The sequence below is a fragment of the Vipera berus genome (assembly GCF_964194415.1).
Source record: "Vipera berus genome assembly, chromosome: 3".
Taxonomy (NCBI): Eukaryota; Metazoa; Chordata; class Lepidosauria; order Squamata; family Viperidae; genus Vipera; species Vipera berus.
This window is the reverse complement of record NC_138204.1, coordinates 110,017,834-110,286,126: the sequence shown is the minus strand read 5'-3', so window position 1 is coordinate 110,286,126 and position 268,293 is coordinate 110,017,834. Positions and strand designations below refer to the sequence as shown.

Here is a 268,293-nt window from a genome sequence, read left to right as displayed (position 1 = left end):
CCATGTCTGAATTCCAATGTACATTGAGTGGAGTCATCCAAATGTGTGTCTGTGTCTGTGTCTGTGTATAGTAACTTATCTGCAAATTTAGAGGAACAGCCAAGGTACAAATTGGGCATACTATTAAAAAATAGGCCCAAATCCTGTTTTTCTGGGATGATCAGAAATTAGGGTCTATAGTCTTTCCATTCCGGTTGCAAGGGTATGATTTTCTAAAGAATAAGATAAAGCTTGTTGTCTCTACCATCCCCCTCTAAAATCCCAGAACCACTGCTCCCATTTCTCTTGTCCTTTTATCCTTGTTCCTAATCATTAAAGAAAATGGTTGTTTTCCAAAGCTGAAACTTGGGCCATCTGCTCCCTTGGTACTAGCTAAATCCTCCTGTAACCAATTCATTGGGATTACATTGACCTCTACTAATCCCAGCCCTTCCCCTGCTGTAGAGGATTTAAAAGGATTACAGACTGCTGATAATAAACTTTATTAAGGAGGCAGTAGTGGGTGTCAATCCGATTTGATGCCTTTTTCCTCCTTACATCTTCACTTTACTGAGAATTGAGGATGAGAGAACAAAATATAACAGCGCAACAGTGGAATTCTATATGCACTATTTGGAGAGCTCTGGGTTTTTGCATTTCAGCCAAAAATTGCTCCAAGAAGGATAAAAAGAGTTTAGAGTTAAGAGAACTTTGGAAGTTCCAAAGAGTTGTTCATACTCACTGTCTTAAACCACAACCAAACTGAAGCCAATTGTGAGATTAGCTATATTCAGACCAATAAATATTTTTCATTAGGACATGTTGCCTAACTGCAACAATGGAATTAATTATTTTCCTGCATTCCCTACTCTCTCTTACCCCAAGCAACTCTCTTGATGCTTGTCCTTCTGTATATCAAGTATTCTAACATCATTGCAGCAAGGTAAACACTTGTGTCTCTGGTGTTTCTGGCAACATTACAGAAGTGCTTTGTCATGCTTTCAGGATTTTCTCCCCCCCCCAACTTCCTAGTCTAATCAACAGCTCTGAAAGTTTTAGCTAATCCCCAATCCAACTTTAACCACCCAATGCGTAGCTTCTCAAATTAGCCAAGATGGGGTACTTCATTGTAAAGTAGGACCACTGGAAGAACTTCTGTCTGTTTTAATAAAAATCCATATTCCATAAAATGGCATTTATAGATGCAGTCTATGAAAAATACAATTTCTAATTCCCTGGTCTCATTAGATAGTACATATATTCTGTCTGTCTGTCTGTCTCTCTATATCTATTTCTATATCATTTCTATTATACGGGCTAATGAAATTAGAGGTTGAGAGATAATATAGGGTATAGGGTAAGAAGAAAGTTTTAATTTTGGGAGGAATTATGATTTTTCCTTTTTAAAGTCCATGTAAGTTTCCCTCTTCCTTAGATTCTATCTCTGGTCTAATGTGTTTAACTACAAACCTAATCAACCTTAAAGCTATTGCCCCATGCTGGTTGATGTTAATGGATAAAGGTAAAGGTAAAGGTAAAGGTTCCCCCGCACATGCGTGCTAGTCGTTTCCGACTCTAGGGGCCGGTGCTCATCTCCGTTTCAAAGCCGAAGAGCCAGCGTTTGTCCGAGGACGTCTCCGTGGTCATGTGGCCGGCATGACTAGACGCCAAAGGCGCACGGAACGCTGTTACCTTCCCACCGTAGTGGTCCCTATTTTTCTACTTGCATTTTTACGTGCTTTCGAACTGCTAGGTGGGCAGAAGCTGGGACGAGTAACAGGCGCTCACTCTGTTACGTGGCACTCGGGATTCGACCCGCCAAACTGCCGACCTTCTGATCGACAAGCTCAGCGTCCTAACCCACTGAGCACTCCAAAACTTCTGGTAGGGACCAAAATGTTTTGCTCCCATTAGAAGGGCAACAGTCTGTTATGGCTAGACAGGCAACTCTTTAACTGGCTTTTTTATCTGTGCCAGGCAGGGTGAATAAAATTGTGGTGGAAACCAACAGCTGAGGTTCTACACTAGCAGAAAGAAGCTGAGACACACCTTTTCTTTGCCTAGAATAGGCCCAAGCATTTTGATAAGTTGTTGATATTCACAATGCCACTTTTGTATGATACTTTCAATTATTTTTGTTTGTTCTTTTGTTGTTATAAAATAAGACATAATGTACTGTCAACTTACTTTAAGCCACATCTGGTATTTAATTGCATAAGAACTCTTGCAGTAATTTATGAACACAGTGTTGGGAGTCTTATGGCCTTTTCCAGCTTGGACCCTATCCAAGCACAAACATGATTGACAACATTGGGGTTTTGTTCCCCCTTCTGATGCCCCAGTGATATTGTTTTACTCTCATCCCCAGCCTAGCCTGTGAATGAGACAATCTTATATCAACCTTACTCAACCAGAGTTGAAGTAGCATTCTCACACTCTCACACACCATTTAAAATCTGTCAGGCTTTGCCTCCAATTAGCTTGGAAGCTGGATGAAAGTCAAATGTCTGACATTAGCCTGAAAGAGAAGCAATAGAGATAGGACAGGGATCGGTAATGGAAGTAGCAAATTTCATGTTGGAATATTTTTCAGAGTGGAGAGTATTTCCTTGCAAGCATTTCTCTCCCTTTTATTTACATACACACATACCCTTAACTTTCCTTGCTAGTTTCTCTTTTGCAGTAGCCTGATTCACAGAGGTTTAGCAGAGGTTTTTCTTACTGCTTTGAAGGTTACAGAAAATCTCACTTGCTTAATATCTCAAGGCACATATAAACCTCATTGTGCACAGCGGATCCAGTTAGCTTTATTTTAATTAGAATTTTGGTGAGATTCTGATCCACATCCAGATCCTCTTCTACACTTGGGGAACAGTTCATGTCTGTCTCTTCTCCCCCTGCTTTGATTAAGCATCTTTTTCCATGAGTTAAAGAGAAAATAGGAGAGGATTGGGAGGCTAGGATTCTAAGAGCTCCTTCTCATGTCAGTGAAAATGGAGAGGGGTCAGCAGCACTTTTGATGTAATTTTCTATGTTTCTATCGGGGAGAAATCCTCACTTAGTTAAAAACGAAGGCTAGAACTCTGGGAGCACCCTGGTGGGATTTGTGGGTGCATCAAAAACTGGTCCTCACAGACATTTAAACAAAACCATCTGAGGTTACGCAATGCAAGAGCTTACAAGGTTGGTGCCCACAGCTTTGAATCAATTCCTGCTGTCTGGTGGGCTGTCTCATGGGCACTGGCCTGGACTGCCGCCTCCTCAGCGCTTAGATTGATAAATAGGGTGCAAGTTGATGTCTCCTTAGCATTAGCAGAGCTGCCTTTCACCCTGATTTCCCCTGGGCACATGTCAGCAATAGCAGTAATAAGCCAAAGGTTTTTACATGCCCACCCACCTGTCTCCATTTCAACATGCGGATTTCCTTCTCCCCCTTCAGCCATTTCTTTAAAAAAAACGGGGAAGTTTTATAATATTAAAAATAAAACCACATAACCATGGGTCTTTAATATACTAGTTCTCTAGCTCTCTCTTACACACACAGACACACAGAGAGAGACAGAGACAGAGAGAGATAAATAGATGACATTCTCTAGGGTTTCAACCCCAAGAATAAAGAAACAATGTCCTTTCCTTTTAGAAAAAATGCTTAGCTGTTCTGTCGTAATAGCTGTGTGTTGTTATGTTCTGTGCAAAATGCATGAGGAAAAAGGGAGTCCTCTCCCACACCTCCCTAACCAGGACATTTGCCACATCTTGTGCAGGGGACAAGAAAATGCACCGCCCCCCCCCCCTCCAGCCAGCCCCTTGCTTTGTTCACCCTAACATTCAGCTCCTTCTCAAAACCTGACCACCTGCCGGCCAGTCAGTGGGTCAATGCCACAATGCAGCACATCCTCCAGAGTTTCCTTTTTTCTCCCCCCAGCTGTCCTCCAGTTTAACCCCAATCAATCTCTGTCCAGCCCCATTGCTTCCTCACCCAGCCCTGCTGCTGTCCTTTGGAATTCCCAGAGTTGCTCATCCTGGCCTGCTGCGTATTTACAACCTGCCCTGCCCTGCCCTGCCCTAGACCCATTCAAAATTATCTCCACTTATAGAAATCCTGACCAACAACTGTGGTGGATGTGATCAGTATCAGATTCAAGGACAGGACAGGACAGGACAGCAAATAATTGTCCTTTCTACAGTAGAGGGCACGGGTGGAAGAGAAAAGACTTCTACAGCCAGGCAGAGGTGAGATTTTGGCAGCTGCAATGTGTCTTATAGCTTGGATAAAAGCTTTACCTGTTGAACTTCTGTCTTTAAGGAAAGCGTATTCAGGAATCCTGTGTTAGGAAAGCAATTTTTGGTTTTCTTGGTATGGAGTTTGTTTATTTATTTTAGAAAATAGTTATGGCCACCCATCTGACACAAAAACCCTGGGTGATTACCAACAATCAACAAAGGCAATATAATAAAACCTCGATAAATCAGAATTAAGATCACCATAATACAATAACCAAGATGCAGTATAGTACAGGTAGTCCTCAACTTACGACTACCATTGAGCCCAAAATTTCTGTTGTTTAGTGTTAAGTGAGTTTTTGCCCCATTTTACGACTTTTCTTGCCACAGTTGTTAAGTGAATCACTGCAGGTGTTAAGTTAGTAACACCGTTGTTAAGTGAATCTGGCTTCCCCATTAACTTTGGTTGTCAGAAGGTTACAAAAGGTGACACATAAACCTGGGACACTGCAACCTCCATCAATATGAGTCACTTGCCAAGCATCTGAATTTTGAAGTCCAACAGGTAAAGCTTTTATTATGTAACCATGGGAATGGTGAAATGGTCGTGTGAAAATGGTCATGTTACTTTTTCAGTGCCACTGTAACTTCGAACGGTCACTAAATGAACTGTTGTAAGTCAAGGACTACCTGTAAACTCCACCACACAAAGCACACACACATCTCTACTACTATACTGGGCTCATCAAACTTCCTGGCCCAGCGTCTGAGGAATTTGGGTCTTTAAAACTTTCAGAAGACCAAGAGTATGTCAAAGCAAAATAATCATCATCATCATCATCATCATCATCATCATCATCATCATCATCTCTTCCAGGGCATGGAAGAGAAGTAGCAACACTTTTCTTTTACCATGATAAGCTATTGACAGGCAAACATTTAGGATGGAGAGCACATCATGTTGTAGATCTGTGTCTTTCAAGCATGTGTGGACTTCACCTCCCTGAATCCCCATCCAGCATGCTGGGATTTGAAGTCCACACATCTTAAGATTGGTGAGTTTAAAAAAATTGTCCAAGAATGGAGGTCATGGCAGAAGGTTATGCCCTCATAAGACTGGGGATTGAAATTATTGCGTCACTGGCTACACCTCTGCAGTTCTTTTTAATGAAATGCAGCCCCCAGCTTCAAAAAAATTCCCCTCTCCTTTGTTAGAGCTTGACATTTTGCTAGGATATTCGTGCAGGGGAGTGCTGAAACATTGTGATATAAATTTTTCTTCCCAATTAAAATATTTAGAGAATCTAAAATAATGAAAAATGGCTAGAGGTGAAAAGCCGCAAAAGTGATAGAGTTTCAGGGTTCTGTCAGTTTTTAACTGAAATGCCTATTTTAGGGCTGGCTCTGTGGTTTTCTATATGCTTCTCAGTTAAAACTGGCAGGGAAGTGTATCACAGTTGTCAGAATCACATTCGCCCTTCTTTTTAGCTTCTGCTTCTTTTAAATTGACTCTTTAACTTTCTGTCTGTGCAGTTTGAGTTTTATTTGAATTGCATGGTTGTTTTATGTACCTTCAGAACAATTCTTATAAGAGCAACACAAATTGAATAACTAAATAAGATTAGGATGTGAATAAGATTAGGAAACTGGTTAGGAACCAAAAGATTTTTTTCCCCTTCTCTCAGAGCAGACTTTCAAATGACAGCCTCTATTCCATAATAACCTGGCTTGGAGTTCAGCCAGGCAATTTAAAAGCTCCAAGTTTTCCTCATTCCACAAAGCTGCTTTTTACCTCATCTTTCTCTAACCCATACCGACTAAAAAAGTAGCTTCACACATCACAATGGCTATGCAAAACCATAAGCATATTGCACAGTAAGGAAATAAAATTATATACACTTTTAAGTGGCATCCGAACACTTAATCCAGAATTCCAAGTTAGGTGTGCATAGTACCTTAAAAGGCATAGGCTTACTATAGTTTATGGCTTTCTCAGAGTAATTATTACATACCTTGAATATACAGGCTTAGAGGAGTGGACAGCAGTTACGAAAAAGAGAACAAAAAAGCAGGCAGCAACAGCAGAGGAAACAGGCTACCTTTCATCAGGTATTCTGGCCCCAAAGACTGTGAAATACTGAGATTTAACCAAGTAGGAAAGATGAAATTGGAAAGAAAAGTAGTCTAATCAGTGGAATTTCCATCATCCTGTTTCATACATCTCTAGTCCTCTGGAATGCTAGGTCTGTGTGGTCAGGAATGAACGTGCCAAGAGTCCCTTTTGATGTAATCACATTTAAGACATCTCTCCCCTGGCAGTACCCTACAGTAATGGTAACAGGGAGCCTCTACCAGTTTTAGCAAATGCCAGAAGCTTATTACATAATTAAAAGCGGACCGGGACATCCCCGCCCCCTCATTTTCATGTTTATTGATTGTCACTTACAGAATCTTTGGGACATTGGAAGGTTCCTGGTTCAACCTCCTGCCTGGGGCAGGAATCCTCAGAGCATTCCAGACAAATGGCTGTCCAAACTTTTGTGAGGAAATTGCTCCTTGTTTCGAGTTTCGATCTCTCTGTGTAAAGCTGCCACCATTGGTTCTTGTTCTGCTCCTGGAGATTACAGAGAATAAATCAATGCCCATATCCCTATGGCATTTCTTTAAACATTGGAGGACTGCTACCATGTCTCTCCTTGGCCTTGTAATCTTTAGACTGACCATACCCACTACCCAGTTCTTACAGTTCTTTCATGGGATTTATCCAGTGCTTTTTTTGTAAAAGAAAAAGGTGCCGGAACTCACACATGTCATACAACCCGCCTTGCCTACTCTACAAGGTTCCATCCAAAAAAGGTGCCGGAACTCCGTTCTGAGCGTTCTATGAGAAAAAAAAAGCCCTGGATTTATCATAGAAGTCCCTAACTTCTTTCTTAATTGCTTTTGCACTCTTTCCAGCTCTTCATCATCCTTTTTCTATTTTGGAGAACAAAACTGGAACTGGCTGGGAAATTCTGGGAGCTGAAGTCCACCTGTCTTCAAGCTGCCAAGGTTGAGTCCACCCCTCTTCAAGCTGCCAAGGCTGACATGCATTTCTTTCCTGCCACACATTGAGCAAGTTCTTAGAGGACCTTTTTTAACTTTTGCAAAAAGACAGATTCAAAACAGGAATTAAGCACTTCAACCTTCTTACTTTCTCTCTCACCATCTTGGCAAATTCTCCAACCAGCAAATCAATATCTCAAACATGTAATTAACTAATATTTCATTATCATTCGCCTGGCCTTTAAAATATATCAACAGAGCCATTATCACTTCTTTTACCCTTGATATTCACCCAGAAATCTTTGGCATGGTTTTTTATTTGATGTAATGAATGTCCATCAAAGTATACATTATTTATATATTATGTGTCCTCCCCCCCACTTCTTCCACTTCTGTTTCTGTGAAACAAACTACTTCCTTCTAATGCTGTATTTCAATCATGAGTTCCTTCCGCTAGGTTTCAGGAATACTAATACTAATAATGTCAACTTTGTCTGCTCCTCCCCCCACTTTTGGTCCTCATACTCTGCATGTTGGTGTACAGGGAACTGCCTTCATAGATTTGGCTGCTGTACTTCTTGGTGTATTCCTGAGCATCCCTTCCTTCTGATCACTTCCTTCCCTGTTATAAGGTTTACTGCCTTGGAGTTTATTCTTTGAGAGTGGTTCTATGTGTTCATGATTCCCGCCCCCTACCAGACGATATGAGGAATATAATCTTCCAAGCAGATTCTTCACAGACTTTATGAGGGACTTTCTACCTCTCAATAGAATGGCTGACTGTCCAGGAATCTGGTATTTTCTTAATAATATTATCTCTTGATCCAGTGTTTCACCTCCAGAATCTTCTGTTCTTTCCTGGGCCAGGAACTCCATTCAAAATTGTAGACAAAAACACTCTTTGGTCTCCTGTCTACTTCTTTGGATTCCCTTGATATTCTTTCCAGTTTATTTCTGGGAGTGTCATTTATTCCAAGATGAAATTTAAAAAAGGGACAGTGGTCAGTATGTCTGTTTAGTCAGGTCAGCTTCTCCATTATATCCAATGTGGTCTGCAGACTCTGCTCATCTCAGCATCACATCACCCATCACCACCACATGCATTTTTCTCTTTGGGCCTGCAAGTCGTTCTCCGAGGGGAAGACCTAGAACTGACTACACAGTTTCACTCACCGAGAGTGTCTCTTGGTTCTCTTCGTCTTCTGAATTATGTGCTGCCAGGCTTTTTCCTCTAGGATTTCTGTTTTCTTTACCTTGTCAAGGAAGTCTTCATCTTCCCCAGTTAGGCTGAGTATGGCCAGATATTCTTCCAGGCCCTCTATTCTCTTCTCTAGTAATGTGATAAGCTTGAATTTGGTTCAGGCATTGTTGGGCTCATGTGGTCTAGTGGCAAATGACTTGGGCCAAATCAAATGGTTCCAGAGGCATTCCTTTCAGTTATTAAGGATTCAAATTGAATCAAATCTTTTGATTCAGACGTTCTATCAAACTGCCTTTGAATTAATTCTGCAAATCAACCCAGAGAAGTTGTGAAGATTAAAACCATTATGGTGAAACCAACAATGTGGGCCCCGGCATTTCCCCCAAAAACATCAATAAAGCTGACCAAAACCTGTACTCCAAAGTTTTTGGCATCTGATGGGATGACTTATTTTCTCTGTGCAACCACTGAATTGAATTGGGTTGCTGCATTCTAAAAGAATACAAAATTAATTTTTAAAATCTTGTAATTTATATCTTACCAATCAATCATGTATTGAAGGTCTAATTATAGTTACTGGCAAGCTAAATGATAACACAGTTGAAAATATTTAATTTCCCTGCCCTACCCCGTAGAGTCTTCAGAAAGATCCAAATGCTGGGTTCTCGAAGAGTAGGAAAGATCTAGTTATATCTTACTATAGCAGAAAAGATCAATGCCAAGTTAAAGTGAAGCAGGATGGACTTTAAAGAAATAATCATATGTCCTTTACACACACTCATACCGGCTCTCATTGCTAACACGCATTTTAATAACTCAATAAAGCTTGCATTAAAAAGAACCTCCCAAGCTTTCAGATTGAGATGCTGCAGTGGCTATTTGGCATCTCCAGGTCAATGTGTCTTTCAATTATCTCTTCTCCCCCACTCTTATGGACATAGAAAAAATGCCGACAGCTTAATCTCTTTATTTGAAAGGGTTTTCTATGGTAGGAAACCAGTTATTCTGTGTAGGGCCACTGAAAGATGGGTCAATAGGCTTTCTCCTTCTTTCTAGTGAACCGACCTTGCTTGCTTACTGCCATTAGCAAAAGGAAGCAAGAGATCTGGAACTTGGTCAGCTATCTGGTTGGGGAAAATGGGTAGGACTGTCCCCGGCTGCACTGTCCACAGGTAAAAGGTAAACGTTTTTACCAGGTGGTTACTGATTAATCTGCCTAGACATGCAGCAGGACCAGTTCACACCATACGCAGAAAACTCTAGTAAATTGAACTTTGCCAATCAAGAAGGAACCTAGCAACATGAGAAACTGATCACCAATTACAGGAAGCATTTAGCTGCAGTTAAAAGTGGGACAACTAGTTACTAAATCTGAAAGGGTGGTTACTTTTTTTAAAATGCTGGCACATATTGCATGTTGGAAGATTTTGTGAAATAAATCAAGCAAGCACCAAACTTTGAGTTAATTCTTTCAGCCAGATTCCCTTTCTATATCAATAAGAGAAATGTGGAACTATGATAGTGTTCAGGAGTAAAGATATATGCAGAAAGAGGCAAGCGTCTTTCTATAGAAATGTATAAAGAAAGGGACGTTGAATTCTGTGAACCACCACCACCACCCACCCTCACAAGGCACTGCCCAGTGGCATATGTTTAACTTATCAGTGTGCTCACAGAGACAAAAAGATTTGTCACCAGAAAATAAGGGAAGCAGGAATTCTGGATAGCAAAATATAGAGGACGGGAGCCAAGGGAATTAAAGGAGGCTGCAGTTTAAGTTTAGGAGTAGGGTTAGTAAAAGAAGGGCTAGAAAATCACTTTTTACAGGATCAAAGATTGGGTGATATAACACACTGAGCAAGAACCTGAGATTAAAAGCAGTGCCATTTTAAACTCCCGCCCTACATGTGGGTGTATTTGCACAACACACTGAATCAGGCCAATTAGCAATCAGGCAACTACATTTCAACTTATGAAACTTGTTTTAATTGTGGCACATGTTTTAATGTGTTGTGTGATTCCATTCTTCTTGCTCGGTTCAAAGAATTGTATAATCCTTCTAAAAATGAGTTAATTCAATAACCGAGCTATGCATGTTGTATGAATATAGTGTAACTAGAACTCTAAATGAGTGCCATTCGTGATCTCTTTTACCTTGATTAGGGTAACCTTCAACCAACCACGTGGAGCAGAACCTAAAGATCACTAGAACAAACCTTACCAAGACATTTCCAGGCAATTCTAGCAGGAGCCTTTGGACATAAATTAGTTTACAGACTAAGAGGCCTGGGCTATTTGCATCATAGTTAAGCATTTTGCAGGGATAGTTTCAACAACTGGCCAGTCCCTGTAGCAAAATCTGAAAGACATAAAAATCCCACTAATGTTTAATTTATGCAGATGTTTAATTGAAACTTAAGTATGGAACGCTGGCAACTGGGTCTGTAACCATATGAGACAAATTTAGACTTCAGGCTCTATAATTTACAGTAGGGCGCATTTGATTTCCTAAACCAAACATAACTCCTTGGTAGCAACTAGGGGGCTGGGGGTGGAAAGCCTCCCTGAAGCCAGGACAAAGCTAGGCCTGTGATCAGTCAAACCAGGCCTGCACGACCAACTCCTGGATGGCTATTCCTGTCCTGCAACTAATTACCTAAATGGATGCAGGCTGTTGAGAGACAGTCACTATTCCCTAATAGAATTTGCCCTCAAGTGCAATTTAATTTTCTCAGAGGTTGTTTTCCACCCCCTCCTTCTTTCTCTTCTACTGACCCACACAGAGAATCACTTTCTCCACTCTACACAGTGGAGATCACAGCACCTTTTCAGCAGGGAGACTTGACGCCTTTTGCCTCTTCCTCTTTCACACTTTTTGGCTTCTCTTCCCCTTTCAAGTCAGAGTTTCCCCCATAATATCAATCTGTGCCTTCATAATTTCTGTCCAAGAAAACAAGCCCGTCCGGTGGGGAAGGGGAATTAAATGCCAGGCAATAGGTCTGGCATGCTACAAACAAGTTTCACTTCTCAAGGTTAGATTATCATCCTCTACATATCTTGAAACAAAAGACCTGCCTTCCTTTTATCACTGGTAAGTACAGCCATTCTTATTTACGTATAGCTAATTTTGGACACCTGAAAGTTTTCTGGAATGAAACCATTTAAACTGAGGGGCATCAAGTTTAGAAAGAAATACAGGCATGTTCTTGTACCAAAACTAGGCTCTGGATGGAGCCAGTGTAGAAGAATTTCCTGATGGTTTGAGCTCCATATTTCTATCAGCAAGTAATTGCACTTTTCTTACAAAGAAAAGATGGAGGCTGTATTTCAAAAAGGCTTACAGAAATGCCTGTATCAGTGTGCTTCTGAGTGCGTGCGTGCTGGGTTTGCTTCTGAATGTGTTTCTGTGACATTTTTCCTCCTGTATGAAGACCAAGGGGAACAGCCTCAGATCTGGGGATCTTTTCTGTGGTGTTTGGGACTGGACATGGTTATATGATGCTTACTGAGATGTAATTATTTTTTCATAATAGGTAGTATTTAGCATTTTCTGTACCTCTGCATTGCTATTGCTTAATTTGCACGTGTTCCTTGTTAGGAGGTTTTCCAGTGGGATGATGGTGCTTGGTTTATATTTATATTTGTATTTTATATCACGTCCATTTGATAAAGTCACCAAGGCAGTACTCCACAAACTGAAAATAGAATAAAAGCACTTTGTTATGAAACAATATAATGCAATCAATCATTTTACCAAAAACCTTCAAGAAATAGGTCCCTGGTTTCTGTTAAAGCAAAAGAAGCATTTTTAAACAACTAGAACATCCCATCAGCTGCCAAATCTTCATACCAATTTCTCTGAAATTATTTCTCAGTGCTGACATGAGGTGTGCTGCAGCCTTTTTAGATGAGAGAGAATTAATGGCTGCTGGCCAGGGAGGAAAAGAAATCTATGAGCAATACTAATAATCAAGTACACTAATGAATTTTAGACTAATTATGCTAAGTAATCCCATGCTCACAGGCCTGCCATGTGAAGAAGCGAAGCCTGAGAGATGATGACACCCAGGGAATTTCCTGGCTTAACAGGAATTTAGACCAGGGATTTGTTCTTCTGTATCCAATGTTCTTCCTGCTGCCCCAAGTCAGTCTCACATCTAAGTGGCTCCAGTCTTTTTCCTCAAATTATAATCTCAGGAGGCTTTAATTAATAAAAGGATAAAGATGAGCATGAATGGTTCAAGGCCCTGAATATATTTATGCCAGGGTTGCTGGTTTAAAGTCTTGTAGCATATTTGGTCCAGATGTGCTTCTTCTCTTAAGGGATGGATATCCTCCTCTATCGAATGTCTATGAAATATCTATGAAAGCCATTTTGGTCTAGTGCTTTCTATCTTGCTACAAAGCAGGAAACCGTAAGTTCAAATCTAGCCTTAGTCACAAATCCAGCTGGGTAACCTTGGGCCAGTCACTCTCCCTAAACCCAACCCACCTCACTGAGTTATTGTTCTGGGGAAACTAGGAAGAGGAAGATATGTTGGAATATGTTTGCTGCCTTCAGTTATTTGTAAAAATAATGAAGGTGGGGATACAAATTAAATAAACAGAATGGAGACTAACCTTAGCAAATTTCTCAGTAACACGTAGAGTGATGTGCTCTAACCAAGGTGGTAGATCTTTACTACCTTGAGTACGAACACTATGACAACTTCACATTTTGATGTCTTTAAAAGAAAATGAGTTTATTTTCTATGTTGCAGATCTTAAATTAAGGTTTTTCATAGGTAGGTAGATTAATTACAGTATGAGAAGGAGGAATTGCAGAAGAGGCATATAGAATCCAAAATCTTAAATTTTGAAAACACTTTTACAGTATGTGGTTTCCCAGTTATCTAGCTTTACTTTTTTAACATGGTTATATATGGTTTATACTGTACTCAGTTTCTGAGAGTTTGTAATGGAAAGGAAAAATAGCTTTTTCAAATAATGAACTAATGTACAAATGAGGAAATGTTGTCTCTTGGAAAAAATAGCCAATGTGCACCAAGTAAAACATTCAGAGAGAAACCTAAAGTAATGATGTTGGTGTACTTAAATTCATAAAATATTTTCTCAATATTTTACTGTATTTGCTTTCAAAGAAAAGAAAATGATTTTGATATCTTTAATTTATAAAATAAACTGGTTTTAACCATACAAGAATTCATAGTTTATGTGAAGGTTAATTCTTTTCTTACATGCATATCATGATAATACATTTTTGAATGGAGCATAAGGGACACAAAATGATGTGGTTCATGCATAAGTCTTTAAAATATTTTTTCTTGATCAGGAGTTTTATAAAAAAAATGGCTTTATATTTTGCCTTTGGGGTTGTGTAGACACCAACCTTGCTTGCAAATTGTGCTGGCCAGGATTAGGATACAAACTAGAAGTAAAGTGACTTTGAAGTAGAAAGTGCAGGATAAATAACAGAAAACAATTATCCCAACCAGGGTAGGCACCTTCCATGAAATTGCTTTTTCCTCTGTGGTTCAGTTGTGCACTGTCCTATATATAGTACTCCCGCAGAAGGATTCTACTTCTGTTTTGCCTTCTCTTTGCTGAGCAGTTTTCCTTTGATAAGAAAACAAGCAAACAGAAAAATCAGGAAATCTCAGCTTACAGTGTCATCCGGTCCTTCCCGAAAACTGCCTTGGGAGGCATGGGTTTAATGTAATTCTTAATGTAAGAATTGTGTTGCTCAAATTGATCAAGGTTTGTTCTACTTCAGAATGCAGATAACATCAAAATTAGCAGTTCTTGTGGACACCGTTCACTTTTCAAAGTACTTAGGATCCAGAAGGGCATTGTTTCTGAACATGGGGGGTCAGTGTTTACCTAATATTCATTGATAGATTTATCCCCTGGAAACTCATTTAATCTAGTGACTTGTTAAACCTGAGGTCTGCCTGGGAAGAAGAAAAGGTGAAAAGGTTAGGATCTGTTCTGATTCTGAAAAGCAATATTGAAAGACAGATGAATTAGCAGCTGTGGAGAACAATTCTTCCCCCAGTATAGTTAAAATATTCCCAGCTCTCCAGCAAATTAAATTCTAGAACAGGTATGCAGCCTCAAGGGAGAATCTTAGGAATGACTATAAAAGTGTATCTTTTGTATTTGTACCTACACACACACACACATACACACATCCTATTTCTCTGGCACCAGCACAGGCAAAATAATCAATCTGGAGGGAGAGTGTTCTACTTTCAGATACTTCTCTGGCGGCTAGGTACAGAGAACAGTATAGATACCATGCTGTACCTTCTCTGTTAGTTCAGAGATGATCTTTCTGTGGTCTTAATATAGTCCAAATCAAAACTGAAAGGATCTTCTGGGCAAAGGTGTCCCTCTCCTGTGACAATGGGCAATCACTGCCTTTCCCATCTCTCCCTCCTCTTTGCCTTTCCAACCAGTTTCCCCTAATTATTCCATTCTGCCTAGGAGCTGGTTCATCATTCTTCTCCTCCCAGCATCCTTTGATTTATCTTTCTGTCTGAAGCACAGCTCTCTCCTCCTCCTCCTCTTTCTCCCAGGGGAATTCAATTTTCATTCATTTTTCTGCTTTGCTAGATTGATATAGACCCTCTGCCCTGGTCCATATTACTCACCGCAACCAGGAGTGCAATACTGCAGAGGAGCTAGCTTTGAAGGGAGATATTTTTTTCCCCCATACGCAAGAAAAGGGCAAGAACCTTCACTGCAGAGGAATGAGGTATGGTTTTTACTCTTCTGATTTTTCTTCCACCTTCTCTAAATGTAACCCTTCATAATATTTCTTGGATCTGATTTATGGCTATTTTAAATATATGTCTCTGTGTGTGTTTTCTGATCACACTCACACAAACACACACACACACATTAGATATTGGTTGGAAGTAAAAATAAAAACCATGAGTTTCATAAAGTTTTCTGTAGTGGTCATCACTACGGATTTTTAAATCTGGGCGGACAAAACCAAAAACCTGACCCTAGCAACAGTGAATATTTGAAAATGAGCATACTGGAGAAAAAATGGCAGTATAGCCACTCAGCCTGGTTTGCTGACTTTTTTTTAACTCCATTTCATTGCAGAAATGTCTTCTCTTAGAAAATGAATCTCTTCTTGTAAATTGCAATATTGATATCATCATTTAAATATGTTCATTTGAATTGCTGTATGTGTGCTGCAAAATCAGGATGTACTCTAGAAGGCAGCAGGGAGTTCAAATGGCCTATTTCTCTTTGCTGCCATCTAGTGGTTGCATGATTTTTTTTCAGCCAAGTTATGGTAGTCCTGGTTGTGCATGACTAAAAGAAAAAGACGGTTGATCACTCTGGCCTTCTTTTTTCCCCCTCTCATTAGAGCACCATAGTTGCATATATTAGAAAGGCCATTGCACAACTCCATCTGGTGTGCCCATTTCCTAGATTTGGGGGGCTTTAGATAGTAATGCCCTAATTACCTCATGGCTGGACTACTGCAACATGCTCTATATGCGGTTGTCCCTGAAAGCCTCCCAGAAGCTTTAGTTAATTCAGAAGGTGGCAGCACAAGCAGTGATGGACATGCCTTGATATGCCCATGAAACATATCAGCTTTTCAGGCTGCACTGATTTCCAGTTTGCTTCTGGATGTGATTCAAGGTGCTGGTTGTTATCTATAAAGCCCTACATGGCTTAGTTGAGGGACTGCTTGCCCCGTTAGCATCTGCCCACCAATTCAGTTCTGCAGATTCTGGTTTTCTTTCATTAAATAATGTCATTTATCGTAATCCTGGAAGTACACTTTCTGGAATGAGGTTTTCCCCAAGAAAAGGATGATCCCCATTCTATATTTCTTAGAAAAGTCATGAAGACCTGGCTGTTCACCCAGCCCTTTGGCAAGGGTGAATGAAACCCCTTGCTTCATTCCATCTGGTCGGTCACGCTTGCCAACTTTTACTTTGCTTTCTTTGATTGTTGTTAGCCACCCAGAGTCATTGAGAGTTGGGTGTCATCACAAATTGAATAAATTAATTATTATTATTCCTCTTACCTCAGAACTTCAATAGGGAACATAGACAGCCACTTTTCATAGCCTTCACAGATCTTATGAAGGCTTTTGACTTGGTTAGTAGGGACGGCCTTTATAAAATTCTCCCCAAGATTGGATGTCCACCTCAGCTCCTCAATATCATCAGGTCCTTTCATGAGGAAATGAAGGGCACTGTAGTTTTTGATGGCTTAACATCAGATTCCTTTGACATTCGAAGTGGGGTGAAGCATGGCTGCATCCTCGCACCAACTTTATTCCGGATCTTTTTTGCTGTCATGCTGAAACAGACTTTTGGAACTGCAACAGAGGGTATTTATCTCCGGACCAGATCAGATGGAAAACTCTTTAATCTCTCTAGATTGAGAGCAAAATCTAAAGTCCAGCTAAAATGCCTACGAGATTTCCTCTTCGCTGAGGATGCTGCCGTTACTGCTCACTCTTCCGAAGACCTTCAACAACTTATGGACTGTTTTTAGCAAGGCCTGCCAAGACTTTGGACTAACAATCAGCCTGAAAAAGACACAAGTCATGGGTCAGGATGTGGATTCACTTCCCTGTATTACAATCTCTGCACAAGAACTGGAGGTCATTCATGACTTTGTGTACCTCGGCTCAACCATCTCTGACACTCTCTCTTTAGATACTGAGCTGAATAAATGTATTGGTAAAGTGGCCACCACATTTTCCAGACTTATAAAGAGAGTATGGCTTAATAAGAAGCTGACAGAACATACAAAGATCCAGGTCTATAGAGCCTGCATCCTGAGCACACTCTTGTACTGCAGTGAGTCTTGGACCTTTTACGCACAGCAGGAGAGAAAGTTACACACCTTTCATATGCGCTTTAATCTTGGCATCACCTGGCATGGCAAAGTTCCAAATAGTGCAGTCCTGGAATGTGCTGGAATTTCTAGCATGTATATACTACTGAAACAGTGACGTCTACGCTGGCTTGGGCATGTCGTGAGAATGGCTCATGGTCAGATTCCGAAAGATCTTCCAAAAGAACTAGTGCAGGGAAAGTGTCCCAGAGGGAGAGCAGACTTGCGATATAAGGATATCTGCAAGAGGGATCTAAAGGCCTTGGGAATGGACATTAACAGCTGGGAAACCTCGACCTCTGATCGCTCAGCTTGGAGGCTAAAGACGCAGCATGGCCTTCTCCAATTCGAAGAGACACTTGTGCGGCAGGCTGAGGCAAAGAGGCAGTCCCGGAACCAGCAAAATCTGGGGGCTGGACAGGGGACAGATTGTACCTGCCCTCACTGTGGAAGGGACTGCCACTCTCGAATTGGCCTTTTTAGTCACACCAGATGCTGCTTTAGGACCTCTTTCCAGAGCACGATACCATAGTCTCTCGAGACTGAAGGATGCCAATGATGATTATGCCTCTTACCTCAGAACTTCAATTTTGTAGATTTCTAAATAAATTTGTCAGTCAGTGAATGCAGAATCTTATCAGAGGTCAGCCAATCCCTCCATGAATTAAATTTTGTCTTATGTGTCTGACACGCACATTCCAACTGCAATTCCTTCCTTACTGATTCAAGGAAGAGAACGGGTGTGGAGGTTCTCCTCTATGCCCCTGCTCCTTATGGACAAAAGATGCTTGAATGGGCCCCAAAATGCAGGAACAACTGGGTAAGAGCAGAACTATATAAATATTTCAGATATTCTGTGAAAAGTCACTGACCTGTATGTTTTTAGCATCATGAATTGTATCAGCCTGATTTGTCTATTTGATTCTAATTAATTCTGATGTCTAAAAAAATCAGACTAATTTTTCACAGCAACCATTTGAATCAGTCCAGGCTTGATTGCCACAGGCCTGCTAAAACCACACTCTATAGAGAAAGGCCAGCACTGTTCACCACACAGGCACACGCACACATAGTATCAGGTGACTGTAAGCTTGTAAGGTCTGTTGGGACCATAACTTTCAGAATTTATATGCTCAGTGGGAAATTCTGGGATTAGTAGTCCTAAAATGTTGAAAGGGCTAGAGAAAACTCTTTGGAGACTGAAGAGCACCTACTTATTCTTTAACTGGTCTATTGGATGATTTTGAGAAGCAATATTTTGAGAAGACAATATTTCCAATGTCCCATGAAGTCATCTCTTCTTGTTCCTGCTTTCCCAGAATATGTACGTGATCCGTCAGGTTGTACCTCCTGCCTCTGTTGGATGCAAATATTGAGTATCTCACATTAAATGAAATAACTCTCAATAATGCATTCTCAGGGGGAAAAAATGGGTCTGAGTTCATCTTGATGGTGCCTTTATGAGATTCTGTGATCTGATCAATACCTTCTAAAAATTCCAAAGTCATGAATAAGAAAGGATTAATAATCTTCATATGGAACAAATACAAACATGCAGTTTTTAAAAATTCTTTTTGCTCAGGGCCAAAAACAAAGGCTAATTGGATCAAACACAGTTGCTATTCCTCTACTCACTGTGAGTGAGCTGATGGCAATTGGTAGCCTCCAAGCTGCCATTGCACCCTCCTTGCTAATGTGTCCAGGCAACTGATATTACAAACTTTTTATCATTCATACTGGAGGTAACATACAGTCATTGTGATTAATAGCCTGTTCTTTCAATCCTGTACTTCAGCAGGGGGTGCAGAACTTGGGTTCTACTTGCCATAGCATTATTTCTTAGACAACTGTGTTTTAGTGATTTGGCTTGTGCATCAGCTCCAGTATGGCTATCTAATTCTCATAGCTGTTGCTAGGATTGCTTTTATGAAATTGACTATAGTTCTCCTGCCAAGATGTAACTGCATTAGAAGGAGTGCTGATCCTTATTGCAGAGTGGTGTGTGTGCGTGTAAGTAATAGATACATAAATTAAATTTATATGTCAATACACTTAGGAGGCTGTTGTATGGGAAGGGCCTCCCCTGGATAGCTGACTCCTAGAGCTCATCATGCTTGGAAAGTCTGCAGCTCAATTCCCAGTAGATTCATATTTTGGGCCCTCTGGGCCTCCACTGGCATGCCTTGACTCTGAGGCGGACTTGGGCTAAGAGTCATTAGCTTTGATGCTCTCATGCTGGCTGGATGATGATCCTATACATCAGTGGGGAATGCTCTAGTCAGTGAGTCCTTTCTTTTTCATTAGGCAGCAATTGAATGCAGGGTTTTAAAGATGTAATTTTCAAGAGTTTGGCAGCTGTTTTCAGCCTGAATTCCAGATGCTCTTTTGCAAAATAAGCCAAGTGGCCATTTAGAGAGGGGGGGAAGAGGGAGGCGTATGTATAAAAATAGGGTTGTTAGATCTGGGCTGCAAGAATCCAGAAGATCAGACCATGGCAACAGTGAGTACAGAGACCCTTGATAGCCCTGTGTTTGGTTGTTGTTGTTTTTAAATAGAATGAGCTTAAAATACATTCCTATGGCACAAAACTAGAAATCGATCTAGGGTTATAAAGACATCAGAGCAACCCACGTTGATACCAGTAATATTTTACATAGAATATGGTACCTACCCTGGAAGATAAATTCTTGCAAAACCCAGCTACAAAAGAAAAGGTCAGAGACTTTACATTCTATAGTGAGATATATAAGTGGATGTGGGAGGGAGGGAGAAAGGGAGATGTACGGCCATCCATCCAAAATTTCTTTAATCCTTTACTTTCCATTTCATAAACTATAAAAACTGATTGTTTACACCTGGAGGGTCAAAAACACATTTATACCCACAAGGGTTGTAATCATGACAGCAGCTAGTAGGTATAAATGTTCTTCCATAACAGTAGACCCATTAACCTTGGTAGCTCTGAGCAGAAAAGATAATGAAATGCTCAAGGGCACTTCTCTCACTTAGGTCTTACCAGGATATTGGCCTTGAAATCCCACAATCTCTAGGCAGCTTAGTCTGAGCATTGTAGATCTGTGGATCTGCAACAGGAGGGACCACAGGTTGGGGGACCCTGGTCAGAATACATTATAAGCGGAGGGGATGCTACTGTCAAGAAAGTATTGGAATGTTGCCCCATGAGAAAAATTATTTCATTATATATTTGCTCCAAAAGCTATAGGGTGTGACTCTCACATGACGACATCACTAAAAATGGAATGAGATTTTTGGCTTTTGTGAGGTTGAAATGCCTTTTTTTTAAAAAAAAATTGAAACAGATATATTAAGCCTAGTGAAAGCATATCATATTTATTTTGCTAATGACTATGTTGTTTAATCTCAGTGAAAAATCTTAGGACTGAGAATAATACTTTACTATGGAAATACACTCTTTTTTTTAAAAAATGTCTCATAATGCAAGATTGGCTGTAGTTACTCATCAGCCAGGGCCACTCAATATTATCAGATTCTCTGCTCTATATTGTTTCTCTATGGGTGAGCAATATACTTAACTCAGTTACTGAATCAATCCATTAATTCAATTTCTGAACTAACCTATTTTTAATTTGTTGAATATTTAACTAACTGAAAGGTCTGTGTTTTCACAACACTATCTCTCCCCCCCCCATTAACCAATGTTAAAATTAACCAAAATCACCATGCTGAGTGAAGGCAACTTGGTTAGGCAAGTTGTAAATGTAAATGTAAATCCAGCCATGGTATGTAAGAAAAACTGTAAGAAGTACAGTTTAAATACAGTGTCACATAGTATGTACGTAGTATTTGTTGAAAAAGAAACTCTTCAATACTACGAACAGGACGATAGATTTTAGTATCAAGATCTGATATGTAAGACTTCCAAAACATGATTACCCTGGACCAATAAGAAATGCCCCTTCAACCAAAGCACAACAGATCCTAATAGTATAAGAAGATGTTAGTTGCTGTTTGTAGCTAGATCACCTAATGAGGGCACTGGCAAAAAAAACCTATGAGAAGATTCAGAACTTCAATCTCTTAATATTTCAGCTTCTTGCAGCCTGTCTCCCATATTTATCCATTGTGCCTGTAAATTTACCTTTTTCCAGGGTAGGAATTCTTTTTTTTAACCAGCTGCACTGGAAATCTGCAAATATGTAGCTGTTCTACATTTTCTTGGCATCAATCTAACATCAAATAATTATTTTCTTCTGGAAAGGGCTGCAGATCCAAGTTTACAATGCCAGGATGCTCTATATCAGCATTTCTCAGCCTCAGCAACTTTCAGATGTGTGGTCTTCAACTCCCAGAATTCCCCGGCCATTAAGTTAAGTTGCTTTACATTAAGAACCAGGAGCCTGTTCTTAGCCTCTTTTTTGTGACCCTTCCTACCACTTCCTCCCCAGTCTACTCTAATGAATTGAACTGTTCCCTGGGTTGCCTAGGCCAGAGAAAAATATGCTGTGCTATTCTCCAAATACAGTTGTTATCTTAGACTTCCAGATTATTATCTTGCTTCATTCTGTAGGACAATCTACTTGCACTTTAAACTCAGATCTTCTCCCTGAAAGTCCCTTGGAATCACTATTTTTGCCTTTGTTTTGGAGCCTTGGGAACCTGGTGTATTGTGTGTAAACCGTTATAATACAGCATATAATTCTGTCTATCCATCCTCTATCTATCTATCTATCTATCTATCTATCTATCTATCTATCTATCTATCTATCTATCTATCTATCTATCTATCTCTATCGTCACATTTAGTGATTAAATGGAAGTTTCCATAGCAATGGGAATCAGTGGGGCTGAGTTTTTCAGTTAATACTCTACACTATTAGGGAGCTTCCCTTTCTTGCTTTTTTTTCTCCACAGATCACCCCTCTCTCTCTCTCTCCCAGTTTGGTATTTCCCCCAAATTATTCTGGCTCCAAAAGAAATGTCATTTTTGGACTCCTTATTTTCAACGCTCCCCTCTGGAGAGGTGATAGCTGTGATAATTCCCTGGGCCACAGTGAACAACTTGTATAGCATTTTGTCAACAAAGTCAATCACTTGTGGTGCCTGGGATGTTAGCTCATCCTGTTGTCTGGGGTTTCTTTTAGTCTGTGACCTCTAAGGAAATAGATAGGGTGCTGTCTTGCATGCCCTTTGGCAGATGCCGTTTGGACTCCTGCCTTTCCTGGTTTGGGTATGGAAAACTATCAGTTCCTTATTTTTGGGGGGGAGTTCCAGAACTTTGAAAGAGACTGTGGTCTGCCCCCCCACTCCTGAAAGAGCCATCCCTTGATCCAAGTGAGATGAAGATTATGTTAGAGTATAGATATTAGGAAGCAAGCTCACTTAGAGGATCTTTTTGGATCCATGACTCCTACTGAAACAGCAAATAGAAGGTGTGCCAGAGGGGCCTATGCCTAGTTCCAGCTGGTGTGTCAATTACAACCTTCCCTGAAGCAAGTGGATCCAGATACAATAATACAGCCTCTTTCAAGGTTTTGGAACTCCACCCCAGCAATGAGGAACTGACAGTTTCCCCGATCCAAGTGGTCACCAGTTGGACTATGTAATGCATTCTACCTGAGCCTTCCCTCAAAAACCACTCAGAAATTAGAGTTGGATCAAAATGCAGCAGCCTACCAGCTCTCTGGCACTGGCACATAATGCTAGTTTTGTGAATCCTGTATAGCTTTTTGCTTGGTGTTAGGCTACCATTTAAGATGCTGTTTTTCAAAACATCTAAAGCCCTCTATGGCTTGAAGCCCCAATATCTGCAGAACGGTTTATTGCAAACAGTTCTGGGCTAACTTATTAGATCAATCAGGGAGAAATTGTTATTGATCCTGCATTTTTTGGAGAGGACCCATAGGTTGAGATGAGAAGGCACTACTATTCTATGGCAATGCCAATATTATGCAGTGACCAGGCTGGCCCCCTGTTTGATAATGTTTTCAAAGCTACTAAAGACCGTTGTTTCAAAGGGTTCTTTCCTGATTTTATCATGCTATTTCCAACTATTTTTTTCTTGTTTTCATTCTTATGTTTGGTTGGTGCTTTTTTAAAGCAAAGTTTGTACTCAATAAACCATTGGCTATTTCTATAGTTTTGTCAACAGTTTATTGTGGATACTTTAACTGTTTTTTATATTCTATATAATTTGCTTTTTTATTTATTGCGGCAGGATAAGACATCTGTAAAATAAATAGATACATAAATTTCACTATCAAATTGTAGGAGTCTCTCGTAGCAATTCACTGTCCATTACAGCTTGAGCTTGAACCGCTTTGAGTAACATCAGTCTGGGATTATTGCCTTTGATTGTTAACCAAAATGAATGGATAAGAGATTAACCAGAGCATACCATGAGTACCTGCAACCAGCTATGAAATGAAGTTGCCTCTTCTCCTAACTCTGACAGGTGTACTAACTACAGCATAATCCCATGTTCCCGCATTTCTGAGTTTAGTGTAATCTTCAATGATACAGATGAAACAATTGCTTATGCTGATAATACAAAAACAAAATAGACTGAATTATTCAGAGGACAACAGGACAAACAGCTTCTGTTAAAAGGAAGACAGTCAACCATAAAGTCATATGGGGAGATCTGTACATTTAAACAATTAAGGTTTTTCAAATAACTAGATCGTGGGGAATGCATGTCTTAGATGCACAGCCCAATATCGATCCATTAATTGCTACCAAGACCTTAGTTGACAGATGTTTCAATTAACTATACTGAACCTACAATAGCAGCTTTGCCAAGTGGTTTTCCAGGGTCAGAAATATGAGCTTCTGTATGTCACAACTTCTGCTTGCTCATTGACTGCATTCCCATGATCTATCATCAGTTACAGTATCAAGAAAACAAATATAAATCCGTATTTGCTTGGGAAAATATCTTCTGGGAAATAATAACCTCTGCTTCCCCATCTTAATACCCCAATATTACTAATAAATTGTTGATGATGGTCATGATAATAGATGTGCTGCAGTATTCCGTAAATAAGAATCAAACCATAGGTTATAAGCTATAGTTGGTATAACAAGCAATAGGATAATTAAAAGGCTCTGGGGTATTTAGATAAGACCTGCTTTCTGTGTTTTAGAGCCATACTGGGTGTGGAATGGTACATTCAAAAACCAAGACTTTCTCCAAATGCCTAGGACAAAAGAACATCATATGCTCACAAATACTGTGTATAAATGCAGATCTTACTTTTCCTCATGGTGTGCACAAGTTAAGCTCTTCCACGGCTAGCTTGAATGAAGTCTTGATCATTTTACATAGCAATACACACTCTGTCAACTTGATCTCAGATGCAGTGGGGTTGCAACTAATTCCAAACTGGGGAAAAAATGTGATGTCTACTTCCAATTTGTGTGGAAAGCATCAATTTAGAAAATTAAGATAAAGAGTTAATTTGTTTCTAACCAAAATTATACAGTACATTAGCTATAGCAGTTCCATTTTTTTGCACGTTCCTGATTCATTTCAAGCCTTCTAGCCTAGTAACTATTTCATTTCTCTTTATTGTTAATACGAGCCATCTTCAACTGGTCCCTTCTAGAGTGTGGGACTATGTCTCCTATTATCCTAAAATTGAATTAGCATGGTGTAATGACTTGAACCTCTGACTAGGGGGTAGAGAAAACCAGGTTTAAATTCTGATTCATTTACTTTTGAAGTTCACTTGAGGATTCAAGTGGGACAATCATAATCTTTCAGTTAATGCACCTCATAAGTGTGTGAGAACAAATTGGAGGAAGAAAAGAACTACATACTAGGCTTTCATTATCTTGGAGGAAATATGAGTTTCATCTATAACTAATTTCTCTATTTCTCCAAGAATAGTGATCTAAGGAGCACTATTTTTAAAAGCCCTCCCTATTCCCTTATCTCCCCACATCTTTTTTTAAATAAAGAGAAGTTTTATTTTTATATAGTTTTAAGGGGAGGTGAGATGAAGAAATCCATAACGAACGCGACCATGTGTTGACTTACATTCCAGGAAGGTGAAGAATAAGTATTTTGCCTGATGCTGTTGCTGGATTTGATGGTGCTGACAACCTGTGATACAGGATGGTTACAAAGTTTTTATCTGCACGTTAATATATTGGTCTATCAGTGAAATCTGTCTTTGTGGTCTTGACAGCTACATGCCTCTTCACTTGGAATTATGTGGAAATTATTTACTAAAGATCTAAAATCCCTGGGCACAGTCCAACCAAAAATTAGTGTTTTAAAACTTAATTTTAAATTGTTGGTCAATCCCATTCCTCTGTTTCTGCATGAGTCGTGATGTGTCTCAAAGTAAAGGAACCTAGGGCACAGGCTTTTAGGTCTTGTCCTCTGAGGAAAGATAAATCCTGCTGAAGAATGGAATTGTCTTCAACTTCATTTTACCTTGTGCTAGCTATTTTATCCTTGCCTGATTATCATGTAGTGTATCTGTAATATGTGTAATAGATAACGTGTCTACTCATTATGGGTGCTAATTGAAAGGAGACAAGGCCAGAGTAATTAATCATGCCGAAGTGTGATGAACAGCCTCTTCTGAGATTGCATATTTTGGGTTCATGAGTGGTCAATAATTAAATTTATTTATTGTGATGCAAGCATTTGCACACAATTTACAAATTACTCTTGTAGCTGCCCTGGTTAAATCAGGAGAATTGGAAGCACATCCCCCCCCCCATGGATCTCACTTGATGCCCAGACAGTGTCCTTGACTCTGCTGGACTTCCCCAACCCCATCCCCAGGGATATCTGAACTGTGTCTCTGCTGGTTGCCCACTCATCACTTTCTAGTATGTTTCTGTTGTGGCAATAACTTTGTTTGGGGTGCTTTCAGGTCTTATGCAGAGAGGAACAAGCTTAAATATCAAAATCTGTTTCATCTGCACTGTCAAATTTACCGATGTCAGCACAGAATTTCAAGTATCTGTTTTCAATACAAATTCAGAAAGAGATTAGAAAATTCTTCTCAGTGCAAGATTTTGTCTCCATCTATACTTTAGTGGGCACTCTGATAGAGATAGGAAAAAGGAATGAAATGTTACATTTTTATTTATTTATTTATTTATTTATTTATTTATTTATTTATTTATTTATTAAAAAAACAGATGTAGAAATAAACAGCAGTCACTCTTTTTTTAAACCAAATGTGTTGACACTTTATTTGGCAAATTTATTTCACATAGGTTCCTCTCCCTGCTGTCTCCTTATGGTACTCAAATATTCTGAGAATTTAATTCTTAATTATTCTGGGAGATCCTACTTCTGCCTCCCCTGGTTCACTTATCTAATGCCTGAGAAGAATCGAGCAATTTATAACCATTGACCTTAACATTTTAACACCACGGAAGTAAATGACCAGCGACCGATGTCCCTTTCCTTTGATTGAAAAGGGAAGGTTTTACTCCCTTGTCAATTTTCCTAAACCCATCAGCTCAGTTCCAGCCAAACAAAACAGAAGCGGAGGCTCAGCATTGTTAAAAGGAGCCAGAATGTTGCCCAGAGAAAAATTTCATTTTCCAATCCTCCATCTGAGTTCTGATTTTCGATTGCGAAAAAGAAAAGCTGTGTTTCACGAGCTTCTGTTGTCTTTTCTTGGTTCTTGCTGTTCTTTCCAGCCTCGTTCACTCATCACCGGTGGAGAGTTTCTGCAGATTTAATTGCAGCGTTATTTGTGGTTGATCATATCCAGCCATCCTACCTGGTACTTGCCTCCGTTTCCCTGCTGAGTAAAGCCAGACAGGAGGAGAGCAGTTACACACGAAGAACTGGGTTACAAATAAAGGCAACGGCAAAGAAAGGCTGTGTTAGAACCCTTGAAACGACAGGCGATCCCACATGGTGAAAAGAAGCGCGTAAGCCAAACTTACTCCCCTTCGGAAAGGCGCATTTACCGCGCAATCCCAGGAACCCTAAAAAAAGGAAGCCCGGCCAGCAAAAGAGCCTGGGGATCCGAACGAAAGGCGGCGGTCCCTGCAGTTGAACTAAGAATGAAAAAGATGGGAAGTGGCTGCTTCTTTAAAATCTCTCTTCTCTCAGGGATGCCCGAGATAGTGAATTGCAAGCAGAAATGAATTTCTCCTTCCGTGTCTGATCCGCGCAAACACCCAAGCGTGAACGCCGTCACCTGATACAGTAGCTTTGGGTGCCTGTTCAATTCGTTTGCCAGAGAGAGAGAGAGAGAGAGAGAGAGAGAATGAGGATGAGGATGAACGAATTTTGCAGCGCGTTTGCTTTCAGCTTTCAACGAAGAAGGGAATGTTCTCCACTTCTCGCCTCAACTTTTCCTTTCCTCAGGAACCAGAGGCAAGGGCTTTCTTTCTGTTTGTTTGTTTGTTTTACCACGAGTTGCTTCTCCGCGCTCAGGGCCTAGGAGAGGCCGAAACGCTCAGACTTCGTGCTCGCCGAGAGGGAAGGAAAAACGCCCTTCGCGGAGCCTGGCAGAGACCGGCTGCGCTAAGCGCTTCTCGCCGGCGGTCCTCCTTGCGGGGTGGGCAAGGAAGGCGAGTTTAGTCTCGTTGCATTTCAACCAAGCGTCAAAGTGCGGCGTTTACACTGATGTCCTGGGCTACGATGAGCGTTTAGATTTCTTCATCTTTGAAGAAATCCTTAAAAAAAACACTACGGATGCGGGGTCTGGAAGAGCTGGGCTCGTGAAGAAAGGGGTGCTTAAGAGGCCTCCTTCTGCGTGGAGCGGAAAGGGCTTGGGTTTCTCTGGCTGGGCAGCTCGGGAAGAGAGGAAATCGAGGGAAAAGATTTGGGATCGAAAGGCGACGGTGCAACACCCCCCTTCCCCCCGGAAAGGGTTCCAGAGTCTCTCCGGACGCCTCGCTTGTGATGCGAAAGACGAAAAGAAGAGGGATCCGACGGGGCGGGACGGGACGCTCTTGCTGGCAGTCCAAAGGCCAAAAAAAAAAAAAAGACGCGGCTTGCGGGGATCTTCTCGGCTCAGCGGCATCCAAGGGACTCTCGAAGATCCTTTGGGCTCCATTTTCCCCGCCCAGAATTTTTTGAAAGGAGGCGCACCGGGATTGGCTGTGGGGGCGGGGCTTCCCTGCGGAAAGTGACGTCACGCCCTCTCCCTGCAGTGTGAATGAATCAAAGCTGCGTTCTCTGGACCAGCACTCGGCTAAGCAGGCGACTGCTGCAGCATCACTTTCCAACCAGGATACGGCCAAGCTGGAATAGCAGGAGACTCCAAGGGGATTTGAAACCAACTGGGGCCAATCTTCTGCAAATCGAGAAGGATCGGTCCCGAATAGACTTCGTTTTTTTTATTCTGAGTTTTTTTTAATTTATTTTAGTAACAATCCCCTTGGGTGTTTTTCCCCCCTTCACCCAGCGTTTTCGCCTTTTCTGTCCATTGAATTAACATGATGCAAAGCTCAGCACTCGCCACGGAAGGCTCTGTCAAGGCGCTTCCAGAAATTCTTGGTGTGCCAATGCAACGTAAGAAATCTTTTTTCTCCCTACTCCCTCGTTCTCTCGTCCACGTTAATTTAATAATAAAGAAATGTGCAATTTGGGGAGCTTGAGTGGTGCAGGGAGGAGAGCTATTAAAAGAGCTGCGTTGTCCACGTTAGGAACGAGGGTAGAAGATTCTGCCTGGCGATATTGTGTACATTAGCGTGTCTCTCTTCTTGGGGGGGGGGGTGTTGTTTTGTGCAAGCGATCATCCAAGGTTGTGACCAGGAGGAGGACAGGTTGTTTTGCAGGGTTGTCTTTTTGCCTTATGGATCAATAAATCCCAGCGCTGGAAACACCAACATGCCAGATGGCCAGTGACAGCAGCTCCCCGCTTACTATACTCACCCAGGAGTGAGTCCCGCCGAGTTTCATGGGTCTCTCTCTCTCCCAGATAAGCGGGTGGGGTGGGCAGGAGGTTAATGATCAGGATGTTGGGCAGACACGAGAATGGCCTTGTCGTGGAGTAGGGCGGGTTGAGCAGCGGCTGGCCAGAACTTTGCCTCTGTCCTCTGGCTTGTGAGAAGCAGGCGGGCCGACCCTTTTCCATTGCCCTTCAGGTCAATTGCAGTCTTCTTTTGAGTCCCTTTACTGGGCCGGATGTTGCTTGCGTTTGGGGCACCTCCGGCTTGGGCTGGTGGGGAGGGGGGAAAGCTTCCTTTCAGCGGAGGGGAGAATGAGAAGCAGCCGGGCCTGCATTTGCTGCAGCCTGGAGAAAATGAGGAGCATCTATGCTGCGTCGTGAGAAGGCGTCTCTTTCACCCTGCAAAGAGGGGAAGAGTTAATTGCTGAAATCTCCCCTTGGAGGTTCCGCGGATCCCACGAGGTGCGTCAAGGAAGCGGGAAGTGGATTGAAAACCGGTGGCCTTCAAGGCACACGCATGCAACGAATAAGGGGAAAGGGTAGGGGGTCTCTAGAGAATATCTCCTGTGCCCACCTCTCTCCTCCGACGGGTGTACTTTTGCAACCTGAGCTCTGCTATGAATTGGGCCTTGGTGAGCAACAAGTTTCGGTTGGCCTCGGTTCCCTTTCCTTGTGTCCCGGCGGATCTGCTCATCGATTCTCAAGTCTTTTCTGATTTAAACGGGGGCGGACCTTTAGAAAGAGCCCTCCCAGGCACTGCTCGCCTTCCCGGAGGCGCCTTCCTAGAAGTGCCTTCCTAGAGGTGCGTCAACCTTGCTTCCAAGAGGTTGCTTCGGGGGCGGGGGGGGGGGAGGAAAGGGAATTCGGGAAACTTCTTCCTGGAGAAAGAGCCAGGGTTTGGCCTCTGTAAAAATTAGTTGCTTTGCGAGGACCGATTAAGCAAGCCAGGAATACATACCGGTACACGGTGCGGATGGGACCTTTCCGTTTTCTAGGCAGAAGGAGCCGCTTGAGACCCGAAGGACTTGGTCCCAGATTGGAAGAGGGTGCGGCGCTTCTTACAGACTGTCGCCCTGGAGAGGGGAGGACTTCCACCGCGGGCTGCCAGCCTCGCTAGTTTGTCTCAACGCCGTGGCCTACGGAGGGCCTCGCGGATGCGCTTTGGCCGGAAGGAGGGAGCGCCTTAGGGAACCTTGAGTCTTCCCAGACAGGCCCCGAGGGAGCCAAAGCGGAGGGCCTTTAGGTTCACTTCAGGTCAAGGGAAGGCTAGGCGGGGAAGGTTAGGCGGAGCATAGGTAAAATTACCCTCGACAGGTACCTTAGCGTCGCACCCCCTCCCCCCTTCTTTTCTGAAGGGCTTCGAGGGAGCCAGCCCTGCCCTCAACTGAAGGTCAAAAGGGCCGAGGGTCTCCTGGGTAACCACAGTGGCTCTGGGGCTTGGCCAGGATAGGTCAACTCCCCTCCTCCCCCCGCCTTGTGCTGCTTGGGTCTCTGAGCGCTCAGGATGGACTCACGAAGTTGGCCAGATCCTGCCCAGCAAGTGGTGCGAACACTTCCAGGCCGGCTCCCATTGCCTGTCTAGCTGGCCTGCCGCAGAGTCAGTCCCTTTGTCCGAATCTCCATCCTCGGCTGGCTTCCCTGGCTTTTCGGGTCCTTCTCTCGTCCCCCCCCCCCGATTCGGACGGCCTTCGCTGCACTGGATCGGGCGCTTTCACCGGGCGGTGCAGGCTCCTTGGCCGGGGAAAGCCGGGTGCTTCCCGTAGGCGTCCTTCTTCCAGAGGAGAGCACCCCGCAAGAGCTGGCTCCCTTTCGCTCCCAGTCCTTAGGAGTCGAGGGTCGCCTCCGTCGCACCGAGCGCCAGAGGTGATATGAGGAGCTACCACGAGAAGGAGGCAGGTTCTCTGGCCCCAGGAAGAGGGAGGCTGATTTTGGGTGGGGATCCCAGGCCCTCCCATCGTAAGCAAGGCAACCCCGTCCACCCTGCCCCCCCAGCGCCTTTTTTTCCCACCACCCCCTCCATTTCCTCCCAGGCAGGCTTGACTAGTCTTAGGGCACTTGCTGCTGATTTCAGAAGTTCCGTTGTGGAAACGGCAGGAAGGGCGACTTTCTAGCGGACCAGGCTGCCCGGGAAGGAACCTGGCCGGGTTCTCAGTCAGCCCAGTCACCGGCCTCAGCCCCAACCATTGCCCGAAAAGGGCCTGGCGGGCAGGTGAGGTTTTTTTTATTTTTTATTTTAATTCCATTTATATCCCGCCCTTCTCCGAAGACTCAGGGCGGCTTACAAGCTTAGCAGTAGCCTTCATTCTATGTATATGCCTGCTTATTAGGGCTTTCACACACACCCCAAGCGGCATTATTACAAAGTCAGCTTATTGCCCCCAACAATCTGGGTCCTCAGAGTTGGCCTGGGAACAGCCTTTCATTGGGCATCAACACCTTTGCGCCTCACCTAAGCTAGAACCTGACTTGTGTTGCGTTGGTTTCACACCTTGAGTGAAGTCAGCCATTTTGAACGAAGGCGTTGCGCCTTGTTAATGGCTGGTTAAGCAACCAGACTTGAAATACCTTGAGTTTTAGGACGATTTATGCCCTGACTTTTGCCTCCAAAATGCAAGGGTCTTATCCTAACCCCCACAAGTCTAGATTTTACTGGAAAGAGACTTCCGAGGGTTGGTGTCACCGCACTGTCTTGATGCGGCCAACCTCTTAGATAAACGGGAAGTTGTGAAACGCGTGAATTGGGAAACCCCGGTCTGGCATGATTTGGCGTGTAGACCAGAGATTGGCAGGAAGACTCTGTTTGTTGTTAACACCGAACCAGCTTTGTTTCTTCATATCTTTACCTCCTCCTGCTTTAATTTCTTTCTCCACACCCGGCATTTATTCCAATAAAGAATCCTTTCTTGATTTGCCTCTTGGTGGAAACCCGTCCTTACCTTCTTCTTAAAAATGCCACTCCAGGACAAATCCTTTTATTTTCTTGGAAACCAGTTTCCATTAAATTAGGTAGGAGGAACCGATTGAGGGCAGAAAGGCAACTCGGGGAACTCTCTGCAAACTATGTGCCCCAAATTTATAGCCTGGGTCACTGCTCGAGTTTGTCTAATGGAGAGTCAATTGGTTCCATTCAATTAGGCCTAGAATATATATAACTCAGAAAGTCCGTTAAATTCCAATTATCTAATCGCTGAAGCGTCTGCATTCTCACTTTTTCACCTGGCTCGCTTTCCACACCAGGAGCCATTTACTTTTTCTCTCCTCAGTTAACACTGGGATTCACATCTCTCTCTCTCTCTCTCTCTCTCTCTCTCTCTCTCCTCATATACATGCACACTTTTTGTACTTTTGCACACACAACCCAGTGTCAAGTTCAATGTGCCTAAGCATACTGATATCAGCACAAGAGCTGTTGGTAACTGGTATACTTTGCATACCTTTCACACCTTCGCAGCTTCTCCTTTTCTTTTTGACTATAAATGTGCAGACTGACAGCAGGAGTCCTGGAAAGACCGACGTTTTGCCTCTGTTTTGTTGGTTTGATGTGATATTTTAGTAGCAGTTTTTCTGCCTTTCTCTGCACCTTCATACCTTTTCACATACTATTTCTCTCCTTTAGCTTTCAAAGCTGCCCTGCCCGGTATAGCCATCTTGGTTCCCATCGGTTCTGGCCTTTCCCAATCCTTTCCCATGCAGGAGATGTGGGGCCCTCTGACGGGGCCCTTTCGTTGGTGGCTCCTCACTTGGAGGCACAGTCAGATATTTTCCTAATTATCTCTTCCTCTCTCCGTGGAAAAGGTAGAGAGAAAAGCCCAGCTTGGGTGTGCCAGGCCGTCATTTCCCAAATGGTGCTCCCAGTTTAGGAAAGGTTGGGTTGGCCGTCTAAAACATTTGGGGAACACATGGGAGAGGCGGGGCTTGGTGTGGGATGTCCATGGAGCTGTTTTAAGCTGCCAAGTGTCGCTGGAATAAGATCCCCAAAGCATCTCCTTACTTCGCAGAGAGGGAGTTGAGCATTGGAGTCAGTTTCCTTTCACCTTTTCTAATTACAGGAAGTAATCCTGGTTCAGAGCCCAGGATTGGTGGCCCCAAATCGAGCCTCTCTCTTCCTGATTTTCTTCGTCATTTATCTCTTTCTTTCCTTTTCCCTACGACGTATCTCCAAGGTAAACAGGCTGATTTGAACTAGAGGAACGAAAAGGCCTTCATGCGGAAGTCCAGCCTTTTTCCCCAGTTCGGAGCCCCCCCGGGGGGGGGGCAAAAGGCGCCACAATGGAGAGGTTCCCTTCCGAGGCAATTCTTCCCTTGGCACAACTGACCTCTGCTCTAATCCGCAGTAATTGCTGGAAGCCTAACTGAGACCCGGAAAATTTGTGGGAAATCAGCGAATGTTGCTTAAATGTGTGTGAGGCAATAAGGTATCCCTCTCCCCGAGGTGGGGTATAAAATCGATTGTCCTGCTTTCCCTCCCCCGCTGCTTCCCCGGGGTTTTCTCTCCAGAAAACCGAACTTGCACATGGTTTAGAAACGGAGCAAAGACAAGAGGGCTCCGTTTGCCATCCTCCAACTAAGCGAAACAATCGGCTGCGCTCCGTTTATTTTCTATTAGCGAAAACGAGGAGGGGGCTAAGAGCTGGAAGAAGCCGTGCTTAATAAGAAGCTGGCGATGCGTAATTTGCTTGATTTTTCCAGTCACATTTTTCTCCAACCGATTTGATGCAAATGTGCCTTAATTCGAGCAAAATGCCAAGTTTGCCCTCTGTGGAAAAACAGGGCAAGCAGGTGGGATGACTCCCTTGGTGATCCCCTGTTTTGCTGTAGATAAATTGCTTGGGGGAGGGGAGGGAGGGAGGAAGGTCTGAGAAAAGCCACCTTTTGCGGTCGTGGGATCGAATAGATTCATTCACCTAAGGCGCTAAACTACGATGTCATTTGCTTGCTGTAGGCTCAGATATGAAAATCCGAACATCATGATCTATCCCAAAAACTCAGTTTGAGTGAAGTCTGATTGGGCGAGATATGTAAATGTGTCCACAGGCTTCAATTCTAATTACACACTTTCCGGGAAGGACACATGTACATAGTTCAATTGTTCTCTCCGATGAAAAGCTCATTTCTTCTCCACCTTGGTGGGTAGAGGCATAAGTGGACTAACAGTTTTACAATTTCAGATAGATTCAGTCTCTTCTTCAACCCTTCTATTCCTCCAAATAGACTTCGGTGTGGAACCCGGATTTCAGCTTAAATATCTCCTCCTTCTCTTTCTTCCAATTTGATAGGAAGGCGAATTTCAACAGATTAGATTCGAAACAAAGGCTGCTCCCGGGTTCACCACAGCTGGGATCTGCCTCTGTCTTTTAGGAATAGCTTTCCGAGTTTCAAAAGGATTCGGATTAACCGAAATAGCTGCCGTGCTCTTCTCTGCTTCCCTGACCAAGTCTTGAATCGGTTTTATCTCGTTTCGGTTGTACTAGTTTCCGCAATTTATTTAACCTACAGTTCCCTAACATCTGCTGGTTAGGGCAGTGAATAGTTACAACTCAGGTAAAGCAGCTTAGAGTTACAAAAACCAAACATCAGAAGCAAAAGATTAAACAAAGAGTGAAGGACGTAATCATGGAAAGAAAGGCAGGTAGAAGGAAAGCACTCAGCACATACCTATTTAGGCACATACTTTTTTTTAAAAAAATGGTATGAAACGACAGAATACATACGGTCTTACATGCGCTTTTTGCAAGTTTTTATTGCGCCGTCATGCAAGCGGATCGGGCCAGTTATGTAGATGGGGTGTGCCTGTAAGTGCAGGTCCCGTGTTAAACGCGGGAAAGATCACGGTCGCGGGGGGGGGGGGCTGCGGCCCGTCACATCCCGGAGGCTTTGCGTGCTTAGCTGCGTGGTGTTTTTTAGGAAAAATCGGGGGCTTCTTTGGGGTTGCTTGCAATCGTTTTCTCCTTCTTGTAGAGTTCACAATGCTTTGTCTAAAATCGCAACTCCAATTAGAGTCTGGGGGAACAGCATGAAATTGCATTTCTAACCTTAAGCAAAATACTGATCTGGCATGTCCGCCGAAATGTGCTTTTCCTCCCTTAGATTAGACATTAGTGTATTTTAATTTCATTTGGGACCTTTACCGACACAGTAAGAGTAGCGGAAGGAGGGGGAAGTTATCTTCAAAATAAAGAAACGTGGAAATAAATTGCTGGCATATTTTTAAAGATATGCTAATCTTCATCTTTCTCACCTTTTGTTTGGGAAAAGCTACAGAAAAAGATAATCGCTCGAATTTAATTATCGAGACCAAAACAAATAAAAAAACCCCTTGTATTTTCAAAGCTATAGTTCGGAAGCATAAACATTACAATTAAAACACATTCTTTTTGAAAGTCATATTTGCGGGGTGGTGGTGGAATATACACTGTATTCAATTATTGCTCGGTGTGTCAAAGAGATTGTGAGTCTCTCCCAAAAACAACGAAACAGCCCTTCATCTCTCCCTCATCCCCAGGCGAGGCGAAAGAATCCCAGCCACGTTGCATCTTTGCTTGCGCCCTGTCCTTTGCAGGTGATGCTGGCGGGCGGATTTGGGAAGGGAAGGGAAGGGTCTCGGAGGCCCGACCCGTATCCAGGGATCGGCCCTTCTTCGAGGCCCTTTAATTCCGCTGAACTTAATTCTCTCTTGCAGACGAAGGGCTCCCGCCAATTCATTCTCTTGGAGAGGAGGAGTGCCTTTCCGTTCTGGTTTCGGTAGAAAGAGCCCGAGTGCCTGGCTCCCTCCTTCCCAGCTTAGCCCTCGCTGAGATGGGCGGAACAGCGGGGCGGGCGAGCTCCAGGAGGCGAGTACGCCGATCCACTTCGAGGGGGTCAGGACGGCGGGTCGAGCGGCGCCTCTCGAACCGCCCGTTGCTTCTGGGGGATGCTCGAGGGAGCCCTAGAAGGGGCAGTTCCCGCCACGCCGGGGAAGGAGAGCAACTTGGATTAGATCTCCCAGGAGTGGAGCGCAACCGAGACGCCGTCCTGCTCCTTCGGCGGTAGCCCGGAGGGGACGGCAACCCTGCACGCTTCGCACGCTCGGAAGCGGGTCAGGAGCCGCCGAAACCTCCCCGCTGCTTTTCTGCCCCGCCGCTCCTCTGGAGGCTCGGCCAGGCAGGCCCGTTTTTCCAACCCTCGTGGGAAGCCGGGTTCGCCTTCTTAAGGAAAGGCCGGAGGGGAAAGGAGCCGCCGGAGGTTGTGGGGGAAAAAACAACAACATCAACAAAACCCTGCCCGCCTTCACTTCTGACAGGCGGGCAGATCTCGCGGGGTGGAAGTCCGTTCGTAAAACGCCAGGGAATTCGAATAGATTTGTGCTTCGGGGCCGAGAGACTGAACGCCGTGGAAAGGGAAGAGGCGGCTTGCCGAACCCCCCCCCCCGACCCCCTCCGGCTCCGGGGAAACTATTCCGCGAGGCTCGGACGAGAGGCCGGCCTTCCCTTCTAGCCAGTCCCGCGAGGCTGAAGCAAGGCGGCGTTCAGCTCCGGTAGGTGGCCATTTGGAGGAGCGCCAGGGCGCGCGGCAGGCGGTGCGCGGGGGCGGGCGACGGGGGGGGGGCGTCCCTTCAGGGCGAAACGAGGTGATGCTGCCCCCGTTCGGAAGCGCCCCAGAAATTCGAAGCGAAGAGAGACGAGGCCTTTGGGTGCTTTTTCCCCCTTTGGTCTCCTGCGAGGTGTTTTGGGCCCAGTGAGGCCTAAGAGGACCGAGATCCTCCGCTTTGCTAGAGAGAGCAGCACTTGCTTCTCTCCTCTAAGGTTTAGTGCAGGGGTCTTCAAACTTGGCCCTTTTATGACTTGTGGACTTCAACTGCCAGAATTCCTCAGCCAGCTTTGCTGGCTGAGGAATTCTGGGAGTTGAAGTCCACAAGTCATAAAAGGGCCAAGTTTGAAGACCCCTGGTTTAGTGGGTTTAATGCTCGGCTCCTCCAACGTGCCTCCGTCACTTGACCTGAATTCAGCCATCTTCACCTTTTGATGTGTGTGTGCGCGTGTTTCCAAAAAACAAACAAACTTGTTTTTTGTTCTAAAGTTTTAGTCTCTTATTGAAGAAGAGAACCAGCCAAAACAGACCATGAAGCAGATGAGATGAGGAAACAATAATTATAACAATTACCGCCTCCCAATTCCCTCTTCTTTTATTGCAACAAGGTCTATCCCAAATTCAACAAATAATCTACAGCAGAGCCTAACAGTAGCCAACGAATCAAAAAGAGATTACTCAAGAGTTGGTCTGTAGAGTTGGTTTTTTGTTCTCAGAACAAGGAGAAGAAAGACAAATCAAGATCAATTTCAATAAATCTTGCCCTCTGGTGAGAGTAGAGGTATCACACCCGAAGTGGTTTGAAAAGCATGCAGGCTTGTTTCCTAGAGAAGTCATGCTCAGCCTAATGAAAGAGATCACTCACTGATTGTCAAAAATTTGTCATAAGTAGTTTTGAGTTGATCTATGCTATCAGAATCTTAACAAAGAACACATACCTTATATACGTTTCTATAAGTTTCTGAATATTGAATGATGAATTTGCTTCATTTCCATTTTCTATATCTTTAAGAATAACTATTGTAATTTGGGTGTATGGAGGATCAAACAATACATTTAGGCATTTTTTTTCATGACTTTGTGGCGGCTTTCTAATTGCTGTTGCAATTGTATGAACAGGTCCTTAAGCTCAGTTTAGTGGTTTTTGGATCAGAGGCATGATTCAGTGGTGCAGATTATAGATCAATTTTAGATTAGCTTTCTTGCATTTATTCTCTTTGTCCAGCAAAAATAAACTATCTTGGGGAAAAACTGTATTGTATTGGAACAAATATGATTTTATTGTAGGAAAAAAACTTTTAAAAACAAAATGAGCACATAAAACCATTTATATCTCAGTTACCTAATTTAAGGCAATAATATAAAATCAGAAGAAAGAAAGAATGCTGAAAAGACCAGCACTAACACCCTTGTAACTAGGTATTTTTGATAAAGTCAGTATAAATTTACACCATATCAAATGAATCCTGTGGTCTTTCCTGTAGTACTTTAGTCCTTTAAGTGAATTAACATTTGCTTGAGTTTCAGGGCCTGTGTGGAAATTTCTCACAGACTTTTCCCTCCAATCCCCTCTAATTAACCTGAGGTTCAGTCTGTTCAGAGATTTCCGAGGTGGATCATATTTGAAGCCCAAAGAAGCTGATCCATCATGCTGTGATGGTTTATTTGGACCTATCCTTGAAATCAAATGATGGAGACTGACATAAATGTTTTCCTGAGCTTGTTTATAAGTCTAGTGAATGGTGTCTGGTAGATCACTTCTGCTTTTCTCCACAATTGTGGCTACAATTTTTTTATTTTTTTAAAAGGAGAACAAGGAACAAATTTCAATTTATGTATTCACTGTGGGTTGATACACCTGAGAAAAAAATTGCAGTTAAGAAAACCACTCTTGGACTCAAAAAGAGTCCTCCTAAAATAGTATAGAAATTATTATTGCCTTTGCTGTTGTTAATATAATGAATACACAAATCCATTTCTTTAGTCCATGCTTAAAAATGGTGACTAGTTTTGTATCTCATAATATTTAACACAAGACATATTCCTGATGAATAATCTTACAAATGACTTGATATACTATTACTGGTCCCTTTAACTACTACACATCACTGAATCTCATTAGCATTGATAGAAAAGCAAACATTAATTACCTAGGGTTGTTATTATTAACTATTGTATTTTATTTACATTTAAATTAAAATGAGGTTTGACTGAGATTTAGCTGGTTTTTTTGTGCTGTCCCAGCCACTTCTTGACTAATAAATAAAATAAAAAATAATATCTCTTGTCTTGAAGTCAATGGCCAGGTGCAGAACTAAGTCTGAAGAAAGATTAAGTTCCCTATTTTTTTCTTTCAAAGCACAAATACATGCAAAATGAGACAGGTGACTATCCACAATGAAAACACTCATCTCTTCTTTGTTAGTGATACGGTGCAATTAATTTTGAAACAACCTGGTGACAAACTTTCTGTGTTTATCTTTAAGTAACCATCTATAGGATTGTATTGTATATACATTGATTGGGTACAATAATCATGCAGTTTTTAAAAAAAATCTTTTGAATACATTATATTTTTATGTTTTTTAATGTATCTACATAGGTATGTGAATCTGCAATTAGTTTGGAAGGACATCCATCTTCTTGCAAAACTATGGGATTGTAAAATAATTCTTTCAACTGAGGGATTGGATGAGGTGTGGGGGATATTTAATTATTTATATATATTTATATATCAAATGTGTAATGGTGTTGCTTGTTGTTACACTAAAGCATATTGTAATGTATATCATTTCACAGACTTTTCCTCAGAGTTTATTAAACTTTTACTCTTTTGTATGTATCCCTGACTAATCTAATTATTTGAAATGTTACTTTTATTATCTCTACCACGGTTCCCTGAAATCTCATTATTTATATGTCTTTACTTTATAGGGAGTTAACTGAACAGTTTGCCTTATTTATGTTTAAAAAGGCATTTGAAGAACTCTTTCACAGGGAGAGGGGAAGGAAAATTTTAAATTGGCAAAACATGCATATATATTACACATCAGCCAAATGGTCAGTTTTGTCCATTTTTTTTATTCATGTTCACTCATGAAATTTCCTTGATTATTGACTATTATGTGATCTCTCATTAACCTGTATTTTTTAAAAAAGTAAGTATTTTACTAATTGGGGGATTATCATTAATAGCAATAGCAATAGCACTTAGACTTATATATCACCCCAAGGTGCTTTACAGCCCTCTTTGTGCAGTTTACAGTGTCAGCAATTGCCCCCAACAATCTGGGTCTTCATTTTACTCAACTCAGAAGGATGGAAGGCTGAGTCAATCTTGAGCCCAGTCACGACCCGGCTGTGGGCAGAGTTTGCCTACAATACTGCATTCTAACCACTGTGCCACCAAGGCATTTTAATAGTGAATTTATTTACATATCAATTTACTCCCAAATAGAATTTTATACTTGCATATTTCCTTACCAATAGTGTTTCATCTTTCTTAATTCTCCATAGCCTGTTTTGGTTCAGTTTCTCTAGAACTCACCTCTTCTGTTTAAAGTCAGAGGGAGTGATGAAGGGTAGGAAGGGATGTTTGCCAAGCATGGCATTGAACCTCCAATTCTGAAAGTTGGAACCTTTTTTCAGGGACTCTTTCCATTTGTTGAAGCAGAATTTGTGCCCCATTGTTAACTGATCTGTAACAGAGCCAAAAGCCATGTCACTGCTTTTCTCCTAGATATCTGTCTCATTTCATTGTCTCCTAATTCCCACCTCATCACGTTTTCACATCCCAAATGTAAGAACTTTGTCATCTTGATTCTGCTTTCCTAAAGCATAATAAACTTCAACACATGCCATGGGTTTCTAGAAAAAAAAGGTGTGGTCCATGTATTGGTACACAGTGCCCAAATTATACAGTAACCAGATTTTTGAAACTGCATGAAATCTCAAGATAGATAAATAAGCAGTCTGATACTTTGCACACTCCCCCAAATCCTATTGATTATGCATGCTCGACCCCTTAGGAGGGGGGATTAAAGTACCTGTGTAAGGAGAGGGGGGGAAAGCAAACAACAACAAACCCAACCCCAAGCAGATGACTGCTTTGTACTGTGTTTAGTCTCTTACTGAAACAAAAAGCAAAGAGAGACTTCTCTCTGGTCTGTTTGGGGAACGACAGAGAAATCCAATGTTTCTGTTGCTAATAAACTTTGGTCAGCTTTCCCCCTGTTCTCTTTGCCTAAGCTATTGCACATTCAGAAGTCTCTCACTAAGAAAGGAAGGCAGAGAACAGATCCACAAACTCATACAAATTAATTGGGCTGCATTTTATACCAGAGTTAGAAGAGTTCTGAAGCAGAAAGATGTCTGTCTGGAAGAACTCCACGACTATATAAAATCAGGAATGTAAAAGAAGAAAGTGCCATCATGTGACAAAGTCTGTAAACTAATAAAAGATGGCTGATCCTGGATTCTGCCCTAGATATACGAGAATATTCAAGATGGACAGTGTTTAATATTCATATCTTATGTATACGTAGGGGTGTAGGTCTATACATAGGTTGTATATAGTATGTATATGTTGTATATAGTATGTTTAAGTGTGTGTCATGTATGTGTTCTCTTTGAGAGCGGGCAACTAAATTTCATTTTTGATATGTGCCGTTGAGCCAAATGTTTATAATTCAAAAACAGCTGTTTTCTTGGGGTCCAAACTGCACCTCTACCCACCCTACCAAAGGACACTTAGCTGGCATTGGGGTCCGCATCAATGGCATTTGGTGCTCGTGGTTGAATTGTTTCTTTTCAATAGACAAACTCTGAATGTAATGCTGGAAGGGCTTTGGGGAAACTCCCATGGCTTTGAGAATGAGTTGCACCTCATTCTTTTCATATGAGGCAAGATGAGCAATTAATCCTTCGTTGCTTCAGAGGCAGGTGCAAAGCCACAAGTTAGCAGGAGGAAGGCTGCCTGTTTATTATGGCATTAGTATTATGCAAATGAACAAGCCCGTCTTTGGAATCAGTATGAAGTTGCTCATGATCGCTATTAAAGGAAGGTGACTGTGTGGGGACTGTGGCATGATACATTGTCTTGGTTTTAGGAAAAGTTCACTTGTTAGTATGTTTTCAAGTGATAGTAATGAAACAGCAAGAAATATCTTAGCTTGACCTTCTAGAACCTTTCTGAAATTTCAGGTTAGGGTCTCTGACTCTTTTTTTTTCTTACAGAAACAGGAATATATGGAGATTGCATTGTGGATGGCAGCCAACTATTCCAAGGTTCTAACTGAAAGTATTGGGATGACTGACAGATAACCAGGGGAGAGGAAAGGCCCCTTAAAATAATCTGAATCTTAATTTTGGTAGAGGCAGTGCTTAATCATTTCAATATATTCCAACATTTCAACTTAAGGTTTTCTTGTTGTGTGTTTATTATATAAGATCCTCAAGCCCTCTTGAGCCTCTCCTGGACAATCTGCTCCAGATTTTGCCCTGTGTAGTGCATCTAGAATTTACTGGTTGTACTTTTTAATCCTGTTACATTATTGATCAGAATCATGGTATCAGTCACCATCAACATTAAGCTTATGGCATGGTTGGCAGAGGGAAGAATCAGTATTCCCATTGTGAATCCACCCCAGAGTAAAAAAGAGTGTGCTGTATTGTTGAAAGGAAAGATTTTCTAGATGAAGATTTGGCTGAGTTGTGGATTAGAGGTCTTTAGGTGCCCATATTTTAAGATGGAGATTGCTTTGGCTTGTTGCTTGTTCTTGAATTTAGCAATTAATCATAGCAATTCTGTCTCTCATTGTTAATAAGTGTTCATTTAGCTAACCTCCTCTTCTAGGGCACAGAGGGAATCCCCACCCCACCTAATATCTTTGCAATGCCAGCTATTACTTTTACCAAGTGTAATAGTGTAATAATCCAAATCATAAAGAATCTATATTGGCATCAGGTAGCAAATATGAGAGTAGGCCAAAAATACTCAGCTGATGCAGAAATACGAAGAGGGGTCAGACAGGGATGTATTCTGTCTCCATTGTTGTTCAATATCTACTCTGAGTCAATCTTCAACGAGGCACTGGAGAACATTGATGCTGGCATCAAAGTAAATGGTGTTTGGATCATCATCAAACATTTAAGATATGCTGACAACACAGTTCTGCTTGCCAGTAAGCATGAAGACCTTCAGCTCCTCATCAACAGAGGCACAGAAATATCTGAAAAATATGGCTTGAAGCTTAACACCTCGAAAACCAAGATCATGGTTGTCAGTAAACAACCCGTTAATTTAGCACCAATAAATTTGGAAGGAATACCATTAGAAAAAGTTGAAAGGATCACGCACCTCGGTTCTAATTTACATGAAAGCTGGGACATGACCATTGAAGTAAAGACAAGAATAGAGAAAGCTCAAACAGCATTCTTCAAAATGAAAAAGGTCCTCTGCAGTCACGAAAATCAGGCTTGTCAGATGTTATATTTTTTCTATCCTGCTCTATGGAGTAGAGAATTGGTCTCTGACAGAAGGCTACCTGAAGAGACTAGAAGCATTTGAAATGTGGATTTACAGGCGGCTGTAACATATAAGCTGGGTTGACAAGATCAGAAATGAGGAGGTGATAAGCCGCCTGGGAAAGCCAAGGGAAATCATCAAAACAATTAAAAAATGAAAGTTAGAATATTTCAGATATGTGATGCGACACCCAGAAAAATACGGCATACTCCATTTAATCCTCCAGGGAAAGATTGAAGGCAAACGAGGTCCAGGCAGAAGAAGAACATCATGGCTTCAAAATCTAAGGGACTGCTTTGGACAAAACTCAGCAGCACTTTTTCATGCAGCTGCTGATAAAAATAGGATCGCCAACATGATCGCCAATGTCCGATAATGGATATGGAAGAAGAAGAAGAAGAAGAAGAAGAAGAAGAAGAAGAAGAAGAAGAAGAAGAAGAAGAAGAAGAAGAAGAAGAAGAGTAATAGCGCTGCTATTTAAACCCTCTGCTTCATGCATTCAAAACTTAAAAGTATGTTAAAAGTACCACATTTAAATAAGGAAAGCAATTCTCAGGAAATATTTGATATTTTTAGGAGAGAGTTTCACAATCTATCTGCTTTAACCCAACAGTCCTTTAATTGCTTCTATACTTTGATCTTCCAGTCAGAGGTGACATATTTTTCTTTGAATTATGGACATCTGCCTAATGGAAAAATTACAGAAGCATATCTGCACTGACTTGGATGAAACTAGGATAATAAATTAAGAGTATCATTGCCCTATAACCTATCTTTGTTTCATGTATGAATCCTAAAACTGAATTTAGCTAGGGCATTCTATCAGTGACATTATGAATTGTGTTGCTATTGTTATTAGTGTGCTTTTGCAGGATGCTAAGCCTTTATACAAGTCAGGGATTATGATTACAGCCAGATAAAATCTGGAAAGTTATTTTTGTCACCTATAGTGGAAATGGGCAGAAATGGAAGCACAGCATGCCCAGGCAACATTGCTTTTCTGTTACAATACTCCAGCTTTAAGGGTTGCTAATGACTTTTAAAATGTGGCATTTTATTTTCATTTGCTCATATATATATATACACGCATATACGCATACACAAACACACACACACACACACACACACACACAGATGGTTTTTATTTTATTGTTGCAATTTTTATTGGCGCTCTATAAATCCTACCATGAGGCATCATTTCAGGTAGCAAAAGCTTAGCATTATGCAGCACTCACAGGTTCCTGACAAGTTCCTCTGTTGGAATCCAAAAACTTCAGCCTCCATTGCATTCTGTACTGTAAACAAATTTGCTTTCAGATATGACTAGGGATATTTGACCTTGCTTTTACTCATGACATGCTTATCAGAATTGAGACACCCTACTCCATCAAGGGCACTTTGCTGGGAAAATTGGCATCCAAAATATGTTAGTTTCCTCCTTTAAATTTCTGGGAGTCTACCTCTGTGAAGATCTGACCTGGAAAGTTAATACAACCCAGGTGGCCAGAAAAGCCCAACAGAGGCTTCACTTTCTCAGGGTCTTGCAGAAGAACAGGGTAGAACAACGGCTAATGACCCTTTTTTACCGGTCTACTATAGAGAGCGTCCTCTCGTATGGTATTGTGGTTTGGTATGCTGGTCTGACAGCCGCGGATAGGAAAGCATTACAGAGGGTGGTGAGCACAGCACAAGACATTGTGGGCTGTTCCCTGACACCCCTGGATGACATCGCCAGGGCTCGCTGCCTTGGAAGAGTGAGGAAAATTCTCAGGGATGACTCATACCCTGGACGGTATCTCTTTACTCTCCTACCATCGGGTAGGAGATATAGGAGTATAGCCAGCCGTACGAACAGGCTGAAAAACAGCTTTTATCCATGGGCTGTCAGGCTTTTGAACGGGAAATAATTTTTATAAATTTTATGCGAGGCCGGTGTGTTGTGCAATTAGTTCAAGATGGAGGGTTTGTTGTCACTGTGAGTTGGGGGGTGGGGACACGAAGGGAGGCTCAGCCAATCTCAATGTATACATGGTTGTACTTTGACAATAAAGGTTCATTCACTCATTCACTCATTCATTCATTCATTCATTCATTCATTCATTAATGTGACTTGAAACTTACATCTTAAAATAAGGGATAATCTGAGCAGTTGGAGTGAGACAAGATGTTCTTCTGATGAAAGAGCAAGGAAAAGTAAGCTAAAAACTAGGGAAAGCATATTTGAAGTGAAGAACCAATGGGATAAAATAAATGCTTTTTTTCAAGGAATATTTCCTTTGATTTTTTTTCTGTCATTAAATATTCTGTAATTTAACACTTCATATAATTTTATTTTAAATTATAAAAAAGGTAAAATAAAAGAATATATTTGGACAAATTAAGAACATAAAAACAAAATAATATCCATATTATTAAACAATACTAATGATAAAAATAATAAAATATAATAAAAACTAATAAAAATACCATAAAAACAAACTAATATTAATATCCTTCTATAATTCATTCATAAGCTAGATGAAACTTTTTAGTCCCGTATTTGTTCTGAATATAATCTATCCATCTTCTCCAGACCGAAATGTATCTTTCTTGTGAATGATCCTTCAAATAAGCAGAAATCTTAGCCATTTCTGCCAAATTTGACACCTTAAGTGACCAATCTTCTATAGTAGGCAAACTATCTTTCTTCCAATATTGACCTACCAAGAGCCTTGCTGCTGTTATCAAATTCAACATCAAATTTGTTTCTTTAGTATCACAATCTATAACAATACCCAATAAAAACAATTGTGGAGAAAATTTTATCTTTCTCTTAAAAATCTTTTGAATATTCCACCAAATTTTAATCCAAAAAGCTTTAACATTTCTACAAGTCCACCATATATGATAATAGGTAGCATCCAAACTACCACATCTCCAACATTTGGGCTGTAAGTTAGGATACATACAAGACAACTTTTTAGGATCCAAATGCCATCTATAAAACATTTTATAAAAGTTTTCTCTTAAATTTTGAGCCTGAGTAAATTTCACATTTCTAACCCAAATTACCTCCCATGTATCCAATGAAATTGGTTCTTGAATATTTTGAGCCCATTTTATCATACAATCTTTAACTAATTCTGTTTCAGAATCCAATTCTATTAAAGTATTATATATTCTCTTTATATGCGCTCGGTTTTGATCTTTAATTTGTTTTACCAAATTTTCATGGAACATAGTTGACTTAGAGATGTAGACACTATGTTGCACCTTGCTTTATGTGTCCAAATTGTTTCAGGCATATTGTTTTAATTACTGTGTTTCAATACATGATTGATTTTATTGTTTAATTTATTACTATTATTTATTGTTTGGTCATATTTCAAGTAACATGATGATAGAGATTACAGCATGACCATTCTATTCCCTACCTCCATAATGATAAGGACCCTGTAGAAATGTGAGAGTCACGTTATAATGTCTATGAAAGTTTTAACATTCTAAGTATTATATGAATGCTAAATTGCTATAAATAAATAAATTTAAATCTTAGGGTAAATAAATTAATCTACGGTTCCATACTGCTCTAATTTCTAACTTGCAATACTTTAATGATGTCATTAAAATACTCTACTTCCCGTTGTGTACGCAACAACTTCCTGTCACTGACTGGGACAAGTCATTCCCAACTTTGGCTCCAGCTCAAGGAGCACCGTCACTTCCTTTAAGCCGTACTTTTGGATGATGTTCAAGTTCTGCCCATTTGAGTGACATTGCTGTTTCTATGGTAACTAATGCACTTCACGAAGAAACCATTATTGGATTTTCTTTTCTTTTAAAAAGAGGAACTAAAATTGGTGGCATAAACAAAATGTGCAATGTCAGTGATGCTATAAGGTTTTCATTGCCACTTATGGGGAAGAGCTGTATAACTCACTGACATTTTGGGAAGCCCTTGCAGTCTTAATGAAGGGAAATAAAACATTGATAGAGCGGAATTCTGCATTAATTATGATAGTCACCATATTCCTCATCGAAATACATGAGGGGGCCCCCAAAATTAGGAAGTGTGCATAACTTGCAATCTCCTTTCTCCAGGGTCTGCAGAACAGTAAGAGAAAATTGCACCATCTAATGAGTGAGTTCATGTCTATTTTCCAGGGGTGGTGGGTTTTTTTTTATTTCCCAGCAATTTGACTGACTATATCTTCTTTCCAAATTTAACCATACTTTTAGTTATGGCCTTTTTACAATATTTCTATCTATCTCTCAGTCCCCAGAATGGCAACTGGCATTCTTTCCTGAGATTTTTGAACCCCTTCCTAAATTGATGAGTGAGCCATTGGTGACTTCACCAATCACTAGAAGTCTTTTTCGTTATATGGACAGGTTAAATAAAAAGACCATAAAGAAGGTGGACGGAAGAAAGTGCAAATCACAAACAAATTAAAGGAAAACCCCCAACTTTCATCTAGAAAGCATGTCTTCAAATTATAACTTATGTATATTTTGATTTCTGTTCTTTTCCTGTCTACTTGGGCTCTTATATTTCCTTCCCTTCCTCCTCTTTTTTTCATTGTGTATTTATTTATTTATATGACCCTGTTACCACATTGTTACCAAGATATGCTTATATTTCTTTTTAAAGCCATTTGCTAATTGAGAAGCCGCTAACCACCAGTTGGTCAAAAGTCTTGACAATCATGAATATTGTGTGCCTGGAACCCAAAAATAGTCAAAGCAGAGCTTTGGTTGGACATAGAACAGACACCCTGAGTTGAGGAAACCAGAAAGGAAAGAATAAATACTTCCAAAATTTCAAAGTTTCTGTGTCACTTTCAAGAGCTTAATTAATATCTCCTGGATAAAATGCTTAAGACTCTAAAAGCAAAGTAGAGGTGAGAGGGGTCAAGAGTCACAATTCACAGGTAGAATTACAAAGGCAGGTATGTGCAAAATTGAAACAGTGTTGAAGTGCGTATAGCAACCCTATCTTTTCTTGTTACAATATTCTGTATATTTTCCAGCCTAGAAGGAAAAGTTGACGGCACCAGGGGGGAGATGTAAAGGAGAACAGAGAACAGAGATAGCCTTGAAGAAAGAATTCAACAGGCATTAGTTAAATACTAACTTAGTACTGGGGGGAGGAGTGAGTGAGAAAGAAACTCAAGATTTCTCCACCTTGATTTTCTTTGATGTAAGAAGGGGGGGGGGGGAAGAATACAGATCAGACTTTCAAGATTCTGTTATTACATGTGGCAGCAATAAAGTGCTAAAATAGTGTTCGAGGAATTTATTTCTTGACCTGGCCTAACTCTCATTGCTGATAGAAGAAAAAGTGAGTTGTTGGTAACTCCCTCCAGTTTGGCACTTAGCTACTAGAGACACAACAGATATTACAGAACCCAGCTGCAGGCAACAACCTGGATGAATGTATAGCAGCAGAGCCTTTTGCCAACCCAAGGAAGGATGACCAGGAGTCTAAACTATTAGGAAAATGGCCTTAGTGTGTTTCAGTACTTAGGTCCATCATATGGTCCATCAGTGCAATAAATATAGGCATGCAAAGTACACATGAATGTGGATAGTAAAGGATGGAAAACAGGAAAAATCCCTGTGAAACATTTTTAGTATGCAAAAGACCCCTGTATCTCAGAAGAGTGGTTGACACAATCAAGGAGAAGGATAGAAGCAATGATTAACAGTTTAAAATAGAGGCCAGCATATGGCACTGTAATTTATTTCATTTCTACAAGATTAAAGCACATTTTAAAATATTTAATGAGACTTTTTTATTTCTTTAATGCTGAAAGTTAAATTAGGTGAGTAACATGAAACCAATATTCAGTAATATATTAAATATTTTGATGCTATCAAAATAACTATTAATGCAGCACAAGCTAAAATTCCTGTGCTCCAAGCTTTTGAATATAGAAGTTATATCACTACACTTGGAAGGAAGAATAACAGTGAATTTATAAGATATTTTTGCACTAAAGACAATTTGGCATGGTCTCGTCTCAAAATCTTGCCCCATTTCCTTCCAAAACAATAGGTAGACAGATACATTGGGGACTGAATGGAACTCAAAGCTTAATTTGGACAGCTTTCCGCACTTCTCTTTCTGATTTTGTTCCCACACAAATTCCATGCAGCCCAGTAAGAATATTGTTTGAGTAGAAAGAAGTGGAAAGAGAGCTAACATAATCTGTTGTCTCTTGGGGAGTGGGGGAGGGAGTGTGTGTGGAGTGGGAGGCTCTGCCCACAAAGTCATCTTCTTGGATGTTTCAACTGTGTTTGACTTAGGGTTAAAAGAGTAGGTCCATTAGCTGGTAACCTAATCAAATCTGTGGCCACTGAAAGCAAGTTCAGTACACATAACTCTCCATGTATATTGGAAAGAAAAAGACTAACAGATTTCTTGAAAATAAGAGGCAGCTCTGTGGTTTGTGTTTGTTAAACAGATGTGTTCATTTGTGGAAAAAATGGTAGAAGAATGAACACAGAAACATGTCTATATTTTACACTGTAAAAAGACAGTTACTTTCTCTGCAATTTGTTTAGCTTCTTTTTTCTTAAAGAAAGATAACAATTGTTTTCTTATCTAAGTCCACAGTTCCGTAATTAGTACCCTGCTTCTGATATATTTAAGCAATAGCTTTTTTTCACACAATTCATTACCCATGCTGACAGCTTTTTGAATTTGGAGGTGCTTTTCCTAAATTATAATGTAATATTGTTTTGGTTTCGAGTGATCTCGAGATATGATATTTCAGTTTCCTCTCTAATTCTCTTCCCATTTTTGAGACGTTTCCTCATATAAAGCTTATTGTGGTTTATGTTGGACTTCACATGTTACCGTACAACTTATTTAATTATTTAACTTGCTCATAAATTAGAATAGGATTTGGGGAAAGGCTACTTGTACCACTTGTCTCAAATGATGTCATTGAGCAGCTTTCAATTATACTATAGTCCCTAGCTGTGCAAGACTACATTTTCCACCATTCCTAACTATCTCATCAAAGGACATGACACGTACTAATTTGAAGAAGATACTTGGAAGGCATTATCTAATAAATTGTTGTGATCTGAAATCATATTTCATATAGTGTTCACTACTGATACATATGCCACTGCTGAGACTGTTGGTCAGAAGGAATCCATTTCACAGTGGCAGATTATCACAGTCTTGTTGCTGGAACAATGCAGTGTGATTTTAAAGGTCTTCTGTGGAATGGAGTTGATGTTTTCTCCAACAATGGAATAACAATTGCATATTTCATGCCCTAAACATCCACGAAAGAGTCCCTACCAACTTATAGTTCCATTCTGGAACCTTAGTTCTACTACCATTTGACATTCTGAAGGACAGCAAGGCATTTTGAAATTTCAGGAAGCAAGGTATAAAGCATGTTCTGATATTAATGATGTATAAAGTACCTGATTAAGACTCTTTTGAAATCTCTAATCATTTCTAAGAATGTTGGCCAATTTATGGCCAATCTATGGTATATTTAGCATTCTAATGTTTCATATTTATTTTTCAGTCCAATACTGAACAAAAGATAATTTTAAAAGAACCAGACATAGGAATTGCAAAAAGAATTGTCACAAATATCCTAAGTTTTAAGCAAACTCTCCTGTTAAAAATGTAAGACTTGCAACTCCCTGATCAGGGAGTTTCCACTTCACTTGTACTGAAAACTCTGGAAAGAAACTGCTTTCAAGTGATTCTGCAATGGTTCATTACAATTTCAGGGCCAGGAACTGAAGAGGTAATTTGGCTTTGAAAAACAGGATTGATAACATGACTCAGGATTCAAGAACTTAGCTCTATTACCCAGTAGCACTAATTTGTGACTGGTCAATTAAACAGCAATAGAAATCTAATTCCACTGGGCTAGATAACTGTCTATTCTTAACAGAGAAAAACAAAAGAAGCTTCTTTATTCTAATAAAGTACTGTATTGTAAAGAGAGTAAACACTTCATATTATAAACATTAAGTGGAAATATTTGTTGCATTAAAGCATTAGATTTTAATCTGATCACAGTGAATAATTCCACAGTGTATAATTCCACTAACTGTACTGTATTCCTATTATATTATAGTTAAAATAAATTACAAAATTGCTAGATGGAAAGATAGAATAATCAGCAAGATTTTTCATGACAGATAATTGTACTTACAAAGACAAAGCAGGCATATAGATTCTTTTTTTTTTTACTGAAGCCTTGTTTTATTTTCATGTTTTGCTAGTTGTTGGCGAGGGGAATGGATTCTGTATAGTTTGGTTGATTTTTTTCCTGCCATAGGGAACAACCAAGTTTTAAAGAAAGGAAAAATCAAGAAGTCTGAATAGTTTTACATGCTGTTATCTCTTTACTGATAGAAATGGTATTGGAGATAAGGATACCTCCATAGGAGGAGTCTATACCAGTTTGAAAGCAGTTCCTGATCTGTTCATACTCACAATGTAGACAATATTAGTAAATGAGACAATTTATTTCCAACTCGGCTGATCTAAAACTCAACCCTAACAGTTCTAATTTTATTCTTGCTGAGCATTAACAGAATAGCTTGCTTCACGACACCTCCTAGCTCATGAATTTAGCTTCTCTGCTTATTCTTTTTTCTCTTTTACCTGCTTCCTCCAGCTTTAGCATAAAAGGCAAGTACAACAGTACATCCCTAAGCAGTAGCCTGGACTGGTCTTCTGGTGAAGCAAAAGCAGAAGGAATTCCAATTCACCTTTGCCTTCTTTCTTTGGGCTAATAAGCACCTAGAAATGGTTGCAGGGATCTGCAATTAGTTAAACAGCCTAGATCAATCTTGGCTATGATCTCTGGCTGCAAAAATGCTGATGTGCTATTCTTCATAGTTCACAGTAGTTTTTAAACAGAAAGAATGGCTCTTTGTAGCCAGGGAAGTTCTCCATGTAGCAATGGCTCAGACTTAGGTGGGTGGATGGGTGACATTAACCAGAAAAACACATAGCTTGGATTGAAAATGAGGAGGCATGACACACTAGCTACCTATTTCCTTTACGTTTTGGGTGGAATGGTGGAAGGAAGTTTTGATTAGTTCAGGAACTGTTATTGTTAACCCTAACCCTAACACATGCCCAGACAATTATTATATTTCTTCATTAATAGATATCCCAAACAGCAATCCAGGAATTATATGGATAGTGAATGAATAGGGAATCTATTAATGAATTAGAATTTTGAATGCCACTTTGCAAGCTCTCTAAATCTTACAGAGAGATCTCTGTAAAATCTTTTCATTTTTGGAAAAAAATGGAAAAAGCATTCAACCAGGGTGAACAATATGTGTTCAATGTTTAATGTTGATTCTGTACATATTGTGCACTCTTCTTTTTTCTTCTGTAATTGTCTGTTTCAACTGTCTGTAATTTTGTTTTTGTCATTTTTGTAGTTATTTTAAATGTAATATCTTATTTTTGAAATAAAGAAATGTTTCATGGGAAAAGTGAAATGACATCTTTAAAAACAAAATAAATGGTTTATTTATTTATAAAGAAATGGCAAAAAGTCAGGCTTTTACTTTGCCATACAATATATATTAACTTTCATTGCCACCTGCCTCTGTTTAGAGGCTTTTTCGAATTCCTGATCTCTTTTAGTTAATTCACCAGGCATTCTCCTTTAAAATAACCACACTTCTATATTCTTGGGGATTTGTTTAGCACTTACTATATTATCATCGGAAAGCTGAAGTTTATGTTGTTCCATTGTCAAACTGTGGCTGGCCTTACATAATGCTTCACTGCTAATCAGGATTCTAAAAAATTGAAATTACCAAAAAGAGCTCTATAAAATCATAAACACCTGATATTCTCTAATGAGCATTTGAAATAACAGTAATAATAAACGGTGCTGAGACAAAACACATGCATAATAATAATAATAATAATAATAATAATAATAATAATAATAATAATAATTAATAATAATAATAATAATAATAATAATAATAATAATAATAATAATAATAATAATAATAATAATAATAATAATAATAATAATAATAATTTAATTTCTATACCGCCCTTCTCCCGAAGGACTCAGGGCGGTGTACAGGGCAAATACAGTAAAAATACAACATACAAAAGTTAAAAAAAGAATTAAATAATACAGCCCAATTCCAATAAAATTAATACAGTTAATATTAAAAAAACAACCCCAAACCCATCAGACCAGGCCGGCTTGTTCAAATAAGTATGTTTTTAGGTCACGTCGGAAGGAGCAAAGGTCGGGAGCCGTCTGGAGCTCCACCGGTAAACGGTTCCAAAGGTCTGGCGCGCCCACAGAGATCGCCCTCCCCCTGGGGGCCGCCAGTCGACACTCTTTGACCGATGGCACCCTAAGGAGGCCCTCTCTGTGGGAGCACACTGGACGAAGGGAAGTCGATGCTGGCAGCAGGTGCTCCCGTAGGTAATCCGGTCATTACCAGCACCTTGAATCTTACCCGGAGGGCAACCGGAAGCCAATGCAGCTCGCGGAGTAGAGGTGTTACATGGGAGTATCGGGAAACCCCCACCACCACTCGCGCGGCTGCATTCTGCACCAGCTGAAGCCTCCGAGTAGTCCTCAAGGGCAGCCCCATGTAGAGAGCATTGCAGTAGTCCAAACAGGAGGTCATGAGCGCATGAGTGACTGTGCGCAAGGCATCCCGGTCCAGATAGGGCCGCAACTGGCGCACCAGGCGAACCTGGGCGAAGGCCCCCCCTAGTCACAGCTCCTATATGATCTTCCAAAGAGAGCTATGAGTCTAGGAGGACACCCAAGTTGCGAGCCCTATCTACGGGGGGTAATATCTCACCCCCCATGGTTAGAGATGGAATAATCTGAATTTCCCGAGATGCCGGCACCCACAGCCACTCAGTCTTGTCAGGGTTGAGCCGAAGCCTGTTCCTCCCCATCCAGACCCGAACTGCCTCCAGGCAACGGGACATCACATCGAGGGCATCACTGGGGTGGTTTGGGGTAGAGATGAAAAGCTGGGTATCATCAGGATATTGATGATACCCAACCCCAAAACCACGAATGATCTCACCCAGCGGCTTCATATAGATGTTGAACAAGAGAGGCGAGAGGACCGACCCCTGAGGAACTCCACAAATGAGAGGCCTCGAGGTCGACCTCTGCCCCCCTGCCAACACCGACTGCGAACGTCCCAGAAGGTAGGAGGAGAACCACTGAAGAACAGTGCCTCCCACTCCCAACCCCCTGAGACGCCGCAGCAAGATACCATGGTCGATGGTATCAAAAGCCGCTGAGAGGTCTAATAGGACTAGGACAGAGGAGCAGCCCCTGTCCCGAGCCTGCCAGAGATCATTCACCAGAGCGACCAATGCCATCTCCGTGCTGTGCCCGGGCCTGAAACCCGATTGGTATGGGTCCAGATAATCAGCTTCCTCCAGGAACAACGGGAGCTGATGCGCCACCACGCTCTCAACAACCTTCGCAAGAAAGCGAAGGTTGGAGACCGGACGAAAGTTGTTTAATACAGCTGGATCCAAGGCAGGCTTCTTGAGGAGAATTCTCACCACCGCCTCCTTCAAGGCGGCAGGAAAACTACCCTCACTCAAGGAAGCAGTTATCACTGCCTGGATCCAGCCTTGTGTCCCATCCCGAGCCGCATAAACCAGCCAGGAGGGGCACGGGTCCAATAAACACGTGGTGAAGCTCAGCTTCCCCATGATCCTGTCCACATTGTCGAGGGTCACAGGATCGAACTCCTCCCAGATAATATCAACAAGACTGCCCATGTCCTCATCGTCAGACTCTGCCCAGTCGGAGTCCAAACCGGACCGGATCCGAGCGATTTTGTCCGACAGATGTTGGCTAAACTCCTCGGCACGGCCCTGCAAGGGCTCCTCCCTCACCTCCTGATTAAGGAGGGAGCGGGTAACCCTAAACAGAGCGGCCGGGCGGTTATCTGCAGACGCGATGAGGGTAGCAAAGTATTTAGACCTTGCCATCCTCATCACTGTGAGATAAGACCTTGTAAAGGACCTTAGTCGCGATCGGTCGGATTCAGACCGGCTGGATCTCCAACAGCTCTCTAGGCCCCGTCTCCGACGCTTCATTTCCTGGAGCTCAGCGGAAAACCATGGAGCCCATGGTTTATACAATGATGCTATCATGGAAGTTCTTCTTTACATACTTACATCCTGATGCAAGGTTATAAGTCATGACATTTATATTTGAGATCATTGCAAATGGGTTAAACTAGGTAACAACCATTGTGTAGATACCTATGAATTGTAGTGAATCTGCAGCATGAAATGATTAGTTTCAAAATTGATGTTGAAACCATTAAGAGGCTTGGTTTTGGCACAACCTGGTGAGTGAATCCATCCATGATGGCCCAGCAATATAAGCAAATCAGGATACTACAGTTTGTCCTAAAACCACAATTTAACCGAAGAACCTTGATCTAAGGTTATGGGGAAGGCAGTTATTCTCAGACTAGCTCATTTTTTAAATTGTAGTGAAAATAAAATGGGATGATTCCTTACAGGAAAAGTTGAGATAAAAGCTTAATTAATACAGAAATTCAGGAGGAGAAGAGCTCAGTTTACTTCATAATGTGAATTGGAATCTCATTTGGAGGGTTGCAATGACCAAAGTTTCTGCCTTGCCCCTTCTTTATTATTTGGCTTTTTCTTTTGTTCTTCATGACTTAAATTGCTTGGCAATTGGACAGCTTTAAAAATTGAATTACAGTAATAAGATAGAGAATTCATTTATATAAATGCCTTTCTCTCACTTTTTTTTCTTGTCAGACTGGTTAGAGAGGAGTCTCAGATATAAAATGGCTGGAAAATCCACTGAAAAGAAAGGCAAGAGGTTCAGGGATTATCATGAAACCAAGAAAAAAAGGCTAATATGAGGAAGAATAATGCAAATGTGTTTATTTAAAAAGTTTATTTAAACATGTATGCGTTATAACCTGCATAGAACACTTCAGAGGCAACCTTTATGGCCTCTGTAATAATATATAATAATAGGCCAATTTCATTTGGAATAAGCTGTATATCCTCACTTTAAAAAAATCTATATTCATATCCAGGAATTTCCTGTTCTTTCTGAATTTTTACTTTGCACTTTTTAATGGTATATAATATTTTATTGCAAGTTTTGTGGATTAGATCAATGAATTAAACTGAATTGAAATATTTGAGTTATCTGCAGATATTAAACTTTGCATAGGTTTTCTAGCAAGTAGCCCATGCAGGTTTCCAAATTGGAACATCAGATGGAGCAGAAAACAGTTCTTTTAGTTGATATGTGTGTCAGAGCACACAAGGAGGGAGAGAGGGAGAGAGGTGTGCTAGAAAGGGTGAAAAGAAGAGAATTAAATGTTTGACTGTGAGAAAATGTTCTCTTTTCCAATCAGATTTAACATTCCTTTCATAAGAGCATTTAAATTTTGGTGGGGGAAAAGGCAGGCAGTTGGCATTAACAGACATTCTTTTTCTTCAAAGCTTAAATGCCAACATTGTGGAAGGGGATTAGAAGCACTTTTTAAAAATTTCAGCATGTATATGTGTAGCAGTTATCTTTTGTCTTCAGAGCTGCAATCCCTCAATCCTCCTTATTGCCAAGGCAAAAAAATCCCAAACTCTTCCAGTAATGTGGATGGACAATTGAGGTCCAGAGACCTTGGTGTGGGGTTGACTCCCATGCTTCCTCCCTGTCTTTTTTTATCACTGAAAATAAACTAGTGTTGAGAAAATTATATGTGGGGTAGAAAGCATTACCTGGCAGTGAATTGTATTTAGTATGAAAACCATGGAATAAGAGTCTCTATAACATGTTTGCATGTTTTTGAAAAAAGGCCACTTTCTAATAGCTGAGGCCTATGTTTGCAGCTGGAGACAACTGTTTTAGGAATGAAGATTATATCATATTGGCATAATTTCCCATTGTATATACAATTCTTTTCTTAGTCAAACTCTCCATGTCTCTTGCAGCTTTTCATGCAGTGCAAAACCCTGCATAGTCTACAACCAGGCCTGTATAATAGATGTTGAAAATGCATAAAAGGCCTGGCTTTTATTAGGCAGCCATCTTAGGAGAAGAAATTAATGGCAGGAGTTGGAAGACAAAGCAGAGCTGAGAAAGAACACAGCCAGTGGTGGGATTCAGCCAGTTCGCACCAGTTCGGCAGAATTGGTAACTAATTTTTTGTGGCCCAGGCCCAGAATGGACTTCTGGAAGTGGCATCCACACAGAGAACCGGTTGTTCACATATTTGAATCCCACCACTGAAAACAGCCTCTTTAAGATAGCTTGCTAACCTCAGGAGAATGCTGTCCTACTATCATTGCTGAAACCTGATTTCAAATCTTGGTCTGGTCAGTTCTTCCCTGGGACCCTGCTTTTTATCTCAGGCAGCCAAAGGAAGGTGGGGGTAACAATGGGTTCATGATTCAGTCCTCTTGAGAATTAGAATCTTTTTCCAGCAATAGAGTACTCCTCAGTAAATAAGCCAATCAATGGTTCTGTTTCATTGGGATTTGAATACAAAAGCCTCTGAGATTCCTTTTTGGCCATCCAGAGGTTTTGTAGGGGCATAAAAAGGCAACAAATTCTTGATATTTATTGTGAATCAGTCTCCTGCCATTCCAAAACTGCCTCCTTTCCCGGAAAAAGGAGGCAAAAGAGGGGGAAGGAATAGAAATAAGCCTCTGATGCATAAATATCTCTTGAAATATCACACCGTATCTGCTCTGTGGTTTGCTTCTTCAGAAATCAATCTTTTTTCAGACATATATATATTGGAATTTATGTGCATTGCTTTTACTAGGAAATCTCCCCTAGCAGACTTTACAACATCTTTCATTATTTGGAACTATAGGAAGATAGAAAGAGAGATGAACTCCCAGGTCTTTGCGCTTATTTCTCTTGCAGACGGACAACACATGTAGAGACAGAGTGCACCACCAGACTGTATTTTACAGGTCTGACAATAAACCCGAACTTGGTCATGCAAGCAGGATAGTTGTCAAAATTCAGCAAAATGGCATCTTCTGCCAGGCTTTACCCACATAGCAGCCTTTTGACCCCAGCTGCATCTCATCCAGCACTTTGCATCCTTGTGTCCGGTATATGTAGGACAATCCTTTATTTGAAGAGCTGTTGAGTACAAGTCTGTTTTGTTGTTGTTAGCTGCGAAGTTGTGTCCGACCCATCGCGACCCTATGGACAACATTCCTCCAGGCCTTCCTGTCCTCTACCATCTTCTGGAGTCCATTTAAGCTCGCGCCTACTGCTTCAGTGACTCCATCCAGCCACCTCATTCTCTGTCGTCCCCTTCTTCTATTGCCCTCGATCTTTCCCAGCATTAGGCTCTTCTCCAGTGAGTTCTTCCTTCTCATTAGGTGGCCAAAGTACTTGAGTTTTAGCTTCAGAATCTGGCCTTCTAAAGAGCAGTCAGGATTGATCTCCTCTAGGACTGAGCGGTTTGATCACCTTGCAGTCCAAGGGACTCGCAGGAGTCTTCTCCAGCACCACAGTTCAAAGGCCTCAATTCTTTGGCGCTCAGCCTTTCTTATGGTCCAACTTTCACTGCCATACATTGCAACTGGGAAGACCATAACCTTGACTATACGCACTTTTGTTGACAGGGTGATGTCTCTGCTTTTTAGTGTGCTGTCTAGATTTGCCATGGCTTTCCTCCCCAGGAGCAAGCGTCTTTTAATTTCTTGGCTACAGTCCCCGTCTGCAGTGATCTTGGAGCCCAGGAAAATAAAATCTGTCACTACCTCCATTTCTTCCCCATCTATTTGCCAGGAATTGAGAGGGCCAGATGCCATGATCTTGGTTTTCTTAATGTTAAGTTTCAACCCAAGTTTTGCACTCTCCTTCTTCACCTGCAACAAGAGGCTCTTTAGTTCTTCTTCACTTTCTGCCATTAGAGTGGTATCATCTGCGTATCTTAGGTTGTTGATATTTCTTCCGGCAATCTTAATTCCAACTTTTGATTCATCTAGCCCTGCCTTTCTCATGATGTGCTCTGCATATAAGTTAAATAGGCAGGGCGACAGTATACAGCCTTGCCGGACTCCTTTCCCAATTTTGAACCAATCAGTGGTTCCGTGTCCAGTTCTCACTGTTGCTTCTTGACCCGCATATAGGTTTCTCAAGAGACAAATAAGATGGTCTGGTACTCCCATCTCTTTAAGAACTTGCCACAGTTTGTTGTGATCCACACAATCAAAGGCTTTAGCATAGTCAATGAAGCAGAAGTAGATGTTTTTCTGGAACTCCCTAGCTTTCTCCATGATCCAGCGTATATTGGCAATTTGATCTCTAGTTCCTCTGCCTCTTCGAAATCCTGCCTGTACTTCTGGTAGTTCTCGATCCACATACTGCTGAAGTCTAGCTTGTAGGATTTTAAGCATGACTTTACTAGCATGAGAAATGAGTGCAATGGTGCGATAGTTTGAACATTCTTTGGCACTGCCTTTCTTTGGAATTGGAATGTAAACTGATCTTTTCCAATCCTGTGGCCACTGTTGAGTTTTCCAAATTTGCTGGCAAATTGAGTGTAGCACTTTTACTGCATTGTCTTTTAAGATTTTGAATAGCTCAGCTGGAATACTGTCACTTCCACTAGCTTTGTTGTTGCTCAGTTTTTCTAAGGCCCACTTCACTTCACATTCTAGGATGTCTGGCTCGAGGTCAGTGACCACCTCATTGTGATTATCAGGGACGTTAAGCTCATTCTTGTATAGTTCTTCTGTGTAATTTTGCCACCTCTTCTTAATCTCTTCTGCCTCTGTTAGGTCCCTGCCATTTTGGTCCTTTATCATGCCCATTTTTGCATTAAACGTGCCCTTCATTTCTCCAATTTTCTTGAAAAGATCTCTGGTCCTCCCTATTCTATTGTTTTCTTCTATTTCTTTGCACTGTTCATTTAAGAAGGCATTCTTAACTCTTCTAGCTATTCTCTGGAATTCTGCATTCAATTGGGCGTATCTTTCTTTTTCTCCCTTGCCTTTCACTTCCCTCCTTTCCTCAGCTATTTGCAAAGCTTCCTCAGACAGCCATTTTGCTTTCTTGCATTTCTTTTTCTTTGGGACGGTTTTGGTTGCTACCTCTTGTACAATGTCGTGAACCTCTGTCCATAGTTCTTCAGGCACTCTGTCTATCAGATCTAATTCCTTAAATCTATTTGTCACCTCTACTGTATATTGAGCAGGGATATGATTTAATTCATACCTGAGTGGCCTAGTGCTTTTCCCTACTTTCTTCAGTTTAAGCCTAAACTTTGCAAGGAGAAGCTCATGGTCTGAGCCACAGTCAGCTCCTGGTCTTGTTTTTACTGACTGTATAGAGCTTCTCCATCTTTGGCTGCAGAGCATATAGTCAATCTGATTTCTGTGTTGACCATCTGGTGATGTCCATGTGTAGAGCCGTCTCTTGGGTTGTTGGAAAAGAGTGTTTGCTATGACCATCACATTCTCTTGACAGAATTCTATCAGCCTGTGCCCTGCTTCATTTTGCACTCCAAGGCCAAATTTGCCTGTTATTCCAGTTATCTTTTGGCTTCCTACTTTAGCATTCCAATCCCCCATGATGATAAGAACATCATTTTTTGGTGTTAGTTCTATAAGGTGCTGTAGTGCTTCATAGAATTGGTCAATTTCATCCTCTTCAGCACTGGTGGTTGGGGCATAGACTTGGACTACTGTGATATTGAATGGTTTGCCTTGGATTCGAACTGAGATCATTCTGTCATTTTGAGGATTGTATCCCAGTATTGCTTTTCCTACTCTTTTATTGACTATGAAGGCTACTCCATTTCTTCTGAAGGATTCTTGCCCACAGTAGTATACCTGATGGTCATCTGAATTAAATTCACCCATTCCTGTCCATTTTAGTTCGCTGATACCTAAGATGTCAATGTTCAGTCTTGTCATCTCTTGTTTGACCACGTCCAGCTTTCCTTGATTCATGGATCTTACATTCCAGGTTCCTATGGAGAAAAAATCTTTACAGCATTGGACTTTCCTTTCACCACCAGACACATCCACAGCTGAGCGTCCTTTCGGCTTTGGCCCAGTCGCTTCATTCTTTCTGGCGCTACTAGTACTAGCCCTCTGCTCTTCCCCAGTAGCATATTGGATGCCTTCCGACCTGAGGGGCTCATCTTCCAGCGTCATATCGTTTTGCCTTTTGGTACTGTCCATAGGGTTTTCATGGCAAAGATACTGGAGTGGGTTGCCATTTCCTTCTCCAGTGGATCACGTTTTGTCAGAACTCTCTGCTATGACCTGTCCGTCTTGGGTGGCCCTGCACGGCATAGCTCATAGCTTCATTGAATTACGCAAGCCCCTTCGCCATGACAAGGCAGTAATCCATGAAGGGGACAAGTCTGTTTTAAACAGCATAATAAAGCATAATAAAACTGGATAGATGAAGCCATGAAAGTCAATATCCTGGATTGAACAGGCACACAAGTCACAGCCTCTCCCACTATGGTGAAATGTACTGTACTTCTATAGTAATATTATTTTCATTTTTACTTTTTTCTTTTTACAGGATTTCTCAGGATGGAATCCAAACTTAGTGTACTATACTTTCCAAACCATTTCTTGCTAGCTTTTAGTGACAGAAATCAGTCAGACAGAAATTAGTAGGTGAAGTTTCCTGGGTTATGAAAATAATTGCAGTAGAACTGTCACTTATTAAATGTCTGGATTCCATAGTTTGACTCAAGGAATTGTGCCAAAAGGGAGGGAGGGAGGAAGAGTGGGTTGAGTTTGGAAAGGATTTTAGAAGGTGGATAGTTAGTATAGTCACTACAACTAATTCTTCAGAGCAGAATGATCAATATGATAGAAGGAAGGAACAAAAAAAAACCTTTAGTAATATGAGGGTTTTTTTTTTAGTAAAAAATAGAAAACCTCTGAAAAGAAAGTTGTCATGATAATATTAAAAAATCGTAAAGCCTTTAAAAGCAATATTTTTGTTTTTACTAAATCATTGAATCAACATGTTTTTTTTCTAGTTTCTTTTAAGCATTTTCTAGTTTGGAAAACTAAGAATCTGCATACTTTTACAATGCTGCATAGCCTTAATGGCTAGCTGATAGACTATGAAGCTGAGTGTTATGCTGTGAATCATTTTGTCTGGCTACTGTTTTAATCAAAATTTGATAAAATGTTTGTCCACAGTTCCATATGATAAGAAAAACAGAAATGAATTTAGATGGCAAGAAATTGAAACAGTCCAAACTGTAATGTTACTTTTCTTTTGAATTTTGGTCACGATCCAAAGTGATAAGAATTTATTATGGAAGTTTCTGAATATCCTTAATAAACGTGGCTTGCCTTGGCAGAAATCTGAACATCCCAGCTTTAATTTTAGAAAAGAAATCACAAACTAAAATTGGGGAAAAGGAACATAGCTCCTACATAAGTTTCTTGTTCCTAGTTTTTATCGGTATGTGTTGTTTTCTTGTTTTACTCTGGCCTTGATGTCTTGCTCTTTAATTTTTGTGATCTGCATCAATACATTTTACATCCTCCCAAATTTGACAGTTTGACTACAAATTTGGGCTTTTCTAGCTGCAGAGCCTAAAATGTTTAAAAATTACCAATGGTTTATGGATGAATAGATTATGGAATTTGCATTAGGTCTTACATTGGGTAAGGCTAAATAAATGAATCTCAGGCTGAACCTGGATTATAAACATTTTAGTTATGAAGCAAGGAAGCTGGTCATTTGGCTCCAAGCTTTTTAAATGATACAAAATAAGCAAGATGTTGACTTTAAACAGGCTAGTTTCGTTTGTAAGAATATAGAAGCCTTTGAATCTTCCCCAGACATAATATTATACTAGAATCTACATGGAAATGATGGTGGTGGAGGTGATGGCATGGAATTGTTGCTGCTTAGAATTTAATACCAGTGAGTGGGGATGATAAAAACTGGAGGAAACCAACTCCTTGCACATTTTCCTCTGTTAAAAAATGGACACCCCAGGTAATCTTCATGTTCAGGTTCTTGCATGTTCCCACTGGGGGAAAAATGTGGGAAAGAGAATCTTAAGTTGGAAATAACAAAAGAAGATTAAACTTACAACCTCATTCTTACCTGCTTCAAGTACCTCCTTCCTATTTAGTTATGCACAATTAACACCCCCCAGCCCCCTCCACCAATCAGATATGCCTGCTTGCTGCAGTCTTTTCATGCTTTGCAGAAATTTTTGTTGTTTGTTGCTGATATTGTTCTTGTTCTTCCTTTGCCAGAAATCCCCCAGTGTGCTGGCTGCAACCAACACATCTTGGATAAGTTCATCCTGAAAGTCCTTGATCGACACTGGCACGGCTCTTGCCTCAAGTGTGCAGATTGCCAGATGCAGCTGGCAGAACGTTGCTTTTCCAGATCAGGAAGTGTCTATTGCAAGGAAGACTTCTTCAAGTAGGTACAGAAAAGCTATCCAAGATGACTTGGAAGGCTTGCAGGACTTACTCTCTGGCCACGGGCAATGGCCTGAAATGTCCTTGTTTTGGGGAGGTGGCAAGGGGGTAATTGAGGGATGGTATAGTGGGGTTGTTAAAAGGGTGACTAAGAATATGTTAGTTTAAATGTCAGTGCAGTCCTAAAATGGTATCACCTCTGGCAAATTATGCTGATGACTGAGATCAGATTTACAAGAACTTTTGAAAATACTATTGCAATGAAATGTTTTTTAAAAAATTATTCATAACCTCTTATCTGTTGCTATGATGACTTCTATATGTAAAGTTACTTTTGAAGGGTACTCTTAATACAAGATAATGTCATGGTTCTGACAAAGGAAACTCTTCAAAAAACTTCAGGGCATTGTTTACCTTAAAGAATCTTTATTCAAGTAGCATACTGTAGCTTTGGCACATACAGTACATGGTCCAAGCCAAAATCTGAATTCTCCTCCCCTGAGCACATAGTATCAAACACAATTCCCTCCTCTAATTAGCAGTCATAAATCACATTCTCCAATTAGTTTAAATTGCAGATTTTCCCTCCTGATCTCTAGCCCACCATCTCTTATCATCTCTTATTTCAAAAGCCCACGAGTTCATACACTTTTACAATATTGTTATGTCTAACAAACTCCCATCACATTCCTCCTCCTCCCCCAAAATCATCTAATTCTAAGAGTAAAGCATAGGAAAGAAAAAGGCTGCATCTCCATATGTTGTCAAAGCAAGAATATCCGATGTTAGCAGCGTTGACATCTAACCTATGACTTCAGCCCAGAATGCCTATTTCTGTCTTATAGTCAAATTGGGAAGGTGGGGGATTTGGATTCTCTAGTCTACATTTTCTTTGTGTTGGTTATTCAGGCTGCAATTACATGTGCCTTTCAATTTCGTTTCTTTTTTTTTGTACTGACCCATATAGGATTGCCTTATCAAGATCCTGCAAACTTTTTTCTTTAAGACAGAGTCCCTTAGGATGCTTGGACCATCTGCTTGGTCTTCTGGTGCTAATTCCTAACAAAGCCTAGAGGTGGGGAGGAGAGGAGAGGATGCAGGCAGGGGAGAGGCCAGGAATCATATTTGTTCATAACTCACAAATCCTGCAGTGGAAGAGGAACTTACAAACAGTAACTCTAAGAGAGAGTAAAAAGGTTAGACCAAACATCCCTCCTGAAGACAGCTTAACCCAAGACATCCTCCATCATTTACCAACCCCTTTTGCATTAGAAATGAATTATTTTGCATTTAATAATTTGTTAATCAAACCCCGATCTACTTTGTGCCGCTGCTTTGCCCCCAGGGGGAAATCTAGGCATGAGATGAGTTGGCTGGAAGGAGGGCATGGCCTCTCAGATCAGTGCCAAGGAACTCAGTGGCCTTGATAGTTTGGCAGGCAACTGATGCCAGGTCAGGTCTAGGACTGGCAGAAAAGAAATAGTAGGTAATGTATGTCCACTCTGGAATCAGTGGGGGAAAGGCCACCTAATCCACTTAATTATTTTGATGGGCAATCCCAATTATTAACATTTTGGGCCTCAGAAATTAATATTTATTTGAATGTAAATTAACAGAAAATACTAGGTCACTAATTATTCCATCTGTAAAGTAAACAAACATTTCTAGCCTGCCGCTAGTAAATATTAATTTCTTCAAAAACTGTTTACAAAGGTAGCCTAAAAATATTTCATTATTTTACAGAACTGCAGAAAAAATAATGTGTGCTTAGGTTTTGTTTTGTGTTAGTGGCGCATTGCTATCAATCTGTCATAATCCAGTTTATTTATTTGCATAATTTATATCCTGCCCAATTCTACAAATCTTGAGCAGCTCATATAAAAACATCATAAATATCATAAAACAATCAATTTAAAACAACAGGGATCATTAAAGTAGCACAGCACACCTAATAAAATAGCCTTCCTGAATTCTAAAAGCGCCAGCATCATATATAAGGTTTTGTAGCACAAAACCAACATTTAGATATGGAAGCATCCTGGAAAAGCTGTTGATCATTTATCCCTCAGTTGGAGAGCCATGCCTTAGAAAGATCCAGAGCTGCTTACTTATGTGAACATAAATCTTGTAAAAGTTATGTATATATTTGCATTTAACAGATATTCTTGCATCTGCTAGTCTTGGGGAGGTCCAATGGCTATAGAGAAATCTCATTGTTTGGCATCAAAATGCACCTGTGGCCAGAGTTTTCTTAAAACCTTTTCCTCTCTATGGTCACTCCCAGTCACTAAAGAGAAAGACTTGCTTTTAAAAAACTGACTGTGAAAATGTTGAGAAAACTACCCTTGCAATGCACCAAAGCAAAGCCTAGAGGATTTTGCTGCATATGGGTGACAATTCACAGTATCCTTCCCTCTGGAAGTTCCCACTTGCTCAATTTGCTCCAGATATGAATATAGAAAGACAAAAGCTCTTGTAAAGTGGATTCCCAAGTACATGAAACATACCTATTGCTGGCCAAATTATTTGTACCTGTCAGGTAGAGCCAGCCCAGCTCCGTATACAGGTGAAAGGAAAGTGTAACTCAGGAAATTGTGCCTTCTCCTCTCTTCTCCATTATTTGGCTGTATTGCTTGGTATCAAAAGCATCTGCCTGCCAACCCTCCCTCCCTCCTTTGCTATTAGCAAGGGAAGAACATGTGACTGAGCAGATGCTGAATGCAGAGATCCTTTGAAGCCATCATGTAGAATTGGTGGTGCCTTGTATGCAGGGGATTAGAGAAATTAGAAAATGTGTGTGTGTGTGTTTGTGTGTGTGTGTGTGGGACTAATAGTTCTCTGCAGATCTGTAGAGTGTCACGATGGTGATGATGCTTTCAAGATGCAGCTTTTAGGGATGTTGAAGGGATAGTTGCAATAAAAAAGAAGGTATTTCTAATTAGATTGATTAGCTTGATCTATATGAGGTGGCAGCATCCTGAAAAGGGAGACTAAGCATACCAGGTAGGCTAGCATCATTTTGGAATTCTCTCTTACAACATTTTTTACTACATGTGTATCTGCTTTTAACTGCAGGGGATCTTGTTAACTGCAGAGGGTCTTGCAACTAGCAGCATAAAGGCATGCCATCACCCCACCATTTCATTCTGCTGGCACTCTGTAGACCAGGTCTGACCATTGGGCAAGGGATGGGAAGAAGACTGTACATGCAAAATGTCTTGAAGGAAGGGCCTGTTGCGGTAATGGGCATTCAGAGAGCCTGTTGGACACACTGCAAGCAAGAGGTAGATTGCCTCATTAGAGAAGAGGAGGAACATGTGAGTATGGGGAGGCAAGTGAGGGATCTCCGGAAAGAAGATCTCTAAACATAAGTGAAAAAAGGGAATGGGACGCATGTGCACTTCCCCTTGCATTTAGGGACCCTGGTGGTAAAACAGGCTGAGCAATTTATGCACTGGCTTTGTGAGCTGAATACCCCAGAGATTTTCCAAGCAGAAATTCTTGTAGCTCTTGGATTATTTACTCATCAAACTTGCTGCCAATCCAAAGGGGGAGTTCTAACAGTTGACTCCTCCCCCCATCCCTTTAGGCCATCTGATAAGTAAAAGAACATCCCACCATTAATTGTGAACTTTTTACAGTTTTTATTTACATCTAGTATTTTTTTCTGATGAACAGTCCAATAAGCAAGCAACTCTCACCCCTGCTCCCCCATTCCATAATGTGTGCTCGTTCTGTCCATCTCTGCAAAGCTATAGTGCTTGTTGCAAAGCTTCAGGCCATTTCTTCTCTTCCTGGGTCAAATTTCTAAACTGCTCTCAGCTCCTGACATATAAACTCGCTGAGTTTTGCACCAAATGGAGACAGCTGCCAATTTTTGATCTGGCATTTCTTGCGCAAAACTTAATGTCTTCCTTCTTCATCTCTGGTGACTTTTGCCATGAATAATCTTCTGCCATGAGGAAGGGGACCTGGAGTCTCTGCTACTTCCAAATATGATTTATTTCTTCCTTCGCATTCCTCCTTGTCTCTCCTTCCTTCCAGCCATACCCAAAGTTGAGGTCTTACATTATATGGTTTCTGCCTCTTGCCCTAATAGTATTCTTTTTATTTCTCCTAGCTATTTCATCAATGCTTGGTTTCACTCTGGGTCAAACCCTTGCTTGTATCAATCAGTGTCTCTAGGTTTGGCTGGATCCACAACTCCACATCTTTTTATTTCTTTTTCATTTCATTTTCAGCTCCTTATCAGTTCTATGGATCACCTCCCCTCTTGAATGTAAGTCTCCAGTTCAGGTATTCGTGTAGGATTTTCAATGGTCTAGTGAAAAGTTACCTTATTTTCACTTGTAATTTCTATATTTCTTTCTCCTTGTTTATCTATGCATCGTTTTCCTCTGACCTGCCTCTCTGGGCACCCACATTCTTAACATCCAAATTATTTCCTTGCTTTTCATAGAAAACCAATGCCTCAGTTTCACTCATTTTTCCCAATTTTACTTCAACTCCCTAGTTAGAATTCACTGTTAATACATACATATTTATTTATTGACTTTCCTAATGACAAAACACTACCTGCCTTGAGTTCAAAGAAATAATACATGTGAATAAAAGAGGGAGACATGGAAGCCAGACTGCTCTGCAAATTTACCCCCCTTCCTTAAAGGAATCTCACTTCCAGACAATAACTGTCTAAGTTCATGTCTGTTTCTCCTTAAATGGTATCATAATGGCTGGCCCTGTGTAACACGTGCAGTCTGCATGGGTCTTCCGTGAAATGCCTTTACATACGGCTGCAGATAATACTTTTCTCTGGGAGTCTATAGCTTTTTAATCCAGCAGTTAATATCCTACTCATTTTACCAGTTATTTTGATCTCTCTGGAGAATGGGCATGGAAGTAAAAAATGGCTGCTTGATTTGCTGAACATAACTGTATGTTTGCTTTTAGTTAAAACCTCTCTAATGGCATTACATACCGTAAGCCAATTTTAAAGGAAGTAACGGCTCTCGTGTGGGCATCAGTCAGCATAAGCTTTAGAGTCAATTCCATATTTAATTCAATGGTATAATATTGTTGGACAAATAAGCATTAAATTGTCATGAAAAATGAAATATATATAGGAAAGGAAAAATGGTTAAAGCTGAGGAACTTTTCTTACAAATATGTTATTCTATTGGTCCAATTCACTATTGTTGAAATCTTCTCTTTACATGGTTCATCTTGTCAAGCTATGCCTATATATACTATCTGACTATCTCCTGACCTCATGTATAGCAATAAAATATGCCTTCCGATTTAACATTCTTCGGCAGATATGCAAAGCAGATTCAGGAACCCCCCCCCCTTCCCTATAGTGAAGGAACCTCTCCTTGTGACTTGGATGCTTTTGAAATTTTGTAACACATCCTGCTTTATTGTCCCTCTTCTAAGGGCCTAATGTTAGTTTTTATTAGGAATATTGTTAGGAGCTGATGAATTTTTCATTGACCGTTGGGGGTATGAAAATGTTTTGAATTCAGTTTTGAATGTACATACCTATTCGAGCTTGAAACAGTTTTTTTTCAATTCAGTATGGGTTATTTGAATAATCGCGGAAGCATTTCAATCTTGAAGTAACTGCTTGAAGCTCAAAATACTTCCAGAAAGGTAGGAACATTCTGTTTGGAATGCAAAATTATTATTCCAAGGCAAAATAGGGCATTTCAAATTCAGAACTCTTTGAAACTAAAGCATATTTTACATCATTATCTGATATTGTCTGAATGACTGAAAACCAAATATCACACTGCTAGGTTTTGTTAGTCCAAACTGCTAAGTTTTGTTATTTACTTGCTAGCAAGTAAAGTATGACTGCATGTATGTCAGAAATCAGAATCTCCTGCTTATAGTATATTTTATTATAATGTAAACATATAAGACTTGTATCCTAAAACAAAGCTATTCTCCAAAGCTCCTGAAGGCAGGACAAGAAGCAATGGATGGAAGCTAATCAAAGAGAGAAGCAACCTAGAACTAAGGAGAAATTTTCTGACACTTAGAACAATTAATGAGTGGAACAAGCTGCCTCCAGAATGCTCCAACATTGGAGGTTTTTAAGAAGAGACTGGACAACCATTTGTCTGAAATGGTATAGGGTTTCCTGCCTGAGCAGGGGGTTGGACTAGAAGACCTCTGAGGTCCCTTCCAACTCTGTTTTTCTGTAAAAGATTTCTCAGCCCACAAAAGGACAGGATAGGATGTGGGAAGGCATTTCAGAAGAGATCCTCCCTGGTTTTCTGGAGAATAAAATAAGAGGGAGAGGGGAATACTTTGTCTTGCAAGTTTCTGTTAATATACCATTACAATAAAGATAAGAGCAAATATACATACATGGTGGTGCTTCTTGTGTGGACAATCTTGAAGGGCTAATCATCATATATTGTTTGCATAGGGTTACAAAAAACTGAGCAAATGATAGTTCCATGCCCTGAGGATTTGCAATTTAAATCAGACACGAAATGGAAAGAAAAACAAGAGGAAACAAGATGCAATGATCCCAAGGAACGAATTTAAGATTCTGATATCTGTACTACATTAAAAATATATCAGCATTATGGTGTAGAGCTAAATGCTTTAGGGGAAAATGTGGTAACTATTGTAATTGTGTTTGGAGAAAGAGCTCCAGAATATAGTCCAGCGGCTGGACAGAAAGTGTGGTTAATTAAAGGAAGAAGAGATTTCTAGTTTGCTAATGGTGATAGAATGTCTATTCTTGCTGGCAGATGAAGAATACAGATAGGAAATAAAAACAGGAAGGCAGGAATAAGATACTTGTATCAAAGGCAGAACAAATTAAAAGTTAGCCCTTGATTATAAATCACAAACATGGCCAAATTCACATAGAGATTTGTTGTGCTGGAAAAAGCTGCTAGGAACACAACTGAACTAGTATATCCAACCCTCTGCAAATTCATTGGCTGATGAATATTAGTGTTATAGCTAATGATTCCCGTTCAGGAGCCTGGCTGTTGTTATATTACCCAGAGGGGTATTTGCTGGGGAAGAAATTGAATGAATTTTCCATGTTAATGTGTTTATGCCCCCATATATCCTATTATTAATTTGCCTTTTAAAAACTGATTGATGTGATGTCCAGCAGTTGCTGCTACTGCCCAAAATAACAAATGGCATTATTTACTTAGCCACATTTTCTGATGGTGGATAGACTCTGACAGATGCCATTACAAGACATGTTTTTTACAAGAGCAGAACATTTTTCACACCATGTGAATGAAAGTAAAAAGATGTATTAAAATGTAATCATAGTGCTTGGAGTTTCTGGTAAAAGTTTGGCTATCCAGATAGGAGGGGCTGTACTAAATCAGTGGCTTAGATGAGGAAATAGATATTGGACTGTGGAAAGTCTATTTTGATACTGCCAGCTGTAAAAATGTCTCAATTGTAAAGTCCATTAGAGAATAATGTGAAATAGGGCAGCAGAAGTAGTACTCCAGATGCAAGGGCTGAGAAATGTTAGCTGTCTTTGGTTTCAGGACAATGGATAGCAACATGGTAGCAGCGACTATTTTTTATGAGATCCCGATTGTCTTTCTGCAAACTCTATCTCTTAATGCGCTTTAGCTTGCTGGAAAATAGCTGGCTATAGAAAATAATCCAAATTTATTAAAGAAAAAGGAAAACTTATTTTATTGGCATAAACAAAAGTATATCAAGTGTCTGGATTAATGTCACTGTTGGTGATGCTTTTGATGAGATTTGTCTGAGAGATCAGTTTTTCTGCTCGTGCAGAAAAACTTCTATGATAATCTCTCTTATCATAATCTTATCATTCAATCAGCTGCATACTTCCTTTGCCTGACAATGAACAAGGTAACAACTTTTGTGTTATTGTGTGTATTGGGTTGGATCCAAATAGGCTGTTTCTAGAAAAGAAGGTGCTCAGATCCAGTAGACGTTCTTTGCTGGAAGAAGAGCAACAGGGCAGCATTCCTTGCCAATTTATCTACTTTGCTCAGCACAAATTTTTCCAACAGAAATAAAATTCCACTACACACTAATTGATTGATCGATTGATTAATATGTACCATTAAGTCATTTTTTACTCCTAGCAACCACATATATAGACTATCTCCATGACAACCTGTCCCCAGTCTGATCATTCAAGTCTTCCAACAGTGCACTCACTGCCATTGTTCATCCTCATTGCTATTGGTCTCCCTCTTCTCTTTCCTTCTACCTTTGCTAGCATTAGAATCTTCTTCTGTTTGGGACATATTACACGAAGACCTCTGGTAATTCTCAGAAATTAATCTTCATATAATACGATCCCAACAGAGTGATTTGAGCCCTTGTGTCTTGAGTAAAAAATCTGGGTTGATTTGTTTAGTGATAGATTTGTTTTCTTGGCTGTATACAGTATTCTGAGGAGTGAGTGTTCCCCAACCCTAAAATTCAAAATCCCTAGAGATACTGCAGATGTCTCTATAATTTGCTTATGGAGTAACCTTAAAATCCATTATTATTATAAGACATCTATAATCTATTAAAACTTTCATTCCCATAACCTTTAACTGGGCAAAAGGGTCCATCATAGGGCAACAAGATAGCTCAAATAGAATATGTCCAAAATCTGGGCTTCATGACTTCTGAGAGAATGAAATTTGGGAAAGTTCTTGCTGCTTCAGCTGCTTCAGCAATGCAGGCTGCTGCTGTGGGTCATGGCATGCTCACTTTGAAGGTTCCGGCTACTCTCTTGCAATCCCTTGTGGTCATTCCCCCAGCTAGCTGGGAAGGGGAGGGAAGGGAAGGGAAGGGAAGGGAAGGGAAGGAAAGGAAAGGAAAGGAAAGGAGGAAGAAAAGAGGGAGGGAAGGAAGAGGGATGGAGTGAGGAAGGAAGGAATAGTAAGGAAAGTATTAGGGGGAGAAAAAAGGAAGGGAGGAAGGAGAGAAAAAAGGAAATAACAGGGAGGGATGGAAGAAACAAAAGTCACGAAGGGAGAAAGGAAACAACAAGGAGGAAGAAAGAGGGAAGGATGGAGGAAGGAAGGAAGGAAGGAAGGAAGGAAGGAAGGAAGATTTCTGATGGTCCCCACCAGCTTCTCACAAGAAAATTTAATGGGGAATTCAGCGGGAAATTGGAAATAACTCCTGCCCCTATTACTTTTTGCCCACCTGTGGTCATTCTATTTCTATTTAGATAAGGGAAATATCCCTGGAATGATGACCTAGCAGAGCCCACATTGTCTACTTTACTAACTAGCTACTTTAATCAAAATATTAAATGCAATACCAGGTCTTTATCTGCCTAAGGCTGTTCAGTTTTGGAATTCAGTGCCAGAGAACTATGCTTCAGAGCACGCAAGGGGGTGAAGGGAGCACCTGTTTATAACTCCTTAAAACAACCACGTTTTCCTGGGATCATACAACTGCCGCGAAGGCTGCTACATTCAGCCCCTGCATGTTCCAAAATGTATTTTGGGATCAGATTTGAAACACTGCATAGTTTGGCACAGGTTTGGTATTATATTGAGTAACAGTATAATTATTGGAAAGTTCAGACATTTGCTCTATTATCCGTGTAAGTTGATGTAGACAACATATGGCCCTTGACCACTAAATTATTAAACATCTCTTTTGTATAGATTAAATGATCAGTTTCCACCCTCTTGTTCAGCAGCTGAAATAATTGTCATGAATTGGATGACTAATAGGAATTTAGAAGACAAATTTCCACAAAAACATTTTAGGCTTTTTTCTTTGTTTTTGAAAAGAAGCAATTTGCAAATTGGGAAACCAAGTTGTAATATTAAGGTGCTGTCTTGGTGAACCAAAATGTGATTATCCTTTTCCGGCATTTAAAATAAACACAGCTTCTTAATGTGACTTTATGGTATCCCAAGAACTTTTCTCCATCTCTAGTGGGGAAAGAAAAAGACATTGCAGCTGCATGTAACCCACACATTAAACAGATTAAATGCATGCTTCTCTAGGGAGGGCTCTGGCAGAAATGAACATTGCAAATTGAACTGCATGTGATTTTTTTTAAGGGTATGCCTCCAATATTTTAAGTGTAGATTTAAAAATAACAAGCAAGGACAAAGTGCTAGTTCCTATAGTAAATAGATCATTAGGGAATCAGATTAGCTTGCTTAGACTATTTAGAAAGTCCTTGGAGAAAACATGTGAATGTACTTCAAATAATTAATTATTCACTCTTCGTCTTGGCTACCTTAAGTTTTGGGGCTTTGGAGACCAATAGTTTAGTCCTCTACAGAAGATGAGAGGCACATATATAGCTGATTGCAAGTTGAAAAAAAGATAGATGTTGTAATCCACCAAGTCACCTCTATGTGGTTGGCTATAGAAATGTGTTAAACAAGCAAATATATGGGATGAAATAGGATGGGTTGGGATGGGATAGAATGGCATGGCATGGCATGGTCCTATTCAGAGGGCACAGATGTGCAGATTCTTTCTTTTAATGGTCCTGCCTTTTTCCCCCAAGACACTGGTCTTAGAAAAAAGACTTTGTCTTTTTGGTTCCTTGCCTCCAGATATCACTGCCCCCTGCCTGATGAATTTATAACAAAGTTGTCCTCATCCATGACTTAACTCTAAATGAAAAGACTGCTGGACAACTAGCTACTAGCTTTCCCACCTGCAGTTCCAATTCTGCATAAGCCTAGGCTAGATACGTAGCTAATGGTGAGGCATTGCTGTGATAATTAAAAGTTTATATTTACTAGGAAATCTCTTTGAAATATTTTTTCAAGTGAGTGAACAAGATAGAATTGGGAGTGACCACTCACTGTGCAGCTCAACAGTCTCCCTGACTGACCAGCCTAAGGATGTGCATTATAGTACTGGAAAACCCATATTTGGTCATTCTGAAGGACTTCAACATTGTCAGTGAGACAACCTTGTCTGGGCTGGTTCAGAACTTCATGATCTCATTAAGACCAATAAAACTGACTCAATTTGTCCTCAGACCAGTGCAGAGGCCAGAATATACTTTGGGTTAGTCTTTTTCTGTAAGCTGTGAGGAGGTTGAAACCTAGATATATTAAAGACTACAGTTGGTGAATATGGTGAAGTATCAGTGGCTTCCTGTAAAATAAAGCCTATTAAAATATTTGTTTTTAGATTAACATTTGATGGAATGCTCTGGTGGAATTTCCAATAATAAGGAGCAATTTGTTCAGCACACCTATTAAGGTGAGCATAGTAGCCTATGAACATAGCTACTCTTAGTTGCTTCTGTTCTCTGATTTGGGAGCAGAGGAAACCTTTGTTGTTAAAAAGGTGGAAGATGGCCATAGTTTTAGTAATGTAACTTAACAGTTCGTCATGAAGGCAGTCAGACAAGTATTAGGCATATCTCTCATGGGCATTGAGGGTAATGAAGAGGGCTGTTTCTCCATTGCATTCTTATTTAGGTGTTTTTCTAAGACATACAACAAGTGTTGTTATCTCCTCTGATAATTCATGGGTTGAAGTCCTTAGAGGTCTGTTATGACAGATTTTCAAATTATATCGAAGAGGTCAGCAATGAAGACCACCCAGAAGATACAACTGGCACAGAATGTGGAATTCAGAGCAGTGCTGGGCACCTTTCAATTTTGCCATGTTACATTACTGCTGCTTGAGTAGCCCTAGCTTCCAGGTTCCTTCTGGGTGAAGTTCAAGCTGCTGTTTACATAATATAGAGACAGATTATTTTCCCCCTGAATGTATCTGACCCAGGGGTAGGCAACCTTGGCTCTTTTATGACTTGTGGACTTCAACTCCCAGAATTCCTGAGCTCAGGAATTCTGGGAGTTGAAGTCCACGAGTCATAAAAGAGCCAAGGTTGCCTACCCCTGATCTGACCACTCCACCAGGCTAGAGAGAATGAGTACTCTTTCAGACCCATCTCTTAAATGTTGCCATCTAGTGGGAATTAGGAAGCGTGCCTTTTCTATACAGTAGCAGCCCCTGCCCTTTTTATTCACCCAGAAAGCCATATTGTCCATTGGGAATGTTTGTTTTAGCTGAGGGCAGACTGATTGAGTGGTCCAGGCAATAGAAATTGCATTTTTGCACATGGGTTCATAGTGGTCAGTCCCATGAAGAAGATGGTGATGTATCCACTCTTGAAAAACACCTTTCCTGGTGTTTACGTCAAATAGTACCAGGTAGATACTATTTGATGTAAACTATGATAATGGAAGCATAATACCACACATTCAGTGATGTCACCATGCAAACTCTGCCTTCACATCCTTACATTCCTAACATCTGATGTAAGTATGTAAGTCATAGCATTTGCAAGATGGCACAGTCATGGGTATGCTGTCAGCTATCTCCTTGTCTCTCCATGGATACTTATGCTGGCAGAGATATTAGCAAATCCTCTAAGTAAATTGGGAGTGGATAATTGTGCAGTGGTTCTGTGGGTAAGTGTATTCTTATTCTCAATATGGATGATAGCTGTGTATTTTGAGAATACTTCTAGATCAGGCATGTCAAACTCGCGACATCACGTGACATCGCACAATGTATCTGAGCTTGTTCTCCATTACTGGCAATGGGGTGGGCATGGTTTTGGGATGACACATCCGGCGGGCTGGCAGTTTGGCACCCCTATTCTAGATTCACAACTGACATTATATAGCTAAGTGAGTATTATAGTAACAAATATCTGATTATCTTTTGTAGTTCATACATCTGGCAACTACATATTTAGACTGCATGTAATGTTGAACTACCTTTGTGTTTGGTCTGGAAACCATGGATGGTGCATCATGTGGAACTAGAAAAACTAATGTGCAAACACATTTACCCTGGTGATGAAGCAAACTGTGCTGGTTGCAGTCCCAACCAGGGTCAAGATTGGGTAGTAAAAAATCTGGAAATTGGTCTCTTGAGCAATTGATAACTGAATATGCAATAAAGAACAGTTAAAATTTAAGGAGAATTGTTATCCAGGGGCTATTTGAAAGAAAGTGTTCCTGGTTGTATTATTTAGTTTGGGAAATATTGTGGCTGATTTTTCTGGATTTAAATATTCTGATTGATGAAGAATTTGATATATTTTATGTCAACAGTAGTTTGAAACTTGCTTTGGTTTTGATTTTGTATTGTAGATCGCTACAATGCATTTTGTTCTTAAGATACATAGTTATTCAGAGCATCCTAAAGAGTAAGCATATGTAAGTTTAATAACCCCTTTAACATTCCTGTAATGCTAATAGTTTTCTTATTCTCATATTGCTCTTTGACAACATACAAAACAGTGTAGTGTATTTACAAGTGAACTGGAATTTTCCTCCACTCATACTTTTTTTTTATCACAGTACTACAATCAGCTTAATCTGTGTGCTCTCTTAGAAGGCTAGAAGGACATTTAAAAATAAATAAATAAGTCAACTTTGAACCTGAGAATGATATTTTTCAGTTGGGATTAATGTTAATATCCAATGGCCAGTTTCTGTACAAGGCTTGAAACTTATTTCAAGGTGGACTTTTCTAAATAATAGGGCTCACTCAAGATTTTGTAATTCTTACAGGCAGGTATATTTATGCATCAGAGCATAGCATTTCTTCCAAATGATATAGCTTCAGATGCATTATGTGGTTTAATACACTGCAGTTAAATGTATTATTTATTTGCCAGATTGTATCTTTCCTCCAGGGTGTGAAGGCAGCATATATAATACTCCATTTTACAATATTATTCCCACAACAGCAATACTTTGAGGTAGGTTGGGAGGTAAGAAATAGTTTTCAGCCCTTATGAGCTACCATGACTAAATGAACTTGAATTTAGGTTTCCATAGTGTTGGTCTAATATCTCAAGATAAGTACTATACAATACAAATGCATCTCTTCCAATTACTATGATCCAGAAAGACTAACACTGAATCTGGCGTAAAGTTCCAATTCAGTATAGAATTTGGGTTAAAGAAAACCAAAGTCCTTCTTCTAATTTTTAGATCCAGCTATTTGTTGAATTTATTCATTACTTACAAGACTAATGTAAGTAATGTTGGGAGTTTTGATATTTACCTAAGAAAAGACCTGAATTTTCAAAACAATCTTTTTTTAAAAAACAAAAACAAAACTTCATCCTTAAATAATACAGCCTGAGGACAGGTACATCTCTTGCTACTTCCAAAATGTATAACAACAAAGCTTAGGTAATCCTTTTAAAATGGAGCAAGTTAATAGTTGAATGAATCTTTCTCTACAAGTACATACTATGAAGAAGTCCTAACTCCACAGTAAAGTTGATAGCCAGAGGTGTTGGCAGGATCCAGTGCTTTCATCACCACAACAGAGGCAACATTGCACAGTCACAATGCAGGTTCCATCTCTTTTGTACATGTGCGTAGGACATCTTAATGCATACAAAAGTGTGGTGCTTATGTCATGTGTCTCTGTTATTTTCATAATTCCTCCCCCAACTCTCCCTGGGAATACCTCTGTGGACGGGATCTGGAGTATTGGCAGAGATTAACAATGAAAGACAGATGGAGTTTAATAAAAGTAGCCAAGACATTTCTTTTGGCAACAGGAGGGGAAGGAGCAGGGGAATCCAAAGTCCATACAGGTAGTCCTCAACTGATGACCACAACTGAGCCCCAAATTTCCATTGCTAAGCAAGAGAGCTGTTAAGTAAGTTTTGCCCCATTTTACGACCTTTTTTGCCACAGTTGTTAAGTGAGTCATTGCCATTGTTAAGTGAGTAACATGATTGTTAAGTGACTTTGACTCATTGATTTTGCTTGTCACAAGGTCTCAAAAGGTGATCACATGACCCTAGGACACTGCAACAGTCATAAATTCATGCCCATTGCCAAGGGTACAAATTTTGATCACGTGACCATGGGGATGCTGCTACAGTTGTAAATTTGAAAAATGGTCATTAGTCCTTTTTTTCAGTGCTGCTGTAACCTACAAATGGTTGAAGAAAATTATACATGCTTTCGCATTTTAAAGATCTCTTTTTTAAGTTGCAAGGCTTAAAAATGGAAGGCAAATGGGGAAACAAAAATGATGGCTAAAATTCAAATCATGTCAGCATCTATATCAGCTTGGCATGCGATAGCAATGAAATGTCAAACACTGTATTTAGCATTATTAGAAAAGAGACTGAAAACAACCACTTAAATAAATAAGTAAATAAATCTATAGAATCAGTTTTTGCCACAAGAGTCATAAGATCATTTTCAGTCCAGCAAAATTGTTCTTTTGGGTCGGAGACTCCCACCCCACTCCCTGCCCTGGAGAAACTGTCTGGTGCCGAAAAGTGGCATGAAAATTCAGCCAACCGTGCTTGGTCATCCATAATTTGTAGCTTATCGCAAAGTGTAGATGAGGCCTTGTCTTTAACAAAGGAGAGTGCTAGGCATTCTTCTTATTTTAGGACGCTTGCTAAGACATTCCTAGGGATGGGTTTTCAGCTGATGTGTGGTGCCACCGTTATTGCAGCCTGCAGATTCTACCACTTTAAATTAATCTTGTATTTACCTTAACCAGCAATGACCACAAGTAATTTATTCAGAACTAATGTGGATGAAATACGTCCTTATGAGGGTAATTGTACAGCCTGCCCTAGCTTTAGTTAAAAGGACCATCAAATTCTACCTTTCAGTTAGCCCAGTCGCTTTACACTGGAGAAGATGAAGACCTTCTGTATGAAATGTCACGCCCGGTTGGGTTGGCTGCTGCTTTCAGTTCTGCACTTTCCTCTGCTTCCTTTTGAAAGGCCACCTTTTTCAGAGTTTCTTGCTAAGAAATTCTTTATGAATTTCTGCAACAAGAAGAGATGTTTATATTCTACAATTAAACAATAATACTTAAGCTTAGATAATTCTGCATCCAGAAATTCAAGATAAAATCTTTGGATTAATGACTTATGTACAGGTCATTCTGAGTTTGGTAGTCATTGTAAGGAAAAGTTTGTTACACATGGAGTTTAAGTAATATCTTTGGTCATTGTTCAGAAATACTTGATTTTTGTGGATTACAGAGGCATACCCACCTACTTTGGGGTTATTTGTAGAGTCAGAAGAACAGACATCTATTTTTAAAATATGAAAGTAAAGCTTTCCCTCGAAATCTGAATCAGTATCTGTTATCATAATTGTGGTTTTTTCCCCCCTGATATAGCATATACTCTGTTCTGCTTCTAGGCATTAGCATTTTTTTCTCTCTCTTTTGCAGGCGTTTTGGTACAAAATGCACAGCATGCCAACAGGGAATCCCACCCACCCAAGTGGTCAGAAAAGCCCAAGATTTCGTCTATCATCTCCATTGCTTTGCCTGCATTATCTGCAACCGCCAACTTGCCACTGGGGATGAGTTTTATCTCATGGAAGACGGGCGCCTGGTGTGCAAGGAGGATTATGAAACAGCCAAACAGAACGGTAGGGTTGAACATGCATCCTGGTCTTGATAAAATGACTTATTAGAACTGAAAAACAGAACAATGCAACACTGGAAGACAACATGGATTTTCCTGCTCCGCCTAGGAATATCAGTACCCATCACTTCCGGTACTGTATTCTTGCTTATTGCAGTTGTGATGCTGGAGGGAGAGGGGTCCTGTCAACTGCAACTGTTTTGTGGCCTAGTATATGGCTTGCAACTGTTGGCTCTGATTCTGGCCCAAGTCCTGATTACATATTGAACCTAATGCACTATATTAAAGATCTGGATTGGTCTCATTTGTTGTTTTAGCCTTTCCCCCTTTTTATTCCTAGGACTATGTGCACAGAAAGCTGGTTTTTTGCCAGTTATAATCAGTGGCATGCTGATAGATGTTTCAGAACTGGCTCTGCTGGCTCCATTACTGCTCTGATGCCACAAGCTGTAGAACAACTGATTAGCACACTAAGGTGCAGTGACTGAGCCATGCCTTTGACTGGCTTGGAAAATTCCAGAAAATGTAGCAAATGGCTCTTCCAAGCCAGTTGCAACCTCTCGATATAATATTAGGAGAAATTAACTGGGTATGTTAAAATGGGAACTAAAATTGGAACTATCCTATCAGAATGGATGCTTCATCTGGAAAAATCATTTTCCTGTAGTTCAACTTTTTTTGTGTAGCATCCCAAACACCTCCATCCTTTTCTGCTCATTCACAAATGTGTATATCAGATGGTTGGAAGTAAGGGAAATATACAGGGCTTTGAAGCACACATTTTATTTTTATTTATTAGGATGTGCCACAAGACGTTGGTCTTTGCATATTTGTCATCTCTGTTGATTTCCAGCTGCTGTACATAAAATAAGATCAAGAGCTGAAAATAATCCCAGACACAGCTCTCTCGAAAGCAGCAGAGTTGCATCTTGCACTTTAGCTTGATCTGGCCCTTCACTCAGAAAGTCTCCCATTTTTCAGTACTCGGTCTAAAATGCCGATATTTATTGTAGGTAAAAAAAAAACACAACAGAACCGGGGCTGGGTTCAAGGAAGCCAGACAGAAAAAGGCTATAGATCACTAATGCTAATGAATCCACAAAGGCTGCCCAAGAGTGCCTGACTGAAATTAAAACTGAACTGGTCTTTAATGGATTTCATGTTGACAAGCCCTGACTTCTCATTAATTAAGGACTCTATTTTGACCTAATCAATTTGGCTAGGGTGATGCAATGCCTCCCTGTGTAAAGGAGATTGGTGGAGAGGGAGGCTAATAGATCATGGATTGAATGTTACTCAATTTCTATTATAGGCTCAGTGTAATCAATGACTTCAGTAGGATATAGTTTTGCAAACCACAGAGCTTGGGGAGGGGGAGGGAGGGATTATCAGCATATAGGTTAAGGTCCATTGCTAACCACTTCTAGAAGGACAATAAGTTCTAATATTACAATAAGACATATTTTATCAATATGTGAGAAAATATAAGTTGTTTTATGTTTTATATTTTTTATATTTTGCTAATTAGAGGGGTGTGTATATGGAGGCTAGCTTCAAAGAAAGAAACTACTATGAAAAGAAAGGCAGCTGAATCTGAGAATCATCGTAAGAATTCAGAAAAATCTATATTCTATATCTTACAGCCTGGCAGTTCTAGCTCCAGGATGTATTTACTGCTGATGAAAATGGTTACCTCACAATGAAAGTGTACTAATAATTTTTCTTACAGTTAACTGGACCTAAGGTAGAAGGTCGTGACCAGGTGGGAGGGGCCTAGCTGAGGGCTCTCATCAGCAAGCTCTCCAACCCCCTCAGCAAGCTCTTCAACACCCCCCTCCTCCTCTGAGTCATCCGACCCAACTGCCGAACCCACAGGCTGACCCTGAATCACAACAGATTGTAGATTTAACTACAGATTAGTTCCATTATGCCTAGTTAAAATGTTACTATAATTACCAAAGTTGAGGAGCCTTATTTATGCCCCTTTCCACCTCTTTATGGAAAAGCATACGTTTATGAGTAGTTCCATCAAAATGTGGGTATAACAGGTCTAAAATAATTCATAGGTGCAAGACAGGGAAGTCTAGTATAAAAAGAAAAGAAGGACTATACATATCAAAATAATCACATTTCCTTTCCTTAAAATTAAGTTGGATAGTCAGCCCCCTTGTATTGCTTGGTGGATTGGAAATTAATGGAAAAAACCCAAATCAATGTATTTTCCTATGTAGAAAGTACAAAGACATTAAAATGGCAATAAAAATATATGTATATTTTTATACACATATAAATGAACTAGTTGACATTACTATGAAAATAAAAAAACATTTAGAATTGGAATGGAATAAAATATTGAGGATACATATTGCCCTGTGACCACTTGAGTTATCTTATGTAAACATCAGCCTAAACAGATCTTTTCAGATCTCTCTTTATTCTATTTGGTTTTACGGGTGGTTCTCATTTAATGACCACTCATTCAGTGTCTGTTCAAATTTACCACAGTGCTGAACAAGTGCCTACAACTGGGCCTTGGAGTTCCAGCTGTCACAGCATATCCACAGTCATGTGATTTCTACCTTGGCAATCATGATTTCCTGCAAACATTCCCTGCTGGCTTTCCTGAAGCAAGGTCAATAGGGAAGCTGACAGAAAGTCAGAGGTCATTGTCGTGTGAGGTCCTCACTTAATGGCAGACATGGTCCTTGCTTAATGGTGGACTCCTGGAACTGCTGTCACTAATTCCTATCATTAATCGAGGACTACTGGTATTAGTTTAGTGAAGTCTGGTTTATTTTAGTACTCTGTATCCATAAAAACTTAAATGTACCCCTAAAAATGTTCAAATATAACTGCTCTATGATCATTTGTGTTAGCTTTCAAAACTCCCCACATCTTCTAGGCAGATTTCTGGTTCATGCTCCACATTCTAAAATAACTGGAAACTCTTCCATTACAGATGATTCAGAGGCTGGAGCCAAAAGGCCTCGAACCACCATCACAGCTAAACAGTTGGAAACGTTAAAAAACGCCTACAAAAACTCCCCCAAACCAGCCAGACATGTGCGGGAACAGCTGTCCTCTGAGACAGGATTGGACATGCGGGTTGTACAGGTGAGCACATGACATAAGGTTGACTTTTTCTTCAACTCAAATGATTGGCTGGTTTGCAGCGATTCTTTTGGAGAGTTCAAAGTTACTCAAGGCGATGTAGAACACATTCCAAATTTAAAGCCGTAGCAGAATGAATGCAAACCTGAAGGATGAGGTTGCCTAAGATGAACTGTTCAGCAATCCTTCTGAATAGAAACCTCCCTTCCTCTCTTGAGAAAGCATAGTAAGCTAAGTCTAATTGGCAATATGCAGGAAGAAATGGGCCAAAATCTTGCGATGTAACATCTCAGAATCATAAGCTTGGTGAGGTTGATGAAGGTCTACTACTACTACAGGGCTTTTCAACCTTTTCACCCATTGTACCACTTTTAGGATATGGCAACATCCGAGTACCACCAGTTGCCTAACAAGGTGTCAAAAACTTGACCAAAAAAAAAAGTAAAAGAGTGATGAAGTCCTCGCCTTACAACAGTTAGCTTAGTGACTGTTCGAAGTTACAATGGCACTGGAAAAAAGTGCCCCCCAAGGCACAGCCGAGCAAGATACCTGCCTAGTGGCGCTTCTCCTCCTGTCCGAGGTTTTCATTGTTGTGGGCATTTCTGTAGAGGATTGGCTGTAGGGGTGGGGTGGGGGGTGTTTGGTTTTTATTTCTCCCCCTCTGCTGGGCGGTTCCAGCAGGTTTTGGTCACTTCACCATCACAAATATGAATCATTTGCCAAGCATCTGAATGTAAATCACAAGACCCTGGGGATGCTGCAACATTCCAGCTGATTGGTGCTTCTTCTAGGCTCAGCAGAAGCACCAGGATCGGCGCCAAGCTCCAGCTGGAGCCTGGTGCTGATCCTGGCACTTCCGCTGAGCCCTGACAGCCCTGCAGCTCCAGCCGTCCTTCGCTCAGGCCTGTGCGGTGCTGCCACCGGTTCAGCTCATTCCCCTCCCCTGCTACCACTTTTCTAGGATGGTCGCGTACCACCTGCCAGGTGCCAATGTACTACAGGTGGTACCCATACCACTGGTTGAAAAGCCCTGTACTACTAGAATCAGATGAGCCTTTTCCATAGCTGCCCCTACTTTGTAGAGCACCCTCCCTCCACAGTCTGGCAAGCTCCCAGCTTTCTAGCCTTTTAGAAGGCCATCAAGACCTGGCTCTTTACCCAGGCACTGGAGTAGAGCAATGGAAGATTATGGGGCACCCTTGGAGATGACTGAAGTACCAGCTTTCCTTTCTTTTCTTTTATTGCTTCTTGATCTTAGTTTCATTTTTATGATGTTATGGTTTTATTGCTGATGTAAGCTGCCCATAGTTCTGTTTTAAGATAGACAGCCATACAACTCTTTTAAATCAATTGATAAATTCTATGCACATGGCTCCTTTAATAGCTGTGTCAGATTTCTGCAGGGCAGTTTAATACCCAAATGGGATTCTCTATAGAATTCTGTAGCTGTTTTCACCTTCTTCCTGATGGTGTCATTCAAAATAAATACTGTTAGTAAAAGTACAGATGAAAGTACAGACTGTCTTCCTATATAGGCCTGTAGTCCTGATTCAATAATTCCCATCTACTTTATCTAAATAAAGTAGTAAGAGTAGGAGTAAGAGGCTCACATTGTTGTATTATATTTTATTCTGAATATTGTTTCTCTTATTATAATTCTGATTTTCTTCCCTTTTATTTTTTGATTAACTCACTTGTCAGTTGCTGTGCTGTAAAGTCTACTCTCACTTAGATTTGGAACTTTGCCCTCTTTCTACAACCTTTTACTAGGAAGCACAGCTTCTCAAGGCTTATGACTGCAGAGTCAGAGCAGTGCTGGGGACTCTCTCTCCCGCCCCCCCTTAATATTAGCAGTGGCAGCTGCAGATGTTGACTTTCGCTATTAAGTGCAGTTCAAAGGGACTCAGAGACTTGGCTGCACATCTTGAAGCCTATGTAAAACCACAAAATGGTACTGGGGGAAAAAAACAGAGAGAGCATCCTAGGAAATTAGGGTGGAGAAAGCATGCGAATCAGTAAACAAATAGTGCAGCAGATACAGGCACTCAGGAACCTCTAATTGTCACTGTGTGCCATTGCCACAACATAGATCTGGAAGGCCAGGCACACGCATACACAAAGTGGTTCCTATTGTACATCAATCAAGACTTTGGATAATGATGTGATTATGATGTAGGGTTAAATAAGAAGTGCTTCTCTTCATTTCAGTTCCTTGGACTTGCCCTGAAACTCTTTACTTATGGGTGATATCTAATATTGAACAAGTTCTCCCCACCAAAAATTCACAGTAAGAAACTTCAAACTGTCTATACTGGTATTTGTGCTTTGTCATATTATAGATATTATAGGTATTAGGTATTCATTATTAATACATTTCCCATATGTCTTAGCCTAAAACCTTTTTTGCAGTTCCTGTTATTTCATTACTACAAGTAGAATTTAGGGAAGCTGTTATCATCCCCAGTTTTTAACTGGGGTACTAGAGGGCTAGTGTCAAGGTTCACACAATAGCAGGAACAGGGCTTGATCTTTTCTCTCCCAGATGAGATCATGCCTGTCCATCTTCTGGATGATGAAAAAATTCTTTTCAATGAATCTCAGGTGGTGGGACTGAAAATGGTCTTGTTTTCACTGCTTTTTTCCATCATGATCACAGGTCTGGTTTCAAAACAGAAGAGCCAAAGAGAAGCGCCTGAAAAAAGATGCTGGGCGACACCGTTGGGGCCAGTTCTACAAGAGTGTGAAGAGGAACAGAGGCGGCACCAAGCATGAGAAAGAGAGCTCTGCAGAGGACTGCGGAGTTAGTGACAGTGAGCTGAGCTTCAGAGGTAGGCAGGAGAGGAAGCACAAAGGATTAAGGCAAATTAAGATTAGGGCTCCTGTTTATGTTTACAAATGTCCTAGATTAGGAGTGGGCTACTTACACTTTTCCTAGTAAAATCTGAAGATCCTGGGAAATGCCAACAAATGCTGTGAATCAGTAGATAGACCATAGTTTAAAAATTAAACTACTGATTCAGTGCATTTGTCACCAGGTGATTGCTCCTTTTTTATTTAAATCCCTGAGGCACTCTGGTTATTTTTATTTATTTGTTAGATAACCAGCTTAAACCTCTCTTTTTAAAAGTAGCAGATTTCTGTGCATTATGTGCAAGCTTCACTCACAACTGGTTGCCAACTGTTAGGAATTAACTTTATTTTGTTTTATTGAATGTATTTTTATTGGTCAGGGACCAAAATAAAGTTTTTGTCTGCCTGTTTTAAAGCAGCCACCTTTTCTGATTGATATAGAAACCTAAAAAAAAGTTGGGTTGTTTTAATAAATAGAAGAGGGGTGCTGTGCCTACCCAAGGTCCAGAAGACTTCCCCCTGATTCTTCATTAGTTTTTAAAACTATCTTCCCATTGTCCCTTTTAGGATCTGTACTAATCCGTGCTTCTCCTTATGACTGCACAATGTGTGTATATGCATCTGTCTAAAGACTGTGCAAGGCACAGTGAACTAGATGGGGTTGCTGCATACTTCATGCTCTTAAAAAAATAGAATTTCAATGCCACCATCTTGATCTTTTGGATTGCGAAAACCTGCAATAAAACTTTGAGTGCAAAATGTTGCCATTGAGGGAGTCAGCCAATCATGCTTTTTACTGGGTACATTGCTTCTACTTTCCCTTATCTTTTTCCCAGCTTCAGTTTTCTGGTCTTATCCTCATTTCCAATTATTATCTATTATTCCACAGTTTCTGACTATGCGCAGTCTTTAACAAATCCAAATGGAAGATGACTACAGCATGAGTTACTGTGACAAGAGGTGTTATAACGCTTATGCTTTTTCTTTATAAGGTTTATATAGCATTTAAGTATATTTATAGCATCTATATACTTAAAAGAATATAGATGGCAAGTGGCAATCAGGAGCAAATTTGGTTGCCTTTAAATTGGTTCATAATTGACTTCAGCACAGATTTTGGTTCAGGAGATCTTGCTTATCTGGGGAGCTTTATTATTATTTATTGTATGGCACATTCACATCACATTTTGGTTAAAAAAATAAAAGAGATAATAATATAAAATATTATAAACATATGTCTAGATTACATATATAATTTTTTGCTTCATTGGCTGCAGTCAGGAAATCAGCAAAGCCTCCATTATAGGACCTATTTTGGCACTCTGTCACTATATGTTGGATAGTTTGTTTTTCCGCCCCACAGTCACAATTCGTTGATGGTATTTTGCCTCACTTATAAAGAGCATCAGCACATCGGTCATGGCCAGTGCAAATTCAGTTCAATGTTGCCCATATCATAGGGGGCTGGTCAAATCCGGGTGTTTTTTTCAAGATGCAAGCCAAACTTTGACAGTGTAGAGGGTAAAATGCTGTATCCACATTTTATGTATGTCAAAATCATTTTCTACAAGTACTTTAGCAGTAGAAATAGCTGGATGTCTGGATATCAGCCTGTTTCATTCCAGGCAGTCTACATTGCTCAGTATTGGGATTTATCAAACATCTTGAGGTATTATAAATAAAAGGTTTTATAAATAAATAAAAGCTTTGTGGCAAAAAAAATAACAACCCTGTATGGAAAAATGCACACTTTTTTCCAAATATTATTGGATTCTGTTTTGCATTATCCCAATCCCTGACTTAAAGGAATTTTTCAGTCTTTGATCAGAGTCTACCAGATAGAGGGGTTTTCTTCTGTACTAAAATTTTGTTTCTTTTCAGAAGACCAAATCCTGTCAGAGCTGGGCCACAATAGAATATACAGCAACGCTGGTGAGGTGGCTAGTGGACAACTATTGAATGGTACTTTCTCTCTGGATGGGACAGGACAATCCTATCAGGACTTGAGGGATGGAAGTCCTTATGGAATCCCGCAATCTCCAGCTTCCATATCATCTCTTCCATCACATACTCCATTGCTAAATGGTTTGGAATACACAATGGACAATAATTTAGGAATAATAGCACATGGAGGGCAGGGGGCGAGCCAGACATTCAGAGCTATGGCTGGGGGCCCAACCTCTGATATTTCCACTGGAAGCAGCGTTGGTTATCCAGACTTTCCAACAAGTCCTGCCTCCTGGCTTGATGAAATGGACCATCCTCCTTTTTAAAGTATTCTGCTTCCTTCAGATTTTCCATAGTCAGACCTGTTCTTTTGGCCTGAAAGCGTGCTAAGCCATCCCCAATAAGGGACAACAATCAATCTTCAATGAAAGAAAGTGTCCATTATTTTAGAAGGGGAATCCACAATTTTTTTTCCTGTAAAGCTGAAAGAAAATATGATAATATAATGTATAAATATATATATATATATATATATATATTTTATTTGCTTTGTATTTGAAAGAGGGGACTGATAGGAAGAGCTGCTTCTGAATACAGCACACTGTTGTGTTTAGTCTATGTATGATGTTAGTGGTGCCAGCTAAAACAAGGACAAATTCACTGACTCTTCGTGGGGTTCGGCTGCCCAGTTGGCTCCTAGCACATGTGGAAATGACTAAACTGATTTTTGCTCCTTGACAACCCTACATCTTCTCACAGGCGGCATGACCATTGTCTTGCATTTGCTTGACTCTAACCAGCTAAGCAATAGAAATCAATGCAATATTTCCAGCTACTGAAGGGACAGAAAGTTGCTAAATGGTTGAAGTTTTACCCTTCCCACTTTTATTTCTGCCTGCAACTTCTTTTCTATATTATGCCTTATTAAGGAGACATGGTAAGGCAGCTTAGAGGTGCCCTTGTTTCTCACCTACATCACAGCTTTTGGGCATCTGCTATTGCCTTTCAACTGGATCATGGGATCTTTTGCTGATGCCTTCTCTCCTGGTTGACATCCAGCTACAAGGAAGCCGCAACAACCCCAAAGCAACACCTGCTGATTCTTTAGATCTCAACCCCTCTGTGGTCATTATTCTTCCTAAAGTTGTTATTGTCACTCAGATAAGTGAACCATGTGCTACTGTGAGGCAAAAGAAAAAGAAAAAAGAAGAAGCAAAAATACAACAGCAAAGCCCTCAACTCAATTTTAGTAAGCAGTGGGATTGTAATTGTCTTCATGATTGGATATAGCAGGAATCAGGGATCCCATAGCAAGCTCACTTTTTGGGGCAACCACTCACTTGTCATTCAAGAAGAATGCAACTATAACAAAAAAAGAATATAGAGCTGCAGCTGGTAGGAATGCACCATGGGTTTAAAATCCACAACAAAAAGATAATTACAGGCATTTTACACCCTTCTACTAGTTTTAGGTGTTAGTTCATGGTAGTGAAAATCTTTCAAACTATGAACTGAATACCAGTTAAGCACAAGGTGTATTCTAATCAGAAAAATAAACTATTATTTACTTTACATGAAATTAATTTGTATAGGAGTTTAATAATGCCTGTAATCCAGCATGAAGTCCAATGCTGGGTCTTTTTTTTTAGCATATGTAATACTATGGCATTTTCCTAAGCAATGCAGCAATTTATAACCTCATTACTTATACTGTTGTAGCAATCCCCAAGTTTTCTCTGAGGAAAGGGAGGCAACTTTAATTTGATTTTTTTAGGAGATTAACATCATTCTAAAGGCCTTCACAAATAAAAGTTTTATAATGTAGGTAAAATATGAAAGAGAAATATCATGACAATCATTTGAAGGTAGACATTACCTAGGCTGGAAAGCTGCTAAGGGGCTTTTCAGAGATTATTTGAGATCAGGGTAACACATACACATAAAGTTTGAGGCAGTTCTGTGCCTGCAGAGCATATATCTTGGAAGTGCTTTCTGAAACTCTAAATTTTGTTTTGCTCCGGGGTCTTATACAAACTAATTGGAACTTCAAACACTTTGTAGTGAGTATTATGGCCTTATAATCACTGAGTAACATGAGCAAGGTGACACAGGTATGACTTGAGAATTAGAGAACTTGTTCATGCATTCCTTTGCATGTGTGAGCCAAATTTCCCTGAAAGATTATTGACTTCCTATTACTTCAAGCACAATGCTTTTTCAGTGACATCTTATGCAGATAAGACAGAGCCAGTGTTGATATATGTGTGTATCAACAAAGTCCTCAACTTTCTGTTTTCTGAGGTTTTGTCTCCAACTGGCTAGAAATAATTTTATATCAAATATTTTTATGGATTGAAAGCTAAGTTTAAAAAAGCATAAAAATTGGGCAGCACACAGCCAATTATCATATTGCAGAGGTTCAGATCAATGCCTGTTTTCATTTTGCCATGTTGGGAAGTGTTTATCATTTACCCTCCCACAAAACAATTTTTGCTACAGAAAAAAAAGTGGGAAATCACTAGTTCCCTGAAATAAGTACATTTCAACATACCTTGTAGATAGCATAAATGCGTATCTGGTCCATTTACTGTTCTGCATGGCTGCCATTCCAAAATCTAATCAGGTGAAGAATATATTTCATAAGTAAAATGGAACTCTGCTATTCCGATAAAACTGCTTTCCTTTCCAGATTCTATATGGAAAGGAAGAGCTGAAACTGTTTCTCCTCCTAGATTCTATGTTAGGGAGCTTACAAGTAACTGACAAGACTAATGAGTTGTATTTTACCCAAGAATATGAATCACGCAAACCTAAAATAGATAATATTCTTTTACATAAAATGATTTCACTGTGCTTCTGAACAGGAGTCTGGTTTTTCATCAAAATTGAGTGATTGCAGTTGGTTTAGAATCAGTCTTTAATTTACTTCCAATAGTTTAATTAATAATAAAAGTAGACATCGAGGAAATGAAAGTTAATGAAGAAAAGTAGGCTGTTCTAACAATAGGCTAGGCTAAAAGACCATGCATGGACTCTGCTTTCAAATTATCCTCTCTCCAGGTGCATGAGTTTCTATCATGAAGCTTTTTGCAGTTTACTGTCTTACCTAAATGTAAAATGCCCACTCTTTTGGAAACTGAGTCTTAGTTTGGTTGCCAGAACCCCTAAGATAAGCTGCAACATTTGATTAAACAAGTTCTTGAATTTAGCTGATGGACAAGAACAACTTTAGAGTACAAACACCCAACCAATATTTATGTACTCCTGTATTAACCCTAAAGAAACAAATGACTGTGCTTTGCTGCATAGACCAGCCGACTTAATCATTATCCCGAATATATTCCCATTCCCAATATCTTCCTTTTAAGGCTTCGGAACTACTTTTTTCCTGTCATTTGCTATGACTCATATACCGTGACTGATGCAACTTAATTCCTAAAGCGCTTGTATTTTTCAAGAGGAAAAGCAATTATTTCAGTAACACAACTTTTTCATCGAGATCAGTCTGTTATACCCATGTTGGAATACTGTCTGAAGAATTTAAAATTGGTATAAGCAGCTTTTCCATGACCTATTACTTTGAACGTTTAAAATGTGAAAAGATTTAATATAATGCTGTTTTTCAGTTATTGACAAACCACCACAAGCACATTATCTACAGAAGAAAATCTTAGAGAAAAAAATCAGTGTGAAATTCACCTGTCAGACTTTATTAGCACCAAGGCAAAGGAGATGGCCATCTTCAGCTTACATATAGATGGATATTTCGAGATTGCAGAGGTTTTGCATGGCATATATCCACAAAAAAATTAAAGGAATAAAAAATACATGATTTTCCCAAAAGTTAAGCCCTTTTAAGTTATTTTTTGTTTTCTGCAATAAAGCTGAAATCTATTCTCATTTTCTTGAGAGTAAGTCCCTTTGAGACTCACTGGGATTTCATTTTGGAAAAAAAAGGACATATTTAGAATTGAACCATGACATCTACCATCAGAATTAGTATTATATAAATGTTTTCTATATTGTCTACATCTATTGTACATCTCCCTAGTACCGCTTCAACCTATGATTTTTTTTTTAAAATGTGAACTTTTATTTTTACCTTTCATCATCCTTCCCAATTTCCATTATCCAAATCCCAACCCCCTGATGCATTGTCTTTAGCTGTTTGTTATCAAAATAAAACAAATGAATGGTTAACTCTGCAGTAAAAAATAAACTGGGGAAGGACTATTGCTCAGTGAATGTATCCCTGCTTGGAAGGCAAAAGTTTCAAGGTTTCCCAGCAGCAGAATCCTGGAGAGATAGTATTGAGCCCAGCAGACCGATGATCTGTCTTGGTGTACCCGAAACAATGGTCTTTTGTAGGAGATGAAACCTTAGGAGTTCTTAACAGAGATGTGCCTTTGAATGCATTACAACTATTTAAAAAGGAAAAATACACATCTTGGAGATGCTAGAAGTAATTTGGGATATTTAATAGCTCAATCAATTCCAGAACCAAGATCGGCAGATTTCTTTTTCCAGCATAGACCACTTATGTACGATCTAGAGCCAATTTTATTGCCACGAGTCTAAAATAAAGTCTAAAGTCTAAAATACTTTAAAATGCTCACCTTCTACAGACTCTGTATGCTTGTCTCTATCACAGAGGAGTGGCTTTTAAAAAATTGAAAGATTACTTGAAAAATACAAGTTGGCCAAAGGATTTCAGGTGTTTCATTTGGAAGAGGATGACAGTTTTTTAATATAAATATTGGAGGGGTAGGATTAATTCTAAGTAACATATTCTTTCATTTGGAAAATTCCATCTCTTTCTTGGCTCTTTGCCACTGTAATCACATGATTTCTAGGTTCCCTGGGATCAACATAAAACGGCTTGGATGGCCACATGCAGCCCAATGACTTGCCCATCCTTACTGTATGATATAATCTGCTCTTTATTGAGGGATTTGATGCAGCAAAGGATGAGCAGGCTATCGCATGTGTAAGAATGACAAACTTTTAACAGCGGTTTGCTTCTGCATGTATCTTGTTTTCAGTTCTTTGTAAAATTCCTAGAAAAGTCAATACAGAGCTTTTGGACACGTGCACTAAGGCTCATAAGACAGTTAGATAGATTTCATTAGATAGATTTTATTGGTTTCATCTTTAACACCATAGAGAATGCCTGCAATTAGACTTTGCTTTAAATCACCGACTTCCAAGCCAGCAACATGTTGAATTACAGTACCACACTTCGTCATCTTCAACATACACTGTAATTGGGTGTGCTGGCTGTGGATGATGGGAGGAACATTCCAACATATCTAGAGGAAAATGCCCAGTTGGGGAAGGTGGGTTTAGATAGTTTATTTGCAACCAATGATATTAATCTATTAGGCAGTTTCTTGTAAGATGAATACTTCTGTATACTTTAAGTCATCATGTTATCTTGGTTTCTTTATATCTTTCATAACAACCCAATGACTAATAAACTACCTGTTAAGACATGCTTTGTATACCCAAGACTAAGCATAAATTATAAATATTTTGCCCCCAAAAGTCTAATAAAACTTAAATTTAAATCCTTTTAAAAGGATTTAAAAACTTCATTTCACACAGACAATATCGTCTGCCCAAAACTGATCTGAGATAGAATCATAGCACTTTCTCTCTTCCTACCAAGATGATCAAATTGATCACTGCATTTTACTACCCATGTCCATTTAATATTTCTCATGACTATGGTTTTCTCTGAGTTTACAGAATATTGCCTCTTATATAATATAAACTCTTCTAGGAGTTTTACATATACCTGAACTCTACAGCAACTTATAAAATGATGCAAGGGTAACGGCATGACTCTCCCATTTAATTTACTGCACTATAATACTTGAAAATCATGATCTGAGAACAAATTCAGCTTAGTAGAACTTGCTAGATTGTATTTTATGTCCTCTTCTCGCAGAGCTCTGATAATGATGGCTGAACTTCAAGTTGAAAAAAAAAAGCACATTACTAGTTGTCTCCTGCCTGTCTCTAGTTCTAGGATTTTTCAATTGTCCTTTTAAAAGACAGAGAGAATTTCCTCCAAACAGTGAAAATAAAACATAAAATGTGAAAACAGAGATCAGTGATCACAAATGATATTGACCTAATTCCGTGGACAAAGAGGGTTTCCTCTGCATCTGAAGTAGAGCATGGGTGGTATCTAAGGAGGCATCCTGAACTCCTCTGATTTCCCATCCATTTCTCTACTGTGTAGATCTGTCAGCACAGGTCTCTGGGCCCCAGAGAGGAGATTAAGATTTAAAAACTAACTCAAGGTGAAATTGCCTCTTGGTTTGGCTGTTTCAAGCACGGAAAGCTTGAGAGTAAGGCTGCTGCATTTCTTACAGCTCTCTCCTCTACTGCAACTTCCCCAGGTTGCTCTTTGCCATTGTAACCATCTCCTTGTGTTGACAAATTTTGTACAGTTCCAAGGTGACATTTTGAGAGAAAGAAATGTATTTATTGCCATGTGTCTTTGGATAAAAAGAAAACCCAACAAATTTCTTGGTATTTGCCTTCTGTCTGCTGGCATGACGTGTATGTAAAACCACAGCAACAACAAAAGTTCTATGTAAAATAAATATGAAATGATCTCCAGAGTTCATGTGCCTTTTTCTGTCTTGCATTAAACATTCATTTTAAAGCAGAGAAAGAGAAAACTACACACAGACACTGACACACACACACACACACACAAATACAAACATATTATATTTGAAGTACAAAAGCTCAGAAAAACTTCAACACCTTGCTGTCATCAAGTGGTTGCCAAGATTTTCTGCAGTCTGAACATTAAATGCTAAATAGTAAAGGTAAAGGTTCCCCCGCACATGCATGCTAGTCGTTTCCGACTCTAGGGGCTGGTGCTCATCTCCGTTTCAAAGCCGAAGAGCCAGCGCTTGTCCAAGGACATCTCCGTGGTCATGTGGCCGGCATAACTAGACGCCAAAGGCGCACGGAACGCTGTTACCTTCCCACCGTAGTGGTCCCTGGGATGAGTAACAGGCGCTCACTCTGTTACGTGGCGCTTGGGATTCGACCCGCCAAACTGCCGATCTTCTGATCGACAAGCTCAGCATCCTAACCCACTGAGCCACCGGGTCCCTTTAAATGCTAAATACCACTCTACAATATGAAGCTGTCAACCTGGAGACTATAACATTTTTGGAAAACAAATGTCATCGCTAAATTTCCTATTTGCCTGGTGGGGTCCTCTGGGATAGGGTCATGCATTAAATTTAAATTGTGTTTTGTTGTGAACATAAAGCATCTGAACTTTATACTTTATTCGTGCATGGACACATTAATATAACAACAGTAGATACGCAAATGCAAACCAGCAAAACCTACATATAAACGCAGCCTACAAGCAGGTCATCAGAGCATGCACAGAAAGTAAACAAACATCAAAGCTCAGCAAGCCAACCCAAACTATTGGTATAATATTAGTAGTGATTTTTTCCATTTACAATTTACAGGGTTAAAAGCAGAAGCAGACTAGTGTGTACAGAAAGATACATATGCGCCCTTTGTGTACTCTTTGACCTTCATTTATTTACTCTTTTTTACAGATTATCCACAAAACGCACAAAAAACATGTAACTCAATCCCCTGAAATCTAAATTTATCATCACAATATTATATTTGATCTGGCTTGCATCTGTGAGCAGTTTTTCTTCTTCTTTTGTTTGCCCAGAAAAAAATAGCATTGCAGAATTCTCAATGGCCAGGCGGTAACTGTCACCACTGTATCATCCATATTACCCCATTTAGGGAAAGCCAGCAGCAGCAGCAGAGATGTAGTTGGTCTCTGCTGTTGCGAAGGTTGGGTGGAATGTGTTTTTTTTTTAAAAAAGTATTAATCATATATCTGAAAACAAAACTCCCATTGCAGCCTTCAGAACAGCTCAGAATACTCAAAACAACACAGCTGTTGTTAATAATCAAATTTGTTTCAAGTTTCTTTTGGAACTCCTTGGCAAAACCTTTACAGACAGGTTTTTCCTGAGGTGTGTGTGAATTCATGCAAAGGGGGCAGATTTGGCATTGGCTGGGCATGTCATGGGCCATTCTCCCCAAAGTAGGCAAAGCCTAAATCAAAAGCAAGTTGGGATAAAACCCAGAATAATTTTCACTAAATGTAAGTGTAACTGTCATTTAAATACAGTTAACGTGATTATTCTGCATATTTAATCTTAATGTTGTCACATTGAAAATGAAATTTGATAAGGAATTTTGAGAACTCTGGAGGTAGTACCTAAGAGTTTGACAGAAAATCTATGTTGTCCTACACACACACACACACACACACACACAAACACACACTGTAATGTAAGCAAATTCTCCAACTTCATAAATCAGGTAAGAATGTATAAAGAAATCTTACACAACTATCAGCAATAAGTGATCTTCAAACTCATTCAAGCCTCCTGATAACTTCAGGACTCACACATTGAGACTGGCAGATCAAGACTTGGCCTGGCTTTTCACCTGCTTAAAATGTGAAGAAACATTGGCAAAACTGGGCGATTAAACAGGATATAATAAATGACTAGGGACATGGTGGCTCAGTGGGTTAGGATGCTGAGCTTGTCGATCAGAAGGTCGGCAGTTTGGCGGGTCAAATCCCGAGTGCTGCGTAACAGAGTGAGTGCCTGTTACTCGTCTCAGCTTCTGCCAACCTAGCAGTTCGAAAGCATGTAAAAATGCAAGTAGAAAAATAGGGACCACTACAGTGGGAAGGTAACACTGTTACGTGCGCCTTTGGCGTCTAGTCATGCTGGCCACATGACCACGGAGACGTTCTCGGACAAACGCTGGCTCTTCGGCTTTGAAACGGAGATGAGCACCGGCCCCTAGAGTTGGAAACGACTAGCACACATGTGCGGGGGAGCCTTTACCTTTACCTTAATAAATGACTTCATTACTCATGTATGTAATCAGTTGATAATTTGATGCAGTAATATATGTATTACTACAGTATAATATAAATGTTGGAATTATGATGTATGTCTATTTGTTTAGAAATGTAAGCTCTTTGTATTTTGTGCAGTAATATAATCAATTGCCTGGCTTAAAGCATACTGAAACAGCCTTTTATAATTCAGTATATCTAAATTTTTTCATTATGCTATTCATCATTTGAAAAACGATATGCAGACACACACACATACACATATATATACACACACATATAGAAAAATCAATCATAATTATCCAGGTGAATGTATTTTAACATGCTACTTTAAAAACAGAATTCCCAAGACCCATTTCACATTCTTTACAGGGGCCAGTTAGTGTGCCAAACAAGGAGATTAGCAATTTTTCTTCAATATTGAAAGTTTGAGTGAGGAACAGTTCGGGCCACAGATCACTTTTATAAAGAGGAGCTTGCTTCTCTCTGTTCTTTTGATATTTGCATATGTTAATGCTACTTATTGTAATCCCAAAGTACTTTTTCATAAGGCAATTGGATTTTCTTTTTTTTTTTTTGAAGACGTTTCGTTTCTCATCTAAGAAGCTTCTTCAGCTCTGACTGGATGGTGGGGAACGGAAGGATTTATATTCCTTGCAGACAGCTGGTCCAAAATGTGGTCTTTGGACAGAGAGGACCGATGCTTCGAAAGAGGGGTCAAAGAGGCCATCTATGTCAAAACTGAACAGCCCTCTCCCAACAGAGTGGGAGGGATCTGACATCGTCTAACTCCAGTCTACAACACAGTCCTTTCAGCAGCTCCAAGAAGGCTCCACACCCACTTGCACTTCTCAAATGACCCTGATGACACAGCTAAACTTCCAGGTGGACTAATGACTCTCTAAAACATGGGTGTCCAACTTGCTGCATCACTCGTTGTGATGTATCACAACTTTTTTTGCATTGCTGGAGCTGGGTTGGGCACAGCCTCCGCATAATGCAACTGGCCTGTTTGCCAGCAGTTTTGACATCCCTCCTCTAAAAGAATGAAAATGACCAGCTGTCTGCAAGGAGTAAAAATCCTTCAATTCCCCATCATCCAGTTAGAGCTGAAGAAGCTTCTTGGATGAAAAGTGAAACGTTTTCAAAGAAAAACAAGAAAGTCCAGTTGCCTTTTGAAAAAGCATCTTTGAGATAACTATTACCTGGATGACTGAGAATCTCCATAGACATTTTACTTATTGTAATGTACTCTTTATCACAATTATTAGAACTTTTGAGTTTCAGAATGGATTTATTTTGGTACCTGCATAACACCATTTGGAATATTTTAAAATGTCAATTTCAATGACAATAAAGGGAGATCATTTCTTTATTATTGGCAGGTGTTAGAATACTGAGGTCCAAGCTGGATAATATCATCTAACCCCTCCCTCCCAGAATCAGAGTTATTTTCCTTCTAATTATGATCCCTTCTATGTAAATGCAGCTTGCAATGGGCAAATTTACTGTACATCTGTAAAAGATGAACGTTAATGTGGGAAGCTTGTATTCACGTGTTAAAAACTAGGAATAGACATGAACACCCCTCCTTCTCTCATCAAAGGTCATTCTGGACAAAACTAGCAAAACATCATATCTGACACTGCTGTTAAAGTTTTGCTGGCTGCCTTTTGTAAGGCATTCAGGGTTATAATAAGCCAAGGAAATGGACCAGCTTTCATTTTAAGGAATTCTTCCACTACATCAGTCTCAGAAGCTCAAGCTTTTGGCAAGCTGAGCCAAGGTACGCTCTAAAGCTGCGAGCTGTGCTCTTCATATACACCATGTTGGCTTTATATATTTTAATCATTTTAACATTTAATGCTTCTCAATTAAAGTGATTTCCTGCAGTAGATGCCAAGCTTAGCTTGAATATGCATTAACTGTTTTCAGAATCAGTAGTTTAAGGCACCAGAGGATTTAAACGGCAATCCAGGGGGCTGTTGGGGAAAAGGTTTGGCTGAATAAAGCAGATTATAAACAATAATATATGCCTTTTCACTTTTTCTTTTTTTTTCTTTGGAAGAGTTCCAACCTCACAAATAGTCCTAAAGTGCTATAAACTTATCCATCCTAAGCTCTGCAAATGTACTTTGTGAAAGCCATGGGCACAGTTGTTTGCCACTCGCATCAACGCACTCATCAAGCATGTGTTGTTTTGCAAGTGCCTTTTAATGCACAAGATGTCCATCAGACAGCGCTCCACTTCAAAACACAAAATGCTGGGAAAGATAACCCTCAGCACAAAATAAATAAAAATGCACACTGGTTTCTGGACAAGGTGGCAGATATACATCTAAAGGACATAGAAAGGTGACTGTCCTATTCTGCCATTTTTGCCTAACTGTCCGTAATGTAAGACCAATGCAGATGGCTGATGTCCACAGTACAGCAGTAAAAATAGCTGCCAGCCATGCAGCAGTGCTCGTACCTTTTAATATCCCTTTCATATTGCTCTGCACCAAAAACCCAAATTACACAAAGGTTGAGTTGTATAACAAACATTTGGCATTAGCATTCTTGAGATGAGAAACAGCCCAAATGTTTTCAGTTGGAGGGAATGAAAGATGAAATGAATATGGAACTGAACATTCAACTAACAGTCGACCGAGTTGCAGAAGTGAGTGAGTGTTAAATGCCCATTTCTGCATGATGTGATACTATTTCAAAAATACTTTCCTTTTGCTCAATTTTGGGGGAGAGGGGAAGTAAGGTATCAATTATATAACCTTTTTAAAGCATCAGGCAGTGAGGAATGCAATTACTTCACTGGTCCATTCCTTCCAGAACAGGTGTGGAAGGAAACCCCAGGTATCCCAAAAGGGAAAATGGGCCAGCCTGGCATCTCCCCAAAACATTGAGCTAACTACAAAAGAGAAGGGGTGAGAAGGGTGCAATGGGAAACCTCCTTGAATTCCACTTAGAAGACCACCGTGAAGGCTCAACGTAAGATTTATCCAGATGCTTTTTTAAGCCTCTTACTAACAACATTTGCTGTTTTTACCTCCCCCCACCCCCCAACCAAGCTTGCAAATCAGTCCTGTAGCAACACTCTTAAAATATTTCCAGAGAGAATTTAACGATGTTCTTAAAGATTTCAATGGAGATGTATGCTAGTAAAATCTGTACAGCCTCAGACTTGGTCCATCCCCTATAAAAGGGGTAGGCAATCTCAGCTCTTTTATGACTCATGGACTTCAAGTCCCAGAATTCCCGAGGCTGGCTCAGGAATTCTGGGAGTTGAAGTCCATGAGTCATAAAAGAGCCGAGGTTGCCTACCCCTGCCCTATAAGGAGAGGAGGAACAGCAGTGCTGATGGCTAGTCCTGGCATAGTAGGCAGGGCAATAGCTAGAATGGTGAGCTAAATTTATGATATCTACATGTGCAGAGTCCATCCAGACAAGGGAAGTTGCTAGGCTACTTTTCCAGCAGCTCTGAGGATAAGGCATTGAACCTTGTTACTATAGTATAATTTTTTTTTCTGTCTGAAGGGAAATTAGTTTTAAAAAGAAGTTTGGAACAGCAAGAGTTGTGTCAGAAGTTCCGTGGGGCATAATTTTGAACAGTTAGAAATTTAGATTTAGCTTATTGTGGAGACTGAGTACATTAGAACCCTTGTACAGAATAAAGAAAAGTCACTTTCAGGAAAAACAGGAAAAGGAACAGAAAGAGGCAGGAATTCTGGACCATACGAAACAGTTGCTGCAGGAAGATTTCCTTTTTTCCCTCATATTCTTTTCTCTTATTCTCCCTATACTTTGTTTTCCACAGATTTCTGCTGAATGTTTTCCTAAGGAATTTCCTCTCAGTTTTATGCTTCTATCTTCTCCTTATTTCTGTTATTTCTTTTCTCTTGCCTTTGACCTTTTATTTTTTAATTGCTTTTCTTCAGTCTTGGGGTGCTAACTTGTAGGGAAGATGGGTGGCATAAACATTTAATAAAAAAAGTAATAAATGCCTGGCATTCAAATGCCAGGGTCTCCAATCATGTAAGATAAATATAGGTAATCCTTGGCTTATGACCAAAAGGGGGCTCAAAATTTCTTTTGCTAAATGAGACATTTGTTAAGTGAGTTTGACCCATTTTATGACCTTTCTTGCCATATTTGTTAAGTGAAGCACTGCCATCTGGCTTCCCCAATGACTTTGCTTGTCAGAAAGTCACAAAAGGTGATCCCATGTCCCTGGGGACACTAGAATCATCATCAAATATAAGTCAGTTGTCATGCGTCTGAATTTTGATCACGTGAGCACGGGGATGCTGCAATGGTGAAAAAAGGTCATAAGTCACTTTTTTTAGTGCTGTTATAACTTTGGTCACTAAACGAACTGTTGTAAGTTGAGGATTACCTGTATGCTAATGTCCCATATGATAAATACCAATGTTCACGCTTTTCTGGATCTGCTGAGTCATGTACTGTTTCTGGAGACTCATGACATTAACTTACAAACCGTCTTCCAAACAAGTATCCAGCCCTCTTTTATCAGATTTAAACTCATACATATATAAAGTGGCAACATTTTTTCATAGGACTTCAGCTATTAGGAAACAAATGGCATCATGGGTGCTACAAAGGTGAATCACTATACTTAGTGTGCACTATGTACTTGAGTGTGTGTGTGTGTGTGTGTGTATTTATATACACACACACACACACATACATATATATATTTATATGCGGTGGCTCAGTGGGTTAGGACGCTGAGCTTGTCGATCAGAAGGTCGGCAGTTTGGCGGGTTGAATCCCGAGTGCCGCGTAACAGAGTGAGCGCCTGTTACTCGTCCCAGCTTCTGCCAACCTAGCAGTTCGAAAGCATGTAAAAAAAAATGCAAGTAGAAAAACAGGGACCACTATGGTGGGAAGGTAACAGCGTTCCGTGCACTTTTGGCGTCTAATCATGCCGGCCACATGACCACGGAGACGTCCTCAGACAAGCGCTGGCTCTTTGGTTTTGAAACGGAGATGAGCACCGGCCCCTAGCACGCATGTGTGGGGGAACCTTTACATATATACATATACGTATACATATATATATATGTCCCATGTCCCATGTTTGGGGCCTAGCAAGGTAATCTAAATAGTTAACAAGCATTTAACACATATCTCCCTTGCTTCTCAGCTAACAAAGTGAGATAGAGCTTGTGGCCTAGAGATTAAAACAACTGCCTAATGTGCAATCAGCCCAGGTTCGAATCTCAGAAGGGTATGGATGACTGATGAAAACAAATAAGTTTGAAATGCATATCAGTCTCCCTTTAATTCTTTGTTAGCAATCTAAAAAATTTGTTTTCTGAGGTTTTCGCGGGTGTTTGTATGTGGATCTTTGGTCATTCGGGTTTTTCCCCCGCGTAGAATTGAAGGTGTAGGAGCAACGTTTCAATGGAATCCCATCCGTCATCCTCAGGCTGGTGGCTTCAGCTTCCTTCTTCTGGGAGACGCCACTACCACATGCTTCTCCCAGAAGAAGGGAGCTGAAGCCACCAGCCTGAGGATGACGGATGGGATTCCGTCGAAACGTTGCTCCTACACCTTCAATTCTACGCGGGAAAAAACCCGAATGACCAAATATATATAAATAGTTAACATTCGAAACATATATATATATATATATATATATATATATATATATATATATATATATATATATATATATATATATATATATATATATATATATATATATATATATATATATATATATATATATATATATATATATATATATATATATATAAACTTAATTTTGCTATTGCCATAATTTGATTTTTTTTACTATTTGTGTTCATTTTCCTTTCCAGAACTGATTGTACTTATTTACTTTAAAAAAACCATTATGTAGCTCATATGCCCTCCCAAGATTGCACTATTGAAATTTATTAGCAAAATATCAAATAACATGACTGATTCACTGCCACGTTTCCCACAGGGATTAAGAAAAATAGGAAAAATTTCTGGCCACAGCCCTTCCATTGGCATATTATAGTGTCACTCTAACCATTGTGAGCTTTGGCAGCTAAAAATAATTAGGAAAAAAGTGCAGCAACTAAAAATTCTTCACTCTTGAGGTATAAGGAATTTCCTGACAGTTAGAACAATTAATCAGTGGAACAACCTGCCTCCAGAAGCTGTGAATGCTCCAACACCGGAGGTTTTTAAGAAGAGACTGGACAGCCATTTTTCTGAAATGGTATAGGGTTTCCTATATAAGCAGGGGGTTGGACTAGATGACCTACACAGTCCCTTCCAACATTATTATTATTATCTAACTAAAGAAATAAAAGAATTGAAACAAAGAATAACTGAGCATCTAGAACAGCACAAAAACAACAGAATAAGGCTGCCTACATTGAAGCTTGTTCCAAAGAAACAGCTAGCACAAGCATTAAAAGATGCAAATACTGCAATATCAAGTATGAGCACCAATTCACTGAGAGAAACAAACCAACTAATGTACAGCTCAGCTGCAGTTATAACTGAATACCTGGGATGCAAAATCAACAAAGAAGAAAAACAAACAGTGCACCACAAAAATGGAAGGTTAGACTAGAAAATAAGATCAGCAAGTTAAGATCACATGCAAGCAAGCTAAAACAGATGAAAGAAAAGAAGCTGAGGAACAAGAAGACCGAAGAATACCTAATCAAGAAATACCACTTAGAAACAAGGAAGATCAAGGAAGCACTGGAAATAATAAAGCAGCAAATAACAGCTATAGCCAGGAAAATCAGTAGATACGAAGCTCAAATTGCAAATTATAGGCAGAAATGTTTCTACCAATCCATCAAGGGAGAAACTGCAATGAATCAGTCAGTACCTGACAGGGAAGAAACAGTGCAAGAAATATCATTTGCCTGTAAGCAAGAACTGGTAGGATCATAAAATAGAGAAAGTCATAAAAAATGATAAAGTTAAACTGCTCTGGGACTTCAGAATTCAAAGAGACAAGCACCTGCAACATAACACCCCGGACTTAACCATTGTCAATAAGAAAGACAAAAAAGTCTGGATAGTGGATGTGGCAAAATAGACAAGAAAGAACTGGAGAAGATAACAAAATACAAAGACCTACAAATAGAAATAGAAAGACTGTGGCAAAGACAAGCAAGGGTAGTACCAATAGTAATAGGCGTCTTGGGTGCAATCCCAAAACAACTGGAGCACCACTTGAACACCATTGGCATTGACAAATTCGCCATTAGTCAATTGCAAAAGGCAGCCTTACTAGGAACTGCTTCCATCCTGCGACAATATCTTTATACCATCAAACATCCACATCTATCCCAGGTCCTTGGTAAGAACTTGATAGGTAGACAAAAATGCCAAATCCAGTCTGAAAATCTGGCTGACTGTGCAATGATTAATAATGATAATGATGATGATGATGTGGCTGTATAAGAGAGGACAGGTACACGCAGAGCTTCTACACCTTTCTGAAAGCAAAGTTCCAGTTCATACAAGGCAGAATCCATAATTAGGTAGTCTTTGACTTATGACCAATCGCTCAATGACAGTTCAACGGACCCTCCAAAAACTACTTGTTCCATGTTTTTGAAGATACAACAGCTTCACTCCCTCTCCCCTCCCCCCCAGTCATGTGATTGTGTTATTGGTGCTTGGCATTTGGCTCACTTTTATTGCTGTTTGAAGCATCCCACCATTACCTTCGCAACATCCTTGTTGGTTTCTTGCATTTATCTTTGGTCTCCAGCAAAAAATGCCTATTGGGAAAAATTGATTCACTCTATGACCATGGCATTCCCTTAACAATTACCACAAAAATTGTCAAAAAATTGGGACTGGTTCATACGATGCGACTTACATTTGTAATTTCAGGCTCAATTACAGTTGTAAGTCAAGGCTTATCTTTAAGTCATAGGCACATTCCTGGTGAATCAGAAAGCTGCAAACTGCTGCTGCAACTGTCATAAAGTAGGTGTGAAGCTGAAATAAGCATCCTGCTTGGACACTTCAAAGGAAAACCTGATGTTTACTAAATATCATTTGAAAAAATGTTGGGGAGAGAAATTGCACCATAGATATTGGTCTCTTTGGAGTAAGGCCATTTTGTCCAAGTGGAAGGCAATTACTTTTCCAACCTTGAGAGAAAAGTGATCTGTCAAAGTTAAGAGACAGGAAGAATCTCTGTGCTAGACACACAAGCCTCCCTGTTGGTGAGCCAAGATCACAGTTACCGCTAGTATCTTTCACAATAAGAGATGAATTAGGGCAGTAACTGGGCTGAAAAGGCTCTGAAATGAAGCCAGAGGAAATAATGGACAAAATCAAGAATCAGCAGGTATACCAGGGAACAGAGGAAAATTAGTCCTTTGACATAACACCTTAATAGTGAGGGAGGTACCACATGTTGAAAAATAGAAGTAGAGATTCATGTAAGCTATAAGCTTATGGAAATAAGTGCCAAGGCATGCTTAGTTAAATATAAGGGAAAAAATATGATGACATTGCAGAAGAATTGGGATATCCTTCGTTTTTCCTCATACAATTCCCACCATTTAACTTCATGAGAAGCCATTGTGGATGGTTTCTGAAAAGATCTCTTTTTCTTTGTAAGGCAGAATGGAATTCTCCAGTCTGTTAAGGGGAAGGGAAATATGATCCTGGAAGTATAGTTGTTTATGATGGAAAGAGAGAAGATTGGGAATTGCTTAATAAGGCTTAAAAAGGCACAAGGGAGGAATGAATCATGGCTATCCATGTTATCATGGTGTGATGATCTCCAATCAGAAAGGGAATCAGTAAAAAGATACTGTAAATGTCTGCTTCTTTAGATGTTTCCTCTAAAAATATTTTAGTTATATCCACAAGATCAAAAAAAATTCAGGATAAGATTTTGTAGTGTCCAATATAAACTCATGATGCTTTTTGTATAACTAGCTTGGTTTAATGGTAGGTGAAAAAAGAGAAACATTTCAGAAACGTTTTATATATCTCATATCATGCAGGATAGTATTTTTATACCAGAAACAGAGAGATATACACAATTAACATGCCCATCAGTTCTCATAGTTTAACAAGACAGCAACTACTTAGCTAATCAGTTTAGGAATCTGTTTAGGATTAAGGGGGAAAAAAGCCCACCACCCCTATTCTTAGATCTTAAAGACGACAGTACTTCTAATTCTGAGTTCAAGAAAATATAAATAATAACACTGCCACTAATGTGGGAGTTTGGAAAAAAAAGCTTTATAAACTGGCTTATATCTTCCTTTCCACTATCCAGCAGTTGGATCTTCCTTTCCTACAAGTTGCATTGACCAAATAAAAAACTAGTCCTTAAATCCACTTGGGAAAGCAAGTTCAACACTATTCTTGTATCTAATTAGGGATTATTCTTAAGAAGGAACACACAGGATTTCAGCTTCAGTATGGTTCCTTTTTTTCTCAGCAGCCTCCATGCATGATGAAACTCTTCTGCTGGCAAAGTAAGGCTCGTGCTGTATCAGGCTTGTAAGCATAAAATCTATCCAATTGAACATCTCTTACAGCTACATCTGACAGGATAGCAGAAATTCAATATATCCTTTTTATTGGTTTTAAGAAAGGGGAGGGGGGACTATTAAGCAAATGGCAAGTCACAAACTATGGCTGAGGTTATTTTTCACACGGTAGATAGTAGGTTATGCTGTGTGATTCACAGTCCACTCCTTTCTTTTTGGCTTTTTGGCAATATGTATAATACCAAGTACTTTCATTCAGCAAATTCCAATCTTTATGCATTGTGCAGACTACGTAGGAGAAGGATGGATTTATTGCAGTTTTTGTTCCGTTCTGAAAGCCTTGGGCTTTACTTCCTTGGTCTTTCAGTTAAGCTTTGCCAGCTGTGTGTTCCTGGAGCATAGAGGTGATTACTCTACAGTCTGTCACCTCCTCAGGCAAGTATCCTTCTGTGTCCCGAAGAGAAGGGTCAGCTCCAGATTCAAGCAATAGTTCCACAATATCAGAAAATTCACAGGTAGAAGCTAGAGGGGAGACCAGAACAAAATAGAAACAAGTCAGAATCAACAGTTTGCATCGGCTGAATGAGGCATATCAGTACTACAGATGCAACAACCTGACAGCCAAACAGAACAAGGAAGTTGCTAGAAGAAAGAAAAATTCTCATAATTGGCATTCCACATTCTACCACCATGCTAAGATAGCATTCAACGTGATAATGCTAAGATAGCATTCAACCCTACAGAGTCAAAAACAAAACAGCACTGCACTGCATCACATCAGGGATTGCTTTGCCAAGATTAAATCTGCCCAATTGTTAAGCACATTGCCAGAAAACCTGGTGAGGTCTCCACTCCAATGTGAGTTTGGAAGAATATGGACTAAGAGACAAACCTTTTCTATTGTGGCCCTCATACTTTCAAAGTCCATTGTGTGGTCCCTTCCTCTTGGCATTTTATTTATTTAAATAATCTATACAACTGCCCATCTCAAAACCGTGCCTCTTAGGAGCGCACACAAGAGTAAAATAAAAAATTCAGCAACATAGTATACAAATTAAACTTTTAATATTAATCCAAAACAAATATAGCAATAGGAGGGAGGAGAAGGAGGAAGAATATTCCCAGGTATAAAAACATTCCATGCAACTGCTACAGTGAATAACCTTGCTAAAAAGATTGAGAAGGCCTGGAACAATCACTGTCACTTAAATCACGCAAAGCTTTTGGCAACTAAGGAAGCACTCACATTGTGCCTTTCCCCATAATAAATGAGGACCTGAGTGGAGTGAGTTTACTGCTGGATCCTTCAAAGTCACAAGATGCAAGGGGAAAGTATCAACACAACCAATAAAAATAAGAGTTGTAAAATGACAAAGTAAAAAGGGAAATTATCTAAACAAAGTTAACAGCAAAGAAATGGACAAAAATATATTCTTGGTTACTGAAGGGTGAAGAGATGTTGCTACTGAAGTGGCAGAAAAGAGACTTGGGTAAATAGTAGGAACTATGGGCAAGTCCCACGGGGCAAATGTGAAGTTTCTGATAGAAACTTTTAGGTCAAGAGTTCTGTGTTGAGCAGGCACTGGCACCAATATATATGAAGTGCAAAAAGCCACCATTTCAGTTTCTTGACTTTGATTTATTACTAGAAAGGAAAAGAATCTAAGTCTTGGTACAAGAGGAAAAGCCAAGAAGCAGAACATGGCAGCAAACTCTAATATATGTGATAGATAGCACAGTAAAATCTCTTCAGGGATAGTCAGGAAAACATATCTTGCTGAAATGAAGCAGAGGAGAGTAGAAGAGATGCAGGATATTAAATTTAAATTATAACCTTTTGGAGAGAACATGAGACCCTGTAAACTTGGTCTTGGCATTTCCTGATTTTTCAGCAATCTTAAAGATGGAATTATTTTAAGAGATCATTTACAATTTTTTTAAAGGTTCAATCTTACAAAAAGAAAAATTGCAGGGAAGACATTTTGGGATGGAAAAACATTGTTAGGGAAAGCAAACATGCTATATCTTGCATCAGTTGTTGATTTTTTTTAGGTTAAGATATTTATTTTTCAAGCTGTGAAGTAAAAGCTGGCTTCTAATCCAATGCTGCCACCATTTAAACTCAGTTATGTACAAATTGTCTTGAGAATTTAAGACCAATGTTGCTTCCCCCCCCCCACAGCTGAAACAGTTTCATTTCCAAATATGCATATGGATACTGAGCTATTTTTTCTGAACAGGTCAATTGTAAATGTTTGTGGAATTATGAAGGATGTAATCACTTGCCAGTGACTTGATTAGTCCATGGAATAAAAGACTGATTGTAGGTGTTAGTGTAGGGCATTTAGTAGCCTAACATCAATTAACTGTCTCAAGTTTCCCTGATGTGAAGCTAATGCAATAGGAAGGGATAAAGTTCGGTCAAATTGAGCAAAATATAGTAATCCATGGCACACTCATTTTGAGGCTCTTGGTTGCAAGGGGAAGAGGAGATGGAAAATTTTCTTTGATTTAAATGATTCTTCATGGGAGACAACTGGAGAGGAGAATAGCAGAAGACTAACAAGCCCTCAATATGATTTGTCCTTAGTTTAATACTTTTAATACTTTACTATTTTTCAAACAGTGTATTTAACTTCAGCTCCTGAAATTTATTAAAAATAGCATTTTTAGCTTCTTAATAATGGAAAAAGACAAACCAAATAAAAATTCCTATATGTATCCAATGCAACTCAGATGCATCAGATGTGGTCATAAGATTTCTCCTAAAGAACTCTGTAGCTGAAGTTCCAATGGGACCTGTATTTTCAAGGTACCTCTCAGCTCAGCACTAAACAATGTTTTTAATTATATTGCAAGTCAACACATTAATGGTGTATTTCCTTTTGCAATTAGCTGTAGTAATTAGAAAGTACCTTGAGAAAATATCTTTCATCAGCTGACACTACGGGGAGAAGCAAATGTTTAATTAAAACAGAACAGCAGTTCAGTTGAAGATTATTTATTGTTAACTAAAATGACAAAAGGCCCCACATCCAACTTTCTGTGTTCTTGCAGTCTGAGCTTTCTGCTAACGTTATATTCAAGATATTCAAGTGCACTGTTGCCAATATGGAACTGATTTTTATTTTCTATTTTTATTTATTTTATTTATTTTAATTCCATTTATATCCCGCCCTTCTCCGAAGACTCAGGGCGGCTTACAAGCTTAGCAGTAGCCTTCATTCTATGTCGTCTTGGATGGGAAAAATATAAATCATTAGAGAATTTACAGTAGTTTTCTTTAACAGTCAGGTCCTCTTTATACATTCTGCTATGTGATAGCATAAGCTATGGATTTATTGTTAAGGTGGTAGGACTGAAGCTGCCTATTAGAAATCTCGTAAGAAGTTTAGAATGTTTGTATAAGTTGGCTGGTTGCAAATACAAATGAAGGACCAGGAAACAATACAAAATTTGTCCACTTCTAGCACATGAAGGTAACTTGGGAAGGGGAGGAAAGGAGAAAGGAAAAGGGAAAAGAGAAATATTTGAAGCCGAGAGAGCCGAAGATGAAGTCAGGACAAAGGGCAACAGCTACACAGGCTGAAGGACCCTCTCCTATATAAATGGGGAAAAGTGCAGAAGACTCTGTGGCCACTCTAGATGACTTATTTAAACCTCTTGCCACAAATCGTGTTCTGTGCCCTACCGTAACATTACTTATCCATAATAGGAAGCAACAAAGGCATGGCCAGTGCACAGATACACAAAGATACAAATAGCCTATTTTCTGGGGTCAAAAGAAGATTATGTTAGGAATTTGTTATGGCATTAAAAGTCCCTTTGGCAGTATACTAAAAAGTCCCAGCATACAGAATAAGAATGATTGACATAGCATATGTACAAATTGAAACATTTATAAGGCACTGGAAACATCTATAAGGCATTTTTTAAAACTTTAGCAAAGCACACCATGCTCTCTTATTTTAACAAATTGGGCTTCTGTGCTGTTCCATTTTCAAAGACTCTAGGTAAAAGCAGACCTAGAAGCAGTAACACAGAAAGTAAAATAGCAGCAAAGCAACATTGCTATTCATAGCAATTACAACTCTGATGTGGTATCATTTCAGGTAGCAGATTTTCATATATGATTGAATGTGTCAGAAGACTCAAGTGTGTGCTCCCTGGAATGTGTATTTTCTCATTTGAATACTCCCCAACTACCCAACCGGAGTTAAATGGAATGGGATAAGGTGCTCCAATGTGGATATTAACAAGGGAGAGTGGCTTTGCAGATCTTCTTAGAAATACTGTCAAGGAGTACAGCTAAGACTGTTATGCCCATCTGACAACTGAGGCACATGGCTTGGTTAAATGTGATTTGGACCTCCTGTAATGCTCTTCTCTGAGGCTCCTTTTGAAAATTATTTCAGAAATTAGCCAGTTGACAGCGCTGTGGTCACATTTATTATTAATTAATAATTACCTATAAAAGGTAACCCGTGATTCTTAAAAATAAATGTTTTTAGCACATTTTAAAGGACTGGTTTTGACTAACCCTCTCAGCACTTGAGACTAAGCTACACAAAAGCTTTTTGTGAACTTGTCTAGTTAGCTTTAAAGTCTTTGGGAGACGCCTTTCTTTTGAGATCATCATTGAAGCATGCTTTTTAAAACACTAGAGAAGGCTTTGCTGGTGGTTTTTTCCAAGGTTCGGGAACTGTCTACCAAAGCTTCATCTCTGTATTTTATGTTGATGTTTTATGACATTTTATTTAAGACATACAAAATGGTTCAGCAGCTGAGTTTGGCGTGGGTACTCTCTGTTCTTAACTGTTAACCTTACTTACAATTCGATGCTACTTTTTAACTTAATGTTAGGATAGCTACTGAATAAATAAACTCTTTAATCAGTAAAATGAGAGGAAAGACTCTTGGCCATAGTTATTGAGACTTGTACTCCTGATGCATCCATAGTACCTGATGGAGGAAAGCTGCTCTACATTGAACATAATATTTCCCAGCTTCTAAGATGTTGAAAGTTCAACATCAAAGGTAAAATGAAAATCTGCTCTAAGAACTCTAAGATTTTAAACAAACCACTGGAAGTATTTTTATAAATACTTTAAAATCTTATTTCCAGTCAACCTGGTCCCCCTTAATCCATTTAAAAGCTTTCCAAAAATCAACATTTTAATCACCTTTTTTGTGGATTATTTTCAAACAAAAATTGATTTTCCTTCAGCCTGCAGTGAAATCAGTTTTTAAAATATAAACTTATGTAGAACATTTTCTGCTCAAAGGAAGATCATCCAGTGTGCTAAAACCTGCCCTTCTGAAGGTTCCTAGCATCCAAAAAGCAATTTACAAGCCATTTATAGTAAAAGTAATTAAGAAGGGAAGTGGGTGAGCCCAGTGTCCTTTTGATGGCTCTTGTGGGCCCTTACTCAAATTTGACTCTCCCAGCTTCCAGAGTTCTGAAACCCATCAAAAAGCACTGCTTTAAGGTCTGGTTGTGGGAAGCATCTATATGGATCCCTATGGGGATCCCAAGTCCTCTCCTTCATTTAGAGGAATCCAGGGAACCAATTTATTCACTGGCTCAGTCCACTGGCACAACTGTCTTTAGATTGCCCCTGCTTCCCTGGAAATGAACAGCCTTTATATTCATGAAATTATTTAGGAGAGTTTATCCTACAACTGCATCCCTTTAAATGACATAATCTTTAAAGAGGTACCATTCATGCTTTTGCATTTTTATTTGATATATATTTATGTATCTAAAGGGACTTAACTATTAATCAGTGAGGGCAATCTTTAAATCAGTAGTGCTGTAGGTCGATGGCATACTTGAATCAGAACGAATCTAGTTTCTGATTGTTATTATCTTTCAACAGAAGCATCTGAGGTAAGCAGAATGGAGCCAGATGCTGTTTTACTTGAAAATAGCCTGTTTACATTTACACTGGGGATCTTCTGCAGATGGATGACTTGGTATTAAGGACTGCCATTTGGCAAGGCACTTGGCATTTCTGAGGAGGAAGCCTTCCATGACACAATGTGTTGCCTCTGCAGTGGGCAGCCCAAGAGGATACCAGCCCACTTCTAAACACAGTAAAGTTGTCCCTGGGGATTACAGCAGTTGTTGAATTTACAGCATGCCCTGAGAACCTCTATTTGTCAAACACTAGCAAAGCAGTCCTGACGTGGGCATAGGTGAAGATGAATTTCCATTTAGCACAGTTTGCCTTCCAAGTCCATTAATCCTCAGGGTCTTCATGATGGATTTCATTATTTATTATGTATTTCTTCACTGGTATTCCCTCTGACCGCCTTGCCACAGTGCAAAAACCAGAGCAGATGGCATTTTAAAAGTGAAAAAAATCCCCAGGCGAATAGAGCAAGCCAGCCCACTCTAAAGTCATGTGATTTCAAGTCCAAGGAGAAACCCTGATTTCCTTTGGGACCAGAGAGAGGCAATCATCTGAGCATTCCCTGCAGGGAACAAGCGTGCGCCTCTAGGAAAGGGGGGAGTCTTAAAAAGGGATTATAATGCGAACAGGCCATCCATAAGGGAGACCACACACATCCTGGTATTTTAAGAGACAGGCCAGAGCTGACCACAAATGACTGGGGCACTAATGCCCAAAAGATATTTGGCTGAGGAGGGTGAGGCATTCTTGGCAGCACATTTGAGGATCACATACTTGGGAGCTGTCCTTCATTTAACCTCCTAATGACTCTGACCACTGTTTAATCAGAATGAACCAGGATTTATAACTCATTTAAGGATACAGTTTGGCACTTTCTGTAATCATCAGAGCTGCTGAGGCAAGGACAGCTGTCAGGCCAAATGCCTTCATAAAAAGATGGATAAACTCTGATTCAGCTTTACCCTTTTTACTCCAAGGGTTATCATTAACTCCTTGGTTTATTGTATAGTTTGTGGCAAAGTCAATTCCCATAGGATAAATGGTGTGCCTATATAGTCAAGTTGGTATTATAATTAATAATTTTATGCATTCCAATTTACACCTAAGTAAAAGATTTTCAGAGGAGAGCAGATTTAAATAAGTCTGAATGATTTATTGAAGTAATATGATACCATCAGAGTACACATAATATTTGATCAGTTCTAGTAGAATTGGCCAGATCCTGGCTGAAACGGCAAGGCACAAAATATGGATATAAAAAGACACGAGTCTGAAATGTTTTGAATCACAAATGGCAGAAAACGTAGTTCAAAAATAAACAAACAAAAAAGATATGTAAAAGCTAAGATTTTTTTTAAAAAATCTGAAAACTCCTCTCACTCTATTCCCCTTTGTATATATTTGCACCTCTCTTTATAAACATCGCTTTATTGCAAAATTGAATGAAACTGACCAATCTTAGCTAAATATTCAACTCTGGCTTGTTGGATTGTAGTAGCAATCTACTCGAGTTATTTATCTTCTGAGGCTAGAAAAACATTGAAGTTTACATTGTCATGTGTGTATGATCAATGGTAATTTTCCAAAAAATTATGGAAATACAAAACAATTTGACCATTAGAGATGTAATTTCCAAATGTTGTACCTTAAAGATTATTATTTTCATTGAGAAAATGTTGCAATATTACTAAAGGCTTACAGTTAAATATTATTGTACAGAAAATTAATTTTCTGATTTTGGATTATTTATTGATGATTCCTGAATGAACATTTGCTCCTGCTGCATCTCTCTCTCTCACACACACACACACCTCTTTAGGTATTCAAAATGCACGATTATACTGGGTTAATAGTAAATATGGTAATGTACCACTTACCATAATGCAACGCTGTTTGACCTTCATCATCCTGGAAAAAAGAAGAATATATTTAAGTCCTTTCAACTTATTTTTCCCCCCTGGGTCAAGGTAATAAAGTTGGTCAAATTTTAAAAGCTACATTTACTTCTGGTGCACTTTTACCTTTAATTTTTTAAAACCACAAAGAAGGTGCAGGTGTCTATTTATTTTAAATGACTTTTAAGCTGCTTTTACCATGCATCTCTAAGAAGTGTACAGCAATTCTTTGAACAATATCACTAACATCAATAAAAACATTGTCCACCAACAGTATCAATAAAATGATACTGTAACAATAGCCGAATATCAAATTGATCATCACATTCCCTATTTACGAGACATCCTCACTCATTAAAACACACAGTGCTATCCCAAATACTCTCTGGAATAGGCTTTCAGCAGCTTCCTAAAAATTAAGAGTACAGTAGACTAAATATCGATCTATAAGGTTTCTAAAGAGCTCCTTCAGGAAATGCTTGCCTCCATATTCCCTCTTGTCGTACCTCATAAGGAGTGGAGAATTGCAGCAAGATTTCTGTGCAGGACGTCATATGGGCTGGCAGATTCTACTTGTACTAAGTGATCTTATAGATAACCACTTCCGGCCATATAGGATCTAATGGTGATAACCAAGATTTTAAATTGCATATGGGCATCAACTGCCAGCCAACATAGTTCCTGCAATATTGGTCTTATGTTTATTTATTTATTTAGCATATGTGTTTTACTATGTGACTATATATATAAGATAATCCCATGTAGCATATTGGCAGCTACTTTCAGCAGCAGTTCAAATTTCGGGAAAGACTTCAAGAGAAATCCCATATACACCATACATTACAGTAATCCAAATATAAGGTGGCAAGAGCATATGTAACTTGTCCACAGCTTTACTTTCCAGAAACAACTATAACAAAATACTTGCTGGTTACAATTTCTTCCTGCTCTTTTAGCAGGAATTCATTGTTTAGAACCAATAAACTGCATACCAGCTTTTCCTGGAGGAACACTCCATCTTGCTAGTGTTAAATTTCAATAAATTGGGTCACAACCACATCTGCCAATTTGGTCTGGGACAGAGAAGGAAAGCATGACTATTATCAGTGTATTGTTGGTATTGTACCTCAACTATTGAATGAGCTCTCCCAATGGCTTCATGTAGCTGTTAAGACAGAAAGACTGGTTCATCATTACCTAATGTAGCTGAGTCTAAGGAGGGAGCCATGAGGTGCTCACAATGATTCAGATCTAACCTCTCATCTCATGCAGTCCGAAGGGTCATCTCACCAGTACTGACATGTAACTTTGCAGAATGTCATCCTTGGCACTTTTGTTTGGATTCTGTCCAATCGTCTTTCAACTCTTAAGTTAATGAAAGTGATTTTATCTGAAAAGTGCTCAATCTACAAAAATCTCACAGTGTTTTCTCCTGCCTTTCTCTAGAAACACTTGGACATTTTATAAAAGAATTGTTGGATGGCACTCCACAGACACAATAAGAATTATCTATTATCTATGTTTTGCCATCCTTACAAGCCATGGTGTAGGTCCAAACTTGGGGTCATACACTTTTTGAATAGGATTCGCTCATCTTCTGCTAGTGTTCGTGCCACTTCATGAACCATCTCCTGCATTACTCAGAAAACCAAGAAGGCACCTGTAGGACTACTTACATAGAGTGATTACAATCCTATCAAAGGCCCTTATTGCCTCCATATTGCAGAGAACAATGAGATTACTGACAGAATTACTCTCCAAATTACTGGGAAATTCCATATGTATCCTCTGGAAATTAACTGAATTGATGAGATACTTGAAGAGGACCACTAGAACCAGCCTTGCGTCTCTGTGCAGATCACTCACAGTCACCAAGACATGAAATGTTCATTACAAAGGAGTAATGTACTTTTTTCACTACTGGATTGAATTACATTTGTAGCCTCCCCTGTGGTCTGTGATCATGGGTGACAGGGCCATGTTTGTTATGTTGACTGCAAAATCCAGGGGTGCTTTCAGAATCCACCTGAGTAGTTATGGAAGGTTGAAATCATTGAAAGAATAGAAAGCTACATATATCAACTATCAATCTTGATGACACTGTTTACCTAGGAGGACAATACAACAGAAGTATCCCCGCCATAGTCTCTGGCACAACCACACAAAGAGTGTCTCATAACTGGTCACCAGAGATCAGAGCTCCCAGTAACCATTAGAATCTCCTGATAGACAAATGCCAATCCCTCTCTTAAGGTCTAGAGGAATGCAATACCGGATACCCAGCCTAGCACATTTATTTTTCTCTCATAAGCATTCCTGAATATAAATATCATCCTCAGGAACCTAGATTTCACTTAGATGAAGTAGGCAACAAGTGGAAGACTCTTCAGTCATGATACTCTAATGTCTGAACTCTCCCGACAGAAAATTAAGTTTGTCTCAAAAGTTTTGTAACTTTCTAGTATCCATTTGAAGTTTTTTTATTTTCACAGCTTTGATAGATCTGTTAAAAATGTCTATGTGGCATGCACTTTTGCTGCTTTGTTTACTCTACTGTTACAGCTTATTATTTTACTGACCTCATTGTAGTTTAATTTCTAATATAAAAGAAGGAAATCAAATATAACAAATAAAAACAAAAGGAACCCCTTTGCATTACTATTCAGTTCATAACCCAATGAAAACATCATAAAATGGATGTCTACAAATCTATGTTTGATTTCTACACTGAGATTCCTACTGCTGACTCTATATTCTAGAAGCAAGAGGCATGAACACTACCAGCTGATCAATGAACTCTTTTTCTTTAGCAAGCTCCATAAAGTCCTGACTTGTCCCTTGAGCTATGCAATTCATTTTGAAGATGACTCCAGTAATACACTTGCAGACACAACTCCAATGTTAGGCAGTAATTCCTGTGAATGTTTGGCCTGACACTTTTATTTCATTCTCTAAGGCTCAGTTGCAATCTTGCTTCTTGTCCCTTTAACTGTTGCCTGTCTTTTCTGGAATTTTGCCTATACCATTAATCTTGGAATTTTTCAGATTCTGCTCTATTATTTCAGAAATTCCATTTTTGCATTATATGGATGACATGTGTCTTGTATCAGTCTCCAATATGTTTGTTTATATATCTTATTTATATCCCACAACTGTATGCAGATTCTTAGTGGCTCACCAGGAAAAACAATTACAATACTAAAAATTAAAATGTACAACTACATTCCAGATAGCAACTGGCAAATGTAAAGCACTATTTTTAGAAGCTTCCAGAAGGCAACTAGAGTTGAGGCCAAACATATTTCTCATGATAGATCATTCCAGAGGGTGAGCCTGATGATGTAAAAGTACCTTTGGACCTTGACTCTCCTGGCCTCCCAAAATGGGGGACAACCAACTGTTTCTTCCGGCATGATCCAAGTAGTCAGGCTGATTCCAGCGGAGAGATGTGGTCCTGAAGGGTAACTCAGCATAAAGGACTTTTATATTAAAACTAGCTCTAGCTGAAAAGCAGTAATATAGGTCCTGCAAAATAGGTGTGATATGTGCAAATACCTATAAGCACCCTGGCTAATGCATTTTACACCAACTGAAGTTTCTTGAATCTTTATAAAAGGTACTCTGATTATTGAATGTATCATTTTATAATCTGCCATAAAATAAATACAATTCAATTACTCTGAAGTAAAGCGCTGGTGGCAAAAGTCAAGGGAAGGAGCAATAGAACAACTTAATGCTCATAATTATATTCATATCCTAAAACTTCTTGTCATCTAATTCAAGGTAAAGGGCACAAAATATTAGCTCTGTATCTGGTAATAAACATACTACCAAAGGTCATTTTAACACCAGAGGATAAAATGCTACACAACAATATCGGGTACCACCAATGCCAGTAATGATTAGACCTCTACTATGCACTGTCCCTCTTCTGTGATACTTTATCAGTCCCTGTGTAGACAAATTACTTCTGTTGCTATTTAATGTTCTCCACCTGGTCATCAGAATTGAAAAGCATCAAATGCAGTAAAGACAAGAAGCATCTGCTTATTACTTTAGGATATCTGTGGAGACAGGACCTAGCAAATCTAACCATTATTACTAACTAGAAGAGAGAAAGTCGGGCAAATGAACTCGTCATAGTGATTTTTCATCCATCAAAGGAGATGACTTTAAATTCACATATAAAAGGCAAATATTGCAACAGCTTCTAAACAGGACCTTCATTTAAATCTGGTTAGAATTTAAAGATACAGAGCAGATTTCAGGGGGAGGAATAGCAAACCAGCATGTCTCCAAATGAGTAGAGACAATGACCACAACAAAGACCAAAGAACTGGCAAGTGGACCACTTTTACAGTACCTTTCCAGATAAGAAAAGAATGGGAGATCACACACGTGTGCTCTGGACAACTGATCCTCGGAAGAAGACTGCATGACAGCGGTCTCCCATGGGTTTGAGTACCAGAAGATGAAGAGAATCTATTATGCTCTCAGTTGCAGCAGGATCTTTTAAAGGACACTGGGTTTGCTAACTTCTCTTTCTAGGCACTTTTGGAAATTACCTATTTAATTAGCTTAAGGCTAAGTGAGTTTACTCTCATTCTTGAATAAAAGAAAAAATAACCATAAGTTTGAGAGTGCTTGCTGTGGCTCTGTGTTTGTGCAGTCCAGAGGGCTGGATGGATGAGGAGGCAAGGTCCTGCACCTGACCTGCCATTCATGACCCTCTGTAGACCAGCAGCATCTTGTCAGTGAGTTCCCAAAGAGCAAAACAGCCACCCGCTCCATCCCTTTGCCCTTCCTGGGGTTTGAGCTAAAATGGAAATACAAATGACAAGCCAAAAGAATGACCTGAATAAGAACTTTTTAATGAATATACAAAAGAAATTGGTTAAAGCCTTGAAAATTAATGTGAAAATACAAATGATATATCAAAAGAATGATCTGGACAATGAGTTTTTACTGGATTTGCAAACGACATTTGCTAAAGTCTTGAAGAAGTCTTTAGGATGGGAAAAATAAAAGCTGAAGAAGAAAGAAAACTGAATTCAGGGTCAGACAGTCAAAGCCAGGAGAAAAGCAGTATTTATTGTCTTTGGGCTTGTTTTAATATTGCCTTTATTGACTTACAGGTAGGTTTTGATTTGATTCCCGAGATAGATTATTTGGAAAATTAACTGCTTCCTTATGAAACTGCATAAACTTAATGCAGTACAATCTATTACATCAGCTTTAGTTGATCCTTATTTAAAAAGAGAGGAAGCAAGGATATATAATAGCTCCTCTACCTTTTAACTTCTGTATTAATTCTCTAATGCAAGTCTTCATTCCACAATCTTAATCAAGAAACATTGTTTCAGTTTCTTATCTGCTGATTACTCAGGCATCCTCTCTCCAAACCCATTCCCTTACTACAGAGATAGACTAGTTATTAATAGTAATTTTCCCCAAAAGTCCTGTTATTTACACTATTATTAGATGGAAATCTATAGATGGAATCAAAGTATTTAAATTCTTCTATGTTTCTTTTCAAGTCTTGGCAATCTGGAAAATAAAACAATGAGCTGTCACTGCCCAGTCCCACAAATCTACAGATGTGCTACACAATCGCAATGGCAATAATTACATCCCAGCTGCAATGAAATATTCAGAGAAAAAACCATCAACTAGTTGATATATGGTGCACAGATATGTAATTAGTGTGATCCAACTGCTCTGTTCAGTCCAATTTGCATATACCTCAATTTGTACCAAATTCCCGAGCAAGGTTCAAATCTGGCTTCATAAAGCTTGCTTAGTTTAAACTTTTGCATCTGAAATTTCAAAATAATTTTTTCCTTACAATTGTCTGACTTTATGACATAATAATTGTCATCATAGATGGCAGGTACAAATACCAACCTAAGTTTTTATAGTTTATCAGTTCAATATTGGCCTTGTTTGGTCTTGAAAGAGCTCTAACAGAACTGAAATACTGACTTCTTGGCAATAACATTTAAGCTCTAATAGAACTGAAATACTGACTTCTTGGCAATAACATTTAGAAAGATCTAAGTACTTTGTTCAGTTCTCTTTCGAATACGTCTTTTCTTTGCCAACTGTCTAGCCAGTATCTTTTGCCCAACTCATTTTCATTGCTAGATTCAACGTTTTGCCATCTGTGTTGCTGGAGGGAAAATTTAACAATATTATAGTGCAAAAGTGATCATGTTCTGTCCACTTGGGGAAATATTGGCCTTCTATGTGCTTCTGTGCAGTTCTTTCTATTTGAGTGGCTGTTAATAATAACTTTCTTAATTAACAGCCCATGTAGATCAGATATGAATATTCTTCTCTTATCTGGCAAGTTGCCCAAGATCCCCAGAAGAGCCACCAAATACTGATGAATTACTTTGCCATTCAATATTTAATTATATAGTGTCCTTGACAATTTGGGTACCAGTTGTATATTTTTAATATATTCAATTCAAATTCAATTTATGATTCAATATAAACTTAGTTTCTTATGTTTCTTTTGGCCTTTGTACTTAAACAAAGCTAAATGCTTCTGCATTTGGGGTTTTACTGCAGGGAACACCTTGTCTAACAGTGTTTGGTTACTCCGTCTTGAATGGCTATCCTTGGCAAGAGGAAAAATAATCAATTTCTCAACCCTGAGAACTTTCAGCTTAAAAACTCTTTACTGTACAAGAAAAATGTCCTAAAAAGTTGCTACAACTCTGATTGATAGAAATAGTAAGACAGACATATAATTCTACAGGCCTTTATGAAAGTATAATGTTAAATCATACAAACCTCTGCTGTTTAAAATGCACATATTTGTAGTTTAGCACTATACAAAATTGATTTGGAATGTACAGCCTTCAAAAAGTTGGCTAAACTTTTGAAAGGGAGGAAACAATATTGGTAAAAGTAAATAAAGGAATAAACAAACAATAAATAAATAAGAGTACAGTAAAATTTCCATGTGTAATCATGATAAATTGCTTCTGGAGAGTACTAAGGAAAATTTCCAATCCTGCTATAAAAATGCAACTATAAATAAGCAAATGGAACAGATGATCTTTTTTTCTTGGAAATTGAGCAGCATAATTAAGTTTCATTTTGAGTTAATAAACAAGACGGGGGAATATTTCCAATAGTTATTTATACTCTGTTATGTTAGCTAATGAATTACTGCCTAAAAGTAGCTCATTTGGAGCTGTAGCTATCAACAAGAACTATGCAATATTGAAATATGAGAAAAATGGTTAATTGATCATGATTTTATTTTTCACATTTCTTCAGACTGGAAGTCATTTGATTATACCGAGACTGAGCTTTCACATCACATGGATCTTGAAAGCATTTTACTAAGTTTTTTATGTCGTCCTTTTTAAAGATAATTGGCAGGATTAAGCTTTGATTGCCTTTAAAGCAAATATTGCTTTTCTTTTAATTTAAAATAAATCAAGTACCGTAGAAAAAGTATTTTAAAAATTCCATGAATGAAAAAATATGTTTTTTCATAAAGGTGAACGATAATAGTCTTATATACTTCTTCAGAATTTTTGTTAACAATAGTGCTATTTTAATTTATGGAAACGTTAAAAAGAATGGCTAAGGGAACATAAGAGCACAAAGGAACCTTGACTAAATTGTACTTTCCTTTCAAATGACCAAATGGACTTTAGATTTCCTGCAGACTAACTTATTCATAAGCGTCTGTTCAGTGAAGTGGTTAAGCCATCAGGCCAGAAACCAAGAGACTGTGAGTTCTAGTCAGCCTTGAGCACAAAGTGATTCTGGGCTAGTTACTTTCTCTCAGCCCTTATGAAAGAGGCAATGGCCAACCACTTCTAAAAATCGGACACAACTGAATGGAATAAACATTTACAAGAACTCTGAGTAAAGGAGAAGGGAGAGGAGATTATAAGATTTTTTTGGTATTAGAATCCATCAGCTACTTCATCTCTGTTGCTCTCACAGACTTTACTGCCTTTGAAGCTGGAGCTCCATTCAGCCACCACAAATAATGGCCACTAAAAGGGAAAGGCATGTTTGCGTTCTGCATGCAAGATGACCTGCATACAATCATTGGCATCTTTCACAAAATGCTGGAAATGCTGCTACTAATCAGTATAAACTTTAATGAGTGCTGGACCAACAGTCTGACATGGATAATTCCACTTTCTATGTATTTGGATTTAATAAACTATTCTCTTAAAATTTGCTAATCTTCTTTCAGAGTCATTTGTCCTATTGGCCATCCCAACACTCTTCAACAGGGAATTCCATAAATTATGTATTGATGAAGACATACTTTCAGCTGAGCAATGGGACAGTACTCCCATATCTTTCTTCCTTGTACTCAATTGATCAACATGGTGAGTTATGAGGGAGAAGGGAGAGGGGAGAGGATAGATTTCCCCAAATCCAATGTTCCCCCAAAGACACTATTAATCATTTCCCTAAGATTGATAACAGCATAAATGGGGATGGGTAAGCAAATATCATGATTGCTGAGGAAGAGGGAGAAAAGAATAAATCTCCCCTCTTGCACAATCCCAGTATGACAGGATGAGCATCCACTGTAAACAGCAAGCAGGAAACATACAGAACTGAGTAGACACATGTGAATGAAATTGGGTTCATCCTAAAAATATTTACATTAAAGACAATGGGTCTTTAATGTTTAAAGTCAGGGATGGGCAATTATAGCCCAGACATACTCATTTTTTGGCTTTCTGACAGCATCCATTCAGTGCTAGCAAAACCCACTAATATTCAACGCATAAATTTTTAATGTTTGGATTTCAAATAATTTTTAGATACCACTTGTCATGAACAACGTAGCAATTGTTCAGAAACCTACGAGTAATAATATATGATATATTTGATATAGAGAGAGCTAATGCTCTACAACAGAGATGGACAGAATGTTTTGGCCATAAACTGTTCTGTACCCAGAAAGATTGGTTAATGAGTCTGTGCCTAAACTCAAATGTCCATGCCCCAGATATTTTGCTCTTGTATAAGGAATGAAGCAGGGCTATTTTGTTCTGGATATGGCCATGGTAGGAGAGTAGGAAAGGCACAAGGTTAATGGTCTGGTAAGATATACCACCCTGGTTTCTTGTTCTTTACTTCTGAGACCTTCACAATAAGGAACATGTGTATTATTCCTTATATTGGCAGCAGTTACTGGAAAGGAAGATTCTGGAGAAGCAGGCGGCCTGGCACTCAGGCCATCCATGAGAGGAGAGGAGATAAGAGCTAATATATACAAGCCAAGCCTTGACCTTCACTCAACAAATCACAATGGGATTCCTCTAGATTTTGTGTGAGCCAAAACCCGAAACAACCAAAGCATTTTAGGTTTTGTTACTGCCAATTTTTGACCAGCTCAAAATGATTTGGTAGAATTTCCAGAAAGTGTTTGCTTGTCCAGGCTTGAAACAAAGCGTTTTCTCCTGTAATACAATCCATTAAAACACAATATATTAAAAACTGGTATTGGAGATAGTCACTAGCTGAGAAAGACCAACCTATAAAGATCACTCTTTTTAAAAAAAATTGATGCAGGTTAATCTTAGTGCCAGCACATTATACAGAGAGATATTTCAAGGACAGATGGCCCTATGGATAAACCCCACCTCTATATTACCTTCAAAGCACAATCTGTATGTATCTGTGGACAGCAGGACCTTCTTTGCTAGTATCTTAGGACAACCATTTCTTGAACGGCTAAGCTGGAACACTACTTAGAATCTGGCAGCTAGTGCAGAATGCTGGAGTACGTGCTTGGTAAAATAACCTAATTGCCTCAACCCCCAACACAAAGAAAATATGACTCAAAAATGAATATTTAGTAGTAAACAGAAAATGGAACCAACCTGACTCAGCCCATAAAATGTATGTTCTGAATGTATTTATTGAGCTTAATTCTAATACAGATTTTCCACTTCACAACAATAAAAATCACTAAAACAAAAAGATTCAAACTGCCTAAGTTATGCTATACCAACCATTTATTTACTGGACTTTTTCTTATTCCATGAAAAAATGTTCAAGGCATTCCAGATTAAAAATACTATTTTAAAACTATGGTGAAAGAAACTAATTCCAGTATTCCTTCAGCATAATGAAGTGATTTTTTTTGGTTAACCTTAAGAAGAAAAAAAGATGTAAATTGTCAACCATTTCCTGCAGGCAGTTTCCTAAGATTTTAGTCAAGGTCTCTTCTGCCTTTCCCCCAACTGCTTATCAGTTTAGTATGGATCAGGCAGGTATCTGGTTATTTAAAGAATAGGATAAATGGTCTGAGACAGTTTCTCCCATCCCCAATTCACCAGGGAACACTCAAGAATTCCACCTGACACTGGGACAGCGTTGTGCTCTTAAACAATCTGCCGTCTGATCCGATTGTTCCCCAGTGGGAAGGCAGCAGGCCGCAGCTCACTCAAGAGTCATTGATTGGATTAACAGCCTAATTCCCAACAGATGAATAGAATACTGATGTCTTGTCAGCCCAGATCATAGAAAGAAAACACAATCTGCTAATACAATTGGAAATTTAACTCTTTAAACTCCCCTGCAAGGCAGCATAGATCTGGACTTCAAATTCAACAGGATGTTCTTTAACTGTGTGACAGTTAAAAGCCCTTTCTGCTTCTGATTGATTTTATATTCATGCTGTTAGTAAACACAGACAATTGCTAGAAATCGTTTTAAAAAATCTCTAAAAAGAACTATAACATGGGTACAATGTTTGGCAAATTTAAAAAAGCTCTCATCAATGTATATTCTGCATTTTATTTGGTACATTTTAAGGCAGTATACATTATGCTCTCTCCTCCTTTATTCCTATATTCCCACAATAAACTTGTGAGGTGAGGTGATGTGATTGAGAGAGAGAGAGAAAATGGCTAAGATCTTAGTACCTCCATTGTTATTTTCACATTCACCTTCTAGAATATTCAGTGGAAAAATAGAGGAAGGCCAAATCCACTCAATGAGTCTCACAAGCAAATTAGCGGACCAGAACCAAAGCTCTGTGAAAAGATGCATTTTATATAGATGGTCATGTGTTTCTTCATGATTATTGGAACCTTATCTCTAATTGCTTTGCAGTTGGGTAGTATGCTTCCCCCAACATTTCTTCAAGGGAAAGATGTAGACTTAGAAATGTTTGCTTGTGTTTCTGATTCTTTCCAAATAGTAATCTGATGATTAACATTGAAAAACATCAGAGATTGGATTTTTCAAGTATGAATAATTTTAAAATATCCTTAAAATATCCATTTGAAACATATGTACCCTTAGTTTAAATTCAGAAAAAAGCACTGTAAATTTGTGAACACTGAACTGAAACCTAGGAATAATTTTTGTAAGTATCTTCTTTAAAAGAGAACATAGTCTACAAATCTTAACCTATATATGCATCAAGTGATACCCTTTTGGAATAAGAAATGTTATGCACAAGAGGAATAGGAAACAGTAATCCAGAAAAACAAAATAACAAAGCACAAAGAATAGCCTGTTGGAACAGGCTGATAAATTGCAGGTATGATTAAATTGATGATTTCTGTCAAAGCCAAAGATTGCAGGCATCTGTCAGAAATATGGATTCATAATGAATTATGATTCTTCTATCTGGCACTGGAATGATAAATTTAACGGCAAACAATATTTAATAACATTCTCATTTGAATTTGTTTGGTTTTGAGTAGCTAGGGGACTATAAAGCAATTGATTTTATTTAAACACACCTGTAATTTACTACACCTTCATCCATTCTATGCTTTGGGGGAAGTTTAGCAGAAATTCCACCTTAGCTAGGAAAAATATTCTAGAGCCTCAAAGCTAAGAGACTAGCAGAGGGGTGATTTCACTTAATCTCTCTGAACTTCAGGCCCCACGTGCTGTCCAACAGCCGGTCCCCTTTGGGCTCTTTGCCAGCTGTGACTTTGCATGCTTTATGGCAGAGATTACTGAAAGGAGATTAACTTTCCTAAACCCCTTAGATTTTAATTATTTCTGTATGTATTTATAAAACCTACAGTCTGCTAGTATCTGAGCACAACTGTCCAAATACCCATTCTTAACCTGGTTTGGGAAAGACCGGTGCCACTAAGATAGAGCACAAGTCATGTCCTGATTTTCTTTACTGTATCTTATATATTATAATTGTAAATAAGGACTAGAATTATAGTATTTAAAATAATACAGTATTAACATTTAACTGCAATATTACCATTTCACCTGTTTGAGATGTACAGTTTTCATTGGTTTGTTTCTTTTCAGACTCTTGACACTGGATTTCCAAGTACACTTCAGAAATTATTCAGCAAAGTAAAACTGAACCAAGTCCTTTCTTTGCTTTACAGTATGATACAGATTATTATCAAACATGGAATAATAGTAGAGCCCCATGCAAAATATGCTGTATTTCTGATCTGAACATTTGACTGTGGGCATAAAAGAAAAGAAAATGCACTACAAGATCATTATTCCAGGGCATTAGCATAAAAAACAGAGCCTTTATTTTAATGGATAAATAATTTTGGAATATTTAAAAATGCAGCCAGTCTAAAGGCAATCAAAAGAGCAGATTTTTTACCAGATTTATTTATTAACTTCTGTCTCATTGCCATCAAAACAACTCTCAGCAGTTTACAGTGTATAGAACCAAAAATTAAAACATTCAGTTACATCAAAACATAATAACAACACTAAAATGCCCTTATTAGTCCTCACATAAGAAATTGCAGAAATAAAGAAATAAGACAAAAAGCAAAAACACACAACTGACAGTCTGATTTGGCTTAGGGGTGTATATGACAGTATGGTTTTCATAGATTTGAATTTTCCTGAAATCTGAGATGTATAGGAAGTTTTAGATGGGAATCCAGATAAATTCTATTTCTGTTTTGCAATATTAACGGTAGACACCACTGTTCAGTTATTGTGTATTATTGTCAAAACAACTCAGTGAGAAAAAGGGGGTAACAACCATTCTGGAAGATTATTTTAAACAATCCTTTCCTCACAGTTTTAGCCCAATCCCTAGCCTACAAATTCTTGCCTAATACCTCTAGACCAGAGGTTCCCAACCTTTGGGGCACCAGGGACCAGTTACGTGGAGAGGTTTTTCCATGGACCAGAGGGGGTGTGTTTTTGTGTGCTGCCTACATCCCGCAGATGGGGTTTTGCTTGTTTGTACGGCCTGGTTGCTGGCATACTGTGGACCGGTACCAGACCATAGACTGGGTGTTGGGGATTCCTGCTCTAGACAACTGTGCAAGGTTATTGTACATTATGTAGGTCACTGTTTGCAATACTGAATATGAATGACATTACAAGAATGTTATAAACCATTCTTTCCAACTTGCAGCCAGATAAAATATGGCAGGGAAAGCTGTAATATGAAAAATTATGACATTTCTTTCAAATACTGTCCAACGTTTTTGTGTACAGCATCTAGACTGAAACTTCATTAATGATCAAGAGATCTGGTTCATATAACTGGGATATTACTTTCCAGAGCCTCAGAGTATTTATACTTCTTTATGACTGCATTAATGTTCCTGGCTGACAGATGAACATGGTTTTCTATTAGCCTTGTGGAACAATCCAGGTTTGAAGGAGAAAAGGTGATTCAGAGTGTGGTTGGGAGCACATATCCCACCTGTCAGCACTTCCTTAAATCAAATGTATCTTTTTCTGGCAAATATGCAACCCAGGAATGTATGCAGCTTCTTTAAAGAGCTGCTGACAGATGCACAGCCCTGTTTTCTACAAGTGTACTTGTAATGTTGAGAGCTTGCCAGTAACTTAGGTCACAGAAACTGATTTTTTTCCTGAAAAAAATATCTCCTTTATTATAAAGTATCCATATTACCAAAGATATATTTGGGTTCACAGTGAAGTCAAATGACTCTCATCCATTACGATAAACATTAATTGCAATAATTTGTTTTTCCCCCAATTCTAAACTGTGCTACTGAAAGCAACAGGATGCATGATTCAAAATGTGTTTTTACATAAGCAAAGGAGTGTATCCTGCTTGCCTGGGCAAAAACAGCTGATTGCTCCGAGACAGATCTTAATTTTCAAAAATCATCCTTGTGAGAATGGCTGAATAGAAAGTTTACACAAATTAGTATACTTGCATTTTTTTGTATATATCTAAATATGCATATCAAGACAAGAGAGAAGGTTGGCAACTATCTTAAGAGTGTCTCTATAACATACTCTTAGATAACTAAAAAAAAAAAGGTAAAGGTTCCCCCGTACATGCGTGCTAGTCATCTCCGTTTCAAAGCCGAAGAGCCAGCGCTTGTCCGAGGATGTCTCCGTGGTCATGTGGCCGGCATGACTAGACGCCAAAGGCGCACGGAACGCTGTTACCTTCCCACTGTAGTGGTCCCTATTTTTCTACTTGCATTTTTACGTGCTTTCGAACTGCTAGGTTGGCAGAAGCTAGGACGAGTAACAGGCACTATAGTGGTCCCTATTTTTCTACTTGCATTTTTATGTGCTTTCGAACTGCTAGGTTGGCAGAAGCTGGGACGAGTAACAGGCGCTCACTCTGCTACGCGGCACTCGTGATTCGACCCGCCAAACTGCTGACCTTCTGATCGACAAGCTCAGCATCCTAACCCACTGAGCCACCGCGTCCCTCTTAGATAACTAGATACTTTTATTTATTACTGGACTTCAACATTACACAAAAGCCCTATTAAATGCAGAATAAGCAACAACTGACAAATTCTACATAATATTCCTTCACGTAAGGTGGATATGTGAACACATCTTTGTTAAAATGGCAGTGTCAGGCACCAGAAATCAGCAATCAAGGCTGTTCAAATGAGTATAGGTTTATTCCATGCTAGCTGTCTACAAGAATCTGAACTATTAATGGTCAAGGCAAATTGGTGGTAGATAAAAGTTAAGGGAATTCAAGGAGGGCTGGACTTAGATCTCGTGGGCACGAAGGGACCAATGACTGATGATGCACTTGACCCTTCCCTCAGTTTTAGCCAGGTTGTCTCCTATAGCCAAATTTTTGAGTTGTAAAAAAAAAACCCAGACCAAGTTAAATCACTTCAGAATTTTTGCACCTTTAATATAATATAGAAGCTGTACAATTCAATTGAAAAACAAACTGATTTTTTTTAGGGGGAAAATAACAATAAAAAACCTAGAACAATGCAGCTGCATAAGCATGCACGCTCTTTTATAAATAGAGATGTGGCTGTGTTCAGAATTAACCAATCACATTCAAACTTATGGTAAGTAGTACTTTAATAGACACCTGCCATCAATTAAAGTGACCCTGATCAAGCCCATATAAAGTTCAGCAGTTCTAGTAGGATTTTCCTGACATTTACTCAGTTGCCTCTTACAGCAAAAAACAAAGGTCTGCAAAGAGCTTAAGGTAAAGGTAAAGATTCCCCCGCACATGCGTGCTAGTCGTTTCCAACTCTAGGGGCCGGTGCTCATCTCCGTTTCAAAGCCGAAGAGCCAGCGCTTGTCCGAGGACGTCTCCGTGGTCATGTGGCCGGCATGACTAGACGCCAGAGGCGCACGGAACGCTGTTACCTTCCCACCGTAGTGGTCCCTATTTTTCTACTTGCATTTTTACGTGCTTTTGAACTGCTAGGTTGGCAGAAGCTGGGATGAGTAACAGGCGCTCACTCTGCTATGCAGCACTCGGGATTCGACCCGCCAAATTGCCGACCTTCTGATCGACAAGCTCAGTGTCCTAACCCACTGAGCCACCGCGTCCCTTGCAAAGAGCTTACAAAGCACCAAAACTTTCTTAAGTGTGACACAGAAATGTTAAGAGAGAAATTGGAGACTACTCTGGCAATGCATGCAGTTTTAAAACAGATTTCCTCAGGGGAAGCAGAATCCTCAATAGAAAAATAGCTCTCAAATATGTTTTAACATTTCTTTGAATGGACTTTTACATCTTTCAAATCATTGGTGGATCAATCTTCAGATAGAAATTTGGCAAGATAAAGACAACCTCTACTGCTCTCCCAATGTATTTCACTTGAACTGCAAGATGCTACACAAAAATATACACTTGGATTCATTTCTGCTAAACTTAGAGCCTCCTTTCTTACTTGCAAATATAATGCAAGCTCTAGGCAGTACTTTTCATTGACAAATATCTACACTGGCTTTGTATAAAGCAGAATATGCTTCCATGTCCTAAATATATTACAGTGAGTAAATACTCTTACATCAAAAAACTGTTCTGAGTTACTGGATGCAGAGGGTCAATCATGTTGGGAGGGGAGAATGGCTGCTTTCTGTTAACTGCCCAAAATAATGCTTTGAGTGTTTCTTGATGGAATCAGGAAAATTGGATTGTCTTCCCATTTGCTGGCCTAAAACAACCTTTTTATACATATATCCCATTAAAAAGAAACACAGGAAAGTCCTTTCAAAAATAACTAAATATTCACCTATAATCCAGAAGTCAGTCAGAAAAGCTTTAATTCTCTCTGCAATTCTTAAGTAATGCAGTATGTCAGAATTTAATAAATTGGGGTAGGACACTGTGTTTAAAACGTGCTACTTCAACCAAAGATAGATTTGCAGGCTTAGCTATCTCTAAATGGAGATAAGGTTGTATTTACAATATAGAACAGATCATTGTTATCTGAATTGCACATGGCAGCATTTTTTGTATACAGCAGGCATTCTGCTGTGCAAGCAGTGTATTGCCTAGGCATCATTTCATAATGCAGAGTTATATAAACTTAAATAAAATACCTATGAATGCTAGTCATTTTCATGTGACAAAATTTGGCAAACATAATTTGTTCAAGCTGTCTTGTGACAAATGAGCAACTTGGTAATACGTTTTTGAACTCATCTCCAAAACTGGAACTGAATGTTAAAAGCAAAGATAAATAGCAACACCATCACACATGAAATAAAATTTCTGAAAGCAAATCTGTTACACTTGTAGCAAATTTTACTGGAAGGAATCTCTTTGCAGTAGACTGGCATTCCTGTGGGAGCTGACAAGAACACAAATTCAAATGAGAAGATCCATGAAAAGGTCAGACATTATAAGGAACGAAGACATCATTTTGGATTCACAGGAATGATTTCCCCAAACTTGTCTGCATTTTAAGGAGGAGATTCTTTTTGACTGCCTACTGCTTTATTCATTGCAAGGAAATATGCAATAAAAACAATTCTCCCAATTTGACAATAGATATAGAGCGAACAAGGAGGGAAAATAAACTCCATTTCAAATATAGAAAATAAGCACAAAAAGAGGAAATCATAATTAGAGGATGCCATGTGAATGCAACCTTTGACAATACAAACTCACGCTGTGCAGATAAAACCACACATTGAAGACAACTGAATTCCAATGTTTTGCAAGCCACCTAATCACAAATACCCATCTTAAAAAATAAGTGGGCCAAGACAGGTCCTTAAGTTGGCCATATCATAGAAATGGCATGATAACAGTAATATTGCCAGGAGGAAATATGAATAGAATTATACTTCAACCCAACTTCAGAAAACAATGCATTCAGGAAACTAATGTGGTACTTAATCCTTGCAGAGCTCCCTAATTTTATAAAATGTCAAAAATTCAGCTTGAAAATGGGGTAGGCGGTGATGAAGAGAAGACAGAGACACAAGGAATGGTTGTTTGACCAATGTTAAAAGGATCATGGGGCTGCAGTTAAGGGAGGGGGAGTGAAGGAGATATAGCACTGGTTCTAATCAAATCAGTTTAAAAAGCTGTAGCCTCTCAGAGTTAACCTTGCCAATCAGAGCATAGGCAGAAGCATGCTTGTGCACATTAAACTGGGAACATGTCCTTGAACCCACATAAATGCTTCACAGCAACCTGCAAATGCTATGCTACAAGCATCCTAAGTAAACAATTTTTTTTAAAAAAGCTTGAATTCCATTATGAGTGCTGCACAGGAATAAGTTATCCTCAAGTGGCAATGAGCATGAAGAAAGCTCATACACTTTCCTGTTATTAAAAGGTGAGCTCATGGGATTAAGGCTTCAGTAATGTGAAAAATAATTTTTAAAAAAGGGTTTGAAAAAGATCCCAACATATGCAGGTGTTACAACTCCAACAGATGCATTACAAACCCATTTCAATGGTTAAAGGCACGTCAGTCTATTCAAAATTAGCATTTACTGAACACAGGCTGATCTAAAGGGATTAACTGGAGACTTTAACTCTGCCATATATTAGACAAAGTAGAGTCTACACAAAGCCACTCACTTTTCCTAACTAAAGTCCTCCTATAGTTCTTCTTAGACTGACAAATTTTCCATTGCTGCAAAAGTTTACTGCCTTGGTCTACTCTATCCTATTTCTCCAAACACAAGGCCATAGAGGAAAAGTAACATTGAAGCTGCCTTGAGTAGCAATCCCAAAATAACAGGATCTCATTCTAATTATGAAATTGTGAAGACCTCAAAAAGTTCACCTGGGTTTCACATAGACCTTAACTGATTAAGAATGCAGAGAAAAAGTTTAACTGAGATAATAAAAGGCTAAATAAAATAGAATAAAAACGCAACAGTAGCCAGTCTTAGAATAGCCAGTCTTAGAACTGACAATAAAAATATTGAAGTGGTAGATAGCTTTTACATTTTAGGATCAACCATCACTACAGTACAGTAAAGGAACAAACAATAAAAAATACACTACAGTTTAGAACTTGGTACAGCAACTATGAAGAACTTGGGGAAAAATATTCAAATGCTGTACCTACAACATTCACAATAGTACAAGCAATGGTATCAGACAGTCTATGGAAGCAAAAGTTGGATTCTGAAAAAGCAGGATAGAAAGAGTGTTTGCTTCTGGCAAAAAAACAAAAAACAAAACCCTTCCAAAACTATAATTTGCAACCCTCAAATTATTCTTTTGATAGCTCCAGATAAAAGTACTGCTGCACTGTTTGATTTAAGTTGTCTGGGGACTTAAGAATTCAGAAATGAATAATATTCCACTACTCCTAACTCATTAGCATCCCAACAATGCTCAAAAGGCCTACAATAATATCAGATTAATGGGGGCTGTAATGGTGCAGGCTCACATCAGAACTTAATGTTGATCAGCTGATTCAACTATTTTGCAGCAAATCTGCAATGGCAGCAAGAGAGCTGTGACAGACTACAAAAAGATGAAAGGGGGAAATTACATTGGCTTCACTTTGTATATGCATCCTTATATATTGCCACATTTATACTAGATTACTTCTTTAAAAAATATTCCTTTTATTGTAAGACTTAAGAAAGTGTCCTTTTTTGAGATTCTGGGCTGCCTGATTTCAGGTTTACCATTCACAGCTAGAGAGTTAGAAGACTCTAGAGAAAAAAATGGATTGTGAAATTGAGTGTCCGATAAAATCTAGTAACAGTTTATCTCCTACATTTCCAAAACGAAGTCAACTTGAAAATAACCCTAGAAATAGAAACAAATACGGTACCTTAACAAATCCCATTTATCCCATTAACAATTATCTGGTACTTTTTTTTTTAAAGCAACAAATCACTGACATCACTTGTATTCATCTAATTTAGTTCAGGACAGGTGAAGGTGTGAACTAAATTATGGAACTTGACCCAGAAGGCTGTTTTGAAGGTTATCCCAATGATGGAATAAGATAAGCATTCTTCCCAGAGTCCAAAGGTTGTAATGGAGTAGGATAGGACAATGCAATCACAAAGACTGGATAAAAAGGTATTTTTATGGTTGGTCACACAGTCAGCCAAACATTTAAACTAGATTTGGCATTTTTATCCATCTATTGAGCCCTTCCCAAAGACCTGGAATAAGTACATGTTGTTGTTTGGATGATGTTAAAAGATATTGATGCAGGATGTATGCTATTCCAAGTAAAGCTGTCAATACCAAGGATGTTAAAGTGGTGCTTCAGTTGTTTTGGAACTGTACTCAAGGAACCTAGGAAGAGGTAAAGGTTTCCCCTATCCAGTCAGGTTGGACTGTAGAGGGCGGTGCTCATCTCCATTTCTTAGCTGAGGGAGCCAGCGTTGTCTGAAGACATTTCTGTGGTCATGTGGCCAGCACGGCTAGATCCAAGGCACACAGAACCTTCCCACTGAATTGGTACTTGGTATTTGCATGCTTTTGAGGTGCTAGATTGGGAGGAGCTGGGGAAAGTAATGGGAGCTCACCCCGTTGCATGGCACTCAGGTCTTGAACCCGGGCTGCCAGCTATCCAGCTGACAAACTCGATGTCCTTAACTACTGAGCCATCACATCCCCTCCAAGGAACCTATTACTATTTATACTACCTTTGCTTTTTTTGCCAATTGTTCCACTATTTGCAAATCTTTATATTTTGTGATTTTTAAAAAAAACACCACTGGATTCTAATCTCTTCTTGATGAAGTGTTTCTATAAATTAGTATTTTCTTTTTGAAGTTATTATTCCTTGTTCTTGAAAAAAACAAAAGAGATGACAGGGAATTTGTTTCCTAGTGTTTAGATGCTATATACTGTAGCTGTCTCTAATGGCTTGCTATTCCTTTAGACTGAACTGAGACCCCGAATATTGGCAGGAAAAAAATGAGTAATTCCTCCCGCAAGCTGTGATATTATCAATGATACCTCTCTACCTTGAGATTATAGAGATACACATGAAATCTTGTCCTCTGAGAATCCAGAAATGTGATGACAGCTTATGGTTTCTGCAGTTGCTAGATTAAGAATGGGTTCTCTGGAAATAAAGAGCAAAAAATTATTGCGAGTTGAGAGTGAAAAATCATATATAGCTAGTCAGTCTTAGTGGAGCTGGAGAGCTTGATGTACTAATTTCATTTTTTTAAAAATCCCTCTTTTAGAAAAAGTCTTGGGCTGATCAAATTACCCTTTTGCGCCGTCTAGTGGTTATCACGATTATTTCTCTGTAGTTCAAATTCAGAAGATGATCTCTTTTCTGAGCACTGAGACAGACTGACTGAATTCCAGAAGTGGTGGATACAAGGGGCATCTTAAGATCTTGACTGTTCAATCAGAAGACAGCTTGGAACAACTGAAATGAACATCCACAGGCACAGTGAGAATGGCTGATTGTAGGGAGAAGGGGCCTCAGGAAGGATGGGGATCAGAGCTACAGCTTTCCTTATCGCTGTGCTTAAAATTACTTTCTGAAAGCACTAATGTCTTTGAATTTTTATCAGTCAGTTTAGTACTGCATCTTTATGTTCAAGCTATAGAGAAGCAAAAGGGACAGTACAGAAAAGCAACAAGATGCTGAGGAAAACAAGACAATAGAAAATAAACTCATAAAAAGGGGGAGAAAGAGAAAATGATAGAAGTAGGTGTACTAATGGTTCAATAAAGAGAAAGCTAGGATTAACTGGGGAGGAACATGGATAGCACCACATATTTTTCCTTTTTTAATTTTAGCACCCTAAACAGCAAAGAATGATAACATAATATGGAATATAGGAGAGAAAAAACTGAGATTCTGCAGCTATTACAATTTATAATTAAATAATGTGAAAAGAGGAAGCTTGTTGGCTCTATAATGGAGACCAAATCATTTCAGTTCCACTACTACAGTATATGATTTAAAATCAAATTTACATCAAGATGTTGGAAACATATATTTCATTTTAAAACACAGCATATTTGTAGCTCCTTGGATTTGGAAAAAAAAGCCTCCCAAATTAAAATAATTTGCCACTACAACTCTGAAGAATCCATCAGTGAGGAACAGTCAGTATTTTGATACAGAAATAATAAAACCTCTTCACCTGTGATTATGAAGAAAAAATTAGACAGCTTTTGCTTACAATGTCATACAATCCTAGAATCTCAATTACATTTATCTTAAACAAGCCAGATTTATAAATTACGATATCAAGTTTGCTTGTTGAAATAAATCATAATTAAGATTAACCAGCCTATGATTTAGGCATGAGAGTAAGCTGGGATTAATTAAAGTTATATCCTCTGACATGGGGGTGGGAGAGAAGCTGGCTTTTTTGGTCAAGGTGAGGGAACATGCAAATCCCACTGAGTTGCTTTATTCATTCAAGTTTTAATAAACCAACTCAGGCATATTGTGCTCAGATGACCTTATGTAAAGCCTCATCTTAGTTTTGCAGCTTATTCAGTTTCAAGAATGAACATTAGCAAGAAAGCATCACTCTTAGTATGTTTTTTTCCTTGATTTATTTCAACCATTTTGCCTAAAAATCCCAACTGCGCCAAAACAGACATATGGAATTCATATGCAATACTTAAAACTGTAACTGTCTCACAATTATGCAAATGCTTTTCTTTGAAGTAGTAAGAGTTGAATAATTACAGCAGGGGACTTGGGGATTAGGATTGCAACTCAGCTTTCCACTCTTCTGGAAGAACTCTGATGCCACAGTGGGGTCATGGAAGAGCGGGAATAATTTGGGGGCTGATTTTCAGGATTTTAGGCTGTTTTACAGGTGGGCACTGGGGAAAAACCCCAAATATTAAAACAAATTTAAAATACTCTCACAGATGGGCACTTTAGAAGACAACTACAGGTAGGAAAAGGAACAGTTTGCCTATAGTTGACTCACATTCCTTCCCTTAATTTGGAAAAAACCAAAACCCCACAGCACTCTACTTCAGCCAGTTTATTATCAAATTTTGGAAGTATAATCTTGGGCTCCTACGAAGCTACATATAGGTGCATCTTACAGGAAAAAGTCTTGTTTGTTTGTTTGTTTCAACTGTCATTATTGATTGTTGTATCATGGGGAAAAGGACAGGATTCCAATTAACAATAATAACTATTTCTTATTTATGCTGCTGCAGAGAAATTTAAAGATTAGTACGCTTATTCCTGAAAGCTATATGCAAATTCTTTTGAGTTCAGTCACTACTAACATGACTAAATTACTGAAGAGATATTAATAAATTACAGCCAATTCACTGTTTAGTGCGGGTTCTTTAAATTGCATGCTTCTATGTCTCATAACAGACATATAACAGAAGCTTCCTTTTCTACTTTTGTACCATCCTGAAGTCTACAAAAGTAACTTGTGTAAAGCTGTACAGGCTTCTTACCCTTTATAAGACCAAGCCCTGTGGCCAGTGTCAAGTAATCTGTCACTGTAAAGTACTTGTACTCAAGCCAGATATTTATTGCTATTGATCGACCTGATCCTAGAGAAAGACTTTTGTTCTCCCAGCCCAGGACTTTGACCTCAATTAAGTTATGAATTTCCATCCAATAGACTATTCTACTTACCCTGCTGCTCTTTCTGACTGGATTAATTAGAATTAGCCAGGCCACCCACAAATCCCTCATGGATCATATTATAATAATAATAATAAATACAGAGTTGCCAGCAGTATACCAGAAAGAATTTTGAAAGATTGCTCACGCAAATACATCATTCAGAGTTTGCCAATACTAATTTATCTGAATTTGATTACCTCATTTGCTGTTTTTATTTCTATTAAAACAAAATTCTCCTTGACATTATCCCAGTTCTGAAATTTAACCATACATATAAAGACAATTATTTTGGCGCTTGGGTTCATGTAATACTTTCCAGTTGCAGATTCAGAATGTTAAAACAGTCCATCTCCAGATAGCAGCTATAGAAAAGTCACTAGCAGTTAATAAACTAAAATGATTTTTAGACATCATTTTCTATAAACATTAAGATAACACAAAAAGAATACTACAACCTTAAACTTAAATCTGAATAGATAACATAAACCACTGAATTTGTTTTAGTGGATTGGCTGGTTGTAAAAACCGACCTTCATGAAAGTAAAATCACATCTTAATATCAGACATCTTAATGCATTATTGACATATGCGCCATCTGACATCTGAAAGTAACTGAATTCCATAAGACAAAACTATTGTTTTTAATGCATGTCCATCTTTTAGGTAACTATTTAATAGTCATTTTATAAATCAGACCCCAATCTTTACTCATTTTCCTAAAGAATGTTGGTATTAATTATCCCAGGATTATTGTTCCAGAGGGCATCAATATAGTTGCCAAACCTGTTGGAACTGGAACTTCAGGGACCCCTTGTTAACCATAGAGCTATCCAACCCACACATTTGACAAGGTATCTTTTGAATATGGGCTTTCCAATTACCAGGGAAACTGGTGATTTGAAAGTGGAGATTTAACATCTATTAGGACTGTGCAGAGTATTCAAAACAAATGTATAAGCTCAGGTATGAAGCAATTATTTCAAAGTAATTAAAGGAGCTGTATAGATTGCACTTCTCACCTGGTGACTTCAGAAGCTGATCCTAGCTTTCTTTGCATAAGGGTACATGCACAGCTAGAATTCATAAAATGAAGTAAGATACCAGATCAGGGACTCCCTTGAAACTGGAAACCTATTTAGATGGCTTCATTGTTGAGGGGGCCATTCTTATTTCCTTGAACTATGGACTATGTATTTCTGTTTTTTAAAAGCTATTTATTATTATGGTATTTTATATTTGTATTTGCTGTTTTATATTATGTCCTTTTATCTATTGTTGTGTGCCACTTAGAATCCCTTGGGTAAGATGGGTGGCTATACAAATTTGATAAATATATATTATATGAGTTGCATACATCTAAAGTGAAGATTAGAGGATTAGATCGATGTCCTTTTTTACCCTTGCTTTTTATAATATCTGCATGGCACCCCTGACTTGTGCTATTGGACAACCTAGGAAGATCTATAGAGTCATACATAATTCAGTTGAACACAAGTTGCATTTATTTGAAGATGACATTCTTGTGAATATTTCTAAACCTTGTACTACTATCCCCAGTGTTGATGTGAAAGATAAATGCTTCTATTAAAATAGCAGAATACTCCATTAATTGGTTCAAATAGAATTGATATCTATAGGTAAAAATCTGGTTACACAGCCATTTAAAGAATATCAATTCCACATTACAGTAAATGTCTATGTATATGTATGCCAACATACTCTATGTAACTCAGTAATATGTAATATAATAAAATATACAGAGAGGTTTCTTCAGATATCGATAGATGGGAGTAATTAAACTTTATCTTTTGGGGAAAGATGAATGCTCTGTACTTATGCAATCATAGGAGAACAGGTACTGAATGAGTTTCACAGTTTTGAAACCTAAGGATATAGCTAAAATATGAGATCATGTTCAATCAACTGCATCTAATAATACCCTATTTTTCCTCTGTATTTATTACATATGAAAAGGTCTTTGGGAGAGGATAATACTTGCCTCTAAAAGCTTGCTTCAGAATTAAATTATTTAGTATCCAATAGGTAAAAACTATAAGCCAACTAGTTACTAATGTCATCTTCCTGGGCAAGATGTTTGAAATAGTGACTGATGATCCTGTCCAATCAATTTTTTTAAAAAAATAAAAAAAATAGAACAACTAATTTTGCAGATCTATTCTAATCTAATTTCAGGCATGATTTTTGGAATAACAACCATCTTGATTGCCTTGATGGATGACAAATGCCAGATGCTATATAAAGAACACAGAGAGTGTGCTAGTATTGTAGTCTTGGACTTCTGTGTCCTTCACTATTATCAATTCTGATATCCTTCTACTTAGAATGTTTGAACTGTATTATAATGAAAGGTAAAGGTAAAGGTTCCCCCGCACATGCGTGCTAGTCGTTTCCGACTCTAGGGGCCGGTGCTCATCTCCGTTTCAAAGCCGAAGAGCCAGCGCTTGTCCGAGGACGTCTCCGTGGTCATGTGGCCGGCATGACTAGACGCCAAAGGCGCACGGAACGCTGTTACCTTCCCACCGGAGTGGTCCCTATTTTTCTACTTGCATTTTTACGTGCTTTCGAACTGCTAGGTTGGCAGAAGCTGGGACGAGTAACAGGTGCTCACTCTGTTACGCGGCACTCGGGATTCGACCCACCAAACTGCCGACCTTCTGATCGACAAGCTCAGCATCCTAACCCACTGAGCCACCGCATCCCTTCGTATTATAATTATTACACTTCAATTTAGTTGATTCCAGAAGGTGGTGCTGTGGGATTGTTTTGTCTTGTGAAAATTGTGATGTGAGGTTCCCCAAAGCGTTTTTTTAACTTCCATACTTTCTAGCAATTTCCTCAAACCATTGGCAGAGTTTATCCAGGGATGTCAGTTGACTTATTACTAAGAATGTGGACAATAACTAGCTCTGTCCTCAATATAAATTAAGGTAGTTGATGTTCTGAACCAGTGCTTAAGATGAATAAAATATTCATCTAGGGATTATAAAAGATTGAATCCAAATAAGAAAATCCTGGCTAAGGGCATTTCAACACATCAACTTCATCTTGATTAGCTTTTGAAAGGTCTAGGTTCCTCTAAAACAGGAGTACTTTGGCATAATGCGCAAAGGAACTATGATGCAATGGTGGCTTTCAGTCCATTTTCTCTAGAGTGGAAGTGAGGGCCTGATAAAAGAGCATAGAGTTTTATGCTAAATTCTAAAGCTTCAGTTCTCATTAAATGAAAAAGAAAACAGAAGCTCAGGATGGTGAATGACTGGCAAATGTCTAAAACAATTTCCAGATTAAGGAATGTTAAATATAAAACCCGCAAGACTCTAACCTTTCAGCTATTTGCTCTAGTTTGGCCATAGTATAAAATTCTGTAGCATAAAGAAGTACAGCTTATAGCAGTGATGGCGAACCTTTTAGAGACCGAGTGCCCAAACTGCAACCCAAAACCCACTTATGTATTGTCAGGTGCCTGGTGGGAGTGGCCCATTGGGTGGGCATGGCCCATTGAGTGGGCATAGCTGAGATGGTCACGGCAGACTGGGTGGGCATGGCCAGGGTGGGCGTGGCCACCTCAATGTTGCTCATGGGGAGGCATGCCTATGGGGGCCAGGCAGGGTTGGGGGAGATCCAGGGGATCTCTGGTGGGTCGAACGGTGGGCAGGAAGCTCATCCTGTGGGGTTAGACGAGGCGAGGCAGGGAAGGGATGCCATTGCCGCAGGGCAAGGCAAGGTGAGGCAGGGGCTGGGGCGGCTGCTGCCTGACACCATCAGCCCCTGCACACAGCAAGCGCAATGGGGCAAACTGTGTCCATCTGCAACCACAGCCTGCGGGCCCCTTGGTTTCGGTGCAATGTGGCTGTTTGCTGGCTCACGCGTTGCACCCAATGTGGCTGCCATGAGGCCATGGAACAAGCTGGCTGGAGGTAAGGAACAGGTATACCAGTTTCTTACCACTGCCCAGCTTGTTCCGCAGCGTCATGGCAACGGCATTGGGCAGGGGGCGGCAAACGGCCGGTTTCGGTATGACGTGGCTGTTTGCCTCCGGACACGGCCATTTGCCGCCTTGCGTGGCACGCCCAATGCCACTGCCATGAGGCCATGGAATAAGTCGGCCGGAGGTAACGAAACGGTATACTGGTTTCTTACCACCACCCGGCTTGTTCCGCAGCTTCATGGCAGAGGCATTGGGCGGCAAACAGCCAGTTTCGGTGTGATGCAGCTATTTGCTGCCTTGTGTATTGCGCCCAATGCTGCTACAATATGGCTTGGGCAAAAGCGACCGTGGAACAAGTGGGGCAGGTTTCCCACTCACCTGCCCATTCAGCTACAGCTTTGCTGGCTCTGTAGGCAGAGCTGTGAAGTTCTCTTCTCTGTCAGAGAAGAGAACTTCGCAGCTCTGCTTACAGGGCCACCAAAGCAGCAGGGGGAGTGCCAGAGGCTCAGGGAGGGAGGGCGCTGAAGTGGGCAGTCGGGCCATTGGCATCTGAGCGGAAAGTGGCCTCAAAACAAGTGGTGAAGGTAAGGAAAGAAATCCTCGCTCCCCCCCGAAATTGGCTATCTTTCCTTACCTGACTTCCAGCCCCATGCCATTGCTCTTTCGCAATCCACCGCTGCTGCCGTGTGCAAAGAAACAAAGGATGTTTTTTTCAGGGGGAAAAAGGTGAATTCCAACTTTGTGATCTTTCACGAGAAGTTGGAATTGATTGATTGACCTTTTTTCTCCCCTCAAAAACTTCCTTTGTTTCCTTGCATGCGGCGGCAGATTGCGAAGGAGAAATGGCATGGGGCTGGAAGACAGGTAAGGAAAAAAAGGCAATTTCTGGGAGAAGCGAGGATTTCTTTCCTTACCTGCCCCACGTGTTCCGAGGCCGCTTTCTGCTCAAACACGTTGCTCTTGCCAATGGCCCGACCGCCCAATTCAGCGCCCTCTCTCCCCGAGCCTCCGGTGCTCCACCTGCTGCTATGGTCAGCCTGCCGGCCCCCACCTCAACACCCTGCCCACTGCCGCCCAGCAAGGCCACCCCGTGGCTGCAGGGGTGACCTGGCATGGGAAGGGCACGTGCCCCTCCCTCCTGCCACCATGCAGGGTAAGGTTACTGCGCCCGCCCCCACCCAGATGCCCTTGCCTTCCCCAAGCGTTTTTTTTACTAACCTGCCTTTCAGCTGTATTCCGTTTCTCTGTTTGCTTCTCAGCCTTCGCCGCGTGTTTGTGGGAGTATGAGTAAAAAAAAAGTTCCATCAGACTTTCTAACCTTTAGATCTCGTGAGAAATTAGAAAGTCTGATGGAACTTTTTTTTTTAACTGATAGTCCCACAAACACACGGCGAATGCTGAGAAGCGAACAGAGAAACGGAATGCAGCTGAAAGGCAGGTTAGTAAAAAAAACACTTGGAGAGGTGGGGGTGGGCACAGCAACCTTACCCTGCGTGGACATTGATGCAGGTTGCTCATGGACGTGACTGGAGGCCTAATACTGGGGTGACGGCTTCTGTGACCACAGAGAGGGCTCTGTGTGCCACCTGTGGCACACGTGCCATACGTTCGCCACCACGGGCCTATAGGATTGACAGTCAGTGATTTTACTTATTCCCACAAATCTCATGTTGTCCTCATTTGTGTAGAACTCTACAGTTACAGAAAATGGTACATGATACATTAACCTAAACAAGATAGTTGTGACTCCTCCAAGAACGTGGGCTTTATTCATTCTGTCTGTTCTCAGCTTAATTTTAGACACTGGTTTTACCTTCAGTTTTGGGTAACTGCCATTTGCCCATTAAATGCAAGCAGAAGCAATAGCCTATAAATAACAACATAAAGAAATTCCTTTTAACTCTAAATAAATTCTTTTGTCAGAGACAGCTCTCCCGAGTGACAGGGTGTGAATATGATTGATGCCAGTTTGAAAAGTAGGGATTTGTCACTGTTAAGTAAAGACATCAAGCATGCATGCTTTTCAATGCTTCAAAATAAAGCTCAGGATTAAGGGAAACAATTTGAAGCTACAGCCTCTCTGTTATAAAGCACTCATCTGGAAAACTAATGTAACTGCCAAAAGAATACTGTTTTATTCTTGAACAACAGATTGCAGTTTCACACCTGATTTTTTTTTAAAAAGAGCATTAGCCCTCTAGGACAATGTCTTCCAAACTTATACAAGGTGAATTAGCACATTAGGCAGATGCTTTTCAGGTGGCTAAACCACCAAGAAAACAGTAAGATGAGGATAATTAAAAGGGAAATTGGACCACCAAAGAATGCTTTTTATCGCATTAAAATATATTCATTAAAATGCAAGCATGAAAATATTTCACATTCCACTCACATAGTTTTAAAAATTGTAATCATTTTTAAGTTATCATTTAATGACTGAGCTTGCTACTTTTTTAAAAAAAATATGATGGTCTATGACTGTAATAAAAATTGGTTTGAAATACCACTTCAAACAACAAAAAGTAAAGGCTTGGGAAGTATTCAGTTAAACTTTGTACTTTAAATGCTATATAATCCATTCCAACCAATTGTGGCTAATATCAATTCTTGAGTTGAAATAAGCCAACTTCTAAACCACTGTTGAGAAATCTGATTTGATTACAATTTAGGGATGAGTCATATTAAATCTAAAATGGAAGCCAAAGCTAATCTATAGCACAGAAAGAATATCTGTAGTAAGCAACTATATGAAATGGATGAAAGTTGTTATAAACATAGAAGTCTTTATTATGTTAATATACTCTTAGACTATTTATATGGTAATAAAAACTATTCATATCATGGGAAATTATTCTGTTGCCTACTTCTGGTGATTTTAACTAGATAGAAATTTGCTTACCCAGCACAAATAAAGAATTCATAATACCAGCTTTGGCAATGCTAATTTGTGTACCCATAAGAACAATATTTTAAAATCAATGAGATTTGTAATTCCAAGCACTGAAAATAAGCTGAAGTTCTCTATAAAGTCCACCAATAAACCCAGTAACATTTCCAAATTTTTAGGTTTAGGAATGTTATAAATTTAGGCAATTCACCAAAATAAAATCCAATGCAGACCAATCATATACTTCATCGAGACTATTAGTATTTATGTCAAAGTACTTTTCAGCTCAAACATTATGTAAGACGCAGATAAAACTGCATATAGGGAACATTTATATTAAAGCCACATGTGGGAAAAGTTGTATGTGAAAAAAATACACTTCAGAAAAATGTATAGAAAATTATGTATTAGAAAATACAAAGAATGCATATGCATTCAAAAATATGTGTGTTACAAGTCATATGTGGAACCAAAGGGGATTTTAATTTGTTCAATGGTGCAGACTTTTGATGGAATTGGCTAATACCTGAATACATGTGCTACTAACAAAAACCAGTGTTGTATCTGCATGTATATGTATTTATATCTGTGTCTGTCTTGCCATCATCCTTTTATAGGTTTTGAACATTTCCTTAAGGGAACCTTCAAATTAAACACACTTTATAAAAACATGAGAAGAACTAAGTTATCTCTTCCAAATAAATTGCTTGTTCTCTGACAATAAAGTCAGTGAATTTCAGTAACCAGTACATGTTATGAGTGCTATTAGTAAATGTTGTCTGTAATTTTCTGTAATTTGTTCGATTAAAGAGCATCAGGAAGACAGAAATCTACTTTATCTGATAAAAAAAGCATAGGCCTCTATGTTCAAAAGAATTAGTTTTAGTGCTTCTTGTTTCCAGAAGTAAAAGCTAGATTACAAATCAAAATAAGTTAACTGCTGAATCAGAAATAAATTGCAAACATCCAGCAGAAGCATGGGAATGCTGTGAACACTGTTTCTATTGAAAGGGGTTGTTTTTCCAGTGCCTGCTGAGTACCAACCACTTAGCATTCAATTTGCTGCCAACCTGCATTCTTTAGAGAGACCTGTGAGGAAAAAGTGGAACTGTGCCACTACTAATAACTGTGACTGGCACCAAGTCAATATTTTAATGCACGAAGCTATCCTGTGTCACTAAGCAGATCTTCCTTTTCTTTGGGTTAATAGATTTCATAACCATTCACAGCAGAGTATTGAGAGTAATTTGGAATAGCCAATTGTGGAAGGGAATAAGAAATCTGATCATGAGCAATGTAACACTTAAGTACCCTTGCCCAGTTGTGGGCATGCTGTTGCCTTTTTTACTCCTCATTCTAACTGCCTTCAGCAAGGTCGTAGCTGAAATCTGGGAACGGGTGAATAACATTTATAATAGTATATCCAGAATAAATATGGGACTAAAAAGTTTCATCTAGCATTTGAATAAGTATTGATGTGATATTTAAATTGCTTGTAGTTATTTTATAAGAGTTAAAGTGCGATAGATTTAATATCTTATTGTTGTTTGCATAAGGTAGACTATGATTGCTTGTATTTTTATACCCTGTATTGAGCTCTGGGAAGTCGGGGAGGGGGAAGGGGGAAGGGAGGGAGGTGTTGGGGAGAGGGGAGGGGGTTGGGAGGGGTTTTGTCTTTCTAAAAAAATGTATTGTAAAACTTTTCAATAAAAAAAACATTTATAAGAAGATGAAATCTTAAGTCAGGGGTCTCAAAATCAAAACATTGTAAGTGTAACGTGAGAACTAATTCACTAGCTTGCTGAAGCCTTTATATGTATATCAATGCAGAGGTCTTTAGTAAATCTAATATGAAAATTGTTCTGCAATTGGTGTAGAAAACCCCTGAAATTTTGATTCAAGTACCTTAAAACTACACACACACGCACACACACACACACACACACGCACACACACACACACCAGTATATCTATATTATCTTATATATGCTGGAAATGGACTGGACTGCCAAGCCAGTAGTTTTTCCACATAGTAAATTTCACTATTAATGACTTTTAACAGTGGTATAGGCCTATGTTATCTCCCGTTTTTTTAATCTATGGTTTCACATTTAATGCATTCTGGTGATCACTTATGTCTATTAGAAAAACAAGATTGCACACACAACCTGGTGAACCTCTTTGTTTTTATTTTCATGTAGGTATCAATCTCTCTCTAAGGGCAAAAAATGCTTCACAAGACAATTTCCTGGTTTAACTAACTTTGGTACCATATTCACTACGTTACTTTTTACAACGTAAGTAAGCTGCCTACAATTTGCTCATGTTCACAAGATACTCATACACACAAGCCTGCTTTACAAGGCTTAACTCTAGATGCCTGGAACATTTCTCTATACATGAATAAATCTGTTCTGTATTTAATTATTGCTTTTATTTCTGGTTCCTTTCACTTTGTTCTACACTGCTTAGTGACATAAGATTGAATTGGTTATCAAATACAGGAAAGAAAATAAAATAAAAATTAAATACCATACAGGCTAAAAGTGAAAACCTGTCGGACACAAAGTGCAAATGATGAATTTTAGTTACCCCAACCTTTTTAAGATGGCTTAACAGAAAATGTCAGAATCATTGAAATAAAAATACCTCCAAAACCTATTCCTAACTTAAACCCCGTATCATGGTTAATGACACTGAAATCACTAAAAGGACTAAAAGAGTCTATTCCCTCAATCCAGTTTCCAGTGATAATAATCCATCAATTGGCCAAAGCAGCTGTAGCCTCATCTTTTGGAAAGCCTAATATGCAAATTGTCATGAGAAGTGCTGGAATTGGAACCACGTTGTTGGGATAGACATCAACCATCTCAGGTATGCTTATGATATGAACTGATGGTTAGAAGCATGGGAGACTGAATGAATTTCCTGTTGAAGTGCAAAAGGCAGTCTGATCTGTCTTGTCTTATCTTATCTAAACACATACAAAAACTATGTCAGTACTTATCCAATACAAATAGGCAAAGAAGCTGAAGTAACAAATTTTATCTTCCTAGACTCAAAAAGTAACAGGATTGGCATCTGTAGCCATGAAATACACAGAAATCTCCTGTCTGTGATAAAGACTGCAAGAGATACCTGATAACAAAGGATGCCATTATTTTTCTAGTTATATAACATACAGCTGTGGAAAGCAGCCTACTAAAAAATCTAAAAAAAAGAAAAGATACTTCTGAATTGTAGTGTTGGAGGAAATTATTAAGAACATCTTGAACTATAAGAATAATCAATCCCTTCCTAGATAAAGTAAAACCAGGCTGTTGACTAAAGACAAATTATGAAAGTTGAAGGCAACAGTCATTAGAGAAGGGATTTTTTTTTTTAAAAAAAAGGCTGACAGAAGACAAGGTAGCTAGATGTAGTTATTGTTGAAACAGGCACAAGCTTTCAAGAACTACTCAAGAAGTAGGTACTGACAAACAATCTCTTAACAGTTTTTGATCATTTTTGAGCCAGAATTAGTACATTTGAGATCACTTAATAATTTCTCAAGAGTCTGTTTCAGGTAGTGGTTAAAGCCACCAGGCTAGAAGCTGAGACACTGTGAGTGCTAGGTGTGTACCTTAGGTAAGAAGCCAGCTATGTGGCTTTGGACCAGTCATTCCCTCTCAATTGTAGGGAAAAAATAAACAGCAAACCAGTTCCAATCATGCTGCCAAGAAAACTGCAAGGATTTGTTCAGGCAATTACAAATAATCAAGACTGCTTGAAGGTGCACACATATATGCATGCTAGTTTATTAAGGAAGCACTGGCAGATTGAAGATGGTTTTACAAAAGTAGAGTTGATGGCTGTAGTGAAAAGATGAGCCGGTGAACAGATCAATTCAGATCAGTTTGTAAGAATTCCTCTCTGGATCCAGCAGAGGACTAGGATCAGCCACAAGTTTGCTGGATACAGAGATCATAAAATAGCAACCTCCAGTGCGTTTAAGAGCTCTGAGACCTGGGGGAAAATCATCCTGCCTAAGCTGTAATTTAGTGCCTTCAAACAGACACTGAGTTTGCTGACTTCCTGTCTTAACTACTTTAGGAAGTTGCTTGTTATTGCTTTTTGGATGTTAAGAACCTTCTGAAAAGCAAGCTTCATCCCACTAGGAGTTTCCTCCTACCCTGGATGAAAAAAGTTTTATGTAAATTTAAGGATTGCAACTTAAACCCAGTTTAAGGATATCAACTAGACTACTGATTTTGGAAAGGTATGGGGCTATAGGGATTTGAAAGAATATTTTCTATAGGTCCGCTGTAATTTTGAGTGGTTGCTCTAAAGGACCAGTCCTATATCAAGGACTACCCATAGACTTTTACTGATTAGGACTGAATAAGATTTTATAATTTGACTGATAAGGGATGAGATTTTCATGGAAAGAGATCTTTTTTTAATTGAAATACCAGAGAGGGTGAAGTTGTTTATACTTGTCTGCAGGGAGGGGAAGGAATTTTTTATTTATCTTCTTATCTTTTCTTTTTTCTATCTCTTTGCATTTCTTCCCCTTCTTTAATATAAACTTTAATAACATCATAAAAGCGTTTCAGGTTTCCTCGTCAAAGAAAGGCTCTATAATATATCCTCCAATGTTGAAAAATTAACCAAGGAGGCAGGTCTTCTCTGGTCAGTTTGATTAGCCATGAAAGCTAATTGTTGGCTTTCACCTTTGCATCATCCTGTTCACATCCTTGACTTATAAGCTGAAAAATATCCAAACCAATAGGATACACAATTATCAGTTATATGATTACTTCATCCCTAATGGAGCCAGATGTGAAGCACATCTGAAAAAAGTAACAAGTTGTTTATAATGAATCATCATTTATGCCAGTTTTATATCCCTAGCATCCTAATGAAAGAGGCAGTACGTAGGTTGAATAACTGTATTAGCCTATTCTGTAGAGATGCATCAGAGGAAGAGAAATAAGCATTCTTTGCTACCTCCAATGCCGCAGAATATTGCACCAAATGGACTTCAGGCCATGCTTGATCTCTTTTGCCCCGATATTTCTTTCATTTGCATTCAAACTTCCACTTCATTACCCCCAACAATCCATTAATCTAGGAGGCTGGTTTGGCTGTGGAAGAAGGAATTTTGCTGCAATAGTGTCTATTGCCCAAGCTGTTTCGGTAATCTACAGATCAGCGATGATTATTTGACTACAGCAATGTAGTGCCAAACCTCAGCGGTCCTGATAAGTTGCAGGGTGGGACAGATCCCAATTAATAATTATCTGGTTCATGGGAGCTCCTAAATATTCTCTGCTACTGAGATGTTAAATTGGATTGAATGAGCTCATTAAACATGTTGCTCAATATAAGGTCAGTGTCAACCCCTGCATTGTTCTTGGCAAGGGTTTTCAGAAGTGGTTTGCCACTGTCAGCTTTCTAGGGCTGAGAGACAGAGACCGGTCCAGGCTCACCTGCCGCTTACCTGCAGCTACGTGGCCCGGTTCCTAACAGGACACGGACTGGTAATGGTCCATGCTCTGGGGTTGGGGATCCCTGGTTTATGATATATATTCTTCTTAGATGATCCTAGGACCATCCAGCACTGGGATAAAAAATAAATATGATCAGACTAAAATTTAATCTTCATTCTGGTCACATCACACTGCACTGCCTTCCTCTCAAAAAATGACCTAAGAAGGTTCCAGGGTTGTGTAGATTTTTTGAGAATAGTCTTCAACTCTGTGTACAAGGTTTATAGTATAACTGCATCACATTAAAATATGACTGAATGAAAGAAGACGTAAAAACGTTTTAGAGGCATAGAATGAAAAGAAGAGAATTGAAAGAAAAGCTAAGCAATCTTTGACATAGTTGTAATTTCTTCTTCTTTTGTGGCTAACTGTAGAAATTATTCTTCAGACAGTTGATAAAATCAGCCTGCCTACGCTGGATTTGTATCATGATCTGTGGCCAAGCAAGTACTTCCAAAATTGATTTTTCTTTTTGGCAACCAATGGTTCAGTCAATAATAATGTTGTTTGAGAAGGATTGAGTCATGAGGGAGATGAACCTTCCTTTCCATTTATTATGTTTGTATTGTCTCAAATTGAAAAGAGTCCTTTCCCACTTCCAAATACGTGCATGACTGTACTGTAAAGTAAACCTATTCTGCATCTATGCTTCCAGAACCACTCTTACAAGCACTTTAGTAGCTGAATTCATGGCATGCTTTCAGACTGCAAAAGGAAAACATGTTTGGAGGGATTCCTGCCTCCAAACATGACTCTAAAAGAACAAATCATTTGTGGATTCAGATCCTAAAAACCATGGGGCTGCTCTCGACTCTTCAGGAGCTATACCTGGTGCAGAATGCAACAGCGCAAGAATGTTCATACATCACCAGTACTTTACAAGCTGCACTAGTTGCCAGAGGACTAGTGGGTGCATTTCAAGATGCTGGTTATCATCTATAAAGTTCTTCATGGCATAGGCCTAATTATCTGAGAGACTGCCCATTTTCCATGGTTTCTGCCCATTCAGTTAGATCATGCAAGTCCCATTTATCAAACAATGGTGTGTAGCAAGACTCAGAAAACTTCTCTGTTGTAATGTCTGCTTTCTGGAATGTCATCCCCTAATCTGTGCATCTCCCATCTTAATGGTGTTCCAGAAGGCCTTAACAACCCAGTTGTTCTTGCTCTGGAGAATTTAAGCTGTTGATTCCCTGTGTGTATTTTACAGCTTGCCTCTTGCCTTTTAGCCCTTAAGACTGTCAAGTTGAGTTATAACTTATCAAAGTTACAAAACAAAAAATGAGTTTAGAGCATCCAAAGTCCAATTTGTATTGCTTCTAATTTTTTTAAAAAATGTTTCCTCTTGCTTTGATGTAATCTGAGAATATTTAACACTTTGTCAAGAGGACTGAACATTATAGGTCAAAATAACTCTAGAACTAAAGCCAATAATCATGATATATTTCATAAATCTATTAGAATCTTTTTATTGATATTAATGCTTCAATGAGCAATATAAATGTAAAGATAAAGCTTCAATTTAAAGAGCTGGAAAAATCCCCATCAGATTTTAAAATCCTTCTCCTCTTCCTCCTCCCACACTATCTCCACACTGCTGATTCAGGGGGATTATATAGAAAGAGCGGGATCAGATGGGAGATTAATAAAATGAAATTACAAAGAAAAATCCTCTCCTTTTTCATAAAAATATTCCTGAGCTTAAATGATTTCCATATATTATTAGTATATACTATCCAAGCAGACAGATTATCAACAATAGAAGTAGCCTGATTAAAAAATAATTTTAAGATCACAACATGGTCTAATGTCAGGTCCATGTTTCTTGTATTGCACAATGTTACTCTGAATAAACTAAGCAATTCATGTCTAAGTCTATGAATAGATAATAACTGATCACAAAATTATAATTCATACAGTCTATAAGCAACAAATTTAAAATGTATAAGTAATAATCTACTTATACAGTGACAGTTTGTGCAATGATAGAAGCAAACAAAGCAGCAGCATTGAAGATTTTAATATGTCGTTGTATAAACTTATTTTGGAACTCATATTATTAACATTTATGGTATTATTTATAATTGTATTATTCAATTTATGAAGTGTTTTAAGAGTTCCATTGCAGTATCTAGAGGAAAGATAACATGTTTTAGTCATAGAGCAAATTAGAAATTAACAGTGATACAAGTTTTACAATCTACATTCCCTCATGTGTATACAAAGCTACAAATATAAAGGGATATTATATAATGTAATATTTATACTATAAATAAAAAAACCTCTCCTCATTTACTTGACTACAGAAGTAAAATGAATTACCGTATTTTCCGGCGTATAAGACGACTGGGCGTATAAGACGACCCCCTACATTTCCTGTTAAATTATAGGGTTTCGGCTATACTCGCCGTATAAGACTACCCCTCTTCCAACGCACACTAAATAAAAAACATCAGATTTGATTTTAATATGGTAATTTTAATTCAAATGCTTATGACATGCAGGTACTTAGTAGGAAAACTGTCACTTATAAACATAAGGCTGTTTGTCATCAAACATGTAAACATAAAACAGTGCAAGTGGATTAAACTTAATAATAATAATAATAATAATAATAATAATAATAATAATAATAATAATAATAATAATAATAATAATAATAATAATAATAATAATAATAATAAGAAGAAGAAGAAGAAGAAGAAGAAGAAGAAGAAGAAGAAGAAGAAGAAGAAGAAGAAGAAGTTGGAAGGGACCTTGGAGGTCATCTAGTCCAACCCCCTGCTAAGGCAGGAAACCCTATACCATTTCAGACAAATGGCTGTCCAGTCTCTTCTTAAAAACTTCCAGTGTTGGAGCATTCACCACTTCTGGAGGCAGGTTGTTCCACTGGTTAATTGTTCTAACAGTCAGGAAGTTTCTCCTTAGTTCTAGGCTGCTTCTCTCCTTGACTAGTTTCCATCCATTGCTTCTTGTCCTGCTTTCAGGTGCTTTGGAGAACAGCTTGGCTCCCTCTTCTTTGTGGCAGCCCCTGAGATATTGGATCACTGCTATCATGTCACCCCTCACCCTTCTCTTCGTTAAACTACACATACCCAATTCCAGCAACCGTTTCCTATTTTCCTAATTCACTTTTTCACTTTTCCTAATTCACTCTAAAGCTTTCCCTGTGCAGAGCCTTAAGTAACACCAGCTGCCTGCAATTAGTGCAGGTTCGCATCCCACCAGGCTCAAGGTTGAGTCAGCCTTCCATCCTTCCGAGGTAGGTAAAATGAGGACTCAGATTGTTGGGAGCAATAAGCTGACTTTGTAATAATGCTGCTTGTGTGTGGGATGTGTGAAAGCTCTAATAAGCAGGCATATACATAGAATGAAGGCTATTGCTAAGCACATTGATTTGTGCTTTAAATTGTAAGCCACCCTGAGTCTTCGGAGAAGGGCGAGATATAAATGGGATTTAAAAAAAAAGACCAAATGGGAGATCCGCTCCAGGTTTTCCAGCCCGCCCGCCCAGTTCTTGAGTCAAATGTGTCCTTAGAGCTAAGCAGCTGCTCTGGCTACGGCATTCCCCACCTGCCTTTCAAGTTGCTCTTGCATTCCCCTCCTGCCTACAGCTGCTCTTCAACTTTAGAAGGAAAGACGCCCAGACCCCAGCCTGTAAAAAATCACAGACTGCAGCTTCTACTCCAATTGGTCCCGCTTTCCCTGCGCAGACTAAATGGAAGATCCACTCCAGGTTTTCCAGCCAGCCCTGTCCCTAAAGTTTCAGCACCCTGCGTATAAGACGACCCCTGACTTTTGAGAAGTTTTCATGGGTTAAAAAGTCATCTTATACGCCAGAAACTACGGTATTAACTCTTCCTATCTAAGTCGGTAAAGGGTGTACTATATTTTCCTTACTGATGAATAGACTGAGAAATCTACAAAGCACGCAAGATTAAACATATTAAGTTTTAGAAAAAGATTACCATTCTATTAAGTGGAATAGGAAAAAAAATAATTATTTCATTGCACTGAAGCCAACACAAACAGCATTCTAATCCTAAGAAACTGCTAATGTGGAATGGAGAGTCATGTCAATGAGCAACTAACTAGTTTCAAGGAACTTGTAACTTGAAATGTTTTTCTTGTGACCAATATGTATTGCAAACTTGTATAGAAGCCAAGTTACCTTACTTTAAGGCAACAGGTTCAGCTGCATCTGCTCTAGACTGGATATCTAAACGGGAGTGGTTATACTTATGACCATTTGTTCAAAGACCATTCAAGATTATGGTGGTTCTACATAAATGGTGGTTACAACCCGTCTTCAGAGTTCTGGCTCTTCCAGCACCCTGCAGTCATGTCGCTACAATCTGGGTGTTTGGCAATAGTTTCATATAACTGGTTGCAGTACCCCGCAATCACATGATTGCCATTTGCGATGTTCCCTGCCAGATGTTAGACATGGAAGACCAAACAGAAATTGCTGCTTTCCCTCATAATATACTTGTAAATAACTAAATTTCAGTGCCTAAGCCAGCCTCATATTTATATTTTATTACAGTTCTCAAACTCAATAGAACCTTATTTCCGGCTTGAGTTAATGCCCTGGCCACAGCTCTTTTGGAGGGAAAATAGGAGAATGCCACATGAAACCTGATACTGCCCCTGTGATGTGGGTGCTACAGAACATTTTTCATCAGTTGATCACCCTTTTTTATTTATGTTCCTGGGACACTATTTCTTCTTTTCTGCCTCTGAAAATACTACTGCTGTCTCTTAAGAACACCAGTGATTAGTGTCTAATACACTGAAAAAAGTAATTGCAAAATGAATAATAAAATAGTAAATGCCTTCATCATATACCACTGGAGTAACTAGATTGCTACATTTCGGATGGCAAGAGTTAGTATCTGATCAGGCTGAAAGGTGCCACCTGACACTGCTATGGCTCTCCTCCTATTTGGAGCCAAAGAGGATTGGCAATGGCTCTTTTTGTTATAGGTCAAGTGTTACAAACTAACCATCAGCTTGAAGAAAAGAAAGAATACCTGAAATCATTTACACTTTGCAAGGGATGATTAAAAAAAAAAGTTTGGTTCCCTGAGATCATTTTTTTCAACACTGTTAATATCAAAAACATTAGATGAAGAGTTGGAAATATTGCTTAGAACTGGATTATCTGAAGGAGCAGGTGTATTTTTCATGGATTAAACTTGATCTAGCATGCTATTTGCCTTATAATTGAAAAAAAAATTCTCTTCAAAGGGATTTTTTTCAATGTGGGTTCACTTCTTTCAGTGCTGAAAAGCCAGGAAATGATAACTAAGCATGAAGCTTCAGTGCAACTTTTCCAGCTATGGATTTAGCAACAAATGATGCTTTGACATCTTGTTCACCCCTGCATAAAAGACTTGTCCAAAAGCCATTTATCTTAAGAAAAATGTTTGAAAACGATATTTTTCTTCTTCTAAAAGCACTGGTAGCTTGCCATACACCTTGGCCACTGCAATACACATGTCTAAAGCTCTGGTGAAATAAAAATGGCATCCAAATCATTTAGCTTCTGACCTTTCTTGTCAGTACTATTACTAGGTAGATTGGTGATTAACTTCGTTCAATAAGCCTTGAATATGAGAAAATCACATTGAGGATATTTAAACAGAAAACTACAATAATCTTCTACAACAACACAGAGATGCTCCCACACTTTTTAGGTTGGAGGAGTGGAAAATGACTCAACCTATGTCTGTTATTATATTCGGAATTGCTCTAAATCAGGGGTGTCGAACTGGCAGCCCACGTTGGCTCCACAAAGGCAAAAAAATCATGATACATCACATGACACGATCGAGTTTGACATCCGTGCTCTAAATTAACTTGAAGATTAGGTCATTTACTGTCATCAACAGCTATTCTATACTGTAACCAAGAGCTCAAGCAATCTGAAAAAATTGTTCTGCATAAAGGTATGCTGGAGAAAAGGAGATTTAATTTCCTAATGTTGGATCTGAAGAAATTGACACAGAACAGAAAATGGAATCTGTAAACAGTAGTCACATGAAGCTAGGCACTACAATGCCAATAATGACATGAATTCTGTCAAGATCAGATATAAATACATAGGTAAGGTAAAGGTAAAGGTTCCCCCGCACATGCGTGCTAGTCGTTTCCGACTCTAGGGGCCGGTGCTCATCTCCGTTTCAAAGCCGAAGAGCCAGCGCTTGTCCGAGGACGTCTCCGTGGTCATGTGGCTGGCATGACTAGACGCCAAAGGCGCACGGAACGCTGTTACCTTCCCACCGTAGTGGTCCCTATTTTTCTACTTGCATTTTGACGTGCTTTCGAACTGCTAGGTTGGCAGAAGCTGGGACGAGTAACAGGCGCTCACTCTGTTACGCGGCACTCGGGATTCGACCCGCCAAACTGCCGACCTTCCGATCGACAAGCTCAGCGTCCTAACCCACTGAGCCACCGCGTCCCCTAAATACATAGGACCATATTCCTTTTTTAAAAATAAATTTTATTAGAAGTTTAAAAGAGAACAAAGACACTAACACAAAATAATATAAACAAAGAAGAAAAAATGAAAATGCAAAAAGCTAAAAAGAAATAGAAAGAATTTTTTTTCATTTTTAATATGCAGAGTTTTGATGTCTGTATGCATAGACATGAGAAGGCGCGATGGTTCCGCTGGAAAGCTGACAGCTCAGATTCGAGACCTGAGCGATGTGTGATGGGGTGAGCTCCTGTTACTTGGCGTATAGTCATGCGGGCTACATGAATATGGAAAGGTCTTTGGACAACTCTAGCTCTCTCAGCTAAGAAATGGAGAGGAAAAACCATCCCCTATAGTCAGACACAACTGGACAGGGGAAACCTTTACCTTTAGGCATAGACACATCATGATATCTGAGTATATCTTCCAATGCTTTCATTACTAGCCTGTGATGTATTTCCCGATTATAGGTTCCTTTACTGTTGATAAGTCAGCCCTAAAAGGTGGCAGTTAGCTACCATTTCTGTTTCTTCAGTATCTATTCTAAAAGGGCTGCTGTCCCTCGTCATTAATTTAGTCTTTTTTATACTGGAGTTGGATAAAGAGGCCCATTTAAAAAAAAAACCTGTGTTCCTTTACTTTCATTACTAAAACTTGCAGATCATTTGCATTTTCAGGTATTAGACCAGTGGCATCTACATAGCATAGGTTATTGATATTTCTTACTCCAATATTAAAACACGATCTTCTAATCCATCTTCTCTCAACATATATTCAGACATATACTGTCTGATTATTCAGAGTTTCACCAAGTGGCATCACTTAGTCAACTTTGGTTGATCTGGGAAATTAAAGAGAGTCCATTTTGATTTGTATTTGGATGGAAGACCATCTAAGAATTCAAGAATTATTACTGACAAGATTGGGAAGTAAAATCCATAAAGAAACAAATGAAAACCACTTCTCTAATTCTTGAAAAATAACTGCATTGATGCAGTCACAAGGTCTTGTATTCTTTATCTTGCTATATGATGAACTGTGCCATAATTTAGGGAACAGCAGTTGAGAGATCCAGAGGCCAGTGGCTTTCATTTTAGTTTATCCATGAATTTCTAGGGTTATAGTAATGATTTCAGAGAAGGATTTCAGACATTAACCTGGTGGAGCCTTATTTCCCCTCCAGAGAACTTACTTTTCCACTGAATTTGGAACCCAAAAGAAACAGAGCTTTGAAAGGGATGCTGAATGAATGCTGAACAAAACCATCACTTTTTCTCCCCTATTTACCTTTCTATTGATAAGAATGTATAAAAGAATCTTACATCCCACGGGATATTTGTGCGAGAAACTGAGACTGTATATTTGTATCTACACTATTTTCCAAGTGTTATTCCAAATAAATTATTTTTTAACTTGGGACAGTCATTCATTTTAAAGAAATCTAAATTTTCTTAGTTCTCAGCATAATTCTTACACACAACCACCCATCAGGAAATGGCCTATGGCTAAGAATTTAGGTAATTAGATTAGACAAATTATCTTTTTCAACACAAAGCGAGACTTCCCTCCCTAAAACAATCCTTTGTGCATCCTCCATTTTCTAAGCAATCACCAGCTCTTTTAAAATGTATTGTCAAAGGTAATAATTAAGACTCAAAGAGATGGACTTTTTCCTATTATTTGAGGGAAGGAAGATTGGTCATACTGTCATTGTGATTCAATGCTACGTGGCAATTTCAAAAGCTTCTGACTAAGAGAGAAAAGAATTGTAAGGTACAACTAGTTTCTCAGCTTGGCAAAATAGCTTAAAACTGAATCGTAAAAGAGATACGTATTCCAAACCATAATTTGGAAAATATTTGCAGCTTTAAGACTGCACACTATGCCTTCAGCAGCAATTGATAGATGATACTACAAATTTCTGTAAAAAAAAAAAAGACTGCTCCTGTGGTCATTCTCAGCATTTACCCTGTTATCTTTTATGTTACACATTATATGAAAATAAATATAACAGGAAAGAGTTTGAGAGGAACATAGTAAAATAAGCGAACTATTTCTCAAATATTCTTTTATTTAATTTTAGTGAAAGTGAGTCACAAAGTATAACCTTATTTGCATTAAAGGTAAAGGTTCCCCCGCACATGCATGCTAGTCGTTTCCAACTCTAGGGGCCAGTGCTCATCTCTGTTTCAAAGCCGAAGAGCCAGCACTTGTCTGAGGACGTCTCCATGGTCATGTGGCTGGCATGACTAGACGCCAAAGGCGCACGGAACGCTGTTACCTTCCCACCGTAGTGGTCCCTATTTTTCTACTTGCATTTTTACGTGCTTTCGAACTGCTAGGTTGGCAGAAGCTGGGACGAGTAACAGGCGCTCACTCTGTTACGCGGCACTTGGGATTCGACCCGCCAAACTGCCCACCTTCTGATCGACAGGCTCAGCGTCCTAACCCACTGAGCTTCATCTAAATAATGCAGAAATTAAAAGGCAGTAGGTGTAGGGTCAGTATTAAATGGAAATAGTAATGGTATTTCTGATATAGCTAGATTAAAGCTTTTGGGACTGTTGCTGATGGCCACATTTACTTTGAGATTATTCTTTATATTTAAATAAAATCCAAAGCTGCAAAGAGAGAATTATAATGGGAACATGGAATGTAAACACACAAAAGTCGGTAAGTTCAACACAGTGAATGATGAAATGAATTGATCACATTATCAATCAGTGAATTGAGATGGACTGGAATAAAGTCACTTTCTGTAGGAAGATCACACCTTTTATTACATAGTACACTATTACAGCTAGGAAAGAATATAACAAAAGCTATTTGGTTCCAATGTAATCAGTGATCAAATAGTATCAATTAGACTATGTGGACAATGGACTACATTTAATACGATAATTATCCAGGTTTATATTCCAATCATTGATTGATTGGGAACTGAAGAATGGGAAAAAAGTTAACAATGAAGATGAAAAGCAACTGCCACAGATCAAGACGCACAAGAAAGCAAACTGGATGTCAGAATAAACTGATGAATTTGCCAAGAAGAGAAAAGAAGTCAAAGCCAAGAAAGATAAAGATTTCAAGAAAGAATTTAGCATTTACAGAGAGCTGTTAAAAAGATATTCAGTATTACAACAATATCTGTAACAATATTGAAGATGGAAACAGACACCCAAAAAACCCAAACAAACCCAAAGGAAAAAAGATCTCTGAAGTCAATGAAGACTTTGAAAAAAATATTCAGATGCCAGGTTGCATTTATACCTGACAAAATCAGGTATAACACTCAATATAATTATAACACTCAATAGATGTGAAAGTTAAACTTTGAAGAAACAACATAAAAATAATATTGAAATTTTTAAATTTTAGTGTTGGAGAAGGCTCCTGAGAATACCACAGATAATGAACAGAACAAAACAAACAAATGGATCATTGAATAAATAATCCCAAAACTCTTGTTCAAGGTACAAATAACCAAGATCAAATTATGATATTTCAGACACATTATGCAAAGATTTAGCTCTCGGAAGAGGTCTAAATGCTGTCAAAGGTGGAAGGAAAGAAAAAAAGAGAATGTTCAGCAGCAAGTGGATGGACTTAATTACTGCAGCAATAGGTATGCCACTGAAAGACCTGAAGAACTAAGATGAGGACACACCTTCCTGAAGAAAATCAATCAATATGGTGACTAAAAGTTGACAGTTGCCTGATGGCATCTAAACAATCAATAGATAGATTTTAATTGCATTTTATATTTTTGTAATTTAATGTAATTTCCCATAGCTATACATATTTAATAACTATTGAAACTTAAAACCTCAAGAATAAATTTTACTTATTAAATTATGCAACATTATATGAAAATAGATACGATTTACATTATCTGCACAATAAATCAGAAGCTTTACTTTTCATCTTTTTCCTAGGCATGTAGCTAAAAATACTTCTTTGTAGCTTTTCAGCAATCGCTTAAATGTTTCCAAATCTGTTGAGGATAACTAGATATTAATAAACCTAAATAGAATATTTGTTGAAGCCTGCATAATTTATTTGCACTTATGAGCTGTTTTGACCACTAGGGCAAATAATAAGGTACGGACTTGTTGTTTGTGTTTCATCTGGCCTATTATTATTGAATTTCTGTGTTTCAGAGACAAAAGGGAATTTCCCGTCTCTTTTTCTCTTATACCTCTCTCTTTAAAATTTTATTTAATATAATGTATAGTCACTGAATGATTGTTGGGATAAGCCCAGACTGCGAATATAACTATATTTCGAACATTTTTCTTTTTGAATGAGGTATGCTGCTACTTATGTACTCAGTATTCTTTCAGCATTCTGTATATGTTCAGGAATACAGTTCCCAGCAAGGGCTCCTGAGGAATGGCAGGTATACCTCTACTGGAAATCCGCCGTTACATATTAGCATAAACATGTTGCCTACAATTATGCAGCAGTTCTCCTTCTGCAGCAGCTTTAGGCCTCTACTCCTCATAGATGAAGAAAGAATATTTCAAACAAACTTTTCATTCTGTTTTCTATTTGTTGTTTTCATTCATCCATTCGTTCCATTTTTCATCTTAGCTTTGCTCTTTTGTTTTCAATTTACATAGTGATATGCTGTCAGGCACGAAAGTTCAGGGCCACATGTTAAATTCCAATTAAACTAATGTATTGCTCATGCTTACGTGTGGGAATCTAGTCAACGAAAGGTCAGCACTATTTTGGCCTCAAGAGGGTTGGACTTAGACCCCTTGGAGGGCTGATACCTCTTTGGACTCCACCCCAGGCTCTGCCACTCCTTCTCCTACATCTGCTGTGCTATTTCGTAACAGCCAGACTTCCACCAATCAAACCTTCTGACTTGTTTCTCAAAAATTCTTCTATTCCAATTCACTATTATTTCAGCTCATTCTTGGAAAGAAAGGTGCTGCTTACTGCTTTCCGTCTGCTCATGTAAGAGTACACTTTTCAATTTGCTTTTTTCATGACCAAAATAAAGAAGCAGTCAGCGTCCATGTCTCCCCACATTAACACACCGATAGGAAGCAGAATTCTGAGTGGACCAATGTGAGAAGAAAAGAGTTAAATAATCCTTTTCTTGTCACTACTGTCTTCAAACCAGAAGGATCCATGTCACTTTAAAAAAATGTTCCGTTTGAAGTCTAATACAATTTTGGTAAGATAAGGTACTAAATAATCCTACTAAACCATGAAAGGCATGAAATAATTAACACAAAAGAATAAAGGAATATTGCAAATACCTAAACACTGCAATTAAAAATGATCTACTGTAATTTCTTTACTCCAAAATATACAAGGTGGACACATTCATTGTAGCTTCAGCTCATACCTGGCTATTAACATCAGCAGTGTGTTGGAGAAGTACTGTAGCAAGTTCTTTATGTCCTCTATCACATGCCCAATGGAGCAAAGCTCTACCCTAAAATATCAAGCAAAGGGGGAAAAAGTTAGTTAAAACTTGGCAGTAGATCATGTATCAACATTATACCAACACATTCATATTAATAGCACAACTTTTTTTTTACTGAAATGTCTGTCAGCCTGAAATGACCCCTTGAAAGTTACAAGCTGGACCAGAAAGCAATGCCATCACATTGATCCTAGTCAGCAAAATGAATTAGTACGGGGCTTACAATATACTGAAAATTAGCAAATTCGAAGAAATATTTTATGTTGTATCAGTAGCTGATATATCTATTTACAATTTTGATTATTTCACTTTGTTTCCTTTCTTCCAAACTATGATGAAAAAAACCAAACCTGAAAATATAAGCACACATAGAGTGACATTTACTAATCCTATTCTACATAGCAGAAAAGAGAAGTAGTCTACACACTACCCATGATGCTTCATTTTATTCATCAGCTACTGCCAGATTTCTTCTTTTTTTTTAATAAATCCCATTTATATCCCGCCCTTCTCCGAAGACTCAGGGCGGCTTACACTCTAAGCACAATTCAATGTGCTTAGCAATAGCCTTCATTCTATGTATATGCCTGCTTATTAGGGCTTTCGCCCCCCCCCCCAAGTGGCATTATTACAAAGTCAGCTTATTGCCCCCAACAATCTGGGTCCTCATTTTACCTACCTCGGAAGGATGGAAGGCTGAGTCAACCTTGAGCCTGGTGGGATGCGAACCTGCACTAATTGCAGGCAGCTGGTGTTACTTAAGGAGGCATTAGCCCACTGCTCCACCAAGGCTCTTCTTGACGATACTGCTAAACTGCATTGCTCAGGATGGACTGAAAATCTTCCCTCTCCATGATCTCACTGTGCAACTCACCTGGCTGCTGGGAAAAAATAATCCACAGAATCAGGGGACTATGAAATCCTTTTGAAAACATTCCTTGTGATATTTATTAACTTATCACTGTAAAATAACTTCCAAACATAGGATACGAGGGGCTTTGACTACTATCTCCAGCCTCACTCACCATGATATAAACTGTATCAATATCACGTTTAACGCAGACAAACAAATTTAACAGTAACTGTGGTTCTTCAAATGATCATCTGTGAAAGTACATACATGGGTTATGTGCATGCGTAGAAACTCAGTTGGAACATTTCAGAGTTCTACATTTATGTCAGAATTCTACCTATACAAAACAGGCCTATAAGAAGACAGAAATCCCTCTTCACTATCAAAGCCCACATTGGCTGCCTGATTTGCTTATCTTTTTCTTCTGGGCTTGGTTGCTGGGTTTAGTACACTTCTTATATTTGTGAGCACAGTTTCTAGTCAGTTCTCTAATAGGACAATTGGATCATAAAGTTTCTAGCTCAATTACTAGGCGTGTGTTGAAGAATCTCACTAGAAAGCAGTAAACAGTAAACTGTCTAAAAATCTCTAGGTGGTGTCCGCAGGCTCCAAAATCAAAGAATATTTTCAAAACCAAAAATTTGTGAGGTTGTGGTAGTTTTTATTGTTAGATTTACATTCTACCTTTTGTAGAGGGGTTCATATATAGCACATATCTTCCCCACACAGTAAACCTGTGAGGTATATTGGACTGAGAGAGAAAGTGACCAGACCATACAGTAAACCACCATGTAGTAAGATGCTGTGGCTTTCAGTTGATGTCTCCATTGTGCCAATCCCAACACCTTAATTACTGCACTAATACTAGCTCTCCACCTTTGCATGAGATCTTGCAATATTACTAATGAGTATGTCTAAAGCTTCACATCATCATTTTCATGTCTGACAGCTGAAAAGTTTGCTCTGTCAATGACAGAGACAGCTTAATTAAGTCTCTCTCAAGAGGTTTGAGTTAAATTCCAAGCTGCTCAGGTGGTTATGACTAATTATCTTCAGGGTAAAGGTAGTCAAAATTGACTAGCAAAGTAGAGTAAAATAAATTGTGACTAAAGCAAACAAAATAAAATGAGACACAGCAAATGGATTATCTTGTCTGCTCATCAATGCCATCTTCAACCCTCTACAAAGCAAGATTATTACAGTAGTTCATTGATACTTATAAATGTTATTTTGGGAGCAGGCCTTTTCTATTGCAAACAGCATAGAAGCTAACAATCCAGTCTATTTGCTACTCCCATTTGTTAGCTACGCCAAGTACAAAGTCTACTGTTGCTACAGACAGTTTAGTGTCCACATTGACAATACTTGCAATATAATGGAACCAGCTGCCAGTGGAGCTGAGGACTGCCCCCGACCTCCGATCATTCCGCCGGGGCCTGAAGACCTGGCTCTTTGAGCTCTCGGGCCCAGGCTGAGGAGAAATTTATTTTAATTGGGGTTTTTTAATTGTACAGGGTTGGTTTAATCTTTTTTAAATTGGTTTTTTAACTTTTGTATGGTTGATTTTTAACTCCCTGTAAACCGCCCTGAGTCCTCAGGGAAAGGGCGGTATATAAATGCAATAAATAAATAAATAAATAAATAAAATAATTGTCTAAAAATCTAATGGGCCTTTTAAATGAATTTCTGAACTGTTTCCCAATATTTCTTTAATATTGCTGCTCTGATATATAGATATTTAGAAATATCTAAATATCTGCAATTTCTATTCACTGCATTAAACATTTTTTAATCTACTAAATTTCTGTGTGACAGACTGCATTTAAAGGTAAAGGACCAGAGTTAGGGAGAAAATATATAATTTTTGTAGTAATTAAGTTTCACATAGCTTCTTGGTTCCTTTCATAGCTGCATCTATGGCCTGGGGAAAAGTTAATGGTTTATGAAGTTTTAAACGTTAGGATATATTGATATCATAGACATTTTAACTGTATACCACCCAGAGTTGATAAATGAGTGAGATGGGTTTCTAAATCTGATAAATGCATGAATGAATTTTAAAACAGGAGTTAATATTTTTGAGAACATTTAATTTGATCATACTACCATTTATCCTTAGAATTACATTCTCTAACATTCTTGATGAAATAAAAAACAAAGCAGGTCATGTGGTCTTTCTGGATAGTTCATCTCTTTCAGTTCTGGAATTTATAAAGAAGTGTCTGGTTAAATTTAGCTCCAGCTCATTACAGAACTTCAAGTTATAAAGCAAACAAGTTCTCTATCTACACATCAAAAATTAAAATAGCACAGCATTTACACTATTCAAAAGGATGGCAGACTATTATTTCTAAAAAGGAAAATCTTGTTTCTGATATCATGCATTAAGCTTTTCAACAACCTAATTTATTTTACAGCATCCTATGATAATGATAATAATTATTGTATCTAGAATTAGAATAAATTTTGGCAATGATTCTTCACAGAAAAGTCTTCCACTTAATGCACTCTAGTACACCACACAGAACTGAAAAGCAGAACACAAAATTTAGCAGAGAGGGTTATAATTTATTTATATTTCATCGTGAATGAATCCTTATTTAAATTTTAATCAGTGAATAATTCAGACTTTCATTATCAGAGATATTTTTAGTTCACTCTGGATACTGATTCTATTAAATAGCATATTTAATGATTAAATACAAATAATTAAAGCTCTGGATTGAGTTTTTGTTAGTATAAACCACCTTGATAATGATACTGTATTGATGTACTTCCACATAAATGTTTTTTCCTCTTTTCTTTTCTTTCTTTCTTTCTTTTTTGGCCTTCCATTCCTGTGTAAATTCCCAATATTTTAATAACCAAAACATTGGGAATTTTATGTGAGGATTCATTTTCCATAAGCTATTTCTCTTTATATTTTTTTAACTCAAGTACCAAAATTAAAGATTAATATACAATTCTTCTTGTGTCATTACTAAAATTGCTTACTAATGATTTTGAGGAAAAAATGGAGACAGATTGCGAAACATAATTCACATGTACACTACAATGTATTGTTTACAGCCAACACAGGTAAATTATGTACTTAATGCTTATCATATAGTAATTCACCTTTTTGTCCCTAGCTCTGGCCCTCTGCCTTTTAGATATATTCTGTCATAAAGAAATTTGGCACGTTCAGTTTTGTTTTTTGATTTTGCAAGCACATATAGCACTATATACGTTTGAATTTAAGAAAAAAAAGTTTTAACAAGTTGGCAGATAGCATAGCCCAGAGCCATTTCACTGAAGAAATATTTCAAATATTAACCTTCATAATTACAAAAAAAATCTCTGCATTAACATTATTTTCAAGGGACTCATACCCAGAACAAGTTTCAAATTACATTACATTTCCACATCTTTCCAAACTCCAGATAAATTTTTTTCCACATTAATATTTTCACAAATGGCAACTTAAAAAAAATACTGTATGTAAAATTTTTGTTTGACATTTTCTGAATTCATACTGCAAATTAGATTAATCAGCTTCAATATTCCAATATCTAAAGTCAAAATTGAAAACCTTTTACAAGCTGATCAGTATGGATAATCTCTGGCCTAAATTGTAAGAATTCTTAATATTCACTAAATGCCAAGAAGGAATTGCCACTAAACTGCTTCAAGAAAAGTGGTATCTGAGGTTGATATAAATGATATAAATTGAGCAGTTTTATCTAAGCTTGTAAATCATAGAAAATGACAAGGCCATCTTCAGGTACTGAAACACAAACTTTTACTAAGACGAACTTTTACTAACCATTAGAAAGCTGATGGTCTATTACCAAAATCTTTAAATTTGAAACCTTAAAAAAAGTTAATAGGAAGTTGACATCAACTTAAATTTAATCATTATTACAATTACTTTCTAAATGTAATTACAGTGCATATAAAAAGCTGTCCCAAATACATTCCAGATGCATATTTGTATTTTATTTTCCTCCCCAGATAATATATTTTAACAAAGTCAGAAGGGTACTTTTTAAACTTTGAAAAATCTGGAATAAAAATGCATAAATCTAATGTCTGTTCAATGACTCTGCTACTAAATCTTCTACCCTACAGTTTAGTTAGCTGCTGCCACATTGGCCAGCTTCTGTAGCAGTTTCTAAGACAAACAGCACATAAATTTTGCTTTGCTGAATGTCACAGACCTTGTCAAAACAAAGGAAATAGGAAAGCTAAGAACTGTATTGCCCTCTTAAAAATGTATGTGGCTCAGGCAGAAAGAGAAGACATAGGCAAGATAAATAAAAAAATGCTGCTGTCATTTTTTAATTCAATTACCATGATGCACTAAACTGTGGATTTATTTATTTATTTGGATGGGTAAGGATTGCAATGTATTAAAATAATACCTCAAAAGGATCTCGAGTGCCTTGAATATTTATTTGTTGTCAACAGATAAGGCCCATTGAGGACGGAGGATGTATATGGAGAAAAACAAAAAACAGGAAGATGGACTGAAGATGGCTCTGCAAAAGTGGAGCTGACAGTTGCGGCCAAGAAAGGAACTGACGAACAGATTGGCTCCTTTGATCCTCTCTAGAGAAAGAGAGTGTGTGAATTTGCCCACACTGTGCTCCGTACCGTTGCTCCTTTTGAGAGGACCGCAAGGTAGCGGTCTTCAGAGGGTGAGAGAACTAGATGAGAGAATTTGCCCTTATGGTTCGAACCACAGTTGGAGTCTTTAAAGGACACTAAGTTCACACTTTCTTTTCTAACCACCTTAGGAAATTGTGTATTAGTTGCTATAAATAAGTTAGACACCTTCAAAACGACAGGGTTGAAAACACTAGGTGAGTGCCTTTAATCCTTAATATAAGAAAATGAATCTGTAACTATATAACCTTTAAGAATTTAAAATAAACAGCAAAAAACAAGACAAGGTTTGGGGTATAGAAAGTTTTAAACGAATTAAAGGCTCAGAAAATGGGATTTTGAGTATGAAGATCTTGCAATTAATTTTAAAGCATAAATGCATTTTCATGAAAAATAAAAATTATTTTCATTATTGGAAGATAAGTAATTTATAATGTTGTTTAGAGATATTTTTGAGGAATTATACCAGGATCTTGAATCAACATGCCAATTATGTTGTGTGTTCTTATCAACGGTTTGTTCCCAGAAGAAGCTGTTACCGAAAAAGATTTGAAATGAAGCTTATCTCACTTAAGTATAAGAATTTCCTAGTTAGATAAAATAAAATAAAAAATAATGTTTTAAAAATTAAGAAGGAAACAAATCCCAGAGAGCAATTAGAATAATTTGTTCTTATTGGACTTACAAAAGAGGTTTGTTAAAGTTCTAAATAAATTCAAGACAAGGGCCAATAATAATTTGAATAGATTAAAGAACAAAATTATTTTCCACAAAAGGAAAGAACACAAAGTTGGCTTATTATGTGTAGTTCTTTCTAGAATTGTTGACATCTGGACTGGAAAAATATGACGTGTTGGATTTGCTGGTACCTAAGAGTTGATATATAGAACAATGACTTTTATATTTTGAACGAATATTATTATTTTAGGGATCTGTTGGATTTTTTGCTTGAGATCTGGATTGGGAAAAGAACAATGCTTATTGGTCTTGCCCACCATTAAGAATCAAGTTAGGCGATGAAGAGGTTTATAACTGTTAATCAAGAGAAGGCAACCAGATACAGTTAAATTGTTTATGCTTATTGTCATGAGAGTGGGAAATTGCTTTCAGGTTTTTCTTCTTTTTTCTATTTTTTCTTTCTTTTTTGCTTTTCTGCACTTTTTACTTTCTATTTTTCTTTTTTGAGTTTATGTTATCTTTTAATGCTATAGTTTAAACATTTAATAAAAAATATTGAAAAACCTCCAACACTGTCCTCCTGCCCTGAAAACCTGGAAATCTTAGAATGGGAAATAGTGTTTTTCTAAAGTACTGTGATTAAAAGGCTTTGAAAACTATTATACTGAAATATGCTATTCAACTACAAAATGTCTTAGAATTAAGATTCAAAAGTAAAAAGATGAATCATAACACATGTAGTGTTTCTTTGGCTGGCTTAGTATTCTTTCTCTTCTATTAAATGTCACAGGTCTTACCAGAAACAAAGCATATGTGAAGGCTAGGAAATAGTCTGCTGCCTTAAAATCTGATTTGCTTCTCATATGGGAAACATTTTATTTACTGCAGTATTTATCATTTCTATTTTCACTGTTTTCACACAACTGTAAAAATCAAAATATTCTTAGGTATACTAGCATACTGCAGTTTCATCTCTAAAATGAAATATTCCCGTAAGAGTTGCTTGAGAAAATGGCCATTAATTGTATACTTTTAAACTGCATAAATGTGCTTAAATAATAACACATCATAAGCTTAGTTATTTTTACTGCAACAGAGTACTGCAATAACGTATCAACAACAACAACTTTATTGATTAGCCCTTGGGCCATATCAAAGTACAAAGTTCCAGCAACAAACCGTCACCAAAACTAGATAAAAGCAATCCGAAATGGAATAACGTATCTAAAAATTGCAGTAAAAGAAGAAGCATGATTACTAAGCTAAAGAAATAATATTACTTCCTGAACAAGAACTATTTTTCAGAAGCAAATATGCTGGCTGGAAATTCGTATATATTCCATGCAATGGCTTTTACTATTGTAGAGATATGAGAATTAAAACTGATCATGTGTCAAATCTTCAAATGTATTTTCTGTAGCTAAAATATCTTTGCCCTAATAGAGTCAATAGCACTTCAGAAGCTCCTTAAGCACTGAGAAGTTCCAGTTCACTTCATGCAGGATGAAGGCTTCTAGCTTTGAATTTTAAATTCTTTCCTCCGCTTTCAACAAATTAATTTATTTGAATTCCTGATTAATAATAAAAGGCCATGCCATCAGCATTCAGAACTCCAGCCGGGAATGTCATGGCTCAAAGGACAGAAATCTGCTCAGAGCTACAAGAGAACCCAACTGAATTTGTGGCGTCTCAGTCTATGAATGTGTAAGCACTTCATCTGTTCGCTACGGCACAATGTATTGGGAGACTACACGCGCTGCAGACCAAGAGCAGAACAAGCAGGCAGTAAGATAAGGCAGAAGCCAACATGTCAGACAGATTTTATTTTTGTCTGACCATAAATACAAAAGTCCACAGAAATTTGCTCTTCAAGCATGCTCTTGGGTTTTAAAAATGGGATTTTGCTAACTCCATTCCAAGTATTTAAGTTTACACTGCTACAGAATTATTAGTGTAGGTGACTGTTGCAAGGCAAAAGATAACTGAATGGCATTCTATTTAGTATTTCTTTAAATGAATTTATTTCCCTGTGTTTAGTTCAGCTTCTATAAACATAAAACACAAGAAGAATACCAACTTGAATAAACAGCATTGTTAAACTTTTCCTTCTTAGCAGCATAGAACAAAAATTGTTACATAAGCACAAACTGTAATAAAAAAAATCATAGAACCTCTTGGATAAGTTACACGCAGGTTGAAAGACAGGGTGTATCAAAGTGGCAATATTTTAGCTTACCACAATAATACAGTGCTAAAACAGAATGGAACAATTCAAAACAAAAGAGCACTTACAGGAAAAAAAACATCAAAATACGGTAGTTCATCCAGAGAATCCACAGAACTGCTTTTATATAAGTAGTAGACTCTTACTTCATTGTTGATTATTTAGTTCCTGTGATTACTGAATTCCTACTAAAGTTAAGAACACTAGCTGTGTATTTTTAGTGCTCAAGGACAGACTTCTGTATTTGGCAGCCCGGAGTGGGGGGGGGGGAGGGAAAAGGATTGATGCAGGGACACCTGTGGCTAGGTACATCACCTTCTAAAACACTTTGCCCCAAAAGAGGCTAATTATGACATACAGTATGCTGGTTGGAGTAATCTGGATCCAGAGAAAGCTTCTTGAGAAATGACAAATTGTTACTTCCTTTAAAGAAGGTGGCACCAATTACATACACACCTACAGTTCATCCATGACATACAATCATTCATTTAGTGACTGTTCAAAGTTACAATGGCACTAAAAATAGGGACTTATGACCATTTTCATACTTATGACCACTGCATTAACCCTGTGGCCATGTGATCAAAATTCGGATGCTTGGCAATTAGCTCATATTTATGAAGGTTGCAATGTCATGTGACCATCTTTTGCAACCTTTGGACAAGCAAACTCAATGGGATAGCCTGATGCAGTTATCAATCATGTAACTAAATTAACAATTGCAATGATTCACTCAACAACTGTGGCAAGGAAGGTCATAAAATGGGGCAAACCTTACTTAACCATTCTCACTTAGCAACAGAATTTTTGCTCAATTGTGATCATAAATCGAGGCCTACCTGTGTTCAACTTCTTTCAGTTAGTATGAATAAGCCAAAATGGGAAGGGTCAAAAGATCATGTAATTGGACAGATAAGTGATGCACCCTATCTCCATCCTCAGACAAAACTAACTGATCAGATGATGCAACACATATTGCAAGTAGAATAGCACTGACATTAATATCAATTTTTTCTCAGCAGATACTTAAAGAGTTGCAGCATTCAGATTTTCTAGAACAAATGCTAGGGAGCCTTTAACTATCCTATAAAAATTCTGCTAGTTATCTTACGATGCTGTGTAGGCTACAATATAATAAATGCTGCCAGAGTAGGCATATTTTTCTACATTAATGTTTATTCAGTTATATGGCAAGACTTATACTATGTATGATAAATCCTGTGCTGATCTTGTGCTTTGGACATTGTCCTACTTCACAACATTGTTACGAGCACCTCAGAAGGAAGCCCAGGGTCCACATAACTACACTGGGCTACTAAAAAATTGATGTGAAATGCTTTTTTCTATTTCCCAATTCAACAGATTATGGAGGCCTATTTAACTCTGGATTTCCCCAGAGCAGGGGTCGGCAACCTAAAAAAGAAAAAGAGCCACTGGGAACCGGTTCCATCACAAATTAAAAAAAGAGGGAGCCGCGTGCGTGTGTCCATGCACGCGCATGCGCAAAAAGGTTTTTTGCGCATGCGCGGACGCACGCGGCTGCCATTTTTTAAAAAATGAGATGGAACTGGTTCCCGGTTGCCCGACGGCGACGGCCCGTCTGCAAAGCTGCCGCTTTCGGCAGCTTTGCAGACGGGCCGTGGCAGCTTCCTCAAAGAGCGGCGCCCCTGCCCATTCCGAGAGGTGCGCGCGCACCTCTCCGAACGACCGGAGGTGCGCGCGTACCTCCGCGCGAATGGGCAGCGGTGCCGCTCTTTGAGGAAGCTGCCGCGGCCCGTCTGCTAAGCTGCCGCTTTCGGCAGCTTCGCAGACGGGCCGTGGCAGCTTCCTCAAAAAGAGAGGCGCCCCTGCCCATTCCGAGAGGTGCGCGCGCACCTCTCCGAACGACCGGAGTTGCGCGCGCACCTCCCCAAACCTCAAAGCTGCCTTTCGGCAGCTTCACAGACGGGCCACGGCAGCTTCCTGAAAGAGCGGCACCGCTGCCCATTCGCGCGGAGGTGCGCGCGCACCTCCCCAAACCTTTGGAGAGGTGCACGCGCACCTCTCGGAATGGGCAGGGGCGCCGCTCTTTGAGGAAGCTGCCGCGGCCCGTCTGCTAAGCTGCCGCTTTCGGCAGCTTCGCAGACGGGCCACGGCAGCTTCCTGAAAGAGCGGCACCGCTGCCCATTCGCGCGGAGGTGCGCGCGCACCTCCCCAAACCTTTGGAGAGGTGCGCGCGCACCTCTCGGAATGGGCAGGGGTGCCGCTCTTTGAGGAAGCTGCCGCGCCCCGTCTGCGAAGCTGCCGAAAGCGGCAGCTTCGCAGACGGGCCGCAGCAGCTTCCTCAAAGAGTGGCACCGCTGCCCATTCGCGCGGAGGTACGCGCGCACCTCTCCAAAGGTTTGGGGAGGTGCGCGCGCACCTCCGCCCATTCGGGGAGGTGCGCGTGCACCTCTCCAAACGGGCGGTGCCACTCTCCATTTGGAGAGGTGCGCGCGCACCACTGCCCGTTGGAAGAGGTGCGCGTGCACCGGGCGGCTGGGAGCCGCAAGAGACGGCTCAAAGAGCCGCATGCGGCTCCGGAGCCGCAGGTTGCCGACCTGTGCCCCAGAGGATTCAAGAACCTATCAGATTACCGGTATATTGTTCCCTGGATCTCCTACTCTGGTAGAAGGAGAATGATGAAGTGATATCAAGCCTTACCCTGCTTTCTTAGAATAACTTTACTTGCTCCTTCCCCATCCAAACCTTCTTCTATTCTGAGGTAAAAACTAAATTGAAGGTATGTTCTGCCCAAAGGCAGATCTGGCACTGTCACAAAATCTTAAACTTAAATTCTTTATACTAGAGAACAGTGTATTGATTTCACCATCACTATAGTTTACAATATGTATCTAAAATGAAATATAGTTAAAATGGCTAACCTGGTAGATATGTGGTGCTATTAAAATTGGGGAGGGGGGGAATAATCCAGAAGAAGGTTCACATATTCTTCTTCACATGAATGGCATTTATTCTGATTAGTGTAAATAACCAATGCAAACAAACCAGAAAACACCCACATTCAAGTGGATTAAGTCTTATGTCAATCAGAAGAAGCACAATGGTACTTGGCTTTTTTGTACTACATATCAAAATAGCTTAGGTAAATTGCAACTATTGTCAAATTCGAAGGACAAAATCCAATCAAGTATTATGGACTTATTTCTAAGAAGCTGCATAATTTTACAATGGTAAAACAGCATACAAGTAAGAAAAATAGATAAAGCTGGACAATTACATCTGCATAGATGTCTGGCCAAACTGGGACAGAGATACAGCAGCTTCAAGGAAGATTTTAAAAGACATTAATCTCACATAACAGCCTTATTGACTAAACCCTCCCTGGCCCAATACCTTGTCATCTTTCGCGTTCACGTCAACTTTTTTTGATCTGATGGCTTTGGTTACATGGTCAATGTTGTTTTCTCTGCAATAGTCAAATATGTTCTTATCTTCCTCCCTAAGAAGAAATAAAAAGGGGGTATATTTCCTGTTACCAAGCAAGAAATACAAACTACATAAGCATGAGAAGCTAACTTTTTCATCAGTTCAATCATTTTACCTTTACTGATCATTTTAAACTTTCAGTGTTTTTGGCAAACATTGTAGACATGCTGCATCACAGAACACTTAAACAATATACCGCAAACTAATGCTAAAAGAACTGTAAGCTATAAATCAATTTCATCTAGGAAAAAACCATTATGCATGTCTCATAATAATTCAAATTTTAAAACAAAAAATTCAATTAATGTAATTATTTGGGAAATCTATTCACCATCTTTAAAATGTGATGTCCACATATCTAATATAACCTTCTCCTCACCACTCCTCCCTTCAGCAAGCTGGGTTCTTAGCATGAAGGAAGCGACTATCTTACCTTAGGGATTGCAAGCAAAACAAACAAACAAAGATAAATTCTCTATCCACAGTCCTATCTAGCAAAGAGCCATTTACTTGGAATAACTTGATATAATTCATTTCTTGTCAAACACTCCCTTCAGATAAAATACAATGTATCTAATTTTTCAGCAAATGTTAGTTCTCATTTAACAACATAGTATAATTTGAGAAATATACGAACTTTCATGTCATAATTAATTTGTAATATCATTATGATCATTCCATACACTTTTATTCATAAATATATTAAACAGCCAATGGGACTTCATGCACCCTTCTCTTATGCCTTACTCAAAGTCTAACTATATGTTTCTACTGTATACTGCTCTTACTATATTCAGTAACCAACCTAGCTTTTATATGCATAAAACATAACTCAAAATGGGTTTTAAAATTATTTATCTAATGTATTCTTATTTTATTGCCCTGTACACCGCCCTGAGTCCTCTAGGAGAAGGGCGGTATATAAATCAAATAAAATAAATAAATAAATAAATAAAATAAAATAATAAAGCACTTTTAAAAAAAATCAGTAAGCTTTCAATACCACTTAGATAAGATAACATTTATTGTCATTGTTTTTTACTGTGAGCACAACGGCACACATCGAAAATGAAATTTAGTTGCCCGCTCTCAAAATGAAACACATACATGACACACACCTAACCATACTATATACAACATATGCATAGACCCACACCCCTACATTACATAACAAATAAATATTAAATACTGTCCATCTTGAATATATAATGGAAGGAGAAAGCTTGAGAGTTCACAAGATTAATGCTGTATGGAATGAAACTATGGCTGAATCTGGATGTTCTGCTACGGATACCACGAAGCCTCCTCCCAGAAGGTAACAAGGAAAACAGGTCGTGAAGAGAATGTGTAGTGTCCCAGATAATCTTACGGACCCTGCTCAAGCAACGCTTCTGTGCTATTTCCTGGATGGAAGGGAGGGAACTGCCAATGATCTTTTCGGCCATCCTCACCACCATCCTCACCGCCTTCCTGTCTGAAGCAGTGATGCTGTATGACAGATGCTCTCGATTGTCCCCCTGCAGAAAGTGGTCAGGACAGGGGAAGGAAGATGTGCTTTTCTCATGCGACACAGAAAATGCAGGCACTGCTGTGCCCGCTTCACCAGTGTCTTGCTGTTGAGTGACCAAGGCTTGTCAGCTGCACACCCAGGAATTTGATGATGGTAACCATCTCCACAGGTGAATGACCTCTGATGAGCAACAATCTGATCTGCACACTCTGCTTCACATGGACCTCACACTTCATTTCCCAAAGTTTGCTCAGTGTCATCCCTTGTAGTCTTTCAATCAGGATACTGTCAACCTAAATTTGGCTATTTGACTATGTTCTTCACAACTGTTTCTCCTTTCTACACAAATTACACAATGTCTTTTTCTTATACTTAATTATTGCATCGTTCTTCTTATCCATAATCATATTTCATTTCATCATTCCACCAAGCATATTTTTGTACTTTCCATCTGCATAACCCCACATTGTTGTACAATGTAACATCATTCTTTTTACTCTATCCCAATCATCTTCAACATTTTTCTTTTGTCCATTACCATTCTTTCTTTTATGAGATTCTTTTCCATACAGGATTCATACCTTTTATTCCTGCAAATATTTTACTTCAACTGTCATTTATTTCACATTTCCTTTCTTTCATGTTCTTTTTTCTTAATCAAGAAAGCTCATAATACTGCCAAATGGTTTGTCTCACATTCTGAATTTCTCATCTCTCTTGTATGTTTCACTAATGACATATTCCATTACTTTAAACAATTAGATCTTCTTTTTACATTTATATTCATTCCTTTGTCATGTGCGTGTATATGAATTAACAGACCTATATTTAAAGCATTTCTTTGTAAAATACTCACTGTGGTTATGTCAAGTTTCCGATGTATGGGCTTTTCAAGTGACTCTGAGGCATTGTTTACCTTAAAAGTCCTTTATTAGCCTAATACACTGGCAAATGCTTGCTCGAAGGAAGCTGGAATCTGAAATCTCCGCCCCTTGCACAATATATTAAAACACAATTCTCCACCTTTCTAATTTTGTCATTAATCATATTCTCCAATTAATTTAAAGAATCAGTTTCCCTTCCGTTACAAAATCCACCAAGGTCTTATCTTCTTTAGTTAGAGATGGCCTTGAAGGTACAATTCTACTCGTCCCCCCTCCCAACCTTAAATTCAATCTCTTAAAGCAATACACAAGTTTAACATGTGAAATGGCTACTTCTTCATCTCTGGTCAAGCAATAACATTCAATGTTGGCAGCATTGACATCCGGGCCCCCCTTACAAAAAGGACAGTTCCTGTAATGTAAACAAAACACAAGTTAGGAACTAGCTTTTGGTTTGTTGGGGTGTTTCTCATAAAACCTTTTGATAAGTCTGTCAGCTTTCACATCAGTAGATTTCACCCAAATGGCTTCAGACAATGGGTATCCCTTCCATTGTACTAGGTATTGCAATTTTCCCTTAAAGATTCTAGAGTCAAGAATACGTTTCACTTCGTAATGGGTCTGACCTGCTACGAGGGGCCCAGGTGCTTTCTTAGGGGGAGGTCTTAAAGTGGAGGTTTTAAAAGGTTTCAGCAAGCTACAATGGAAGACCGGGTGAATTTTCCCCAAAAGTCTGGGTAGTTTCAATTTTACTGTGACCGGGTTGATGATTTTCACAATGGGGAATTTCCGTCCCAATTTCTTATTGGGTAGTTTAAGGCGTAAGTATTTGGTCGACAAATAGACCTTTTCCCCAACTTGGAATGTTCTTTGGGGAGCTCTCTTTTTGTCAGCTTGCTTTTTGTAGGTCTCAAAAGTCTTCTTTAAGGCCACCTTTGTATTTTTCCAAACTTCTTCCCAACCCCTCACCCAATGATCAAGAGTCTGGGAAGCGGAGGGTAACTGAGGGTATTCCGGTATGGGGTTGAATTCTTTCCCTGTCGCTACACGGAAAGGAGTGTAGCCGGTGCTGCTACATACTGAATTATTGTAAGCCACCTCTGCAAAAGGGAGGAGGTCGGTCCAGTTTGTTTGTTGGTAAGAGATGTAGCATCTAAGGTATTGTTCCACCATTTTGTTGGCGGATTCTGTGGCTCCATTAGTAGCCGGGTGAAAAGCAGTTGATAGGCCTTGAGATGATCCAATTAAAGAAAGTTTCTCCAAAATTTCGCTGTGAACTGCACCCCTCTGTCCAAAATTATTCGCTTAGGGATGTCATGTAGTTGATAGATATGTTTTAGGAACAACTTAGTCAGGCGTTGAGCCGATGGAAGTCCTTTGCAGGCGATAAAGTGAGCCTGTTTTGAAAATAGGTCTATCACAGTCCAAATGACAGTATTTCCTCTACTGTCGGGTAGGTCTACTATAAAGTCCATAGCTATTTCTTCCCATGGTTGAGAAGGTTCGGCCACCAGTTGCAGTAACCCAGGGGTCTTTCCTGGGATTCTTTTCATGGTGGCACATACAGTACAGCTCTTGACATAAGTTTTCTATGTCTCGTTTTAGTTCTGGCCACCAAAATTGCCGGCAAGTGAGATGTAGAGTTTTTAGATATCCAAAATGTCCAGCCTGTTTGACATCATGGCTGTGTTTGAGGGCATTAAGACGAAGAGCTTCAGGAAAGTACAATTTTCCCCCTTTGTAAGCCAGACCATCCCTGCATGTTAGGGATGTCTGACTGTCTTTAAACCATTGATCAGTGAGGAGGTCTCACTTTATTTTCTTTAATGCTTCTCTGACCAGTTTTATGTGGTCAAGTCATATTCGTGCTGTGTATCAGGATGTCATCAAGGTATACTAGGACCCCTTTGTATAGGTGTTCATGTAGGACCTCATTAATCAACTGCATAAATATGGCTGGGGCCCCCTGCAGTCCAAATGGCATGACTTTGAATTGGTAGCTCCCCAAGGGGCAGTTGAAGGCCATCTTCCACTCATCCCCCTCCTTTATTCTTACCCAGTAATATGCTTCTCTCAGGTCTAACTTGGTGAAGATGCTCCCCTTCACTAGGTGGATTAGCAAGTCTTTCAGGAGGGGGAGAGGGTATTTATTTTCCATACTCACAGCGTTTAGGCCTTTATAGTACACACAGAGATGTAGAGACTCATCTTTTTTCTCTTTGAACAACACAGTAGACTTGGCCTGTTCGATGAATCCCCTCGCTAGGTTTGTATCCACATATCGCTGCATCTCCTCCATTTGAAAGGGGGACATAGCGTACATTTTTGGTTGGGGGAGTTTGGCCCCTGGTAACAGTTCAATGGAACAATCATTGGGACGGTGAGGAGCAAGGTATCGCATTCTTTCTCACTAAATGCCTCCACTAGGTCCTGGTACTCGCTGGGGATGAGTGGCTCGCCAGGTGGCCGTAAGGCAGCCATGTGCGCTTGCTCATTGGGTGGGCTAATATCCCCTGTAACATCTGTTGAATCAATGGGGGGGATTGGGCCCTATGGGTAATATCACAGTTCTCATTCCTTTTTCCCACCAGATAAATGGCTTCCATTTGTCTAGCCAGGCTAGTCCTAGGATCACAGCCTTAGACATCTTTGGAGCTACCAGGAAGCGAATAAACTCCCAGTGCTCGCCTATTTCCAGGCGTAAGGGCTCCGTTAATTGTGTGGCTAAAGTCCCTCCCATTAGGGAGCCATCGGATTGCTCGAACCTCACAGGTTTGGAGAGCGGCTTGGCCCCTAAGCCCAGTCTCAAGGCACATGACAGGCTAATGATGCATCGGGAGCAGTCGGTATCGAGTAGCACTTTCAGGTCTACTTATGCCCCTGACTTAGGGATTATGAGTTTAGCAGGCAATAAAAAAGGTAGGATGCATCGACTCACCATCGGGTCGTTCTCCCCTTCAACGTTGCTGTCAAAACTGGGTAAAGTGGGGATGGATCCGGTCGGTGGGCCAGCATCCTCCTGGGTGGGGGATGTAACCTGGGTAACAGGCTCCTGGGTGGCCCAGTTGGACTTTTCTCTCGATGGCTGCTGTGCGGGTTTCTTCCTTGTTGTTGGATCTGGTCTACTCTGCTGTTGCAGAGTATCGAAAGCACTTGATTGGTGGACCTGTAGGTGGTCTAGGTCTTTCAGCAGTAGCAGTCATTGGGGGTTTTCGGGAGGGTGGTAGCCATCTGGATCCTGGTTTTGGCGCAGCTTCAGGTGGGGGAGGCTTTTTATAGTGGGTGAGCTGGACATCTAATTTCACCGCTGCCTGGCACCATTCATGCAGCTGGTCGGGTACAACTCAGTAGATACGTGCCTGAGAAAGGTGGTCGTCTAACCCTTCTCTAAAAAGATGAATTATTGATTGCTCAGGCCATCTTTCTATCTGACCTGCCATCTTTCGAAACTCCCGCACATACTCTAGGACAGGCCGGCCAGCTTGCTTTATCTTATGGATTTGTTCTTCCGCTTTGAGGGCAATGGATGGGTCCTCAAATCTTTCCCTCAGCCCCAGCAGGAAAAGGTGGGGGTCCTCCAATTCAGGGGCCTGTTCGTTATATAATTTGTTCAACCATTCAGATGCTTCTCCCTCTAGTTTGGATGCAATCACATCGACCATCGCACCCAGGTCCGGGTAAGAGTGACCCCAGCGATTCAAGTGAGAGCGTACTTGGTTGAGGGAAAAAATCAGTTTCTTGGGGTCCCCATCGAAGGTTGCTCTAAAGGGTGGGCTCATCATTGCTTGCTGGGGCCCCCATTGCTGCTGGCCCCACCCTAGTTGTTGGTTCAACGGCTGCTGGGGCCCCCATTGCTGCTGTCTCCCCTTGGTTGTTGGATCAACGGTTGCTGGGGCCCCCACTGCTGCTGCCCCCCTCCTGGTTGTTGATTCACTGGCTGCCAGGGCTCCCACTGCTGTTGTTGTGTCTCCAGTTGCTGCTGGCCCCTCTGGTTGCTGATTTAATGGCTGCCAGGGCCCTCCCTGCTGCTGGCCCCACTGGTCCTGCTGTACGTTCAGGGGTTGCACATCTGGGTCCTGCTGCTGCCACCCTTGCTGGTTGTCCTCCCACCAGCTCCTGATCTCCAGGCTTCTGCACCACCCCCAGCTGTTGCAAGGCTTCTATTAACTGGGGCAAGCTCAGAGGTTGTTGGCCTTTCACTTGGGGGGGCTTCCCAACCTCCCATTGCTGCAGAGGCCCCAGGCTGGGGTCCTCTGTCTCTATGGGTCTGGAAGGCTTGGCAGGGGACTCCTGGGTCTGTCAGGCATCTGATCTGCAGACAGGATTTTCCACTCACCCGAGTATTCAATCTCAGCTGGCCTGGCTGCTCCGAGGCACCTGGAGTCTCTGCTGGGCTTAATCCACTCTAACACCAGACCAATTCTCCTGTTTGTTTGGGTCTATCTCCCAGCTGGGAGGATTGCTGAAACTCTTTTCGTGCCGGCTTCTTCGCTGGCCCTTCCCCCACTGGGGTGGCTGCTGATGCCGGGGAGCTGGCTTCAGGCAATTTTTCTCCTTCCATTATGGGATCTTCCCCAACTCTTTGCCAGACTGCCTCCCAAACTTGGAGACAGCGGGAGGTCAGGACTCCCTAATTAGTTTAAAAAGTAGTGTGATTCCAGCTTGATGGCAAGTTTCTGACGTATGGGTTTTTCAAGTGACTCTGAGGCATTGTTTACCTTGAAAGTCCTTTATTAGCCTAATACACTGGCAAATGCTTGCTCAAAGGAAGCTGGAATCTGAAATCTCCGCCCCTTGCACAATATATTAAAACACAATTCTCCACCTTTCTAATTTTGTCATTAAATCATATTCTCCAATTAATTTAAAGAATCAGTTTTCCTTCCCTTACAAAACCCACCAAGGTCTTATCTTCTTTAGTTAGCAATGGCCTTGAAGGTACAATCCTACTCATCCCACCTCCCAACCTTAAATTCAATCTCTTAAAGCAATACACAAGTTTAACATATGAAATGGCTACTTATTCATCTCTTGTCAAGCAATAACATTTGATGTTAGCAGCGTTGACAGGTTATTATATTCAAATCTCTGAATGGCATAGTTACTTTTCTGCAGTCTCTCATTCTCATCTATCCATTCATGCCACCTAATCAAGTAACGTTCAATAGGCTGTTCATTCACAACGTTTAATTATTTTCCCCCTGGAATCATCTATGATTTTTTTCACAATCGTCATTCATAGGGGCGCAGCATGTAATGATCATCAATCTATAGATCTGTGTATACAATTATCTAGATAATACTAATTTAAACAATTTGACATATAATTTTAACCTTTTTATCCACAATTAACTCTACATTTTCACTACCCTGAATATATTCATTAGCTCAATTTTACAAGTTCTTTCAGATTCATTACAACTTTCCCATTAGTTTCATAGACAACAATATACTGATTTCTATTTCATTTGCTCATTCATGCTCTTTATCATTTATTCCTCTTACATTTGAGGTTCCAATATCCTATGGCATAGTTATCACTAGATGAGACCACAGAGTTTGACCTCTGCTGTTGGTAGATTTCAGTTACTAACATGGTTTTGTAGATTTCAGCTTTCATTTAACACTTTTCAGTAAGACACAGAAGGTGTAGAATATGTTACTGGCCTTAATCGTACAAATGCCATATGCAACATTCTCTGCTAACAATAAGGTCAATATCAGTTTTGCAAATTGTGACTAGCATGTCTCAGGGGTGTAGAATTTTAAATAGTGCCAGAGAGAGATGAAATACTGAAAGTAGAGACAATGAGAATTGGCTTATTAATAGTAGCCACTTACAAAACATTTAGTGATAATGGAGATCAACTGTAGTTGAGTCATAAGAGACGGAGCTAAATGTTTATTTTACATTCAGTTACATCACATTATAATCTGTTTTCAAACTTTTATTCTAAGCCAATTTAAGATTATTTATAAGAAATGCTTTAAATGTCATCTCATTTTTAAGACTATGATCTTATTTTGTGTTTATAAAATTATTTACCTATCTCTCATAATTAAAAATGAAACCTACGCAGGGACACAAAAGACAGTGGAAACAAAAATATGATCAAATTCCAGAAAGTATAGACAATGTGTGCATGCACATGTGTGTATGTACATAGGACAAGAGGACAGAGACAAAACAAAAAACATACTAAAAATTTACTTAGAGATCTCAATCTTTGTCTTCAGCTGAGCTGAATGTTTTGAAAAAATCAGTGTCAAACTGGGAAATTTTGAAATCAGGGCGCCAGATAAGAATCCTTATTTTGAATCATTAAGATATCACCATGAGGAAGGTCTAAATAGAAGAGAACATATGTTGATTTTTTGTTCCTTAATTTCATTCTTTTCCAATAGTTTTATTAAGGATTATATTACATAAAACTGATATAAAAACCTAATTAAAAATATTTTAAGCAAAGAAAAAATGTGTAAAAAGAAAAAAAAATCTCCTAAAACAGAAAATAGTAAGAAAAAACCCCCTTATCTCCAACAAATATATCTTTTCTGAATGAAAACCTCAAATGTTGTATCATGCGCTGTATTACCTAGGGAATGTTTAGCAAATATCTATCTTTTTTTAAAAAAGGAAAAATATTGTTGAGAGTTGCAGAACTATCAAGTACTAGGAATAGTGCATAAATCTTCTTTGTCAGCTTTTATAGCATGTCAGCTTTGAAACTAAAGAGCCAGCTGATAAGATGGCTGTGTTCCATCACCATTTTTTATTTTTCTGAAATCATCTGACTGTTACAGAAGGAGTATTATGTGCCACAAACAGGTGGTCTTGCCTGTCTGCTTGTCATTGTGCTACTCAGAGTAGTGAAGCAGAGATAGAAGCCAAGACACAGTTGCAACAGATACTGTTTATGTCAAGGCCCTCTTACACCTCATAGGGCCCATCTTCTCATAATCTATAATTATCTCTTCGTTTAATCGCCCCATCACTTCTGAGGCTCTCTTGGGTACAGGAAGAGGAAAAGCTCATTAACTGAACCCTTTCTCCTCTCTCCAGCCACCCATAGCTTTTAATTGCTTGGTGTTGTTATTATCTATCAGTGCAACTGGGATCATTTTCATAAGAAAAGGCAATGGGGGGAGAGAAGCAAGCCTGTGTCCCTGAGGTATGCACTGCAGACAAACCTTTGCTTTATCCATTATTTATGCCAGCTGAGGTTTTATAGGCTGAATAAATCCATAACTCAAGTTTATTCTGAACAGTCTGCTTCCCTAGAGAGGAAGTGATACCCACTTGCCTGTACACTTCTGTGCTCTCCTCAGAGAGTAACCAGAACCTAATGAGACATGTGTTACCCAATTGCCCACACATGAAAAAAGTATACACTACATGGAAGATTAGTAATGCAGGAACCTGTGAAAACCCACACACACACCCTTCACTCAAAGCAACATACTTTTGTTTTTCTTTCAGTGTAAGGGAATTTAGCTTAGCAATATTCTAGTCTACCTGGATAAAATTACAAGTATCCTCTTTATTTGTTAGAAAATGAGAATGCAAACAAAGGTCCTTGCTCATTGAAGAAAATTATGCCACCGCCACTAGTAACTCACTACCTCATTTGATGACAAGCTGTACCTCGGTAGCTGGAAAACTTAATTTTAATCAATGCTTGGATAATAAATTGTAATTATTTGGAAAAGCTGATTCTCCCCACCCTTGTTTCCCTTACTGGCTCTACAATTGATAACGCATGTAATGCAGTACTTTAAATGTTAGCGAAATCTACTAAATGACACTGATCACATAATTTCTACTTTCATTTGTTTTTAAAGAATAAGCACTCTATCTCAACCCAAGTCACCTCACAGAATTGTTTTGTGGGGAAACTGGGGGAAAAAGGAATATTAGATATGTTCACTGACTTGAGTTATTCATTAAATTCAAACATAAGGTGCGAGGTGTTACCCCCTGTTGATAGGGCTCGCAACTTGGGCGTTCTCCTGGATTCATGGCTCAGTTTGGAAGATCATATAGGAGCCGTGACCAGGGGGGCTTTTGCCCAGGTTCGCCTGATGCGCCAGTTGCGCCCCTATCTGGACCGAGATGCCCTACGCACAGTCACTCATGCGCTCGTGACCTCCCGGTTAGACTACTGCAATGCTCTCTACATGGGGCTGCCCTTGAGGACCACTCGGAGGCTTCAGCTGGTGCAGAATGCGGCCGCACGAGTTGTGATGGGAGTCTCCCAATACTCCCGTGTAACACCTCTTCTCCGCGAGCTGCATTGGCTTCCAGTTGCCCTCCGGGTGAGATTCAAGGTGCTGGTGATGACCTATAAAGCCCTAAATGGCATGGGCCCGGATTATCGTAGGGAACACCTGCTGCCAGCATCAACTTCCCATCGTCCTGTGCGGAGGACAGGGAGGGCCTCCTTAGGGTGCCGCCGGTCAGGGAATGCCGGCGGGTGATCCCCAGAGGGAGGGCATTCTCTGTGGGCGCGCCTGCCCTTTGGAATGATTTACCTGTGGAACTCCAGACTGCCCCCGACCTGCGCTCGTTTCCCCGGGACCTGAAAACCTGGCTTTTCAATCTTTCTGGCCTGGACTGAGGGGGTTTTTAGTTTCAAGTTTTTAACATTGTTTTATTGTTGGGCTATTAATTAATTTAATTCTTTTTAATTCTATTTTTTGTCTTAATTTTATATTGTCTTTTAAATATTGCCCTGTAAACCGCCCTGAGTCCTTCGGGAATAGGGCGGTATAGAAAACTAACTAACTAACTAACTAACTAACTAAATCATAAACGTAGGATGAATGGATAAATAAGTAAATAAACAGACAGATTCCTTGCTCTTTTACTGTATATGAAAACGTTTCCACACTCACAGAGCTAGTGAGCTATTTCTTCTTGGTCTTTCCTTTAACGCTTTTTTGGTTTAAAAGTTTAAACAAAGCATTTAAATGTTTACAATAAGGTGCTGTTTTTCAACATGGTTCAATGCTTGAAAACCTTTAAATCTGGCAGTATCACGAAGGATGTTCCATGGCTCTTTAAAAAACAAAAATCTGTAGAAGCCTTCATTCTTAAATTATAATTTACCATAGAAGCCTTTCTTTTTTGTCCTTGCCTCTTTACTGGAAGAAATTTATACAGCTTCTTAGATCACAGTTTAAGCCTCTATAGTTTGATGTATGGAACTGTTTCATTTAAGCATCACCCTCTTAAATACTGTATGCCCTCCTTCAGATGTAATATCAACATATGGATAATCCCATATAAATAAGAAGAAGGAATATACAAGCCTAACCCAACATTCATAGTTTTGGCTTTTTTTGAAATATTATTGAAATGGCTCACTTTTATTCTCTACTTCAAGTCAGCTAACAGTAAAGCATTCGATTACAGTACAACAATGAACAAAATAAATAAACAAATTAAGAATCAGGATTCTAGTAAAATAAATTATTACCTGCAAAATAAATATTAAACTTAATAAGACAAATATTTATGTATTAAATTTATATGCTGCCCATCTCACTCTTCTATATGAAGAGTCACTCTTCAAAGTGACTCTTCTATATCTTTTGGAATGAAAAAAAATTACATCTCAAAAAGAAGGCTGGAATAGCTCCTGGAAAGAACATTGTAGTGCCTGGACATAATACTGAGAAAGTCTTCTCTCTACCTGATTGGGCAAAACACAATTGATGAATTGCTTATCAAATATCCTAGGGTCTGATAAACTTCATTTTAGTGAAGACAACCTAAGTTATTTATAATTTAAAAGTGGTAAAGAAGCTTTTGAGGTACTTCTCTAAACAGGTAACATAAGTTGAAGTGAAGAAATCATATTCCTTATTTCCATAATTTATGCAATTAAGGAATCTGGCTGAAACTTGAGAATCTGTTATAATTTTTAATGCCTTTCAAATGTTGTTCTACGTGTTATATAAATAAAACAATTGAGATGCATCTTTCTCTCTGATGTTTCAAGAAACAGACTCATTTTTTACATGAGTACAAAATTAATGCTAGGAGAAACCCAATGATATCCATAGTATGGCTTCATGTTTATTTCTGCCAATTTAATGATTAACATTCCTAACAAGAAATTGAGACTGAATAATTTCTGAATTATTTAGGGAAAATGTATAAACTATGTAAAGAAAGCTAATCTTACATTTTTAAGGACTACAGTCCATGTATAGTGTACTTCTGGTACAGTCCATGTATACTGACCTCTGGTACTTTCTGTCAAATTGTTCATTTATCTCTCAGATAAAATAATCAATTCTAAAGCCATAAATCTTTCCATTTCAGTACTAGGCTGGTCTAACCCAAAGAGTTGCCAGATGGCTGCTTGGGTTAATGGGATTAATAACATTCTGATAAATTACATGGCATCAGAGTGAAAAATATGATAGATAAATACGATATCAAGCATGCTAGATAAAACTGGAGGTTGGGGGACAGGGCTCAGTAGTACAAAATTTATTGACCTTTACATTTCATCATTTTTATCTCGATTCAAGGAATCATGTTTAACTGCAATGATTAGATGTAGACAGCAACCATTTGCCCAACTATTTTGAATTATTTTCATACTTTTCTATTTACTTCTTGAGGATGTGAATAGAATATATGGAAGGATGAGAGGTTTGACTTGGTTGCTCAATTTTTATTCTTCCTAGTTAAGTCAGTCATGGATAAAGATGGGGATCAATGCTTCTTTGCGGGAAGAATGTGCTTTCCCCGGTCTAATATTATAAGACTTCTACTAAAAAAAATCCATTAGTCCAGAAGATCTGTTTTCATAGAGCAATCTGAAACATATTTCTAAGAAAAGATAATCAAAAGGTAAGGATGCTAAATGTGAGGAAGCATGTTCTATTCCTGGTGTAATTTAATAGGATTAAGAAGCCATTATATAACATTTGCTGTTTGCATAGCAATTGTGTACAAGACAACATGGTAATTATATAATCTCTTCTACCTATTTATCTAAATCTGGACACTCTTAATTTTTATAGAAAGGACAACTCCATATTTTATTGTAAAAAACCACACATTTAAAGGTTATAAACATTTCTGTTTCTTCAATAATCAACAAGAGCTAGTAATATTCTTTAAAAGTTATCTGAGAAATTATACTCTCCTTGCAAATTTCATTTGTTAAAAAGCAAACAAGTACAATTTACATAATTCTTATGCTAGAGAATGGAAGAGAATGGAAGTACATTCTCTTCCATTCTCTAGCATAAGAATTATGTAAAATTATGTAAAATTATGTTTCTTAATTTTGCTTCAGATGTGAAGAATGGATCAAACAGAAAATCACTTCTTATATAGTTTTCTATTTAGAATCTTCTTGCAAAGACATACTTTATTTCATGCATTCATAAAATGGCTAGCTGACCAGGGTCTTCTGGCCCATACCCAGTTTCTGCATGCTGGTGAGCACTAGACTTCCCAAGGCACCCCCCACCCCAAGGCACTACTGCATGGTTGTTGAATGACTGCAACAAGACAAGCAAGGCAGCCAACATTGACTTGTTTGATGACCACAATGACTTACAACCAAATTTACAGCCTCAGTTGTGGTCATAAGTTGAGGACCACCTATATTTTACTACAACTGTTAAATGACTGAAATACAGAAGTTGAAGAAATGGAGAAATCTAGAATAAGAGAAACTCAACAGTACAAATCACAGATTAAAGGTATTTTGCAGAGAGAATCCATTGTTTATTGCCCAAATTTATTTTAAGCAACATTAACATGGATTTGACACTTTGCTATCATTGACATGCAACTTTGGAATAAAATCAACTATATAGCAGTAAACTGGAGATGGAGAAATGCAATCTAAATCAGATTGCTTCTAAGTACAAACCATGAACTATTTTTGTCAAATATATGGTTTCTATTTCCAAAATTGAAAAAGTAAACATGGAGATAAGCTGCACATGAAGAAGCAATTAGTGTCATAATCTAGTCTTCTGAGGTAGAAGAGGCAGTTTGTGATAACCATTCTATATTAACAAATGCGGAAAAAGATTTTGTATCTTAGGAACATTGGAAAAGGAGTCCGGCAAGGCTGTATACTGTCACCCTGCCTATTTAACTTATATGCAGAGCACATCATGAGAAAGGCAGGGCTAGATGAATCAAAAGTTGGAATTAAGATTGCCAGGGGAAATATCAACAACCTAAGATATGCAGATGATACCACTCTAATGGCAGAAAGTGAAGGAGAACTAAAGAGCCTCTTGTTGCGGGTGAAGGAGAGTGCAAAACTTGGGTTGAAACTTAACATTAAGAAAACCAATATCATGGCATCCGGCCCTCTCAATTCCTGGCAAATAGATGGGGAAGAAATGGAGGTAGTGACAGATTTTACTTTCCTGGGCTCCAAGATCACCGCAGATGGGGACTGCAGCCAAGAAATTAAAAGACGTTTGCTCCTGGAGAGGAAAGCCATGGCAAACGTAGACAGCACACTAAAAAGCAGAGACATCACCCTGTCAACAAAAGTGCGTATAGTCAAGGCTATGGTCTTCCCAGTTGCAATGTATGGCAGTGAAAGTTGGACCATAAGAAAGGCTGAGCGCCAAAGAATTGAGGCCTTTGAACTATGGTGCTGGAGAAGACTTCTGCGAGTCCCTTGGACTGCAAGGCGATCAAACCGATCAGTCCTAGAGGAGATCAACCCTGACTGCTCTTTAGAAGGCCAGATCCTGAAGCTAAAACTCAAATACTTTGGCCACCTAATGAGAAGGAAGGACTCACTGGAGAAGAGCCTAATGCTGGGAAAGACTGGGGGCAATAGAAGAAGGGGACGACAAAGAATGAGGTGGCTGAATGGAGTCACTGAAGCAGTAGGCGTGAGCTTAAATGGACTTCAGAAGATGGTAGAGGACAGGAAGGCCTGGAGGAACGTTGTCCATGGGGTCACAATGGGTCGGACACGACTTTGCAGCTAACAACAACAACATCATCTTAGGAACTAGAAAGATCATTCTCTAAACCTATACCAAAAAGGGGATATGTAAAAGATATGCCAATTACCTATTATAATAATTCCTTATATGATTTATTTTTAATACAATTTATAGGCCACTTGACTCCCAACTACAATTAAAAAGTAAATCAGAAAGACAAAAGTGAGTTCATGAGCAGCCATAAAGGGTCAGTCATAAAGGACTCAAATGTCTATACACTAATGCACAGAGTATGAACAGTAAGCCGGGTGAACTAGAAATTCAGGTAAATGAGGGCAGATATGATATTGTTGCCATTACAGAAACATGGTGGGATGAAACCTACAAATGGCACACACAGCTAGAGGGATTTAAACTATTTAAAAGAAACAGACTAAACAAAAGAGGAGGTGGAGTTGCTCTATATATAAGAAATAACTTTATCTGTACAGAAATAGAGCACAACGACGAAAACTGTAAACTTGAATGCATTTGGGTCAATATAAAAGGGGGAAAAATGACATTGCCATAGGTGTATACTATAGGCCACCCAACCAAGCAGAGGAAATAGATGAACTTTTTGCTAGTCAGCTAAGTAAGGTATGTAAGAAGCACATCACAATAGTAATGGGGGATTTTAATTACCCTGATATCAACTGGGAGACAAACTCTGCACCAAGTGGAAGATCAAACAGATTCCTGACAAACCTAGCAGACAACTTTCTCTCCCAAAAAGTAGAGAAGGGAACTAGGGGATTAGCCATATTGGATTTAATTCTCACAAACAGAGATGAAATGATAGAAAATGTTGAAGCCACAGGAACTTTGGGGGGAAGTGATCATGCAATATTGGAATTCAACATTCTGGAGGCACAAGCAATAGAACACAGCCAAACTAGAGTCTTGGACTTTAAAAGAGCTAATTTCAATAAACTTAGAGAGACCATGGGAAGAATTCTATGGATGAGAATCCTAAAGGGGAAAACAACTCAAGAAGCTTGGGAAATTTTGAAAAGTGAGGTAATAAAGGCCCAGTCTAGTACAATACCAACAAAGAAGAAAAATAACAGCTCTCAAAAGAAACCAGCATGGCTGTATAAAGAACTCTCTGATAAACTGAAAGATAAAAAGGACAAGTATAAGAATTGGAAAGAGGGGCACATAACTAAGTCAAAATATCAGCAAATAGCCTGTGCCTGCAAAGATGAAGTGAGGAAAGCTAAGGCTCAAAATGAACTAAGGCTTGCAACCAAAGTCAAAAATAAAAAAAAAATGCTTCTTTCAACATATAAAAAACAAGAAAAAAGTTAAGGAAATGATTGGTCCATTAGTGGGGGAAAGTGGCAAGAAGGTGACAAGCAATAGGGAGAAAGCAGAACTATTTAACTCGTTTTTTGCATCTGTCTTTACACAAAGGGAAAAAACAGTCCAACCTACCAAAACCAGTGCCATAAAAAACAGAATAGAAACACAAGTTAAGATAGGCAAAAAAATGGTAAGTGAACACCTGTCCAGCCTAGACGCGTTCAAATCACCAGGATCAGATGGATTACACCCCAAAGTTCTCAAGGAACTGGCAGACGTGATCTCAGAACCACTGAACTATATTTTTCAAAGATCCTGGAGCACTGGGGAACTACCAGATGACTGGAAGAGAGCTGATGTAGTTCCCATCTTCAAAAAAGGGAAAAAAATAGATCCAGGAAACTACAGACCTATCAGCCTGACCTCAATACCTGGGAAGATTCTGGAAAAGATAATAAAAAATGAATCAGCGAACACCTTGATGCAAACAAAGTCATCACTAAAAGTCAACATGGGTTTGTCAAAAACAGATCATGCCAGACAAATCTTACTACATTCTTTGACCAAGTGACAAAATTAGTGGACCATAGGAATGCTGTAGATATAATTTACTTGGACTTCAGTAAGGCATTTGATAAAGTAGATCACAACCTACTACTTGATAAGATAGAAAAATGTGGGTTAGATAGCATCACCACCAGATGGATTCGTAGCTGGCTGACAGGCCGTACTCAGCGTGTGGTCCTCAATGGAACTGCATCTACATGGAAGGAAGTGTGTAGTGGGGTGCCCCAGGGCTCTGTTCTGGGCCCAGTGCTCTTCAACATCTTCATCAACGATTTGGATGAGGGGATAGATGAGGAACTCATCAAATTTGCAGACGACACCAAGCTGGCAGGAATAGCCAATACTCCAGAAGATAGGCTTAAAATACAGGAGGATCTGGACAGACTCGAACACTGGGCACTATCTAACAAAATGAAATTCAATGGTGAAAAAAGTAAGGTTCTACATTTAGGCAGGAAAAATCAAATGCACAGGTATAGTATAGGTGGTACCTTGCTCAATAGTAGTAACTGTGAGAGGGATCTCGGAGTCCTAGTAGACAATCACTTCAATATTTATTTATTTATTTTATTTATTTTATTTTATTGCATTTATATATTTATATTTATATGAGCCAGCAGTGTGCTGCAGCTGCCAAAAAAGCCAACACAGTGCTAGGTTGCATTAATAGAGGGATAGAATCAAGATCAAGTGTAGTACTAATACCACTTTACAATGCTTTCGTAAGGCCACACCTGGAATACTGATGTATTCCAGATGTTGAGACTCTAGAAAGGGTACAGAGAAGAGCAACAAAGAAGATTGGGGGACTGGAGGCTAAAACATATAGGGAACGGTTGCTGGAATTGGGTATGTGTAGTTTAACGAAGAGAAGAGTGAGGGGTGACATGATAGCAGTGTTCCAATATCTCAGGGGCTGCCACAAAGAAGAGGGAGTCAAGCTATTCTCTAAAGCACCTGAAAGCAGGACAAGAAGCAATGGATGGAAACTAGTCAAGGAGAGAAGCAACCTAGAACTAAGGAGAAACTTCCTGACAGTTAGAACAATTAACCAGTGGAACAACCTGCCTCCAGAGGTGGTGAATGCTCCAACACTGGAGGTTTTTAAGAAGAGACTGGACAGCGATTTGCCTGAAATGGTATAGGGTTTCCTGCCTGAGCAGGGGGTTGGACTAGATGACCTCCAAGGTCCCTTCCAACTTCTTCTTCTTCTTCTTCTTCTTCTTCTTCTTCTTCTTCTTCTTCTTCTTCTTCTTCTTCTTCTTCTTCTTCTTTTTTCTTTTTTCTTTTTTCTTTTCTTTTTTCTTTTTTCTTTTTCTTCTTCTTCTTCTTCTTCTTCTTCTTCTTCTTCTTCTTCTTCTTCTTCTTATTATTATTATTATTATTATTATTATTATTATTATTATTATTATTAAATATATAAACCAAAAAACCAAACAAAAAAAATAATAATTCCCCCAAACCCCAATCAACCATCACCTTGCCCGAAGGCCTGGAAGAACAGTCAGGCTGTTTATAGCTTCTGAATGACATCAATGTAGAAGCTACCCAGATTTTGTGGGGAACATTATTTTACAAAGCAGACACCGCAACAGAGAGAAAGCATGTTTCTTGCATTCTGCCAAATACTGATCTATATGGCATTGTTTTCTTAGTCTGGTCTATCTTGTATGGCTGGCATCAGCTCAAAGTTTCAATATGTTTAACAGAACGAACACGTTACTTATTTCATTACTCTATATTTCCCATTCCTTAGCTTCCTTTATTTAACCTTAACTTTCGTATTTAATCTTCACACATTTTTCTTTTAATTTGAAAAACTGACCTCAATTAGTAACCTTACAGTTATACTGCTTCTTAATTGTCTTGACCAGCTGTATCATTTAGCATAATCTTTACTTTTGTTAAGAGGTTAACAAAGAATTAACATACAGTTTTATCAGTGCTTACATCAGAACTCTGAACTGATTTTCCAGGGAGGTTTCCAGTTGGATGTATAAGACTACAGCTTCAGCTAGTTCATTCCATTAAAAAGCACTGAATACAGCTTGTAAATAAAAGTGAAGGACAATATTAAAAATCATTACAACCCTATTTAATATTTTCTCCCAAATATTAATCTTTCTGCAAAATTTAATTTAATTTAATTTAATTTATTTATATTTCTATACCGCCCTTCTCCCAAGCTGACTCAGGGCAAGAATAAAAAACACAGAATTACAAAAGTTAAAAAATGATTAAATACATGCCCACTAAAAAAACAATTAATACATAATAAAACCCCAATAAAATACAGTAAAAACCCCACCAATCCCCTATCAGGCCAGGCCGGCTTGTTCGAACAAGTATGTTTTTAGATCGCGGCGAAAGGAGCGAAGATCGGGCGCCGTCCGGAGCTCAACCGGTAACTGATTCCATAGTTCCGGGGCGCCCACAGAGAAGGATCTCCCCCTGGGGGCCACCAATCGACATTCTCTGACCGGTGGCACCCTGAGGAGGCCCTCTCTGTGGGAACGCACAGGGCGGAGGGAAGTTGATGCCGGCAGCAGGTGTTCCCTAAGGACCCCTGCCATGTAGGGCTTTAGACACCATTACTAGTACCTTGAATCTCACCCGGAAGACAACTGGTAACCAATGCGGAGCAGAGGTGTAACATGGGAGTATCGGGAGACTCCCAACACAACTCTCACGGCTGCATTCTGTACCAGTTGGAGCCTCCGGGTGGTCCTCAAGGGAAGCCCCATGTAGAGAGCGTTGCAGTAGTCTAGACGAGAGGTCACGAGCACGTGGGTGACCGTGCATAAATCATCCCGGCTTAGATAGGGCCGCAACTGGCGCACCAGGCGAACCTGGGCGAAAGCCCCCCTAGTCACAGCCACTATGTGATCTTCCAAGGTGAGCCATGAATCTAGGAGGACTCCCAAGTTGCGAGCCCTATCTACGGGGGGTAATAGTTCACCCCCCATAGAAAGAGATGGAATATCCGAATAGACCCGGGATGAAGGTATGCAAAGCCACTCAGTCTTGTCGGGGTTGAGTTGAAGTCTGTTCCTCCCCATCCAGACCCGAACCGCCTCCAGGCAGCGGGACATCACGTTGAGGGCATCACTGGGGTGGTTTGGGGTCGAAAGAAAAAGCTGGGTATCATCAGCGTACTGATGATACCCCACTCCAAAACCACGAATGATCTCACCCAGTGGTTTCATATAGATGTTGAACAGGAGAGGCGAGAGGACCGACCCCTGAGGAACTCCACAAACGAGAGACCTCGCGGTCGACCTCTGCCCTCCTGTCAACACCGACTGCGAACGTCCCTGGAGATAGGAGGAGAACCACTGTAAGACCGTGCCTCCCACTCCCAATCCCCTGAGACGCCGCAGCAGGATACCATGGTCGATGGTATCGAAAGCCGCTGAGAGGTCTAATAGGACTAGAACAGATGAATATCCCCTGTCCCGAGCCCTCCAGAGATCATTCACCAGCGCGACCAATGCCGTCTCCATGCTGTACCCGGGCCTGAAACCCGATTGGTACGGGTCTAGATAATCCACTTCATCCAGGACCAGAGGGAGCTGATGCGCCACCACACTCTCAACAACCTTCGCAAGGAAGCGAAGGTTGGAGACCGGACGAAAGTTGTTCAATACAGCTGGGTCCAAGGCAGGCTTCTTGAGGAGAGGCCTCACCACCGCCTCTTTCAAGACGGCAGGGAAGCTACCCTCACTCAAAGAAGCCGATATAACTGCCTGGAACCAGCTGCGTGTCCTCTCCCGGGCTGCATAGACCAGCCAGGAAGGGCACGGGTCCAATAAACATGTGGTGGAGCTTAGCCTCCCCATAATCCTGTCCACTTCCTCCGGAGTCACAGAATCAAACTCCTCCCAGGTAATATCGACAAGACCGCCCGTGTCCTGATCGCCAGACTCTGCCCAGTCAGAGTCCAGACTGGTCCGAATCCGAGCGATTTTGTCCGACAGATGTTGGTTAAACTCCTCGGCACGACCCTGCAAGGGTTCCTCCCTCACCTCTTGATTAAGGAGGGAGCGAGTCACCCTAAACAGGGCGGCCGGGCGATTATCTGCGAACGCAATAAGGGTAGCGAAGTGATTAGACCTCGCCACCCTTATCGCAGCGAGATAAGTCCTAATATAGGCTCTTAGTCGCAATCGGTCGGATTCGGATCGGCTGGATCTCCAACTGCTCTCTAGGCCCCGTCTCTGACGCTTCATCTCCCGGAGCTCCACGGAAAACCATGGAGCTCGACGGGATCTGCACCGGGTCAGGGGCCACAAGGGTACAACCCGGTCAAGAGCCTCCGTGGCTGCCCTTTCCCAGGCTTCCACTAAGGCATCTGCCGAGCTGTGAGCAAAGGAGGCAGGTGGGGACCCCAGCGCTGCCTGGAACCTCTCGGGATCCATTAAGCGTCTGGGGCGGTACCATCTAATTGGTTCCACACACCCACGGCGGGGCGTGGCAAAACGGAAGACCAGCCGCAGGAGATGATGATCGGTCCATGACAGGGGCATAACAATTGGGGAGCCCCCACCAAGATCATCTAACCACCGTCCAGATAAGAAAATCAGGTCAAGGGTGTGGCCTCCCACATGAGTCGGTCCTGAAATTACTTGCGTCAGGTCCATGGCCGTCATGGAAGCCATGAACTCCCGAGCTAACTCAGATGATCCTCCCAGGGATGGTAGATTGAAGTCCCCCAAAACTATAAGTTTGGGAAACTCAATCACCAACCCAGAGAGGATATCGAGAAGCTCAGGCAGGGCTGCTGCTGCATGACTAGGCGAAAGGTACACCAGCAGCAAGCCCAACTGCGCACCAGGGCCACATCTCAGGAAGAGAGACTCACACCCAACTATCTGGGGAACGGTGGCCTCCCGCGGACACAAGGTCTCCCTCATAACCACAGCCACTCCCCCACCCCTACCCTGAGTCCGAGGCCGGTGTAGCACCCGGAAGCCTGGTGGGCAAAGATCAACCAGGGGGATACCACCCTCTGGGCCCAACCAGGTCTCCGTGATGCAAGCCAGGTCCGCATGCTCACCCTCGACCAGATCCCGGACGAGAGGAGCCTTATTAACGACGGACCTGGCGTTCAGGTACACTAGCCGTAGCTCAGGTGGCTGCACATCCTCGCTCCCGGAGCCTTGGGGTGAAGACAGAGGGTCGGAGCGCCTCACCGCTTGTAAATAGCGGGGATGCCCTCCCGGATGTCGATACGGCCCTCTGTTCCTACACCTGCTGCCATTCCCTAATGTCGTGGGAATAGGTAGTCCCACGACCCGCTCCAGAGCTCCGGAGGCAACCGACCCCCGCTCCCCCCTAAGCGATCAATCCCGGACCTGGCCCTCCCCCTTAACCCCTTAAATTTTTTTGCTAAAAAACAGATCAGGGGTCTCTTCCTAACAATAAACTGGAGACCCCAATCCATACCTGACCATCTCTCAGGGTCCCAACAATTGGGCCCGTCATCAAGAGGAAAGGTGAAAGAGAAGGCGGGACGCACCCAGGAGGGGGGAGTACCCCTGAGGGCGTATAAGTCCGTGTCAGAATAACGTAAGCGTGCCATAACTGGCCATGTGACTTCGGGAAGTGGCAGTCAGATGTTGAAAGATGATGTCATATCAGGAGGAGTATATGAGTCTAAAAACCGCCAGTCCAGCACCACTCTCCGAGTGGTGACTTAAACTGAAAAACATACACATATCATACACATGGATACACCCTAGAAAGTACTTTTATGTTATTACTCATCTGATAGGAAAAGCATCCTGTTTCAAATATCCTGAAAAAATGCCATAAACCATAAAAATATCACTCAAATTCACCTGATGGTTTCTTCTTGATACAGTGAGCTGACAACTGGACCTCCATATACAGCTTTTCCTTTCTTTTCTGATATCTGAAAGAGCAAACATAGTAATACTTGTTTATGCATTTTGATTCTGAAACTATACAGATCATGTTCAAGAATTATTCTATGGAATCATTTTCCCCTCTCATTTTCAGGTTATAACATTTAAGATCACAGAAACATACCTTGCCTTATCAGCAATGAAAAGCAAGCTTATAACTACGTCAGGATCCACCAGCTAGGTACCAAATATACCAAATAAGTATACATAATAATAAAATATTTTCGAGTTCATGAGTCTAGGAATGTGCTGTCATTATTAGAACTGAATTGAGTCCACTTTCATTCTTCTCCAAGCTTCTTTACTTTCAGCTTCCATTTAGACAGAAACCATGTGCTGTTAAATGTTCCATATTGTAAAATAAATACATTGTTAAACAAGTGCAGAAAATTATTTCTGAAATTGGTTGAAATGAGCATGAGGGAGGCAGCAATGAAGTGTCCCAGGCAGCATTTCAATGTCAAGCAAGTTAAGACTCAGGTGGAAATCTTACAATACAACGAGGAAATCAGGTTACTTAGTCTCTGAAACAGATCTTAAGAGACTAGTATGTGTGCAACTATTTGGTATTCTAATAACAGGAGATTTAATAGTTACAAATATGGAGAGATGAGTTCACAACAGGTAGCAGTCACTTGATTGACTGGCATGGAGGTTGTGGACATAATACACCACCTAAATGCTGGGAAAATGATCCATGTTACACATGCAGGACAGTTCTAGGGCATCAGCATGTGGAGCACAATATCCTTCTGGATTGCCTGCAGGCAGCTGAAGGCAACATTTTTAGGGTTCTGCTCCTACCTTAATTTCTTGATTTAACTGGGGGTGCGGGAAGACCAGGGATTGAGCCTTTGGGACATCCATTGTGGGGTTTTCCATCGTTTGAGCCTTTCTCCTATATTATTTGATATATGCATACAGCTATTGAGAGAGATCATCTGCTGGCTCAGGGTGAGTGTCACCAATATGCCAATGATAGTCAGTTAAACATAGCTATCCCAGGCTGAGACACAGATGTCGTGCAAGTTCTGACTCAGTGCCTGGAGGTGGTCAGGAAGAGTGAGACATAACAAGCTTGGACTAAATCCTACCAAGACTGAGCTGCTTGATGCCTGTAAACATTAAAGCAACCTTTTAACATCAGTCCCTGTCCTATTTCAGGTTGAATACGTACATGCCAAACTGACTTACAAATAGTTTACTAGTGAGTGGCAAGCAATTATTTACATTGCAGAGAACTGGTGAGTTTGCGCATTCTCTCTCTCACAAACACACTCGATTAATGTGGGAGAGCAAGTAGCCTGATTGTTGGCAGTTATTCTAACGTAGGCGGGCTTCAAGGGTGTTTCAATTAAGAAATACATCTCTGTTTCTTAAGGAGTAGAGAGAGCCTCTGTTTGGTACTTTGGGAAACACAATATATTCTCCATTTGTTTGTCTTTGGACCCTGGTCATCTGATTCTTCTGCATAACTATCTGCCTAGGTCAGTCAATGTCAGGTAGTTGACAGTTTACTGAATCTTTTTTTTTTTAAAATAATAATATTAAAGACTGATAAAAAAGAAATGATTGAAAACAGCAAAATTGGGAGCCCAGGCAAAATGTATATTTCAATGCAGAAAAGGGGGGATAATCATGAGGATACCAATTTGGCTGACAAATTCAGTCAAGATTATTTTTGCCAAACTGAGAAAGTCAAAAGGAAATATAAGCACTGGCAAAAAAAAAAGCCTGAGGAGTACATGGCTAGAAACTAAAAAGACAATTAAAAATTCTTCAGCTGCAATAAAAGCAGGAAACCGGACAGATATTTTTGGAAAAAATATTTTTGGAAAAAAGGGCCACTCCAAGAGATGTGGAGATATCACAGAATATGAATGAGTTCTTTGCATCTCACTACAGAGAACAAAAATTGGCAATTCAACCAATCTCTTGTGGTGTTCAGCACATTGCACAGTCTAGTCCCCCCTTTCTTGGGAGGAAGGGGAGGCTGCTGGAAGGCCACAGCAGTTTGTGCTGCCTGTTACCTCAACCTTTGGCTCCACTCTACCATTGATGCAAGTGTTTCAGGGCCACAAAATCTGGGTGAAAGTGGTTCATGTGCTCTCTGCCAGGGATGCTGAAACTGGGTCCTATTTTCTTGATGGGACTAGTCAAGGGGGCTTGAGAAGGCCATCACTGCTATTATCACCTAACATATGTTTGTTAGAAGAAAAGAAGCCACTAATTGGTGTTGCCAGATGCCCCACCTCATCCACTGCTTCCTCCAATGGCTGATGGTAGTGATTTGCAAACCCCACAGCCTGAACAGGAAGGACAGAGTATCTGGTGCTTGGTTATTTGGCCTCTACCTCCCTTGCCACCCTATCAAGCTGATTATAACTTTATATTCTATATAATCTCAATAACTCTGATGCCTCCTCCCCCAAAGTTCTCAGGGTAAGATGAGTTCTTTTTTCTGGCAATGAAATTCACAGTTTAAGATTGTTATCTATATAAAGTACTTGGAAATCATAAATAATAGTATTTTCTTGAATATTGATGGGAAATTAAAGTTTGGGGGGGAGAAAAGCAATAACAGGACATTGTTTATACAAGGACATTAAGTGCAAACGCAATCAAGATATGTATAGGCTAAAAATTATCGATAAATGTAAAAAAGATGTTTCTACTTAGTTGAAAATAAGAATTGTGTTTGCCCAATATAACAGATATTATTGGAAAGAGAGAAGAAGTATTTGATGTTCTAATATTAGACTTAAACTAAAAATTTATGTATATTACTGAATCATCGGTTAACCCAGACAACTCCTACAATGGTTTTGATTTATTAGGGGATACTGTACAATCAATTAGATGATTGAACATGGTGGAAAATAGATAACTTTTAGAAAACAGACCAATATTATAATCAAATAGATAAGATGTGTAACCAGAATATTAGACTTTAGTATGAAAAGGAGGAAAGGGAGAAGTTGAGATAAAGAAAACTTTTGGTCACCTAAAGATAAAATACTTGGAAATCATAAATGTTTTACTTTGAATATTGATGGGAAATTAAAGCCTGAAAAAAGCAATAATAGGACATTGATTGTATACAAGGATTAAGCGTAAACGCAATTAAGATATGTATGTATAAGCTAAAAATTATTGATAACTGTAACAAAGATGTTTTTATTTACTTGATAACAATAGGAATTATACTAGCCTAATATGAGATAACAGATATTAATGGAAAAAGAGAGGAAATATCTGATGTTGTAACATGACATTTATACTATTTATGTACACTACTGAACTATTGATTAACCCAGCCATCACATTGCTTTTTAAATATCTAATTGTAAAATGAGAAAATCAGTAAAATATTATATAAAAAAGATGGTTACCTATCATGGCTCTTTGCTCATTGCTTTATGGAAAGAGCTGGCATAATTAGGTTCATTAGGCCTTCTTTTTGCCCCATACCATTTCACTCTTGTGTTGAAGACCATAGGCATATTTAAACATACTTAAAAATATGTTTAAATATGCCTATGACCTTCAACATGAGAGTGCAATGATATGGGGCAAAAAGAAGGCCTAATGAACCTAATTATGCCAGATCTTTCCATAAAGCAATATGTTTTATGTTTAAATATGTTTAAAATATTGTCTTCATCAGTATTTTCATTAATGTTTATCTCAGTTGTTTTAGTTGCCTCTTTCTCTTCTGAAAAAATTAAAGCGCAATAAGGAGCATAGCCGTGGCATTCAATATACCATTGGCATAATGTTAGTTGGCCTCATATATGAAGAAAGAAAAGAACCTTGCAGAGAAGTTGCATTGCTGCATGTCTGCCAAATACTCAGAAAGCTTGTTCACTTATTAAAATGAAATTAAGTGGCAACTATGAAATCTAGATCAAAGCTGTTTTATACCAAGTTCTAATTGAATATAGATGTGTGGATTCCAAGGAGTAGTTGCTCTGATCACTAAGTCCTCATGCAAAAACAAAAAAGTTCCTAATATTTAAGACCTAAATTGTGCCTAGAAACACCATGGATTCTGTTTGGAAAGCCATGGCCCTTAAAAAGAGGGTAAACATTTTCCAAATATATTAATTTTTCATTCAACGTTCTTTGGGTTGCAAAGTCCTCATATGGGCAGTATATACTCATATACCGAAGACCTGTGTCTTCAAATCCATTGTATAAAGATACACTTTGCATGACAGATTCCAAAAATTTCAAAAGATTTGAGAAATCCTGGTTTATGTCTGTAATGCTTGGAAGAGACTAAGTAGCAATGATCAGGCATTGGGCAGTAAACCCTCATTGGTTCACTCAAAAGAACAGTGAAGGGTTGCTATTTCTGCCTCAGTGTACTGTTTTCTTCAATAAAAAGCATAGCTTGACTCAAGGTACAATCGGTTCTTGACTAGCTGTCACTGGCAATGGTACTCTAGAGGTCTACAAGTCTGAAAGCTATATTCCAAATGGAATGGAAATGCAGAGTCCCATTGCTAACATCATTAATTCAGTCTTGCCTCTATCCCACTTATTTCTTTATACACATGTCAAGAGATGTACTTCTAAACTGTAGCCAGGCATAAAAGAGGTGTCATGTATCCCAAATGAGAGGTTAAAATATAATGACAGACACATTAAATACACTGTCCAATGCTTTCACAACAATTTTATGTCCATCTTCTTTTTAAAAGACAGTAACTCAAATACAATTACAGGCTCTTACAGAATTAAAATCCAATCGTGGTTGAACAATAAAAAACTTGAAGAGGATGGCTGAATTATGCAAAAATCATATAAAAAAGAAAGCTCACTAACAAAATTGAATCCTGTCTTTAACGGCATCTGTGTCCAGATACAAGCCTTCCTGCATATTATTGAATTTCAGTTTTTGTTCTCTACAAAATTATTATAATAAATTCTAACTTTTTAAAGCATATTGGAATAAAAGTATCATATTCCATCTACATCAGTGGGCAGATCATGACAGAATGTACATTTTTTTCCACTCCAATTTCTCTTTTTCTATGGAGATTCTCAATCATCCAGATCATGGTTGTCCCAGAGGTGCTTTTTCAAAAGGCAACTGGACAAAATCCAGTTGCCTTTTGAAAAAGCACCTCTGCGACATCCAATTTCCCTTCCTTCCAATCTCTTCCAACTGATTCCTCCAAATTCAACATAGTTACAATATTGTGTGTAGATGTTTTCCATACTTGCATGTGCAACTGAAAACATGAAGCAAATATTCTGCAATTTTATAACAGCAAGTTATAGTTAAACCTGGGACACTGAATAAGAAAAAGTTATTACCCATAATGCAATCTCAGATTAATATATGAAATTATCCACACACAATAGTTCAAATGTTTTCTGCTGGAAGATTGGGAATTGCTCTGTATATACTTTTCTCTTCTCAAAATCTGTGTTGTTATACACACACACACACACACACACACACACATTAGATGGATTAAAAAGAAAAAAAAAGGTGTGCTTTCAGTAATTTGCCCACATTTCTTTTTCTCTGGAGTAGATTAAGAGATTGATAGAAAGAAGAGAGGAATGAATTTAAAAATGAAAGAATCTACAGAATGTGAAGAACAGAACCCCAAAACATCATGTATAGGAACAGTCACCCTCCCTCCCCAAATCCACAGAAACAAAATTCACATTTTGAAAAAGATACTTCTAATTTGGTTCTTTATATTTATATTTATATTAAGCATCTTTTCTTTTAAAAAAAGTGAAATTAAGATTAACAACTGGACTATCCTGTCAGCTAGTTGCCTAATAAGATTATCCTAATGAACAACTGATAATACAGGTTAAAATGTTCTGGAAATAGCCAGACAGAATCTTAGTCTTCAGTTAAATTATCTCATCCTTTTGATGCTTTAATTACATATTTTAATTTATATCCCAGGGTGGAGTTTATAGAAATTGCTTAGGAAACCTGTATACTTAATGAACAGTAATACCAACAAGCTTCCTCAAAAGAAAAGTTCTACATTACTACAGATATTTGACCAAGACTAAATAAAGCACATACCGGTAGTTTTTTGTGTTTCAAGGGGGAAAAAAATCTTCTCAACTGTGCAGGAGAAAATAAAGGGCCTCATTCACAATTATCACAAAAGACTACAAGCCATTATTTATGCTTAAAGGCAGCATACTGTTCACAATATTAAGAACTACCGGTAAGTATATGCAAACTTTTGAGCAGAACCTTTTTATCATTTCCTTTATCGGTATGGTTTGTTTAAGGATTGTCCTATTCTGTTATACCTAATAGTTTAATTTGAAACACATTACAAATTAAAAAATGTTTTTGTCTGATCAGCCATATTTGCTTATGAAATGGTCCATATCTTACAAAATCTACCAGAGGTATATAAATTTATGAGCACAACTGTAAGATCAGTAAGTTCAGCAAAGTTAGACAAAAATGGAATGCACAAGCATTGGTGTTTCTCCTAATTAAACACATGCTATCCTAAAGTTATACTATTATCTGATCCCAACACAAAACCAAATTTCAAGTACACTGGGAATTCAACAAGCTTTTTTGCACATGTATAAACAGCTTCCATAAGATATAATTGTTCATATGGTAAAAACAAAAAAAACGATATCAATATCCACTTATTGCCGAATATTCCCACTTCAATTACCATATTTATCCAGTCATATAACTGTTAGTTTAGCAAGACTAAAAATAATAGAGGATTGTAAGTAATTTTAGACTGATTCTAGCAGTCTTTCTAAAATGAAATATTTTTCAATTATAAAATGTAATAGCAACACAACTATCATTTGCTAATATGCGTAGAATTTGTTGAAATGCAATTGTTAAGTAATTAACTTTTAATTTTAAAAAAGCCTTAGATATACTTCCACACAAAACTATGTTGTAGAGGAATGCTCTGAATCAGAGATATTATTCAGCAATCAAGAGCCTAATTTTGCATTTCTTTCTTTCTTTCTTATTTTATTCAGTTTTGTGGTAACCCAGCTGATCAAAGACTGAAAAAAGAATCTGGCCAATTGGAGGAGCAATACACACTAACCGTAGATGAACATAATCTAGCATAATTAAAAGGAGCTTCACAACCACTATATTCTAAGGCCTGGGAGAACAACCAGCTTTCCAACAGCTTCCTAAATGTTATAAAAATGGGAGCCACCTGAAATTTCAACTACCGGCTTGGTGGAAGGCCACAACACAAAGTGGGTACATTGATACAACATGAAGAGCCTCTGGTAAAATACCCCAAATAACCAAAATAAATATTTCTTCTAACAAAGCACATTCATGTTATTGCAAATACTACTTTTCTTAAAGGGCAACTGTACTGTCCAAAATTAGTTCTTCCTCTGTATAACAGTTCAGACTCTTCCCACTACTGTCCCTCTTTCAGACCTACTGCTGGTTTTACTTTGGTGCTCCATGCATATTATTACAATTCTGATAACAAATAGCAGAAGAGTCCTTGTAGAAAGTTTATTGAATGTAAACATACATATGGATTTAGAGGAAAATTCTCATTAAAATGTTTCCAAAAAGGTAAAGCATGAGATATGGGATGAAGAGGTCACTGGCTGAAATATTACAGTTGTCTAGTTATTAAAAATGTTTGTACTTTTCTTGATGAAGGGAGAAATCATTTCTTTCTATATTTTTTTCTTTCTTTTCTATTTTTCCCTTTCCCTATTCCCCCTTTTCCCCTCTGAACCTTTTACATTTTGTTTTTTATATTTCTCTGTATTAGTTTTTTATCTTTATCTTTTTAAAACTCAATAAAATTATTACAAAAACTGATGTTTCAGAAAAATATTGCTGTTTCTTTTCTATCTCTGTTGGGGGCCTTACTCCACCCTGAGGAAGCAAACTCAGCTAAACACCAATTGTGTTTGACAATCATAATTGCATTTCAGAACTAAAATTGGTTAATTATGTGTAAATTAATTGTTATCTCTTGCTTACAAATGCCAGGAATGTTATAAGAGAGGAAACTCCACCTCTGTATTCAGATGGTCCCAAAATTACTACCTTTAATAATGGAAAGCAGAGGATGTAACAATACAGGGTGTGCCCTTGGCAGAATAGCAAATGAGGCATGTAATGACAGCAAATAAAATGTTTTTGCCTTTAGTTGAGCAGCACACCAGCATATTCTAAATGCCTGAAATATTATCCTCACCAGACACTATTAGGTTTTCTTCATAAAATTTGTCATCATTTAAATGCATCTTGACATTTTTCAGAACATGAAGTCAATTTGCATCTAAACGATTTTTTAAAAAAATGTTCTGCTCATTATATTTCTTTCTGTGGTTCTAATGAAAAAACTACTAAAATTCAGTGACAAAGTTCATTTTGTACAATATGTCAAAAATATGTAGCTTTAAACAATGTTTTGGGCTTCATGAACAAATGAGGGAACAAGAGTTTTAACTTGGAACATTTAAAAAAATAGAAAATCATCTATTAACCAAAATCTTGATTAATTTTATATTGTGTAATCTCTTCTATGAGCTAAAGCTATGTTTCTTTACAGTGGCTCTAATTAATATTAAGACAACTAAATAAACGGAGGAAAAACAATTGCTATGCATGCTCATCCCAGCCAAGAAGTGACTTGATCATGGCACAAAATGTATTAACCTGCATGTGTCAGGCCCAAGATTAATTGGAACAAGCCATAAACTCCTAGCATAAATGCTGAAGTCACCTCACACCAATAAGGGAGTGGTTTCCAACATCAGTCCAAAGACTAGGTCAAGTTTAGATCAAATAAAGATTGTGCTGCTCAGCAGGATGTTTGATAGACTAGCAGGAATTTATTAATTTACATTTATAATGTGGTTAAGGCATCAGGCTACAAACTGGGAGACTGTGAATTCTAGTCTTGTCCTAGGCACATTGCCAGTTGGGTGTGACCTTGAGCCACTTCTGATTTTGGAAATGTAAAATACTGCCAATAAAACTGCCAGTCATCAGCAGTCACACTTTCTTCTACTCATTTGGCAACAACTCTGAAACCCTAGTTTGTCTTTCTGACTTAATATAACATACACACATTCACACTTCAACAACTCAGCAGCAGGATTCTTGAATCCAGACAGGAAGTGCATAATTAAGCTTACAATATACTTAGGCTACCATATGAAAAGAAGATGATTCAGGTTCTATATGTTTATAAAAAGGAATTGTCAGCCTCAAGGTAGTGACAAGGAAGTGATTCAAGTAACTGCTGCCATCCTGGCATACAAACAAACCAACAAGGGAGAATTAAATTCTCATTCTGGGATTGTTAGCTAGGTAGTAATACAGAAGTAGAATGCTAGAAATCGTATGATGGAGTCTGTTCCTCCCAATAAAGTTACTGAACCAGTACTCAAACTTAAAAAATGCAGGGGCACTTCAATTCACCCCCCCCCCAACAATGCCCTTTAGGCTGCCCTGCACTTTCAGGGTAGCAAGCAATCCCAGAGCCACGCAGCTTCTCCAACAAACATTTCCTACATGTGGCTCCCCAATCTGCTCCAGTGGTGCAGTATCCAGCTGCAGCATCAAAGCAGACCGTTTTCTGAAGACAGCACACCATTCCAAAAGCTCATGGAGCCACATGAAGAAAATGTTCACCGGAGAAGTGGTGTCTGACAGCAAAGGTGGAGAGGCACTCCTGCTTCAGCTGTGGCAGCTGGGTGCAAAAGGTGAAAAGCTGCTGCAGGGGACTGGGAGTGAAGGCAGCTGGGCAAATGAATGCTAGCTGGCGCTTGCCATTGCTGGGGAGCCGCATGAAGAAAGTGTTTGCCAAGAATCTGACGCTTGCTGGAACAGCTCAGGCTTCTTGGGGTGTGGCAAGCAGTTCCAGAGCCAAATGGTTGTGCGGCTGCTTGCTGTCTTGCAAAGCAATGGGCAAGGGTGGCCTAAAGGGCAGAGCGGGAGAGACAGACAGACAGATGGGAGGAGCTGAAGTGCCCCAGTCATAAGTTCATTTCTTCAGCACCATCATAAGTCCAGTCACTGAATGAATGGTGGTAAGTCAAGAGCTATGTGGAGGGTTGAGTTGCTACAACCTTGATATCAGCTCTCCTGGGTAAACTAGATAACATAATTACATGGGCTAAATCTACTTTATTGTAAGGCTACATTCACAGAATCTTGCAAGTCTGAAAGTACAAAATGTCCTACTGCCACTTTTAACTGACTGAGCCACTGGGGCAGGTCCTTTCCAAGTTTCTTCCTCTGACTGTTAAACCAGTGGGAGTTCCTGCCTCTCTTGCCCGATTGTTACCTAGGCAGCATCTCTTTTCCTTGTCTCCCTGGCTGAGACTGCTGAAGCCCCTGAGCTTCCACTTCAGGCCCAGCCCTGGCACTGCCCTCACCAAGTGTCGTACTACAAGGCTGCAGTAGCACACTCTCATCTTGCGCACAGCATCTCTATGTTCCTTAACTGGGACTCCATTCGCTTAACAAGCCACAAGATCACTTAACAACTGCAACTGGGAGTCAACTGCGGTTATTCAGTGTACTGGTTACATGGCATCTTGCTTAATGTTTAATCTTTGCACAATGACTGATATTCCAGTCCTAGTTGAAGATTACCTGTAGTTAGCATCTGAACTGATCCCTGGAACATATTGGAAGGCAATTTGAAATAGGTTTAAGAACCACAGTATTAAGAAAACCAATAGAGGTGTGTTTCCCTGATTAAGATACTGACCAAGGTCATCCACAAAAGCAACCAACGCCGTTTGTGTCTCATGACCAGGTTTAAATCCTAACTGACGAGGATCTAGATAATTCACTTGCTCTATGATCCTCTTCAGTTGATTCTCTTCTACCTTCTCAATACTGTTTCTTAGACACAAACTGGGAACTGGGTAAAAGTTGTCAAACTCAGCTAGGCCTGGGGATGGCTTATTCAAGAAACAGCACACTACCGCATCCTTCAAATTAGGTACCATTATCTCCTACCCTCCTAAAAGGAGGGGGGGATGGTTTCAAATTTGCAAGATTTTGTTACCATAAACTTACAAGAAAGGTAGTGTTGGTACTCATGGTTTTGATTTTTTTTGTTTGGCTACCTTAAAGGGCTGACAAAAGAAAAGTTGCAGCTATTTGTAATTAATACAAATTCTCGTAACTTTAAAATATAATAAGTATAACCATGTCAGAGTTGGGCAAATTTATGGTCTGAGTTAAGAAAGCAAAGAGAAATTCCTTTTTTCAAGTCAAAATATTAGAACCAAAGGCCAGCCATATTAGTTGAACCTGAAACATAAAATTCGACTAGCACCAATCTTTCCTAGTAGTAATAATTTTTTCTGCCCTTTCATTATCAACCATATTTCTTCCCTGGAAAACTGCTGGAATAAAGGTTGAACCACTAAGTCCCACCACTTTGAGGCTTAAGGAATTTCCCCATGAATCTGGATGCTGCAATCAAGTGGGTTGTGTTAGTTTCAATAAATATACTCTGCTCATAAATAGGTGCTCCTTTTCTCTCTCAAGGATTACTCCTAGTATTCTAAAACAGAATTTAACTTAATAAGCCACAATTGCATCCACTGTACTACATAACAAAAACTGTCACAGAAGCTTCTGCACAAATAAAAGACAGATTCATATATCTTTAGTAGAAATTATCTGTAGCCACTAATTTTATTTTAATAGCTCATGTCAATCTGGAAGGAATCTGCGCATGCTTTCTTACAAATCCTTGGGGTAAGCAGTCTCTGCACAAGCCCGTAGGCATTCAATTTAAAACACAAACATATATTTTAATAACTAATTATTCTGTGTGAGCAAAAATAAGACCTACCAGTCAGGAAAAAAAAAATTTAGGCCAGGCCTTTTGTCATCTTTCTCCAAGGCCAAAGATTGTGGGTTTCACCTTTTCAAGAACCCTGATCTCAGACTGTTTAATAGGGGAGCGTGTGTGTGTGTACATACACAGATATTTTGAATGGGTAGCTGAGCTATTATGAGCAGTGGCTGCTTTTAAGAAGCTATCTACAGTATTCCCTATCTATCTCATATCCTTGGCAGCTACCAACAGGATTACATTAATTAGAAGCATAGCAGAAGGGGGCAGTAGCCATTTCTATTGAACTTTGGTCCAGATGATAGAACAAGATGTCAACAACTAGAGAACATATGCCAACAAACAGGCACCCAAATGGCTTTTGGCCCAGTTAGTTGGACTCCAGACTACACCCTACTTGGATCTACTAATTGAAATAAACACCTCAACTTGTGTCATAAAATTATTCCTTTTCCATGTGATTTTATATGTGATTCTCTGTGTTGCCATTTTGTTTAAAATTGTATCTAACAGGGTGGTTTTGATTTAAATCAAGTCAATTTAAATCACAATTTAAATCATGATTTAAATCACTAGTAAAAAGGCCTGATTTAAATCAACTCGATTTAAATCATAATTTTAAAAGAGCAACTGTCAACTCTGTCCCACAGCGGCTCCTCCTCTGACCTGCTGTTGACAGTCCCATTCACTTTAATGAGACAGCTGGTGATGCGGCAGTGCCGCAACAAGGTGAGGGACGTGGTGGGAAGCAGGTGAGTGGATGCCCGCTAACAGGAGTTGCCATGATGAAATGACAGGTGCTCTTTAAATGTAAGGACTCATTCTTGCTGGTAGTTAGAATCTTTAATGTTATTATTTGCAAACAAAATGAAGGTTTCCTATTTAGAATAATAAGGAGTCAGGTTACTAAAACAGGGATATCAGAACCGATTTTAGGTTAATAGGTTAATCACATATAGTTGGAGAACGCCTGGTACAGATGTATTTCTCTTCAAACAGTCATATAGTTTGTAGTGTACGTAGATTTGTAAAAACAATGGGATAAAGGAATATTCTTGAACTTGGTATTTTATGATTTATCTCATGATTACTGTGAAGTTGTGTGAATGCAGCAGTGCAGTGCCTGTTATCTCAGCTTGCAGAGCTTGGATTCATTAAATGAGTTTACCAAAAATGTAAATATTGCAGAATATACAGCCTCATGATACATAACTAAGTTCCATTTCGTACTGAATAAACTAAATTATTAATGAATCTTAAATAGAGAACTATATTTAAATATAGTGGACAGGATTATGCGTAGGCTGAGCGCTGCAACTTGTTTATTGGACCCATGTCCCTCCTGGCTGGTATCGGCCGCGGGGGAGGTGACAGGGGGCTGGCTCCAGGCAGTTGTCAATGCTTCATTGACAGAGGGTGTCTTCCCCTCCGCCTTAAAAGAGGCAGTGGTAAGGCCCATCCTCAAGAAGCCTGCTCTGGACCCGGCCTCGTTGAATAACTATCGTCCTGTCTCCAACCTTCGCTTTGTAGCAAAGGTTGTCGAGAGTGTTGTGGCGCGTCAGCTTCCGCAATTCCTGGATGAAGCGGACTATCTGGACCCGTACCAGTCCGGTTTCAGACCCAGTTACAGCACGGAGACGGCATTGGTTGCACTGGTAGATGATCTCTGGCGGGCCCGGGACAGGGATTGCTCCTTTGTCCTGGTCCTACTTGAACTCTCAGCAGCTTTTGATACCATCGAACATGGTATCCTGCTGCGACGGCTCGAGGGGTTGGGAGTGGGAGTCACTGTTTTACGGTGGTTCTCCTCCTACCTCTCAGACCCCTCTCAGTGGCAGGGGAGGCAGAGATCTACCCCGAGGCCCCTTTCTTGTGGGGTACCTCAGGGGTCGTTTCTCTCCCCCCTCCTGTTCAACATCTATATGAAGCCGCTGGGTGAGATCATCCGTGGCTTTGGGGTGAGGTATCACCAATATGCCGATGATACCCAGTTGTTTATCTCCACCCCGAGCCAACCCAGTGATGCCCTTGACGTGATGTTCCGGTGCCTGGAGGCGGTGCGGGTCTGGACGGGAAGGAACAGGCTCAGGCTGAACCCCTCCAAGACCGAGTGGCTGTGGATATCGGCATCTCGTACTGTCTAAAAAGTTCCATCTCTTCTTATGGGGGGGAGCTATTGCCCCCTCAGAAAGGGCCCGCAACTTGGGTGTCCTCCTGGATTCACGGCTTAATTTGGAAGATCATCTAACTGCCGTGACCAGGGGGGCTTTTGCACAGGTTCGCCTGGTACGCCAGTTGCGCCCCTTTTTGGACCGAGGTGCCCTATGCACGGTCACCCATACCCTTGTCACCTCTCGCCTGGATTACTGCAATGCTCTCTACATGGGGCTGCCCTTGAAGTGCGCCTGGAGGCTTCAACTGGTGCAAAATGCGGCCGCACGGGTGCTTATGGGAGCATCTCGATACTCCCATGTTACACCACTCCTGCGCGAGCTGCATTGGCTTCCGGTTGCCCTCCGGGTGCGACTCAAGGTGCTGATAATCACCTTTAAAGCCCTACATGGCTTAGGCCCGGGGTACTTGCGAGACTACCTGCTGCCAATGTCAACCTCCCATCGCCCAGTTCGCTCCCACAGAGTTGGCCTCCTCAGGGTGCCGTCGGCCAGGCAATGCTGGCCGGCGACCCCCAGGGGGAGAGCCTTCTCTGTGGGTGCACCGACCCTCTGGAACGAACTGCCCCCGGAGCTGCGGATGGCCCCTGACCTTCGGTCCTTCCGCCGTGACCTGGTTATTCCAACAAGCGGGCCTGGACTGATCATGGTTTTTAAATTTGGTTTTTTATTGGTTTAAATTGTTCTTATTTCTTATATTGTTTAATCCTCTTTTAATTTTTGTATTTATATCTTTTAACTTTTTATTGTTGTGAGCCGTGCTGAGTCCTCAGGGAGAAGGGCGGCATATAAATTTAATAAACCTTAAACCTTAAATATGTAGCATTTTATTAAAATAAATTTGATAAAAATAAAAAAAATCTGATTTAAATAAAAAAAATCTGATTTTTTTATTTTTTATTTTAAAAAACCATTGAACCAAGATAATCATACTATAACCAAAAGGAAGACAAGGAAAGTAGCTGAATTGGCAAATTTTTAAGAGCAGTGAATCTCTTCTTGACAAAATAACTTAACCTACAAAAACCAGATGTTATGATAAAAATGTGATTTCAAACTACTACACCATAGAAACCTATCCAAGTGGCCTATTCAGGCCTACATCCCTGACTATTTTGGCATATGGAATGTCCAGATTGAATTAGTCCTTACAATGTCTCAAAAATGACTGATGCACCCCTTCAGGTAGATACAAGATGAATTATTTTGTCCACTGAATACTGTATAGTCTATTATCACACAAATGCTTACATGACAAATCATAATTTATGGTTTTCCTAGCTCAGAACCACCAAACACTACAGGAAAACGCGTTGAATATTTCCCATTTAAGAGGACATTCCCTGAAAAAAATCAGTTCAAAAAGTGATACAGCATTTTTGGAATAAGACTTTCAAACTTATTCAGAAAGTAGTTAGTTGCGTTTTTTAAGCCTTAAAGCCTGAATTGCTTGCTATAATAAAAAAAAATCCCGTAACGTGAAAAGAGAGTCAAGAGAAAAAAAATCTTAAAGTTTGGTAACTAATGAAAAGAAAACATGAACTTCCAGAGAAGTCCTATCTATTCTATATACATTTGTAAAATTATAATTTCAAATCATTTTCAAATTCCAGGAACCCTTATGACAGTATTGTATTTCAATCCATTGCTAAAATCAAAATAGCCACATCATAAATAAAGCAGAAACAATAAATTTAAAGTGACAAAATCAAAGAAAAAATAAATTTATAAAACCAACAACAATCAACCTACACTTGCAATTTTTTAAATAAAAGTGTAAGGTTTTCCACTTAGCCTCACAATTGTCCCAGCATTACTCAGGGATTTAAAAGAGCCAAAAGAAAGTCCTGAGTCGAGCTTTCAGCAAAGAATTACAACTTTATTTTGAACAAAACAGAGAGGGGTGACCTTATTCCTCTTTGTGGCTGGTAGAGGAATGAAGGCAACAACCAGGAAAGATGTCTTCCACCTTTTATACCTTTTCAGAACAAAAAGATCAGGTCTTTGTATCAGGAACAAAAAGGTACAGAAAAACAATTCCAAGTTGATGACTCCTACACAGTGTCCATCCATAACTCCTTTCCCCCCCTCCCCTTACCATGCTCTTTTCATGTAAGCAATCGCCTGTATGTTTAACATGACTTTTCCTTTTTCCAATATACATAAAGTATCTACTCAGGCAATTGGCTACAAAATAATGATTACAAAGTAACAAAACAATAATTACATAACACTACAAGTATCAATATAAAATGGTTACTATATATATAAAATAGCTGCTAGTGTCAAGCTTAAACATACTAAAGTCATAAACACAATAAAATCCCTTCAAAAGCATTTAACTATTTTCATTAACTAGAACCTATGGATTTTTAAAGCAGAAATTATTAAATAATATATTCAAAACAATTTATATTTCTAGGATCCTTAGATTTTTTTAAAAAATGCAATAGAAGAAAAATAGCACATTACCAAAGGAAGTGAGGAAAGAAAAACAGGTAGTTGTATAGGCAATAAAAGCCTTACCAATGTTTGTGCCACAAGATATATGACACTATTTTATTTACCAGATTAGGAGCTATTCACAAGGTAATTAATATCTTCAGATTAGAATTGCAATTAATATAATTCAAAATATGTTTTTAAAAAGTAGCTGCTTGGCAAAACCCCCCCCCAAAAAAAATCCATTCAGGCAACACTTGACAATTTAAACCTGTGACCACTGTCAGCCAGTTTAATGACTTATTTTAATCAATTTCTTTAATAAGTATATAGGACACTACACAACATGGATATAAGGCATTTCACAAATTGGTGTTGCTAGCTTGCATAGTAACTTTCAGTATATACAGAGGGTATTAATCTGTACAAAACCTTTATTTTAATAGCAAAAGAAGTAAACAAAGTTGCTTGCTTATTCAACACAAAAGACTGCCTGCCTTAAGGTACTTCTTAATGTTATCAACAACTAATAATTTAAAGTGAACCAAACAGTTAAAAGTGAAAATCAAGTGGTTTTCTCTCATTCTCTTAGAACAAATTATAGTAATAATTACCATTATACAGTGGCTATTTGGGCATCATTATAGATATATCTGGGAATCTACTGTTTCCACCCTTTTTAATGTAAAATTTTGATATCTCTGCAAGTTATTCTAAACATTAGTATTAAAGTATGAAATATACAATAATTTAGACTTTCTGTCTTGCACAGTAGCACAGCAGCCAAGGGATTTCAGGGCTGAATTTCTTCCTGTTAGGGGACCCTAAATGGGCCAGAAGCCGCCCCGAAGAGGCAGCAAAGAAGGAAGTCCTGCAGACCATGGAGAGATGGCAGTCAACCAGATCAGTCCAGATGAAGCCTTCCAGAAACCAACAGGAGAAAGGCTAGCCTAACTTCAGAGTCTAGCCCAAGCTACAAGCAACCAAAGTCAAAAAGCACTATTTTAAGCTGATTGTAAACAGTGTGTTTGAATCTGGGTAAGATCATCGATTTTCTCTATCCTACTTATTAACTTTCCTAGGGGAAAAAAATTCCCAAGAAACAAAAAAACTCAAAATGTGAAGGAGGGGGATTTTTGCCCCATCCTTTTACTAACGGAAGCGGCAAATTAAACCTTTTATGGAGGCCAAAACATACAGAAATGAAATGAAATGACTATAAAACCTAATTTTGGATAAGTTTGGAAATGTTGAATGGTTAAGATTCTCATTTTAAAGGCAATTTTCTATTTTAATAATTTGAAAAATAAACTGGTGCTAACCTCTAGTGGTAGATAAAGACTATGACAGCTATGGCTTTTATACAGGACTTGGCAAAATCTGGAAAAAACTAATCTGTGCCTGTGACCTTCAAAGCTATAACAATAGAGAACAGCTGTGACAAAAAAAGACAACAATTTGGGTTGCAGACAAAGAGAGGATTATAAACTTCAGGAAACCTTTTTGAATTATAAATATCTACTAAACTGTAACTCTAAAGCTATTTGCAGAGAAAAGAAAACCTCGATTCTTGACCACTATGGAAAATCAGAGACTTGCAGAAAGAACTTATCAAGAAAAAATAAATACCTTTCAAGAGGAGACATAAGAGATGCTGCAACTAATTCAAACAACAATGACTTCAAACCACAAAGAAATCCAAAATAACTTTGAAAACATATACCAATTCATCTCCAATTTAACTTTACAACAACAAAAAATAATCCCAGGAAATAACAATAGAGAAGAAGCAGATAAAACAGATAACTTAACACAAATTCGAGGATAGAGACTCAAAAGATGGAAGTTAACACAACAAAGAAGTATGATTTAACTCAAGTGGAAAAAATTTTACAAGAAATATTGGTTTTGGAAAAGGCAACTTATACTTTAAGACCACAAGACAAATTTGAGGATAAGAAAAAAGACTGGTCAAAATGGACTGCAGAGATGTCAGGAATACCACTAGAACTGGAGAGACAAAAAATGATAAGAGATACAGAGAGAAAAAGAAAGAAAAAGTTTTTCAACAAACATGAAAGAGCAAATGTCTCTTACAAAGATATTGTACTTGACTTATTTTTATATCTACAATGACACCTACAAGAATATGGAAAGACTTTTTGATTCAGCAGAATATATTGATTAAAGATATTGGGCAAAAGAAGAAGGCCAAAGTGAAAATTAAGAAAATAGATGATGGGACTTATCAGAGAGAATATTTAAAAAAGAAACACCTGTTTGAATATGGTTAAAGTAATAGAAAGATTTTGGATATGAATTTTACTTTAAGAGGGAGGAGTCCCTCAAATAACATAGTACTCTCTCTTTCTTCTCTTCTCTTATCTGATTTTTTGATATGAATAATATAAGAGTTAGAATGGCTTATATATAAAGACATATTTTAGATATTTAAATGTGATTGATTTTTAAAAAATTGCAATGGATTTAAAAAAAATATTCTGAATAAGAGTTAAAAGATCAGATAACTAGATTTATTAAATGAAATATTTAAAGATTAAATATATTCTTAATTATGGTAAAAAAGAATGGAAAAATTTTGGAAATAAATATGTATTAGCTTAGGAGAAACCTGGACTTTCAGTAGTATACTATCTTTTTATCCCTCTTTACTCTTGTTCTTTTTCTCTCTTTTTTAGTATTATTTATTCCTTAAGTAAGGTAAACATTATGAGATGGTTTACATGAGAAAAAATAGAATCAAATATCGAAATGTAATTAACTTTGAGAAAATCTTAACCAGTAAGAATGTCTTGAATATTGTGGGAAAAACAAATGTAAACAAGAACTGTAAACGGGATCTATGATGAGGCAACCAGAATGACTAGATAGAAAAGAAATATTAATGTGATTATTATTTGCAGAAATATTAGAAATTTTTTTATATTCAGTTGTTATCTATCAAAACAATAAGAATTGTATTAACTTAAGGTTGGTAAAAGAGAATATTATGGGAAGAAGAGGAAATCAAATAAAGCTATTATGTGGATTATAGATCATAGAAACCAATAGTTAGAGAATGTTTTTTAAATGTAAACCCAGACAACACAGTTTACCGAATATTAAGGTGACCATGTTAAAAAATTAATAAAATATATTATAAAAAAGAAATATATAATAATTTAAGACTAGACACTCAATTAAAAATTGAGTACCACAATATGAACAGTTCAGTTCTATATCTTTCTTTGATATTTGATATTACATATGTAACATTGCTCAATATTTTGGGGAAACACACCATAAAAGCCCACTCAGATGTTTTTCACAGTAGATCATGACAAGTAATAATCATATGCCTGCTTTTTTAAGGATCATTTCAACTTTTCCTAATAGCAATCTACTAACCACTATTCAAGACAGATATGAAGACAAAGATATGAAGAATCTATGTCTGTCTCTGTTGGCATTAAAATATTTGCTGTCCTTTTTTAGTATTCTCACAGAAGCAAATCTTTCTAAAACTAAAATCACTATAGAGTACATACTATTCAATTTTAATAACTTATTTTTCAAATATGAATCCACATATTTGATAGTGATTGTTTTTGTTTTAGTAATTAAAAAGAATTAATCTGTGCAGCATAATAGCAAAGAAATAATAGTATAACATTTTAAATGGTTTTATGACATTAATATGGCATATTTTAAATAAAATACCTGTCTTCATATAATATACATAGTTGAGTATAAATATAAACACATTTAGGTTTTTGACTAATGAACATTTAAGACCACAAGAGGATGACAAAATTAAAACATGCACGAACATATACTGCATTACAATTTTATGAGTATGTTAGAGCAAAATCTCAAATTGTTATTTGGAGAAAGAGAAAATTACACTATATGAATATATTATACGAAGTTTATTTTAATGTATATCTTTCATACTACAATGAAATTGTGCTTCCTGAAAACTTCAATAATTTATGAATCTCTGTTTATGAAAGATATATAATTAATATAATATATTCCTCTGCTCAAGTAGGGGGCTGGACTAGAAGACTCCCAAGGTCCCTTCCAGATCTATTCTATTCTATTCTATTCTATTCTATTCTATTCTATTCTATTCTATTCTATTCTATTCTATTCTATTCTATTCTATTCTATTCTATTCTATTCTACAGTTGCAAGAGTCTACAGTTGCAAGAAAAAGTATGTGAACCCTTTGGGATTACGTGGAGTTTTGCATGAATTGGCCATAAAATGCGCTTTAAACATCATGTAAGTCACAACAATAGAAAAACACAGTCTGTTTAAAATAATACTACACAAACATTAGCTGTTGTCATGTTTGAATTGAATATAAGATGGAAACATTCACAGTGCAGGGTGGAAAAAGTATGTGAACCCCTAGCCTAATGACTTCTCCAAGAGCTAATTGGAGCCAGGAGTGAGCCAACCTTGACTCCAACCAGTGTGATGATATTGGAAGTGTTGCTGACAGCTGTCCTGCCCTTTAAAAACACACACCTGTTTTGGGTTTACTGGTCTCAAGAAGCACTGTCTGATGTGAACCATGCCTCGCAGAAAAGAGCTCTCAGAAGACCTATGATCAAGAATTGTTGACTTGCATGAAGCTGGAAAGGGTTACAAAAGTATCTCCAAAAGCCTTGATGTTCATGTGTCCACGGTAAGAAAGACAGACTACAAATGGAAAAAGTTTAGCACTGTTGCTACTCTCCCTAGGCGTGGTCATCCTGTAAAAATGACTGCAAGAGCACAGCGCATAATGCTTAATGAGGTCAAGAAGAATCCTAGAGTGTCAGCTAAAGACCTACAGAAATCTCTGGCACATGCTAACAGTTTTGTTGACACATCTACAATAAGGAAAACATTAAACAAGAATGGAGTACATGGGAGGACACCACGGAGGAAGCCATTGCTGTCCAAAAAAAATATTGCAGCACGTTTGAAGTTTGCAAAAGAGCACCTGGATGTTCCACAGCACTACTGGCAAAATATACTGTGGACAAATGAAACCAAAATTGAGTTGTTGGGAAAAACACACAACACTATGTGTGGAGAAAAAAAGGCACAGCACACCAACATCAAAACCTCATCCCCACTGTAAAACATGGTGGAGGGAGCATCATGGTTTGGGGCTGCTTTGCTGCCTCAGGGCCTGGACCAATTGTTGTCATTGATGGGAAAATGAATTCCAGAGTTTATCAGGACATTTTGCAGGAAAACGTACAACCATCTGTCCGCCAACTGAAGCTCTGCAGAGGATGGGTGATGCAACAGGACAATGACCCAAAGCATACAAGTAATTCAACAAAACAATGGCTTCAACAGAACAGAATACGCCTTCTGGAGTGGCCCAGTCAAAGTCCTGACCTCAACCCGATTGAAATGCTGTGGCATGACCTTAAGAGAGCGATTCACACCAGACATCCCAAGAATATTGCTACACTGAAACAGTTTTGTGAAGGGGAGTAGTCCAAAATTACTCCAGATCGTTGTGCAGGTCTGATCTGCAACTACAGGAAACGTTTGGTTGAGGTTATTGCTGCCAAAGGAGGGTCAACCAGTTATTAAGTCCAAAGGTTCACATACTTTTTCCACCCTGCACTGTGAATGTTTCCATCTTATGTTCAATTAAAACATGACAACAGCTAATGTTTGTGTAGTATTATTTTAAGCAGACTGTGTTTTTCTATTGTTGTGACTTACATGATGTTTAGAGCGCATTTTATGGCCAATTCATGCAAAACTCCACGTAATCCCAAAGGGTTCACATACTTTTTCTTGCAACTGTATTCTATTCTATTCTATTCTATTCTATTCTATTCTATTCTATTCTATTCTATTCTATTCTATTCTATTCTAAATATAATTTATGTTAGCAAAATGAAAAAAGAAAGCAAGGATGTAATGCTACAAATAAATTAGGTCAAGACTTAATTTTCCTTTGAACTTTCAAACTAATCATGTTTTCCTGATTGCTAACTACCGTAGGCAAATAAATAATGCATCATCTACTCTAGTTTGCTTACTCAAGGTAAAGAGAGATCTGAAGTCTTGATTTTGCTTAGTGATCTCTCATTAATGATAACTTTCCAGTTAAGTCCTACATTTCATTCGACTTCTTTTATTTTAAACCAAAACGATAGAAATAAGATCTCTGTTAAAACACTGTGTTGTATAGTAAATGCTTAACAAGTAGTTACAATTGTTAACGGAACTCAGAATTTCCAGTCTAAGTTGTAAGTCAAGGTGGCCACATAACTGGACATGAGGACTTATTTGCAGTGATCGTTAAGTGAACACCTAGATGTTAAGCAAATGCCACAATTGTTAAACAAATCAGTGTATTCTATGAGTTTATTTTCCTGCAAACTGGCAAAAAAAAAAATATAAATTGCAGTCATGTGACTGCGGAATGCTGCAACTGGCAAAAAAGTGAGATTATTTTCCATAATTATCAATTTAGTTAAACTGGGTTTAATTATAGTTTACAGCTAGTGTTTGACTTACGACCACAATGGAGCCCAAAACTTCCACTAAGCAAGACAGTTGTTAAGTGAGGTTTTGCCCCATTTATGACCTTTTTTCCAAGTTAAGCAAACCAGTTGTTAAGCGAATCATGCAGTAATACTTATCAAAAATTGGCTGGGAAGGTTACAAATAGTGATCACCTGACCTGGGATAATGCAAGTCTCATAAATGCATGCCAGTTGCCAAGCACCTGAATTTTGATCACATGACTCTGGGGATGCTGCAACAGTCTTAAGTGTGAAAACTGGTCCTAAGTGACCTTTTTCCGTGGTGCTGTAACTTCAAACAGCCACTAAATGAATATTTCTAAGTTGAGGACTACCTGTAATATGCTGTAATATTTTTAAATAATACGTTATATTATTTTATAAGATAGATATTATTTTCTTTGTAAAGGTAAAGAACTGTTGATTTCATGATGTGCTAGTAAAGTTACTTTTAAGGTTATTAAGGCAGCAAAAATGTTGATATGAAATTTTCGATGAGGGATTTAGTTGGGAAACCCTGTGAATAAACTGAGTCCATTCTACTTGCTTGCGGTTCTTAAAAGTGTGGTCTGGAGCCCCTTTCAAATGTTACATGGAGTCAAAGAAATATTTTAAAATTACTGAACTCAGTTTTAATTTCTAACACAGTAAATATTAACACAGTCTACATAAACCATAACTTTTCAGGGTTTTCAATCATCTAAGAATGTAAAGGGGTCCCGAGACAAAAATATTTGAGAACCCCTGTGCTCTGTGACCATGTTTATAAGTTACACTGCTATAAAATGCAACAATTTTATCAATGTTTTCATGAAGAAAAACTTCCAGATGATAAAATATATTTTTCTGTATCACATCTGAAAGTGCAAGCAAATTATGAAATGATTTATCTGCCAAATCTAAAACTTTTCACTGGTAAGATACATTAGTTCTTAACACTTTCCAACAGTGGTTGGTTAGTACTGCCCCCTGGAGGGCATTTTATAAAGGAAATATTTTCCGAGAACAAATATATGCATCTAGACCAGGGGTGTCAAACTCACAACATCACATGACATGCCACAACTTTTTTTCCATTGCCGGCAATGGGGTGGGCGCGGTTTTGCCATGACGCATCTGGCCCGCGGGCTGGCAGTTTAACACCCCTGATTTAGACCTATTTCATGTTGGTAAGCTTTGGTGAACACTTTGTTATCTTTTGAGCATGCTTTTTTAGGAGCACACAAGCCACTTTCAGTATTCTCCTCACCTTATATGCAAGCAGAATGTCACATATTTGTTCCCTAAGCATTTCAACTTATTTATATTAAATTTCTAGGAGTTGTCTCTAAAAGATCTAAAGTAAGGCACTAAAATAAAAAACATGAAGAAGTGAAGAAACAATGTGTATTTGCTTTAAATCCAAATCTGAGGTTACATAAGGAAAGGATACAATTTTCATACCTTTTTTATGAGCTTCTAGGAGATGTCTAGGTGCTTTAGAAATCAGACTCTGAACTAGGAAGATCTTTGGTCTGATTAAAAGAGCAATTATATCCTCAATAGAAGGATGAATAAAGAAAGGAAGTAATAGCTATTTACATAATTTAGTTGGCCACATAACCTTTCAGCAGCCTGATTTAGTACTTTGGTATGAAAAAGCCACCATATTACCCTATAAATAAACTTGCATTCATTATTAGAATCAGAGCTCCCTCTTGTGGCAACTGCATGGACTAGCTCAGTGGTAGGCAACCTTGGCTCTTTTATGACTCATGGACTTCAACTCCCAGAATTCCTGAGCCACCTGTGCTGACTCAGGAATCCTGCGAGTTGAAGTCCACGAGTCATAAAAGAGCCAAGGTTGCTTACCCCTGGACTAGCTTCAATAAAGTGTGTTGAAAAATTTTCTAAGAAATCATTTAAAAGCCTGTGGTTACAAGTTCCATTAGCTACCTTCACAGCTGTCAACACTGAACTATAACTCTTAAGACACATACCATTATCAAACTATTTCATCTGTAAGTGAAGAAAATGTCACAAAGGAATATTAGACTAGCTAATAGCAGTTTAATTTGCAACAAATAATTTAATAGGATGATTAAATACATTGCAGACTTTAGTTTTCCAAATTTCTTGGAACAAGTTAATATGCAAACATACTGCCCAAATTACAACAAAATGGTACAAATTATATTAAACTGTTCCCCAATATTCAAATATGCCCTCAACCACCACTTTCCTATTCTATTATTATTTACTTTTCCAAAGGCAGGAGAAGGAGAGAATTCTTTGGGCAGATGGAAAGGAACTTGAAATAATATTCTGGGCTTTTTTCCTGCTGGTGAAAGAAGTTGTGCATAATTATGCTTCCTCTACCCCTTTCAGGAGAGACTTCCTATATTATATCTGTGACAAACATACCTTCTCCAAACTGAAGGTCTTTGATCTCTTAATTAAGAAATGAAAAGAGATGAATCAAAAAGAAACCACATCTGTTTGCTTATTTTAAGTCAAATGCTTTGAAGGCTTCTGTATATTCAATTTGAACAGGGAGAGATATAAAATTATTAATTTTATATACACTATAATATTGCTATAATTGTTAGAAAATCTTAAGATGGACAAAATATATGGTCTTAAGACAGTAGGTTAGCGTCTCCCTCTGTAATCAAACAAGGCGGAACATCAGGGTCTCCTCAATTCTAGCAGGATGGAAGGAAAAGGCTGGGGTTGAGCACTGTACCTGAAGGAACCCCAGTCTCTCCAACCAATATTAATTTACATAATATAAAGTTGAAGAAATGCAGAGAACTTAGGGTATTTTTTCTTAAACATGTCTAATATGATGAACATTAATAAACTGACAGAAAAATACAAATTGTTGCTTGCAAATTTTCTTGAACTGATGAAACTTTTTCTGATGAAACTTTTAAAATTCAACCACTAAATAAAAATATTCCTCCAAGAAATTGTTCATCAGAACTAATTAAAATTGCACTTTTTAAACTACCTAATTTTCAAGGCTATAATTCTTCAGCTAGCCTTAAGCCTTATGAGACCAAGAATTCTCAAGCTGCAATCTGTCAACCAAAAATATGTATATTGCGATCTTCTACGTGCAATAAAATCCCTTTCGGTTTTTAAGGTAACAAAAATAAAGCATTCATTGAATTCTTGATAAATCACTGTATATTCTGGCAATAGAATAGAATAGAATAGAATAGAATAGAATAGAATAGAATAGAATAGAATAGAATAGAATAGAATAGAATAGAATAGAATAGAATAATAGAATAGAATAGCTTTTTATTGTTATTGTGTATCTGACAACGAAATTAAGTGCTGTCCACAGTGCACACTACACACAAGAACCACAAAAACATACATTATATACACACATCCGGACTAACTGGTTTGATGTGTATTAACAAAGCATAATACTCCAAAAAAACAATAGCAACCTAAAATTATATATTTTAAAGAAGTAATCCATTTCTTTAAAATATCACAATAGATTTATTCATATACATCAAGTGAAGGATGCTTTTTTGATGTCATTGGACTTCTATCCAACTTCTATCCAACTGCTAAGCTTGTAAGCCGCCCTGAGTCTTCGGAGAAGGGCGGGATATAAATGGAATTAAAAATAAATAAATAAAAACATGCCTAACAGTAAGGCATAATAGGAGATGTAGTCCAACATCCTCTGGAGGCTAGAGATTGCTCATCACTGGCATCTGTAACTTGTTTGACATACCTGTGGATTCCATGTAGGGTCCAATTTTTTCACAGCATCAATGTACTCTCGCATTGCCTGCTCAAGACTTGTGTTACCCAATGCTTTCCAAGCTTCCCTAAGACATACATGGAAGAACTATTATTTAGTAGAAGTTAACATATACAGTGTATATTTCTATATCCAATTTATTACCCTAGCTCAGTTTTATACACTACTCTACTCATATATGCATATAAAATCTAGGCAGATCTAAATAGTAACATGCTTTTAATCTAAGCTGGTCTTGTGATAAACACTATTAGTCAGATTCACAGACCTTCAAAATTATTTTGAATATTTCCTAAAAGTAGCTTCCTCTCCTCCCCAATGAATTCTCAAATTAAACTCTAACATAGTTTAATGAAAGAACTACCGATATAAAAATATAGTGCAGTCACTTTTCCAATGAAAAGCAAATATTTTTAGTTTTTCTTTCAATTCAGAAGAAAATAGCTTGGTTGAATCGCAGAGATGAACTGCTAATATAATTGGAGCCTTTTTTTTTTAAAAAAAGTTGCTTTTACAGTAGACACGAAATGTAATTCTGGATAGCAATCAGAGTATTTCAATATGAAAACACCTCTACTTTAATATTGATAAATACTTTAGGCAAATGCAGAGCTCACTGATCAAATATATTAAAGATTGCATTTAATAAATATTAGTAAGCAAAATAAAGACATGCTAATTAAAACTACTGTTTCTATGAAACGAACTAAATTTTGAATTACTGTAATTTTTCTAATAAGTTATGTTTATGGTACGGTGAAGGAGTTCTGTGGGTAGACGTTACTGGTGGTCCTCAACTTATCATAAGTGGGATTGGAATCTCAGCCGTTAAGTGAGATACCCACATAATTGCTTTGCTCATTAACCACAATCCCAAGTCTCCCAGTTGTGCTCATTAAGCAATCACATGGGTTGTTGAGCAATTGTGAGGGGAGGTCTCAGGGGTGGAAATGGTGCCCACAGACATGCGGAAGCCTGTTGTAGCGTAGGGGGTCTGAATTCTCTCTCCACCCCACCATGCCTGGGAGGCCTGGGCCTTCTCGCCACCCCTTCAGAGGTTCCCTCATCACCTTACTGGCGAGGGTGATCATTCTGAAGGCTAGAAAAGCTCTTTTCTGGCCAGGAGGTTAGTGAAGATGATTGTTCTGAAGCTGCAGAAAAAAGTTAAGTGGAGCCAGGCATAGTGGGGGGAGGGAGAAGGCCTGGGCCTCCTGTGCTAGGTGGGCAGAGAAAAATAGCCAGGGAACAAGCTAAGATCTCCAGGACCGTAACAGCTCTGCATGTATGGGTTGGCTAAGAGATGGGGGGAGAAACAGGCAGGGGAGGGAGGAGTTGCAGCATATTCGCAGTTGGTAAGGGCATGTGTGCTGCCAAGCACCCAAATTTTGTTCAAATGAGTGCAAGGGCACTGCAACGGCTGTTAACTTCAGGCTGAGGTTGAGTAGTTGCTAAATGAACAGCTATCAGTTGAGGACTACCTGTATCTATCGAGTTATAATGAAAGGCAGACTTTGTATACATTTGTTTAAATAAATTAATAGATAGGATGCAAGATTATAAGTCTTTTGATCGTGCCATGTTTCTAAGAGTTCTCTTGCATTTTCCAGTCTGATTCACTTTAAAATGAGTTTCCTAGCTGAAGCTAGGCCCTCGATTGTGGATAGTAAAAGTGTCTTTTGACTGCTGGTTTGGTATTCATGGATACATTTTGCTTTATACTGCTTCTTTGTCCTATGTGCTGACATTCAGTCTTTGCATGTTACTGCCCAGTTTTGTCTTTTGGTAATGAGTCTTTGTATTTCCAGTATTTTGTCTGGGCACTGTTGGCTGGCGCACTAAAGTTATTCCTAATGGCTGGTGTGTAGCCTGTTGACATGAAACACCCCTGATAGAAGGGAGTGTTACCCTTGGGGTAGGTTGTGATGTGTGTGTTATATTCAGTTTGCAAACACAAAGAATATCTTTTTAGTAACTGTCTCTGACACTGCCTTATAATGCTCCCAGACGCCAGCCCTTTCTGAGCTCAGCTAGTAGTCACTGTTGTTTTTGGTTCCCAACGAGGCTATTTTTCCCCCAGGAAGTCCAACCTTCTGATCTGCTAGTCTTCAACCCTTCAACCTTCTGTTTCTCCAACTGACAACAGTAACACTTAGAACTTAGAGTCACTGTGCATCAATCAAGCTGGTGCTGCAAAATTTAAAGTTATCACAGGGACCGGTTCCATTATCTGACCCAAATTTTGGGACATAAAATGCAACCTGGTTCTCATTCTCCTCGCTGACATCTTCTCTGAAAAAACAACCAGGGCAAACATGACAACAGCTGTTCAAAGATGCTACCCTTCCTACTCAGCCAGCAGACTAGGTGAATGGTTGGCACATCTAATGTAGCTTGCCATGATTAATCCTCAGGACTAGCTTCTGTCGTCCATTTGTTATTACCCTTTGCCATTAAATAGACAATGAATCAATGTCTTATATTCTTCCTGCCATCTATTAATGGATAGAGGTAAAACACCACATTTATACGGCTAGCGTAGGATGGGATATTTGCCAGGTGAGGGAAATTTTAAAAATTTAAGAACTCAGAAGTATCGAGAAACCATTAGCTAATTTCACATACCATTTCTGCTTGCCTTCAAAATCAAAAAATCCAGGTTTGGGAATGTTGCAGCGACCACATTTGACCTAAAGGTAAGACAGTATGGGGATAACATTAGAGTACCTGTTGAAGGTTAAACCAATAAATACTGTTATGATAGTTGACATGACCTATCTAACAACAAAAATAAGGTTTTTCTTTTGCACTAACAACCTAAGAATTGCTTTAAAAAAATTAAATCAAGTCCATAAAGTCCATCACTGCTTTTAGGAGATGTCTGGAAATTCGCAGCTGGACATGATGATGATGAAAACAAAGCTGCTCCCCATTTTTTTCTACCCACCAAGATCCTGCCTGTGAACACCAAAGTTCCTTTAATGCAGGGGTCCCCAACCCCCAGTCCATGGACCAGTTCCGGGCCGTGGCATGCCAGTGACCAGTCCGCACAAACAAGCAAAGCCCCATCCACGAGATGCAGGCAGCATGCACTCCTGTCTGCAGAAAAACCTCTCTCCACGGAACTGGTCCCTGGAGACCAAAAGGTTGGGGACCTTGGCTTTAATGAATCTATGCACAAAAGATGCATAGGGTTCCAAACTGCAAAGTATTATACAACAAAACTGGGTGAATCTAAAAGTATATACCAAATAAGTTAGAACTCAGAATGCTGCGATAGTTGGCAACCCCATATAGAATTGCTTAATTTACAATACAGTATTATTTCTACCTCCTGTATAAGCAAGGTCAAACTGCCTTACACATCTTCGTAACACTGACAAGACCAAAATACTTTATTATTTAACATCCTCCCTGTATTTAAACGAAGTTTCGATACCTCGACCAGATGTCCTCAAGCTATTCTGATTTACTCAAAGGGAAGATAATAAACCCATACAGAAGATAATAAGAAGAGCCATAGTACTGAGGAAAAGTAATTTACTTGGTATCCATGTCTTTGTCAGTGTGGTGATCTCTTGCTTCTGGACAAGTGGGCAACCCCACCTACAATTTTTTTCAGGGTTTCCCAAACTGTGAGGTTTGGAAAGGTGCAGGCAGAGTTCAGGGGAAGAACCTTTTACGGTAGTTTTATTTTGTTACGATACTGTAAATCTACCTTTCCCAAAATACTAGTTTCAAGTGGACAAGGTGCAAAGTATTTTTTAATAAAGATATAAAAAATAAAAAAACAAAGTTTCACTGCACTGCTGTCAGTGTTCATTTTGGTTTTTGGATTTTTGGGGGAGATGTGTACATTAAAATTACACTAAAGAGAGGTGTGATGGTAAAAGATTTAAGAACCCCTGCCCTAGTTCCTTATTTAGATGGTTGTGAACTAATAATCCAATTAGCCTATGCTTTAATGCTTATCTGTCTTTACCACGAGCAGCTGTGGGACCTTCTGATCACTATGTGATTTACCTTGTACCTGTTTATAGACAAAGGTTTAAAACCACAAAACCAACAATTAAATCAGTGAAGTCTTGGACTGAGGAGGCAAAGCTAAAGCTACAGGCTTGCTTTGACTCAACTGACTGGAAAGTTTTCGAAGATACCTCTGCAGACTTGGATGAATTCACAGATACTGTAATATCGTATGTTAGTGTTTGTGAAGACCTATGTGTGCCAACCAGGAGCTTGCGAATATACAGTAACAAAAAGCCTTGGTTCACAGCTAAACTCAAGCAACTATGTCGTGCCAGAGAGGAAGCTTTCAAGAAAAAAGATAGAATGCTGTACAATTAGGCCATAAATGTATTAACAAGGGAAATCAGCAGCAAAAAGAAGCTACTCTGAAAAGCTAAGGAATCAGTTCTCAACAAATGAACCAGCAAATATGTGGAAAACTCTCAAAAACATCACCAGTTACAGCAAACTCCCTCTCCAAGTTGAAGGAAATCAATAACTGGCAGATGACCTGAATGTGTTTTACTGTAGGTTTGAGAGGAAACCACTGTCACCTGTCTCCACCATCCCCATCTCAGATACACCAACAACAGCCATACCTCCTACAACTGACTCCATCCCTTTGCCCCCCCACCCCCCACCTGTGGTGATCACAGAAAATGCTGTGCAAGGTTTATTTCACAGATAAAAGCCTAGAAAAGCACCAGACCCAGACAAGAAAACTCCTTCTTGCTTGAAAGTTTGTGCTGACCAATTGGCTCCCATCTTCACCTGCATCTTTAATAAATCACTAGAGATGTGCTATGTTCCTTCTTGCTTCAAATGCTCTGCTATCATCCCAGTGCCAAAGAAACCCTCCATCAAGCAACTGAATGACTACAGACCAGTTCCTCTGACATCCGTAGTTATGAAAACCTTTGAAAAGTTAGTGCTGGCCCACCTGAAAACCATCACGGTTCCTCTGTTAAACCCCTTGCAATTTGCCTACTGAACAAATAGATCAGCAGATGGTGCTGTTAATGTGGCTCTGCACTAAATCCTACAACATCTTGAATCTCCAAAGACCTATGCAAGGGTCCTTTTTGCAGATTTCAGCTCGGCATTCAAATACCATCATTCCAGACATTCTTCTCACTAAACTAAATCAGCTAGCTATGCTTGATCACACCTATAAGTGGATCATAAACTTTCTAACAGACAGGAAGCAGCAAGTGAACCACACCAGGTACCTGTACAGTTAGCACAGCCCCCCCTTCCCCGAGCTGTGTGCTTTCTCCATTTCCCTTCTCTCTATATACCAATGACTGCATCTCAGAAGATCCCTCTGTTAAGTTATTGAAGTTTGCAGATGATACAACAATGATTGGCCTCATTTGAGACAATGACAAATCGGCATACAGATGGGAGATTGAACAACTAGCCTTGTGCGGCCGGAACAATCTTGAACTGAACACACTCAAAACTGTAGAAATGATAGTAGACTTTAGGAGAAACCCTACTACCTCTTACAATACTAGACAACACAGTATCAACAGTAGAGTCTTTCAACTTTCTAGGTTCTATAATACCTCAAGATTTAAAATGGACATCTAACATCAAAAATGTCATCAAAAAAGCACAACAAAGAACGCATGTGCGGGGGAACCTTTACCTTTACCTTTTATATAACATCCATGTTAATACCGCTTATGCGGCCCGGGAGGGGACACGAGGCTGGTTCCATGCAGTAATAACTGCTTCTTTGAAGGAGGGTGTCTTCCCTGCTGCCTTGAAGGAGGCGGTGGTGAGACCCCTCCTCAAGAAGCCTGCCTTGGACCCGGCTGTTTTAAATAACTATCGTCCAGTCTCCAACCTTCGCTTTTTGGCGAAGGTTGTTGAGAGTGTGGTGGCGCATCAGCTTCCTCTGTTCCTGGAGGAAACTGATTATCTGGACCCGTACCAATCGGGTTTCAGGCCCGGATACAGCACGGAGACGGCATTGGTCGCGCTGGTGAATGATCTCTGGAGGGCTAGGGACAGGGGTTGCTCCTCTGTCCTGGTCCTATTAGATCTCTCAGCGACTTTTGATACCATCGACCATGGTATCCTACTGCGGCGTCTCAGGGGGTTGGGAGTGGGAGGCACCGTTTTACGGTGGTTCTCCTCCTATCTCCTGGGCCGCTCGCAGTCAGTGTTGACGGGAGGGCAGAGATCCGCCCCGAGGCCTCTCATTTGTGGAGTTCCTCAGGGGTCGGTTCTCTCGCCCCTCCTGTTTAACATCTATATGAAGCCGCTGGGTGAGATCATTCGTGGTTTCGGGGTGGGGTATCATCAGTACGCTGATGATACCCAACTTTTTCTTTCCACCCCGAACCAACCCAGCGATGCCCTCGCCGTGATGTCCCGGTGCCTGGAGGCGGTCCAGGTCTGGATGGGGAGAAACAGGCTTCGTCTCAATCCCGCCAAGACTGAGTGGCTGTGCATATCGGCATCTCGGGTCAACCAGACTATTCCATCTCTAACGATGGGGGGTGAGGTGTTACCCCCCGTTGATAGGGCTCGCAACTTGGGCGTCCTCCTGGATTCACGACTCAATTTTGAAGACCATATAGGAGCCGTGACCAGGGGGGCTTTTGCCCAGGTTCGCCTGGTGCGCCAGTTGCGACCCTATCTGGACCGAGATGCCCTACGCACAGTCACTCATGCGCTCGTGACCTGCCGTTTGGACTACTGCAACGCTCTCTACATGGGGCTGCCCTTGAGGACCACTCGGAGGCTTCAGCTGGTACAGAATGCAGCCGCGCGAGTTGTGATGGGGGTCTCCCGATACTCCCATGTAACACCTCTACTCCGCGAGCTGCATTGGCTTCCAGTTGCCCTCCGGGTGAGATTCAAGGTGCTGGTGATGACCTATAAAGCCCTACATGGCTTGGGTCCGGGATATCTGAGGGAACACCTGCTGCCGGCATCAAGTTCCCTTCGTCCAGTGCGCTCCCATAGGGAGGGTCTTCTCAGGGTGCCACCGGTAAGAGATTGCCGGCGGACAACACCCAGGGATAGGGCCTTCTCAGTGGGGGCGCCTGCAATACAATATCAGGGCTCTTAGCTTTGCTTGCTAGGAGTTCAATGATCATTGTATTTTTTCCCTAGCTTAATAAAAAAGAACTCTTCCATTGTTTTGGTTTTCTGTAAGGCTAATTTTTCTCTCAGATTGTACTGAGAGAGATCTAGTCACAATATCTCAATACTGATAAGTGTTCTAAATAGCTTAGAATCATCACTGGTCACTTGTTGAAGATAACTGCATAAAGTTTCACATGAGCAGGAGCTAAATCTTACTTGTAGAACTTTTCTTTTATATTAATAGCAACCTCATACATTTGAACATTAGGTACCAGACAGAGGGTTTGTGGCATAAATGACAAAATGATATTTTCCCCCCATATTTATTACACCCAACCCAGCAACACCTGCTCAGGGTCCACAGGCTCTTTTTGAGGAAATGAGCAGAACATAATACCTGTAGGAGTTTGAGACTTTCCTCTCAGATAAATTTGTCTATATCCAGTCTGGGCCTTGTACCAAATCACAGTTTGTTTTGAGATTGTGGAAACTGAAGAGCTATAGAGTTTTTTGAAATTTAAGCTTCTCACTGTGGATTAGACCCCATCCATCAAAATATATAAAATATAATATATAAAGAAGGCACTGAGTCTGTTTGTTGCCTGGTCTATATCACTTAAACTTCACAGTAGCAATTGCAATAGCAATAGCACTTAGGCTTGTATACCATTACACAGTGCTTTACAGCCCTCTCTAAGTGGTTTACAGAATCAGCATATTGCCCTCAACAATCTGGGTCCTCATTTTACTGACCTCAGAAGGATGGAAGGCTGTCAACCTTGAGCTGATGAAGATTAAACTGCCAAACTGCTGGCAGCCAGCAGTCAGCAGAATTAGCCTGCAGTACTGCATTCTAACCACTGTGCCACCATAGCTCAAAGAGGAGAAACCTTCAGTAGGTCCTCTCCAGACAGGCAGATTCTACATGAACAAGGCATGTATGTTTAGAATGCTCCTCTGAGATTGACAAATGTGTACATAAAAAGCATTTCATAATTTCAGTACCAACTGATAATTTACTCATGATGAAATGGCATAACCAAGATTTAATACGGTATTACAGTTTCTACTGAACGTTGGCACTTTCAGCTGGAAATGAAATATTGAAAAATGTCCCGAGCAATGTATACCAGTAAGAACATCTATAAAACTGTCCTCTTTTGTAGTCATTTCATATGTAGTCATTTCATATGAGCTAGAGTGCGATAGACTTAATAGTTTATTGTTGTTAGCATATGGATGTTTATGATTGTTCTTTGTTTTTATACCTTGTACTTAGCTCTGGGAAGTCGGGGGGGGGGGGGGGGGGGAATGGGGAGAGGGATAGGGAGGGTTAGGTAGGGGTGGGTGGAGGGAGGGGGGGATTGTTAAAGATAAAATGTATTGTAAAACTTTTCAATAATAAAAAAAAACACTGTCCTCTTCAGCCTCTGAGAATTTGTTTCTTCATTTAGAACAGACATGTCAAACACAAGGCCCGGGGCCCGGATCCGGCCTGCAAAGTGGTTTCATATGGCCCGCGAAGCCATCCTGGAAACAGTGAGGGAATGGCCCCCACTGCCTTGGCCCTGGCCCAGAGACCCTCACATCTGTCCCACTCCTGCCCAGGCCCCCATAGGCACCCTTGATGTGAACGATGTAGAGCTGGCCATGCCCATCCAGTAGGCCATACACACTCTGGCCATGCTCACCCAGTAGGCCACGCCCACCCAGGCCACACCCACCCGGCCCCTTGAGGGCAACCACGATGCTGATGCAGCCCTCAATGAAATTGAGTTTGACACCCCTGATTTAGAACACTTATGTGGCTGGGTAACTCAATGAGATTCTGGGTGACATACAAAAAAAAATCATACCACCAAGGCAAGCTAAAAAAAGTATATGTTGATCCATGTAATATATTTAATTTAATATATTTAATTCACCAATTTGGAACTCTATACTCATTCTGTCCCAAATATTGGGGAAAACAGTCTTAAGTTTAAGGCTTACAGGATTGAGCAACTGTATATGGAATTATAAATAATCAGAATTATTAATGGGCTATCATTTGAATTAATTTTAAGTGCTACCAGTTACTTCTGAACATATAGAGAGGGAGAGAGGATTGTGAGTTGCTAATAGATAAAATACAATCCCATCCAGATTTCAAGAAAGGTAAGATTTCAAATTATATAGACTCTAAACACATTTTAATACCTTAAGCTCAAAACTGAGAAGAGCATGATTTGAAGCAGTGGTGTGCTAAATCAACCACTGTGTTTTATAAACCATAGTTTATTAATGGAGCCAATTAAAGCAACATTTCATGTGATGTACACAAACCTTGGGATGCAAAACTACACTTCAATAATAAATAATTCATGAGTCAGTTGTTCCTAGTTGTTTGTCAATGCAGTTGCCAAACAAGATGTTCCTGGTGTTTTGACAATGTGGTTACTAAACTATTCACAGGTACTGTAATGTGTTTCTATTAAGGACTGAGACTTTTAAGAGAAACTATCCTGCTGTTGAACCACTGTCAAAGGCATTAGAAAGCTATTTGTAATCTTGTGCATGAGATTTTGCCCTTTTGAAAAGTTCTGTATTCTAGCTATGTTCAATAAATATTCTGTAAAAGTGATGTGTATTATTTCTTTTTTCCTAGGGAGCTGTAGAAGACCCTCCCCTCACTCTCTTTGTCTCTAACTTTATTAAATAAGTATGCTGAAGTTGAATAAATACATATCCAGTTTCCCACCCCCTCCTACTCAAACTCTTGGTTCCCAGATCTAGGTGTTTCGTTGCTCAATACACTGAATCATAAATTAGCTTAACTTGTGCAAAGCCATATAGATATTGAGTAAGTCACAATTAAGCAGACACCTGCATTCTGCAAGCAATCTTGGGTTCCCCATATTTGATCCACAGAAACGAGAAATCCCGTTGTGGCAACAGGTTTTGGTGTTTTAAGAATGTAAACACTGGCTCCGTAGAGCCAGCCAGCTATTGGTACTATTCACGGAGAAGTTATCAACACCTTTTAGAAACTGGTTTTGTGCGCGGTTAAGGCATCAGGCTAGGTCAGGGGTCGGCAACCTCGGCTCTTTTATGACTCGTGGACTTCAACTCCCAGAATTCCTGAGCCAGCATAGCTGGCTCAGGAATTCTGGGAGTTGAAGTCCACGAGTCATAAAAGAGCCGAGGTTGCCTACCCCTGGGCTAGGTCGTAAGAACTACCACCTTGGACTTGAAACCAGCTGGATGACCTTGAGCAGACCCTCCCTCTCAGCCCCTAGGAAGGAGGCAATGGCCAATCACTTCCGAAAAGCCTTGCAAAATAATTACAGGGGCTCACTCTAAGCCACGACCCATCTCACAATATCTCACACAGGCAGCAGGCCCCCCTCCCACGCCCGCCAGCCAAAGTCAGATAGGACCCCCACCTTCAAAAGCAGCGTACCTTTCGACAGCCATCGAAGGGCCCCCCCAAAAAAAAGGGGGAGGGGAGGGGGAGAAGCTGATCTCGTCCCCCGTTCGCAGGCTTCCCGGAAGCTCGCCGACCCGGCGGCCCCTTCCTCGATCCATCCCAAGCAGTTCGCGCCTTGGGACCCCGGCGCGGCAGCCTCACCTGCTTATAGCGCGCATACAAGTAGAGGAGCTGATCCTTGCCGGCCACGGCCATCAGCGTCGGGACGCGCTGCACCGCCCTCTCGAACTGCTCGGTCAGGTTTAGCGGGGAGGACGAGCGGCTCTCCGAATCGGAAGCGGGGCCTGGAGACTCCCCCAGCCCGCCCACCATCATCACGGCCGCGGCTGCCCTCTCCTCTTCTCCGGAGCTGCAGTCGTCGCCTCTGCCCGCTCTCCCTACGCCTTTAGCCGGGAACAGCAACGCCATGGCGCCCACGCTCCCTCCCGCCCGGCCCGCAGCCTCATCTCACGGACTCCCTTCCCCCCTCCCCTCCCCTCCAAGGAAGCGCGCGGACACCAGCAAACAGCGGCTGCCGGCCAGCGACGAAGCCACGCCCCACATCCCACGCGGATGCCTCCCCTCCGAGACCAAGTCCTGCGCATGCGGGAGGGAGGAAAAAAAAAAACCAGAGAACTACGCAAATGAGAGAGCGTCACGCCCGAGGAACCGCTCTCGGTGCCTTTTTTTTTCCATCCCCCCGGGAGACACAGAACGGGGTGTTGCACCTTCCTCGTCACAGCCGCTCTGCCTCGGAGGGGCTTTTGGATGAAAGCTCATCCGTGTCTCCAAACTAAACGCCTTAATTGCAAGAAAGAGGGAAAGTTCCATTTTAGATGTTAAGGCCCAACTTCCTTTACTGTGTTCTGTGCAGAACGATCGAGGAGTGGAGTCTGAGCGTTCTTTTTTTTCTTCTCTTAGTTCGGGGCAAAAGTGTGAAGCTGAACAGGCTCGAACCTTGTCAGCATCTGGAAAACGATTTTATCTGAAAGTGGGGTTGGCCACTCTAATAATGTTTTGGGGCCAGTCTAAACCAATTTAACTCAGTAATTATAATAGCAACTTTGTGCGTGCGTGCGTGCAATTGATGCAGAAATATTTGCACGTGTTTTAATTTTACTTGTTGCATTAATATTTTCCCTAATTACTTTTTGAAAGCATTGGTAATGTTCAATAACTATTGATAAGAAACAATGTCTTATTTGGAGATACTTTAAAAAAAGGAATTACTGTAGTCATCTTTTTGTTATTTATTTCCATATAACCTCTTATATTTCTGAATAGGCATGTGTGAATGAAACGTGTATAATTTAGAGTGTGTAATAATATATTGGCCTAGTTGAAAGAGAAGTATGAAATGGAAAGGTGATATATCTGAGCAGTGCTTTTTTTGTAAAAGAAAAAGGTGCCGGAACTCACACATGTCATACAACCCACCTTGCCTACCCTACAAGGTTCCATCCAAAAAAGGTGCCGGAACTCCGTTCTGAGCGTTCTATGAGAAAAAAAGCCCTGTATCTGAGTATGTTACTGTACAGCCATACTATCAAAAGTATGGCTGTACACATGGTAAATGTTTTCTTAAGGGGGCACGTTGGCTCAGTGGGTTAGGATGCTGAGCTTGTTGATCAGAAGGTCGGCAGTTTGGCCGGTCGAATCCCGAGTGCCGCGTAACAGAGTGAGCGCCTGTTACTCGTCCCAGCTTCTGCCAACCTAGCAGTTCGAAAGCACGTAAAAATGCAAGTAGAAAAATAGGGACCACTACGGTGGGAAGGTAACAGCATTCCGTGCACCTTTGGCATCTAGTCATGCTGGCCACGTGACCACGGAGACGTCCTCGGACAAGTGCTGACTCTTCGGCTTTGAAACACAGATGAGCACCGGCCCCTATAGTCGGAAACGACTAGCACGCATGTGCGGGGGAACCTTTACCTTTAAATGTTTTCTTAGGAAACTGGGTTGTCAGGTTTGTTCTTTAGAAATTAAAAATTGTTTATTCTTATAGTTCCATTTCTTAACCTCATTCCATATACACTTAATTATACTATAATTCTATATTTCCTTACAACTATATTTGTATTATTTCTGTATTTACTTCTTTAACTCTAGATTTCTATTCCCACAGTTACTTTCTTAATTATCAGTATTTTACTAGCTGATACCATGAGTGATATATACCATGCTATTATACTTAATGTTATGAGTATTTTTCTGTTCTCTTTTTGATAGCTTTAAGTACCCCTTAACACTGCTCCTCTTCAGATGTAAGCATAACTCCCCCCTCCTTAAAGTTGCAACCATCTGTTCTCACAGCTCTCAGATCTGGGGGATCTTCTCCTTGGCTGGCATTGCTGCAAGCTGCTGGTAGCTATGCAGGATATGCTCTTTCTGCTCTTACTACTGATTGGGGCTTTGTTAGCCTATTGTTCTGTGGCCTTTGGTGTCTTCTCTTTTTCTGGGAGTGAAGTTACACCTGTTGGCCTTGCTGCTTCAGGCAGTGTTACTAAAGTACTCATTGCTCTCTCTACAATGGCCTTTTAGCTATGTTAGATAGTTAAAACAGAAAACTGCAGCTATTGGCACCAATACTACCTCTGGCTCTTTAAGCCCTGTCTGCCCACTGCATTTTTAGGATTCCTTGGCATCTCCTTGTGTTGCCAACTTTGCCTTAGTTCTCAAGCCTTCCGTATTCTGCACAGTCATTTCTTGCTGCTTCCATAATTGCTTGCCATCTCAACCCAGACATTGTTTGTCTGTCTTTGCCAAACAGAAAAGCGAGAGAGTTCCTGGAAGCCCAGCACTCAAAGAAGCTATCAACAAATTGATAGATATAATTCATTACCAGATAATGGATACTACATAGAATCAATACACAACCCACTCAGGTGTCTGATTGGAACCATATGCAACAGACTAACTCCCAATCATCAAACAACCAATACCTCCCAAATAGCATCCAATCATCAAAAAACCCCATAGAATTCCAATTCTGCACAGATTATAAATATTGCAAAGTAATCTGCAGTTCTGAACCGCTATGCGGAGGAAGCCTTACTGGGATGCAAGGTAAAGTTCTGCAAGTATTTTGATGCCTATTTTGATACTGATCTCCTCAAGTCTGGAGAACCTCAACTAAAAGTATATACTTCTGTATTGCCAAAATGCTCACCACAGTGTGTTATACCCAATGCCAGCAGTCACCTTCCTTGGGCATCTGCAGCACCACTTTTAAGAATGGAGAATGCAATGGGAGCTCTCCCTCTCTTCCTCCCTCCCTTCCATAGCCTTTTAGATATTCAGTGTTATGCGAAACACAGAAAAGATATCAGAATTACTGAACATACAGTGTACAAATGAATGGATGGATAGATAAAAGTTGGAAATGAAAAGGAAACATTAAAACTTGTTCACCATTCAATATGTAACATTCTTTTCACTCTGTTCCACATCCTCTTTCTTTATCTCAATTTTCCATTCAGTCTATTGAGATATTCTGTCTTCTAATTTTTTTCTTGACTTTCCTGAAATCATTCAACCTGCACTCTATTTTCTTTCACTTCTAACTTTTTCTTCCCAAGATCCACTCTTGACGCTACTAAAAATTGTCTGTCCTACATTCAGAACTTTTCATCATCCATGTATCCATCATTAATTCTCCCTATCATCAAAGAGAACCAAATTAATTTTTTTAGAATTATTTTAATCTGTTGCCACATTCACATATGAATAAATTCTTAAAACAATGTTTTAGAATGTCTTCTAGGCAGATACTCATCACTCATCACTGTCATTCATTGAATCTGAATAGCCCAATCATTTTTTCTGTATTCTCTCATTTTGTCCCACATCACCCAAGATAATACCATATGTTTTTCCTCTAATTTGCATTCACAATTTCCCCCTAAAACTCATCTCTGTTTCTTCCACTAGCAGCATCTTGTGGAATCTTCCTGCTATAACCTAGGTTTCACTTAGGTTTGCTGTGAAAGTAAGAACATAAAAAACTTTACCATGTCTTTGAGGTGAAGTATGGAAAACAACACTTGTTACAGTATATCTTGAATAGCTGACTCCAATTAGGTTCCCCTTAATCTAGGAAATTTGTGTATCTCATTGAGTAACGTTTCAGCCCATCTATCTTACTGAATTGTTGTGAAATGAGATATTGTGAAAACTGCCTAAATGAAAGACAAGATAGAAATCTAACAAATAAACACATAAAGAATTATCAACTGAGCCAGTTTTGTTTTGATTATGCTGCAGTGCAGTTCAAATACTGTAGCAAAAGCTACACAATGTACAAGGCTGGAGCTCCAGTGCTTGGCATGGCCTTTTTCTCCATTTTCAAAACCTGAACATTTATTTATAATTTATTTACTGATTTTGGATGCTGCCCACCTCTAACAAACTCTAGGTGGCTTACAACACTACAATAACATAAAGCAACAGAAATATAAAAATAACCAGAATTATTCAACAGTATCTACAAAATAATGAGATGGCAATTAAAACAACAAAGCAAACATAAACATCACAGACAGGGGAGTCCCATATACCTAGCCCAAGGCCTGGGGAAGTAGTTGGGTTTTCTGCAACATCATCAGGGTGAGAATTGTAGTAATCTTGTGGGGGACCTCATCCCAGAGGGCAGATGCTGCTACAGACAAGACGTGCTTCTTGGTTTCCAAAATTTGGCACTCTTTAATTGACAGGACTCAGAGTGTACCCATTCTTCCAAATCATACCAGACAGACAGAAACCACAGAAGGTCCTATAAATATCTAGGTCCTGTGTAATGTATAGCTCTTTGAATCACACCCAGAAGCATACAGTATGGGCAACCAGGATACCAAGTATAGCAAAGGACCATGTAGGAAAGTATCAGGAAAGTCTATCACTGCTTTTGCCACTATATTCTGGACTAGTGGAAGACTCTGAGCCATCTTCAAGGAGAGTCCCGTGTTCTTCTAGCAGGAGACAAGATTCCAAGAAAATCTCCAAGTTGTATACTTAAGTAAGAAAGTGCAACCCCATTCAGAAGTAAAGATGGGAAATCTCCAGACCTGCAGTGTCCAGGCATTTCTACAGGCATATTTTATATACAGGTAGTCCTTGGTTGATGACTGTCCTGTTCAGTGACCATTCAGATTTAGAATGGCACTAAAAAGTAAACATATAACTGGTGCTTGAACTTAAGGCCATTGCAACATTTCCATGATCCTGTGATCATGATTCAGGTGCTTTGCAACTGGTGTATATTTGTGATGGTTGTAAGCATCCCACTGTCACATGATTCACAGCCAGCTTCCAACAAGCAAAATCAATGGGCAAGCCAGCAGAAAGTCACAGTCACATTACATTGCACTTAATGATCACAGGTGAATTGGTTAACAATCTCAATGGAAGTGAGGCTGTAAGTCCATTGTGGTCACATGAGGTTTCAATTAAGAGCTGTGTCACTTAGCAATGGAGTTATGGTAGGTTAAGTGACAGCCACCTGTACTTGGATTTTATTAACATACTGATGATATCTGGGATGTTTCAGGGGAGGCACGGCAAACTGAAAACATCTCCATGATAAAAGAGTCCGCAAATGCAGCATTTGTATTTTCCTTTTAATTTTTAAAACTTTTAAAAATTCAACGGTTTCTTTTGTATATCCAGTAGAGCAGGGGTGTCAAACTGCCGGCCTGCGGGCCAGTTGCATCATACGGAGGCCGTGCCCACCCCAGCTCTGGCAATGCAAAAAAAGTCACGATACGTTACTACCTGTCATGTGACGTGGCAAGTTTGACACCCGCGCAGTAGAGTGTTCTTTTCCAAATCATTGGAAGAAGTTTCAGTGATTCAGGAAGTATTTTTATTGAATCTACAAAAAAGGCTTGTTAAAGCCTTGAAGAAATCTATCTGATGGGATAAAGAAGAATGGAAGAAAAATAAAAACCTATGACAATATTTGATTGAATTAAAGATTAAAACTATTAGAAGTAAAAGGGAAGAATATGAAATTGATTTATTTGATTAAGGTTAAAATAACTTTTTTTTTTTTGCAAATTTCTAGCAATCCTTCATAGACTTTTTGCTGAAACCAGAATTGAAAAGTTGATGTTTTATGGATTTGTGTATAGATAAGAGATGGGATATGGGATGTAACCTTATAGGGGTTTGTTTGTTTGTACTTGTTATGATGAAGATTGGAAATAACTTCCTTATATACAGTATTTTTTTCTTTGTTATATTATTTCTTTACTTTTTTCTGTTTCTTTTTTCCTCCACTTTTTATTCTTTTTTTCTATTTTCTTCTTTCCCCCTGTTTAGTTTGTATTACTTTTTACTACTGTAATCCAAATTCTTAATAAAAGTTACATTCAAGCATCCTGGTGATATCTGACTAGTGGCCCATGTCACGTGCAGGCCATGCCCACCCTGTCTCTGCAAAGGCAAAAAACGTCACGACACGTCATGATATGTAATGTGACATGATTGAGCTTGACACCCGTGCAGTAGAGTGAAAAAGATAGGAAATATACCGGTATACGATTAGAAGCATTGAGGAATGCTTCATGTTTGCAGAGCAAGAGCTAATATAATAATGCAGATGAAGCCAAACTCAATACATGTGCTAAACCTTTGCTGAAACATTAAACATTAAATGCTACACAAAGGCCAGAGCACTTACTGAGGCAGAAGGTTATTAATAATAAGGAAGTGATTGTTAGCACAGAAACTATTGTCCTTTCCCAAGGCCTGAAAATACAAATTTGTAGCCTCTTCACCAGCTTTGCTCTGAACAGCTTCTCTTGAAGACTTAGCAGAAGGCTAGCTTAGTGCAGCCAAGGAAATGCTTCTTTGCAAGACTTTCTGTTCCAATCTATTAAGAGGTTTTTCCCCCCCCTAAAACGTGCCCTACTTGATCAGTACTGGAGATCATGATCAAAATGTCACGTGTTCCCATCTAGCATTTTTTTTTCTACCTCATTGTTAGTTAGGATGAAAAAGAAGCGATTGCTTTAGACTAGGGCCTGCCTTTTCATATCTCCCTGGAGTTCCTGGAACAAAAATAGAAACCGTCTCTATATCAACCACATCAATATCTCACCTTTGGGGAAGGGTTCTTGCAAATCCATTTTAGAAACAGGAAAGAAGAAGAGGGACGGTGCCAGTACATACCAGACAAAGTTTTCAGGAAATGCAGAAGTTGTTAATCAACATTTGCATTCTTTTCTAATGTCACCAATGATTTCTCAACAGAAAATGCATGTTTTGACAAAGCCTCTTTTGTCTGTAATTTCAGGTTGTTAGCCTGCATGTCACCACATGAGGGCAGTCAATCCATTTCTTTCCTTATTGATTACCTATTTGCTTTTAAGAGAATGAAACTTGTCTCATACAGCCTTCTGGTTATTTAAGCACCAAACTGCATGCAATAGCCACCATCACACTATCTTTTAATGATGAATTGCTTGATGTTTAAACTAGATTAGTGTAGCAGCAGGCACACTACAATGTAGAGCCTTAATATCACAAGGAAAAATGTAAAACAGTTCTTTTATTTATTGTATAGCAGGAACGCTATAAAACAGAAGACACAAAGAGACACTTCCACTGGGAAACTGATTTAATCTAATGTGTGGGTCCACACAATGAAAACAAGTCTACACTTGCATGCTATAATTTAAAGAACATGGCTGATTTTTGGACATAAAGCTTCCAAATATAAGAAAATGTATCAGCCATATACGATGAAGTGGAGCCGAAATGCTCAGAGAAGTTACTTGAAGATGGGGCTCCGGCACGAGTGCCAAAGCTCGGAAGACAAAACCTCTGGTTGGATCCTGGAAACAAAATCCATGAAATTATTAAAGTGTGTATATAATATGGAAATCAAAGTGGATTCCCGCCCCCCCCCCCCCGGAACATACACTTCTGCCTAATAGGTTTGGCTAAGTTAGACAACAGAGATAGCAAAGAAATCACAGAGCTCTGGTTCCATCTTACCTGGAGGACTTTAGGGAAACTTCCTGCTTTTTTGAATGGGAAGGGAGAGGCATGCAGGAGACTGAGACATAGGACTTGTGTGCACAGCCTGTGGCTCGAGGGTTGCATGTTGTCCCTACAAGCTTTGGGTATAGCCGAAGAAACTTATTTAAAGTTGCTCCTAATGTACATTTATTTTATTTATTTATATTATATTTGTATGACTTCAAATTATTGTTTACTCCCAGCAATACCTCCATGGTTTTCTTGGCAAGATTTTCAGAAGTGATTTGTCCTTGCCTTATTCCTAGGGCCAAATGGCTTTATGCCTAAAATGGGACTAGAACTCCCAATCTTTCAATTTCTACCTTGGCATCTTAACCATTACAGTACATCGGTTCTGTTATTTATGCATTACGTTTTATATTCCACCAATTCACCGAATGTTAAAGCAGGTAGCCACAACTAATTTACATAAAAGGTTACAAAAACAAAGGGCGGAAGAGAAGTATCTTGGCCACCTTCTCAAGATAGGGATAAGAGGAGTCAAGCACAGTCAGCTCCACAAAGAAATCACGACTCCCACTCAAGGTAACATAGAAAGTCCCCACCTCCAAAGGCAGAGAGTATTGAGAAGAGTCTCTCTTGCAAATCTTTTAACATCCCAATAAAGGTTTGTAATAAGAAAGGAAGTCCTTCGGAGATTTAGGATCTAAGCCATTAAGAATTCCAATATAAACCACATAATTATGGCCAGAAAATAACTGGCAACCTACATAAATTTTTACTTTAACTGCATATGATCCTGGTAGCAGGATCTGATTACCAGGCTAGCTGCCACACCTTATATCAATCAAAGTTTCCAAACACTTTTTCCCCGTAGCCCCATGTAGAGCAAATTGCAATAATCAAGATTAGATGTAACAAAAATGTCGATAAATCCCAACCAACTCAGGAGCAGCCGCAGCTGGCATATTAGATATAATTGCAAAAATGCACTCCTTTCTATACTGGCCACCAGGGAATGCAGGGACTGCCGAGAATTAAAGAGTCTTCCCAGACCAAGGCCTGTTTTTTCATGAGAAATAGGACATTCAAAATCCAAAGCCTAAATCTGGGTTCTTACTAACCATACCTCTGTCTGGGAAAAGAATAATCTAGATTATTTGTTTTTTGGATGTCATCAGCATAATTCTCTCTTTCCCCTCCATATCTTCTGAAGATTGTCCCCAGTAAGGTAAAGGTAAAGGTTCCCCCGCACATGCATGCTAGTTGTTTCCGACTCTAGGGGCCAGTGCTCATCCCTGTTTCAAAGCCGAAGAGCCAGCGCTTGTCCGAGGACGTCTCCGTGGTCATGTGGCCGGCATGACTAGACACCAAAGGCGCACGGAACGCTGTTACCTTCCCACCACGGTGGTCCCTATTTTTCTACTTGCATTTTTACGTGCTTTTGAACTGCTAGGTTGGCAGAAGCTGGGACGAGTAACAGGCACTCACTCTGTTATGCGGCACTCGGGATTCGACCCGCCAAACTGCCAACCTTCTGATTGACAAGCTCAGCGTCCTAACCCACTGAGCCACCGTGTCCCTTTTGTCCCCATTAGTTTCATGTAAATATTGAACAGGATACAGAACAACAGATACTTCTCTATCTCTTAGGGAGATAGTATAACTCCCTAAATAGCATTCCCCCAGCATCACCTTTTAGAAATGGCTGAGAAGGAAAGGCCAGAATGGCTGCCTTGAAATTTTACCTGCATTGCATGATCTAAAAGGATATTATGAACTGTGGTAGAATAGAATAGAACAATGACTTTATTGTCACTTTGAATGTACACTAATCGGCGTACATTAAAATGACATTTCGTTGCATACAGCTCTTAAAGGGTCACCCCTCTAATATACACTGCATAAATATGACAAAAATAAATAAATAAATACAGAATTATGCATATACCCACATATATTGTATGACACATAGAAACAACACAATCTAGTTCAGATTATCTATACATGTGCATGGCGATAAAAATGAATCTTGCGAGTTTACCAGACAGATGGCATAGGGAACAAAGCTATAACAGAATCTTGTAGTCCTGCTAGAAAAACTTTTAAAACCTCCTCCCAGAGGGCAGCAACAGAAGCAGACTATATCAAAAGCCATAAAGGATTCAGAATTGGCTGTACTTACTCAGTTCAATTCCCAATATAGCTTACCCACCCATGAAATAAAGCAAATTGAGTCCTATATCCCAGTCAAAACCCTAATTGAAGTAGGTTTGGGTGGCAACCACATCTCCTAAAAGTATTTCCTAACTATGAGGCTGCCATCTTCCTGCCTATCTTTACAAAAATCAAATGTTTAAGACTGACTTGTAGTTACTCAGATTTCCCATGTTAAGCAAGGGTTTCTCCAACAAATGTGCTTTGTGAGGGCTTCCTTTGGATAGGGAAAGCATGTCCCCCGCTCCCAGTAAAGAGGTATTGGCCATTTCTCTTTTCTTTGGAGCCTGACCAATCTCAGCATTTGATCAGCTTTGGGGGAAAGTGGCATGTAAACCAGTGAGAATTTTCATCCCTCCATATACCTGTGTATATCTTCAATGTGTACAAATGGAAAAGGACCTAAATAACACATTTTTAAAGAGACAAAGAGGGATAATTGTGGACCCTTATCACACTATCTGTATTTAATTAAATTTACAAGGCCAATAAAATAAATAAATTTTGTCCTGGCCCCACCAATATATAAATAAAGGCTAATTTGACCTTTCGGAAGGTGGTTGGACATGCTTAATAATAAAGATATTGTTATTTACATATTAACTTTATATGTCATCTATCTCACTGATAAGGTGATTCTGGGTGGCTCTCAGATCATAAAAAGAATAAATAGAAATTAAAAATGTAAAACTATGTACAGGAAGCCTTGACTTGCATCCACAGAGCCCAAAATTTATGTTGCTGAGGCAGTTGTTAAGTGAACTTTGCCCCATTTAACGACCTTTCTTGTTACAGTTAAGTAAATCACTGTAACTGTTAAGTTAGTATCATGGTTGTTAAGTGAATCTGGCTTCCCCATTGACTTTGCTTGTCAGACAGTTGCAAAATGTCATCCCAGGACATTTGAGCCAGTTGCTAAGCATCCAGATTTTGATCACGTGGCCATGGGGATGCTGCAACGGTTGTAAGTGTGAAAAATGGTCATAAGTCACTTTTCTCAGTGATGTTGTAACTTTGAACAGTCACTAAATGAACTGTTGTAAGCTGAGGACTACCTGTACATTATGCACATTAGTTAGCAAGTTATCACATAAGAAACAATTACCATTTTCAAATCCCATAGTTAATATAGAAGAACATTTGCACCATTTCCTTTTTGCAAATAAATCCATTATTTCTTATAAGTAAATAACATATACCAAGTCAACATGGTTTGTTTTTATTTTATTTAGTTTGATCATCAGAACAGGTTTCTGTACTTTCTGTACAACTTGGCTATGCATTTTGGGGTTTTGCAGGAAGGGGTGAAAATGCGAGATGTTTTTTGAGAAGATGCTGAATTCCTCATGAAGTAATAAATATGTATATGGAATGTAAATCAAAATATTCACAAGAGGGAATATTTATCCATATAGTAGCAATAAATGTCTTCACAGAGAAAGTTGGCAGGATAGAATAATTGGTTTTATCTGGTGGGTTTTTTCCCTTCTGCCCAAGGGCTCCCTTCCTGCAGCCGGTAGGGAAACTGCTCACTCACAGATCTATGGCTTTAATGGGAACCAACTTCTTCTTCCCCTTAAGAATTAAAAAAACAGAGAAGAAGAAATATTTCCCCTTAGTTCCTCCTTCCCCCCCCCCAAAAAAAATTCTCATTATAAGGAACAAACTTTCTGATTCACACTAGGAAAATCCAGCTTGACTTCTTCAGCTCCAAATAGAATCCAATTACATGTCCATGTGAGTGATGAATAAACATCCAAAACCCAAAATAGACATTAATATTTATAGAGGGCAATTACTGATCCTGAAGTCTGGAGGAAATAAATTACTTCCACTCAGCGTTGCTCTCCTTCTGTTTTTCACTCCGCTAAACTAGAGTTTCATTGCACTATCCCATATCACTGCCTTTGCTTCAAGGGAGTGCACTGCAGAATCCCCACACAAACTGGACAGAAAACTTCCCTAAACCACCTAGCACAGGCCTTTCAACCAACTGCGCCGCAATCTGATTGACTGACAGGTCAAAGAAGCCTTTGTGGGGCTCAGAAAATGGTGTAAGACCCTCAGGATGGCTACTGCACCAATTTCCGAGCAGCAAATTTCCATGAAAAGAGCTGAAGAAAAGTGGAATTATCCAAACATCTAATAATTGAAAGCACACCTTTTCTTGTTTTAACTCTGTAGTTCATGTTCACACTTGGCTTTACAGCTATAAAGTATTTTTTCACTGTGAAGGTCAAAGAATTGTTTACTCCCCCAGAGAAGTCAATTTCTTGAACTCTAATGGGAGTCATTAATTGAGGTATATAGCTCCTCTCATTCAAAAATGCAAATAGAAAATGCTACCCCCAAACATCTTCTTTGGACCAGAGCTAAAAGGATTGATATTAATAATAATTAATAAGCTATAGTACGTATTAATATTAATAAGCTAGCTACTAGGACAGGATTGAAGGGCAACTATTAAGGACCCCATTTACTAGATTATCAAAGCCACCAATATATCAGACATCTGCAGAAAGAACCACATTTTAATTATCATTAAATAAGAATGTAAAATGATCTTACACAATTTATTTCTTACTTACCCTTGACAGTTCTTCTCTAGCACTAGGCACGTTTGGCAAATATCTGGAAATGATGCCTGCCACAAAATGTTCAACTCAGAGAATTGAACAGAATTCTGCATCATTTCCAGATATTTGCCAAACTTGAGTTGAACAGAATTTTTCAACAGGTAGAGTAGCTTTTATTAAATATGAATATACCGTCTCTATCCTAGAAGAACCTGCTACAAAGCCAATTTAAAGGAAATGTGGGAATTACTGCACTGTATACATATACATGTATTCTAAAATGCACAAGGTCTCTAAACTCTTTTATGAATAAAGCCCATCAGCTCAAAACATATATCTCTGCCTCATCCTTGTCTGAATTGGGTGGCATTAGAGGTAAACCCAGGTCACTGTCTGAGAATTCAGAACTCTTCTTTTCACTCTTATCTCAGAATTCTGCTTGGCGCTTCTGCATCATCCGAACTTCAGCAAAAAGATTGCTGATGCTTTTTATTTATCATCTTGCCTCTTCCAAAGGTCTGCACACTTGCAGTATTCCGGTTATTCTCCATTTTGTAACAGGCAACTCCTTTGTTACATTCCTTCAAATACCATATCTGATGGTGATGTTCAGTTCTGTGTTTTGTACAGTCTAACCTGATGATTAGCGAGCTCAGTAAGAAGCTAGAGGAGAAACCATTTCTGAAAGAGCTGTATCCCTGTAAATATGTCCAAAAGGGCACACACAGGCAGTGCTGATCAGCCACAGTATAATGAGGTCTCCTTTAAATTTGATACCACTACTAAATCAACCATCACTGAACGAGCACTGTCTAACTTTGGTACTGAAAACACCCAAAAGCTTCTGTAGTTCTGTTCAGGCTGCATTTGGAACTTTCTGTTGGTTTCTGCTAAAAAAAAATTTTAAAAAGGTTTGGAATCACTTCACAAGTTTTCATTGTCAGGCTGCGTCTGGTTTTGAGCTCATAGCTAAATCAAATAACTAAACCAAAATGGAGAAAGGTGCAAAGAGAAAATATCTGCTGTGAACTCCGTATAGGTATCAGGAAGGGCATCCAGCCAGTAAACGCTCAGCTCCATTCAGTCGCCCCAACTCCACCCTGAATAAAGAAATTAAAGAGTCATAAAAAGAAAAAAAACTAGTTTTCCCTCTAGTTGTATAAGGCTACTGTGCCATCATATCCAGCCACCAATAACTGGGCAGGATAACAGGGTTATTATTATCAAGAACAACCTATCAAGAGCATCTGAGTCCAGAATTGGCCAATGGACCAATTAATTACAATTAATTGTAAAGTTTTTGATTAGCAGCTTCTTGCAACTTTCTCTTGCTGACTCTCTCATGATGTTCCTATTGACTTTTTAAATGTAAATGTAATTAAATGTAATTAACCTGGGGTGAATTCTCCCACTATTTTCTTGTGGTTTGGATTTTTATTCCTCTTTTTAATATAAGCAAAATGAATTAGTATTTCAAATATTTGATTTTTCCTCTGATTTTAAGTGGCGACTTGTAAAATTCTTGGACATTTGGCAAAACTAATATACGGCTGCAGGTCTCTTCTACATCTATGGCTCAATATTCCTCAAGCAGGAATATTGCATGTCATGAGAGCTTATACAAGGAACGACAAATAAGCTGTAATCATTGGGTGCAATTTTTTTCCTTGGTCTCCATGGTGAATATGCCTTGGTTGCTTAGTTTCATACCTTCACAAAAGTGCTTATGTAGTGATAATGTCACACCTTTCCTTACCTCCATATTATGTCTATAGCAAATTCACACTGCCATTTGAATACTGCAGAAAATTGTGTGCATGTATATTAATGGGACAGATTTTTAATTTTGTTTTATTTTTAATTGATGGTACTGTAAAAGCTAACTGCTTTTCTTCACAGTAGGAGTCACAGCTATCAAAAAAAAGGAATGATTTTGTGTATAGAGTTCTACATTTCAATTTCATGGGAAATCTAAATCAGAAAAGATTTTCAGTTTTGACTCAATCTATTATTGGGTAAACAATATTGTGCTGAATTTTGGTTCTCGATTTTCATCCTTGCTTAGATCCTGAATGCTTAGTTTGGTGTAATGGTTAAGAAACCAAGCTAGAAACTGGGACACTGAATTGTAATTCATAGGCGCAAAGTCAGCTGGGTGACCTTGGGCAAATCCCTCTCTCTCATTCATAGGAAAAAGGCAATGACAAACCGCTTCTGAAAATCTTGCCAAGACAACTGCAGGGACTTTTCCAGGCTGTTGCCAGATATCAAACCCTAATTTGAAACACCCTGCGCCCAAAAGATGATACGTTCAGTTGTTCATAATTAATTAATGGTATACTAGAAAATGATAGCCGCCTAGACACTTTTAGATTCCTTATTTGTGCATTATGGTCTTATTCCCTGTATCTCTTTTCTTCTCTCATTTTCTAAAATGTTTAATAAAAATAATAGAAAGTAAAGACATTGAACCAGGATTAAAGCTTGATTATAAATGCTGCACTCACACTCTCTCCGACCTACAAAACAGACATTGATTTTCCCTTTGCAGAAGGAAAGGGGAGGAGAAACAGGAAGAGGGGCTCAAAGGTAGCCAACTGCTCAGAGACCATTGAATAGAGAGTGGGGGATTGCACCATTCCAAAGAGAGAGGGGAGTCTAAATGTCATATGACTACAGTATAGGATCTCTCCTCCTCCTATTTGAATACACATTTAAGCAGGAGCTCCAAGATTTGCTTGGAGAACCTGTAGTAAGTAAACCTAGGGAATGCAAATTCTCTTTAATCCGGTTTTCTCTCTTGCCTTTCTTCCAATTGGAGAGAATCTACCCTTCGGCCATTGTGGTTCAGTCAACAATTGTCAGAATGGCAGGGTCATGCTGACATACCACCATTCAAGATAACAGTTTGGCTTGCAAAAAGAAAAGAGAAAGAACAAGTTGTAATTATCCCCATTTACCTAGGAGCGCCCTGCACAGCAGCCAACACATGCTAGCCAGCGGCAGGTAAAACACACACACACACACACACACACACACACACACACACACACACAAATGCAAACACTATTTACATTGCCCCACATAATGACAACTCTTGCTTTACAATAGCACAAAGAAGGGCAAGTCCAAGGTGTTCGCTTCCCAGACTGTCATTTAATTTAGCTCCAAGTAAGCAGCTAAAACAAAGTGTATGTCAAAACACATGCTGCCTGAAAAGCCGGTCCTTGGAGCTGAAACAATTAGAGACAAAGCATCAGCTTTTAAATTTAAATCCAGATGCTTAATCCTGCTAAAATAAGTCTTCAAAAAGCAATTAGGGAAGATGTGAAACACGTTTCAGACCTCAGGTTCCACTGATGTTTTGGAACAGAACAGATTATAAACATAATAGGGGCAATTAAATGGGCAATAGGTTGTGTAATAGGCAGGCATATTAGAGCAGGGGTGTCAAACTCAATTTCATTGAGGGCCACATCAGCATTGCGGTTGCCCTCAGGGGGCCGGGTGGGTATGGCCAGGGTGGGCGTGGCCTACTGGGTGGGCGTGGCTGGAGTGCGTATGGCCTACTGGGTGGGCGTGGCCAGCTCTACATCGTTCCCATCAAGGGTGCCTATGGGGGCCTGGGCAGGAGTGGGACAGATCTGAGGGTCTCTGGCAGAAGGAGGGTCTCTGGGTCAGGGCCAAGGCAGTGGGGGCCATTCCCTCACTGTTTCCAGGATGGCTTCGCGGGCCGGATGAAACCACTTTGCGGGCCAGATCTGGCCCCCGGGCCTTGTGTTTGACATGTCTGTATTAGAGGGACAAATCCTTGCCATCAAAAAGTTGATTTTTCTGTAACCTGTGTGAAATTATTACTATAATTATTGGGGATTTTAAAATAAATGTTCAAAGAGCCAGTGTGCTGCTTTGAGCTGTTGCAGATTCTCCTGCATCCAAGTTCCCATAACCTCACTGTGCCCAGAAGAAAAAGAAATAGTTAGCAAGCATTGCAGGTTAATTCTACCAATGCTGGAGAAAGGGGGGGGGAGAACTAACAACACTTGCCAACAAGATTTTCTTTTTCTTGTGGGCAGAGTGAGGTTATGGGAACTTGGATGCAGGAGAATCTGCAGCAGCTCAAACATCCCTCTGGATTTACTGAGGACTCCCACAAAAATCATTAAACCAAGCAGTCCAGGAGTTATGAAGCAAAAAAAGACTGAAGTTCTCTCCAAAGAGGAAATGGAGATTCATAAAAATGCTGGCTTTTCAGCTATAATGCATTTAAATTGGAGATCAATAATCTCAGTGTTCCAACAATGCTGATGTCCTGGGAAAATAGAAATCCAAAGCTGCTTTCTACTGTAACTGATGCTAAATCTTGTGGAAATGCCCCTGCTTTACATTATAGCAATGTTTCCCAACGTTGGCAACTTTGAGATGTGTAGACTTCGACTCCCAGAATTTCCCAGCCAGCAGGCTTGAGTTAAAGTCCACTACATTATAGGTTTACTTTTTCGACTGTAAATTATGGATTGTGAATTGTGGATGAATAAATCACAATTGGATAGTTTCATACAATATGTTAAGTCAAAACCAAGCAGACCACATTAAAACTTAGTATACCATGTGAATGCACAAAACTCTCAATAATAACACAGTTTTAATTTGAATGCCTATTATAATGGTGGCCCCCAGGGGGAGGGCCTTCTCTGTGGGCGCTCCGGCTTTATGGAACCAGCTGCCGGTCGAGCTCCGGACGGCACCGGACCTTCGCTCCTTCCGACGCGGTCTGAAGACCCATTTATTTGAACAAGCTGGCCTGGCCTGATGGGGGATGTTAGGGTTTTTAATGGGTTTTTATATTGTTATTGTTTTATCTGGGCGATTATTTAATTCTTTTTTTTAATTTTTGTATTCTCTATTTATATGTGCCCTGTTCACCGCCCTGAGTCCCGGGCGGTATACAAATTTAAATAAATAAATAAATAAATAAATAAATAAATAAATAAATAAATAAATAAATAAATAAATAATATGTCAGAGATAACCCTTTGATAAAACCTGCTCTAATTTTTTCCCCTTAAATGTGCAATTTTCTCAATTTAACATCCTTGAACTGTACAAAGCTTGACCAAAAATTAAACCTAACAAATTGCTTCAACTGTATTTGTTTGGGGAAGTTTCTATGACCCTGACTTGTCCTGAAGCTGAAATCTACTTTATATGGGAGGGAGGTTATGTTTTAGAAGTTGTATGGATCAAGTTGTACCAGCCTCTTTATGTGCAGGGTCCATACTCAAAACAGTGCATAGTTTGGTGTTCTTTAACCATAATTTAGACAGAGCATGAATTAAACCTATGAATAGGACACTGGGGTTCTGGGACACCACCTTTTAAAAATTCCACATCTCCCCTGAATCGCAGCTAAAGCTGGAAGATGATGGACTCCAACTTCTCTAAGGACATCAGGTTCTGAAAGACTAGTCTACACATTCATTTGTGAATCATTCTGAGCATTCCAAAAATGTACAGCTATATGAGCAAAGTGAGAACCAGTTTGGTGTAGTATTTCAGGCATCAGGCTGGGAACTGGAAGACTGTGAGTTCTAGTCCCGCTTTGAGCATGAAGGTGACCTTGAACTAGTCTCCTTTTCTCAGTCCTAGGAAGGAGGCAATGGTCAACACTTCTGAAAAACTTTGCCAAAAGAACTACAGGGACTTGTCCAGGCAGTCTTTGAGAATCAGACATGATTGGGTGGAAGGGAAAAAAATGTGTGAAGTAGTTTTATTCTCTAATTTTATTTTTACTTTTTTGCTACCTGACGAAAATGTTCCTTCCCTTGAAAACAGATGAGTATAGAACGGCTCTTCCAGTTTTTTCCTCTCAATTTATAATCATCCTAAGTATTTTCATATAAGATAATCAATACTCAGGCAATTATCAGATCCATTCCACAGTAAATCTATTATTGTAGAGAACCATCCTGGAAAAGACGGTACAAAGATTAGGAGTAAAAATAAAATGCCCTAAGGAACAACAACAATACCACAATAATGACTGTAACAAAGGATGCTAAGCGTTATATTTATTCCAGAGGAATAAAAATACCTTCATACAATTAAATGGCATACACAATGGGATTTTGAAATCTCTAATTCTGCATTACCAAGGGAAAAGAAGGTCTTTTCAGTATTTCGGCTCTAGGTTATTTAGAAGCAGGTTGAGGGTCTCATTTCAACTTTCCTTTCATTTGGGAACAAAGGTATAATTTTCAAACATTTCCACAACCCCAAACAGGTTGTTAGGGGAGCAAGGTTGTTTTGTTTTTGAGCCACTTGGCTTCTCTGTTCTCCCTCCGCCACGTAGAAAAAGTGAGAGTGACAGAATGCAGTTAGCCATGAACAATGTGATGTCGATGTACCCAGCAGGGAGAGAAACAACTAATTGCACAATTCACAGATTGGTTTATGGGTTTTTTTAAAATTAAATCATGGTTCATTGTCTTTGGCTTAGAATTGTAGGTGAACCTCCCTCTCCTGCACACAATTGTCTACAGTGTGAATCTAATCACACTGTTTTCTAAACGTTTTAAATATAAGAGATGGTTCACTAAAGTGAAACAATATTAAAGAATTCATGAACAAAGCAGCTCATAAATAATCTCTCCCTCTACTTTCACTACACTGATACAGCTAGTCCTTGACTTGCAACCACAATTGGGATGAGAATTTCTGGGGTTAACAAGGCAGTTGTTAAATGAGTTGCAGCCAATTTTACAACCATTTTTGCCACAGTTGTTAAGTAAATCCCTGTAGCTAAATTAATCACATGATGATGAAGAGATTGACTTTGCTTGTTGGAAGCTAGTTGGGAAGGTCAGAAAGAGCAGTTATGTGACAGCAGGACTTTGCAGCCATTGTAAATACATGCCTATTGCCAAACACCCAAATTTTTATCATGTGACCATGGGGATGCAGCAACTGTTGTCAGTGCAAAGACTGGTCATAAGTCACACTTGAACTTTAAATAATCATCAAATGAATGATTACGTCAAGGACTACTGTATTTACTGAATATATGACATAAACTTGATACCTGGCTTTGTGTATATCTACATGTTTTTAATTGTGGACTGGCAGGGTAATTTTGTATTTGATAGTATTTGCATAATTATAATGTTTAAACTTGGTTTTCAACTTAAAATATGGGCAGAATGTTGTAAACATACAGCATGTTCTTAATTCTGATATACATTTTTATATTAATGTAATTCTATAAATGTCACTATTATTACTTATGTCTAACTTAGACTTTTGAAACTTAAACTCTTTTTAAAAAAATCTTTACTGTATAACTGTTAACTGTTTTCACATTTTTAAAAAAATCTATTTTGAGTTATATTTTCCTATGCCAGCTATGGCTTTTGAAGGAAGCAAATATTAAAATCTTTTAAGCTGAAGGTGTCCAAGAGTTGAATCAGTTTAAAGTATTATTTTCAGTTAGGTAAAAGGTAAAGGTAAAGGTTCCCCCGCACATGTGTGCTAGTCGTTTCCAACTCTAGGGGCCAGTGCTCATCTCCGTTTCAAAGCCAAAGAGCCAGTGCTTGTCCAAGGACGTCTCCGTGGTCATGTGGCTGGCATGACTAGACGCCAAAGGCGCACGGAACGCTGTTACCTTCCCACCGTAGTGGTCCTTATTTTTCTACTTGCATTTTTACATGCTTTCGAACTGCTAGGTTGGCAGAAGCTGGGATGAGTAACAGGCGCTCACTCTGTTACGCGGACATTCTTGCAATCCAGGTTGATAACAATGAAGGGCCATTTTCTTCTTTAAATTATCTTGTTTTGTAGTTCCTAGGATTCTGTAGCTATAATAGTTCAGAAGACCACTATAACCAGTACTCTCAGTGAGGTGCTGATTTGACAGTCTTCACCCAAGATTAAACATGATACATGCTATCTCCCAAGCACACACAACTGGAGACACATAGAAAATTGAATCTGGGAAAGTACATCATCTATTCTTTCATATTATGGTCAAAATTGGTTATCTGCCCCTTATCTCTATTGCAATAATGTTATAGAATGTGCAACATAATACATTGTTTAGTGAGTTCTTTTTGCTTTTTGTCATTTTTTGTATTCTACACAGTTTGCACCAAATACACAAAAGGTGCAATAGCACAGAGACCAATGAGCAAACTGGAGACAGAAGGGCATAAGCCACCTGAATTTTAAGAAAGCATTCAGTACACTGAGGATGGCTAATGCATACAGTATCACGATGTTTGGTTTACTTCAGAAGGTTGAAAACCTGCAAGCTTATCAGTGATAAGCAGAAAGGACAATCAATAATTATTTTCTCCACTATCCTTCTGCAGACTCCTTCACGCAGCATCTGAGCCAGCTTCCTTGCCACCAATGGCTTTGTCCCCCAAGACTCAGAAGCATTTTCATACCACTGTGTCTTGGTCCTTGCCACCATCGCATCCACGCAAAAGCTGACCAATGGGGGAATACTGCAATTAGATCTTTGTCATTGCCTTGCTGCATTTGTTTCCCCAGCAAGGCAAAAAAACAGACACTGTATTTAAAAATGTACAGGGAAAAGGCACATAGTTATAGCATCTTGATTTCAACAGGCTGGAAGAATAAGACAGTAAAGAGGTGACTAGGGCTATTAAACAAGGCTTCAACAGGAAAGAGGAAGCTCAGAGAGACAGGCTAACTCTTGTGCTAACTCAACCTGTACATGTCTGGTTGTTGCCTTGGTAGTGGTTTTTCCTTCAAGGCCATTCCTTAAGCCCTCTGTAGAAACTGCCTGCCTTGCAGCTCCAGCTTTTACACTACCCCCCCCCTACTTTTGCAGCTTTTCTTTCTGCTGTACAGTTGACCCTGAAATTAATTAGCTGAAGTGCCGGGGAACTGCTGAGGATGTCACAACATTAGGAACAGGGAGTCAGTGCTGATCTCAGATTGGTACAAATCTGGTACAGAGATGCCGATTCTGAAGAATTCCCTGTGCATTGAAAGATAAGAATTTCCTAATAAATGGGTGCTGAAAAGTGGGCTGTTGGGGGGTGGGGGAGAGAGATGTGACTAAATCAAAATCAATGTAAATTAGCTTCTTGAAACCTTGCCTTGTCTCCCCTGATCAGACTAGGGAACAAAAAGGTCTGTCCGGTAGGAAAGAGCTATTATCCAGGGAAGGAGAAAAATTGTGGAATGTTCAGAATTTTGAGTGATTTTAGGAATAGGACAGAAGATGGACACACATAATGGGCTGAAGAGTGGAGGATATTAACATCACTGAGATAACTAGTAAATTGTGGTAAAACAGTTGTTCAGGACACCTCTTAGATTCTGGTGACAGCCTCTGCTATTGTTGAGACGACCTGGTCCACATAACATACAATGATATAATGTAGTATATTTAATTCTGATTTAGCCATAATATTTTCTTAACTGTGGCTTATGGTTAAACATGTTCTTTGAGTATAGCTAGAATTTGATTTGGTAATTAGCAGTGTGGTAAATTCATACTAGAATAATAAGATCCTTACAAATGTTTTCTCTACTCAGATCATGAGAAAGTTAATGAAATCATCTCAGACAACGATTTGTCAATTATTTTACTTCATTTGTATTTAAAAATCTGTTTAAAAGTTCTTCTCTCTATTCGCTTTCATTGAGGTTAGATTTGGGGCAAAAAATTGATATAGCAGAAGGTTAAGGTAGAGGAAAGTGTGTTATTAAAGTATTTCAATAATGTACTTAGCCATAAAAAATAAATGGGATTTTGTGTACCATTAAGCTTTGGAGGAGAACCAGCTGATCAGCATGACTGCTCTCTGTGCATGTTCACATGTGGGGGAATGGGGGAAGTAACCGAATAGTGTGACACTTTGTACCTCAAGCACTCTGTTTCTGGAAACAAATATACAATAAGTATTGGTATGAATTTAACTCATTGCAAGAAATCCAGAATCAATATTGGTGTAACTCATGCCTGTTTTAAATCTTGCCATCTCTTCCTTTAATTCCAGTCATTTTAATACTTAATTTGGCATAAGATGTTGAAAGATGCCATCTGTGAGTTCGTTCATTCAGGTTTCCATAGGAGTAAACCAGCACAGGTTTTCATTGCTTCCTTCCTTAATCATTTATGACAAGACAGATGCCATCCTTGCATTGCCTGGAGAGCAGCAGGAACAGACAGGGAGGAAGACAGAATGTGGCACCAAATGTGACAAAATATCTGGAATGCAGCCAGGCCCAGTTCCTTCACCTTCTGAAGACACCCCAGAGGGTAGTCAAGTGAGTAACATAGTTTTTGTCTTGATGATAACCATCACAAACTTTGTACTACACTCAGGTAGAACAGAAGGATTCCCCTAATTATTGCATTGTAGCCTGTTGCTGGAGAGAGAGTTGAAAAACTAAAGAGTTTCTGCAGTTGAACAAAATATTGGCTGAGGAATTTAACTTGGCTATCTAAGTCTGATGACGGCTGCTGGCTTAGATGACTTTAAAAGAAACTATATTCATTAATGACTGAGGACTATAATATATAGAAGTGAATCATACATCAAGAGAAAGTATATTTCTGAATACCAGTGTTCACAAAATGTTAGCTGTGGAGTCTGAATGTTGTAGCACAAATACACCCAAAGATTAGAAATTTGGTGAAGATGATTCAAGAATATATGGTTAATCACTAACTGAAACAGGAAAGGTCTATGTAAATGTGAGCGTTATCAGATTTTCATCTGTTTATGCTGAACAGGAATTATTGGAGGCAAAAGAATATCTAGGCAATTTCAGAAAGTTAGTCTTTCTCTCAGCAATTTTAAACCCTGTTTAATAACCAAGGAAATTAATCTGAGTTGTTTTGACTTTAAAAAAAACTCTATTCAGATTTATTTTCAGGTCTGAGAAAGAAGTACAAAAAATATGAATTTGAGCTGACATATAGCAGTCACTGAAATTCTTTCACAGAGGTTTCTTAGTTTTTAATACAGTAAATTATGTATCAAGTTCCTAGTTCTTGTGCATTTGTTTAATTGATTACAGCCCCTATGTCAGGAAGAAGTCTGACATGCTGATTTATCTGGAACACTCTGTAATTAAAAATCCAGTAACTGTCATATCATTTCATAATTTAGTAATATCGTATCTGTTCATATTGGATAGGCTAGTGATACAATTCTATTTTATGTGGGGAAAATGTGACAGCTAAATTGGCAACAGTGAAAATATAGGATGGGAAATATTTAGCAGAATGGATTTCCCATAAAAGTGAGTAAACAAAAAATGTTAATTTCAAACAAAACATCCATTATCTGTATTTACATAGCATACTCACCATGGTTAATTTAATCATGGTTTACTCAACCCATTTTTCTGGTTTGCTTGTCCCACTCAATTATGAATTAATAACATGGACTGACTTAATATAACACTAAACTGACAGACGGTCGAGTCATTTCTGATTCACGTGTATCCTGAAAACATTGCATAAGGATCCAATGTGAATAGGGCCAGAGAGACACTTCTGAAATTCCCTCATTTTAGGTGACTTATGATCTGAGTCATTTTTAAAACCGCATATAAAACCACATATCATAAGTGAAAAAAGTCCGCTCTTCCCTTTCCCCAGAAATTTAAGCACTGGAGCCAAGAGAATCTGACAATGGATAGAAGAACCAAATGTCTGGAGCTGAAAATAAATAGTGCAATAATGTCTAATGAGTAGTGTAATGGTACTTGCTGGAACCATGGTCTCACCGACATGTTCCTGCCTTGGAGTTGACATATACTAAATGCGCATGCATGTACGTGCATGCAGATCTGTAATAAATACATGCTTGGAAGCATTCTTTTCCCCTTTCCTCTCTCTCCAGTATTCGGAGAAGCAGACACCCCCAGGGCCCCCAACTCCAATTTGCAATTCCCTTGAGCAGGCAGCAAAGCCCCCCCCCCGCCCCCTTCCCATCCCTTGTCACTGTGCTGCTCTAATCTTGGTCTGAGGGCATTTTCATCAACGACAATTTCTGCTTCATGTGCTTGTATCTCTTTTCTTTATCTATTATGCTGATTATAATGGCAAAATCTAATACAAGCCTCTAACACTTTTCCAGTGGAATCAGTTTTTCAGCCCATAAAATCTAGGCGTGTGTGTTTGTGTGTGTGTGTGTGTGTGTGTGTGAGTTTTCCATATCCAAGCTTTGTCTAACACCAGTTAATAATACTGTCACATTGTTAAGACGTCTGTAAGAAGGAAAGCAACCCTGGTTGCTCTTGCTTAAAAATGTGGGTTTAAGAAGATAGTCAAGAGGATCCTCCAATACAAGAGAAAATGCTTCCAAAGGCTCCCATTTCTGATGACTGCAGATCTTAAAAAGAGAAGCTGGTTTCATAAACATAACACAGGGCAGAATTGAGCAACTGGAAAAACTGTTAATTTAAAAGGATCTGACTAGAGGAGCTATATTTTAAGCTGTGCTAAGAAAGAAGGGCAAATGTAGAAATAAGAAAAAAGTTTTACAAAAACACTTCAAATTTTGAATCCAGAAAGATATTTTTGAACTCCAGAAACGATGTGCCCATTAACAAAATCTGATGGCAATTAGTGGACTGTGTATAACCTGTGCCTGAATTCTTATTTATTTCAGGGTGTGTGGGGGAGGGAAGGACAAGTAAGACACAGGAGGAGACTGTCCTGTGCCCAAGAGCACAATGCACTTTCAAGAGCAAATGAAAGCAGAACATAGCAGGATTGCAAGCAGCCCAAGGCCAGGCTGCGCCTTGAAACCCCTCTGTGCAAACAGAGGAGACTTAAAGCATGAGCTTAGCCAGACAACATAGGAAATGGCCTTAAAATTAGGCCTTATAGCATAAAATTGACTGATGACAGCTGGCTGTATGAATGCCAGGAAACCATAATAAGATCTGTCTGGTTCTGACTAGCATAGTTTGTGAAAAGCAGAGTGTAACGTGGATGCATTTGTATGTGGTCTGTTTATTACTGCATTTTTACCTTGTGCTAACTTCTACAACTCAAGGTAATTTGCATAGTAATAAAATCAATTCACCTTTATTAAAAATATATGGCTTTCTAATGTGAACTGGATCTTGTAAATTCTTAAACAAACAAAGAAGAGCAACCATGATATTGTGATGTGAGAAAAGATGTTTCTGGGTTGGCCCAACTAAAAACAAAAAAGCCCTATCTCCCTGTATCTCATGTCCTATTTTTGCATGGTTTACAAAGCTGTTTTTTCCAACAACCAATTAGCACAAAAGCCTGAAAGGAAACAACCCTTAAGAAGCCTGCTTGTTAGATTTTCCCTTTCCTCTCTTTCACTGCCAAACCATTGACACTATTTGTCCTCAATCTTTTGTTTAATTTGTTTGAAGTAAGGTTTAGATTTTTATTTACAACCAGACAACCACTGGGTCATTGTTTCTTATCTAAACATTATACCTTACCTAAACAGAGAAACAGAATGACCATGGGCAAAAAAGATAGTGTGAATAGGAGTGACTTCTGATGTCCTGATGGCTTCCCCATTGAGCTTCCTTGTGAAAAGGTGGCAAGAAGCATCGGAAATCTGCCTCCCTCCCCCTTTCTTTCCTCCCCTCCCTCCCTCCCTCCCTCCCTCCCTCCTTCCTTCCTTCCTTCCTTCCTTCCTTCCTTCCTTCCTTCCTTCCTTCCTTCCTTCCTTCCTTCTCTCCCTCCCTCCCTCCCTCCCTCCCTCCCACATGGGGCATCATAGGTCTTTAAGGATGCATGAGATTGCAAATGTGGTATAAGACCTGCATAGTTACAGTGCATGGGGGCACTGCAGGTTAAGAAGGATGCATGGGGGTCATGGGTGTGTGTGATAGCTATTGTGCAAGTTGGGTAGGTCGCATGGGTATTGGCATGGGCAAGAAGGATCCTTGGGGGTTTGGGAATGTGCAAGAGATGCTCTACAAGTCAGGGATGGCACATGGGGTGGTAGTGGTGCAGGTCAGGAAAGGAGCATGTGAATGTCCAAGAGGTCAATGCAGGTCAAAAAAAGGTAAATGAGGGGCATAGGTCAGGGAGGTTGCATGGGGTAAGGTAAGAGGTCCCACATGGATCAGGGAAGGTGTGTGTGGGTGATATGAGTTGAGAAGGGTGCATAGAAGTGCTCAAGAGGTGCCACATAGATCAGAGAAAGCATTGGGAAGTGACATGGTTAGGGAGGTTGTGTGGAGGTGCTGCGTGGATAAGAAGAGATCCTAGGGGCATGTGTGAAAGGTGCCCAGCAAATATGTCTAGTGCACAAGCTGCAAATTGAATTTATATCTCAAACATTATGGTCCTAAGAATTCAAATAATTATAGCTGTTTTTTGAACTCTGAGAGGAAAAGCGCAAGCTAAAAGGTGTTTAAATTGGGCTAAATGGTTCTTAACTTTTAAACAATTCATATTCTGTTAAAAAGTTAATAGTCAATGACATTTGAGCAAGGTTGAATCCAGATTGGAACTTGGGATTCAGAAATACAAAGCTCACACATAACTGTATGGACTTAAATAGGGTTACCAGATCTGCACTGCAAAAATCCAGGCAACCAATAGATGAGAGCAGATACAGAGAAATAACTGATCATTAGTACTCATATAGTTGTTGACAGCTCAGGCCTGGTAGTCCTAGGATAGGTAGGATAGCCTTAAGCCATAATATGATGTTTTGGTTCTGAGTTAATGTGATTGACTAGTTTATGATTCTACATTTTGTGCAGTGTGGTTAGTTACAAGTACAACTCAGTGCAGAGTGAACCCACACAATTGTCTTAATTCAGTAACATGTAGTCATATTAACAGAACATGTTTTATGTACTTAGGAGAAATCTAGCCAAACTAATATGGCTAGTTTATACTCTCTCCCCTCCTTTCATTCAATCATTTTACTGTACCATTTTCAGAGACTGCCTGGACAAGTTCTTGCAGTTTTCTTAGCAAGGTTTCCAGAAGTGGTTTGACATTGCCTCCTTCCTAGGCTGAAAGAGAATGACTAGCTAAAGGTCACCCAACTGGCTTTGTGCCTAGGTGAGACTAGAACTCACAATCTTCTGATTTCTAACCTGATGCATTAACAATTACATCAAATAGCTCTCGATTTATAGCTTAGTGTTATGCAAACTCAGCTGGAATTTTTTTTCAGTAACCCCAGCCATACAATGACCCAAGTATTTAGGATTTAAATGGCTGGTGGACATGTGAAAAATTACTCATTTGTGTTTCCTCTGCTGTAATAAATAACTTTGATTAGAGTTTACCAATCTTATCTGAACCACATCATAAAAGTTTAGCTTTTCTACTTAAGAGCCAGTTTTGTGTATTTGTGTGAGACTTTATCATAGTTAACCAAACCAAGGGTTACTCAGTGAATCCAGTTTTCTGCATTTGTATGTCACATAAACCAAACACTAACAAAAAAGACTGAGCTAACACAATATATTGCTAAAATACAGTTATCTGTGGGTAAATATATCATGCCAGCACAGTCATCTGGTCCTAAACTCAAACATTCAGGGAAGCCTAAAAACAAACTGAGGGATGTTATATTTTGATTATTCATCTTCAGCTTTAATCTTTTTTTGAAGAAAATTATGTCTTATAGGGTAAGGCTTCTGACTTGGCCCCTAGAATTACTTCTGACAAGTCCCTATAGACACTTTGATTGCACTACTTGGTCTTTTGCAGGATGCACTGAAGTTGTTGATAGAACAGCCATTTCCTCTGGAATTTCAGCCTCCAAAATTACAGAAAATGGAGCTTCCAATTTTATGGTCCCTTGTATTTACAGACCTGACAAGTATTTTCTCATATGAGTTAGGCCAGGGTACAACTACCGGTAATTAGTTTTTTAAAAAGGAATCTAAATTCTGTTTAGATTCCTTCAAAAAAATCCAGAGTAGTTCTTAAAATGACTGGGAACCTGGAATGTTTTAATTTGGCAACAAGAAGAATACAGAACCTATGCTAATCCTTTTTCCCCAGATGCCATTCCAGGCTGTCTCTTTTACTTTCAGTTTGTCAAAATGTGGTTCATCTATTGTTCTCTGAAAAGGTCTTCTGGTTTATAAAATCCATCTACATCAGACATGTCAAACCCGCGACGTCACGTGACGTCACGCGATGTATCAGAACTTTTTCCCATTGCCGGCAATGGGATGGGCACAGTTTCTCTGTGATGCTCCGGCCCGTGGGCCGGCAGTTTGACACCCCTGATCTACATTAATCCATAATGTAATGTACTGGCCTTATATGCTGTAATTACTTGCTTATGTTTAAACTGTTTGCTAATGGCTGAATTCACTTGCATGTTTTGTAACGGTTGTTGGGCCAAACTAGACTGGCTGTCTCCAGCTGGTTAAGTAGGATTTTGAGCGGGAAACTGCTGCTTTAAATCTATTGGTTGCTGCCTAGAGGCCAACCGTATAAATAGCTGTGCAGCAGCTACTCCTTGCTTCTGTTATGTTCTGACTCTCAATAAAGCCTGTTGTTGTTTGAACCCTCCATCTTGCTCAATGCCTGCAAGAACCGAATACACAACACTGGTGATGAAGGTGGGATGTGCTGCTTCATCGTAAGAGCCTGAAGTCACTAGGGGGTGAGACCAGCACGGAGCCTGGTAGGGAATGGCGTTCCCCCCCTTGGTCTGACTAGCAAGCCATGCTAGAGACCACCCTGCCCTGAGGATCTGTCCCAGGGCCTACTCAGAAGCCAGAAGCATGAGGCAATGTGAGACACGAGCCGCGAAGACTACTCACCATGGCGAAGATCGGCAAACTCGAAGAGTTCGACGTGACACACCCGGAGAGATGGTCGTCCTACATTTCCTGCATAGAGAACTACCTACATGCCAATCAAATCAGCAAAGATGGGCTGAAGGCTGCGACCCTCCTCTGCATGTGCAGCCCAGCCACCTTCGATATCGCCAAGAACTTGGTCGCCCCGGTGTTACTGGAGACCATCACTTATGCTGACTTAAAGAAAAAACTCTGCAATCACTTCAAGCCGAAGTTATCACTGATAGTGTGGAGGCACGCCTTCGAGCAAGTTGGCGATGGAATTCATCGCAGCACTTCAGCAAGCATTGCGACTTTGCAATTTCACCGACTTAGAAGAGAGACTAAGGGACTGCTTAGTCTGTGGACTCAGGAACAGAGAGCTCCAACAAAAACTCTTCGCTAAGGAGACCCTCTCACTTCAAGAGGCCTTAAAGGAGGTCATGGTGGACGAAGTCACCAGAGGGGCTGTTAAGGCACTGCGGCCCTCCAAAAGTGCGCCAAACACAGAAACCATCCACCACGACGACACCGAACAGTTAGAAGACACCGACTCTGACCACGAAGTTGACAAGATACAGAAGCACCAGGAAAAGTGTCCGAGGCCATCTGACAAGGCAGTTCTGTTCTCCAGGTGATTGGGCTGCGGAGGCTGCCATCAACGCGCAGATTGCCATTTCAGAACAGCCACATGCCGGGCGTGTGGGAAACCAGGCCACATTGCCGCTGTCTGTTGAGGTCGCCAGAGGGACCGCCAGCTGGACAAGCAATTCAGGAGAGGTACCAGGGCCCCGGGGCAACACCGAGTAGGGTTCTGCTCCAGTTGTAGGAGCATGTTCCGCACTGGTGCCCACTGACTTCTTAAGCAGAAGTTGCGACTGCAGGTCGAACTTCAGGGAATTCCATGTAAAATGGAACTGTACACAGGTTCAGCTGTGTCCATCATCTCAATCGGAACCTTTTGGCATGTTTGCAGCCACAGCAACAGATGGGTCAAGCTTCAACCATCTAACATTTTACTCACCGACTTCCAGAACTCCAGAGTGGCGGTCAAGGGTGAGGCCACACTTGTGGTGAAATTCAAGGGGTTTTCAGGCCCACTAGATGTTATCGTGGTAGATGGCCAACGTACGAGCCTCATAGGGTTCGATTGGTTCAATGCATTGGGCATCCAAGTAACCGGCATTCACCAGACACAAACAACAGACTTGTCGTCTGTCTACAAGGAATTTGCAGATGTTTTCGGCCCAAGTTTGGGAAAGTACAAGGGCCCTCCAATAGCTTTTAAACTGGATCCCCTGGTAGCGCCAATCCGGGTTAAGCCCTGTCATGTGCCGTTTGCATTAAAGCATAAAATTGATGCAGAGCTGGACAAGCTTGTTAGTCAGGAGGTTTTGCAGCCCGTAGAAAGTGGGGAGTGGGAGACCCCCTTTGTAATGCCACTCAAGGCCAATGGAGAGGTACAAATATGTGCTGATTACAAGTGTACCATTAACTGGGCACTACAGCAGCACACATACCCTTTCCCAGTCGTCAGCCATATTCTGGCATCGTTGCAAGGAGGCCACTTGTTCGCTAAATTAGATTTAGCGCAGGCCTATCAACAGCTGCCGGTGCATAAGGCCATGGCAGCTGCCCAAACGATTGTCACACATAGGGGGGCCCTCAAGGTCAAGCGTGTACAATTCAGGGTGAGTGTAGCCCCAGGGATTTTTCAAGGAGTAATGGAGCATATGCTCAAGGGCATTCCGGGGGTCTACCCCTACTTCAATGATGTATTCATCACCGGGGAATCTACAGAAGTTCTGGCTGAGCAGCTTAGAGCCGTCCTTCAGCGGTTCTGCGCTGCTGGACTTAAATTAAGGAAAGACAAATGCAAGATTGGGGTTCAGTCTACTGAATTCCTGTGGTTTCGAATCGATGTTGAGGGCATCCATCCTGCAGAGTCAAAGCTGAAAGCGATTCAACTGGCAGCAAGCCCTAGGTCCAAGGGGGAGCTTCAAGCCTTCTTGGGCCTTCTAAATTTTTATCATGCATTCCTCCCAAATAAGGCCGCAGTGGCAGAGCTGTTACACTGGCTCTTAGACAAAAACACTCAGTGGCAGTGGACCAGGATCCACAAAAGGAGTTTCCAGGCAGTCAAAGCACTGTTATCCTCGAACTCGGTGTTCACGCACTTTAACAAGAAGCTGCCAGTTTGCATCACGTGTGATGTGTCCCCACTTGTTGGCTGATGGGAAACAGTCTCCCATCACATATTATTCGAGGACCTTGTCCTCCACAGAGCACAATTACGCGAAAATTGACAAAGAGGCCTTGGCCATCGTGGCTGGGGTTAAAAAGTTCCATGACTATTTGTATGGGCACCAGTTCACAGTCTTTACTGACCACAAGACCTTGCTAGGATTGTTCACAATGAACAGACACCTCAAATTCTGTCGCAATGAATGTTGGGGTGGTCCATATTCCTTTCGGCCTATAGTTACAGGCTGATCCACAAACCGGGCAAAGAAATGGGCCATGCAGACGGCCTTAGCAGATTGCTGTTGCCGCACGTGGAGCCATATCCAGCTCCGGCTGCACACATTTTAGCCATACAGGATTTGCTGGAGTTCCCCCTACATGAGGGAGACGTCGCTGCAGAGACAGCAGATGACAAAACCCTAAGTCACATGTTGGCGTGGATTCACACAGGATGGCTTGAAAATAGCATGGGACCTGAGTTCCAAAGTTTTTTTATGTGGAAAAATGAGCTGTCAGCTCATAAAGGGTTATCCTTTGGGGCAGTAGGGTTATAATCCCCAGCTAACTCAGGCCCAGGGTTCTCCAGTCTCTGCATGAAGGCCATCCAGGCATCGTCTGGATTAAGGCACTGGCAAGGAGCTATCTCTGGTGGCCAGGGCTAGATAAAGCTATCGAGGCCCAAGTACATGGGTGTTACACGTGTCAACAGTCCAGACCGGAGATGCCACAGGCCCCTGCTCACCAGTGGGAGGAAATGCACACACCGTGGTCAAGAATCCATGTAGATTTCACCGGGCCCTTTCAGGGACAGCTGTTTTTAATAGTGGTTGATAGCCACTCTAAATGGTTGGGAGTGGTTCAATTTCCAATATGACTACTGCAAGGACCATCCAGGTGTTGCGGTCACTGTTTGCAACACATGGGCTTCCGGACATCGTAGTCTCCAACAACAGAGCCCAGTTCTCCGCATCAGAATTCCAGGCCTTCCTCAGGGCCAACCTCATAAGGCATGCCACATCGGCTCCCTTTCACCCATCGTTGAACGGGCAGGCAGAACACACGGTTTGCACAACCAAAGAATCCCTGAAATGCATTGTCACAGGTTATTGGCACCACAGGCTAGCCGATTTCCTATTATGCCAGCACACAATGCCTTGCACCACCACAGGCAAGAGCCCAGCAGAGCTTTGCTGGGGCAAGAGGCTAATCACTAAACTGGACAGGCTGCATTCAGAGTGGCCTCAGAAACTGCACGTCCGAAGGCACCAAGGAATTTACAAGTGGGGGACCGGATTTGGACCTGGAATTACGGGCAAGGGGCCTTGTGGGTGGCAGCGAAAGTTGTTAAGGTGTCAGGACCACTCTCCTACGAGGTGGTCCTGGAAGATGGGAGAGTCATTCGCTGACACATTGATCAGTTGCATCGGCAGCTAACAGAGCAGTCGCTGGCCCAGGACTTCCAAGAGGGACAGACATTGAGTCCACAAGCCAGTATTCCAGCAGAGCAGTTTGCATGCTCTGAGAAAACTCTTGCACAAGAGAACGGGGCTGGGGCCATAGAAGCACTTCCCCTGGAGACACAGACTGTACCACAGGAGCTGGTCAGTCATCCTACAACCAGTAGCAGCCCTGCTGATTTTGCTGCACAATTGGACTTTGGTTTGGGCTGACTGGGACAGGCCAGCCAAAGGGACTCGAGTTGTTTTGACTCCACTGAACCGCAAAGCCCAGGTCTACCCAGCCTGGCAGGCAAGCAGGAGTTTCCAGTAGCTCCCCGATGTTCCGAATGAGCACGAAGACCACCTAAGTACTATATCTCCAAGATTTTGTAAGTAAATGAGGGTTTGTGCTATCCAGGGGGAAGAGGTGTAATGTACTGGCCTTATATGCTGTAATTACTTGCTTATGTTTGCTAATGGCTGAATTCATTTGCATGTTTTGTAACGGTTGTTGGGCCGAACTAGACTGGCTGTCTCCAGCCGCTTAAGTAGTTTTTGGGCAGGAAACTGCTGCTTTAAATCTATTGGTCGCTGCCTAGAGGCCAACCGTATAAATAGCTGCACAGCAGCTACTCATTCCTTCTTTTATGTTCTGACTCTCAATAAAGCCTGTTGCTGTTTGAACCCTCCATCTCGCTCAATGCCTGCAAGAACTGAATACACAACACATAATATAATATAATAATAATAAAGTTGGAAGGGACCTTGGAGATCATCTAGTCCAA

General features: G+C 39.4%; 2 protein-coding genes across 9 annotated transcripts; one reads left to right on the top strand and one right to left on the bottom strand.

Annotated features, from left to right (window-relative positions):
• Nucleotides 1-28,735: 28,735 nt before the first annotated feature.
• Nucleotides 28,736-88,373, top strand: LHX4 (LIM homeobox 4; the record flags this gene model as incomplete). Its single annotated transcript, XM_081322410.1, has 6 exons — nucleotides 28,736-28,811; nucleotides 63,561-63,732; nucleotides 79,941-80,143; nucleotides 83,099-83,253; nucleotides 85,907-86,078; nucleotides 87,982-88,373. 6 exons carry the CDS (start codon nucleotides 28,736-28,738, stop codon nucleotides 88,371-88,373), a joined length of 1,170 nt encoding a protein of 389 aa, XP_081178536.1.
• A 17,851-nt stretch (nucleotides 88,374-106,224) lies between these two features.
• Nucleotides 106,225-234,678, bottom strand: ACBD6 (acyl-CoA binding domain containing 6). 8 transcript variants are annotated; one of them, XR_014026169.1, is made up of 11 exons: nucleotides 234,403-234,678; nucleotides 226,308-226,372; nucleotides 223,656-223,752; nucleotides 196,817-196,890; nucleotides 173,628-173,733; nucleotides 161,770-161,859; nucleotides 152,249-152,364; nucleotides 135,196-135,360; nucleotides 134,945-135,045; nucleotides 114,290-114,320; nucleotides 106,931-107,019 (listed from the first exon to the last, which is right to left on the bottom strand). XR_014026169.1 is itself a non-coding variant. In XM_081325780.1 (8 exons), exons 1-8 carry the CDS (start codon nucleotides 234,667-234,669, stop codon nucleotides 106,865-106,867), a joined length of 885 nt encoding a protein of 294 aa, XP_081181906.1. In that variant the 5' UTR covers nucleotides 234,670-234,678; the 3' UTR covers nucleotides 106,225-106,864. The 8 variants fall into 8 exon arrangements, 4 of the variants coding, with proteins under 4 accessions (XP_081181906.1, XP_081181909.1, XP_081181908.1 ...); XR_014026170.1 differs by lacking the exon at nucleotides 152,249-152,364; XR_014026171.1 differs by lacking the exons at nucleotides 134,945-135,045; nucleotides 135,196-135,360 and having other exon boundaries at nucleotides 106,940-107,019.
• Between the last annotated feature and the right edge of the window lie 33,615 nt (nucleotides 234,679-268,293).

Coding starts and splice junctions, on each gene's coding strand:
- ACBD6 (XM_081325780.1), bottom strand. CDS start 234,669: ATGGCGTTGCTGTTCCCGGCTAAAGGCGTAGGGAGAGCGGGCAGAGGC. Junction 226,373..234,402: donor TGTATGCGCGCTATAAGCAG/GTGAGGCTGCCG, acceptor TCTTACCTTTAG/GTCAAATGTGGTCGCTGCAA. Junction 223,753..226,307: donor TTTGAAGGCAAGCAGAAATG/GTATGTGAAATT, acceptor TGTATGTCTTAG/GGAAGCTTGGAAAGCATTGG.